Source organism: Lagenorhynchus albirostris, chromosome 11 (genome assembly GCF_949774975.1).
Source record: "Lagenorhynchus albirostris chromosome 11, mLagAlb1.1, whole genome shotgun sequence".
NCBI classification, from domain to species: domain Eukaryota; kingdom Metazoa; phylum Chordata; class Mammalia; order Artiodactyla; family Delphinidae; genus Lagenorhynchus; species Lagenorhynchus albirostris.
In genome coordinates, this window is record NC_083105.1 from 51,844,728 (window position 1) to 52,126,484 (window position 281,757).

The 281,757-nt window shown below is 42.4% G+C and overlaps 3 protein-coding genes and 1 long non-coding RNA gene across 6 annotated transcripts in view; 1 reads left to right on the plus strand and 3 right to left on the minus strand.

Annotated features, from left to right (window-relative positions):
- The window catches only part of TBC1D30 (TBC1 domain family member 30), an 86,740-nt gene extending 36,871 nt beyond the window's left edge, over positions 1–49,869 (minus strand). The window contains exons 1-6 of the mRNA XM_060165559.1: positions 49,416–49,869; positions 44,657–44,821; positions 6,635–6,696; positions 6,043–6,108; positions 3,471–3,596; positions 1,335–1,520 (exon numbers count right to left, since the gene is read on the minus strand). Of these exons, the coding sequence (XP_060021542.1) occupies positions 1,335–1,520; positions 3,471–3,596; positions 6,043–6,108; positions 6,635–6,696; positions 44,657–44,821; positions 49,416–49,869 (1,059 nt within the window). The remainder of the gene's footprint in view (positions 1–1,334; positions 1,521–3,470; positions 3,597–6,042; positions 6,109–6,634; positions 6,697–44,656; positions 44,822–49,415) is intronic.
- An 11,608-nt stretch (positions 49,870–61,477) lies between these two features.
- Positions 61,478–113,378, plus strand: GNS (glucosamine (N-acetyl)-6-sulfatase). 3 transcript variants are annotated; one of them, XR_009543400.1, is made up of 15 exons: positions 61,478–61,816; positions 72,129–72,188; positions 74,850–75,056; positions 77,171–77,236; positions 77,672–77,770; positions 79,281–79,448; positions 81,090–81,172; positions 82,983–83,101; positions 84,815–84,918; positions 92,839–92,940; positions 98,974–99,081; positions 99,903–100,013; positions 101,425–101,585; positions 110,644–110,774; positions 111,787–113,378. XR_009543400.1 is itself a non-coding variant. In XM_060165567.1 (14 exons), exons 1-14 carry the CDS (start codon positions 61,622–61,624, stop codon positions 110,717–110,719), a joined length of 1,659 nt encoding a protein of 552 aa, XP_060021550.1. In that variant the 5' UTR covers positions 61,478–61,621; the 3' UTR covers positions 110,720–113,378. The 3 variants fall into 3 exon arrangements, 2 of the variants coding, with proteins under 2 accessions (XP_060021550.1, XP_060021551.1); XM_060165567.1 differs by having other exon boundaries at positions 110,644–113,378; XM_060165568.1 differs by lacking the exon at positions 61,478–61,816 and adding an exon at positions 65,423–65,490 and having other exon boundaries at positions 110,644–113,378.
- A 15,825-nt stretch (positions 113,379–129,203) lies between these two features.
- Positions 129,204–202,624, minus strand: RASSF3 (Ras association domain family member 3). Its single transcript, XM_060165592.1, has 5 exons — positions 202,045–202,624; positions 139,621–139,728; positions 137,165–137,393; positions 134,911–135,020; positions 129,204–131,869 (listed from the first exon to the last, which is right to left on the minus strand). The coding sequence occupies exons 1-5, from the start codon at positions 202,351–202,353 to the stop codon at positions 131,720–131,722; spliced, it is 906 nt and encodes a 301-aa protein (XP_060021575.1). The 5' UTR covers positions 202,354–202,624; the 3' UTR covers positions 129,204–131,719.
- Positions 202,625–247,000: 44,376 nt separating this feature from the next.
- Positions 247,001–268,505, minus strand: LOC132528750 (uncharacterized). The gene is made up of 3 exons (XR_009543285.1): positions 267,822–268,505; positions 266,882–267,066; positions 247,001–247,344 (listed from the first exon to the last, which is right to left on the minus strand). It is a non-coding gene; the product is annotated as an uncharacterized LOC132528750 (long non-coding RNA).
- Between the last annotated feature and the right edge of the window lie 13,252 nt (positions 268,506–281,757).

Sequence of the window (281,757 nt, forward strand, 5' to 3'; positions counted from 1 at the left end):
GGGAGGGTGGGAGGGAGACGCAAGAGGGAGGAGATATGGGGATATATGTATAGCCAATTCACTTTCTTATAAAGAAGAAACTAACACACCATTGTAAAGCAATTATACTCCAATAAAGATGTTAAAAAAAAAATCGCAAAAATGATGGAATGTCGCTTCTGATATTAGGCTACAGATCTGTAATGTAATCTCTTCTGACTTGCAGTTCTCTTTTACCCTCTCGTTCATTCTGAGGGACGCCGGCCACCACGTTGTACAATGGAGAGGTCCACATAGCAAAGAACAACAGCCAGCAGAAAAACTGAGGCTCTCAGTCCAACAATCTGTGATGAATGAAATCCTACCAACAACCACATGAATGAACTTGAAAGTGTGTGCTCTCCCTACTCAATCGAGCCTTTGGATGAGACTAAAGCCCCAGCCGAGAGTCTGAATGCCACAATGATGTGACTCTGAGCCAGCTAAGCTGCACCCAGATTCCTGACTCAAAGAAACTGTGAGGTAATACACGCTGGCTGTTCGAAGCAACTAATTTGTTAGGCATCTCTGGAAAATCAATACAGTTAGTATTTAGCTTGCTTTAAATATGACGTCTCTAAAAAGAAATGAAATTGAGTTAGTTGTAGTGAGGTGGATGGACCTAGAGTCTGTCATACAGAGTGAAGTCAGTCAGAAAGAGAAAAACAAATACCGTATGCTAACACATATACATGGAATTAAAATAAAATGGTTCTGAAGAACCTAGGGGCAGGAAAGGAATAAAGACGCAGACGTAGAGAATGGACTTGAGGACACGGGGAGGGGAAAGGGTAAGCTGGGATGAAGTGCGAGAGTGGCATGGACATATATACACTACCAAGTGTAAAACAGATAGCTAGTGGGAAGCAGCCACATAGCACAGGGAGATCAGCTCGGTGCTTTGTGACAACCTAGAGGGGTGGGACCTAGGGAGGGTGGGAGGGAGACGCAAGAGGGAGGAGATATGGGGATATATGTATATGTATAGCTGATTCACTTTGTTATACAGCAGAAACTAACACACCATTGTAAAGCAATTATACTCCAATAAAGATGTTAAAAGAATAAAATTAAATTTAAAAAAATATGATGTCTCATAAGTGAGACTAAAAACATAATCATTCTCCTCATATTTGGCAGCTACATAAGTCTGTCATGTGACTAGGCTTTAACCTGGGAGAAATGGTGTCATGGATAATAAGAAAGGTGTAGTCAGTACCCTGGAAGGAGGTGGAGCACCAGGGAAGAGAAGTTATAGCTCCAGTATTTCACTCTCTGAAGAATTTTAGTTGCCTTCTTCAGAGCCTGATACTCACTTTCAGAGCATCGCCTTCGTTGCCTTCCACCACTTCCAGAATTAGTGCAGCCAGGATGTTAAAGCCTTGGCAATACCCGACATTCTTGTTCCATCGGGCGTAGGCCAGCAGAACCCGCTTCAACACAACCCTGTCCTGCTCAGCCTCCTGGCCACAGTAAGAACTGCAGCCTGTGCGGTGAAGATCCTAAAATGACAGGGAAACATTTTTTTAAATACCTCCTTAAGCTCTCTAAAAAAAAAAACTTCAGTTTTTTCTCTGCCTCAGCATTCAGTAGAGTCAGAGTATCAACATGGATTTTAGTTTTCAAAAATGTATATGCAACTTAAACACATGGACCAAAACTTTTTTTTTTTTTTTTTTTTTAGTTTTCTAATATGCTGAGGCATTTTCAAGAGGAATTTCAGTCAGGCAAACTTTCTACCAAAAGTATTTCCAGAGTTAACACAAAAAGGGACTCAGAATTAATATTGCATTATAATTCCAAATAAATTGACAGTTTATTTTAATCATACATCTCAAATAAAACAAGTCATTTTAACACACGTATGATAGATGCTAACATTATTTCTTTCTATAAAAAATGATATAATATTTAGCTATCAAAACTCCAAATAGTATTAAGGAGCCAAATGAAAAGAATAAAAAAATGTAACCGGTACTGTAAAGAGACAGAAAAACCATTCTCTCCAAGTTGTTTTATAAATTTGTATAAAAGAGGCAGAAACATTTACTGTGCTTTAATATTTAATGAGGGCAATATCTATAATTTAATTACGCAACAGAGACTATGATTTTCAGGAGCTGAAGTCATTTTACTGACATATCATTCATTTCAATGAGAAAAAAACTCTTAATAACATGATTGTTATAAAATGTGCATTGCCTTAATTCACAATTTAAATAGAAAGAAAATATTTCAAATATGGAATACTTCATCTCTGGGAAACATACACCTAAATTCCAAATAAACAGCTCAAATGTGGACCATGCAAAGGCTTTTCAAGCATACAATATAAAAGTTCCTTTTTTATATTATATGCTTGAAACAGACCAAGTTAGATGAGAAAATAAATTCCAAATTCCAAATAAACAGCTCAAATGTGGACCATGCAAAGGCTTTTCAAGCATACAATATAAAAGTTCCTTTTTTATATTATATGCTTGAAACAGACCAAGTTAGATGAGAAAATAGCTCATTTTAGTTAGGACCTCCTCCTGAAAAACATATCTTCAAATCTGCCAAAACATTAGCCAACTTCTGGTGACCGAAATTTAGATGAAACAACTTTCCTTTTAAAACCTCAGTTTAGCATCACACGTAATGTACTCATATAAAATAAAAAGCATGTGCTAGAGGCTTATGTAAGAGAAAAATAATGGGATTAAATCAAATCAGCATCCTTGGCTTTCGGTGCCAGGCTCTAATCAACTGTAATAATCCAGGTAGGTGAACCACAGCTGGCTTGAGCATTTGACCATCTGGTTTAAAGTAAACCCATCAGTCAATCTATCTTCATAAAATGACAGTTAAGAAATTATCAAAATCCTAATAAGTACCCAATTATTCTAATATGAAATAGATTTAACTTTAAATTTCTCAGTGACTTTTACATTAAAATCCAGTTAAAAGCACTGACCCATGCTAAAGAAAAAAGGAATTTCAATTTCCTATCATGTGAGCAAAATAAATAAGTTGAATACGAATGGAAACATTTTCTTCTTACTAGCAACATACAAATTTATGAGGACAAGGCATCATCAAGTTCCCCATTAAAAAGCTGTTAACTGGGCTTCCCTGGTGGCGCAGTGGCTGGGAGTCCACCTGCCGATGCAGGGAACACGGGTTCGTGCCCTGGTCCGGGAGGATCCCGCGGGCCGCGGAGCGGCTGGGCCCTCGGGCCGGGGCCGCTGGGCCTGCGGGTCCGGAGCCTGTGCTCCGTGACGGGAGGGGCCACAACAGTGACAGGCCCGCGTACCGCAAAAAAAAAAAAAAAGTCTGTTAACTAATGAAATTAGGAAGCAGGAAATACACGGACATTCAATCCATAAGGCTTGATCCTCTGTCCAGGAAACATCTGGCTCTTAGAATCTTTCTTCTAAATTAGGACAATAAGCCAAACTTAGGGGCATTACCTTGACTATCTGAATTCCCATCGAGTCATCATCAGGATTACTCCTTTCATTGAAAGTGAAGCGCATGGTTTTGTCCCAATCAATGGCTATACTGTGCAAATAATGATCTGCCAAGGTCAACCAAACCTAAAATATTAATAAAAAAGAATGCTAAAGTAAAATACATAATTTCATCTTTATCAGGAAATAATGATTGCGTCTAATAAGAAAATGAGAGCTGTTACTAGAACAGATATAGCCTACATGTAGAAATCTCTAAGAACCTCACTGAAAAGTTTGCTGTACTAAACTGTACCAATTAGGGGCTTTCGTTTATTCTTTCAATTAATATTGTTGAGTTCCTACTATGTACCAAGCCATGATCCAGCCATTAGGGATATTGTTAAGAAAACGAAAACATTTCAAATTTTATTTCGGTTCATTGGAATAGCTAAATTAGCTTATGAGCTTGTTATACCTGGCTCTGGATGGCGCTCTATGCTTGGGCAAGAGCTCCCTGGTCATCCGTGGAGTATGGGCCTGTTTTTACCATAAAGTGGCTTCTGCCTTTAAATCATCCCTCTCTCACACACACAAGAAAACTGACAGATGGGTTCCTATAATGAATAACTTTTTTAAAGGAATCACTGGATATTTTTACTCCTTTCATTACCTTATCTGGAAAAGCTGTTTCATAATGCTATTTTTAATTGCATCTTGAGGAACCAAAATGTTCAGATTCTAGGAGTATTAAGACCTGGTTTATAATACAAATGAATTTATTTACAAAACAGAAAGAGACTCACAGACTTCGAAAACAAACTTACGGTTACCAAAGGGGAAATGTGGGGTGGGGGGATAAATTAGGAGTTTGGGATTAACATATACACACTACTATATGTAAAATAGATAATCAATAAGGACCTACTGTATAGCACAAGGAACTCTACTCAATATTCTGTGGTGACCTATATGGAAAGAGAATCTGAAATGGAATAGCTATATGTATATGTATAACTGAATCACTTTGCTGTACACCTGAAGCTAACACAGCATTGTAAATTAACTATACCCCCATATATAATAAAAATTAAATTTAAAAAAAGGAATGGGAATTGTTGTTGCCAAAAAGGAAGGGGGTGGGGGAAGGATAGATTAGGAGCTTGGGATTAGTAGATGCAAGCTATTATATATAGAATGGATAAACAACAAGGTCCTACTGTATAGCACAGGGAACTATATTCAATATTCTGTGATAAAGCATAATGGAAAAGAATATAAAAAAGAATGTATATATATGTATAACTGAATCACTTTGCTGTATAGCAGTAATTAACACAACACTAAAAATCAACTATACTTCAATAAAATTTTTTAAAAAAGGAAACAAAGACTACGTTTATGAATTAATAAGATGGCAATTCAAGTTTTGGTATTTGAACATAATTTAGCAGGAATAACACTGATTAGTATCTCCAGCCATACTTCTCTCTTAAGCATCAGGATCATATGTCAAAATGCTCACTTGACATCTTCAACTTAGACATCTAATAGGCATCTCAACCTTAACATATCCAAAACCAACTGTCTAATCCACCGCCACCCCAACTATACAGACATACACACAAACACACACACCTGCTTGGGAAAACAGTAACTCTACCCTTCCAGTAGCTCAGGTCAATCTTGAAGTCATTGACATCCCTCTTACACTTTTTATTCAATCCAGTAGGAATTCAAGTCAACCCAGCCTTCAAAATATATCTAGAATCTGACCTTCTCTCCATCTACACTACCACAACCCTGATCCATCTCTTGCCTGAATTATCTCAAGTCTCCTACTGATCTCTCCGCTGCTGCCCTTGTCCTTCATATTCTCAAGTTAGTAGCCAGAGTGGTCCATTTAAAATATAAGTCATATCATGTTATTCTCCTCCTCAAAACTTCCCAATGCTTCTCATCTCACATTGGGCAGAAGTCCTACTATGACCTGTAAGGTCCTATATGAGCTGCCATTCCCTAAGGTCATCACATTACCTCTATGACCCTCCCCCCCATTGCTTTCCCTTTTATTCACTGTGCTTCAGCCACCCTGGCCTCTTGCTTTTGCTTGCATGCTCCTCAGTGATGCTCTCACCTGAGGGTGTTTCCTGTTTGGAGTACTCTCCCACCAGGTAGCTACGTGGTCAATGGCTCACCTCTTTAAGGGCCCTATTCAAATGTCACCTTGCCATTTAAAATGCTACCTCCTTACCTCCATTCCCCTCTCTCCTGATTCCTTTCTCTGCTTTATTTTTATGCATGGCACTTAGCATCATCTGACCTACTTTATATTATATGCATTGTAAACTCCATGAGGACAAAAATTTTGGTCTGCTGTTTTTTTTTTTTCTACTGCTGTATCCCCATTACCCGGCAGAACAGTACCTGGCATAGCATAGATAATCATTAAATACTTACTGAATTAATGAATAATGAAGAGAGACAGATTTCAAATGACTAAATCTACAATATCCTTTCTGACATTCCAGACACTTTCAAGAGGGACAAAGTGATGGTCCTTTTGTACTTTAGCCATACAAATCCGCCTCACCTTTCTCCTCCATTCCTTTGGTATTCCGGTCGATAGTCTGGCAACCGCTTTGAGCGCATCATACCACTAGAAACAATGAAGAAAAGCTGTCAAAGTGATCATACTGACCTGGTTAAGCACTTGTCAACTTTTCCCCATCCTGACGTTCGTAGAGCATGAGAAAATGTATACAGAACACTGGGGTAAACATTCAGAGCTTCCTTCAGCCAGACATGACTGGTCTAAGGGCTATGACTGCCCCAAGGTCCCCCACTTAGGTACCCTTAACACACCCATGATCCAACTGCAGTACACACACAAAGGCTGGGAACTCTGAAATCAAAACATGTGTTACGGATTCGGAATAACGGCATTTGGTTTTTAAATTTTTTCACACTTGAACCATTAAAAAAAAGTGCAAAAATTTTCACTGCAAGTATAAATCCAAGTCACTTATAGCTTCACAAGTTATTTTATCTATAATTTTTAAAACTGACTCATCTTCTTAGGCATATCCAAGCACATGTTAATTTTCCCACTTTGAGAATATACCTCAGTGTACCCTGTAGGTACCCCAAAATAAAGGTATTTTCAAAACCAAAAATAAAATTACCTGCTGAAAACCATTTTGACCTAAAGATGGCTCAAGAGTGAACTTCAACTTTGTGTCAACTCCTAAAAGAAAAATACATAAATAACTGTTATTTGGGGGAAAAATACGTTACATCAAAAATAAAAGTAAAAATTAACCTGATTCTACTGAGTCATCATAAAATTTTTAAAACATTTATTTTTACTAAATTGTAGTCAATTTTGTTAAAAGAAAAAGAATACTGATTATTAAGATAGAAAAATGTCCTGTGGTAATAGAATGAAGCTTATCACATAGAATGGTGGTTTCACCGCTGTCTGGAGTAGTGCAAAAACAAAAAAATAACACCACAGGCTTGGAGTCATGCACACTTTAATTCACCTTTGGTTCCTAGAGTCAAACAAATTATTTAACCTGTCTCAGTCTCAATTCTTTATCCTTAAAATGAGGATAACGTCTATCTCAGTTAGTTGTTGCAATAATTAACTGTAAATCACTTAGCACAGTATAATTAATATTTATGAAACTTAGGAAGAGAATTCTCTACTTACAGAATTTGTTTTCTAGGACACTTGCATGGACTAAGTCTATTAAGGAAACTTCAGTGAAATATCAAAAGTTATAAAAATAATGTCACTGCCTTCCCACTTGTGGAATAATCCATTTTAACAAGACTATTTAGCAATTTTCATGTATTTTTAAATTCTGTCATGATAGACTTATTCATTAAAGATAAGTTTACACATTTAATTATAGGCTCCAAGCTAAAAATATAACTGAACTCTAATTCCAAGTTATCTACAACTTTAAACTTCTTTGACTCAAATCCCAAATAGGAGAATATATAAAGATTATACGCTATATTCATATTGGGCTTTTTTATTATTGAGGTGAAATTCCATGACAATTTTTTTAACATCTTTATTGGAGTATAATTGCTTTACAATGGTGTCTTAGTTTCTGCTTTATAACAAAGTGAATCAGCTATACATATACATATATCCTCATATCTCTCCCCTCTTGTGTCTCCCTCCCCTCCCACCCTCCTTATCCCACCCCTCTAGGTGGTCACAAAGCACCGAGCTGATCTCCCTGTGCTATGCGGGTGTCTTTTAAAAAACATATATGGAGTCAAGAAGCTGAAAAGAGATGTGTCTGATTTGCCCAGGCCCGTGACAGTATGAAGATGTCCTTCTTGGAGTCCTAGAAGAATACTGTGTATACATGAGTTGGGTCCTAGATTTCTAAAGTCAAGCTGTGTGTGATAGAGAATCCCAGGCATCCAACCAATGCCCTGATCATTCTCTTCAGAGCTTCAGGGCCAAAACCATACTCTGCCTAGATAGATAAGATTTCCTTCTTCGAAGGTATATTAAGTACCCCGACGGATTCCCAATTCTCTGAGATGGTTTAAATTAAGTCCTGCCTCAGTGCAGCACAATGATACAAAGACCACAAGAGTGCCTCCAGCTGGCGCGCATGATTTAAGACACGATAAAACGGACCTCTTTGTGAGGTTGCTGTCCATACACAGGGTGCTGAATGGAGGAGCGTATAGTCATGACGTTTGCTTCATTATAACAAAGACCAGGAAATTCGGTCCCACGCTCCTATTTCAACCGACCTAAAAGCCTCGGATTCCCTGCATGTACGATCGAATATGCTCCCTTGACTTTTTTCAGAAGTACCTGCTGGGCACGATGCCGATCGCCTTGCCGAGCTGAAACCCGGCAAGGGTTAGTCAAAATCACAACTATTTTCTCACTATCAAAAATGAGTCACAGGATTTAACTGGAATTGATCATTCGCTGCCTGCAGGCAAAAGCTGAAATCAGGTCATTTCCACCTATTTTCTTCTAATTGAATAAGGGAGGGGAGAAGGTTTATGTTTCATCTGGTAATCACTGGCTGTTCCGGATTCAGAAATACAAAACACTTTTAACGTGGGAGGGAGGTTTCTTTTTTTAAGGCTAAAGGAAGACGGTGAATAACTACTACAGTCTCTGCAACTAGACACTTCCTTGGGGAGAAAAACAAAGAAACCACGAGGTTCGGAAAGGCAGCGACGTGTTCCACCCTTTGAGGCTCGGTGCCTCGACAGATTCTCCCCTGCAGCCTCAGGACAGCAGGTCCCCAAAGGCGCTGGGAGGCGGGATGGGGTGGGGTTGGGGGAGGACAAACCCACCTGGAAGCCAGCTGGTGCCACTCCAGGGACAAGTGTGCGCTACGCACGGGTACGAGTACAGCCGGCTCCCTCTGCGGCCACCCCTAGCCGGAAAGCCTTATGTCCAGGGGCCCGCGCGCCAGGGCCGGCCTCATAAAACCCTGCGGAGGGATGCCGGGTGGTGGAGCAAGCGCGGAGTTATGCAGCCTGGAGAAGCAGGGATGTGTAAACACAGGCTGACAGCAGAAAGGGCCTAGCCTAGCACAGCCAGGAGAACTCTCAGTCTTTACCTATAGAAAGAATCTCTACTTTGCAGGAGTGTTTCCTGCCCGCTCTCCACCCGGACACACAAATTAGAGGCTCCAGGTGAGACGATCCCGGCACTCACGAAGCAGGGACCCTCAAGAAAATGCACCCGATTTTTTCCTTCGCGGTCACTGCCTCCTCCTCTGACAACAAGCATCAGACCTGTGCCTTTCTCCTGCCTCACACACCTCTTTCAAGGTGTGGCTTCTTGTGGGTCCGAAACACAACTGGTTGCTCGGCCTCTGATAGCCCGGGTAGCCGCCAACACTTTCCCACCACTCGGAGAAAACCGAGCGCATCGCTCGCCAGCAGCTCCCGGCACAAGCAGGGCTGGACCGCACACAGGCGGTGGGATGGGGGCGCACGGGCAGCCGGCGGGAGCAGCCGGTCCTCCGCGCCGTGGGAGGCCGCTGCCCCCGCCCAGGCCTCGGTCCGCGCTCTTCCCTCCCAGGCCGACCCAGCCCCGCCTGTGCCCAGCCGCGGTACCCAGCACCGGGCGGCCGGCGGCTGTTCGCTGGCCTACGCGGAGTTCGGCTGAGGCAGAGGCACCAGCTCCGGGGGCGCCACGCTACTTTCCAGTGCCCCATCTGCCTCCCCGGGTCCTCACCCGGCTCCAGGGTGCAGAGCAGCCGGGGCGCGGTCCGGGAAATGCAGCTGCGTTTCTTGAGCACATTGCTCAGGATGGTGCCCACGCCGCCGCCACCGCTGCCGCCGCCGCTGCCGCCGCCGCCGCCGCCCTGCCGTTTCAGGCATCTCCCTCCGCGCCTAAGGGAGCCGGTCAGCTTGTCCTGCCGCATCCGAGAGCGCCCTGGGCTCCCGTGCGGCCGCCGTCCGCCTGGGTCCTCGCTGTCCCGCCGGCGCAGCGGCTTCGCACGCGTGGGGCTCGGCAAGACCGGTTAGTCAAGGGTCTCTCGAAAGCAGCAAAAGTGCTCGGGGGTCAAGGGACCCTGCGGAGCACCGCGAGAGCCGCCAAGCGCGGGGCGGCCGGCAGGGATCTGCAGTGCGGAGCCTGCAAGGCTGAGGCAGGAGAGGACTTGGGGCGGGGAGGAGGGCGGGAGCGAGCGAGCGAGCGAGCGCGCGGAGACGGAGGCAACGCTCCCGCCCCCAATCCCGGCATCACCGTGCGCAGGCGGGGCTGCCTTAGCTCCCGAGCGCCCCGCCAGCTCGCGGCACCTGCACTGGGCAGCCGCAGAGACCCGGAGCCCAGGAGCGGGGGGCTGAGCAACTGCGCCCGGGGACCAGAAGCAGTGACAGATTTCCGTGCCTCTCCCAAAATCTGGGAGGTGCAGGAGGGAGCACCCAAGGGAGCGAGTCTCAGGTGCAGAACGCCAGCGAGATGCAAGTGCCCACCTCATCGGAGCAGTCTTGCAAGAGTCGGTCAACAGACCGCAGGAAGAATCTAGCAGCGCGGCGGGAACGTTGGTGGAAGGTGAAGCACCAGCTTCATCCCAAATTGTGTTAAACTCTTTTTCTTGGCATCTTAGAGAGGCATAGGAAGCACGTTAAAATTATTATTATATATTACTATTAATATATACTTTGTACATTAATTAAATCTATAATATAATTATTATTATTATAATGGTTGTTTCTTTTGGAAGAGTAGACTTCAAGATAAAAGTGTTCCATTAAAAGCAGAGTTTTTTTTTTTTAAGTGCTTCCCCCGTCTCTCCAGCCAGAGACTTCAGCCGGCAGAATGGTTAGTGATAATTACTTTTTTTCTAAATCATTCTTAAACTACGACATTATGACATTCACCAGTGGATATCATAAAGATGAATAAGTCATAAGAAAGGAAAGCATATGGAGGGAAATACAAAGATATTTGTATATGCTAATATTTAGAGAAGGAACACCAGATGGATTAAAAACAACTAAAAAGTATTTATGTGGAAGGGAACAGTGTAGAAGAGAAAGGAATAGAAAACAGATTTCTCTAGATGTGCCTTATGTAGTTTTGACTCTGGAATAACATCTTATATTAATAATATTAATAAATCAAGCAAAAAGAAAACCCTAAAATTTGAAAATGAATGGAAACAAATGAACCTAACTAGAAATCCTGTTGATGGCATAAGAACACAGAAAAGATGAGTAAGTTGTTTTAGAGTGTAGTGTTATGCCTGTGTATCAATGGTGGTATAGACTCCAAGGGCAAAAAGAGCTGCAAAGAAATCTTAAATGTCATTCAGTAGCATTACTGTTATTAATAATATTGGTGTTATTTCTTAATTCTTATGTACACTATAGGATAACCTAAATAAATAATTATGTTAACATCATAATCAGTCTGCTAATTTGGGGTGATTTTAAATGTTTCACTAAGTAATGTTGTGATGGATATCTTTGTTGACTAAGCTTTACTAGATTTTTGAACACCTAAAATGAATTTCCACAGTGGGGTTATTGGATCTAAAGGCATAATCATCTATATGACATATATTGCTAAATTAAATCTTAAAGGATTATACCAGTTTAGTCTCTGATTGACACATTTTCATCCTCCATCTTCAACAGCTCTCAGTATTATCATTTAAACACTTGCTGCTTTGATAAAGAGAACTGTCATTTTTGTTGTTTTTATTGGCATTTTTTATTAGTAGTGCAGTTGAACTTTTTTTGGTATGTTAACTAAGCAGTTATATGATATTTTCTGTGAATTTCTTACTCGAATATTAAAGTCTACATGTTTTCTTAATGAAAAAATAAATAAATATGTTAAGGTCAAAAGAAACCAAGATGTTTTCAGTGTAACAGAAAATACAGGTGTGCAACCAAAGAAATTAAGTTTTTTTTAATCCTGCAATAGTATATTTTAAATGGAAATAATTGTATGAACTCATCTTTTTTTCTTTTCAAAAATACATATAAAGCTACTGAATAGGTTTAGAACTAAAGACAACCCAGCAGCAGTGAACACCCCCATCACTCAGGATGTGGTCTCTAAAAACCGTTCCGCACTAAAAGGAACCAGGGCTCCTTTGAGGTGCAACTGATTCCAGTTCTGGGCCAGAAAAAGTACAAGATGAGCCTGAAATATATTGATGAATTCAGGAAGGAAGGATGTGCTCCAAGACTAATGGGGTCATGTCAAAAAGACATGAGAGGGGCTTCCCTGGTGGCTCAGTGGTTGAGAGTCCGCCCGCCGATGCAGGGGACACGGGTTCGTGCCCCGGTCCAGGAGGATCCCACATGCCGCAGAGCGGCTGGGCCCGTGAGCCATGGCCGCTGAGCCTGCGCGTCCAGAGCCTGTGCTCCGCAACGGGAGAGGCCATAACAGTGAGAGGCCCGCGTACCAAAAAAAAGACATGAGAGCCACACAAATAGGATACTATTGGCCAAAGATGGAACACTTTGAGCATCAAAAACAATGACTGCTAATCGACAGATGAATGGATAAAGAAGATGTGACATATATACAATGGAATACTATTCATCCATAAAAAAGAATGAAATTTTTGCCATTTGCAGCAACATGGATGGACCTACAGACTATCATGCTAAGTGAAATGAGTCAGAAAGAGAAAGACAAATATCATATGATATCATTTATATGTGGAATCTAAAACATGACACAAATGAACTTATGAACTTATTTATGAAACAGACTCACAGACATAGAAAACAAACTTATGGTTACCAGAGGGAAAAGGAAGAAAACAAACTTATGGTTACCAAAGGGAAAAGGAGGTAGGGGAGGGATAAATTAGGAGTTTGGGATTAGCAGATACAAACTATTATATATAAAACAGATAAACAATAAGGTCCTACTGTATAGCACAGGGAACTATAATCAATATCCTGTAATAAACCATAATAGAAAATATGAAAAAGAATATTATATATATATATATATTTATAACTGAATTACTTTGTTGTACACCAGAAACTAATGCAACATTGTAAATCAACTATACTTACATATAAATAAATAACTTTTAAAAAAAAATGGCTGCTACTGATTGAAAGTATTAACTTTTTAAAAAATGCATTTCTTATGATATTCTGAAAGAACTAAAAAAGAAGTCCTTCACACAACGCCGGCACACTTATTTTGTAATCAGCACATTCTGGACTTTGTGAATTGCCCTCAGAATTCGAGGACAATGTCAGAAATGATATAACACTAAGCATGAAATATACATTTCACGTATAAAAATCTGTTAAAATGACATTGGTCATCTGCAAAAGTAAAGCCAGCTGATAGGGATATAGAAGCTATTCAGTTATGCCCACCTGACTGAGATAAAGATGCCTTGAAACAGGCAGTAGCCTGCCTCATCACTTTAGAAGATAAAATCATTATTGAGCCTGGTTGTGATGAACTGTTTAGCTTAGATTTCCCAACATTTCACACCAATCTCAGGTACAGAAATCTACACTTATTCAGCCCGATGCTTATAGTTTCAGTACATGTTTGTTCTCCTTCAGCTTTCTCTTAATTTTATTAAGATGTCCCTTGACTGCTCTGGCCTGAGAACGATAATTGAAAGATATCTGTTGTTTGGCTTTGGACAGTTTTTTAGAGGGCAACACAGACCCCTGGGTGAAGATGGTGATGAACACCCATAGTTAAAGGAAGAAAACTGGAAGGAGAGGGAAAATCCAGACCAAGGTGGTAAGTGCATGCACAGTATCGTCTTCCAGAGCTCTCACCTTCTCAAACTATAGAGGGTTCATGTTCTCTTTTAACAAAAAGGCTGTTCATGCTCAGTTTTAGCAGTGGGCCAGCAGGAAAGACAGCCTCGCCGGCCAAGAGGAGGAGCAATGGGCTCTGCTTTACAACACTGCCTCTGGGGTAGAAAGGAGGACGTACAGGCCTGGCTGACATCCACCACTCAGACCATCCCACACCCTTTGGCTCGGACTCCCTGCTCACCAAGCAAACTTTTGATTGTCATTTGGCTTCCCATAGAGACTTTGCCGCTGAGGAGAGGACACGCTGACCAGTTAACAGCGGTCAATATCCCTGAGTTTGCTCAACTCTCAGTGAGCTGAAGAAATCAAATTTCTGGGCCGCCAAAGCTGAAGCGTAGACCCTAGATTGCCAACCCACCCAGATGTGTCACGGCTGACAAAAAGGCCTGTCTCTGAAATTCTTCAGTTACAGCATTTTTCTTACTATTAGTGACAGGGGCTTGTTTACTTTCAAGATAAAAATTCTCTTTCACTCAGATTTATTACAAGGAAAAACTGACTTAAAAAAAAATGCTTTCTTGAAAACTTCCCATGCTAAACTACATAGAAGTTGAAACTCACACAAAAAAATTTAAGTTTCTACTATTAAAGCAATACATAATGAAGGAATTAAATAATATTATTTTGTTTACATTGGAGAGGAAAGCCAAGACTGCCAACTTTCGTAGCAAACAGATAATTAAGCACTAAAATACAATGCTCTAAAAACAGCCATGGCACAAGCCTAGCATTATATTTACTGTATGACTCATAGTTTCTTATTCGTGTCTGGAATATTGTTTTCCAAACGTAAAAGAAGTCATCTGAAGTCAACCTGCAGAGGAAACAATGCCAGCATGAGCTCTGCTTGAGGATCTCAGCTGGTGAGATTTCCAGCCAAAGCCAACTTACCATCACTCTTCACTGAGTGATTTTTACTAATCAAATAATATCAATGAATTCACATTTGGGCAAATCGTACCTTGGCATGGTCCAGAGCAGTTATGATTTAAGCTGAGTTTGGGAAAAGGAAAACTTCACATCGGATGAGAATCTGTTACTGGCTTGCTAAAGAAAATGAGTGCTTTGAGGAAATACTCTGAGTGTCTCAGAGAGTCCAATACCCATGGGACATCCCTAGAGATCTAAGCTCCCAGGCCAAAACAAGGAAGTAGGGGTCATTCAGCTACCCCTGCATCTTCAGGCTTATGTGCTGGCAGTGAGGCTTCCTTGAGAGCAAACTATTCCTTTAATGGAGAAAGGGGACAAGCCAGAAGAAAAAGCAAGTCCAGCATAAATAAAAGCTATGTCCCACGGGGCTTCCAGAAGGGAATCAGGTCTGGGATTCCTGTGGTTTCCTAATGATGTTACTTTCGTTTAACAGTAAAATCGTTGTGTTTTTTTTTTTCTCTTTTTTTTTTTGCGGTACACGGGCCTCTTACTGTTGTGGCCTCTCCCGTTGCGGAACACAGGCTCCGGACGCGCAGGCTCAACGGCCATGGCTCACGGGCCCAGCCGCTCCACGGCATGTGGGATCTTCCCGGACTGGGGCACGAACCCATGTACCCCGCACCGGCAGGCGGACTCTCAACCACTGCACCACCAGGGAAGCCCTAACAGTAAAATCTTAAAATACAAAGGGCCTATGTGTTTATCTTCAGGGACTGAACAGAGCCAATGGTGACAGTTACCGAGAGAAAAAGCTCCGGAAAAAGCTCTCTCTACAGCAAAGAGAGAGAAAACACAGGGAGCTGGTCTGCTCTGAGGAGGTGAGCCTGGAACTCATCCTCACGGCTTTCAGAGGCCCCTGGCAGCTGTTCTCCAACCCACAAGTCTCAAAGGATCAGAAGAGATTGTACCGAACATCAGGCCCAGCACTGTCTCCCATCGAGCAGGAGATGGTACGTCTTGGCACTTGTGCTAATGAAAAGGGTGGTGGTCTAGTGGCATAAAAGTCACTCTTCTCCTCTCTGCTCTCCCCACCATTTCTGAAGGTCTGTGAGCAACTCCTAAATAGGAAAAGTAATATCTCCTAAATGGATGGTAAACTGTGATCAGTGACATAAGAAGCTAACACTCTCCTCAGAACTACTTAAGAGCAGGGCCTTAATAAGCAGCTCCTTCAACTCATTATCCAGGACGGAGCCCACAAAACTACGAGCTCATGGAGACGAGCATCATAACCACTTTCCCTCATGAAAGAGACAGAAGCGGGACAGCAGGAAGAAACCAAGGGGAAAGGGAAAACCTTACAATTATCTGACACATCACATGACGTACATGGGACATTTTGTTTTCTTTTTGTATGGTTTCCCTTCTTAGTCATAAAAATCTATTTCTCTACTTAAATACAGGCATCCTTGAAGACAATCAGGTGTAGCTTTTGTATTTTGCTTATCACAGAGAAAGGATTCTGTCCAGCGTGGAACAGAGAAGCTTTGACATCCCAACACCAAATCACACTCAGCACCGTCTTCTACCTCCCAAGAGTCCCTGCTTATGATTTCTCAGGACCATTCATTTTAATCAGATATTTTCAAAACCAAAACCACTCTTAGCATTCCCCCCAAGCACACTCAAATATTTTGGACGAAGTATTTTAAGAATAACCGGTTTTATTTACAGGCCAGAAAGTTTCAAATTCAAAACTTATCTAATATAAAGATTTAATTCCTAGCTGGAGTGAAGCTAGGAATTTCACAGTGCCATAGCGGAAATATACGTAAAACCCTGCATCCAGGTCCATGTAACTTCAGAAGCATAGCTAACCCAAGATTTTCTATTTTCTAGGAAGTATTTTCTTGCTTCAGAATAACTGAAACTGATTCAGCACCACTTGAGGTAGGTTTATGTCGCCCATACAAGACATCTTCCTACTTCTTTTATTCATTCATTCATTAGTGAAATAAACATTTATTCCTCAACTGCTGTGGGAAAGGCATTGTGCTATGGCCTGTGGAGAATAAAATTATGAATTCAGTATGTTCTCTACCCTCAAGAAGCTTACAGTTTACTGAGGGACAGACAAAGTGGGTAGTGATAGGACAGTGTGAAAGGTTCATTTAAAATACTATGCAAAATCAAAACTACAATGCGACATCATCTCACACCAGTCAGAATGGCCATCAACAAAAAATGTACAAACAATAATGCTGGAGAGGGTGTGGAGAAAAGGGAACCCTCATACACTGTTGGTGGGAATGTAAATTGATACAGTCACTATGGAGAACAGTATGGAGGGTCCTTAAAAGACTAAAAATAGAACTACCATATGACACAGCAATCCCACTACCGGGCATATACCCTGAGAAAACCATAATTCAAAAAGAGTCATGGGACTTCCCTGGTGGCGCAGTGGTTGAGAGTCTGTCTGCTGATGCAGGGGACACGGGTTTGTGCCCTGGTCCAGGAGGATGCCACATGCCGTGGAGCAGCTGGGCCCATGAGCCATGGCCGCTAAGTCTGCACATCCGGAGCCTGTGCTCCTCAAGGGGAGCGAATACAACAGTGAGAGGCCCGCATACCACAAAAAAAAAAAAAAAAATAAGAGTCATGTACAACAATGTTCATTGCAGCTCTATTTACAATAGCCAGGACATGGAAGCAACCTAAGTGTCCATCAACGGTGAAAGGATAAAGAAGATGTGGCACATATATACAATGGAATATTACTCAGCCATAAAAAGAACAAAATTGAGTTATTTGTAGTGAGGTGGATAGACCTAGAGTCTGTCATACAGAGCGAAGTAAGTCAGAAAGAGAAAAACAAATACCATATGCTAACACATATATATGGAATCTAAAAAAGAAAAAAAAATGGTCATGAAGAACCTAGGGGCAAGATGGGAATAAAGACGCAGACCTACTAGAGAATGGACTTGAGGACACAGGGAGGGGGAAGGGTAAACTAGGACAAAGTGAGAGAGTGGTAGTGTATATATGGACATATATACACTACCAAATGTGAAATAGATAGCTAGTGGGAAGCAGTCGCATAGCACAGGGAGATCAGCTCGGTGCTTTGTGACCAGCTAGAAGGGTGGGATAAGGAGGGTGGGAGGGAGGGAGATGCAAGACAGAAGAGATATGGGGATATATGTATATGTATAACTGATTCACTTTGTTATAAAGCAGAAACTAACACATCATTGTAAAGCAATTATACTCCAATAAAAACGTTTAAAAAAAATAAAAATAAAATACTATGCAAAAAAATATTGCTACGATTTTTGTCAAAGAGTGTTCTACCTAAGTTTTCCCCTAGGAGATTTATGGTATCCAGTCTTACAATTAGGCTTTATTTATTTTTGTACATGATGTTAGAGAATGTTCTAATTTCATTGTTTTACATGTAGCTGTCCAGTTTTCCCAGCACCATACTGTTTGGTTTACTGTAGCTTTATAGTATAGTCCAAAGTCAGGGAGTGTGATTATAGCAAACACAATAATTATAAATGGAGTATAACCTTTAAAAATTGTGAACCACTATATTGTACATCTGTAACTTATAAACGTTGTACATCAACGATAATTCAATTAAAATTAATTAATTAAATACTATGCAAATACTTGGAGGGATACCATTATCTCTACCTCCTCCTAGGTATCATACATTCCAATGTTTTCCCAGGGCTTCATTTTATTGAACTATTAAATTTCAGCTGAAAGCAGGCCAAAGACCAAGCTCATCTGTGTTCTTCTCATAATTATGATATTCAGCCCTTTATCTGCACATCAGGAGTGGATCTCAGTCTGGAAGACTGAGACCCATCATTTTATTTTATTTTATTTTTTGTTTATTATATTTTACATCTTTATTGGAGTATAATTGCTTTACAATGGTGTGTTAGTTTCTGCTTTATAACAAAGTGAATCAGTTATACATATACATATGTTCCCATATCTCTTCCCTCTTGCGTCTCCCTCCCTCCCACCCTCCCTATCCCACCCCTCCAGGCGGTCACAAAGCATCGAGCTGATCTCCCTGTGCTATGCAGCTGCTTCCCACTAGCTATCTACCTTACGTTTGGTAGTGTATATATGTCCATGCCTCTCTCTCACTTTGTGAGACCCATCACTTTAGAAGATGAAATCATTGTTCAACCTGGTCACCAATGACTATTTAGCTAAGATTTCCCAACCTTTATATTAAGCCATTCTGAGATCCTTTTTGACCCAGGTGAGGGATATGAAAGGAGAGGTTTCTCATACCTATTGATGCAGATCAGTATGGCTTAGGAACATATATTCCTAGTGAGAAAAAAAGGTGATACCTTTGAATATAATATGCTTAACTTTGATGGTAAGACCAGAGAGGTATCAGGAAGAGGAGAGAGATTTGAATTAACATGAATGTTGGCTTGGCTGGCCTGGGAGCCTTAGATCTCCCAGATGTATTTATTCAGAAGAGAAGAGTGTAGAACATGTGAACTGATGAGGGAGCTCGTAAAAGCTGCACCTGATAAGGCCTCAGGAGGCAACGTGGTGTATCAGAAAGGGCCTGCCCACGTGGCGGGGAGACCAAGATTAGAATGCCAGCGTCCATACTTACTAGCTCTATGCCCTTGGGCAAGTTACTTAAAATTTCTGCGCTTCGGTTTCCTCATCTTGAGAATTAACAATACTTACCTGAGTACTTGTGAGAATTAGGTGGCATAATGAAAGTCAAGATTCTAACACAGTAGTGGTACAAAGCCGGCACTCAATACATGTGCACTGGGGTGTCCTCCTTAGTGCTTGTTGATAATCGTACAAGATAAAGGTTAAAATGGCCCTGCTCGCGGTCTATCCATAAGTCTGCCACCCAGCACAGGATCAGGACCTGACCCACAGGGAAAGTCTGCCTGGCCAGAACACCCAGGTCCTGGGTCCTCTGAGGTCCCAGGTCCTCACCAGATGCTCCTCTTTTGCCTTCTTACCCTGGTGCCCTCACTCAATGGGAGGAAAACTGAGGCTAGCTTCATGTTCACTCCAAAGTGCAAAACCAGAACTGCTAAATGGGGTTATAGAGAGGCAGACATCAAAATTTAAGGACACTATAACTGTGGTAAAAGGGCCTCAGGAGATCATAAATGTCCTTTCTTTGGAGTTCTCAGGCAAAGACTGCAAGCCCAGCAGTCAGGAGTGCTGTGAAAGGGCATTTAAAACGAGGTGAGGTTCAAGCATCAGTATCAGTAAAACAGCTTCCAACACTATGATTCTCCGAAAGCAACTGAACTGATATTCAGGTCTCTTACTCTGTAAGATTTCCTCAATCCAATACAAATCCTGACCAACTATAATGCTGGGAGAATACAGTTTGGATTGTTATAGTTTCAGGTAAACTGAAGTTTAAGCAGAAGAGATCCAGTTGGCTTCAATCCTTATTAAGGATATTTTTTTAAATGTACCATTATACTTTCTTTACTTAAAAAGAGAATTCTGGGGCTTCCCTGGTGGCGCAGTGGTTGAGAGTCCACCTGCCAATGCAGGGGACACGGATTCATGCCCCAGTCCGGGAAGATCCCACATGCCGCAGAGCAGCTGGGCCCGTGAGCCATGGCCGCTGAGCCTGCGCGTCCGGAGCCTGTGCTCCGCAACGGGAGAGGCCACAACAGTGATAGGCCCGCGTATCGCAAAAGAAAAAAGAATTCTGAACAAACTGAATTTTTATATATTTACTAAAAATCTTACATTATATTATTATTCTCATTGTCTGAGAGTCCAGGACACATGTTAGAAAGGAACTGCAAATCATCTTGGGAACTACATTAAAAGGAAAATGCATGTCTCCTGAATTATACGGGTGACAGATACTTGGAGGTAAGAGAAATTTTATGGTATGTCAGCCAATACAGGCCTCAGCATTTCAAAGGGTAGCATATCGGGTGACTTACATCCACTTTTACCTTTACCTCCATAGATACAGGAATTCACCAGTGTAGTCTTAAAAATGGTCATATATGTGTTCTAGTTTCTGCAAGTCAACTTAAAGTTTTGGTACTAGAGAAAAACTCCTAACAAAGCAGATGCTTTTAATAAACATACTTCCGATGTCCTCCTTCTCTTCGAGAAACAATACGAGTGTGGCCTATTATATATTCATGTACTTAAAATAGCAGCACTGGCCCCTTGAATTACCACCATCTTTAGTACCACCTTACCACAGACTGTCACTTGGCAGTATGTCACTCTGGCCTAACACCAGCATCAATCAGATACACCAGCTCCTAAGGAGGGAATAGATTATGGCTAAATAAAGTTAACCCTGGTTTCTCTAAACTTTAAACCTTCCTAATACTTGAAAACTAAGTACCACAGTGTATTTTAGGAAAATACAGAATAATTTTCTTTCACAGGGCCTGAAATACAGTAGGGACTCAGTAAAATTTTTTTTTTTTTTTTTTTTGTGGTACGCAGGCCTCTCACTGCTGTGGCCTCTCCTGTTGCGGAGTACAGGCTCCAGACGCGCAGGCCCAGCGGCCATGGCCCACGGGCCCAGCCGCTCCGCGGCACGTGGGATCTTCCCGGACCGGGGCACGAACCCATGTCCCCTGCATCAGCAGGCGGACTCTCAACCGCTGCGCCACCAGGGAAGCCCAGTAAAATTTTTTAATTGCATCTATGGCACAAAGAGTATCAGGTTGGGATCTTGCTGACTGGACATTTTTAAATGGTACCCACATTAAAACCTGTATTTCAGATGCCACACTTGTCCCACCCCCACGTCTGATTCATCCATGCCCTTAAATTGTTTATAGGCTTCTCAATAGATCATAAACTGCTTTGAGCACCAGGACTAAGACTTCTTCTTTGTTGGATCTCTCCCCTTCCCTGCCTGCAGCCAGCATGGGGTTCATACACTTTCGACACTCAGTACATGAACATGAACAATAACATCATAAACTCATCACATCAAGAAGAGAGCTAGACCTTCCCACTCATTAAAAAAGGGCTTTTTATTCAACTACAAGAGAAATAAGCAGATGTGTTTATGAAAAGATATTTTGACTGACATTTATGCAATGTACCCCCAAAAAATCCACAATCACTATTCTTAGTCTCCCTGACAAGTTTCCAAAATATAAGATGCTCAAATATCACAGTTGCTCTACTCATCGGGTGAAAGACGCTCCTGAAATTCTAGATATAATGGCAGTCAGCATAGTATAGCAGCTAAAATCAGACTCTAGAACCAGCTACCTGGATTTGAAACCTGGTTCCACCACTCAGTAACTATCTAAACTTGGGTAAGTTAATTATCTCAGTTTCCTCATCCATAAAATGGGAAAACTATCTACTTCTTAAGGGTTATTCTAAGGATCGAACGATACAGAGAAAGCACTTATGCTGTCTGTCTTACAGTAAGTTCTTATAGTAAATGACTTATTGTGCCATTAATATATAGTATTAAAGGCACTCAGAATATTTTTTTAAAGGAAAAATATTTTAAGCTTATACATCAACATTGTTGCAGATTATAAATGATGCCACCTGGTCACTCAAGCATCTTTGCACTTTAATTATGTTACCTTCCATTTGGGCAGAGATTTTAGTGCGAAACCAGTCTGGGAAGCCCATAAAAGGGAACATCCATTTAAATTGACAAACTGTTCACATTTCTCATCATCTTGATTTTTTTTCAAACATGTTACTTGGGGAGAATTCACTTCCATGCAGACAAGCTAATCCTTCCCTGCTCTTCATAAACTAATAAAGCCCCAGCATCAGTTACCCAACAGCCTCTTGCTTTGCGAGATCACTACAGGGAAGAAATCAATCTTTCACAGCAGAGTTTAAGTAAGCAATTTTCTTCTCAATCTTTCTATTCCTCCAATATTACAGCTTTTTTAAATAATGCATGCAGTTTTCTAAAATTTTGTTCAATCATTTTGTTTTAAAGGGTTTCCCAAATGTAGTCCATCATTCATCAGAAAGTTCTGGTCTTTCAATGTTTTTTTTTTTTTTTTTTTTTTTTTTTTTGCGGTACGCGGACCTCTCACTGTTGTGGCCTCTCCCGTTGCGGAGCACAGGCTCCGGACGCGCAGGCTCAGTGGCCATGGCTCACGGGCCCAGCTGCTCCGCGGCATGTGGGATCTTCCCGGACCGGGGCACGAACCCGTGTCCCCTGCATCGGCAGACAGACTCTCGACCACTGCGCCACCAGGGAAGCCCTCAATGTATTTTTATTATTTGCCATATAAATAAGTTGTATGGTGTATTCTATCCATTTCTACATGCATCAACATCAATTCCTCGAGTTGGGGTTGGGGGGGGTTACAAATACACCCTAGAAGGAGAAAGAGTTTGTCAAAAAAATAATTTTTCTAAGTTTGTCAATGTTCCAGTACTAAATTTTCTAATGGAGATGCACCAGGAGAAAAGTAAGCATGGGAGGAGAAAAATAAGTAACAACTACCTGTACCAGCTGTCTGCTGTGGATCAGGCACTGGGCTAGGTGTTTAAGTATCTTATCTCATTTTAACCCAACAAGGTAAACATTATTCCCCAAGAAATGGGGAGTAAAAGGAGAGTGTACACCTATATTATCAGGGTAATTTTTTCCTAAGCATGGGGGTGGGGGAGGGCAAGAAGATATATTCAAATATAAATAGTTAATTCTGAGTGGTGGGAGTATGGGAATTTATTGTATTTTTCCTTGTACTTTTCTGATTTTTTTTTTTATTCCTGAAGGAAGGAAGGAAAAAAAGAAGGAAAAAACAAAGAGGTTAAATAAGTTTCCCAAGGCCATATAACTAATAAGTGGTGGAGTTGGGATTTGAACCCAGGTCTATCTCACTGCAAAGCCACACCAAACCAATAAAATATAGCCAGGTATTTTTGATCTGAGCAGGATCAAAAACACTTTGGAAGTTCTGGAAGGAGACTTGTTCACAGTCTCATTGATGTTACCAAGTGAATGAAACATCCATAATTTCCTCAAACTCCCCTCTTATTATTTACCTACTAAAACAAACAAGTTACTGGTAGAGATGATAGAGAAGCAGCATCAACAGGGTCAGCCCAGCACTGCCAGGTAAACAGAAAGATTCCATGATGCCAGAGCAAATGAGTGAAGCTCTTAGGTGAGGATTACAGAAGACCAGCTGTGTCCTATAGGATACGTGGCAGGGCATGCAGGAGTTCATTAGAACCCACAGCGAGATGGGGCTTGGTGGAGACCTCATGGGGCAATTCTTTCTGCATCAACCCACCCTATAACTCATCCAGGAAAAATCTGGGCCACCTTGAAGTTCCCCCAAGAGACTGCAGATATGATTTGTCTCTGAAAATAATTTTCAGGAGACAGGAAGCTGGTTCATTATTTGAGAAAGCAACAAACCAAAGACCCTCTCCATAGAGAGAAAATGTTAAATGATGAGGACTTGGGGTATAATCAGTCTCAAATAATTTTTGTGCCATTGTTGTGTTCCCTCTTGTGCAGGGGCCAGCTGTCACAATCACTGTATCTCAGAGTTAGGATAACATTCAAGATGATTCAAACTAAGTTGCCCAGACTTTTAAAAATGTGTTTGAGGGCTTCCCTGGTGGCGCAGTGGTTGAGAGTCCGCCTGCCAATGCAAGGGACGCAGGTTCGTGCCCCGGTCCGGGAAGATCCCACATGACGCGGAGCGGCTGGGCCCGTGAACCATGGCCGCTGAGCCTGCGCGTCCGGAGCCTGTGCTCCGCAACAGGAGAGGCCACAACAGTGAGAGGCCCGCGTACTGCAAAAATAAAAAATTTTTTTTTAATTTTTTTAAAAGTGTTTGAAAACTCTTGCACAATATCACAGACAGCAGAAAATTCTCATTAACCACTCACTGATGTTAAAGATTTGATGCAGGGAGTCAATGCTTCAGATGCTTCCTTGCTGTATGTCCAACAGTTGCTTTACAAAATTTGGTGTACAACTGGTCAGAATGGCTATCATCAAAAAGAACACAAATAACAAATGTTGGCAAGGATCTGGAGAAAAGGGAACCCTCGTACACTGTTGGTGGTAATGTAAGCTGGTGCAGCCACTGTGGAGGATTCTCAAAAAACTAAAACTAGAACTACCATATGACTCAGCAATTCCACTCCTGGGTATATATCTGAATAAAACAAAAACACTAATTCGCAAAAAATACACGCACTCCAATGGAAGCAACCTAAGTGTTCAGGTTTAGAGTGAAAAGACAGTGCTTATATGTCAGTCCCAATCCCCCAATTTATCCCTCCCCCCTTATCCCCTGGTAACCATAAGTTTGTTTTTTACATCCGTGACTCTACTTCTGTTTTGTAAATAAGTTCATTTGTACCCTTTTTTAGATTCCACATATAAGTGGTATCATATGATATTTGTCTTTCTGTGTCTCACTTACTTCACTCAGTATGACAATCTCTAGGTCCATCCACATTACTATATATAAAATAGATAACTAATAAGAACCTGCTGTATAGCACAAGGAACTCTACGCAACACTGTGTAATGGCCCTTATGGGGAAATAATCTAAAAAAGAGTGGCTATATGTATAACTAATTCACTTAGCTGTACACCTGAAACTAACACAACATTGCAAATCAACTATACTCCAACAAAAATTTTTTTTAAAAAAAGACAGTGCTGCAGGGACAGACAGCACATGACAGAGGAGAAGCAGGATGGCCCCAGTCAGGACAGATGTGAAACTAGCCACTCTCCCACCCAATCTACTAACAAGGGCTGTTGGGAGTGGTGGCTATATTTTGCAATTGTCTTTAGTTCAAGAGGTCACTTTTCATTTCTCCAAGGCCTTGCAATCATGGGAAATGGGGGAAGGGGGAGCAGTAGGGGCCAAGGGTAAGGAAGGGGGGCTTCACGCCGAACAGAGCATGGGAGGGCTGCTGCCAGTGGAGCCTCCCTTCTCCAATGGGAATAGGTGGCAAAGCGGAAGAGAAAAGCCTGGTGGGGTGGAGAAAGTAGAGGGGTAGGAGGAGGGGAAGACATTCTGTCAAGAGATCCCAAACTCCACGAGGTAGAGAAGCAAGTCTTCTGACTGGACCTGTAACATGACTGATCCGAAACCACAGACAAGGGGTTGTGTATGAACCCAGACTGAAACCACAGACGCAGTTCTAAGTGAAGAAAACAAGTCACAAGGTCAACGCTGGGGAGACTGGAAGAGGACAGAAAGCAGATGGATGGAGAAAAATGGTTCAGGATGGAGGATGTAAGAATTCAGGGTGTAAAAGGTGTGTTTTTTATGTGGTGCTGTATGGACGGCACAAAGACAGACCTGTCATGCTTAAGAAGTCAGAGCTACCCCATGTTCACAGCAGCATCATTCACAATAGCCAAAGGGTGGAAGCAACCCAAGTGTCCATCAATGGATGAATGCATAAATGTGGTACATACATATGGTGGCATGTTATTCAGCCTTAAAAATGAAGGCAATTCTGACACATGCTACTACTACATAGATGAACCTTGAGGACATTATGCTGAATGAAATAAGCACGTCACAAAAGGACACATACCCAATGGTGGTTGCCAGGGACTGAGGAGAGAGAGGAATAGGGAGTCATTGTTTAAGGGGTGCAGAGTTTCCGTTTTGCAAGATGAAGACTTCTGGAGATGGATGGTGGTGACGGTTGCACAGCAATATGACTCTACTTAATACCAATGAACTAAGCTCTTAAACATGGTTAAGATGGCAAAGTTTATGTTGCATGTATTTTACCACAATGATTCAAAATGAACTTCTAAAAAAAGCCAGAGAGTTGCAGATCAGCGACTGGTGTTGGGCAGTTCTGAATATGTCTCTCTTACAGCAGTATCTTCCAAGACACAGTTCATCTTCTGGCAAAGGTTTTTGAGCCCCTACCCTGTGCAAGCGGTGTGCTAGACACTGGGAACATCGAGTAAGTAAGACACAGTCCGGCGTGAGATGCAGACCGGGAAACAGAGCAGGACAATTCCACGTGGCCAGGACAAGCCTGACCAGAGGAAGCACCAAATTCAGACTCTGGGGTCAAAAGTACTTTCCAGAAGGAATGATGCCTCAGCTGAATCCTAAAAGTAGAAGTTACCATATAGCAGAGAAAAGAGTACCAAAGCAAAGAGCATGTGGCGAGAGAGAATGCGGTGAACTTTAAGTACCACCTGTAATGCATCCTGCCTGGAGCACAGAGTGGGAAGGTGTGATCTGAAGAGAGGAGGATGGAGAGTCAAACAGCATCCACACATCAACAGTGAAAATTATTTTTCTGGGCAGTGACAAACCGGTTGGGGGAAGGATGCTTTAGCGTCCGATCCATGATTAATTTTGTGGAAAGAATATCATTAATGGCATTTTAGGACAAGCACAGAACAGTTGAGAGTAAATGAAACGCCAACTATCCATGTGGACATAAGCTCTTCTGGTGAGGGGCGGGGGGGGTGGGGGGTAAAATACACGTATCATAAAATTTACCATCTTAACCATTTTTAGTGTGTAGTCCAGTAGCGTTGAACTGTCGTGCAACCAGTCTCCAGAACCTTCATCTTCCCAAACTGAAACTCTGTCATCCATTATACAATTCCCCATCCTCCCTCCTCCAAGCCCCTGGCAACCACCATTCTACTTTCCGTCTCTATGAATTTCACGATTCTAGGTGCCTCATATAAGGGGTACCTATCTGTCTTTGTGACTGGATTATTTCACTTAGCATACTGCCCTCAAGGTTCATCCACGTTGTAGCATGTCAGAATTTCCTTCCTTTTCGAGGAGGAATAAGATTCTACCCTATGTCAAGAATATACAATGGAGAAAAGACAGTCTCTTCAATAAGTGGTGCTGGCAAAACTGGATGGTTACATGTAACAGATTGAAATTAGAATACTCCTTAACACCACACACAAAAATAAACTCAAAATGGATTAAAGACCTAAATGTAAGACCAGACACTATAAAACTCTTAGAGGAAAACATAGGCAGAACACCCTTTGACATAAATTACAGCAAGGTCTTTTTGATCCACCTCCTAGAGTAATGAAAATAAAAACAAAAATAAACACATGGGACCTAATGAAACTTAAAAGCTTTTGCACAGCAAAGGAACCCATAAACAAGACGAAAAGACAACCCTGAGAATGGGAGAAAATATTTGCAAATGAAGCAACTGACGAGGGATTAATCTCCAAAATATACAAGCAGCTCATGCAGCTCAATATCAAAAGAACAAACAACCCAATACAAAAATGGGCAAAAGACCTAAATAGACACTTCTCCAAAGAAGACATACAGATGGCCAAGAAGCACATGAAAAGCTGCTCAACATCACTAATTATTAGAGAAATGCAAATCAAAACTACAATGAGGCAACCATACTCTAAAAAAAATTAATTGAAAAAAAACAAAACACTAGTCCTAAATGTTGAGAAATGGGTGAGGCCAAATAAAATAAATGTGAACAATCAAAAAAAGAAAGCTACAGTGAGGTATCACCTCACACCACTCAGAATGGCCATCATCAAAAAATCTACAAACAATAGATGCTGGAGAGGGTGTGGAGAAATGGGAACCCTCTTACACTATTGGTGGGAATGTAAATTGATACAGCCATTATGGAGAACAAAATGGAGGTTCCTTAAAAATCTAAAACTAGAACTACCATATGACCCAGCAATCCCACTCCTGGGCATAAGGAGAATGCCTGAGAAAAGCATAATTCAAAAAGATACATGCGCACCAATGTTCACTGCAGCACTATTTTCAATAGCCAGGACATGGAAGCAACCTAAATGTCCATCAACATGGAATGGAATGGATAAAGAAGATGTGGTACATATATACAAAGGAATATTACTCAGCCATAAAAAGGAATGAAATTGTATCATCTGCAGAGACATGGATGGACCTAGAGACTGTCATACAGAGTGAAGTAAGTCAGAAAGAGAAAAAAATGTATATTAACGCATATATGTGGAATCTAGAAAAATGGTATAGATGTACTTATTTGCAAAGCAGAAATAGAGACACAGACGTAGAGAACAAATGTATGGATACCACTCTCAAACGTATGGATGAATTGGGAGATTGGGTGACATATATACACTACTATGTATAAAACAGATAACTAATGAGAACCTACCGTACAGCAGAGGGAACTCTACTCGGTGCTCTATGGTGACCTAAATGGGAAGGAAATCCAAAAAAAGAGGGGATATATGTATACGTATGGCTGATTCACTTTGCTGTACAGGAGAAACTGACACAGCAGTGTAAAGCAACTATACTCCAGCCAAAAATAAATAAAATTTTTAAAAAAGATTCCACCATATGTGTAAACCACATTTTGTTTATCCATTCATCCATCAATAGACACTTGGGGTGCTTCCACCTTTTGGCTATCGCGAATAATGTTGGTATAAACGTGGATGTACAGATACCTTTTCCAGACCCTATTTTCAATTCTTTGTGGTATACAGTTGACCCTTGAACAACATGGGTTTGAACTGTGCTGGTCCACTTATACACAGATTTTTTCAATGAATACTACAGTTCTACACGATCTGCAGTTGATTGATTCCACAGATGTGGAGCTGTAGATACAGAGAAACTTGAGCATCTGTGGATTTTGGTGTCCACAGCCGGTCCTGGAACCATATGCTGCAGACACCTAGAGACGACTGTACACCCAGAAGAACGCTGGATCTCATGGTAATTCTATTTTTAATTTGGGGGGGAACAGTCATACCATTTTCCATAGCAGCAGCACCATTTTACTTTCCCTCCAAAAGTGTACACAGGTTTCAATTTTTCACACATTCTTGCCAACACTTATTTTCTGGGTTTTTTTTTTTTAATAGCAGCCATCCTAATGGATGTGAGGTAGTTACAACCATCTTATTAGCGCTTCTGAGCCTCCAATTTCCTCATCTGTAAAAGGAGTGTGTTGGACTAGATGATCCCCAAGGAGCTCAAGTTTCATGATTCTATGAATTGAGAGGAGAATTAGGTTGATTTACTGGGAAAACTCAGGTCATTTACTCATTCTGAGGCTCACATTCCCTAACTATAGTCACAGCACTGACACCCCTCTGGATGTGGTTTCAAGTAAAACACAGACTGAAATTCAAGTGCAAAGAGCATTAACTTAATGGGAAAGTTTAAGAGAGGCTGGTCCCAGCCATCCGTGGCAAGGACACGGATACCACTGGATGCTGAAGGCGACTGGTCGACACAAGTGGAGCAAATTTCACATGCCACGGGTCTTCCCACAGGTGGGTTAATTATTAGCAACGACTGTAATGAGGACGCCTTCTACTCATTGTTCAACTTTCACTTTCACTCATATAAAGGGATGAATTGATTGCAACTAAATTTTTTTTTAATGGTCAGGCTGGGAGGGCAGAGAGAGATGGTCATTTCCCTGGGAAACTTGTCATGTTTTTCTGATGTGGGGTGAATCCTCCCCACTCTCAAATACAATGGCTAAAACTTGAAAGAGAAAATGTATTTTCTTCAATGAGACACCCTGAAGAAAAGTCACCAGTAAGTTCCCAAGAAGAATACTGTTTTTACAAACTGGTGAACAAAGGCTAGCAAGATGATTTGCAGAAAATCCAGAAACATCAAAAACAGAATCCAGGACTCTCGAACTCACAGCCCAATACTGTTTGCAAATTTAGTTCCTCCTCTAAAAAGGAGAATTATTATTATCACATCTTTCCATGAATAACAACAAAAAAATCTATTAATATGGATGTGTACAGACTTTAGCTCCATGTAAATCTGTGTCTTTTTGTAGGAACGCTGCAACATTGTGGACCTCTATGTGGGAATCAAACTTGAGAAACCTCCTTAACGACCTATTAAGAATCCTCCTCCAGGGCTTCCCTGGTGGCGCAGTGGTTGAGAGTCCGCCTGCCGATACAGGGGACACGGGTTCGTGCCCCGGTCCGAGAAGATCCCACATGCCGTGGAGCGGCTGGGCCCGTGAGCCATGACCGCTGAGCCTGCATGTCCAGAGCCTGTGCTCCGCAACGGGAGAGGCCACAACAACATGAAGACCACAACCTCCTCACATTACAAGCGTTGAGGGTTGAGTCCCTTATACCTTTCGTGCGTCATCCTGGGAGAATATGGGCAGAAAAAGCTCAGAGAGGGCCACCAACGTGGGCTAAAAGACATCTGCCCCAAAGAATCAAGATGTATGGAGAAAACAAGAATGACGTTTGTGTCCCTTTTCCACTAGTTTTTAATTATATTATAACTGATTCTAGAAACTGTGTGATCTGACAAATCAGAAAACTGCTGGATATCAGAGGCGACAGACTGGGCCGGAAGAAGGCAGTGCAGGTCCCAGATCAGGGAAAGGAGCAAGCCTGCCCTCTGCTGGCAATCCTGGGTAGTGGCAGTAAGATGTGAGGAGATGATCTCCACCTTTAGCTGGAGGAACTAGACACACAAAAACACCAAGACACCCAGCTACAGCAACTTTCATACACAGCAGAAACCTTATGGAAGACATCGCAGGCCAAAGAGCAAACTTTGATGTTGCCTTAGTAACCATGTCCTGGAACATTCCTTTTTGCAAATGGTGTTGAGAAGGCAATACTGGATGAGACCGAAAAAGAGCTCCATCTAAAAGACTAGGCATGGGCAACGATGAGCATTCATTAGAAACAATTCTCTTCCAACATAAGATATTAAAATATATTTCTATACAGAGTCCATTATAAACATCTACTTGTTCATGCCCTCCCCAGAAAAAAATATTACATTATTGTTCAATGACCTCGAAAGTAAAATCATGACAGAAATGCCAAGAAGCAGGTAGGAAAAAAAAGCTCCTGCAGTCTGGGGAGGGAGATAGGTCAGATCCATATTTAGAACTGAGCAGGTACAATTTTACAATGCCGTTAAGGACATATTCTATAAAGACAACACAGCTGAACTATCTGTCTCTGCTATTTTCCTGCTGCCTGGTATATACATTTTCAAACTTTCTTTCTAACGAGAGTGATATCATCTAATTTTCCCTACTCACTTCATCCTCACGTAGAGATAAGGTTGCACTCTCATTATCGGTTAGTCTTATGTATTAAATGTTCACGTATCAAGTAGTTATTGTCAAATAGCCATATCCTCAAACAGCTTTCAATCTAGTTGAGAAGGCAGTTCACAGACACTAGCGTTCTATGTTCAAGAGGCAGTTACACCAGATGAATTCTGAGGTTCCCTCTAGCTCTAATTTTATATCCAGAAATACTAGATTACTAAAAGTATCCTAAGTACCTGATGTCCTCGCAGCCTCTGCGCCTGCCTGGAATATTGCCCCAGCCCACCTACCCTTAGCTATGTAGCACATTCCTGTCATTCTTCTCGTTCTAGTTCCTTTTTGAAGTGCTTCAAGGAGGATTTGGGTGATTCTCACCTTGGACCCTACTGTCCTTGTACACACAGGCAGTTGCCTACTTTGAGATATAATGTGTTTACTTATCATCTTTTCAACTGAATCACATAAAAGAGGAGCAATCTCCTTGCATGTTATTGGACAAGAGTAAGCCATCCTTTCCCGAAGAGCTAAAGAAGTCTAAAATCCCTAATTATGATCATCTAATATCTCCTCCTCCAACAATCCCATCCCATCAATTTTTTTAAATGTGAGAAACCCCAACTCCAACCTTCTCAATTGCCTTCAAATGCTGGTAGTATCCAAATGCTGGTAGAAAGGGCAGCCTCTAAACCTCCCCACAGCAGAAATAATGGCAATAATAGTAAGTAATATGGCCAGACACTGTTCTATAAGCATTTTATATAATTTCACTCAGTTCTCATAACCACCCTATGAAATGGGTATTATCATCATGTCTTTTTTTTTTTTTTTTTTTTTGTGGTACGCGGGCCTCTCACCGCTGTGGCCTCTCCCGTTGCAGAGCACAGGCTCCGGACGCGCAGGCTCAGCGGTCATGGCTCACGGGCCCAGCCGCTCCGCAGCAGGTGGGATCTTCCCGGACCGGGGTACGAACCCATGTCCCCTGCATCGGCAGGTGGACTCTCAACCACTGCGCCACCAGGGAAGCCCCCATGTCCCTTTTTTAACTGATGAGAAAAATGAAGCACAGGGATGTCAAAGAACTTACATGAGACTGCACCTTGAGGAAGTGGCAGAACCAGGATTCAAGCTGTGACAATACAGAGAATGTAAATTTAACACAGTTCTTAGGAACGCTTAAAAGAGAAAGAGAACTCCCCCTGCTGGCTGTATATACAGTTTTCTTTTGTCACAACTGATAGCAAGGGCACCACCAACCAGGGGAGCCCTGACTGAGTCACCAACCAGTAGAGTGAGTTCCCGCAATGTTTTGTTTTTAACTGAAGTATAGTTGATTTACAATACGGGGTTAGATTTAGTTGTACATCACAGTGATTCAGTTTTTCGTTTTTTGTTTTGCAGATTATATTCGGCAACACTCTTAACTCTTCCACCTCACTTTGCCCAGCCCTAAGGTTGGGAGTAAACAGAAATCAGATTTAAGTTCTCTTCTAGCTCTAAATTACTATGACTTTGAGATTCAGATGTTTTTCTCTAAAAAACAGTTCTCTCTGTAATGTGCACAAGAAACAGCTGTTTTGTTGTTTTCCAAAGCCACAAGAATCTCTCAGGGGCTTCCCTGGTGGCGCAGTGGTTGAGAATCCACCTGCCAATGCAGGGGACACAGGTTCCAGCCCTGGTCCGGGAAGATCCCACACGCCGCGGAGCAACTAAGCCCCAAGGGCCACAACTACTGAGCCTGCACTCTAGAGCCCGTAAGCCACAGCTACTGAGCCCACGTGCCACAACTACTGAAGCCTGTGTACCTAGAACCCATGCTCCGCAACAAAAGAAGCCACCACAATGAGAAGCCCACGCACTGCAACAAAGAGTAGCCCCACTCGCCGCAACTAGAGAAAGCCGGCGCGCAGCAACGAAGACCCAATGCAGCCAAAAATAAATAAATAAATGTATTAAAAAAAAAAAGAATCTCTAGGAAGTTAGAGGTTCAAAAGCTATACAGTACTTTCAAATATTTCACAAATTTGCAGTGAGGATAAGAATAAGTAAATTATGACAAAATAAAAAAAGAACTCAGCGGCAAGACACTAAAAGTTTAAAGGAAATGAGAGGAAACTGTTGCTAAAATATGTTGTAAGCAATAATAATCCAATTTCTTTCACCTAGTCATAGTTTTACTTTAGGGCAGACCACGCTGCTAATTATATATCAAAACAAACCTAAATCGATTATCAATATTAACAAATTTATACCAAAAGTCACAACTCTGCAACCAAGTTCCAAAGTTAAGGCACATCCACCTTAATCTAAATGCTAACTTGTTTATATGTCAATTATATCTCAATAAAGCTGAAAAAATACTTTCCATCCAGCAAAATAAATGAGCTTATGAAAAAGGAATACATACATCTGGGTTAAGAAGGAAGATTCAAAAAAAATTCCATCGAATTTTGGTCCCCACCAAAATCACACTAAAAAATACAGTTAAGAGATTTTTGTTTATCATAACCCACAAGGACCAAGAAGTAAAAAAAAAAAAAAAGCATCAGAGACAACAGCAATAGAATTTTGAAGATGAAAAAACATATGGACAAGTAGAAATTGACTCAGCAGATCCTAGAAAGCCAAATCCCAAAATCGCACGGGAAAGTGGAAATCCAACCTCTATTACACCACATATTCCACAAAAGACTCAGAGACAGGCAGCCAGGCTTCATAAGGAGAATTGGGAGACAGCTGTTGAGAAGCAGTTGGATCCCTATATCCTCTCCCCTACTTCATGAGGCTGGACAATTACTCCTCTTCCATCCCTGCCAAAGACTGAAGGTTTCATTTCTGAAAAGGGGTAAAACAGAGAGTTGCTGGACAACCAGCTGAGGGCGGGAACCTTACCTAAAACAGAGGGAATCCAGTGACCATATGCACACTGAATACTGAATGCAGAGACCCAGCTCTTAGCTCCATAGACCTTCACCATCCGGGCAGGAAGTCAGAGGACTCTTCCCTGAGGACTCTGACCAGCTCCACAAGAAAAACCTGGAGACACTGACCTGGGGGCCCTATAAGAAAGGGCCCATCCAGACGACACTCCAGTAAAGCTCAAAGTCCACAAGCTCTACTGGGCAAGCTCAGAGTTCAACTCATTCTTTTAGATTCTCACACTTATGAGCAGACAGTCAAGGATCACCGGATATCCGGGGAAAGACCTGAATTATAACAGCATTTTGAAGGTTTCTTTCCTCCCTGGATAATCTATTTCCTCCAAATTGTTATTTTCTGTTTGTCTGTTTTAGTCTCTATCATTAATATACTTAGAGCAACAAGGAAATAGATTGCATCTATGAAATAAGAACAGAATACCATATATATGCATGAAATATTCAACTAACAACTTAAAAAAAAGGTCTCAGTAACAGGAGTGGGAAATAAAGTTGCGATAATCTCTGAGTAAGTAAAGCAAAAACAAGAAAATAAACAACAGATATAGAAAATAAGACAAGACTATTACAGAACTAGTCCAGACGTTCTGACAGCCAAACAATAGAATTCCAGAAAAAGGAAAAAGGAAAAAGGAAAAGGAGAGAGGAAAAGCATCAAGGAATTAATTCACATAAATTTTTCAGAGCTGAAAGACATAGTTGCCTGATCAAAAGACCCCGTCTAGACCCAGGCACAGTGGGTGAAAATAGACCCACACCAAGCAACATGATCATGAATTCCAGAAGACCAAGAACAAAGAAAGATCCCACAAGCTTTCAAAGAGGAAAAACAAACAGTCCAGTACAAAGGATAAGGAATAAGACTCTAGACTTCTCTAGACCAACAATGAAAGCAATAAAACAATAAAGGCAATAAAACAGGTATAGAAATGCCAATTAAAGCAAAGATATAATAAAGATATTTTCATTCCTGCACAATTTCCAAAAATTTACCTCACAGGTGCCCTTCCTCAAGGAGATATGGGCAATGATATTTTCAAAAAAAGAAAGAAAGAAAGAAAACACAGGACACAGGAAGTAACAGATCCAACACAGGAGAAAAAGAGAGCCTCCAGGCTGAGAGTGAAGAGAGATCCCAAGACCATGGGTGTGCATCAGACAGGGCACAACCGGCAACAGTTGTGTTGACTGCAGTCAACACAAGATGCTTCCTGCTAATGGACCCTCTTTCTAACTTGAAGAGAGAATGCCCAGGTGAGCTGGTCCAGATTCTCATCTGTGCTTGTTTATCTCACAGTGTGCTGATAAAGTGCCTGTTCTCCACTCCCCTCCATGCCCACAAAAGTGTTCTGCTTGGACCTACTTCTGAGAAAAAGAGCAAGGCCATGTTGGCGAGCTTCAAATCAAAAATAAGCAGCAGTCCACTCCTCCAGCTTAGCTGATCATTCATCAACTAGTCCAAAACACAGCCCTGGCAGATGCCACAGGACCTGCCCTCTGACTCCCCCAGAAGGGGCTCCTGTGAATTCTCTGAGGAACCCAACATCAGACTGTGACCCAGAAACGGTTTGGCTTACCTTTTGAGAGCTTTTCTCTAACAGAGGCAGCAACATTACCCTTTCCCTACACAACTAGGCATGGGCTTGCTACTCAGCTTTTCAAAACTATATGTTGTTTAGGGATATGTACAAGAGGCAGAAAAACTATAAAGAGAAGCGAGGGAATAATTAACACAAACGCAGGGGAGAAAGGAGATTTCAGCCAGGGAGGAACACACAAGGGCTTCTAACGTGCCAGTAATATTTATTACTCAATCTTCATAGGTAGATATCATACATAGATTTTGCTTATTTTTAATATATATACATGTATTAGAATACTCTTCTTTATGGTGATGCATTCTATAATAGATATCTTAAATAGTAAGTGAATTTCTATTTAAATCAGTGATATTGTTTTAATATTGTGGAACACTAAAGGAACCAAAAAAATATTCTTAAAATTTTTATGCCTATAAATGTGAAAGTTTACGTGAAATGGGCAAATTGTATGTAATTTACCAAAGCTGATATAAAAAGAAATAGAAAATACAAATAATCCTATAATTTTTTAAGTTGTCATAATTTAAAACCTTCCTATGAAGGAAACTTCAGGCCCAAATATTTTACCAGTAAATTCTACCAAACTTTTATGAAAGAAATAATTCCAGTCTTATACAATCTCTTCCAAAGAATGGAAAAAGAGGGTACTCTGTAACTTCTTTTATGAGACTCCCAAAACTTGACAAGAGCATTACAAGAAAGGGAAATTATAAGCTAATCTCACTCATGAACATAGCCATAAAAAATCATAAACAAAATATTAGCAAATCAAATCTAGCAATGTATATATGTATGTACATATACATATTGTGTGTGTGTATATATGTGTATATATTCGTGTGTATATTATAGGTGTGTGTGTGTATATATATATATACATATATAAATATATATAATGACCTAGGTAGGATTTTTTTCAAGAACACAAAGTTGTTTTAAAATTCAACAAAAATATAAAATTCAACATATTATCTCAATATAGCAATAAAGTATGTGATAAAATTCAGCATCTTAGCAAATTGAACAAGAGAATTTTCTTAATTTGATAAAGGATTTCTACAGAAAACTTTCAGCAAACATTGTACTTAATGGTGAAATGATAAAAAGAAAACTTTCCTTCTGAGGTTGTACACGAGACAAAAATTCTCATCTTATTTTCACTACTTCTATTCAAGATTAAACCGGAGGTCCTAGCCAGTACATAAGACGAGAAAAATAAACGAAAGGATGGTAAAGAAATCCATAAAACTGACAGTATTCACAGATGATAAAGATTATATACTTAGAAAAAACAAATGATTTTACAGATAAATTATTAGAATCAAGAAAAGGAAAAGTAAGATTACTGGATATAGTACCAATATGCAGATAACAATCATACTTCTATGTACTAGAAACAAATAGAAAATGAATTTCTTAAAAGATACCAATTTAAAATAGCATCAAGAAAACTCAATTACCTAAGAATAAATATAGTAAAAGATATGTAAGACCTCTGCATAGAAAACTGTAAAATATTATTCAAATAAATTTGAATAATAATTTTAAATACCATAGTTATGGATTGGAGGACCCAACATTGTAAAGTTGTCAATTCTCCCCTAAAAGCCAATAATAAGCAAAACAGTCCTGAAGAAGAACAAGATGTAAGAACCTACACTATCAGAGAGTAAGAGTTATTATAAAGTGCAGTAATTAGGGCTTCCCTGGTGGCGCAGTGGTTGAGAGTCCGCCTGCCGATGCAGGGGACACAGGTTCGTGCCCCGGTCCGGGAAGATCCCACATGCCGCGGAGCGGCTAGGCCCGTGAGCCACGGCCGCTGAGCCTGCGCGTCCGGGGCCTGTGCTCCGCCACGGGAGAGGCCACAACAGTGAGCGGCCCGCGTACCGCAAAAAAAAAAAAAAAAAAAAAAAAAAAACCAAAACAGTGCAGTAATTAAGACAGTGTTGCATTGGCTCAAGGATAGACAAATAAAACAATAAAATAGGATAAGAGACCCCAAATAGACCCACACACATATAGAAATTTATATAAAAATCTCACCACAGAGCAGTGGTAAAAGGATGGTCTCTGATAAACCGTGCTGAGTCAATTAGATGTCCACATGGACAAAAATGAATTTTTTTTTTCTGGACAAAAATGAAATTTGACTCCTTTCTCATTTCATGTGAACAAAATGAATCAATTTTAGGTGGCTTTTGATCTGAAAACCAAACAATAAAGCTTCCTGAAAATATAATGGGAGAACAGAAAGCACCAGCTATAAAGGCAGGACTGGTTACCTAACCTGTGGGACCCCTTGTTCAAAAATCACTAAGAAAAGCAACAGCAGAGCATTAAACCAATTGTAGGGCCCTGATGAGCATGGGCCCCAAGTGACTGCACAGATCACATGCCCGTGAAGCTGGCCCTGCAAGAAGCTAAAAGACTAGTAAATTGGACTAAATAAAAACTAAGAATTCTTGTTCATCAAATGACACTCTTTTTTTAAAAAACTGTTCCATCTCCTTTTATTACAATCCTGTCCTTGTGTTCCAGAATGAATAACTATTTAATACACACACCACTCCTAAAATTGATCTTAACAGCCCCATTTCTTTCTCAGTATATTAAATCAAAAGGAAAAAATCAAAAAAAAGAAAAATCACCTGGTTTAGTACATCCCAGGAACAGCACCTTTACTAAACAACAGGAAACGAAACATGCCAGAAGTCTGACCAAACACACAAAGCCGCAGGTGAGATGCCTGATAGGAAAGGATGACTCCCAATGGAATGTTCATAGATGCCCTCTAGATGACACTCTTAAGAGAGTGAAAATGCAAGCCAAAAAAGTGGGAGAAGGTATTTGCATCACATGTATCTGACAAAGACTCATATTCAGAATACATAAAGAATTCCTACAAATCTATAAGAAAAAGGAGACAATCCTTTTCTTAGGAGACAATTAGTCAGTAAACACATGAAGAGGTGCTGAACCACGTTAGTAATCAGCAAAATGAAAATGAAAATCACGCAGCCACTAAAACACTCACTAGAAGAGTTAAAATTTAAAGGACAACACAAACACCAATTGTTGGCCACTCCAAATCTGCCTTTTCCTGTTGGTTTTTTTTTCCCCATGGCACTTATCACCTTAACCCCTTCTTACATACATTTAAAAAAGGGTTGAGTCTTAGTAAGCACGTGACCCAACTAGGTCAAGGAAAGTAAATTATGGGACTTTCTGGAGCTACGGAAAAAGATGTTCTTTCTGGTACGCTTGCTGATTCGGAGCTGCTGTTGGCCATTTTGGTGTTGTCCAATACAGAGGAAAGCACAGCTAAGAGATGAAGTCATATTCTTAAAGATACTCTCTGAGCGCCTGTATTTACCTGATGTAGCTACACCTGAAGGCACATCCTTGGACTTTTAATTATGTAAGCCCATCAACTTCCTTTATTGCTTAAATCAGTTTGAGTTGTGTTTCTGTACTCACAACTGAAAGGAGATTCGTCACTATTACAATGTGGTGACAAAATAAAATGGTAGACTGAAAAGTAGTGCATTAATCATTCAAAATTATGTTTATGATAATTTATGCCAATGGCACCAGCTTATAATATGTTACATGAAAAAGGCAGGATACAGAAATATTATACAGTACACCGACTTTGGAAAAACTTCATATTAAAAAACCACTTGAATAAAAATTCAAAAACATTAAGAGACTGTCTTTAGAAAATGGTTTTTCCTCTTCTTTTTACACTTCTGTATTTTCCAAAGTTTCCTTACTATTATATTTTAACATTTTTTGTTGAGATATTATTCACATACCATAAAATTCACCCTTTTAAACTGTACAATTTAGTGACTTTTAGTACATTCACAGAATTGTGCACATCACCACTATCTGACAGCACAACATTTTCATCACCCCAGCAAGAAACCCATGCCATTAGCAGTCATTTCCTATTCTCCCTACCCGCAAGCCCTGGCAATGACTAATTTACTTTCTGTTTCTATGGATTTGTCTATTCTGAACATTTCAAATAGAATCATACAGTATGTGGACTTTTGTGCTTAGCATCATGTTTTCAAGGGTCATCCATGTTGTAACATGAATTAGTAACTTCATTCCTGTTTATGGCTGAATAATATTCCATCATATGGATGTATCACATTTGTTTATCCATTCATCCATTGACAGACATTCAGGTTGTTACCATTTTTTGGCTATTATAAAAAAAAAACTGCTATGAACATTCATGTACCCATTTTTGTGGGGATATACATCTCCAATTCTCTTGGGTAAATACCTAGGAGTAGATGGCTGGTTAGGTGCATTACTTTTTATAATTTTTTAAAAAACAATGAGAATTGTTTCTTAGTGGAAAATGTTGAATGCCAGTGATACCAAACTCAGCATCACACAAATTCCTTCTTCTGCCGCAGAGGACAAGGTACTACTGTAGAGAAGAGACCCATAGAAAAAGAAGAACAAAGGCCACTCACTGTTTGACAAAAGTATCAGTCTCTACCAGGCATTTATGATAGCAAGATTTAATTACATTATCAGGATGCCAGGGTGAACACATTAATAAAATGAGTCTATAAGCTGCCTAAAATTCCTGTACTTAGAGACCAGACTAAAATAAAGATAATACTTCCATTTACATTCACGTTTTTTTCATGCTTTTCTCTTTTCACAGTTTTCCAATCACCACTAGATTGGAATCATCTAGATCAATCACTTGATCTATAACACCTTTCACAAACTCAACCAGCAGAACAAACATTTAATATACCAATGCAGAAAACTGTAGAACTAGGCAACGCTGATCATTAAGATGGCCTCCCTTCTGTTTTCAGGAAAAATAGTTACACCACGGGATAAGCAAACTACTTAAAAATCTTATCATCAGAATCAAACTCCCGGCCAAATATTCACCTTATTCTTCCCATCATCTTAATGCCTTTGGGTAGATTTTCCTGCACACCACACTACATTTGTTCCATAATCCAGATGGCCAAGAAAAGATATTTACTTCACGGGCCAACTGCGCTAAAGCAGTATATTCTAATAAACCTGAAACTCTGTATTATAGCCTTCGTATGTTACAAATTTCTTATTGCTCCAACAGTAATCCAGTATTAGAGAAGTATCAATCTAATTGCTAAGAAAAAGCAGACCCCTCTTATGTTTACGGTCTAAAGAGTGAAGTTTTGAGATACCTATCTTCAAATTCCTTCTCAACCACTAGGCAAATTACCTCAACTTTCTGAATCTCCATTTCCCAATAAAATGTGCCTAAAGACAATATACTTTGGGAATTGCTATGAGAGATAAAACCAACACTTTCGCATAAAGCACACACTTAGTGAAGAGCAGCTGCTGATACTATTCTTATTATTCATTTTAAGATTAATATTGAAGTGGTTATACTATGGTTACCCTTAGATAAACGGTAAAATTTACGGGAAAAATCTGCTCTGCTATAAGGCAAATATTGATCCTGCTCTTATTCTCACCCGTTTGAAAATAAAGGGATTCTGCCGTAAGGCTTGGTGTAGAAAATCAGAAAGTCTAAGCAGTTACATCACCTGTGTTAGAAATAGAAATGATCTAGTCATTTTGGTTCACACTTTCTGAATCATCATCCACTTGTGAGTCTTATTTCAAAATTAATATATCCCCTTCGGGGTATCAACAGGAAATAATCCATTTTAATAAAAGATTAAAATTGTTTAATTCTATAATATGACCCTGTTTTTGTAAACCTAACAACAATAAAAATATTTCATGTATATGTAAGAAAAATTGTTTAATTCTACAGCGTGTTATAAAAGGGAAAAAGTCACTTATAGAAAGAATCATAAGCACTGAATCCATATGGAGGGGAAAACAGGGGTTATCTAACTTTTGCACATTAAATGCAAACAATTCAACACGTATGCTGTATTGCAATGCATCACTGACAGTCACTACTAAACTGAAAGTTCAGTGACTAATCTAATTAAACATATTTGTTCTTAGTTGACTGAGGAAAGAGGACAAATGGGTAAGTACTGGAATCAGGCATTTAGTCACTAAACATCTAACCTCTGGGGCTTCTCTGGTGGTGCAGTGGGTAAGAATCCGCCTGCCAATGCAGGGGACACGGGTTCGAGACCTGGTCCGGGAAGGTCTCACATGCCGTGGAGCAACTAAGCCCGTGCCACAACTACTGAGCCTGCGTGCTAGAGCCCGCGAGCCACAACTACTGAGCCCATGTGCCACAACTGCTGAAGCCCACGTGCCTAGAGCCCGTGCTCTGCAACAAGAGAAGCCAAGAAAATGAGAAGCCCGTGCACCGCATCGAAGAGTAGCCCCAGCTCGCCACAACTACAGAAAGCCCACGCGCAACAACGAAGACCCAATGCAGCCAAAAATTAATTAATTAATTTTTTTAAAATCTAACCTCTGGAGTTCTCAAATGGATAAATAACCATTTAGTCAAATTTCTAACAATGTCTACATCATAATACTTTATCACATGATGAGAATGATAATTCTAATACACTGTTATTTCTTAATTCAACAAAAAATTCTGTTCCATTTAATAGAGTCTTATTACCCAGGTGAAAACTGAAATCCAAGGAAAGGAGCCATTAACCCCCATATTCTCTGACATGCAAAACTCTGGACTTAAAGAGACAAAAATCTAAAATACATAGGAATGCTGCACCCACAAATCCACAAATTAAATTGGGGGCGTGTGGACACATTTTTCTAAAAAGACATAAAAGCCAGTCCTTTCATCAGTCAAGCAAAGTGAAACTCTAAACGATTATCAGTCTCTGGTACTTACCAGCCTGTGATCCTGTGCTAGCCTGACATTCCTCTCTGTCTCCTGACACTGGCTCCAACGCCCCCCCTTATACTTTCCCACACATCCAAATCCATGCATTGACCACTTGGTGCTTTTAACTTCTGGTACAAACAATAATAATGGGAAGATGAAAACACAGTTGAGAAGAGAAAAATCAAAACATTTCAAAATAAAAAGGGAAAATAATACCATTTTTACTGGACGCTAGTGAAATCAACCAGAATCCATGGAAAAATATCAAATACTTATAACACACGACAACTTTTTGTATACATACACATATATAGATATACATGTACTATATGCTATACATGTATATCTATATATGTACACGTATATCTATATATCTCTACCCTCCTTCTCTACCTATTTCAGACAAGTGTCTGGCTCTGCAGAAAACCCTATTCAAAACCAGTCTACTCAATTATATTCCTGCTTCTTGTATGGACTATTACATCATTATAACAATAAGAAGTATTCCGTTTAATACACATTAGGTTGAAACCTTCCTCAGTAAACAGCATAATAATAATTTGGGGATAACAGTGATATAATAAAAGGAGAGGAAGCAAACAGTATTTTCTTTTAATAACAAACGTAAGAATGGAATTTAAGTCATTAATTTTATTATCTGAAGCTAATCAAGCCCTAAAAATTGTTTTATGAAAACAGACACATCTTCATTTGGAATTAAAAAAAAAAAAACTCTAGTAAGTGTCACTTTACATACAAAATGTGACAGGGTAAAGGAAAAAGAAAAGGCACCTTTCACATGCACCTAAAAAGCTGCCACGGGCATTCTGTCAAAACACATTATCGTGCCTCTGTTTACCATACCTGTTCTGCCACGCTGCATGTTAATAAAAAATAAAAAACAAAAATAGGGAAACATTAGCAGAATAAAACATAAAACTCTTGCATGGAGAATTAAAAAATCAATTCACAAGCTTTTATATCCAGTATCTAACATGGATTAGTAAGTTAATATTTTGTTTTTAACTCAGTTAATAAACCATGCATCTCTTACTTATGAATGGATTACCCACGAGACAGGTTTAATTTGTTAAACTATGTTGTCCTTTTCGGATTTCAGAGCAAGTTGTAAGATCCTGTTCCAAGAGTCTCCTTCTTTTAAATCAATTGTTTAATTCACTTATTAGAGCAACACAGCATAAGAAAGTAGAGACATGCCTTTTAGGTTGTGTCTCTTTGCTGCTGTTTTAAAAGTAAAGATTTTAGTCATTATGTAGCATCAGGCAAAAATAACCATTGTCAAAGTGAAGTGCTACCTCAAATCTATAATAATAAAACTAACTACATTGTAACATCAGACATGTAATATACATTTTAACTGAAAAATACAGGAAGCTGTCTGAGTTGTTCATCGTTCTTAGTTCTGAAGGTATAGACTTCCATTTAAAACTTCTCAATACATATATTCAAAAGCATAATGACTACTGACGTGGCTTCACTAACATTCCGGTCCCACGTGGCAAAAGGGCTTACCCCAATCCAGCACTTACTTCTCTTCTGAGACACAGCCTGCAAGCACGCCGTCACAACATCGCAGTTCCTCTGTACTTTGTGCACAAGCCTATCTTTCTGCTTCAGCTGCCGAAGTAATTTCGCCGACTGAATGCCAATCCTGTACTTTAGCTCTCGAAGGATCATCTTCAGTTCATTTGTGTCTATCAGTAAAGAAAAAGGAAAATAGAACAATAAATACCCTGAGAGGAATACAAATTCCAATGTGATACCAATCATGAGAAAAATCTCTGGAACATCCATTTAAACCAAGTAATCCTGTATTCTCAGCCAGGATTACATGTAAACATTCAGCTGAAAGATTCTGATGAAATAAGTCACTCATCTGTTAATATTTCTTGCCCTGTCCATGCAAAGACTGTAAGATAATTTTATTCTTGAGGCTACTTGTAACATGTAAGCAAAGACTCTTATGATATCCAGCTCTGGTTTCAAATTTGTTTCATTGCCTTAAAATTGGCTTTTTTTTTTTTTTTTTTTTCGGTACGTGGGCCTCTCACTGTTGTGGCCTCTCCCTTCGCGGAACACAGGCTCCGGAAGCGCAGGCTCAGTGGCCATGGCTCACAGGCCCAGCCGCTCCGCGGCATGTGGGATCTTACCAGACCAGGGAACGAACCCGTGTCCCCTGCATCGGCAGGCGGACTCTCAACCACTGCGCCACCAGGGAAGCCCGGCATGTATTTTTTTCTATCATTAAAGTGCTCAGACGGTAAGCTTACAGAAAAAGAATCTTTAGTCTGTTAAATCAATGATAAATCTAACAGCTGATAACAAATGTTTTTTAAAAGCACTCACTTTTGTAAATGATCAAAGTAATATTACCACATTTTCTAATATAGATAAATGTAGTGATAATGGTTTTGTTTTAAATATACAGCCTTCCCATAGCTTGACATTGAGTACAACATTTCATTTTCAAATATGGTAGAAAATATGTCCTTCAAACAGATAAGTAAAAGACAGTTCGCATCTATAAAACTAATATTCTCAACAGCAGTTTTTCTACAAATGAAAAAAGACTTGGGAATCAGAAGTGACCACAACATCTATATGAATAATCATTACAATTGGGGAGTTTCGTTTGTCATACTGCATATTAGTATGACTAATGTCGCACTTCATTAGTCACCATACTGTGACCTGTCAGGCAGGCAAAGCCTTCCACTTGGCGTGGCACAGGCTAGGCCCTCATTAGGGGTCCTGTGTGGGGTTTGGATCTACTCATTTTGAAAGGGATTTGGAGAAACTAGAGAGGATCAGAAGAGAACAAAAGAAGTGTGCAAAAGTAAGAAAAACATTCCAGAGATCACAGGAAGTGAACTGTCGGGGTCTGTGTCAGAGAAGTGGGTGAGGGTTGCTTTAACAGCCGTCATACTGGATTGACCTCATTATGGAAAATGCATTTGACCTTGAGTTAAAAAGAATTGCCTTTGGATCAATCCACTTATCTGTGTGATCTCAGGCAAGGCAGTGCTCCAAGTCTCAAATTCTACAAGATTATTCTGAAAAACAGATGTGAATAGCCTTTATAAACATTAATATAAAGAGCACTAAAGTAAGAATAAGTAATTACTGTTAGGAAGAAAAAAACAGCCAGCTATTTCTCTCACCTTGAGTTCAAATGTGGTGAGATATAATGAGAAGTAAGAACACACTTAGGTTAATTGAAAACAGTTGGGTTCTGAGGATGATTAAACGTGGAATCGAGCAACAAGAAGACACCAGAGACCCTTCAATCCCAGATTCCTTCAAATAGAGCAAATTCGAATGTTTAAAGTTTTTCCCTCTATTAACAGAAACAAAAGGGACAGGGATATCATCATCTTATATTCAAATTACACTTTCCTTCCACAAAAGAGTCATTTTCGGTGACTCTTCAGATACCTAGAGCTCTATGATTTTCTGAATGATATGTACTGTCCAATGTAGGAAAAATCTTCAGAGTTGAACTTGAAAATGTCTTTTACAGCAACATGTGCTGGTATATAAATATCTGGAAGACAGAAATAAGGTCTGCTTTATCTTTATTATGTCCCACAGCATCAGCCATAGCTCCTAACACGTGTTCAATAAATGAGGAAAAATGAGATCATCAACTGACAAACTGAACAATTTCCTCTTTAAGGAATTCCAGTGTATATAATAAAAACAATATCTAACATTTATTGAGCACCTCACACCCATTAACTTACATAATTCTCACTACAGCCCTATGAAGTAGTAGCATTTTCTTTTACTGAAGTATAGCTGATTTACAATATTGTATTGTAATTGTAATATTGTATTGTATTGTAATACAATATTGTATTAGTTTCAGGTATACAGCAAAGTGGTTCAGTTATATATATTTTTAGATTCTTTTCCATTATAGGTTATTACAAGATACTGAATATAGTTCCCTGTGCTATAGAGTAAATCCTTGCTGTTTATCTATTTTATATATAGTAGTGCGTATCTGTTAATCCCATACTCTTAATTTATCCCTCCCTACCCCCTTTCCCCTTTGGTAACCATCAGTTTGTTTTCTGTGTGTGTCTGTTACTGTTTTGTAAATAAATTTATTTGTATTTTTTTTTAGATTCCACATATAAGTGACATAATATTTTTTTTTCTCTGCCTATGAAGTAGTAGTATTATTATCCCTATTTGTAGGTGAGGAAAATGAGACTCAGAGAGGTTAAAGAGCTTGCCCAAGGTCACACAACTAGTAAGGAACAGTGGCAGGATATTAACTCAAGCTTTCTAACTCCTAAGTTCACGCCCTTAATGACAACAGTGAAAAGAGTGCCTAGATTTCCTGAGAAACCATTTTGGTGCCTCACATAAATAAACAACCCACGCATGCTGAATATCTAAATACGTGCTACAACAAAATCCATATCAGAGGGAAGAGCAAATTAATACACAGGTTACCTACATTATAGAGTCTTAACTACATATTATGTTAGGAGGGATATTTTTTTGACCCTGAAAAAATTCAAATAACCTAATAAGCTGTAAAATTATTTAAGTAGACAGCTGTTTCCATTACCTGATTCCTTATCCTTAGTACTCTAATGATGTTTATCGATGAAGGAAAAGGGATATATGTGTGTGTTTGCGTGTGTAGGACTATCATAATATGGCATCATGCACATTCTAATAGGGTCAACCACAAGGAAAGAAGAGATTAGCAGATAGCTAACCATGCAGAAAGACTGAGACTTGGGCAAAACTGACTCTTACGGGTCTTATGAATGATTAGTAGAGTGGTCACTTATTTGAAATCTGTATTTCCAAAGCTGTACTGTGACGTCTTCCTTAAACTTTAGCTTGCCAAATTTCCTCTTCCAAAAGGAAATCACTAATCCACAAAATTCTCTCCGTAATGAAAAGTAAATAACCTTGTAAAAAACACAAAGCCAAATCATAAGTCTTCAAAATTGATTCTGAAAGAACTATTACCCTGCAGAACTCTTGGCATAAACACCCTGAGAACAGCCAAATAATTGTATAAAATTAAACAGCACAACTCCAGCTAAAGTCCCAGGCGGGGCGTGGGGGGGGGGGGTGGAAGCCATTTGTAACAATCAGCTGGGGAAAAAATCCTCACCAGGAAGCCAAAAGAGGAAGCTGAAAGCTGTTTACACAGATTTCAGAAAGCAGGGAAATTTATTCCTTTTCTAGTTAGGTTCCACCCCACCCCCACCCCACCCCATCCCGGCACCAGCTGGACTGACTTTACAAATAGGAGACAGGAGACCCATCCATAGTAGTCTTGTTCCTCCCTTTCCTGGTAATTTACCACAAGGACATTAACTCAAGAAACGTTATGGTGGCTTAGCATGTTTTTCCACACCTGACTTCATTTTGTAAATTGAGGTCTTGATATATCTATACAAAAAGACAACTGTAATAACTGTGTCAGTGCCTGAAAGGAAATCTATTATGAACAGCTGAGGAAAAAAAAAAATCTCAATTAGGACAGAGCATCAGAGTCTGATAACAAAAGAAACCAAATTAGCCTCTCCCCCCAAAGCCAAGGCCCTTTTGGGATCGACCTCTCCAACTGAAGGTACTGGTAGTTAAATGCTGTGATAATGACAACGCCCTAGGGCCCTCCACTAATCCTCCACCCAAGGGGGAAAAAAATCCACCTAGTGAGCTTCTTGAAACCAGACGTTCTGCAAAATGGATTTCACACGTTCTGCTTAGAAACTGCATTACTGAATTATTCTGCCTCACTAGTTAAACACTCTCCCAGTGGTGTGGCCAAGGAAGGTGGATGTAAAATAAAATTTTTAAAAAGTGGATTTTGTTTTTTTTTTAAACCAGCCCCAAGAGTCGCCTCTATTCTCCCAGGGCCCTCTAGATAACTTCAGATAAACAAATCGGAAACTCCAAACCTGTCTTAACAGCTGTTCTGGTGAAATTAGAACCTGGACTGCCTCTCCCCTTGGGCCTCCACAAACACAAGGAGGATGGGGGACGGGGGGAGGGGGGAGGCCCGTTGGTACCATTCCGATAACTGATGCTTCACTCGACAACTCGAGAAGGGATGGGGGTACAATAAGAACTCAGTCATGAATCCGTGACACTGTGGCCAGCCGTGCCAGGTCAAAAGAGACGTCCCAAACTTAACATCTGGGCGCACGGCCCATCAGCACAGGTGCGCGCTGGTGAGCCGGAGAGCGCGGACTGTCCCAGCGGGGGCGCGGCTCCGGGAAGCTCCCGGGAACCCCCTCCCCCGGTCCTCACCTTTCTGCCACAGGTACTGCATCTGGTGCCGCTGACTCGGCCGCTCCTGCAGCTCCTGTAGCACACGGGAGTCGCCGGCGCCGCTGCGGCCGCCCACGAACACGTCGGAGCCCGAGGCCTCCGTGGAGCTGTCGAGGCTGTCTCGGCGCCGCTGGCGGCCCCAGGGCCGGCGGCCCCAGGGCCCGCGGCCCCCGCCGGCCGCCTCCTCCTCCTCCGTGCAGCTGTACAGCTCGGTGAGCAACCCGCTCACCAGGGACGCCGTGCAGCTGCCCCGGGGCTCGCCGGACTCCGGGTCCTCCTCGCCTTCCCAGGAGTCCCGGGAGCCCCGCGCTCGCTCCGCCGGGGGCGCCCCTCGCAGGTTTACAACCAGGGGCGCTCTGGGGCCCGCGTCCTCCAGCCTCACCTCAGGCTGCGGGAGCCCCGTCCGGCCCCCGCCGGCGGGCAGGACCTCCATGGCTCCCGCCGCTCCTCCCGCCGTTCCTCCCGCGGCGCCACGCCGCGCCGGCCAGTTCCGGGAGGAGGCGCGGCCTCGGCCCCACCGGGGGTGTCCTGGGCCGGGCGCAGCGCCAGCGGCCTCCGGATACCCCAAGCGCCCGACCTCCCCCCGGGTCTGTACGCGCGGCGCCGCCCTTCGGCCCCGGGCTGGGAGGATAGGGCGGCGGCCACGCCGCTCGATAACTGGGGACACCTGCAGCAGGTGAGCCCAGCCTACGCCCGGGAGCGATCTCTGAAGAGCGTCCGGGAGCAGGATGTGGCCAGAACGAATCAGGATGAAGCTTTTAGCCCGGAGGGGGAAGGTCGCTCTGGCTGCTGCCACCTTCACGTTTATGAACGTGATTAACTCAAAAAGAGGGCAGCTGTAGCATCCTATTCAGCCACCGGCTCGAAATAGTGCCGGTTCTAAGCGCCCATCAATAGGCCGAGGCCGGGAGCTCCCTCCTTCACCTACTCCGGGCACAATGCCCAGCCCTTCTCACCTTCCCACCTGATCTGGGCGCCTTTAAAGGCTTTCTTAGTTTAGTTTCTGACAATAACTTTTCTGAAGACCTGGCATATACTTGAGATTTAATAACGCTGTGAACTTTTTTCCTTCGGTGACAGATCAAGTACTGGATTAAAATCAGCTAATGCCCTGACGCAAGACCTAACAGAGAATGAGGATTTAATACGTGTCATGAGAAGGCAAAAACTAATAAATTGATGCAGCTGATTCTATCAGTAAAATCAAAGTTTACCTGATCTCCTAAGAGATGTATCTTTACCCTGCACCTCAATGGAAGAACTGGGTGCCCCTCCACTGTAGATATTTTTGTGAATTTAGTAATAATTGTCAATGTTTTTGAGCACTTTTTGTGTGCCAGGCACTGTTCTGAGTTCTTTGCATGAATTATCTCATTTAATTCTCACTTTAACCCTATAAAGCAGTAAGCACTATTTTTTTATTGAGGCATAATTGACCTATAACATTATATTAGTCTCAGGAGTACAACATAATGATTCGATATTTGTATATGTTGCAAAATGATCACCACAATATGTCTAGCTCACATATGTCACCATATAGTTACAAAGGTAAGTACTATTTTTTCCTCACTTTTCAGATGAGGGGGCTGGAGCACAGAGAGGCTGAATAACTGCCAATTTACAAAGAATAAAGTAAACTTTCTTTAAAGCTTAAAGTGTTTGGTTTTAGTACAGATGCGTATATATTTGTCTATCTCCTAATGCTATTAAATGCTTGCCATATTTTTTAAAGGAACAGCAGAGCACCTAGTGAACAATGGTGGTACTTTTTGTTCAACACACATTTTACTTTTCAAGGCACTTTCATAATAGAGCCTGTAGAAACCTGGTGTCCCTTGGCATCACCACCAAAATACATGTAAACGTAGAGTGAGACCAATAGGACCCTTTCAGAAACTGAAGTTACTATAAGGGAAGCAGAAGTTTTATAACTTTTCCTTTATGTATCCAGAATTTAAAATTATACTAGAAATAGTATTTTATGGTTTTGTAACTGTGTTAACTACTACTGTATCCATTTAACTTTAAAATGCAGTAGAAGGAATGGAATTATTTGTTATTTTATTGTTGTTTTGTTTTTTGAGGTTTGGTTTTTTTTTTCTGTTGTCTCCAGCATTGAATACAGTCCTGAAGTCTTTCCTTCAGATGTCAAACTTTGCAACAAGCAGGACTTAAACAAAGGGAAACGCTGAAATTGGATCTCTTTTCTTAGTTGACTTCCCAGCTCTTTCTCTCTATCTCCAGTAAGAGATGTGATAACTACTAGTCTTCAGCACAATTCACATCTCGGGTATCACTATCAGGACCTATAAAGAAACTCAAAGTTAGCTGAAATGAATGGTGAAAGAGGCCAGGAAAAACAGTAGGTCATTGACAGTCAACATTTCTAAATTAATCAAACTCCAAAATCATCTCCTGTTACCCATCATTACCAAATCACCTGAGGACAGAAAATTGGCAAAATAAAAACTAACAAGGAAAGCAGATTCAAAGTCCTTTGCCCTTGTTGGAACGATCTTGGCCCAGATATCCACGTGACTCCTCTCACCAGCTGAGGTCTCTGTTTAAATGTCATCTTCAGGACTTCCCTGGTGGCGCAGTGGTTAAGAATCCGCCTCCCAATGCAGGGGACATGGGTTTGAGTCCTGGTCTGGGAAGATCCCACATGCCGCGGAGCAACTAAGCCCGTGCGCCACAACTACTGAACCCGTGCTCTACAACAAGAGAAGCCACTGCAATGAGAAGCCCACGCACCACAATGAAGAGTAGCCCCCCTTGCTGCAACTAGAGAAAGCCTGCGCGCAGCAACAAAGACCCAACTCAGCCAATAAATAAATAAATTTAAAAAAATAAAATAAAATGTCATCTTCTCAGTGGATCCTTCCTAACCGCCCTATTTAAAATTGTAGCTCCCTAACCCCCAGTATTCCCTTCTTCCCCCTCCTTGTTCTCTTTTCTTCCATAACACTCACCACCTTCCAACATATTATGCCATCTATGGACTTATTTTATTCTCTGTCTTCTTCCACTAAAATATAAACTCCTGAAGGCAGGAATTTTTGTCTCCTTTGTTCACTGATGTATGCCCACCACCTAGAACAGATGCTAGCACATTATATGTACTCAATAAATATTTGTTGAATTAATTAACTGAATGAATAATATGAAAACTAGAGAAAAGATCAACCAATTACCTACTTTCCTAAGAAAAGTGAGTTCCATTAAACAGAGTCCTAGAAGAGGTGTTGGCAAAGAGCAGCCCATTTTTGTACCCTACATTACTGCTGCCCGGTGATGGGATGGTCCCCAATGAGTTCCCTAGAGGTCTGAAGCCAACTAATTGGATATGAGAGGGAACCATTGGCCTGACAGAATATGATTTCAAACTGATCATGACTAAGTAATAGCTTAAAGTAAATTTACTATGGTTAACTATGCTACTAATAATAATCAGCATTTTAATTTGTTTGGAACTTTAGTTTTAATATTTAAATAATTATTAATTCTTTGTATCAGATATATGGTCCAATATTGCATTATATTTACAAGGAGCTAAGAAGCATCTATCTCTAAGTTGAGTACAATTTACTATAATCTGTAGAATATAATTTATATAAATCTGTGTACAAGATACAGACCATGAACATTTCAATTATTTCCAAACCTGTATCAGGGTCTTGCCAATAACCTTCTGTCACCTGTCATTTAAAACTACCTTAACCTATATAAGATGGATTTTGTATATTGTTTTCTTGCTCAACATTTTATTATGAGTATTTTCCCTACTATCCCATTTAATAAATGATATTCTATTTTAAAAAATAAAACTACCTTAAGACTCTCAACATTATTGATAATTTTTTTCAGCGTGTGCAAACACACATAAAGACGAAATTGCTATGATGAAAGTTATGACTATTCTTGGAATGGCTGATTTGTAAAATCTAGCAGTTAACCTTTTACTCTAATCTTTCAGGGATTACTCATTCTCGAGTCACAGGAGAAATGCACAAGGTCATTGCTGGGTTTCAGCTTCTCATAGAAGCCCACTCTCAAAATTAATTGCTGGTTACAATTTATTTATATCCTTGGAATGCAATACAATCTCTATTTTCAATTTAATAACTATACGTGAAGAATCATATTTTTCAATCCCAAAAGTTGGGATAAGAGGTAAAAAGGGGATTTTCATACTTTAAAAAGCCACCAAACCTTAGACCTTGGGAAATACATAGTAATCCATAGTAGACAGTCAATAAATAAGAGCTATTGGGGCTTCCCTGGTGGCGCAGTGGTTGAGAGTCCGCCTGCCGATGCAGGGGACACGGGTTCGTGCCCCGGCCCGGGAAGATCCCACATGCCTGTGCGTCCAGAGCCTGTGCTCGGCAACGGGAGAGGCCACAGCAGTGAGAGGCCTGCGTACAGCAACAAAAAAAAAAAAAAAAGAGCTATTAATGTTGAATGACATTTAAGTCACAAAATTTGAGTGCTTAGAAGAACTTTGGAGATCTCATTTGACTACTGCTTAATAATTAATTATTATACTATATTTCAAAGTGACAGATTATATAACCTTTCCTTTGCAAGAGTAGAAATAGTTGTGATTGCTCAATGCATATCAGCTGGGAACTGAACTTCTGATCTCTCACCCATATTCAAGTGATATTCTTTGAGAGTAAGTGAGGTGTCTTACGTAGCCACTGACAAGGGCGGACTAACATCGATGGCCTCAACTGCTTGGTCTAATTCATTGTTTAGTGCCTCTTCCATGTGAATGCTTTCTGGTGGACGTATACACATCATACTAAGATCTTCACACTTTGTGCCTATTCCTACATGTCTATCCCTGTGCCTCCACACCAGAACTCCCCATCTCCAATCTCCCAGTCATTTTCCTTCCAGGGTCATGACCAGCCAGCAGAGGCCATTCACCACTGCCAGTGAGTCCATATATATTCTAATCTCAGGTCACTTCTTTCTACACAAACTGGATGTTCAGGTGCATCACTCAAAGCTCTGCCCATTAAGATGGTTTTCTCTCACCACTGTCATTCAAGGCCAAGCTGAGTGAGGCTGTAATGCAACCATCAACCACTTCCACTTTGCACCCATATACCAAGCTGTTCTATCCTTAAACAAAGCTCAGACTTTCTCCTCCTCTTTCGGCTGGTCTATAGCCTCCCAGGTGTGAGCTGAGATAGGAGTAAGGGGCAACCATGATGAGTGATATGGGAGTCTGGGCTATCTCTTCATGCACTTGCTTGTGCCCTCTGGTCTTCTTCATGCTTGGTTCCAGGTGTACCGTTTCATCTTCTATAGAACTACTGCTGATCCTGACCAACTTTATGACTTGGGAATCCTAGAGGACCCAACTGGTGATGGATAATTCAGGTAGCATCATCGTTTAGTGCCTCATGGTCGAGAGTCCCATCTTTCTCAGGGCTCAGTACATTAGGAGCTGTTTGTCAAAAGATGTGTGATTCCTGCTATAGGTATCATGACCTTGCTCCAAAACCACAGGGGTCTGTGTTGTGATTTTTTCCTATTGGAGTGTGTTTGACATGGCATCTGTTCCCACCACTGACATCTGGAATGCCATAGGGTCTGCTTGCAGGTATGCCCCAAGCAGCAGGGCTACCTGCATCACAGGTTGGACCTGCCACCAGGATGGACTTCAAGATGTGACCTCTGCACTTGTACAGAGCTGCACTTTCAGAATGTCCCCACACTTGGCCTAATGCTTTGTTGTCATCATCTTAAATTATTAACAATATTTTCTTTGAACTTGTGTTTTGTAAGTGAAGTCCAGTGGGACAATGGAAGGTGTGCAGGAGCAGTAGAGATGAGCCAGGACTGGGGGGTAGAGCAGGCAGCAGCCAAGCACTGAGAAATTGTCACATGTGCGTACCTCCAGGCAGTCCAGGGAGCCTCAGGGCCCCCAGGTGGGCAGGCAGAGACCAGAACCCAGCTTGGTGGCAGCAACTGTAGAGAGAGTAGTGGAAAAGCAGCAGTGGTGGCCAACAGCAGTAAGAAAGAAAGGTTTTCTATTTAAAACTGGTGCTGGGACCTGCTGTGGGGATCCAGCTTGCCCATCTGTTTCCTGAATGCCATCTTTGTGACATTTGCACAAATCTTTGAGATCTGGGACAGGAACTGCCAGTTTTCAGGCATTATATTTTGTCAGTAAATTATTATAAAATATAAGCACACATATGGATATTGAAATAAAGCATATCAGAAAATTATTAGAATTCTTCACTGAGTTGAGTCTCTGGTTTTGAAAACTTCTGCAATGCGGCAAATCAAATTTCCACAGTCTTAGAAAGAAATTAAAGATCAATGCATTTGATGGAAAAGAACACTGTTTTTAAATGTAGCTCCAGATAAACCAATTAGTAATGATGAAAACAACTTAAAATTTTAACTTTTTCTTATAATTGAAGATGCAGTGTTAGAATGCAAAAACAGGCACTCTGAATTATATAAAAACTTGAAGCCATCTGAAGTTTCTTGTAGGCCCTTCACAAGTTACAGGAAATGTTGGAGGAAATATTACAATGTAACTATTACACCAGTTACAATTTTACAATTGCAAAATTATAATAGTTTATGATTTACATTGAAATTAAATTCATATCTAAATAAAACTGATCTGTAGAGAGATTTAAATGTTTTTAGAAAAATTGTTCCACAATCATCAGCTCTACCTGTGCTAAAATTTGTATTTTGAAATAATCTGTCAAAAGTTTATCCCACTGTTATACACCCTATAAAATACTCTTAACAGCTCCAGTAACAGTTATATCAGAAGATCCTCCTCAAAATTAAAAATTATCAAAAATTATTTGCAATCAGGCATTTGCTGAGAGTCACGAGATCACTTTTAGTTATATCAATTGAAAATGAAGTTGCTAAAAATACACATTCTGATTTTGAAATGAATTTGTAGGAAATTGTGAATTTATAGGCCTACAAAATGAATTAATAGGAAAGCAAGCCAGAAAAATCATATAATCAATCAAGATATCACATTAATAATCATTATTTATTGTATTACATAAATTATAACACCAAAAGTTTCTCTGCAGTTTGTAAGATTACAGTGTTATTCATGTATCACTATAACACCCATTGCATTTTGTAAGTAATTCAATATTTTTTAATGAAAAACTTTATATTTTACCACTTTCAGTGGCACTTTTTTCCTGCTTTTTTAACAAAGGGCCCCACATTTTTATTTCACACAGGGCCCTACAGATTATGTGACCAGGCCTGTCTGCTACAGAGTGCTTTTCTGCTCCAGGCTCCACTCAAATCTGGTATCCTTTCCTGTCACTCAGTATATGGGCTGGAGCAATACTCCTAGGTAGAATGGGTTGCTTATGAATACCGAAAGGTCTACCAAGCACTGTGCCTCCGTTTCTGCAATAAGAAATGCAAGAAGCAGCGATTTGTTTTCACTTTGGAGGCACTGTCCTGACATAACACTGGACCCCTAAGATCCTCTACTGAAGTGCCAAGTCCCTGAATTTTTATAGGGTCTCTCTCCTACCCTCTGGAGCACGTGTCATATGAAAGATTCCAGCATGTTAGATACCTCTCGTTCATCCTGCCTGATCAGCATGATGTCATCAATGTAATGGATGGATATGATGTTCTGCAGGATGTCCAGATCTGTTTAAACTCTATTACGACATATGGTTATAATAGGTGTTTTAACACACTGATCTGCTAATTCCTTCATCTCGTCATTTATTATCTGTTTTTGCTGCCTGGTTTTTCTTTTGGTTATGGGTCACATTTTCCTGTTTGGGGGCCTGTGTAGTAATTTTTTTAAAAAATAAATTTATTTATTTATTTATTTTTGGCTGCGTTGAGTCGTCGTTGCTGCACCCGGGCTTTCTCTAGTTGCAGAGAGCGGGGGCTCTTTGTTGTGGTGCACTGGCTTCTCATTGCGGTGGCTTCTCTTGTTGTAGAGCATGGGCTCTAGGCTCATGGGCTTCAGTAGTTGTGGCGCACGGGCTTAGTTGCTCCGCAGCATGTGGGATCTTCCCAGACCAGGGCTCGAACCCGTGTCCCCTGCATTGGCAGGCGGATTCTCAACCACTGTGCCACCAGGGAAGCCCAGTAATTTTTTTTTAATTGGATCCAGGCCATTGTAAATTTCATGTTGTCCAGTATCTAGATTTTGTAGTCTTCCCTTAAAGAGTATGGGGCCTTATTTTGGCAGTTAAATTTCTAGCAGATCAGCTTGACACTTTGAGACTTGTATTTAAACTTTGTCATTGTAGGCATACAGTACTTTTCACGCATGATAGTTTAGCTCTACTACAAAAGTATAACCTTTCTGGGTTCTCTACTGAATGCTCCCTGTGATCAAGAAAGACTCCCTTCTGGCTAGTTGGATCTCAAACATTTCCAGCTCCTCTGGGAATTATTATATATCCTTGGTCATTCATTGCATTATCTTATGGTGCCTTCACACTAGGCATGTGCATCTTTGTGTTCAACAATGTCTCCCAAAGATATCTACCCAGATTTATGAAGCTTTGCACCTACATAGCCTCCTCTTTGGAACATTGCCCCACAAGTTCCAGCTACTTCAGCCCCCCTTAACTGTAATCTTTCTCTCTTCAACTCAGTTTTGTTCTGCATGGGACCTTTTTTCTGGCTCCCTGGTTCAGGATGTGCCTCCAGGTAGAAAACTGGGGCAACTGTTTGTTTCCCTTCACACGTACTCTTTAAGGGCAGACTAAGAGGAAGAGACAAATTGCAAATAAAAGTAATAAATAGGCTCTTGAATCATTTGATAATTTGTAAAGAGAAGTGAATCATACAAATTCATTTAAAAATATTTAAATTTTTTTCTGATTTGACCTCAAACTGACATCAGTGAAATTCATATAAACTCATAATATGTGATTACAATGAGTGCACTGATGACTAAATTAGTGCCTTCAATTCAAGGAATATCTAAGATTAGTAACTGTGCAAGATAATTTGAAATGCCCATCTAAAAATATTTGATAGAGCTCCTGAAATTTCACACATGCACACACACACACACACAAATAATGAACTACAAGGATGAAAAAATTTTTTCTGAGCTATTAATAATAAAAAAACAAATACTGATCAACCATGCTAGAGAAAAAGTAAATTATCTTCATATTCTCTCTATAGAAAATATTACAAACCATGGTCATATGAAGAGCCGATTAAAGAGTACATAGCCATAAAATTTGGGAAAAAAGTTTGGAGAGGCATGCCTGACAGTTTATTAATAAAAATATTTTGTTATTTTTACATTTTGCATTATTTGTAATATTTCTCAACTTTTAATAGTTTATAATATTGTGATTTCTTTTCTCAGTCTAAATAAATATACACTTTTCTATCTAGTTTTGTATTTATAATTGCTATTCTTTTTCTTAAGGAGCCCCCAAAATCGTATATAAGCTTCAGGCCACACAAAATCTGGATTTGCCACTGTTATCATCTCTCCACCTAACTGATCTACCTTCATCCATTCCTGTCCTCTTCTAGTCTGTACACCGTGCCACAGCCAAAAGGATCTTATAAAAATTCATGTATGATTATATTTCTCCTCTACTCTTCCAGCGATTTCCCATTAGCCTTAGGATAAAGACCAAAATCCTTAACATAGGGTCTGGGCCCTGCCTACTTATCCCCTTCCTTCTCTCTCTCAGCTGCAATCATGGTGGCTTCTTTTAGTTATTTGAATGCACCTCCTCAGGACTTTTGCACATGCTGTACTCTGTGCCTAGGAGACATTCTACCACCCACCTATTCCATTAACAAATTATCTCCTTTAAACTTCAGACTGTCATTCAAGGTTATTTCCTCAGGGTATCTTAGACTAGATCAGCCCCCTACGCCCTTAAATGTTCATCACACTCTTTGCTTTTCCTTCATAGTATGTCTCCCTATTTGTAATTATACACTTCTGCCATTATTAGGTTGTATATTTCTCTGCCACTAGATTGCAAATTCCATGAAAGAGGGACCGTGTCTCCTCAGCCCTAGCCTAGCATCTGGAACAAAGTTGGTACCTAATTATACAATCTCTGGCCCCAAATAATTTACAATCTAGTTTTGAAACAGAAACAGTGAGAAAATTTAACAATCTGGAGCATCAGTGCAGATGGAATAGATTATTTTTGTGTGCAGAAAGTCCTACTGGAAGTCTTGAAATCTGAATACATGGGGGTTGGTTATTCCATCAGTGTGCAAAATTAGCCTAGCCTGAGGCTGTAACATAGTACACTGGCCATCTGGGAAGTGCTCTGACCAGATTCCCAGCACAATCCTTTTTTGCAGTAGAAATCTACTTCATTCTTATTTTTCACTGTGCTTTTTTTTTCTTATAATTTTTATTGGAGTATAGTTGATTTGAAGTGTTGTGTTAGTTTCTGCTGTACAGCAAAGTGAATCAGTTATACATACATTAATACATATATCCACTCTTTTTTAGATTCTTTTCCCATATAGGTCATTAAAGAGTATTGAAAAGAGTTCCCTGTGCTATACAGTAGGTCCTTACCAATTTTCTATTTTATATATTCTACTTCATTTTTTAAAATTCCCTTGTCTTCTGTAGACTTACTTTTTAAAAAGTAATAAAACTAAGGATGTTTCCTTTTGCATAAGCCTGAGAGTTGTGTGTATGACATTCCCAAGCACTTCCATAGTTATTTTTACCTTATACTACAGTGCTTTCACCGATTTGAAGACTTCCAGTTGGAGGGTTCAGCTTAGAGAAAATACACCTTATTTGTTAGGAACCAGGAGGTACAGCCTGTTGTTCTCAGTTGGGAATAAGGCTTGGTGGTTCACCTTGCCAGGGATATTTCCTTTGTTATTGTTACATTCACCAGTTTCTTTTATTTTTTAGACTCCACATATAAGTGATATCATACAGTATTTATCTTTCTCTGTCTGACTTATTTCACTAAGCATAATACCCTCCAAGGCCAGCGATACTTCTGTTTTCCTAGACTTGGGCAGAGGGGCAGGGTAGAGCTGTTCTACAGCTATCACAAAAATATTTGGAGCCCTAGTGTCATGGAATTTTTATCCCTAAACATTACTTAATAACTTGGTTGGGTGACCATGTCGCAGTGTTTTGGTTTTTGTTCAATGTGCACATCCTTCAACATCATCTAAAAGGTCTTTCAAAAAGTCACCAATTTTTAACAATCCGCCTGCCAATGCAGGGGACACAGGTTCACGCCCTGGTCCAGGAAGATCCCACATTCCGCGGAGCAACTAAGCGTGCGTGCTACAACTACTGAAGCCTGCACTCCTAGAGCCCGTGCTCCGCAACAAGAGAAGCCACCGCAATGAGAAGCCCGCGCACTGCAACGAAGAGTAGCCCCCACTCGCTGAAACTAGAGAAAGCCACTGAGCAGCAACGAAGACCCAACGCAGCCAAAAATAAATAAATAAAATTTTTTTAAAAAAAATCACCAATTTAATATTAGAGTAAATATTCCAAAATTCATCAAGGAATATTAGGCTGTCAGAATATCCCTAAATCGTTTGTTTGAAACCACGATATCAGCTGAGGAACAGCATAACCAGGCTTGGACTTAAACTGAGTTGTAGGGAAAATTAAAAGCGATTAAATATAAGGGCACTCAATAAGTGTTGTTGACTCGGGGATTAAATAGGTTACGGCCCAGACTTTGCCCACCAGCTGATCTTACTATCTCGTAGGCACATTCCTCCTTTCTCTTAACTGCTTCCTATTGGCTGATTCCCTTCCCCTCTTATCTGATCGTCCCCCCTCCCATTTTAATCCCTGAACAAAGGGGTCCTACCAAAACCCAACCCCTGCCTGAGTCGGGAGCAAGCTCGGGTGCTGCTCCCCCATGGCTTTTTCCCCCCTTTCCGCCCACTTCCGGGTTTCCCTCCCTGCTGCTGTCTCCCCTCTTCCTTTCGGTCCGGAGCCCGCCCCTCCACCCGTCACGTGACCGCACGGCGTGCTCCGCCTCCCGCCCCCGGTTCACGTGATCGCGCCCGGTAGAAAACGCCCGACCACAGACGCCGGCCTTCACAGTGCAGTCTTTTTTTTCCAGCTGCTCGTGGCTTTCTCGCTCTCTAGCCTTCTGCACGTCTTTCCCGTCCGCCCGGGGTCCCCCCCCGGAGCCCTGTCCGCCATGCGGCTCCTGCCTCTAGCCCTGGGTGTGCCCCAGCGGGGCAGCCCTCGCCACCTGCCCTACTGCAGCTCAGCGCCGCTGCTGCTGCTGCTGCTGGGAGGCTGCCTGGGGGTCTCCGGGGCGGCGGCGGGCTCTCGGAGGCCCAATGTGGTGCTGCTTCTCGCCGACGACCAGGACGAAGTGCTCGGCGGCATGGTAACTCTTCTTTCTGTTTCTGTCCCGCCCCTCCATCTCCCGGGCTGACTCCCTGATTTCTGGCCCTCGTTCCCCATTTCTAACTAGCTGCTTCGACCCTGGGTAGGTTTGCTTTTGCCGCGCCAGGCCCTTTGCGCAGGCTTATGGAGCTGCGGGACTCTATTTCCTCTTTCCTCCGAGTCTCACCTGGGTCCACACAGAGCTTCTAGTCTGGACCTTACTGCTGAGGAGTTTGCTTCATGTCTCAAGACAAACATGTGGACGCCTGTTAGGGATGGGATGAACCAATGAGGAGCAGGTGCTGGCTAAGAGCACGCCAGCCTTGATTGTTTGTCTTTCAGGTTAGAGGACAAATCCAGCCCCTCTTTGAGGAGCCTAGGCCACTTCTGCCTTTGACCCTGTGTGCAGTGTCTGTGCCTGATATTTATAAAATAAGTGCTGATACGAACTATTCTGGTAGGTAGGTTGTAGAACTCTTCAGGGTGTGCTTTGCCTCACAAGAATCAAGAAAATTCAATTAGCCTAATTGGACACCTGGCTGATGCATTAGATACTGTCAGCGTTCCGTTTTATATCAGGTGGGTGGTGGGTGGTGTTCTGAGACTTAATTCTTTCCCAGAGTGAATTTTGCTTCTGGATCTTAGAATTCTCGAATTTGTGACCTTCAAGAACGTCTACCCAACCCCCTACTCACGGAGGCCTAGAAAGTGGCTTGCCCCAGGCTCATGAGTAGTTGTGGCAGTCCAGACAAAATCCTGACTAGGGCTCTCATCCTGGGTATGGCATTACTCCTACCTTTTTAAAAACAAGTACTTTATTGCTTTCTTCCTTTCAGTTCCCTTTTTGCTTTCAGCTAAATGCTATGAAAGCACTTTTGGCACGAGGTTCCTAACTTTTACTGTGTGGGAACACCCTAGCTGAGTGTCTTTCAAACTGCTGATTTCAACCCATAAGTGAGTTGTGAAATCAGTTTAGTGAGTAGCTACCAGCATTTTTATTTCCCTGTGGAATAGAGTAGAATAGAAAATGTCTGTGTGATACATGAGGTCAAGGTAAGCGTATCCATATATAGATATGTCTTAGTTGTGCATTAAAATGTATTTCTTCTTCAGGGCTGTGTTCAATGGCGTGAGAGTCTTTTCTAAATGATGTTTAAGATGCTTGCGTTTTGACTCCCTGCTGGTTCCTGCCACGTGTACCTCATTGCCTTTTAGTTTCTACCCAGCCCCACTGACAATGAAGAGTGTTGACTTAATGGCCTTCCTGGATTTTACTTTGTTTTTTCCACCATTCCAACTGCTACACTTATCCTCCACACAAAACTCCTTTTTAAAACAGATTTTTGTGTGTGCTTTTGAAGTGTTTTGTCCAGAAAAAGCAAGCCATCTCTATCAAAACTTAATAATGATTTAGTGACTTAATTAAAAGACCCAGGGCTTCCCTGGCGGCGCAGTGGTTGGGAGTCCGCCTGCCGATGCAGGGGACTCGGGTTCGTGCCCTGGTCCGGGAAGATCCCACATGCCGCGGAGCGGCTGGGCCCGTGAGCCATGGCCACTGAGCCTGCGCGTCCGGAGCCTGTGTTCCGCAGCGGGAGAGGCCACAACAGTGAGAGGCCCGCGTACCGCAAAAAAAAAAAAAAAAAAAAAAAGAGACCCAGCTTTCACGGCTCTGTTGAAAACAAAATCCATCACTTAAATATAAGGTATTCAGAATTCAGTTTCTTCAGTTCTCGTAGACCACCAGTGTGGTCTGTGTATATTTGAGGTTTCTTCCCTTTAGCCTGTTAATCCTATGTGCTCCTTTAAACCAGTAGCAGATTCTTTTATACGGATGTTTGTGCTGGAGAGAAGAGCCAAAATTAAGTGGAGGGAAAAAGTCAAATTTAATACTCCCAGTTCTCTGGAGAATTCTGTCATCTCCTGTAACCTTTTACAGACTACTCTAAACACCATTAATTGTCAAACAGGACTTGAAGGGGAAGAACTAAGAAATAACAGCATTTGAGAACCTACTTGGAGCTAGTCAGAGTGTGAAGTGTTTTATACAGTGCTTCAGTTATCACAGGAATCCTCTGCTGTAGGTATTGTCCTTATCTTAAAAAATGAGAAACTAAAACTTAGAAGGGGTTGAGTAACTTGGCCAAGGTTCATATAGCTATAATAAGGGGCAAAGCCCGGTGTCTTATAGTGTAAGAGCCCTAAGATTATATGCTTTTTCTCCTATTCTAGAATACTATGGTAATACTGATTTACCAGATGTCATTTCACATACCCACAATCAGCATAGTCACACCATAGATCAGAGATTTCTTCAGGTGACATGGAACTCCTTAATTTTTTTTTTTTTACATCTTTATTGGAGTAAAATTGCTTTACAATGGTGTGTTAGTTTCTGCTTTATAACAAAGTGAATTAGTTATACATATACATATGTTCCCATATCTCTTCCCTCTTGTGTCTCCCTCCCTCCCACCCTCCCTATCCCACCCCTCTAGGTGGTCACAAAGCACGGAGCTGATCTCCCTGTGCCATGTGGCTGCTTCCCACTAGCTATCTATTTTACGTTTGGTAGTGTATATATGTCCATGCCACTCTCTCACTTTGTCACAGCTTACTCTTCCCCCTCCCCATATCCTAAAGTCCATTCTGTAGTAGGTCTGTGTCTTTATTCCTGTCTTACCTCTAGGTTCTTCATGACATTTTTTTTCTTAAATTCCATATATATGTGTTAGCATACAGTATTTGTCTTTCTCTTTCTGACTTACTTCACTCTGTATGACAGACTCTAGGTCCATCCACCTCATTACAAATAGCTCAGTTTCGTTTCTTTTTATGGCTGAGTAATATTCCATTGTATATATGTGCCACATCTTCTTTATCCATTCATCTGTCGATGGACACTTAGGTTGTTTCCATCTCCGGGCTATTGTAAATAGAGCTGCAATGAACATTTTGGTACATGACTCTTTTTGAATTATGGTTTTCTCAGGGTATATGCCCAGTAGTGGGATTGCTGGGTCATATGGTAGTTCTATTCGTAGTTTTCTAAGGAACCTCCATACTGTTCTCCACAGTGGCGGAACTCCTTAATTTACACATAATACTTCGTGTGTATTATTTTCATTTTTATGGAGAGAGGGAGATCTCTGACCCAAAAAAAGATCATGAATTGCTGCCATAGTTGGCAAATAAACAAGTATCAGTCCCCCAGACTAACTCAGGTCAAAGGATTATAGCACTTGTATGATTGTGGTTTGATGTGGAATCTTGCGATCATCTTTGAAGTAGTCTTTTATGTGGTAGCATCATCTTTAACAGTTCATTGTATTTGTTGTAGCTTTCATCTGTGGGACTCCATTTTTAGGTTTTTTTTTTTTTTTTTTGCGGTCCGCGGGCCTCTCACTGCTGTGGCCTCTCCCGTTGCGGAGCACAGGCTCCGGACGCGCAGGCTCAGCGGCCATGGCTCACGGGCCCAGCCGCTCCACGGCATGTGGGATCTTCCCGGACCGGGGCACAAACCCGTATTCCCTGCATCAGCAGGCGGACTCTCAACCACTGCGCCACCAGGGAAGCCTCCATTTTTAGTTTTTGCCCAGGGAACCGTTCATCCATTTCTTGATTTTACTTGAATGTTGTTATGGGGTGATGGACACACTATTCTTCACTGAAGCACAGGTTAGTATTTTTAAAATCATTCTCTAGAAAAACTGACACTTGGTCAAAACCTCAAGGAAGTGAGGGAAGGAGATGTAGGGGAAGAATGAATACATCATGTCTTTGCTTAAGGCAAAGTGATCTTTCATTGTTAAAAGTTAGCCATAGAATTATCCGAATTGTCAAAATTTTATTTCAGAGCAGCTGTATATGGGGCCCAGGAAAGCAGGTGACTCCTTAGGGGTTTTTTTTGCTTCAGATGAGTAAAGTAGCACATTAGTCATATGCAAGTGTAAGATTGTCTGTTTCTTAAGGAATGTAGTTTGGCCTTAACGTGACCAGCCACTATCTTTGCTTAGATATCAAGGATCCACTTTATCATTCAGGTTAGCATGGACGCACACACACGTTTTTTGGTACAGTGCGGTTTCCTGTTTGGGACTTGTTTGATTAAGCACAGAGTATGGTTATCACTTGTACTACCATTAGCATTTTAAAGGTTATGGTTATTAATATACATTTCTTACTTAAACTAAAATCTGAATTCCTGTGCAGCTCTGCATCATCATCTGACTCCTGCCTACCTCTGTGACCTTGTCTTATTACCCCATTCTTCCCTTTACTTACTGTGCTGCTTCTAGCTCGCTGGCCTTTGTTCTGCCCTCACATGTGTTGCTTTCCTTTTCTGGCAGCATATTACTTGTTCACTCAACCTGAAAGCATCTTCTTCTGGGGCTTTGCCTGGCTGACTCATCATGTGACTCAGTACTGAAGTTACATCCTGAAGGAGGCCTTTCCTGACCACCTCTTGAAAGTAGTTTTCCCCTTTGCTGTCATCACCTGCAAGCACATGGTCCTGGTTTATATTACTCTTCACTGCCTGAAATAATTGTTTGTTTACCTGTTGTTTGAGTACAAGGATCATGAGGGCAGGGACCTTCTATCTTTTGTCCACCATTGCCTAGATCAACGCCTGGCACACATTAAGTGTTTAGTAAATGTGTTACAATCACAAAATTTAGTCTTACTATAAATCAGATATTCTTCGGTAGCTTTGCATAAATACCAGACAATTTGACCATCGTTCCCTGTAATCAGCTCACATAGTCCTTTTACTATTTATACTTTGCATTCCTGTTTCCCCTGCCTGTGTACTCACTGTAACTCAGATTCTTCATCAAACCAATGTTTCATTCAGCCCAGTGTTTTTTACTTGAGGATAGCACCCAGTGATGTTTTGTGGGAAATCATGGCTGGTGACATTCCTTCTGAAGGTTAGCAAAGACCTTATGTGTCTCTAGCATCCCCTGGCAACCTATTGTGGATCTACTGAAAATCATCAAAGACCTTTTTTTTTCTTTAAATTTATTTCTTTTATTGAGGTGTAATTGACATAAAACATTATGTTAGTTTCAGGTGTACAACATGGTGATATTTGTATATATTGCAAAATGATCACAGCAATAAATATAGTGAACATTCATCATAATGTATAGTTACAGAATTTGTTTTCTTGTGATGAGAACTTTTAAGATCTACTCTCTTAGCCACTCTCAAACGTGCAATACAATATTATTAGCTGTAGTTGCCATGCTGTGTATGACATCCCCATGACTTCTTTATTTTATAAGTTTTTACCTTTGGACACCCTTCACCCATTTCACTGCACCCACCCTCACCCCTCACTTCCTGTCTCTGGAAACCACTAGTCCAATATCTGTATCTGAACTTGGGTTTTCTTGTTTTTTTAGATTCCACATACAAGTGAGGTTATACAGTATTTGTCTTTCTCTGACTTAATTCACTTAGCATAATGCCCTCAGAATCTACCCATGTTATCAAAATGGCAATATTTCATTCTTTTTTATGACTGAGTAATATTCCATTGTATATATATACCACATCTTCCTTTCCATTAATCCATTGATGGACATTTAGGTTGTTTCCATTGTCTTGGCTATTGTAAATAATGCTACAGTGAACATGGGGGTATATATATCGTCGAGTTACTGTTTTCATTTTCTTCAGATAAATACTCAGAAGTGGATTTGCTGGACCACATGGTAGTTCTATTGTTAAATTTTTGAGTAACCTCCACATGATTTTTCATACTGGCTGAACCAGTTTACATTCCCACCAACAATTGCACAAGGGTTCCCTATTGTCTACATCCTTACCAACACTTTTTATCTCTTGTCTTTTTGATGATAGCCTTTCTAACAGGTGTGAGGTGCTATCTCATTGTGGTTTTGATTTGCATTTCCCTAACAATTAGTGATGTTAAACATCTTTTCATTTACCTGTTGGCCATTTGTATGTCTTTTTTGGAAAAAGGTCTTTTCAGATCCTCTGTCCATTTTTGTTTTGTTTTAAGACTTACTTACTTATTTATTTATGGCTGCGTCCAGTCTTAGTTGCAGCACACGGGACCTTCATTGAGGCATGAGAGATCTTTCGTTGCAGTGCACGGGCTTCTCTAGTTGTAGTGTTTGGGTTTTCTCTTCTCTATTTGTGGTCCACAGGCTCCAGGGCGCATGGGCTTTGTAGTTGTGGTGTGTGTGTGCTCTAGAGTGCATGGGCTCTGTAGTTTGTGGCACGCAGGCTCTCTAGTTGAGGCGCATGAGCTCAGTAGTTGCGGTACTCAGGCTTAGTTGCCCCATGGCATGTGGGATCTTAGCTCCCTGACCAGGGATCAAACCTGCGTCCCCTGCATTATAAGGCAGATTCTTTACCACTGGACCACCAGGGACGTCCCCTCTCCCCATTTTTTAATTGGCTGTTTTTTTGCTATTGTATGAGTTTTTTATATATTTTGCATATTAACCCTTTATCAAATATATGACTTGCAAATATTTTCTCCCATTCAGTATAAGTTGCCTTTTCATTTTGTTAATGGTTTTCTTGGCTCTGCAGAAGCTTTTTATTTATTCTTTAATTGAGCTAGAGTTGATTTACAATGTTGAGTTTCAGGTGTACAGCAAAGTGATTTAGTCATAAATACATATATATTCTTTTTCAGATTCTTTTCCATTATAGGTTATTACAAGATAATTGAGTATAGTTCCTTGTGCTATACAGTAAATCCTTGTTTTTTAATCTGTTTTTATATATATTCCCATACTCCTAATTTATCTCTTCACACACCCCCACTTTGCTAACCATAAGTTTGTTTTCTATGTCTGAGTCTGTTTCTGTTTTGTAAATGAGTTCATTTGTATTTTTTTAGATTCCACATAAAAGTGATACCATATAATATTATATGTCTTTCTCTGTCTGACTTACTTAACTTAGTATGATAATCTTTAGGTCCATCCATGTTGCTGCAAATGGCAAAATTCCATTCTTTTTTATAGCTGAGTAATATTCCACTGTATATATATGTATACCACATCTTTTTTATCTGTTCATCTGTTGATGGACATTTAGGTTGCTTCCATGTCTTGGCTGTTGTAAATAGTGCCGCTGTGTACATTGGGGTGCATGTATCTTTCCAAATTAAGAGTTTTTGTCTTTTCCAGATACAGGCTGAGGAGTGAGATTGCTGGATCATATCATAACTATACTTATAGTTTTTTAAGGAACCTCCATACTGTTTTCTGTAGTGGCTGCACCAATTTACATTCTCATCAACAGTGTAGGAAGGTTCCCTTTTCTCCACACCCTTTCCAGCATTTATTATTTGTAGGCTTTTTGACGATGACCATTCTGACTGGTGTGAGGTAATACAGTAATACCACATTGTAGTTTCGATTTATATTTCTCTAATCATTAATGATGTTGAGCATGTTTTCATGTGCCTGCTGGCCATCTGTATGTCTTCTTTGGAAAAATGTCTAGGTAGGTCTTCTGCCCGTTTTTTGATCGGGTTCTTTGGGTTTTGTTTTGTTTTTGTTTTTTTTTTGATATTGACATACATAAGCTGTTTGTATATTTTGGAAATTAACCCCTTGTTGGTTGCAGCATTTGCAAATATTTTCTCCCAGCCTGTTGTCTTTTTGTTTTGTTTATGGTTTCCTTTGCTGTACAAAGCTTATGAGTTTGATTAGGTCCCATTTGTTTATTTTTGCTTTTATTTCTTTTGCCTTGGGAGACTGATCTAAGCAAATATTGCTACAATTTATGTCAGAGAATGTTTTGCCTGTGTTTTCTTCTAGGAGTTTTATGTTGTCATGTTTTATATTTAAGTCTTTAAGCCATTTTGAGTTTATTTTTGTATATGGTGTGAGAAAATTTTCTAATTTCATTCTTTTACATGAAGCTGTCCAGTTTTGGCAGCACCACTTAGTGAAGAGACTGTCTTTTTTCCATTGTATATTCTTGCCTCCTTTGTTGTAAATTAATTGACCATAAGTGTGTGGGTTTATTTCTGGGCTCTCTGTTCTGTTCCATTGATCTACGTGTTTGTTTTTGTGCCAGTACCATACTGCCCTTTTTTTTTTTTTTTGGCTGCATTGGGTCTTTGTTGCTGTGCACTGGCTTTCTCTAGTTGCATCTTGCAGTGGCTTCTCTTGTTGTGGAGCACAGGCTTGAGACACACAGGCTCAGTAGTTGTGGCTCTCAGGCTCTAGAGTAAAGGCTCCATAGTTGTGGCACATGGGCTTAGTTGCTCCACAGCATGTGGGATCTTCCCGGACCAGGGATTGAACCTGTGTCCCATGCATTGGCAGGCAGATTCTTAACCACTGCACCACCAGGGAAGTCCCACCATACTGCTTTGATTACTGTAGCTTTTAGTATAGTCTGGAGTCAGGGAGCATGATACCTCCAGCTTTGTTCTTCTTTCTCAAGGTTATTCTAGCTATTCAGGGTGCTTTGTGTTTCCATACAAATTTTAAAATTATTTGTTCTAGTACTGTGAAAAATGCCATTGATATTTTGATAGGGATTGCATTGAATGTGCAGATTGCCTTCAGTAGTATGGTCAGTTTAACAATATTAATTCTTCCAATCCATGAACATGGTATATCTTGCCATCTATTTGTGTAATCTCCAATTTCTTTCATCAGTCCCTTATAATTTTCTGAGTACAGGTCTTTTACTTCGTTAGGTAGGTTTATTTCTAGGTATTTTATTCTTTTTGATGTGATTGTAAATGGGATTGTTTCCTTAATTTCTCTTTCTGATAGTTCACGGTTACTGTATAGAAGTGCAACACTATATTAATTTTATTAACATTAACTGTATATCAACTTTGTATCGAGCAACCCTACCAGATTCATTGATGAGCTCTAGTTTTTTGGCGGTGTCTTTAGGATTTTCTATGTATAGTATTACATCATCTGCAGACAGTGATAGTTTTACTTCTTCCTTTGCAATTTGGATTCCTTTTCTTTTTCTTGTCTAATTGCTGTGGCTAGGACTTCCAATGCTACGTTGAATAAAAATGGCAAGAGTGGGCATCCTTGTCTTATTCCTGATTCTAGAGGAAAAACTTTCATTTTTTCACTGTTGAGTAGGATATTAGCTGTGGACTTGTTATATATGGCCTTTATTATGTTGAGGCACATTCCCTCTATATCCACTTTGAGAGTTTTTATCATAAATGGATGTTGAATTTTGTCACATGAGTTTTCAAAATTCCTGAATAAGTTAGAATTCTCTAGCTAATGGATTACTTAGGTTTTCTATCATCTGTATAAAACAGTGGGGATAACTTTTTAACAGTATTGAAAATGACCTTCTTATTAACATGGTTATGTATTTGGGTTATTAGTCTTTAAGAAGTTATTACACAACAAAATACACTTAAAACTGTGTTCAGTATGTTAAAACTGTGTTCAGGAACTTCAGAATCGTTATGAACTGACTCAATACAACTGAAATAAGTTTCTTCACATCATCCTTTCTTGCTGTCTGGAATCTCGATAAAGATCGTTAGTATTTTTTATTGTTATTATTTATATCTAAGTGACCATCTTCATACTTTTTATCCTTGCTGTAGGATTTGAAACTAGTTGTTCTCTCTACTTGTCAGGATGTTAAGTTTTGAGCAAAAGATGAAAAGCAAGAATATAAACGAAATAATTTTCTGACTAGTCTTTTGCTTGACAAGGTTTTCTGTATATGTGTTTGCCGCTTAGTTCAAGTCTTTGCCTGAGGTGGTGGTTGGTCTAGTGCAGAGGCCCATGAGCTTATAGTCAAAAAGTGTGCATCTGGGCTTCACCACCGAGCACCTGATATTTGAGTTAGTGTCGGGGCCTTGTCTGGCTTTCAGAACCTAAGTGTTGTTTTATTTCTGTTTTAAAGGATGGAAGACTCCTTTCATATCATTTTTCATATCCTGCTTCTAAAGATGAATTAATAGAGGTAGATCTGCCCTACCTGTTTGTAAGGCAGCTGGTGACAAATAAGAGAAAGGCACCAAAATTTCATTACATTGAAATCAGCATTGCTAGAATAGTGCCATCAGCTGTGAACTTTCCCTTCCTGCAAGCATTACAACTCCCTGAACTTTTGCACAGGACATAACTGACTGTAACCAAACTTGTTTGGTTCATCTCCAGAAACACATGGGACACTTGGCTGTTCCTTAGTGTCAGATAGAGCTGATCATTGGGGAATAAAAGGTTGAGAGTAAGATACAAAAAAACATGAATTTTGTTCTGTGTGTTTTAGTTTATTGGAAGAAATTGTTCAACAGATAACTGTTTACTTTACAGACACCACTAAAGAAAACCAAGGCTCTCATTGGAGGGATGGGGATGACTTTCTCCAGTGCTGTAAGTTTTGAAGCTGATTTAATTTTGTTACACTTTGTGTTTATGTTCTAAGAAGAAACACTTTCTTTTGGGTCGTCTACTGTAATTTCTGTGGTTTTTTTCTAATTAAATGCCTGATCTGAGGGAAGGAGTCTATTTAATGTAATATAGATTTGTTTAGTTGAAATATCACTTCTTAACAATTGAAGATTAATTACAGGTATTTTGTAAGCCATTCTCATCTACAACTCAGAACTAGAGAAGTTTATTTAAAACTTCACTGTTTGAGGTTTGAAAATGGATTGTAAGAAACGGTTAACATTTGTACTGTGTAAATATAATTCCATGGTAAAAGCTTGCAGGCTACTCTGCAAAACCCAGTTAACCCTGATAGCCAAACCTAACGAAGATAATAGCAGCAAAATGAAAGAAACCCAACAACAACTGTGTGTACATGTGTGTGGACATATATGTAAATACAAATATATGTGTATATGTACACATGTAAACATAAATACAAAGATCCAAAGTAAAATACTGACAAATCAAATTCAGGAACCATGCTCATAACCGAGTCAGTGGTAGCCCAGCTTAATATCAGGAAATCCACTGAACAGCAGCTAGTGTTGGTTAAGAGCAGACTCTGGAACCAGATCACCCTGTTTTGAATGTTGTCTCTGCCTCTCTCCTAGCTGTGTGACCTTGGGCAGCTTATTAACCTTTTTGGCCTTTGGTTTCCCCATTTGTAAATAGGGATACTAAAACCTGTCTCGGAGGTTAAATGGATTGTTACATGTAAAGCAAGCATTTATATCAGTGCCTAACTTAGAGTAAGTACCACTACATAATGGTGGTTATTATATTGTTTACCAGCATATCAGTGGTTAAAAGGAGGAAAATTAGATACTCATCTCAATGGATGCTTGAAAGTCCTCTGAAATGTTGGCATCCTTTCTTGTAACTTATTAAACTGTTACGTCCGTACTATGACGAATATTTCAAACAAATAGCACAACTTACGGTTAAGGTTAAAGTCTCAGAGCACTGCTGTTAGGGAAGAGACAAGGGCCCAATATCTCTCACTTAATGTTCTTCTGAACTGTCTAGTCATTGGCATAAGTCTTGTGGAATTCAGAGTACTTGTGGAATTCAGTACTTGTGGAATAAAAGTACTGGAAAAAGACAAAAATTGTTATTTCCACTTGTCTGGATTTTCTGCCTAGAAAACATAGAGTTGTTGGAAAACTTTTTAAACTAATAGAATTTAGTAAGGTAGAAATGAAAAAATAGAAGTAACTTTCTTCCATATAACTAGTTAGAAAAACATGGGGAAGAGAAGATCCCACTTATACAGCAGGAAAATATAGACTCTAGGAATAGCTGGTGGTGGCCAGTAATGGTTAAGACCTATAAATGTAGTTACAAAATTTTGTGAGTGATAAAGTATTGGGTTGGCCAAAAAGTTCATTACAGATGATGTTACGGAAAAACCCGAACCAACTTTTTGGCCAACCCAATACTTCATACATAGATATGCACATCATTTTGTGTGGAAAGACGCAAGATTATAAAATGCTTATTCTAATCAGAGTCCCAGCAAGATTTTTTTTAGGCTGAATTAAGTGATTCAGAAGTTATCTGGAATAATAAATAGGTTAGAATAATCAAGGTAAAATGTTTAAAGGAAGAGATTTCCCTGCTGGACACTAAATGTAAGATCCAGTGAGCAGTGTGGCATTGGCCAAAAAATAGGTCAGGAAATATAAAAGGGAGAGAATTACAAGAGTTGCCAATGTGAAAATTATAAAAGTCAAACATGTAACAAACTCAAAAAGCAAAAGTAAAAAATGGGAAGTATTTGTAACATGATTGAATCCTTCCTTAACTCAAATTTTATGTCACAAGAGGGGAAAATGTGCAAAGCACATGAACAAACCATTCACATGAACACAGTTGGTCAGTATGCATGAGGAGAATGTTCATCCTCACCGGTATTTAAAAATGCCAAATCCAGTTTGAAAGGCCGAAGAGATGCTAAGTATTTCAAAGGGATAATATGTAATTCTGGCAAGGGCGTGCTCAAATGAGCATTCCCTCCCCGCTGGTGCGAGTATAAGCTACTATTACCCTTCTGTAAAGTGGAGTGGATCCGTGATGAGTATTAAGACCTAGACAAACATTGGGTTGAATAGGATAATTCCGTTGATCACAGGAGCTAATAGGAGCATAATTAGAGTAGGAAAAAAATTTGTGTCCAGTGTATAAAGTGATGCAAGAAATGTATAAAGCCACAGATCAGCCTGAAAATGAACCTCTACTTCTCTGCCACATTAGATTCAAGTAGTATTCTTTATCTTTGTTCAAGACCTAGCTCCCACCATGCTGTATTCCTTGCATGTAAATATTTCTTTGGCAGATGAAATTAGAACAACTTTAGGTTATTCTGTAGAAAGAAACCAGCTGAAAAAGAAATCTGTTTTCTGGGTTCTATCTGCTTTACTGTCTCCACTAGGGGACTTAAAGCAGCTCTGAAATGTGTCATGTATAAAGAAAACCTCTATTCCATGGGAAATTAGAAATTTGACTTTGGGACATTGAGCAGCTTGCTTTCTGTTTAGAAATGATGAGAAATCTGTCTGTCTTGTGTAACTTTGCTTTTTTTTGCTTCTCTTCCGTTTGTAGTATGTGCCAAGTGCTCTTTGCTGTCCGAGCCGAGCCAGTATCCTGACAGGGAAGTACCCACATAACCATCACGTCGTTAACAACACTTTGGAGGGAAACTGCAGTAGTAAGTCTTGGCAGAAGATCCAAGAACCAGATACTTTCCCAGCAATTCTCAGATCAATGTGTGGTTATCAAACGTTTTTTGCAGGGAAATACTTAAATGAGGTATGTTGAATGATCTAATTATTCCCGTTCTTTCTTTTTAAAAAACAGCTTCTTGAATGTGAATTAGTATGATTCATGTTAATTGTTTTTTAATTAGCATCCGTTCAAGTCATGTTAAACGGTTTTCGGTGTATGTTGTTTTCTCTTAATCTGCCTGTTAAACCAGAACTTACATGAACGTATTTACATGATTTGGGCACTGTGGTTATTCTTTCTTTAAATAGTCTCTGGAGCATTTGTTTAAAAATTGTCTTAGGACTGCTGTGGTCTGAGGCATATTCCCCCTTTTCCTCAAGAATTCTGCTTGTCCTTTGGCTGTCGTGGTATCTTTGTTTCCATTTCCCCCTTTATCAGGAGTGGAGTGAAGAATTTTTTCCTCTGGGCAGCTTTTCCTGAATTATAGCAGCTTAATGGTTAACCCACTTTCTGAAAACTGGGAGCAGATTGTGGAGAGATCAGTGATGAAGGAAAAGCACGCAGAGCCTGAGACATTCAGACCATTGAAGCATGTGGCTGAGTGGTTAGTGTGCTGGCCTTGAGGGCCTGGATGGAGGGAGGCCTCACTGTGACCTGCCGAGGCCAGATTTCAGGGCCTCGAGTCCACCACATTGGCCTTAGCATTTAGTCGAAGTTCAGGCTTAAACGAAATAATGTGTTTGAGAGTGTTTAGGGTTATCTCTTAAAATAAAACTGGGGATTCAGGACAAAGAGAAGATGCACGTTTTCTTATGTACTTCATCTGTGGTTGCTAGAGATCTTAATATCTGATGTGAATTTTGTTAATTCTCCCCCTCCCCGCAACAGTTGGGGGATTTGCAGCCTTGTGGATTTGATGAAAAATGAGTCGGTTTGAAAAGAATCATGAGCACTGTGATGGGTTAAAGCTATAGGTCATAAAGAGACCTTACACTACTTTGCATGTTGAAGATCATCTAACGTATACAAAATTAGAAATTCTTCAAAATACAAAGACTTAGGGGACTTCCCTGGTGGTCCAGTGGTTAAAATTCTGTGCTTCCAATGCAGGGGGCACGGGTTCGATCCCTGGTTGGGGAACTAAGATCCCACGTGTCGTAGACACAGCCAAAAAAAAAAAATAATAATAAAGATTTAGTTCTTAGAGGCACTGCCTTAAATGGGCAGTATTAAGCCTTGTCGAGATAAAATGGGATGATTCTGTGGTCTCTTCACTTAATTCATCTCATTAGATAAATTGAGTCCAAAAATAGACTTCACCAGCAGGACAGCTGAAGTGATAGGCTGGTGGCTTGTAGTCTGATGATTTGGGCTGTTAGCCACAAGGTTGGCTGGACCATTCAGTCTAGGCCATCAGTAGCTCAGCAAATGAGCCATGTGGCCTAAGCTATGTGGCCTTTCCCTGTAAAGGGCCAGAAGTAAATATTTCAGGCTTTGCAGGCCATATGTCTCTATAGTGACTCTACAGTTCTGCTGTTGTAGCAGGAAAGCAGCCACAGACTTACATAAACCAATGAGTGTGCCTGTGTTCCAGTAAAACTTCACCGCAACTGAAATTTCAATCTTATGCAACTTGTCACAAAAATATTCCTCTTTTGATTTTTTTTTTTTTTTTTTTTTTTGTGGTACGTGGACCTCTCACTGCCGTGGCCTCTCCTGCCGCAGAGCACAGGCTCCAGACGCGCAGGCTCAGCGGCCATGGCTCACGGGCCCAGCCGCTCCGCGGCATGTGGGATCCTCCCGGACCGGGGCACGAACCCGTGTCCCCTGCATCGGCAGGCGGACTCTCAACCACTGTGCCACCAGGGAAGCCCTGATTGTTTTTTTTTTTATTCAAGTATAGTTGATTTTGATTGGTGTTTATATTTTTTAATGTTTGGAAGAAAATTCTTAGCTTGCTGGCCCCACAGAACAGTAGGCAGGCTAGATTTGGCCCACCAGCCATAGTTTGCCAACTCCTGCTTCAGAAGTTCCTAGGACGATAGTATTCTTTACTTTTTGACTGTTATGTGTTTGAGGAAATTGAGCACCTACCATGTTTCAGGCACTGATCTAAAAAGATTCTGAAAGTTTCCTGTTTCCTCCTGGTCTGGTCACGTCCTAAGGACTTCTAATGCGCTGCTTGTTTTGCTTTGCAGTATGGAGCCCCAGATGCAGGTGGACTAGCACACGTTCCTCTGGGCTGGAGTTACTGGTATGCCTTGGTGAGTGATTAATGAAGTCAGTGGCAATTCCGCACAACCCTGCAGATGCTGTTTACTTTCTGCTGTAGCTCTGATGTTGACATTATTTGGTTTGCTTTTATGATTGACCATTTTGTCTCCTTAAAAGAAAGTCTGTTGAGTTGTGAGTCACTCTGTTTGTGGGATACTTTTCTTGCATTCCACAAGGTTTAGCAACATGTTTTGCTGTTCTACCGGATCCATTTCTGGCTTTTTAAACTAGGACATATTATTGAAACTGTGCTAGCAGTTAATAAAACCCTAGTCATAAAGTCCAATTCAGTATTGACTTGAGCAATTACCTTTTTTTTTTGTCTTATCACTATTTAAACAGAGTATAGTTTAGCCCAGCATGGTTTCCAACTTTCATTTTGTGTGCTGACCTCATAAAAAATCTTACTTTCCTCTCTTTAATAGGAAAAGAATTCTAAATACTATAATTATACCCTCTCTATCAATGGGAAGGCACGGAAGCATGGTGAGAACTACAGTGTGGACTACCTGACAGATGTTTTGGTGAGTTACTGAAGCTCTGTGCTTGCACTTTAGCTCATGTTTAATTAAACTCTCTGCCTAGAAAATCTTTACTTGTATTTGTTAATGTTGGGTAACATGAATAACAACTTGGTCTAAATGCCAAATAATATTTCCAACTGATTAAAAACTCCTGAGGGTGTTTTTCTTTGTAATTAAGCCAGGCTCAGATCTAATGTTCTTGAAATTCCAGCAGAAAATCCCTTTTCCAAAGGCTAATCTCTAAGACTATAGAGATTACTTCGAAGAGGTTTTACTTTGTAGGGGTTCCTACTCTTGATCCCAGTTTTACTCACAAGCTACAAGATGGCATCTTCATCATGAGGGTGGCGGGATAGGGATAGGGAAGTTCTTCAGGCATTGTATATTATATATAAAAAATACTGAAATTGGGACGGGAATTTGGGACTGTCCTTTCCTGTCTAAGATGTATCTAATGACAGCCCCTCCATAGGGCATTCATTCACCAAGTACTTCAGCACCCATTATAGCAGGTGTTCAGCAGTAAATGAAACAGAGTCTTTGATCCTGTGGACGGTAACCTTGTAGTGGAGGATTTTATTTACCCGTATGTGTGTTGTCTTGTTAGATGGCGATTAGTTAGAGAAATAAGGCAGGGGATGGGAGTTACATAGATAACATTTAGGCAGAATCCTAAAGGAGATGAGAGTGAGCTATACAGGTCAGGGGAAAGAGTGCCACAGGCAAAGGGAACAGAAAGGGAGTGTGCGTGGCAGGTTGGAGAAACCACAGGGTTTCTTGACAGGGCTGGAGTAAAGTAGGGGGATGGGATGGTGATAAGAAATTGATAGTATCTTTTGAGTTTAGTGTTGGGAATAAATGAAGATGTAAATCAACTAGGAAATTAAAAACACAGCATGTGTGTGGGAAGCTTTCATTTTCATAAAGTATCTCCAGAGAAGCAAATGAAAAATTTAAGTCCATATAAACTAAAACCCTGGTGTGGTGTATTTAGACTTAATACTGTTCACTTAGTTTAGCTACTTCAGCTGGCACAGCTTAGGCGATCTACTCTCTACATATTTTTGTAAAATTACAGTAACTTAATTCACTTTTCCCGCTGTTGTGAATTAGGTTGGCTCTCTTTCTATGTTCTTTAAAGCATCAAATGTGTATACTCTAAGCTGCATAAATGTATATACTCTAAGCTACATTAATATGTTAATACTAAAATGGCCAAATTACTATTTTTTTTCCTTATGGGAGGCATAACAATTTTAAGGTCATGTAAAATCATCAAAACCCTAATTGCTTTCTTCGATGGTGTGCTTTTCAATTTTTTATTGTGTTTGCCTGAAAGCCAAACGGTCTGTTCCAGCAACACGCTTGCAAGTGACTGTGACATAGACTGTATGCTAAGATTGGTGGAAAGCTAATAGGGCCCTGTACCCCTGTTCACCAGAGAACAGGTATCTGTCAGGTCCTCAACTGTGAAGTAGGGTAAGCAATGACAAATCTTTGTATATGTCAGGCCAATGTCTCCTTGGACTTCCTGGACTACAAGTCCAACTCTGAGCCATTCTTCATGATGATCTCCACTCCGGCACCTCATTCGCCTTGGACGGCTGCACCTCAGTACCAGAACACCTTCCAGAACGTCTTTGCACCAAGAAACAAGAACTTCAACATCCATGGAACGGTAGCTTCCCCTAACCCTTGCATTAAGCCATGCTCGATGTGATTAATTGTGTAATATACTTGTCAGGGAGTCTTTGAATCATATAGTTGGTCTTCCTTCTAAATCTTTTAAAGGTAGTTGCACCTGTCGCTAACATACTAGGTAGTATACACTTGCTTCAGAAGTCAGATAAGGTTCGTGCCACACGCCCAGTGGGCAGCTGGAGAGTCGGTGGACAACGGTAAACGAACGCCATCTTTCCTGACCACAGGCTCTTGGTAACCTCTGTGCTGGCGCTCCTCCTGCCCGGCAGTGGCTGAGACATGTCCCTTGGGACTGAGCTGGGCCTGCAGCAGTCTCCTTTGGGTGGCCCTCACCAGGCCCGAGGCGTAGGAAGAAGAGGGGTGACACAGTGCAACGTGATTGGGAAGGGAAGTTGAATGGAGAAATGAGCCAGAGCAGGCCGTGACCTAAATACTGTTCACTTCATATACCACTTACCCTTCCTATGGCACAGGAGATGGGCAGTTTGCTAGTTCAAAGGCAGAAAGCTTCTACTGCCTCATGCCTGTTACCCAGAAATCTTAGTTGCTTGCGAGGTGGTAGAAAGAATGAGTCTTGGAGTTAGAGTCCGTATTACCACTTTCTAGCTCAGTGACCTGACCATGAGCAAGATGCTTAACTTGCATTTTTCTCTCTAAAGTCGGGGATCCTGACCTCTCCTGCAACTCTTGTACGGATTAAAATACACAGAAGCGTCTAGCATGTTGCCTGGCACATTGTAGGCATATGCTTGCCATGGATGACATTAAAGATGAGTGAACCGAGTTTGAAACCTGGGTGCCATTCTCTCTGTGTTCCAAAGGAAGTTCATAGAAGTTCCCATGACTAAGTAAGGTTAGGAACTTCAGGTTAAGTAAGTCACTCTGCTACAGGATTTCTCAGAGTTATCTGTGTTCTGACATGAATTTGCAGCAGGAAGAGATGCTCTGTGGCATTTGTCAAGCATGCTAACTAAAGAAGGCTTTGAGGATCACAGTTTGCAAGATGGCAGCTTAGGGTTTTATGAATGGGGAGGAGAGAATAAATGGTATTTGGCAATGTTTTGTGTTTTTTTTTTTTTAACTGTGACTCTTTTATTTATATGAGAAGAATCCTCTAGATTTGGACTTGAAGTTTTAGGAAATTGCTATGATGAAATTTTTCCCAAGGTCCAAGGATGATCGCTATCTTAGGTAGGAAAGATAGAGGGCCATGGAATGCTGACTTATTAGGCAAAACTTAGAGGAAGGTAAAGTGGATCTTTATCCTTTTATAGTTTGGGTGGTAGACCCAAGTTATAAATTTAATCTTCTGGTTAGTAGTTTCCAGTATCTTTCACGAAATCTCTTATTAAAGCTGCTAACAAAGGAGCCCAGGCCTTCTGCCATTAAGGAGGTGATGAGAAGAAGCTAAAGAATGAGTGATAATTTGCAGAAAGTTTTTTTTAACCAACACAGGGGAGGGAAGTAGGGGTGGGTGGTGGAGGGAAAATCTGAAGTTGCTTAAACAGGCTCCAGTTAGTTCCTTTTTTGCTCGAGTAAATGACCTTTTTCATTATCTATTCTACTAGTTTGACTGTGGTGACTTGGTGTTAACTTCTGTTTTTCTTTTAAATTTTAGAACAAGCACTGGTTAATTAGGCAAGCCAAGACCCCAATGACTAATTCTTCAATACAGTTTTTAGATAATGCATTTAGGAAAAGGTAAGAGCTGCTCCTTTCCAGTCTAGGTGGTCTTTGAGGACCCTCAGAAGCAGCCCATGAACAGGGAACTGCACCACATGGTTATTTCTGAGAAAAAATCAGAGGGTAGCAAGATGTTGGGAGAGACTCTGATGGGAGGTCTTTACATTTAGCTACAAGGTGGTCTTTGGACCTCAGGTCTAATTAAACAGTCCGTTTTTATGACTTGTTAAAACATTGCAAATTGGAGCCATTTGGTTTTTTTTAACAATTTTCTATATCTAAAGAAAAGGTTGGAAACAACCTAAGTGTCCACCATCGGATGAATGGATAAAGAAGATGTGGCACATATATACAATGGAATATTACTCTGCCATAAAAAGAAACGAAATTGAGCTATTTGTAATGAGGTGAATGGACCTAGAGTCTGTTATACAGAGTGAAGTAAGTCAGAAAGAGAAAGACAAATACCGTATGCTAACACATATATATGGAATTTAAGAGAAAAAAAAATGTCATGAAGAACCTAGGGGTAAGACAGGAATAAAGACACAGACCTACTAGAGCATGGACTTGAGGATATGGAGAGGGGGAAGGATGAGCTGTGACAAAGCGAGAGAGTGGCATGGACATATATACACTACCAAACGTAAAATAGATAGCTGGGGGAAGCAGCCGCATAGCACAGGGAGATCAGCTCGGTGCTTTGTGACCACCTAGAGGGGTGGGATAGGGAGGGTGGGAGGGAGGGAGACGCAAGAGGGAGGAGATATGGAGACATATGTATATGTATAGCTGATTCACTGTTATAAAGCAGAAACTAACACACCATTGTAAAGCAATTATACTCCAATAAAGATGTAAAAAATAATAATAATAAAAGGTCGCTTTGTGAGAGATTAGCCCCAATATTTGCCTGAGACCCAAAGGCTTAGGCTAGAGCAGAATATTTGCCTTTGCAATTTTTAGTTTCCAGGAAATTCTTACTTTCTCTTAAGGTGCATTTAGTTTTAGACCAGGGGTTGGCAAACTTTCTGTGAAGGGCCAGATAGTAAATATTACAGGCTTGTCGGCCGTATAGTCTGTGTCACTGTTGCTCAGCTCTGCTGTTGGAGCGCAAAGCAGTCCTGGACAAGACAAGAATGAATGAGCATTGGCTGTGCTACAGTAAAACTTTATACATAAAGCAAACAGCGAGTTGTTGTTTCATGGGCGTAGAGTTTCAGATTTGCAAGGTGAAAAGGTTCTGGAGATCCGTTCCACTATGTGAATATACTTAACGCTACTGACCTGTACCCTTAAAAATTGTTAAAACAGTAAATTTTATGTTATGTGTTTTGTACCGCAGTTAAAAACAAAAACACAGACAGTGGTCAAGCTTTGGCCCATGGCTATCGTTTGCTGACCCCTAGTTTGACCATTAAACATTGTTGTAGCCAGGTCTATCTGAATTCATCTCTATCAGTCAGTGCTGAGTTGACAGCTTTCCCTTCCAGTAGTCTTTTATTCTCATCACCAGCCACGATAAATAATAAAGCTAAATGGTTATAAAAAGCCTCATTTATTTCTGTAGAATCGGTTAAATTTGGAATCAACTAATTGTGTTCTGGAGTTTTCTAATCTGTGCTTTGCAATGAATGGAAGGAAAGGAAATAGGGGATTTGAGCTTTTTGGGAGAGTGACTCTGAGGGGTTTTTTTTGGGAAGGAGGTTGGGAGTTTTTTTGTTTCGATTTGGTTTTGGGGTGCTTTTTGGACTTCGCTTTTTCGGCAAGATGGCAGTACCTCAGCATTGTCTCTGAAGTCCCATTGCTGCCCTTTGTTCACATCCAGGTGGCAGACTCTGCTGTCAGTCGATGACCTGGTGGAGAAGCTGGTCAAGCGATTGGAGTTCAGCAGGGAGCTCAATGACACCTACATCTTTTACACCTCAGACAATGGCTATCACACAGGTAAGGGGCACCATGACCTTGGCGAGGTGCCTTTCCTTTCTCGCTCAATCCGTAGCACTGGCAGGGAGCTCCTGTCCTTTTGCGGCAGTGGACAGGCCAGAGGGAGGGTCTTGCCCTCAGGGCCCCTCTGGTTAGAGGGCCAACTCATTTCCCCTGGTGAGAGACCAGGTTTCATTATTTGCTATTTCACAGGCTGAATTACATGGTGTTCTAGGAGTCTGAGCAGAGAGTGAGCTTGATGGGTTAGAGGCAGCCTTTATGAAGTAGGTGAGAAATTGAGCTAGATTTTAAGGACAGTGGATCTCAGGGAATAGGGGTATGACATTTGACACAGGAAGACCACGAGAGGGTTGTCCTGGGGAAAAACTTTCCTGTGAAATGAGGTGTTTTGGTGTGTGTGAGTTTTGCTTTGTGTTTCTTTGCACAACTGCAGTATGAGTCACCCCCGTGTCCTTGACTTTCATCCTTTCTTCTTGGACCTTCTCTAGTTAAAAATCAGTATTTGTTTCTCTCTCCTCTCTTTTAAATTTCCTAAACTGGAAGGGAATTAACCTGAGGTTTGTTTGCACAGGAGCAGATAGATGAGGCGTTCCTGCGGTGTTACGAATATTTCTAAGCACGCACGGTAGAGACTAGTAAAATAACTCCCATTGCCCAGCTTTGGTTTCCAGCGGCACGAGACCAGTCTTTTGAATTCCTCATACCTTCTTCATGTCTCTGTTTTAGCTAGAAGTTTTTGAAGAAACTCCAGATGTTGTGATTCCATACGTCAACACTCGATTGTGCACCTGACTAGTTGATTAGCTATCAGAACCTACACGAAGTCCACACGCTCCCTTTAGTTTTTATGTGTCTTAAGGCTGTCCTTTGCCACCGATTTACTGGGAAAACTCGTCTTCTGTCCTTTAGAATATCTCACATTCCAGATGTAGCTAATTGCTCATATAATGCCTTAACTCATTTATCTATACTCAACATTTTCTATAGATTGGTAGTTAGATCTAGAGTCTTAATAGAAGTTCATGTTTTCAACAAGAATGCTTTCTAGTTGATGCTGTCAGGTACTTCTTATTGCTTCATTCACATCATGCCGCTGGGGTGTCTGGTTGCCTCACTTTAGGGATGCTGTTGCTGTTTGATGGCTCATGTGGTATCAACCTGAGCCCATCCTATGAACCTTTTGTGGCTAAAACGTCCATTGATGATTGTTGCTTAAATCTGTTCCCTCAGAAATTGCGAAGCTTGGCTTCATAACTCTGTCCTTCCTTCTGAATTTACTGGCTGGAATTCCTCAGGAAATTCCCCTCACCAGCTGTTTGGTTATCTTGAAATAGAGTTTATTCAGGAAAGGCTGGATAAATGGTTTTCTCCCTTTATTTAGCAGCTTTTAGAGTAACTTCATTCCATTGTGATCAGGTCGAGTATCATACATAAATAACGTATCTTTGCTTCAACACTTTCTAGTCATTCTTTTTGCTGAATTTGCCTATTTGAGACCAGGGTGTCCCTCTAGGCATTTTTTTTTTTTAAAGATGAGCTCATTGTTTCCTGCCTTGTAGTAAGAGACCCAGGCAAATTTAAGCTTTCCATTAAAACCCCATAATTAGTAGAACAAGGCTGTTTTTGATTTTTACTGTTTATTGAATGAATGCATGCATGAGTGACATTTCTATCTCGGCTCCATCTTTACCCTATGCATTTTTTTTTTTCCAGGACAGTTTTCTTTGCCAATAGACAAAAGACAGCTGTATGAGTTTGATATCAAAGTTCCACTGTTGGTTCGAGGGCCTGGGATCAAACCAAATCAGACAAGCAAGGTAGGTTGCCGACAAGGTGATGTAGCATTTGCCTGAGGAAAGAAAGCTTTTCCTCCTAAGAGGAGGCTGATTCAATTTCTCCTCCTTTGAGGATGAAGGCTGATTGGCTTAAGATTTTTTGCAAGTGTATTTGTAAGCCTTGCGAGCAGTGATTCTTTTTTCTTTCTTTTTTTTTAATTGAAGTATAGTTGATGTACAATATTCTATAAGCTACAGGGGTACAATATAGTGATTCACAGTTTTTAAAGGTCATACTCCATTTAGTTATTTTAAAATATTGGCTGTATTTCCGGTGTTGTACAACATAACCTTGTAGCTTATTTTATACCTAATGCTCTTAATCCCCTACTCCTGTATTGTTCCTCTCCCATCCCATCTCCCCACTGGTAACCACTAGTTCTCTGTATCTGTTCTCTATATTTTGTTATATTCAGTAGTTTGTTGTGTTTGTTAGATTCCACATATAAGTGATATCATACAGTATTTGTCCTTCTCTGTCTGACATGTCTCACTTAGCATCATACCAGTAGACTGCTGGCCACCCACTGCTAGATGTATATGTATCGTATTAGCACGAAGAGCTTTTGCTTGTGTTTTGAGACTAGATTTTTACTTGGTTCTCGAGCCGTGACTCTCCACCAGGGTGCTCATCAAAACTACCTTCTGAAACTGAAAGGCTCAACATCTAGAAAGGTTGAGATTGACTCACTTGAACTGGAATAGAATCCCTGCCTCTGCTTTTTTTCTTAAGTTCACAATGATTCTGAGAGGCAGCCCAGTTTGGGGCCCATAGCCCGGGAGAGCAAAGCTCTTCAGGCTTTGTTGTGTGTGCACATCCCCTGGGGGCCTTGTTGAAATGCAGATTCTGAGTCTGCATTCCAGCCTGCTCCCAGGTGTTCCCAGGTGATGTCTGCTGCTGGTCTGACCTCCCTCTGAGTATAAGGCTACAGAAAGGGTGTTGTCTGAGAATTTAGTCCCCCTCCCTGTGGGACTCTTCCTCACTAATGCCTTTCTACTTTACTGATTCTGTCTCCTAGTACTGTCATAAAGTACCACGTTCTTTTGTTACCATTTCCATTTGGTTTCAAACTGAGTTCCTAATACTGAGGTACTTTGTTCCTAGAGTTCATGGGCACCTTGTTCCAGAACACTGGTCCAATGTTGGGAGATAAGAATTGATAGGCTCTACCAGTTGTTTTCTCTTCCCTAATACCACAATTTCAGTCCCAGCTCTGTGAGACAAAAGAAAATGAGCAAATGGATTCTTTTTTTGTGTGTGTGGTATGCGGGTTTCTCACTGTTGTGGCCTCTCCCGTTGCGGAGCACAGGCTCCAGACGCGCAGGCTCAGCGGCCATGGCTCACGGGCCTAGCCGCTCCGCGGCATGTGGGATCCTCCCCGACCGGAGCACGAACCCATGTCCCCTGCATTGGCAGGCGGACTCTCAACCACTGTGCCACCTGGGAAGCCCAGCAAATGGATTCTTTAAGCTAAAATTGGAAAAATAGGTCAGAATTTCTGGGTATACTGGTGCTTGAGTTTAACTTGGGGGTGTAATGTTTACTCTGTTTAAATGTCTGTCATTCACTTATTTCCTTTCACAATGCTCTTGATGGAATTCTGTTAAAATTCTCTCGGAAACTTAAAAGGGCCTTCATAAGTGCCTTTTGAATTTTCTTTTTCTTTTAAGACCCACATTCCTAAAGGCAGTCACCTTCCACTACAAATTCATTACCCTCTAAACAGGCCTCTTCTGTCAACGGAGGTAGGCAAGTTTGGAAGACCATTCAGTCTTAAAAGTGTTTTCTTGATCTTGGTGTTGGGAGCTGGTTGAGGAGAGCACGTCTGCACCTGTGTGCATTTCTGAGGAGCAGGGCCACGTCTAACCGGTGTGGGGAAGGCGGCTGATGAGAACAGAATGACGTGTCAGCCAGCTGCCCATGGAACAGACTGTTCCTTTTTCCTTCAAGTTAACAGTGGCACTAAATGTTACAATCAGAAACTTCACTTTCTCTAAGCCCTCTAAGTGAAACCAGGTCCTAGCAAGCCATTTCAACAATAGTAACCGTTATTGAAGGCTTAGGATGTGACAGGTGCTGTTCCAAGTGTATTACCTGTATCAACTCAGGTAACCTTCACAGCCTTATGAGATATGAATACTGTTATCCCCATTTTACAGATGAGGAAACTGAGGTATACAAGTTCAGCGATTTACCCAAGATGATGTAGCCAAAGAATATCAGAGCCCTGCACCTGAACTCGGGCAGTCTGGCTGCTATACACTTAGCCAGAGTCCGCACACTCAACCGTTACACTACAGCTCAGACAACAGTATTTAAGTATCTTCCTGTGCCAGCGCAGTATACCAGGAGCCTTGGAGCCACGGCAAGAGCAGTTAGAGGAGATCAGTTCTTAACTCCCTGTGTCGGGGAGCCAGATACCCGAGCTTCCGTTCGCAGTGAGAGTCTCTGAGGCATTTGGGCAGAGACCCGGGTGTCAAGAAGGATTGAGTCGTGCAAAGATCTGTGGGAGGGTATCCTGAGCAGCAGAACAGTGCATGTGAAGGGCACAGATAGGAGAATGAGCTTGGCCTGTTCAAGGGACAGAAGGTGGCAGTTGTCCTGAACTACTTCTCCTTCCTACTTGGATCATCTCTCTCACCTCCTTGCCTTTGTACAGCTGGCTGCGCCTTCTGTGTGAATGCCCACCTCATGCCCCTCTCCCCTGGCTAAGTTCATTGTCCTTCGGGGCTTCGGGTTAGGGCTCCCCTAAATGAACGTCACTGTAGACCCCTGCCCCACATGGAGTGGGTGCCTTTCCCAGCTTCCCAGCTGGCCTCACACTTACCACACCCGACTGAGTTTGTCTTTTTAACTCTAGGAGTCCCTAGTTGAGAGGTATTACCTGAACTTAGAATACCCAGCTTTTAGTGGGAGTTTGGAGTTAGCACATGTAAGCTATTATATATACAATGGATAAACAACAAGTTCCTTTTACTATATAGCACAGGGAACTCTGCTCAGTATTCTGTAATAACCTAAATGGGAAAAGAATTTGAAAAAGAATAGATACACATATAACGGAATCACTTTGCTGTACACCTGAAACTAACACAACATTGTTAATCAACTATGCTCCAATATAAAAGAAAAATTTTTTTAAAGGTCCTATTATATAGCCTAGGGAACTATACTCAATATCCTATGATAAACCATAATGGAAAAGCATATTTAAAAAAAGGAATGTATCTGTATATGTGTATAACTGAATCACTTTGCTCTACAGCAGAAATTAACACATTGTAAATCAACTGTAAATTAAAAAAAAAAAGAATACCCAGCCCTTAACATACAATGGCAAAACCAGGTCTGAAAATTAACCGTCTATTCTCAAAATCCATGTTTTTTTGGGAATTCCCTGGTGGTCCAGTGGTTAGGACTCTACACTCTCACTGCTGAGGGCCTGGGTTCAATCCCAAGTTGGGGAACTAAGATCCCACAGCGGCGTGGCCAAAAAAAAACAACAACAAACAACCATGGTGTTTGACACTCTGTGCTGACATATGTGGTTTGAGAAGTATGAAGTGCCCTGCTTCCATCTAACACAGTGTGTCAGAGATGGTGGGTGATTCATCGTGTGCTGGCAGCAGACTTTTCTTGGTGCAGGTTCTGTGTGAGGGCCACAGGGTGGTGAGTTGAGCATAATGAGCTGTGCTGGCAACAGCCTAGTAGCCAAAATAGGACATGTTTGACCAGTGGATCTGGCTTTGTGTTGGCTATTGGGGTGAGCCAGGGGCAGGTGGTATGGGTGGATGCCAAACATTGGCTGCTGAGGTCTTCTCCTCTGGCTATAAATTAATCTAGCTTTAGATTTGGTGGTAGAATTTCTTCAAACGGGCTTTAAGGAAGGAAAAGGTTAGTACGAAAATGGAAATGACATAGCATGATCCAGGGGAAATAAAACCGAACTGGGAGTCAGGAAGACCACCTATTGGCTTTAAGACTTTGGACGGACTAAGCCTTGGTTTCCCCATGTGAAACTGGGAGGATGCCAAGGGCAAATTCTCAAGTGTAACTAAGTGACGCCCTGGCTTACTCCTTGTTAGGGAAGTGGGGCATGAGGGGCAAATCCAGATGAAGCAGCCCAAGACGTGTAGAGTTCTCTGCTTTCAGTGCTTTTCTTTTCTTTTTTTTTTTTTTAACATCTTTATTGGAGTATAATTGCTTTACAGTGGTGTGTTTCTGCTTTATAACAAAGTGAATCAGTTATACATATACACTTATCTCCATATCTCTTCAATAGATGGATTTGGGGTGCTCTCTGGTGTGCTTTGAGTCTTTTTTTTGAAAGCCTTACGTGAATTCTTTAACATCAGGGCTTAAAAGTCTGTTTGAAAACCTGATATACCCTCCTGGGAGCCCTTATTCTTTTGGGTAATTCTGCAGTACTGTCCTTCTTCCAGAGCTAAAAAAATAAGCAGGTTCAAGGCATGATACCCCTCGATCTCATGCCCCACAGAGTTTTTTAGGGCCTTATATTTGATCAAAATGTATATATACTTTAATCCTAAGAACATTCCCAAACAAACTGTGAGGCTGTGATTCATGAAATAATTTACTTGGTCTTGTCAGAGCGTTTTCTGTTCCAGTCCTTAAATGCATCTTTATAGTCAGTGATAAAAGCAATAATACCATTTTAGGAACTTGAAATGCTAATGTTTCTAGATGTCATAGGGCGATGGGCTCATAGTATCCATTCTAATCCTTGGCTGTGTAAAAACCAGAGAGAGGTATAATTCTCTCTTGAATTCTTCACTCATACTTGGTATCTACTGGAAGTCTCCCATCTCCTGACATTGTATGCTAATTTTGAGACTCTACGTCTTAGTCAAACAAAACCCAGTAGGGAGAGAATTTGTCCATCATTTTTAGGGAGGATGTGATCATTGTAGATACCTGGGAAGAAAGAGTCCTGGTGGTGGCGTTTATGGTACTTGTGCCGAAGTAGCGACTTGACTTGTCCTGAATCTTGCAGACCTTTCTCCTCCCCTCCCCCCACAGAGCAAACTGCCACCAGAGGGTGCTCCCACCCATTGCTGATGGCTCGAGGCAATTCCTGCTGAGACTGGCAGTCACTGTTTTATCTCTGTGGGTTTTATTATTTTGGTGCCTTGGACATGTTAATAATACCTGTGGGACTGACTTGACTTCATTCATGTTCTGGACATCACTGGAGATCTGTCAGTCACATTTTGGAGTCTTGTTGCCTTTATCTGATTCTGGAGGTGGTGTCTCTGCTTGTCTCTCCTTTCCTGCTATGGTCTCTTCCATATTCATACTCACTCTTGTTTGCTGTATTCTAAGCCGCTGGAGAGTCTGCCTGGGGTACTTGGAACGGGGAAAGGTATCTCTAACACTGGGTCTTGTGTAATCCCTAGAGACATAGTTTTTGTGTTTTTTTATCCTCAGCAACATATGGATTGCTTTTCCCGTGAGTTGCCTGCCACTGAAGGGTAATTTCCAACAGCTGCAGAGTTACACTGATTGGTTCAGAGCCAGGATATGTGTATCACTCTGCCCTCCAGGAGCCGTCCAGGAAACCTGGCTGCTACTGAACAGTGCTCTGAACAGTGCTTCTTGCCTTTCATGTCTGTACTTTGGTTTTGTTTTTAAATTAAAAGTAATAGGATTAGATTTTTTTTCTAATCCCCATTTGGCTTCTCCTGAGATGATCTGAGTTTTCTCAACAGTTTTTGTTTGTTTTTTTTTTTTTTGGTTGCATTGGGTCTTCGTTGTGGTGTGCATGCTTCTCATTGTGGTGGCTTCTCTTTGTTGCGGAGCATGGGTTCTAGGCAAGCAGGCTTCAGTAGTTGTGGCACGTGGGCTCTCAGTAGTTGTGGCCCACGGGCTTAGTTGCTCCATCGCATGTGGGATCTTCCCGGACTGGGGCTTGAACCTGTGTCCTCTACATTGTGTAGAGGCAGGTGGATTCTTAACCGCTGCACCACCAGCGGAGTCCCTCTCAACAGTTTTGAAGACTGTTATTTATTTCCAGTAAACAACAGCTTTTCCAGTTACAGCCTGCTGACTTTGTGTCAGTTACTTCTCTTTCATTTCCTCATCTGTAAAATGGGGGAAATACTGCTTTCTAGGACTGTGGGGAGGATTAAATGAGGATAAGCATTAAGCACTGGCCCAGAGTAGGTGCTCAGTGAACACTAGTTCCCTTCGTTTCCCTGGTGGATTGTCTCCATCACTCCAAGGCTTTTTCTAGCCTGTGACCACGTGACTTCTAGACTCTCTGCTACAAAAGTTCATGTGGTTCTTGAGCCAGAACATATATGGGATAGTCCAGATTGAGATGTTATAATTGTAAAATACCAGATTTCAAACACTTGGTTCAAAAATTTTTTTAAAGTAAAATCTCATCACTTTTGTATTGCTTACATGTTGAAATAGTAATATTTAAATATTTACAGTGAATTTCACCTCTTTTTTTTTTTTTTAACTTTAATGTGGTCACTAGACAATTTTAAATTACACGTATGACTCCTGTTCTATCCCTATTGGACTTTGGAGTATGCTGGTTTAGGCCTGGTAGCGGTATTGTATACAGAAGAAAAATAGTCCAATAAATCAAGGAGATATGGCAAGGTATAAATGCTGGACAGTGTCTTTAATTTCTAGAACCTTTGTTTAAAAACATCCAAGTTTTGGGACTTCCCTGGTGGTGCAGTAGTTAAGAATCCGCCTGCCAATGCAGGGGACACAGGTTCAAGCCCTGGTCCAGGAAGATCCCACATGCCGTGGAGCAACTAAGCCCATGTGCAACAACTATTGAGCCTGTGCTCTAGAGCCCGTGAGCCACAACTACTGAAGCCCGTGTGCCACAATTACTGAAGCCCGTGCGCCTAGAGCCCATGCTCTGCAACAAGAGAAGCCACCACAATGAGAAGCCTGTGCATTGCAACAAAGAGTAGCCCCCTCCGCAACTAGAGAAAAGCCCATGTGTAGCAACGAAGATCCAACGCAGCCAAAAATAAATAAATAAAATAAATTTATTTTAAAAAAAGGAAAATAATGGCTTCCCTGGTGGCGCTGTGGTTGAGAGTCCGCCTGCCGATGCAGGGAACACGGGTTCGTGCCCCGGTCCGGGAAGATCCCACATGCCGCGGAGCGGCTGGGACCGTGAGCCATGGCCGCTGAGCCTGCGTGTCCGGAGCCTGTGCTCCGCAACGGGAGAGGCCACAACAGTGAGAGGCCTGCGTACTGCAAAAAAAAAAAGAAAGAAAAAGAAAGAAAGAAAAAAGGAAAATAAATTTAAAAAATAAAAACATCCAAGTTTTGTGCTCTTTAAGGAAACTTACTGATGCATTGTTGGGATGAGTTTCCTGCAGTCTTCAAAAACTACTGCAAACATTCCTTACCAGTGTTGTCACTTCAAAAAACTATTAAAAAGGCTAACATCCTCATTGGTGACAAGCATTCAACCTTTGAGCCTTTAAAAAACGTCAGGAGTCAATTTGAAGTCAAGTTTAGTGAACTAATAAGAATAATCAAGTTGGAAAACACTTTGTATAAAATAGCCCGACATTTTTCTCAGCGTTCATAACAGACTCAAGGCAATCCTAAAGGAATCTTGAAAAATGTTTTTATCGATGGTAACAGTATGGGTAGAATAAACATTAACTTCCCAGGAGCATGTATTATAAACTTTATAAGGCTTTATGTTTTGTATTTTAAATTATTATAGTTATATTTGAATATATGCAATAGGAAGTATGGGTTGTACAAAAGATAATAGTAAGTGCTGTTTGTGTCACAGGTGGGTTGCGGGGAAGAGAACTCTATTATAGATAGAAAAGGAAAATGGGACAAACTGTGTTCTAGATCAATTGACTGTTTCTTCCTTTTTCTCATAGCTGCTCGTTGCCAACATTGACTTGGGTCCTACTATTTTGGACATCGCTGGCTACAATCTGAATAAGACACAGATGGATGGGATGTCTTTCTTGCCCATTTTGGTGAGTATAAAGCCCTAAATCAGGCCTGAGCCAAGATTCTGAAATAAATTCCAGGTTATATAAGTAGACTTAAAATTTAAATCTTAAAGCTGTTAAATTAGGGGAGCAGAGGATAGACTTTTTCTCTTAATCTGTAGTGGGAAGGAGTTTTCTTAAAAAAAGACGGGACACACATGAACAGAGTTCTATATCCTCCCTTTTTCCCTTCTCCCCCAAAAGCCCCATCATAAAATTAAAACAGGTGACAAATTGGGAAAATATTTGCAACATATGTGAAAAAGGGTAATTAGTTTTAATAGATGAGTTCTTAAAAGCAAAGATTAATATCCCAGTATAAAAATGGGCAAAAGAAGTGAATAGTCAACTCCCAGAGGAATTAAAAATGGCCAAAGTCAGTGCCAAAAAATTGCTTCAGTGCTGATCAAAGAAATGCTTAACTAAAGGAGGCCTCTATCGCCTGTAGAACTGGCAAAGATTAAAAAGATTAATACCCTGTATTTACAGAAGTTTGAGAAAATGAAAGCTACTCAGACTCTGTTCATTGAAGTGTAATCAGTATAAGCTATCGGTAGGCTAATTTAACAAGACCCATCACTGCAAAATACACGTCAAGCAGTCCCATCTGAGAATTTATTTTAAGAAAACAAAATTCATTCAAGAAATATTTGAGGGGGCTTCCCTGGTGGCTTAGTGGTTAAGAATCCGCCTGCCAGTGCAGGGGACACGGGTTCAAGCCCTAGTCCAGGAAGATCCCACATGCCACGGAGCAACTAAGCCCATGCGCCACAGCTACTGAGCCTGCACTGTAGAGCCCGTGAGCCACAACTACTGAGCGCATGTGCCTAGAGCCCATGCTCTGCAGCAAGAGAAGCCAATGCAATGAGAAACCCGTGCACCACAACGAAGAGTAGCCCTTGCTTGCTGCAATTAGAGAAAGCCTGTGCGCAGCAACGAAGACCCAATGCAGCCAAAAATAAAAAGAGATTTTAAAAAAGGAAATATTTGAGTACCTAGTGCCTAGCACTGCCCAGAGCTAAGTATAAAAATTACATGTATTGGGGCTTCCCTGGTGGCGCAGTGTTTGAGAGTCCACCTGCCGATGCAGGGGACACGGGTTCGTGCCCCAGTCCGGGAGGATCCCACATGCCGCAGAGCGGCTGGGCCCGTGAGCCATGGCCGCTGAGCCTGTGCATCCGGAGCCTGTGCTCCGCAACGGGAGAGGCCACAACAGTGAGAGGCCCGTGTACCGCAAAAAAAAAAAAATTACATGTATTAATAGAAGAATATTGAAAACCTAAATATACAGTAGGGAATTGGTCAAATTGTGGCACAGTTAAACAATAGACTATTAAACCAACACTAAATGATGTAGGTATGTATACATTGACTTGGAAAGATGCCCACCACATTCTATAGGGAGAAAAAGTTTCAAAACAGCATCTTTCTCATTAAATATGTAGGTAAATATGTTTAAGCATAGAGAAGTTTGAAGGATCAATACTCATTATAGATGACTCTTCCTCATTGATTTGTCTGCGTCTATCACAATTTATTATTAGGTAATATATGATTCATACAAGAGAATACCCATAACTCACATAAGTTATGAAACACAAGAAATACCCATGAACCCATCACCCCATTTAAGAACTGAAATATTCCCCATACTGATGCATCTTCCTATGGGCTCCTCCCCATTCCACCCCTTACCTGCCCATACAAATGAGCGCTTTTCTGAATTTTATGGTTGTTAATCTCTGGCTTTTATTTTTTAGTAATTATCGTGGATGTGTCCCTAAACAACATACCTGTCTTGGGGGGAAAAATACCTGTCTTGTTTTGCACTGTAAAAGTGATACTCCACCAGTTGTAATCAGGACTTTTTTCAATTCATCATTGTTTGCAAATTGATCCATATTGTTCACAGATGCCTAATATTCCATTATAAGAAGGAATGCATCACTACTTAATCATGTTTTTTTGTCAGTGTACATTTGTGATGTTCCCAGTTTTGTTCTAGGAACATTGCTTCTATAGCATTCTCATACATGTTTCCCAGTGAGCATGTGTATATGCACCAAGGTTACAGGAACCTACATGTTCATTCCTACAAATATTACCAAGTTATTGTACAAAATCGTCATCAGTTTACATTCCAACCAGTAACTTATGAGAATTCCCTTTGCTCTATATGAAACTGTCCAACTACTTAATTTTTGCCAATCTAGGGGGTGAAAAAGATCAAAATTATATTTGGTTCTACTGTGCATTTCTTTATTAATGAGGTGAATCATTTTTTTAACAGCTTAATTCACTTACTATACAATTCAGAAGTTGAAAATTTACAGTTATTCAGAGTTGTACAGCCACACCATAATCTTAATTTTAGAACATTTTCATCACCCCAAAAAGAAACCCCCAAATACATTAGCAGTCACTCCCCCATTGCTCCCTCCCCCAGCACCGGGCAGGCACTAATCTACTTTCTGTCTCTATAGATTTGTCTACTGTGGACATTTTCTAGAAATAGAATCATACAGTATGTGGTCTCTTGTGATTGGCTGAAAAGGGTCATCCCCATTGTAACATGTATCAGTACTTTTCTTTTTATTACTGAATAATATTCCATTGTGTGGATGTGTCACATTTATTTATCCACCCATCAGTTGACAGACATTTGGGTTGTTTCCAGTTTTTGACTATAATGAATAATACCGCTGTGAACATTTGTGTATAAATTTGGGGGCAAACGAATGTTTTCCATTCTCCTGAGTGTATCCCTAAGAGTAGGATTGCTAGGTCACGTGGTGATTTTATGTTTAACCTTTGGAGGAACTGCCAGGCTTGTTTCTAAAGTGATTGCACCGTTTTATATATTCCCACCAGCAGTGTAAAAGGGTTCCAGTTTCTCCACGTCCTTGCCAGCACTTGCTGTTCCAGTCTTTCTATTATGTCTTAGTGGGTGTGAGTGGTACTCACTGTGGTTCTGATTTACATTTCCCTAATGACTAATCATGTGGAATATCTTGTCATATGTTTATTGGACATTTGTATGTCTTCTTTGGAGACAGGTCTATTCACATCCTTTACCCATTTTTTGAAATTGGGTTTTTGATCAGTGAATCATCTTTCATTATGCCTTTTGTGTTTCTTCCCTTGTGAAATGCCTCTTTTTGCCCATTATATTCTTGCTGTTTGTTGTCTTTTCCCTACATTAAGGTATGAGAACACAGGAGTTGAATGTGTAAATCATCTCAGTTTATGGTTAGTGTTCTTCGTGTCTTGTTTATAAAAATGCTTCTGAACCTTGAGGTCAGAAAACAATGCTCCCAAATTCTCTTCTGAAAGGTTTGTAGTTCTGCCTCTACATTCAAGTCCTTGATGTATCTAGAATTGGTTTTCTTCCGTGGTAGGAGTCAGGGATCCAGTTTCATTTTTTTCTCTGTAAATACTCAGCTGTCTTTTCTATTCCACAGATCCGTCTCTCCCTGAACCAGTATCTTTTTATCTTGTTATAAAGCTGTATAATTAAATCTTTGCGTGGGCACACCTGTCTCATTGTTCTCAGGGGTATCCTAAGAGGCGGTTACCTCTCTTCCCTATAAACTTTAAAAACAGCTTTTCAGATGGCCTAGAAAATCATTTTGGGCTTCGGCTGGAATTACAATGAATCTATAGATCAGATAGAGGGAAATTTACATTTCTTAACTCTTCCCATACAAATCTTAACCTGTATACCTTATTTATTTCTAATTAGGAAAAAAAGCCTTCACTACAGGGCTAAAATCATTATGTTATTTCATAGTCAATTTCTCTGCAAAGTTTTGGAAATGGCTCTTTGCCTTGTTTTGTTTTGGACGTTGGTCCAGTGAAACCTCTGATGTATTAGGGCTGCAGAGCAGTTTGTGGCTGTTACACCTCTAGCTCTGCCCTAATACGGCAGCTACTAGCCACGTGAGACTATTTAAATTAACTAGAATAAAATGAAAACTTCAGTTGCTCAGTGGCACTAGCCACGTATCAGTTGCTCAGAAGCCATTGTATTGGGCGACAGTTATAGAACATTTCAGTCAGAAAGTTCTGCTGGATAGGGCTGCTATAGACCAGGGGATTGGCAAACCCCTGTGGGCCAAGTCGAGCCCACCGCCAGTTTTTGTAGATGAAGGTGTATCAGAACACAGCCATGCTCCTCCATGTATGTATTGATTGGCCTACTTTCCTGCTACAACAGCGGAATTGAATAGTTGCAACAGAGACTATAAAGCCGCAGACCATGACCCCTCCTGACCATCAGTCTTAAACTTGGTGGCACGTTAGTGTCACCTGGGAAACTAAAATACTAACACCTGGGTCCCAGCCCCGGTGAGCTTGATTAATTGGCCCAAGATGTGACCTGGCCCTTGGGATTTTCACGTCTCCCCCAGTGGTTTTAATTTGCAGCCCAGTTAGAGGCCTCTGCTCTAGACCTCCCAGGCACTCTTTTTACCCCTACATACTTTGACATTTAAGTGTGGGGTTTTGAGGTCCACTCAGATCTGACAGATAAGCTTTTCCCTCGACTCCCAGCTTCTGTGGCTCGGGGTTGGCAGAATGGTTCCTTACAGGGGAGTGGCAGCCTCTGAAGTCTCCTGTGACTTACGGTTTCTGAGACCTTCATCGGCACAGGATTATTCGGGTTTCATCGTAGAATAGTGATTAGGAAATACGTTCTTCTGCGGCCTTGTGCAGGCCATCACCCGTTCCCCACTGTGGTCATCAGGCTAAATAGGTCCACTGGGGTCCTTCGAACAGTGGTGCTCAAACTAGCATTCATCAGCAGCACCTGTGGGGCTGGTTCAAACGCAGATTACTCCCCACCCCCAGGGGCAATTAAGAATTTGTGTTTGTAACACATTCCCAGCAGACGCTGATCCTGCTGGGGGCACATTTTGAGCACCGTTGTTTTGGAGCAGTGCTTCTCGAACTTCACAGTGCATGTGAGTCACCAGAGGATTTTATTAAAATGCAGACTGGCTCCTTAAGGCTAAAGTAGGGCCTAAGATGGTGCATTTCTAACAAGCCCCCAGGTGTTGCTGATACACCACAAACCAGACTTTGACTACTAAGGCTGTAGACCATTTTAAGAGCCCCTTCTAACCTGGCCTCCCCATGCCCGTCTTCCCTCCATCTCCAGATTCTGCGGCTGCTGGGCTGACTTTTCTAAAGCACAGCCTTAACTGTGTTACTTCCCTGCTCAAACCCCCTTCCCCACCCCTCCTTCCCGTAGCTTCCCATCACCTGCTGTTCTTTGTAGAACAAGTGGGCAGCCTGCTATCAGGACCTTTTTCTGTTTGGTACCAGCCTGCCTCTCCACCTGCTTCCTTGTCTGAAAGCTGGATATCAGGAACCCGTACCACCAGGTGTTCTGCTTCCATCCTGTGCTCAGGTTGTGCTTTTGATCCCAAACTCCCTCTTACTCCTAGATCCTTCCTCCTTTCACCATCTGTGTACCTGTCTTAAACCTTCCCATTGCAAATGCTGCTGCTTCTTTCCTTCTGCTCCACTGATGTGCAACAAAAAGTAGAGTTTATACATGTATGGTGTCTTCATTCTGACCATCAAGAAGTACTTCAACCCTAATACAGTCCTTAGCACACCAGCCCTGTTGAATTTCTCAGTATGAGCTTAGAAGAGCTCTTACAGGGTTTGTAGACAGTATTGTTTATTCTGATCTGAACCTTCAGTACCTTGCTCTGTGACTTTGATTCTTGTTTAGCTCCTGACCTGCTTCACAGAAGTAAGTCTTGGGAGATAACTATTAAATGCTCAAAGCAATTCACATCACTTGTGAGGACTCTATAAATACCAAACATGATATTCGGTAGCCTTCAAATGTCTCTGTTTTAGTCATTCCCTTCAGTTACTGAACGAACAGTCCAATCTGTTTTGACTCCCAAGTCCCCTGTAGCAGTAGAATGAATAACATTATTAATGAATGACATCTTTATCACAGTCTACATGCCTCACAGAAACCACTTTTGCTCTTCCTTCTAGAAAGGAGCTAGTAATCTGACTTGGCGATCGGATATCCTGGTGGAATATCAAGGAGAAGGCCGTAACGTCACTGACCCAACGTGTCCTTCCCTGAGTCCTGGAGTGTCCGTGAGTGTAGCCCGGGTTGGCTTAGTAGCTTTCTCACTGACGGCACAGTATGGCATTGGTTTAGATGTGCCAAGTGCTGAAACTCTTCATCTGAGTCCTCCTCCTGTCACTTGACTCTGGGAGATCAGGAGATAGAGGTAAAAATAATCCTGAAAGGGCTTCCCTGGTGGCGCAGTGGTTGAGGGTCCGCCTGCAGATGCAGGGGACGCGGGTTCGTGCCCCGGTCTGGGAAGATCCCACGTGCCGCGGAGCGGCTGGGCCCGTGAGCCATGGCCGCTGAGCCTGCGCGTCCGGAGCCTGTGCTCCGCAACGGGAGAGGCCACAACAGTGAGAGGCCCGAGTGCTGGAAAAAAAAAAAAAAAAAAAAAAAAGCTAAGTCCTATTTGGTGATAAGAGCACTCATAAACAACTTACTTACAGATCTTTCCACAAAGCTCATTTTAGCCTTTTTCTCCCGCCCTTTAGGATGAAAGATCCTAATGTACCTTCGTACTGACTCATCCGTGTATTGATTTCTTCTCCTGACCAACCCATAAGTTTTACAGGTGTTCATTACAGCTAATTCTTGTCAGGAGAATAGCAGGCAGGGATGGCAACAGTCTACAAACAAAACAGCCACACCCCATGTTCCTTAATCCAGTCAGCCCTCAGTAAGGAACAAAGCCTCATATCTACTTTTGATTTACTTCTCTGTGAAAGGTTTCCTCACTTCTGTCCAGTTGTATGTGTGGCTTGAGCCAACCGGGCCCCCGTGGTAAAGCAAGTCGCATTCATTACTACAGAAGAATGCTCTTCAGTTAACTTTTAAAATATCCCTGCAGCAATGTTTCCCAGACTGTGTATGTGAAGATGCATATAACAACACGTATGCCTGTGTGAGGACCATGTCAGAAATGTGGAATTTACAGTATTGCGAGTTTGATGACCAGGAGGTAAGAGGGCCTGCTGCCTCCCCCACCCCTTGTGTCTACTGTCAGGGCTTTGTTGGCTGAACTTCGTGGCAGAAGAACAATTCCAAGGATGCTTCCTGGGGAGGATGGGTTTCTTATCTGTACTTGACCTTGGGTTCCCATCAGTTAAGGTAATAGGATTGCACAAGGCCATACTTGACTTCTCTAACTCACCTTGCTGGGTGGGGTTTTCTCCACTCCCACCGTCACCCACAGGTACACTTTAAATGCACGCAGTTCACTTTTTTAGGATGCTACGTGCCTGGTCTGTTTGCTTCCCTGATAGTTTGGGGTGAAGGTAAGATGCCTCAACTTCTATGGAGATGAAAGGAGTTGGGGCCTCTCTTAGAAAGTTTCTTGGCAACCAGCTTGGTTCAGACCCTTCTGTCACCACCACAGTGTAGTCCAGTGCTGATCAAATAGATTAGCAGGTTAAAGGCAGCATCCTTGGAGGAAGGTGGCTTTTAGCCAGCCGGGATCAGCCTGGATTATCTGAAGGATCACACTGACTGCCGTCCCGTGTGGTTTCTTACTGTTTATCAGCGAGTGTGCACCTACCCCATCTGGCAGCCCACATCTTGCCATATGGAGCCGGTGCTCATCGTGTTTCTCAGAAATTGACTTGCTCACTATTTATTTGTAGCTTCTGAGCACTTCGGACAACAAGCAAGAGAGCTTCCCTCAAACTCGGTTCCTTCTGCTTTAAAAGTGATAGTCCGAGGGCAGCTACTTGAAGCCTTTATAGGCAAAATTTATCTACAGTACATCTTCTTAGCCTATCACTAACTCCAGTTTGGAGAACAAAGTACAGATTAGGGGGAAATAGTGATATTAGACGTGTCTAATTTTAGAAATAATATTGTATCTTTCCTCAATTGGTGTTATTTATCCAAAACTGCTTTTTAAAATAGGAAAACTTAACATTTTTATAACACAGGTTAGAGGACTTTTGTATCTGTTCTCATTTGAATCTTCACAATTGTAAGGCAAAGATAAACTTAAAATGTCAGCTCTCACTCATTAACCTCATTACTAAGTATAGTTTCTGAGCCCTTGCCATTTGAGGGTCCTGCCTTCGGTTCTCTCCTTTAATTACAGAAGGTAATAAGCTTCTTCCTCTTTCCCCTCCTGACTGCCTGAAGGCACAGGGATCCTGGAGGCCCCTTTCCAGCATGTGAGCCACAGACCCAAAGCAGTTCAACCCCCAGAACAGATGCTCCATTGTCTCCTCTATACCCTTGGGCTTTTTGAGAACCTTGAGACCCGATGATATTCTCCTGGGCCTTGGTCTTTAATCTGCCTCCTTCATTCCCATTTAGAAGTAACTCACATGAGTATTTCTTCAAATGTAACCCTTGCTTTTTTCTTGCCTCCATCTTTTCATTTCCTGTAGGTGTTTGTAGAAGTCTATAACCTGACTGCAGACCCACACCAAATCAATAACATTGCTAAAAGTATAGACCCAGAGCTTTTAGGAAAGATGAACTATCGGCTAATGATGCTACAGTCCTGTTCTGGACCAACCTGCCGCACGCCAGGGATCTTTGACCCCGGGTAAGTTTGCATCGTCCTCGGAAACTTTGTTCCGTGGTCTCCAGCAGTCCTGCCGTTCTTAAAGGCACAGGGAGCCTGATGGGTCCTCCTTGCTCTGAGCTGAGCTGTTTCTCTCTGTTCTGCATTACAAGGGGAATACTGCGTCCCAGCGCAGCAGCCAGTTGTGCTGGGGAAACGAGCTGCTCTCCACAGCCAGTTGGTGCTATAGCTGGAGGCGCAGCCCTGCCCATACCACGCGGGGCTCTTCTTCCTCCCTGCGATTCTTGTCATGGTACCACTTGATTGCACTGGTGACAGGTGGGGTTGCTTTAGTGTAAGCTGACCCAGGGCTACCCTGTTCCCTAGTGCTTCTGAGAGCATATGCTTTCATTTCCTTTCTCAGAAGCCCCAATTACAGAAACTTGAGTACTTGCCAGTAAATTTAATATATTAAATACACACAATGAAACAAAGTATGAACTCTCAAGTGTCGAAATAAATAAGCCCGCTGTAACATATGAGGGTTGGAAAGATATTTAACGCTCACCTACTAAGTCAGCTCTGTTCCTCCTACTCTCATTCCTCTTAAACAGTAACTTTTCATCAGTAATGTGGCTGTCAGCACACCATGCATTTGAGCTGTGTGTGGCAAGAAGCCTGTCATTTTTTGCTTGAAGATTATAAAATTCAAAATCAGACTTTCATTGGGAAAGGATTATTTCAGTTCTTATACTCTGATTGTAGGAGAGAGGGAAGAATGATGTCCTAAGCTGATGGAAACTAGTAAATTATTTAGCTACCTTCACGTGAAGTGGTATCTTCAGTCCCAATCAGTGAGGAATGTATGTGAATGCGTAGAGAAAGGGGATTGCAGACTATTAACTAAAGAAATGTAGTACTTATCATAATTTTATATCATTTAAGCTAATTAACTTTTATATGGATACTCTTGTTAATGTTTAATTAGTAACTGATCAAGCATTCTGACCACCCAGCTTTAATCTTTCCTCCAAGTTAGTGAAATGGATCCTCATTTGGTGACAGTTCCTTGAAACAGGAAGTTCATTCTCTAAGATAGAAGCACTAGACTTCTAACTGACACATGCTGATTTTGCAGTTTCTAATAGCTACTTTGCTCAGAATGTTTTACCAAACTAAATAAAGTTAGATGTCTATAGCAGTCGCTGACTGACTCTAGGAATTTAAAGCCAGCGTCTAACTAAATCTTGCATAGAGGGTCATGAGACTTGGACATCTTGGACTGTAATGTTGGGCCACAGAAGGTCAGATGCAGCAGCCCCGTTAAGTGTTAGAAGGACTCAACCATAGAATTCCCCTGTAGCCCTTAGAGCCCAAACAGGTAAATTTCACATGAGGAAATAGTGCTTGGACTTGTGATTTGCCCAAAGGTCAACCGTTAGGAACTGATTTAGCAAGATCTCTTGACTTCCAGGCAAGGTTTGGTTTTTTTGTTTTTTGTTTTTAATTTTTATTTTATATTGGAGTATAGTTGACTTACAGTGTTTTGTTAGTTTCAGGTGTACAGCAAAGTGACTCAGCTATATATACATATCTGTCTTTTTCGAATTCTTTTCCCATTTAGGTTAGTACAGAATATTCAGTAGAGTTCCCTGTGTAAGTAGGTCCTTGTTAGTTATGTATTTTAAATATAGTAGTGTATGTCAATCCCAAACTCCCAGTTTATCCCTCACCCCACCCCACCCCTTTCCCTTTGATAACCATAAGTTTGTTTTCTAAGTCTGTGAGTCTTTCTGTTTTGTAAATAAGTTCATTTGTACCTTTTTTTTTTAGATTCCACATATAAGCGATATCATATGATATTTGTCTTTCTCTGACTTACTTCACTTAGTATGATAATCTCCAGGTCCATCCATGTTGCTACAGATGGTATTATTTCATTCTTTTTCATGGTTGAGTAATATTCCATTGTATACACACACACACACACACACACACACATACCACATCTTTATCCATTCATCTGTTGATGCACACTTAGGTTGCTTCCATGTCTTGGCTATTGTAAGTAGTGCTGCAGTGAACATTGGGGTGCATGTATCTTTTCAAATTATGGTTTTCTCAGATATATGCCAGGAGTGGGATTGCAGGAGCATATGGTACCTCTATTTTTAGTGTTTTAAGGAACTTCCATACTGTTCCCCATAGTGGTTGTACCAATTTACATTCGCACCAACAGTTTAGGAGGGTTCCCTTTTCTCCACAGGCTCTCCAAGCATTTATTGTTTGTAGACTTTTTGATAACGGCCATTCTGACTGGTGTGAGGTTGATACCTCATTGTAGTTTTGATTTGCATTTCTCTGATAATTAGTGATGTTGAGCATGTTTTGATGTGCTTTTGGGCCATCTTTATGTCTTCTTTGGAGAAATGTCTATTTAGATTTGCCCATTTTGGGATTGGGTTGTTTTTTTAATATTGAGCCGCTTAAGCTGTTTGTAAATTTTGGAGATTAATCCCTTGTCAGTCACATTGTTTTTCAAATATTTTCTCTCATTCTGTGAGTTATCTTTTCATTTTGTTTATGGTTTCCTTGGTTCACATTTGTTTTTATTTCCATGACTCTAGGAGATGGATCAAAAAAGATGTTGCTGTGATTTATGTCAAAGAGTGTTCTGCCTATGTTTTCCTCTAAGAGTTTGATAGTGTCTGGCCTTACATTTAGGTCTCTAATCCATTTTGAGTTTATTTTTGTGTATGGTGTTAGGGAGTGTTCTAATTTCATTCTTTTATATGTAGCTGTCCAGTTTTCTCAGCACTACTTATTGAAGAGACTGTCTTTTCTCCATTGTATATTTTTGCCTCCTTTATCAAAGATAAGGTGACCATATGTGCGTGGGTTTATCTCTGGGTTTTCTATCCTGTTCCATTGGTCTATATTTCTGTTTCTTGCCAGTACCATATTGTTTTGATGACAGCTTTGTAGTATAGTCTGAAGTCAGGGAGCCTGATTCCTCCAGCTCTGTTTTTCTTTCTCAGGATGGCTTTGGCTATTCAGGGTCTTTTGTGTCTCCATACAAATTTAAATTTTTTTTGTTCTGGTTCTGTGAAAAATGCCATTGGTAATTTGATAGGGATTGCATTGAATCTGTACATCGCTTTGGGTAGTATAGTCATTTGACAGTATGGATTCTTCCAATCCAAGAACATGGTATATCTTTCCATCTGTTTATGTCATCTTTGATTTCTTTCATCAGCATCTTATAGTTTTTAGAGTACAGGTCTTTTGACTCTTTAGGTAGGTTTATTCCTTTTGATGTGATGGTAAATGGGATTGTTTCTTTAATTTCTCTTTGTGACCTTTCATTGTTAGTGTATAGAAATGCAACAGATTTCTGCGTATTAATTTTGTATCTTGCAACTTTACCAAATTCATTGATGAGCTCTAGTCATTTACTGGTAGCATCTCTAGGATTTTCTATGTATAGTGTCATGTCATCTGCAAACAGTGACATATTTCTTCTTTTCCCATTTGGATTCCTTTTGTTTTTCTTCTCTGATTACTGTGGCTAGGACTTCCAAAACTATGTTGAATAAAAATTGAGAAAGTGGACATCCTTGTCTTGTTCCTGATCTTAGAGGAAATGCTTTCAGCTTTTCACCATTGAGTATGATGTTAGGTGTAGGCCTAACAATGTAGGCATTGGCCTTTATTATGTTGAGGTAGGTTCCCTCTAGGCCCACTTTCTGGAGAGTTTTTATTATAAATGGGTATTGAATTTTGTCAAAAGCTTTTCTGTATCTATTGAGATGAAAATATGACTTTTATTCTTCAATTTGTTAATGTGGTGTATCATCACACTGATTGATTTGCAGATACTGAAAAATCCTTGCATCCCTGAGATAAATCCTACTTGATCATGGTGTATGATCCTTTTAATGTATTTTTGGGTTCGGTTTGCTAGTATTTTGTTGAGGATTTTGCATCTATGTTCATCAGTGACATTGGCCTGTAATTTTCATTTTTTGTGGTATCTTTGTCTGATTTTTGTATGAAGGTAATGGTGGCCTCATAGATTAAGTTTGGGAGTGTTCCTTCCTCTGCAGTTTTGGAGAATAGTTTCAATGGAATAGTTTCAGAAGGATAGCTGTTAACTCTTCTCTAAATATTTGATAGAATTTGCCTGTGAAGTCATCTAGTCCTGGACTTTTTTGTTCATTGGGAATTTTTTAATTTCAATTTCAGTACTTGTGATTGGTCTGTTCATATTTTCTGTTTCTTCCTGGTTCAGTCTTGGGAGATTGTACCTTTCTAAGAACTTGTCCATTTCTTGCAGGTTGTTCATTTTATTGGCATATAGTTGCTTGTAGTAGTCTCCTATCATCCTTTGTATTTCTGTGGTGTCAGTTGCAACTTCTCCTTTTTCATTTCTAATTTTATTGATTGGAGCCCTCTCCCTTTTTTTCTTGATGAGTCTGGCTATAGGCTTAGCAGTTTTGTTTATCATTTCAAAGAACCAGATTTTAGTTTCATTGATCTTTTCTATTGTTTTCTTCATCTCTGTTTCATTTATTTCTGCTCTGATCTTTGTGATTTCTTTCTACTAACTTTGGGTTTTGTTTTTCTTTCTCTAGTTGCTTTAGGTGTAAGGTTAGGATGTTTGAGATTTTTCTTGTTTCCTTAGGTAAGCTTGTATTGCTATGAACTCCCTCTTAGAACTGCTTCTGCTGCATGCCATAGGTTTTGGATCGTTGTGTTTTCGTTTTCATTTGTCTCTAGGTATTTTTTGATTTCCTCTTTGATTTCTTCACTGATCCATTAGATGTTTAGTAGCATTTTGTTTAACCTCCACGTGTTTGTGCTTTTTACAGTTTTTTTTTCTCGTAGTTGATTTCCAGTCTCATAGTGTTGTGGATGGAAAAGATGCTTGATATGATTTCAATTTTCTTAAATTTATTGAAGCTCTCTTTGTGGCCCAGCATGTGATAGGTGCTGGAGAATGTTCCATGTGCACTTGAAAAGAGTGTATATTATGCTGCTTTTGGATGGAATGCTCCATAAATATCAATTAAGTGCATCTGGTCTAATGTGTCATTTAAGGCCTGTGTTTCCTTATTGATTTTCTGTCTGGATGATCTGTCCATTGATGAAAGTGGGGTGTTATTTTAAAGTCTGTTTTGTCTGATATGAGTATTGCCACTCCAGCTTTCTTCTGATTCCCATTTGTAATGGAATACCTTTTCCCATCCCCTTACTTTCAGTCTGTATGTGTCTCTAGGTCTGAAGTGGGTCTTTTGTAGACAGCATATAATATGGGTCTTGTTTTCGTAGCCATTCAGCCAGTCTGTCTTTTGGTTGGAGCGTTTAATTCGTTTTCATTTCAGGTAATAATCAATATGTATGTTCTTATTGCCATTTTCCTAATTGTTTTGGATTTGCTTTTGTAGGTCTTTTTTCTCCCCTTCCTCTTTTGTTCTCTTCTGATTTGATGCCCAACTTTCTATTGTTGTGTTTGGATTCCTTTTTCTTTTTTGTGTGTGTGTATCTGCTGTAGATTTTCAGTTTGTATTTACCATGAGGTTTTGATATAGCAGTCTGTATATATATATACAAGATTATTTTAATTTGCTGGTCCTTTAATTTCAAATGCATTTCTAATATCCTGGATTTGTACTCTTTTCTTCTCACAGTTGCTGGTTTTGATATCATATTTGTGTGTGGATGATTTCCTACCTTTACTGTATGTTTGCCTTTACCAGTGAGCTTTCTCATTCTTAATTTTCTAGTTGTGGCCTTTTTTTTTTTCCCTGCTTAGAGAAGTTCCTTTCACATTGGTTGCAAAGCCGGTGTGGTGATGGTGAATTCTCTTAGCTTTTGCTTGTCTATAAAGCTTTTGATTTCTCCGTCAACTCTGAATGAGAGCCTTGGTGGATAGAGTAATCTTGGTCGTAGGTTCTTCCCTTTCATCACTTTAATATATTGTGCCACTCCCTTCTGGCCTGCAGCGTTTCTGCTGAGAAATCAGCTGATGACCTTATGGGGATTCCGTTGCATGTTCTGTGTTGCTTTTCTCTTGCTGCTTTTAGTATCTTTTCATTGTCTTTAATTTTTGTCAATTTGACTAATATGTGTCTCGGTGTGTTCCTCCTTGGGTTTATCCTGCCTGGGACTCTCTGCACTCCCTGGACTTGGGTGATTGTTTCCTTTCCCATTTTAGGGAAGTTTTCAGCTAGTATCTCTTCAGATATTTTATCAGGCCCTTTCCCTCTTCTCCTTCTGGGACCCCTATAAATGCAGTGCATTTAATGTTGTCCCAGAGGTCTCTTAGACTGTCCTCATTTCTTTCCATTCTTTTTTCTGTTCTGTGGCAGTGATTTACACCATTTTGTCTTCCAGCTCACTTATCTGTTGTTCCGCCTCATTTACTGTTACTGATTCTTTCTAGTGTATTATTCATTTCAGTTTTTGTATTCTTCATCTGTTTGTTCTTTAGATCTTCTAGCTCTTTATTAAACATTTCTTCTATCTTCTCCATCTGTGCCTCCATTCTTTTTCCAAGATCTTGGGTCATCTTTACTATCATTACTCTGAATTGTTTTTTCGGTAGATCACCTATCTCCATTTCACTTAGTTCTTCTGGGGTTTTATCTTGTTCCCTCATATAGGACATATTCCCTCTGCTGTCTCATTTTGTCTAACTTTTTGTGGTTGTGGTTTCCATTCTGTAGGCTGCAGGGTTGTAGTCTGTCTTGCTTCTGCTGCTGCCCCCTGGTGGATGAGGCCAGTCTAAGAGGCGTGTGCAGGCTTCCTGTTTGGGGGGGGTGGGGGGTGGGGACTGGTGCCTGCCCAGTGGGTGGAGCTCGGTCTTGTCCCTCTGGTGGGCAGGGCCATGTCAAGGGGTGTGTTTAGCCAGCAGCTGTGGGCTCAGGAAGACTTTAGGCAGCCTGTCTGCTGATGGGGAGGAGTTGTATTCCCACTTAGTTGGTTGGCTGGCCTGAGGCATCCCAGCACTGGAGCCTAGGCTGTTGGGTGAGGCCAGGTCTTGGTGAGAAAACGGTGGCCTCCTGAAGGGCTCACACCAATGAGTGTGAGCTACCCAGAACTACTGCCACCAGTGGCTTTGTCCCTGTAGTGAGCCACAGCCACCCCTTTCCCCCCGCCTCCAGAGGAGACCCTCCAATACCAGCAGGTGGGTTAAGCCCAGACGCTTGTGAGGTCACTGCTTTTTCTCCTGGGTCCTGGTGTGCACAAGACCTTGTGTGCACCCTCCAAGAGTGGAGTTTCTCTTTGCCCCCAGTCTAACCCCGCTGGCCTTCAAAGCCAAATGCCCTGGGGGCTCCTCCTCCCAATGCCATATCCCCAGGCTGGGGAGCCTGATGGAAGGCTCATAACTTTCACTCCTGTGGGAGAACCTCTGAGATATAATTATTTTCCAGTTTGTGGGTCACCCACCCAGCAGGTATGGGGTTTCATTTTATCGCGATTGCACCCCTCCTGTTGTCTCATTGTGGCTTCTTTGTCTTTGGATGTAGGATATCTTTTTGGTAAGTTCCAGGGTTTTTTTGTCGATGGTTGTTCAGCAGTTGGTTGTGAATTTGGTGTTTTCATGAGGAGAGGTGAGCTCACATCCCTCTTCTCCACCACCTTAGCTCCATCCTCAAAACAGCTATTGATCTTTGGTGCATTACCTTAATTGAACAAGCCTTAGTTTCCTTGTATGAGAGGCTTGTCTTGGGCAGCTGAAAGATGAGTAGAGCTCCGCACCCACCTGGCAGAATCTTGAGGTTTATATAGAGGCTTTAATGGAGCTAAGTCACATACCCAGTCCAAATGGTCTCAACACCACCTTACTCTCTCAAGACTTCTTCCATGAAATTCCTTTGTTTTTTTAACCATAACTAACTGTCTTGCACACATTCTGGAGGCTTATCACTAAGATTCTAGATGCTGGCCTTGCTGTTAGCCTGAGCTATTTAAACTCCACCTGGTTTTCTTTCCTACCAAATGGTTAGGCTGATAGAATCTTCTAGAGTGGGTGCCAGCAGACTAGATACACAGGCCCACTCCAGACGCCACCAGGGGGAATACAGTGCACACAGATACTTATGCATTGCCTGGGGCTGCTTTTGCACTTCGGCAACGAAGTTGAGTAGTTGGGACAGAGACTGTGTGGCCCACAAGCTCTAAAATATTTATTATCTGGCCCTTTACAGAGAAACTTGGCCAACCCCTGCTATAAAATAATACTAAGAGTGAGTATCTGTTACCAAAGGTAGCAGATCAAAGTAAAATACAGTGTTATTTCCAGATCACACAAAGTCCAGCCAGCCTGTGGGGTTTTTTTTTTTGGCCACGCCCTGAGGCATGCGGGATCCTTGTTCCTCAACCAGGGATGGAACCCGTGTCCCCTGCAGTGGAAGCTCGGCGTCTTAACCACTGGACCACCAGAGAAATCCCCAGTCTGTGTGCTTCATGTGTCTGCCAGGTCTCAACTGAAGTTACCATGGGCATCATTCTTACTTCCCACGGGTGGGAAACAAGTGATTTTATGTGCCACATATTTTACATGAGTTGCCTTCCTGTTTTGTTGGTGGCCAGAGGCGTCGATGACTTACCTAAGTTCATAATGAGCCAGATTCAAGCTCCCGTCAGGTGCAGACCTGCGTTCTTACCCACCACAGTCTGTGTATCTAAACTGAGAAAGAAGACAGGGCTTTGAAAATGTTGGAAGGGCTTTCAGGAAGGACTAGACTCTTCCCCAGGCTGCTTTATAGTTGAGGGATCGCCCCCGCCCCCCCCCCAAAAAGTAAGCTCAAACCTTTCCTCCTAACCCCTTTCAGGATTAGCCTTACTTCTGTTTCTCCTCTCCTCTCCACTTCCACTATATTATTTTGTGCTTGCTGACTTACGATGGAAATGCTCTTAATTACTAAGTACTCTTGCTTTGTACTACAGACTTTCCCACTAGATCCCCTTCTGGTGACTTAATTTTTCCTTTTGTATCCCTTCCTGCCATTCTTTCCAGTTAATATTCTGAATGAAGTACTCAATGGCTAATTGTAGTTAATGTGACATTGTTTTTTTCTTTTTCTCTGCCCAGATATAGGTTTGACCCTCGTCTCATGTTCAACAATCATGGCAGTGTCAGGACTCGAAGGTTTTCAAAACATCTGTAGCACCTCTGCGGTTGGATCCCTTGCACGCCTCTTTCTGATGAAGTGATTGTAGTAGGTGTGTCTGTAGCTAGTCTTCAAGACCATGACTGGAAGGGTTTCTGGACTGGCTTTAAGTCCTGTTTGAAAAAGCAACCCAATCAGCTGACTTCCTTGTGCAGTGTGTTAAACTGTGAACTCTGCCTGTGTCAGGAGTGGCTGTCCCTGGTCCCTTTATTCAACTGATGACAATACTCCTGAGGTCTTTGTTCTCACCAAACCCTTTCTGTCCTGGGGCCACAGTTCTTGATTATTCCCCATGTGGTCAAAGTCTAGATTTGTAAATCCATTCAGATAAATGGCAATGCTTTAGGGGGGCGAGGTTTTTGGTATACAGCTTGACCTAAAATCAGAGGACCTGCATAGCGTTCGAGATTGAACACGTCACTATCAAAAATACTAACATCACATGGCTTGAAGCATAACCATCAGAGCTGAACCCTCTGATTAAGAACCAATACCATTGTTTTTAGATCAGTAGAAATACACTGTTTATAATATCCATCACAACGGATCACAAATTCAAAACGCATCAGTGAAGCTCTGTTCATTTTTTGGCAGTTCTGGGCTGGTGCTACATTGAAATAGAACAGCAGCAAGCTTTTGGTAAAGGCTAATTCCAGGTAGTTACCGAAGGTGATGGGCATCCACTTTCCAGTGGCTGCTAACCACGTGGCATGCCAGTGAACACCAGGGGTGTCTGGGGAATGTCTCTTCTCTTGGTACTCCCTTTCTCCGATCTGAAATATAAAGTGGGTTAAGTATTTCAGCAGAGAAGAACTTCCAAGGGTTGGTGAAGGTTGTGTTTTCTGAGGGCCTTCTGTAGGTAGGGCTCTCTGGTTAACAGGTTGAAGGGCTATAAATCAGGGTGTAGTAAGTGCCTGTCCAGCAGGGAGCCTGGGTTCTAGTCCCATGTGTGAAGTTGTGAGACTCCCTCTGCATATTGCTGACATTCTGTTCATTTGTTATAAGATGTAAGAATTCCTTAGAGTTGATGCAGAGTACCAACTACTTACCTTCTTCCCTTTCAGCAAAACAACTTCTTGAGTTTTTGGAGTCTTGTGTAACTTGGGCCTAATTCACTATTCCTCTGTCGAAACCCGATCTTCTTGAGATTTCCTCACTGTTTAGAACACCTGCATTTCTGTCTCTTGGCTCGAAGACCAATCCCATTTCTTGTGTTTTCTTCACAAGAAGGTTAATTGGTGATGTGGCAGCAGGGGAGGAGGAGGAACCGTGGTTTATACCCTGTTCAACTCAGGCAGTAGTGGTTTTAGCTTTATGTAAGGTCCTAGGTTGAGCTTTAAGCACTTTGTAAGACGTGGCCATACGTAACTTCTCTATCACAATTCCAGAGAGCCATGTTGGGTTAACAGCCATGGGGTTTATTCCTTTACCTCATACAATCCCAGTAACTGTGGTGGTATTTAGAGGTGAAATGGGCAAGTGAAACGAATACCTCTGCTGTGACCATTTTAGGAAAAGCAATTCTAACAATTTTGTAACTAAAAGCAAACTACAATGTTGAGTATGGGTATTGGCTTTATGCTACACTTTTGAGTCCTCACATTCATCAGTCAGTCAGCTTCCACATTAATGGAAGCTGACCATGGTTATTCCTGAATAAAGAGAAAACAACTCTTACCAGGTCTTCTACTGTGATGTCATATTATTCAGTTTTATGATGCTCGTTCCTGAAAGCAGATGACGTAGTAAGAGTGACACAAATCAGCCGCTGATAGTATTCCTGTCCCACTGCTTACATTCATCAGACTTTTGTCTGGGGGGCAGGCAGGGCCAGTGCAGCCCTTTTATTTTTGTACCCCTGGTTTTTGAATGGCCTCTAATTTGACTTTTTCTCGTGGACTGGTTGCATTCTGGATCTACACTAAAATCATCTTTCATAAAGAGACCTCAGTTTCTAGACTAGCAGACCACAAAGTGCACTGGAATTTTCAGAATGATATGTACAAGGGCCCCACTGCAAGAGGCTTGCCTTGTTTCTCTCTTAATTGTACTGATTTGAATTTTGATTATTTTCCCTTTTAAGAAGACCAGGTCCGTATGTATTGGTAATAGAAAACTGTAACCATTAGGAACGAACAGAGGTCTTGGGGAAGAATAGAGATTTTTGCCTTATAAGATTTCCTATTACAAAGCTCTCCCGCAAGTAAAATTACATTCCCTACAACTACAAAGTAGGGAATGCCTTTTCAGTATCTTTGAATTTGACCAATGGTGCTGTTGCAAAATACATTTTAATTGACAACAGTAGGGTTTTTGTACAACATAGTAACGATAGCCATGCAAGGTTATATTTTTGTGTCTAAGGACGAGCGTTTTAATGAAAGAAGATAAAATTGTCCCAGGATCCTTATTAAGAGAAAGCAAAGGGTATTTGAACTGATCCACCAGTGGAACTAGGTGGGAACATTTGGGTCTTTTGTTTCACCACCGCTTAGGTCCAAGTGAATTTGTGAATTTATGTGTTTGCGTCATCTGTTCTTAGAAGTTATTCTGCCCTGGCTCTGTGTCATCTCAGTCATTTGACTAAGGAAGTGCCCTTTGAAGGACCCTGTTCACTGCTGCACTTTTCAATGAATTAAAATTTATTTCTGTTCTAGTGGGAATGTGTCCTTTGTTTTAGTCCACAAGTAGTAATTTTGACAAAATCTTCTTTGCTGTATACTGTTTAATGTTTTAATCACTCACCTAGTACTGGAGATGGACTGTTCTGCATTGGGTACCATAGTCCCTACCTGGAAACCTCGTTCGTGTATATGTGTGGTCCCTGCTGCCCAGTATCCCTGAATGAGCACCATGTAGAAAATCCTTACTGATAAATCTTCATGCATTTACAGTTCGGAGAGAAAAAAAAAACTTACCTTGACCAGCTTTAAATTAGATAAACGAAGCTCACCGTCAGAGGTGCCTTGCCTTGATGTTCAGTCATGTGATCCACTGCCCTAAATGAGAAGTAAGTCCTACTGGAGTTGACAAACTTTTTCTTAAAGGGATAGTTAATATTTTAGGTTTGCAGGCTATGTCTCTATCACAGCTACTCAATTCTGCTTCAGTACAAAAGTAGCCATAGACAACACAAATGAATATGCATGGCTATGTTCCAACAAAACTTTACCAAACAAAACAAAACAAAAAAGCATAATTTGCCAACCCCAGACCTAGTAGGTTGCCTCTTATAAGTTCTGAAGACCAAGCAGAAAAACAAGATGTTAGAAGATACCCATACCATAAAGTTTCCAGACTACTATACTATCAGAAAAACAAGTAATTGAGTGTATCACAGTATCAAGCCACCAAGGAAGAGAACATTTATTTACTTAGACTCAAAGTGAGGGTAAGTACAGACTCTACTAAATCCATTTTTCTAATATGTAGCCCCCCCCACCATCTCCACTGAGACTGTACCCTGCCCTGCAGAACCAAACACTACAGATTTAGTATTAGTTTCACCTTCTTTCTCTGCCTGCCGTGGGTTTAAAGGGCTAGTCATGTGTGTACCTTGAAGTCTGTAGTGGCAAGAGCAGAGAACCTAGGGGCCCCAAGCTGAACGCACTGTGCAGACACCTTTACTGATGGCCTAGGAATTACTATATAAGATTTGCATGTGGGACATGGGAGCCGGCTTCAAGAGTACCACAGAGTAGATGCTTCTAAATCTTAGTCTTTGAGAGGAAGCTTTCATTACCACCTTCTGCTGGTGACACCTGAGATCTTATGTATCTTCACCACCTGCCCCTCAGACTGATGCTGATGGGTCCTCAAAGGGCGGAGAAATACACAGAATGGTTGTAATTAGTATTTATTGTGATAAAAATGGCTCTGCCAACAAGCTGCTTTCCTCAGCTTAGTTTATCCAAGCTCACAAAGCTCATTAGTCAGAGTCAAGGTTTCAAAGATGTGGCTTTGAAGACATCTATTAAACTCTGCGCTCTCTCTGATCTAAGAAGGATTTTACCCTCCCTCATATGTCTGAGTGACTGCCTACTCTGCCTGGACGTGGGCTGGGTTATGAAAGGAAATTACTCTCTTCCTGACCCCCAGGACATTATTGTGTAGATTGAAAACTCATCCCTGATATCTGTAGTTACAGGGAAAACACAGTTTCAGACTAAGAAGGGGAGTTGACACTACCATTCAAGTGGCTTCTCAAAGTGAAAACAGCTCCTCTGACAAACCCTTAACTAGACTCACCAAGAATAAAAGGGGCTCAATTAAGTAAAATCAGAAGTGAAAGGGGAGACATTACAACTGTGCCACACATATACAAAGGATCATAAGAGTACTATGAACAACTAATTATATGCCAACAAATTGGATAACCCAGAAGAAATGGATAAATTCCTAGAAACACTGCCTTCTAGGATTGAATCATGAAGAAATAGAAAATGTGAATAGTCTGATCACTAGTAAGGAGATTGTAATCAACAAGCCTCCCAGGGCTTCCCTGGTGGCACAGTGGTTGAGAATCTGCCTGCCAATGCAGGGGACACGGGTTTGAGCCCTGGTCCGGGAAGGTCCCACATACCGCAGAGCAACTAGGCCCGTGTGCCACAACTACCGAGCCTGTGCGTCTGGAGCCTGTGCTCCGCAACCAGAGAGGCCGCGATAGTGAGAGGCCCGCACACCGCGATGAAGAGTGGCCCCCACTTGCCGCAACTAGAGAAAGCCCTCACACAGAAAGACCCAACACAGCCATAAATAAATAAATAAATAAAACTTAAAGGAAAAAAAAAGTCTCCCAATAAACGAAAGTCCAGGACCAGGTAGCTTCACTGGTGAATTCTACCAAGCATTCAAAGTGGAACTAATACCAATCCTTCTCAAACTCTTCCAAAAACAGGAGAGGAAGGAACACTTCCAAAACCATTTTATGAGGCCAGCATTACTCTCATACCAAAACCAGACAAGGACACCATAAGAAAAGAAAATTACAGGTCAATATCGCCAATAAACATAGAGGCAAAAATCCTCTAACAAGATACTAGCAAACTGAATTCAACAATACATTAAAAGGCTCATACACCATGATAAGTGGAATTAGTACAAGGATGCAAGAGTGGTTCAACATCCACAAATCAATGTGCTATATACCACATTAACAAAATGAAGGATAAAACACATGATCATCTCAATAGATGCAGAAAAAGCATCTGACAAAACTCAACGTTCATGATAAAAACTCATACAGAGTAAACATACCTCAACATAAAAGTCATAGATGACAAGTCCACAGCCAACAATGAAAAGCTGAAAGCCTTTCCTCTAAGATGAGGAAAAAGACAAAGATGCCCACTGTCACTTTTATTCAACATAGTATGCGATAGCTGATTCACTTTGTTATAAAGCAGAAACTAACACACCATTGTAAAGCAATTATACTCCAATAAAGATGTTAAAGAAGAAAACTAAAATTATATGTAAAATATTTTTTTCTAATAAAAAGTCAAGAAAGAAAGGAAAAAACCCATAGTATTGGAAATCCTAGCCAGAGCAATTAGGCAAGTAAAATAAAAAGAATCCAAATCAGAAAGGAAGAAGTAGAACTGTAACTATTTGCAGATGACATATATAGAAAACCCTAAAGATTCCACACAAGAAAACTGCTAGAACTAATAAATGAATTCGGTATAGCTGCAAGATACAACATCAGTATACAAAAATCTTGTATGTCTATATATTAATAAACTATCAGAAAAAGAAATTAAGAAATTAATTCCATTTATAACTGCATCAGAAAGAATAAAACAGTGCAGCATTGGTGATTTAGTGGTGAGCATAGCTGCCTTCCAAAAAAGAATAAAATACCTAGGAATAAGTTTAACCAAGGTCAGAAACCTACACACTGAAAACTAAAAGACACCGATGAAAGAAATTGAAGAAGACACAAATACATGGAAAGATATTCTGTGCTCATGGATTGGAAGATTAATGTTAAAATGTCCATACTACCCAAAGCAGTCTACAGATTCAATGCAATCCCTATCAAAATTCCAAAGACATTTTTCACAGAAACAAACAATCCTCAAATTTGGATGGAACCACCACAAGAGACCCCAAATAGCCAAAACAATCTTAAGAAAGACCAACAAAGCTGGAGGCATCATGCTCCCTGATTTCAAACTATATTACAAAGCTACAGTGATCAAAAGTGTATGGTATAGGCATAAAAACAGACACGTGGATCAATGGAACAGACTAGAGAGCCCAGAAATAAACTCATGCATTTATGGTTAATTTATGACAAAGCCAAGAATATACAATAGGGAAAGGACAGTATCTTCAATAAATGGTTCTGGGAAAACTGGCAGCCACATGCAAAAGAGTTTAACTAGACTACTATTTTACACCATACACAAAAGTTAACTCAAAATGGATTAATGTAAAACCTGAAACCATAAAAATCCTAGAAGAGGGCTTCCCTGGTGGCGCAGTGGTTGAGAGTCCGCCTGCCAATGCAGGGGACACGGGTTCGTGCCCCGGTCCGGGAAGATCCCACATGCCGCGGAGCGGCTGGGCCCGTTAGCCATGGCTGCTGAGCCTGCGCGTCTGGAGCCTGTGCTCCGCAACGGGAGAGACCACAACAGTGAGAGGCCCACGTACCGCATGAAAAAAAAAATCCTAGAAGAAAATAGGCAGTATGTTGCTTGACATCAGTATTGGTGATTTTTTGGATCTGACTCCAAAAGCAAAGGCAACAAAAACAAACAAGTGGGACTATATCAAACTAAAATGCTTCTGCATAGAAAAGGAAAACAATGACAAAATAAAAGGGCAGCCTACTGAATAGAAGAAACTATTTAGAAATCATGTATGATAAGGGGTTAATATCCCAAACATGTAAAGAACACGTACAACTTAATAGCAAAGAACAAAAACTAGGCAGGGGCTTCCCTGGTGGCACAGTGGTTGGGAGTCCGCCTGCCGATGCAGGGGACATGGGTTCGTGCCCTGGTCCGGGAGGATCCCACATGCCTTGGAGCAGCTAAGCCCGTGCGCCACAACTACTGAAGCTCACACACCTAGAGCCTGTGCTCTGCAGTAAGAGAAGCCACCGCAATGAGAAGCCTGCGCACCACAAGGAAGAGTAGCCCCTGCTCACCGCAACTAGAGAAAGCCCGTGCGCAGCAACGAAAACACAATGCAGCCAAAAATAAATAAATTTTATTTAAAAAACAAAAAGACAAGGGGGGGTGGGGAGAGGGAAGGGTGAGCTGTGACAAAGTGAGAGAGTGTCATGGACATATATACACTACCAAACGTAAAATAGCTAGTGGGAAGCAGCTGCATAGCACAGGGAGATCAGCTCGGTGCTTTGTGACCGCCTGGAGGGGTGGGATAGGGAGGGTGGGAGGGAGGAAGACACAAGAGGGAAGACATATGGGAACATATGTATATGTATAACTGATTCACTTTGTTATAAAGCAGAAACTAACACACCATTGTAAAGCAATTATACCCCAATAAAGATGTTAAAAAAAAAAAAAAAAGACAAGGGGGAGTTCACTGGAGATCCAGTGGTTAGGACTCGGCACTTTCACCGGCCATTGCCCGGGTTCAGTTCCTGGTTGGGGAACTAAGATATTACAAACTGTGCAGCATGGCCAAATAAAAGAAAAATTTTTTAATTAAAAAAAATTTTTTTAATTTTTAAATTAAAAACTTTTTAATTTTAAATTTTTTTAATTTAAAAAAATTTAATTTTTAATAAAATAATAAAAGACAAGGATGTGAAGAAAAGGGAACCCTTGTGCACTGTTGGTGGGAATGTATATTGATATAGGCACTATGGAAAACAGTATGGAGGTTCCTCAAAAAATTAAAAATAGAACTACCATATGATCCAGTAATCCCACTTCTGGGTATTTATCTGAAAAAAAAAAAACAAAACACTGATTTGAAATCCCACATTCATTGCAGCATTATTTATAATAGCCAAGATATGGAAACAACCTAAGTATCCTATCCATCAAAGGATGCATGGATAAAGAAGATGTATATATATACACATACAATAGAATACTATTCTGCCATTAAAAAAGAATGGAAAAAAAAAAAGAATGAAATCTTGCCATTTGTGACAATATGGATAGACCTTGAGGGCACTATGTTAAGTGAAATAAGTCAGAGAAAGAAACATACTTTATTATCTCATTTTTTAAAACATTTTTATTGGAGTATAATTGCTTTTCAATGGTGTATTAGTTTCTGCTGTAAAACAAAGTGAATCAGCTATATGTAGACATATATCCCTATATCCCCTCCCTCTTGCGTCTCCCTCCCATCCTCCCTATCCCACCCCTCTAGATGGTCACAAAGCACCGAGCTGATCTCCCTTATTATCTCACTTATATGTGGAATTAAAAAAAAACAACTACAACAACAGGACAAAAACAAAGCTCATAGATATGGAGAACAGATAGATGGTTGCCAGAGGTGGGGGTGTGGAGTGGGAGAAATAGGTGAAGGGGGTCCAAAGGCACGGAGTTCCAGTTACAAAACAAGCCATGGGGATGTCATGTACACCGTAGTGACTATAGTTAACAATACTGAATTGCATATTTGGAATTTGCTAAGAGTACATGTTAAACATCCTCATCACAAGAAAAAAAAATTTGTAACTATGTATGGCAATGTATGACTTATATAATGACCAAACCTGGTTTACCAAGAGAAACTGGGGCCAACCTTTTGCCAAAACCTATCCAATTGTAGGTACCTGGGACAGGGCAAAGCTGTCCAATGGTAGAGGCTCGACTTGTCTCCAAAGGGGGAATAAAAAAGTCTTACATACATTAACTACTTGAAGAGTATAAGCAAACGCTAGTTTGCAGCTATTATTACTAAAAACAAGTAGAAGCTGCTTTGCTGGAATGGTTGCTAAACTGTTGGTCTCAGCACATGCTGGAAAATATTTTAATGGACTCTCTCGGCTGGCAGACCCCAGACACAAATCCAAGTCTTCCCTCCAGGGGTTCTCCATAACCCACAAAGGCTGGTGCAGGGGAGAACACAGCACAGGGGTGGAGCTGCTCTTTTAGCAGTTGCTACAGGCCAAGATGCTGGCCTGCTTTCTTTTTTTTTTTTTTTTTTTTTCCAGTACACGGGCCTCTCACTGCTGTGGCCTCTCCCGTTGTGGAACACAGGCTCCGGACGTGCAGGCTCAGCGGCCATGGCTCACGGGCCCAGCCCGCGGCATGTGGGATCTTCCCGGACCGGGGCACGAACCCGTGTCCCCTGCATCGGCAGGCGGACCCCCAACCACTGTGCCACCAGGGAAGCCCCTGGCCTGCTTTCTGAGGCACCTGTTGTCCAAGATCATCAGACGCTACTCCCTTGCCTCATCCTAATGCTAGGAAAGTAGCTCAGAAATGCGAATGATTCTGTTCTTGCTTAAGTCCCTAAGAAAGTGGCTGCCCTGGGTCCTTTTCTTCCCCAATCCTCCCGGCTTTTCCCAGCTCCTCCCAGATCAGGTGAGGAGCACCTTTATTAGGCCTGACATCAACGTGACATCGTGGATTCTTTCAGCAGTCTGCAATGAGTGACTGCTAACTGAATCATCTATCAGGCAGCCTCCAGCCTGTGACTGCACTTTTATGGATACTCCCATAAAAAATGAAGCCCAGGGTGCCGAGTCTAGTCCTCTGTACAGCAGAAGAAAACAAAAACTGGGGACCTCGGTCATCCTGCCCCCTTCCTCTTCCTGTAATGCCACTTAAGGCCCTAGTTAAGGGTTCAGCCAGGGGTGAACACTGACTTCACGAGGAGAGGCAGGAAGCTGTAGCTCAGGGTCTGCCTGTAGAGCAGCCCCATCCCTTCTCAAAGCTGCCCAAGTAGCTGTTTCCAGACACTGTGAAATAGTGTGTTTAGTCCCACAGACGTGATGCCCTGCAGCTCAGAGAGATACAGAAAGAGCTGAAGCTATGCTCCAGTCCCCACAGAGATTCCTGTCTGGGGTGAGAATTCACATGCATGAGAACACTGAGCAGAAACAAAGGCCAAAGGCCCCCAGACATCACCTACGTGTGACCCTCCGGTCCGAATCGCTCAGCACCTCACAGTAACATGACAGCACGGGCAGCCCTAGTCCCAGCTGCTCTGAGCATTTTGGGTCTAACTTGTAAGAGAAGACAGACAACACTCTGCCACTGTATTTATGGGGAGCACAGGAAAGACACTGAATGAAGATTTCTTGGTCTACGAATTGCCCTAGAATCTTTTGTTTTGCCGTCCCTGAACACGAGTCTAAAAAACAAAAACCAAGAAAATATTTGTTTGAAAAAATGTCCCTCCTGGAAATTACATCCTTAGGTGTTGCTTCTTAGATGAATTTTAGTGTCAACATGATATGTAAACATCTTGGCCCAGTAGTAAAGCAGCCATACCACTACAGGAAGAACAACTTGGAGAATAATACCACCTTACACTACGTCAGGCTTTGCGGTGTACAGAGTACGTTGACCTTCATTATCTTATTCAGTCCTCACATGAGGACTGCAAACACACTCCCACTTTACACACACACACTTTCCTGTGAGGAAAGCAAACACACTCCCACTTTACAGGGGAAAAAAAGTTGAGCTTGATCCAGAGCAATTGCCATTGTAAATTTTAACTTGCCCTTGCCAAAGATGAACTCTTAACCTGTGGAGAATTATTTAGACCTATATAAGTTCCTTTCTCGTAACAGGCAAAACAGCTAGAGTGACGCCCATGTAACAGGCTGCCTGAGAAACCAGTGGCCATTGTGTCGAAAAGTTTCATGTAAATCATGAATTCTGCCAGGTAACTCCTGCTCATCCTTAAAATCTTAGCTGTAAGTCACTCCCTCAAGGAAGCCTTCTCTAACTGCTTAAGTAGTAGACTCTCATAGCACTCTGTACTTTACCTTTGTGACACTTACCGGTTTGCATTACTCATAGTCTGGTTTCCGTGAAGACAGGACCGTGATGTTCCTGCTCAGCATAATCTACCCAGTACCTGACATCCTTGGGTAATTTACACATACGAATTAAAGAAGTTAAAACACTTGGTGTTCTACTCAAGTTTCTTTTTATGCAAAGAACAGAACAAACTAATATAAGTGACAGGGAAAAAAAAAGAAAAAGAAAGGAAAAGGATAGTTGTAAGAATACAGCTATCACAGAACCCAACAGTAAACAGATACACTCATTCCTCAAATATGATTACAATTTGTTCTAAGCTGTTGGGGGGGGGGAGGGGAATAGGAAGGGGTGGAAGGAAGGGAGGGAGGACGAAAGGAAGGAAACAATCATAATTCACATTTTAATAAGCATAAACCCTACTGTATTTCCAATAATATGAAAGTAGGCTTAAATATTTAGTTAGAATATTATTGATCATATGCATTAAAGTTACATACTGTAAGTAACTAAATTTCTGAGGGAACCAAGAAGTTGATAGCACCAAGCGACATCAGCACTTGTCATTTAGCAAACTTTTCAAAACGAGGCCAGATTAGGAATGTGTAGAACTCACCTTTTTTTTTTTTTTTGCACAAATAACACTAATTTTTAAGGAAACTTACTTCAATGCAAGGACCTTAAATACAAACATACCAAGTGTATCTGTAGAATCTGTAGTGATGTCAACTGTCCTGTTCCTGAGGTGGTAATTTGCATCTTCTCTTTCTTGGCTAGTCTTTATGGTTAGAGGATTAGCAACTCTGTTGATCTCTTAAGAATCCACTTTTGGTTTCATTGATTTTGTTTCTGTGTTCTATTTCATTTATTCCCACTCTTTATTACTGCCTTTCTTCTGCTTACTTTGGGTTTGCTTTTCTTTTTCTTGTATCTTTAAGTGGAGGCTGAGGTCATCCATTTGAGCCTTTTCATCTTTCCTAATAGGCATTTAGTACTGGGTTGGCCAAAAAGTGCCTCTGGTTTTTAAGTAAAAATAAAAGACGCATTTTTCATTCTCACCAATAACTTTTTTGGACAACGTATTCACCATTTTGTTCCACTACCTTCTGCCATTTTTCAGGCAACTTCATGATTCTATCTTCCCCAAATTTTTTATCTTTTTGAGCAAAGAACTGTTCCAGGTGCCTTTTACAATCTTGCAGGGAATTGAAATTTTTTCCATCAAGAGAATTTTGTAAAGACCAAAATAAATGGAAATCCAAAGGTGCAATGTCTGGTGAATACGGTGGATGAATCAGAACTTCCCAGCCAAACTGTAACAGTTTTTGCCTGGTCATCAAAGAAACATGCAGCTTTGTGTTATCCTGATGGAAGATTTTGTGTTTTCTATCGACTAATTCTGGACGCTTTTTGTCAAGTGCTGCTTTCAGTTGGTCTGATTGGGAGCAGCACTTGTTGGAATTAATCGATTGGTTTTCTGGAAGGAGCTCATAATAGAGGACTCCCTTCCAATCCCACCATATACACAACATCACCTTCCTTGGATGAAGACTGGCCTTTGGTGTGGTTAGTGGTGGTTCATTTCACTTACCCCATGATCTCTTCCATTACACATTATTGTACAGTATCCACTTTTCATCACCGGGACCTCCCTGGTTGTGCAGTGGTTAAGAATCTGCCTGCCAATGCAGGGGACACGGGTTCAAGCCCTGGTCCGGGAAGATCCCACATGCCTTGGAGCAATTGAGCCCTTGCACCACAGCTACTGAGCCCGTGCACCACAGCTACTGAGCCTGTGCTCTAGAGCCCGCGAGCCACAACTACTGAAGCCTGCGCGCCTGGAGCCCGTGCTCCAGAACAAGATAAGCCACCATGGTGAGAGGCCCACGCACTGCAACGATGAGTAGCCCCTGCTTGCCTCAACTTAGAGAAAGCCTACATGCAGCAACGAGCAAAAATAAATAATAAATAAATGTTTTAAAAAACGGAACATTTTCATTACGTTTCAGTAGAGAATCGCATGCGAAAATACGGTCAAGAAGGTTTTCTTCACTTATGTGGAACCCACACATCAAAGTGATTAACATAACCAAGCTGGTGCAAATGATTTTCGACTCTTGATTTGGATATTTTTTGAGTATGTCGGCTATCTCCCGCATAGTATAACGTTGACTGTTCTCAATTAATGTCTCGATTTGACTGCTAACAACTGGTCTACCCGACTGTGGAGCATCGTCCAGTGAGACATCTCCAGCATGAAACTTCAGAAACCACTTTTGACAGGTTCGAGCACTCTCAGCACCTTCTCCATACACTGCACAAATCTTTTTTTGCACTTCGGTTACGTTTTTAACTTTCTTGAAATAATAAAGCATAATATGCCGAAAATGTTGTTTTTTTATTTCCACCTTCAATATTAACACATTTTTGACCGGAGACGTATTACAGCCACAGGCGTTAGTTTCTGCAAAAATCCCCCAGTCAATAATGTGTGAAAATGGCTACACAAAAACTCACCAATTTTGATGTCTTTTTTTAAATGCACGCTGATATGACAGCTGTCACATACAATCTAACAAAATTGTTTTGAATGAAGTTAAAGACAACTAAGTGCTACTAGAGCCATCTTACGGAAAAAAACGAACGAAACTTTTGGCCAACCCGATACTATAAATTTCCCTCTATTTCTACGCTGGATCCCATCGTAGAAATGGGCACACGAGTACAGAGCTCACGTAAACAAAGATAATTCCTTCCTGAGGGAAGAGGGTATGATTAGGCATCCAACAGCTAACAAATACCAAGTAGGTTCCGAATTTACTCTTTCCATCTCCCAGAGGCCACATGCCTTCTCCTCTCTGCTTCTCCTGCTTTCTCTGCAGTCTTTCTCTGCCCCTGAAACAAGGCCCAATGGTGGGTTCAGTTCCCTGGTTTATAAGTACCCATCACAGACTAACTGCAATTCCTTTGTTTCTTTATTTAAAATTTTAAGAAAGTTTAACTGATCAACAGCCTTGTATGCGAGGTCTAACTAAGATCCAATTAGCCATGGTCAGGGCACAGGGTCAAGCTCTGTATAGAATTATCCTTTCCAGTGCTCCATGAGGCAGGTCAGGGAGCCTCTCTGCGGGCTAGCCATCACTCTCAGTATGGAAGTAATTTGTTTAAAAAGAGAGAGGTACAACTGTGCACATGGATATATCCTTTCCGTCTCTGAAATACTCTGGAGAGCTCTAAGATTTACAGTTAGTATTTGAAAAAACATGGGGTGCTTATTAGAGTAGCAGATTCTCAGGGCCTGCTATTAGCTTTGGCGTGGGGGAAGATTTTTAAATCCTCCTTTTAAAACTCAGCACCTCCAGCAGTTCTGGAGGTGGTCCATAAAGAGACAGAGTAATAACTTCAATTTTGTCTTGAAATCTCTTCCAACAGATCTTAAAACACTGCCCTTTCCCAACTATTAGCTTCATAACAACTTTTCCCCCAAGACCTACTGCGCCTCTGCTTGGATCGCCTTACTTGCAAAAAACAAAAATTTAAAAATCAAGCTGGGGGTGGAAGGTGACACAGGGACAGGAACGTTGGTGCAGCCTCACCCACACCCTACACACTAGCTTGTTGCCTTCCTTGAAGCACACGCCCTTCCCCAGCACACACAACTCCTGCGGCAAGTTTATCTGGAAGAAAGGCAATGAGGCTTGGGCTCTTCTGAAGGCTGATAGCCAGGTTCCTCGATTTCTAAGGCTGCGGTATAGTCTCAGATAAGGCATTCGGTGACATGCTTGATGTTACCTAAGTCATTGACTTGGAACATCTTCCTTGAGAGATCACACATGCAAGAAAAAACATTTGAAATGTTTGCCATTCTAAAAAGAATCTGAAGACACCATTTGTAGTTTTGAATAAAAGATTTGAATTTAAGCTATCGCCTCCCGCCCACAGAGTAATAATTCAAGGATTCTAACTTTTGGCAAGACACCTCAGTGTGCTGCTCCAGAATTACTAGAGCTTTAGCAAATTTTATCACACTTGAAAATCAGAAAGCCCTCTCGAGCAGAGCCCCCTAGAATCCCACTTCAGAGAAAAGGAACTGCACAGGGTTTAATTAATCTCCTGTGTCCACACAGGGTGGCTAATTTGAGGGGAGGGTGCACACACCAGGCAAACAACCAGATCTGTGCCGCTAAAGACAGAGGCGCGTTCAAGGTAAGCCTCTTTGTTTAGAAAAATCAATACCGACTCTCCTGGTTAAAGGAACTCCCTCCCTGGGAATTCCCTGGTGGTCCAGTGGTTAGGACTCTGCACTTTCACCACTGAGGACAAGCCAGGCGGCACAGCCAAAAAAAAAGGAACTCTCTCCCAGACACAAAGCCAAAACCCAACTTCTCTTGAAACTTACAAAGAGTCCTGATGTTTTGTTTGTGTGCAAACATTTTCAAGTGCCAATACTCACCTTTCTCAGAAAGGAGAAAAGACGAGCTTTTGGAGTTCAGCTGCCACCAGGTGAGTCACAAGTGACTTTGGAAACTAAGATGAAAAGGTCTGTCCTCTACCTGGTCATTCTCACCTTACAGAATTAAAGGGAAAGATCTGTCAAAAAACCAAAATGAAACCAAAATCACCAACCCCCCAAAAACAAAAACCAACAAAACTTAAAAAACCCAGGGGTGGGATGGACTGGGAGATTGAGATTGACATATATACACTACTGTGTATAAAACAGATTAACTAATGAGAACAGACTGTTAGCACGGGGAACTCTCCTCAATACTCTGTTGTGACCTAAATGGGAAGGACATCCAAGGAAGAGGTGATCTATGTATACATGTGGCTGATTCACTTTGCTGTACAGCAGAAACTAACACAACATTGTAAAGCAACTGTACTCCAATTAAAAAACAAACTAACCCTGCAGATGGAGTTGATACATCTTACCTCACAGTTATTGAACCTGCCCACTCCTTTCCACCACCAACCCCCCCCCGCCCCACTTCTCCCCCCATCCTTATACAAAGCTGCTTACTTAATTTAGCACTTAATTAAGCAAGTAGTGATTCACACCAGACAGGTGTGTACTTTCAAGGCTTTGAATAGTTTCCCATGTTTCTTTGGAGAGAACCATCCTTGATGAGGGAATAAAACTCCAGCGTTTGTAAGTATCTGGTGGCTCCTGGGAACTGTGACTTCTCCCTGAAGCTATTATTCTGGTGGTTCCAGGGAATTATTTTACTAATTACAGTGAGAACACGGGGTTTGGTTACCTGCTCTCTGTCGGTTTCTTGCACGCAACAGACCTGTAAACAAAAACACAGGTAGGCGTCTCCTTCTACCTAACTTAGTATAATCACTTAAATGGAATCCTAAATGAACAGCAACAACAAAAGGATAGAGCACTCTGACATCAAGCCACAAACCCCAACGGTGCCTAAAGAGGCCTGCTTTCAGATGAACTGCCCATTCGAGGCATCCTAATGGGCCCTTCACAGGTAGTTTTACTGAAAAACTCGGTAGAGCTTATAGGAAAAGCCGGTGGACAGGCAGGGCAGCTCTGCCACTCACTCCCAGAGGGGCCGCGGGCAAGTTGCTGGACCTCAATGCGTTTGTTTCCTCATCTGTAAAATGGGGATGTTGACAATACCTATCTCATGGGAGAGAAAATGAGTTAATACATATTAAAGCTTTTCAGAATAATGCCTGGCACATGGCAAACACTGTGTTTGAACTTGCCATTATAGTACAGAAGGTCCCAACTTAATGATGGTTTGACTTACAGTTTTTCGACTTTACGATGATGTGAAAGTGATACGCATTCAATAGAAAATGTACTTGGATCTTTTTTTTAAATTTATTTATTTTTACTTTTGGCTGCGTTAGGTATTTGTTGCTGCGCGCAGGCTTTTCTCTAGTTGCGGCGAGCGGGGGCTACTCTTCATTACAGTGCGTGGGATTCTCATTGGGTGGCTTCTCTTGTTGTAGAGCACGGGCTCTAGGCGCGCAGGCTTCAGTAGTTGTGGCACTCGGGCTCAGCAGTTGTGGCTCACGGGCTCTAGAGCGCAGGCTCAGTAGTTGTGGTGCACAGGCTTAGTTGCTCCGTGGCATGTGGGATCTTCCCAGACCAGGGCTTGAACCTGTGTCCCCTACATTGGCAGGCGGATTCTTAACCACTGCGCCACCAGAGAAGCACCTGTACTTGGATTCTGAATTGTGATCTTTTCCCGGGCTAGTGACATTTTTTGTTTACGAGGGTAAACAACCAGTATACTTAGAACCATTCTGTACCCAGACAACCGTCCTGTTTTTCACTTTCAGGACAGTATTCAGCACATTACATGAGATATTCAACACTTTATTCTAATAAAATAGGCTTTGTGTCAGATGATTTTGCCCGACTGTAGGCTAATGTATGTGTTCTGGGCAGGTTTAAGGTAAGCTAGGCAGAACGATGACGTTCGGTAGGTCAGGTGGATGGAATGCACTTTTGACTTACGATATTTCCAACTTACAATGGGTTTATTAGAACATAACCCCACTGTAGATTAATGAAGATCTGTATAGAGACTCTCCCCCTTCTTTCAAAAACACAAAACTCGTGATCAGGATCACCTGACAGAGTCCCAAAACAGTGTACAACTCTTGAGAACTAATTTTGCAACGTAAGAATATTCATTTAAACTATTATCAACAGGTAACAAGTTCCTAGGGCAGGAAGCTAACTCCCTTTAAGGGATAAAAATTCCAAGACACTCCCACTGCACCTTGGGTAGTAACCCAGGCCAAACTTCCAAACTAGATTCTTCTGGCTATTTTGGTGAAAAAGATCTATACTGAGCCATCATTTCTATCATAATATTTTCACTTACCAAGCAGCTATGGTACTTGAAATGTTTTCCTCCTTACTGATTCACCAGTGCCTCTAGGGGGCAGTGCAGTAATAAGAACACTTGCACCTTCTGGGCGCAGTGCAGTAGTAAAAACAAACACTTGCACCTGCTTCGCCAGTGCCTCTAGAGAGCAGTGCAGTAGTAAGAACACTTGCCTCCAGCAGGCTTGGAAGCCTAAGAGGAGAAGCAGCTGTGCACCCATCCCATGTGAGACAGTCACACTGACCCCAAAAAAGATACTTTAATGTTGAAAGTGGTCTATTTTAAGGGTAGGAGGCCTCTGGGCAGGAATGGGTGGTGAAGGAAGAGGCTAAGAAAGAGACAATGTTCTATTTTGGTAGTGGTCACAGGGCAGCCACTTTATAACAATTTCTAACCTATTCACATGCTTTATAAACTTGTAAATATATGTATATTTCACAAAACAATTGTTTTAGGAATGTGTTGTATGGGCAGACACTCACCTCTGGTTATTCTCCCCAGAGGATAAAGGCAAAGGAAAAAATGACATTTGGGAGAACAAATGTGCCCCATTCAAACCTAGTGAAAGTTGGCATATTCCAGCCCGTGTCCCCAAGTATCTACAAAAGCAGCTCTTCCCCACTCCTGTGAGCTTCCTTTTACCTGGCGTATAACCATAAATAAAAACACACGAACATCAACTAACAACTTCAACTTTTAATAATGGAAACGATTTGCCATACCAGAAACAATTTTAGGGAAGAAAACTCTTCCCCATAAAAATAAGCTCATCAAAATTATAAATATTATAATTTTTTTACTTCTGCGATTTAAAATGCTCCCCTGCAACACTACCGCTTCATTTAACCTCGTTCCTGTACCATCACATATTGAAGAGAAAACAGTATTACAGCAAAGCTTAGATAGTTTAATTTAACATAAGAGTTTGTACAATGATTTTTAAAAATCTTTGGCCTCAGTGGCCTCTTACACATTAAAAATGCTGCCGCAGTCACCAGTGTTTGGGAGAGACCGTCGGTCTTCAAGAACCATGAACCGACAGAATTTCAACAGTCTAAGTTTTCCAAATTGCAACTTGTAGTGCACATGACAGTGAGCAAGGTCCTGGATAATACAGACGAGGATGCCTAATTTAGACAATCTACTTCAAGTAAAAAAAAAAAAAATTTCACAGATACCCATCAGCTACTACTTTAAGGTTCTAACAGTGTCTTCATCTGAGAAACAAAGGCTTCACAAAATATGAACTTACTGGGATGGGTAATTAAAAGACCAGGTGGTCGATAACAGTATACTCACACCCAAGCCATCATCTGAATAGTAAAACCAGTATGAAAATCATGAAGGCGTTCCCTGAACAATGAAGGTAGAAGCGTTGGATGACAATGTCACTAAAACCTCACTGATGCGCTGAAAAGAACTTACATGCAAAATTAAACAAGATGTGCTATACATATTTTACAGCTATTTCTACTTTTTTTTGCTTTCCAACTTTCCTTAAAAAGCTTAGGAAGACATGATTGTCTCAGTACGTGTGTGGCACAGCAGAAGCGACACTTAGATCTGCCTCCAGCAAGACGGGTGTTCTCTGCAGAGTCAGAAGAGCCACCAGGAAGAGAACAGAAGTGCAATAAAAAAGGCACAGTTCACTTAAGAGGCAAAGAACTGAAGCACCTTGGAATTTCAAAAAGAATCCATTAGGTGTCACCGAAGTGTCAACAATTCCTTGGGAATTTATAAACAAACAATATCTAGACTAAAAATAGAATGGCACAGTACACCTTTCCTGTTGTTTTCAGATTAACTGCTGCGTGAAATGAGGTTATTAACCTGCTTTAAGGAAGGCTCTTATTGCACATGCATTTCTTTGGTTTGCAGGAACATGCACTTCTGTTAAAATGTTTCCATAAAGAACCCCCCCTCCTGTGTGGTCCGCCGCCTTACAGCCAGGTCACCCTTTGGAGCTGAGGGTCTGACTGTCCTGGGTCTTTAATCCATACCCCTGTTCTACATTATGTAAGATCGCACTTCTATTGATAGGACAAAGGGAGAAGGGAAGGCAGGGAGGAGAGGGTAGGAGGAAGAAGGGAGGGAAAGACAAAAGGGAAACCGAGGGAGCGGAGGGAGTGACGACTGTCACAAGTATACTGGGAGCGCCTCACCTGACAAATGCCCCGCATGCTAACAATCTGGGCGAGTGCCTCCTCCCCAAACTCCTTTTCCACTTTGAAAAGGACCTCGGGGGGAAAACTGTCACTTCACAGGAGTCATAGCAGATGCTCACTGCCCCATCGGCCCAGAGAAGCTGCACCAGTCAGACCTTCCACTCCAGGAAGGAAGGCAGAATGGGCGCTGGTCCACCGAGAGGGCGGCTCTGTCCCTGTTTGAAAGGTTCACCTGCCTTCTCGGTCAGCTGCACTTAGTCCCTCCTTCTGGTCCAGCTCCTACTTTCTTTGGTTCTGCTCCCACGTTTACCCACTCATACTGTCAAGCAACATGACAAGGGATTTCACGTCTCTAAACTGAAAGCTTTTAACTCGTCTACAAGCAAATTCACCTTCTCCTCTACCATCCACTTGCCCCAAACACCTCCCATCAGGGCTCCCCACTTCCACCCCACCTTCTTCCAAACTTGCTCTTTACTTTCTTTGTCAGACTCCTCCAAAATCCTTCACCAATTCCTCAGAGTTCCTAGCTTCCTGTGCCCTTCAATTCATGTGGACCGTTGCCTGTGACATTTGAAAGAAAAAACAAACCGTAACAGGTAGTTTCAACATGACCAGTATTCAGATAGATTCCTCGTTAAGCTTTTAAAAAATCATTTGCACAACCTTAAGCTTAACATCATCATCACATAATTAAAATAACTAAAACAAAATAAGAGAAAAGGGGAAAAAAACCCCAGAGTCCATGCTTCAAAACACTCTAGAATGCTCCAGATGAGACTACAGGTTCACAGCTTGCCAAGAGGTAACACCGCAGTGCCTTAACAGAACAAGCTTGCAGAATCCCTTACAGAGGATGCCCAAGGTGCAGGATGCTGCGTGACCGGTTTGGGGAACTAGATCTAGAGATTTTTAAAGGGGAGAGGCCCTAGCATCATGGGGCAAGAAAACCGCCCTCCGACAAGAGACACACTGGCTGCTGGTTTGCACGCAGGTCCCGCACTGTCCCCAAGGGGCAGGGAGCCCCACGCTTTACCCGGGTTTCCAGGCCTCGCTGAGGGCTTCTTCCAGCTTGTGTCTGTAGGCCGCGTAGCGCTCCTTCAGGTTCTGTAGCTGCTCATCTTCTTCCTTATCCAAGATCCGCAAGAAATTCTGTAGCTCTGGCAGGCTGAAGGCTTCCCACTGTGAGAGAACACAAATATGAAAAAATGCCAGGTGTTTAATTCAGCATCAAGACTTAGGAATGCGGACGCCAGCGCAGGGAGGCGTGGCTGCCCTCCCCTCCCAACGCACACTGCCCAGCACTGCCCGGCCCTCTCGGGAGTCCTGGTGGACAAGAGCTGAGCCTCCCGACCAGATCTCCACGCCGTCCACTCCCTGCTTGGTTCACTCCCATCGCCCTCTGCTCCCCTCCTTCCAGCCTCCTCCAAAAGGGCTCTAAGACCAAAGTCCTCCTTTAGACACTCTGACACCCAGAGGCATGAGAGATAACTCCACACTCCCTCTACCTTCCCTCTACGGGGAGCCCTCATTGTCACTGCCTTCCTTCCCAGCTCCCACGATCAATCTCACCACCTCCTAGGCAGCTCTCCCTAGTGCTGTCCACCGCCATCTTCTCCTCCATCCCTGGGACAGCCTCCCAGCTCCACCAAACAGCCAGCCTGAATATGAATACTCTCTGTAAAATGCCAATCTAAGCATCACCCTCCCCTGCTTGGAATCATTCAATGGCTTCCCTTGGTTGTTTCTGCTGAGTCTGAAAGACCCTCCCCTCTCCAGCCACATCTCTCTCACTGTGCCCCTCACTCATTACCTGACATGGCTTTGCACATGCTCTCCCTTCCTCCACTTCGCCTGGCGAACTCCTTCTCAACCTTCAAGTCCCAGCTTAAATGCCACTTTCTCTAGGAAGCCTGCCATGATTTCCTCCCCTTCCCTCCCAGCCAGGATTAAGTCTATTAGAGGCTCTCGCTGATTTCTGGTAGCCTTGAACACAACCTGATCACAAAAGATCTAAAAATTATTATAATTATTTGCTTAGTATCTCTCTCGCCTACACTGCAGCTATTGTACTTCTCACTATTTGGGCTTTGTCTTTGGCCCTTGAGTTTCTGAGTTCTCTTTCTCTACTAGCAGCTGGTACTTAGCAGGCACAAAATAAATGTTTGTCGGGTTTTTCTTTAAAATTTTTTTAAATTTAAGCAGTGAGTATCAAGAAGGGTATATGGCTTCACCTGGGAGGGTTTTTTTTATTTTTCAACCTACACGTCCTCCCCACCCAAAAGGAGGCCCTGGGTCCTGGGCTGAGAATCACTGTCTGGGCCAGGAGCAATTTCTGATGGGGGATTCCCAGGGTTATGGGGTAGGGAAAAGACGAGATAACCAAATACAGGTGCAGAGAGAGGAGACAGAATAAAACCACCAAGTGGGCCAATGACAGAAGGCTCTCAGAGACTGCGTGTGAGCTAGTTATTAAAGAAAATGAGAAGTGAAGCAGGAGAGCAAAACTTTCTACATTAGAATATTCTGTTAATTTAAAAATTAACATCTTACTTTTCACATAAATTCTTCAAAGTAAAGACATTATAAAATATCATCTCCCTCCCACTCCCTGACAGCTATGGGAAGTTTCTTCCCTCAAGTCAGTTAACCTTGAAAACCTGAGAATCAGAACACAATACAGAAGTCAGAACAGCAGTCCGGAGCATTAGAACACAATGTAAAGTGAATTTCAAAACTAAGCCAAGCGCCTCCCTGGTGGCGCAGTGGTTGAGAGTCCGCCTGCCGAATCAGGGGACGCGGGTTCGTGCCCCGGTCCGGGAGGATCCCACATGCCGCGGATCGGCTGGGCCCGTGAGCCATGGCCGCTGAGCCTGCACGTCCGGAGCCTGTGCTCCGCAATGGGACAGGCCACAACAGTGAGAGGCCCACGTACCGCAAAAAAAAAATAAAAAAACTAAGCCAACATAATTCCCTCCCAGACAATGTAGCTCCAACTGCACTAAACTATGTGCAACACTTAGAAACCAGCACCAAGAAAGATAAGACGCTGACAAGACTATGCTGATGCATCTGGCTTGGGCTTGCAGAGCGAAGGCTGCTATGTGCCAAACTCAGAAGCCAAATTTTAGACTTCTGCACCCAGCTCTCTCCCCAAAATGAGAGTGGATTTTTAAAATTTCAAAACATGAGAATCGAAAGAAGCTTCCAAAATGTCCAAAATCATTGTCTTCCTAAAACTTCCTAGTTAAGTTCCAATTTACACTGACATATAAACATACTCTTTACTAACCGTGTTTACATACATTCCTAATTTGCGACTCAAAACCAACTTTTCAAGTCTTTAGTCCCACTTTACAGATTTTAAAACTGAGGACTGAAAAGATTAGAACATTTACCCAAGGTCGTGCTCCTAATCTAACAAGAGGAACGGTAGGAAGCAGAGTCTTGGTTTCCTAACTTTTAACCTAGAAACTCTATTCTCGCTGCATTACAAAATGTTCTACACGGACAATTCATGCCATTCAATTCATGCCATTTCCGAGTCCAGACAAAAGGCTGAGACCCAGAGCTTGAGAGATCTCAAGTGACACCTGATCTAGAAGGACAGTCTGAAGTGCTCTTTCCTTCAACTGAGTTGACCTAAATACAATCCTCCCTGAAGAGAAAATGGCAAATGATGCATGTAGAAACATAATTTCTTAATCATCTGGGCAAAGAGGAAAGAAAGATTCTAGAAAGTTAAATGTCTTTTGTAGTAAAGAGATGGCGGTTCCTTTTACTTCCCTTTAGAGCGAAGGAGCCTGGGGGCTTTGGTTAGCAGCAAACATATGGAGAGTGTCGACTTTCAAAGCTCAGCTGGATTAGAGTAATTTGGAGGTAGAGGGGTGAAAATGACTCTCTGGGTGGAGATCAAGTTAAATTTATTTCCTCCCACCTCTGAAAATCACAGACCAACATAATGAGTGTTATAAAAGAATTATCTTGTAGGCTAACTTTGGGTTCATTTCTGACAACTCAAAAACACACAGGAAGGCACCCTCCCTCCACAGGACAACCTCTCCTCCCGTGACAGGCAGACAGACACACAGGCACACATGTTCCCTCTCCCCTCCGCCACCCCCATCCCGTCCTCCTCTGCAATGGCAAAGTCACTAGAGCTGAGCAATAAGACAGGGCCAGTTGGTCTGCAGAGTCCAAAGCAAGAAGGAACAATCACTTACCTCTCCAAATTCATGTTCACGGAGAACAAAACTGAGTGTGTCTGTCCTGGGCCCTGCTACCAAACGCAGAAAGAGTGGATGTTCCCGGTCTGAGAGCTTGCAGGCGTAGACTGGTGAGGAACAAGCGCCATGTCACAGACAGAGCACAACATCATTCCCCAGACCAGCACCCCTCACCACCCTGTGCCCAGACCAAGGCAACAGTGTTATTACCCTGGCTACCGAGGCACCATCCTCCTCATCTTGTTACCAATAAATAGCCCACAGTGGAATGAATTCTATACTATTTCCATTCTATCTGCATAATAGAAACTGTGCCTTGATTAAAAAGGAAACCATTCTCAAGAATGAATTTAAATGAGTATCGCTCCTCAAATGGGCTTATGATTAATTCTGCTCCTCCTTTTAGAAAGCAAAATAGGGCTTCCCTGGTGGCGCAGTGGTTGGGGGTCTGCCTGCCGATGCAGGGGACACGGGTTCGTGCCCCGGTCCGGGAAGATCCCACATGCCGCGGAGCGGCTGGGCCCGTGAGCCATGGCCGCTGAGCCTGCGCTCCGCAACGGGAGAGGCCACAACAGTGAGAGGCCCGCGTACCACAAAAAAAAAAGCAAAATAAACTTAAAAAAAGGATCTGCACACCCCTTTAAAAACAATAAAAAAAAAATACCATCCCAAGAACATGAAATCAGAACTCTAGAAGCAAATCTCTCTACAGATTAATTTAGAATTAGCAGCCGCAAACAAACGAAGCAGTCCATCCAAACACAAGCTCTGGTGGCTTTAAGCCCAGCTACATGTATCTTGTGCTACACACACACACACACACAGTACTGGCATTGCCTTGTAGGGTTGAAAGATTTGCCATGTGGGTAATATATCAGCAAGATGTTATCACTGTCAGATTATGCAGCTAAAGTCCAGGTGGGCAGGCAAAGAAGCTGGCAGGACAAAATACCATCAATTGACCTGTATTATTTCAGTACTTCCGGATACAACTGCATTGTAGGTGCTGATTTCCCTGTAGATGTAAACTTCCCCCCACTGCTGAGCCTGTGTCCTCTGGAGGACAGGAACCTTACCCTGTTCATCTCTGTATTCTGCAGGCCCAGCCCATAATACGGTTTGAAGAAACATGAGCATACTCAGCATCTAGCTGGGTTTCATCCCCAGGCAACCAAAGGATTTTCCCATCATGCCAAGGTGAGTTTATTTTCTGCTCCAGCTGCTATAGGCTCAACCCAGAAAAATTAGGGAAAGCTTAAATGTTCACATATACACACCATTTTCAAATTAGCACTTAGTGACTCACTGAATCACTTGTTGTCCACCATTGGTATCAATTTCTGTTCAATGATGACCTGACCTGGAATATCTTATTCAGTTTCATGCAGTAATTTAAGATTCTCTTTTTGGCGGCTTCCCTGGTGGCGCGGTGGTTGAGAGTACGCCTGCCGATGCAGGGGACGCGGGTTCATGCCCCGGTCCGGGAGGATCCCACGTGCCGCAGAGCGGCTGGGCCCGTGAGCCATGGCCGCTGAGCCTGCGCGTCCAGAGCCTGTGCTCCGCAGCGGGAGAGGCCCGCGTACCGCAAAAAAAAAAAAAAAAAAAAAAAAAAAGATTCTCTTTTTAATCCACTGATTGTGGGTATTAAGTTCAGACAGGCGGACCTCAGATCAAAATGTTATTTGCGCATTGCATGAGCCCCTGGGGGGCCAGGGGGCCAACATGCCCCCGGGTAACACCTAGTGCAAGGCAGGCTAAGGGAAAAGGAGAGCCCAAGGCTGTGCCATTTACATAAGTCTGCAACGTGCACTAATACACATGTGCCTCCGATCCTCGGGTCTCGGGAATGCAAGGCCACCAATGACTCCATGTTCGGATGCACATCCGATGTCGCTGTGCTACTGAAAACTTCAAGCTCAGATGCATTCTTTTCTGTCCGAAAGAGAATTAAAATCAAAGTGATGGAAAAAAGAAAAGAAAAAAGGCTATCCTCCTGTGCACATCACAAATCCTCCATAAATACCCATCACATATGGGTATCTGGTATCTGGGCTCCTAAGACCCACAACTGTCCAACTGAAAGACACAGACAGCCAAGAAGCATTAAGCACACACCGTGATCACCATTTATTCCAGAATCTGGCCCTGGGCCCTGACATAACTGACACACCTATCACTTCCCTTCCACTAACGAGGCCAAAAGACAGAAACAAAAGCGGGGACCGTTTTCATTTTAAGTGTGGCAGGGTACCTTGATCTTCCCTGTGACAACGCTTATAAAGTGCAAACTTGGTAGGGCTCTCGGTCACAAGAAACTTCTTGAGCAGGGCCTCGATCACTTCCCCGACAGTGTTTGTGCTGCTGATGTGGAGTGTATTCATACAGCCATTGCTACTGGGAGCAAGTTTTCCAGAAGTCTGTGAAGGTTTGCAGAGTTCCATCTGTACTTTAATGAAGCCAGTGTAAATCCCATTTGAATTCTGAAGCAGGAATAAAAACACACACATTAGCTGGGCATTTTAGGGAAGGAGCATATCAAAACAACAACAAAAAAGGAAGGTGAAACACTCCTTCTCTTGTTCTTTTCTTTTTCAGCTCCGTGACAGAACCTCACTCAAGACTGCCCCTCAGGGAATGACCTCGGGGGAGGTTAACACACTCCAGGAAAGTGCTTCCAGAGGCGAGGTCTGCAGGGCAGATGTGGGGACCAAAGTCCAGGACTCATGGCACTGAAGCTACATGTGAAAGGTCAGGGTCCACGGGTGAGGTTACAATCCCCTGGCCCAGATGCTGGCCAAACCACAGGGCTTATTAAAGCTTGGGGATATGTCCAGGCTAACTGCACAAAGGAAACAACATCAACTGATGACCAGCTATTACACAGAAAAGGAAAGTCACAATTAGGACTTTGAAATACTCAAGTAACAAGGAGCAGACGGGAAGAAAACAAGCTATTTTCATTCCTAGTGGTACCAGAGATTACCAATTTTGCTTAACCTATTTTATATAGCATGGGATCTGCCACAGCATGGGATACAGGACGAGGCATTTCAGACACCTCAAGCAGCAACATTTTTAAAACAAATTCAAGCTATGATGTGAACCATAGACATTATAATACAAGCACTTGTCCCTTTTTTTTTTTTTTTTGCCGGGGGGGAGGCCAGGCCACACAGCATGCAGAATCCTAGTTCCCCAACCAGGGATAGAACCCGTGCCCCCTGCAGTGGAAGCATGGAGTCCTAACCACTGGACGGGCAGGGAATTCCCAAGCACTTGTCTTTTTTGATTTAACATGGTATTGATGTCTCCTTCTATATATAAGTATGTTTTGAACAGCTTTATTGAGGTACAATTTTTCCATACAAAAAGCTGCACATATTTAATATACAATTTGATGAGTTTAGCACTTATCTTAACTGATGTAGAATTATTATTTCTTAGTTGCTAAAAATAGTTATAATAGTCTGGTCTTCACTTTCAACTTTTAGTATGTTTAGGTAAAAAACACTGTAATGTTTTATTTAAACAAATCTTCAGGTGTTATAAATAAATGACACAGTTAACACAGAACATGAAAAATCTCCTGTATAGGCCATTATTCTTCTTCCTTTCCACAAGGTCAATTTATAATACTAATTCACTCATTCATTCTTGTGGAAAGTATTATACAACACTTCACATTTTTTTTTATCTTTGAAACGACATGGAAACTTGCATCTGTTTTCATCTCCAAGGGGAAGAGGAGGGATGTGGAATTTTTCTGCTTTGATAAAAACCGTGTTTGAAGAAGGAGAAGTACGACTGCTGGAATAATGAGGAATAATCTTGAGATCATCCACTGTCTCCCCTTTTTGGTGGAGTCCCCCTAGGGAGGGATCCTGTATCACAAGGGTTTATATTTAAAAGCTCCTCCCCAAGGGTCACAGAATTCAGTAGGGCCTGTTCTAACCGGTCGCCCTGTCCTTTGCTGAACTCTGTCAGGTCACAGTCAATAGAGTGCCAGGCAGGGGTCCAAGGGCCCTGGACACTGACACCGAGGGATGGCAGGTGCCTCGAGGAAAGTCATCAAGTGGATGGGCGAGGCCAGACCAGTTAGAGGAACGTACATCTGGCTCTGCCTTGGGTCCCCCCTTTCTTTGTCACTAAGCCTGTGCTTCTCCCTCCTACCCCCTTGCTCCCCACCGAGCTTCTAACAGCATCGGCACGCAGCTGCAGGAGCCTGAAACAACAATGTAGAAAGCCGAGCATTACATACTCCATAATACACATTTTTCTCCAGCTGAGAAAAATCCGAGCTCAATTAGATCCCAATCCAGGGGCACAAGATCCTTTTCCTGACACTTCCAAATTTATTTACACAAGATAAAACTTATCTAAGGCCTTATTAGAATCTGAGTTACTGCCCATGTGTTAAAAACAGGCAAGGGATCACACTCAGTGTTAAAAATCCTTTGGGGATCATAACATGTTTTAATATAAAATTTTAGGAAGTGCTGATTGATTTTGAGATAAAGCTACTTCAAAATACAGCTTTCATTTGAAAGATGCAGAAATATCCCATTCTCCGGTCCTGTATACCTTGACCATTAAGGTTCTGCAAGTATGATTCAGAGATTTTAAAACATACAGACTGTAGTACCAACAACTTATAGTTGTCTTTCAACACGTGTCAACCTAAACAGTATTATTAGTATGGGTACTCACCAAGGTCATCTTCAACTTGTCTGTGACTGCTAAGTTGTATTTATGAACTTTCTCTTTGATTTCCTCTTTGCTGAGGTAATTATGGGTTTCCTTATCTTTCTCCACATCCTAGAAGAAAAATAAGCCAAGTCACACATGAGCAATCACAGAAAAAAATGCAGATAAGCCAGGATTCTTTTCACATTCCATATAACAACAACTATGGAGCACTTTACCTTGACACACACACACACACACACACACACAAATCCTAGGAACTTTATGATCTTTATAGCTTTACAATCTTTACCAGCAAAAAGTATGGTAGTTAATAAGTGTTAAACTGGCACTAATCACTGACCTGTCAAATTCTATACAACTACCAAGAAGGTCATTTAATCTTCCAAACAAATCCTCATGCCAAGATAGAAGTAACCAGACTTCCTGGACCCACCCACTCTCAACCCCTGCCCCTCCCAGTCTCACCCCACCCTTGCCTCCCCCCACACTCTGGAGGGGAAGATTTTAGTTAAATCCTTTCATCACTGTGAAACATTCACTAACTGTTTTTGTCTAAAGAGCTCAAACAACGCATGACCTCATGCGATGGCTAATATGCAATCACTGATGGCCACACTCCAGAATCTGTTGGCCCCATGAAGCCCAGTATACCAGGCACCTGACTTATATTGCATTTATTTCTCCCAACAACTTAACCAAGTCGGCATTTTTACTAGATGAGATCAAGTTCTAAGAAGTAAATCAACCTACTAACAAAAACTTAACTGCTCTGCAGAAGGGCTGGAGCTTACCTGAAAAACCTGATTCCAAAGCCCACCAACCCTCAGTAACTCCAAGTACTTCCATATGGGATCCCCATTTAATCCTCACTAATTAGCATCTCCTTGTTACAGACAGGGACACTGAGACTCACAGAGGTCAAGTGGCTTGCCGGGGACAACCCAACTGGTTAAGAGACCAAGCTCAATTTTAATCTAGGTCCTCTATGTTATTTCCACTAAATCGAACAGATCCCCACCATTCCCGTGTGGGTGTTTGAAAACGTCAACGAAAGCCTGCATAATCAGATTCAAACCTGGAAGCAACTCAAAAAAGATGAAGGGTCCTAACCATCTTCAGGACAGAGAGGAAGAACAATAAGATCGGATGATTTCTCCCCCAAAATAAAACCTTTAAAAAGGTACCTCTCTTCCAGCCAGATAATCACCCCAACCTCACAGCTGGAGGTTATCCAAGCAGGTGTTTGCTCCCACCTACGCCCTGTGAGCTACCGTGATAGATACACAGGGAACGGCCACGACAGAAACTGCAGGAGAGCTTTAAAGGGTATAAAATCCATTCAGGTCTCAAGTTCCTGGATTGGAGACCCCGAGAAGGGTGTGCTGACTACAAGTCATCTCAGTAACTTCGATTCCAGACCTGTCCTAGTGTGGACCGAGGGGTCAGTGTTTGGGGGACGGCATGGTCACGGCCCAGCTTCAGGAGCAAGCCTCGAAGTCCCTTGGGAGCACCCTATCTACCAATGTAAAACCCCAATGCAGTCTTATTTTTGGTGTCAGTGGTTAGGGGGAGAAAAAGCCGTAGATTAAAATAACTTTTCAGAAGCTTCAATGACTATCTCCAACGTGTCTCTCACATTTCTCTGCTGGCCCTGCCCCTTCCAATCCACAATTAGGCAGCTACAGGCCATAGCTAAAGTAGAAAACGAGACAGTCTCTGTTTCAACATTCATTTTTCACTATGAACTGTCCAAAGACTCTTCAAAGCATATCCTAAAAAGTATACTGTAACGGGGGGAGGGATATTAGGAATTTGGGATTAAGAGATACACACTACTATATATAAAATAGATAAACAACAAGGACCTACTGTATAGCACAGGGAACTATATTCAATATCTTCTAACAATTTATAATGGAAAAGAACCTGAAAAAGAATATATGTATCTGGGGACTTCCCTGGTGGTCCAGTGGTAAAGAATCCGCCTTCCAAAGCAGGGGACGCGGGTTCGATCCCGGGTCGCGGAACTAAGATCCCACATGCCGTGGGGTAACTAAACCCACGCGCCTCAATGAGAGAGCCCGCGTGCTGCAACCCACAGAGCCCACGCATGCTGGAGCCTGTGCACCACAACCAGAGAAAACCCGCACACCACAACTAGAGAGAAGCCCACCCGCATGCCACAACTAGAGAGAAGCCCAAGCAGATCGCGCGCCGTAACGAAAAGATCCCACAAGCCTCAACAAAGATCCCGTGTCCCGCAACTAAGACCCGATGCAGCCAAAAAAAAAAAAGGAAAATAAATTAAAATATATAGATAGATAGATGTATCTATAGATATATAAAACTGAATCACTTTGCTGTACACCTGAAACACAGTAAGTCAACTACATTTCAATAAAAAAAGAAAAGAATTATAAAACAAAAAACTTTTTAAAGACCAAAAAAAAGTATACAGTAAGAGATTTTCCATTTCATGGGGGTGGGATGTGATGATGGCAGGGCAAAGGGTGCTGGGAAAGTGCTGCATTCCAGCCAGACCTGGGCCTAGTCCAGGTCTGTCACTGACTAATCCTGTGCCCTGGGCTACTAACCTGTCTGCATCTGCTTCCTTGTTTCCTATCAAATAAAGGGACTGGAGTAGACACCTCCAAGGTGCTTCCTACTTGCAGAGATCTGCTTCCCCAGTGTGACCAATGGGACAAGATGGTTCCACTCAAGGAATTGAGGAAACCAAAGGCTCACCATTAAAAATATATAAAACAGCAAATTACATGAATATTATAGCACAGATACCCTAGGGGCTTACTACTTAAAGAAGAAGGAAGAAGTCTAAGAATGAAGAGATGGAGAAGGGGTGATGGGAGTGATTAAGAGCAAAGGGCAGGGTGGTCAAGTTATCTTGGTCAGTTTTTTGTTTTTAAATGTCTGTTCAATTTACTTGCCTCTTTTTTTTTTCTTTTGGCCATGCCACGAGGCTTTCAGGATCTCAGTTCCCCAACCAGGGACTGAACCCAGGCCACAGCGGTGAAAGCGCCAAATCCTAAGCATGAGACCACCAGGGAACTGCCCCATTTTGGTGAGTTCTTCTTCTTCTTTTTTTTTTTTTTTTTTTGTGGTACGCAGGCCTCTCACTGCTGTGGCCTCTCCCGTTGCGGAGCACAGGCTCCGGACGCGCAGGCTCAGCGGCCATGGCTCACGGGCCCAGCCGCTCCGCGGCATGTGGGATCTTCCCGGACCGGGACACGAACCCGCGTCCCCTAGCATCGGCAGGCGGACTCTCAACCACTGCGCCACCAGGGAAGCCCTGGTGAGTTCTTAATCACAGGTTTTGCTGATGCTACTGGACTTAGCATCCACCCTGAGGCCTCCTCAAGTCAGCCTTCCCAGAAGCTTGAGCAAAGTCAAAGGAGCAAGCCAGTCTGGGAAGAGAAACTTGCTCTGGGTCATCCAAGTACAGATAACTGAGACATGCTTGTATAACCACTCTGCTACCTTCATCAGAGATTAAAAACCCAGGAAACTGTAGGAAGCAATGACAGAAAACCGGTGGACCCAAAGGTCCCTTCCAAAGCTAAAATCTCACTATTAAAAGTGAGATCAACTGGAAAGCAAATCCCAGAGAAGCAGCTAAAACCTAAAAGGCTATGATCCTGTATTTTTTTCATCGAAGTATAATTGACTTACAATATTATATTAGTTTCAGGTATACAACATAATGATTCAATATTCTTACGCATTAGAAAACAATCACCACTGTATTTTTTTGGCCTTGAGTCATAACAGGAAAAGAGTTGCTTGCATTATTTCTGATGAGAGATTAGTTGTCTTCTTTTTTCAGTTGAGATATAATTGACATATAACATTGTATTTGTTTCAGGTGTACAGTGTAATTTTATACGTATATAAAAACGATCACCACAGTAAGTTAACACTCATCGCCATATGTAATTTTTTTTTTCTTGTGATGAGAACTTCTAAGATCTACACTCTCTTCTGTGATCTTGTTTGTTTTTACCACACCCCGCAACTTGTGGGATTTTAGTTCCCCGACCAGGGATCGAACCCGTGTCCCCTACAGTGGGAGGGCAGACTCCTAACCACTGGACCGCCAAGGAAGTCACTGTGATCTTGTATATTTAAGTCAACTGAGGGAGCAACTGTACACCAAGGCCACAGATCAAGGCCTATTCATTCAGCAAATATTTGCTGAGCAGAAGCTGTGTGCCAGGCCTTGCTCTGCGTGGGGATGTCAGACACCACCTCTGCCCTCATGGCACTTCCGGTCCAGCACAGGTGGAGTATGAGTGAGGAATGTCAAAGGAAAAAGGTTTCCAAGATAACTGAGTGAAGGAGTCTGGCAGCAGAGGGAAAGGCACAGGAGTCGCAAGCTCAGGCCCTGGAGCGGAGGACACTGGTTTCTTTTAGTGTCAGAACTGGAGAAAGTCTCCTGATCTGGAAAACGTCCGGATAGTTTGCCCCTTTAAAAGAGACCCGCCACCTCTTCCTCTCACACAGGGAAGAATCCTGCCTGTCCTCCAAACACAGTGCCTTTGGGAATACGGCTATCTTCGCAGGGCAGGACGGAACCCAGAAGGGAGGAAGTAGGTACAATGCGTACAGAAGTGAAATCAAGAAGCAGAGGGTTAAAAAAAAAACCCGTGTGGTGGGCATGGAACAGAGATGGCGGAACACAGACGTTCATCTTTAATTGTATGGCGAGGAGAGGAAATGGCATGGGCGCATGCGTCTGTGAATGCATCCATTATTGTTCTTGGCAGCCGAGGAGGGTATGATGCCACGCCTGAGAGTGTTTGGGAAGTTACAAGTCATCTTTTTCATAAGCCACTTTTCTTTTACATTCCCCAAACCCTCCGGTTTCTCAGAGGGAGAGTTCTTCCATGCAAAATTATAAACCCTAGACTCTTCTCTCATGTTTACATCTAGCAAGCAAGCCCTGTATGGCTGCTCTAGGGTTTGCCTCAGTTCCTGGGTGGGGTCACATCACTGTTTTTACACCGGTGACCTTTCATAAAGGACACGCCCTACCTCGCAGACACACAGGAATCCCAGGCAGTGTGGCCCCGCCCTAGGCTACAGCAGATCGTGAATCAAGATTGTCCAAGAATATACAGACCCCTACAAACTTGGACAAAGGGTCTGGACACTGTGTATACCCTTCTTGCTAACTTTTCTGTAATTCTGAAATAAGATCAAAATTAAAGCTTTTTCCTTCCAGTTTTACTGAGATATAATTGACAGACAGGACTATATAAAATGCAGCATAAAATAATTTAAGTTAAAAATGCAACAATAAAAATAAACCTAACAAATATAAAGCATCTGAGAGTAACTGTGCGAGAGAAAGAGGGAGAGCGAGAAGGTGAATATGGCCCTACCTCTCCCTCTGTTCGAGCCTGGTGAAGGTATGTGGTCTACGGCTTAGGCATACTTAGGTCTGAATCACAGCTCTGCCACGTTCTGGCTGTGTGACCATAGGCAAGTTATTTAACCTCTCTGAGTCTCAGTTTTCTTATCTCTTTAGAATGTGAAAAGCAATATGGACTTTATAGAACTGTTATGAAAATAGAACTCATTTATTATCAACAACTATTTATTGCCTGCCTACTGGTGCCCATCTCTGTACCAAGCACATAAAGCCAGGAGAGACCACTGTGGTCCCTGCCTTTCTGCCTTTTCTTGGTTCACAGTCTAGTCAAGTTTGTCTTACTCTCTGCCCCCCGCCCCGGCATGTGTGGGGTTGTTTTGTTTGCATCATAGACCTCTTTAAAAAATAAAACTACTGACCCTTTTTTAAAAATGCAAATAGCACAGATTCCCTGACTGAGTGGAGGACAATATATGCACTGTGCCCGTGACAGGAGCATGACAGACAATACGAGTGTCATCACCTCCCCACTGGTGGGTCCTGCCGCTCTCATGGGGAGCAGTTCTGACTCCTGGCCAGGTTTGGGGTCCAGCCTGTGTCAGTGGAGAAGGGTAAACTTACCAAGTCAACAGGTGCCTTCTCTAAGTGAGGCTCCATTCCAAACTCATGAATTCCTACTTTTCATCTTCTCTCCAGTTGTAGAAACAGGCAGTCACCTACTAATGTCCCAAACAGACTGGGGTACCCGGTGCAATTACAGATAGAACAAATGCCAGCCTTTTATTGTGTACGGAATAAAACACCAAGCACCTTTCATCCTTAAGACCACACTTCCCTGGACCAGTCAGCCCTGCTGCAAATGGAATTCAGGGATAGCTCAAATGGAATGGAGTCTAGGTAATGACTCCTTCACATGTCTTTCTTCCAGGCTCTGTTCCAACAAAGACATCAAACCAAGTATCATGTACCTGAACAAAACAGAAAAATCTCCTCTGGGAGAGATCCTTCTACTGCAATCAGGGAGGGACCTACAAGCAAATCAAAGCAGGTTTGCACATAAGCACAGTATGCAGCAGTGATTTTCAGGAACTAGTGAGCAAGCCGTTTGGGGGGCTCAAAAGAAAATTTCAACAAGTCAGGTTAGATGCTCCTGAACTAGATTTTAAAGTGTGATTAGCAGGAAAACACTGTCCTGAGATGTCCTTTAGGTGAGCAAAGTGGAAAAACCCTGTGATGAATACAGGAAGGGCTGTCACACAGAGCTAAGCTTGCAAAGCCCCAAGAGGGTTTTTTAAGCTGGGAGCATGTCTTGCTCAACCCTGATGAATATGCCAAGAAAGGCCACGGGGGACAGCTTCGCATTTACAGTTGATGTCTGTCAGACACTCCTCACTTGTGGTACCACAAGCTCTAAGATGTTAAAGTAGGCAGAGGTGGACTTCCTTGGTGGTCCAGTGGTTAAGACTCCATGCTTCCGCTACAGGGGGCGTAGGGTCGATCCCTGGTCCAGGAAGTTCCACATGCCACAAGATGCAGCCAAAATAAAAATCAGAAGCACATTAAAATGCGAAAACAGAACAAAACAACCAAAAACAACTTTAAAAAAAGTAGCCAGAGGTGATGAGGGGACGCAGAAAAGTTTTCCCACACGAGGGTCAGTATGGCTGATACACATCAGTGCCATCCACCAGCATTATCTGCTATGATGGAAACATTCTATATCTACCTTGTCCAAAAAGGAACAGTTACCAGCCACACATGGTATCTGAACATTTGAGATGAGGAACTGAGTTTTAAATTTTATTTCATTTTAAATAATTGAAGTGTACATAGCCCCACGCAGCTTGTGGGACTCCAGTGGACAGTGTGAAGCTGTACTGTAAGGTGCACAGGTGTAAATGAACGACTAGGGAGGAAAAGCCATAAGAAAGCAAAGTAAAAATAACATGTTACAGGAAAAAGACAACTGTTCTAAGAGCAAGGAAGAGTCTATTCCTGAAGGAAGGAACCAGAACACTTGTTGCTGTTCTTGACCTTAAAAGAACAGCTTGCTGCTGCGTTCTCACCACACCAGGGTTGATCGCAGGACGAGTGCCACGTCTAGAGTCACGCTTATCTTGGTGTCTGGCCACGGCATGCTGATTCATCCTGGCCACTCTCAGGTTGTTCCCCCTGCCACACGGGAAGATTTTTTCTTTCTTTCTTTCTTTTTTTTTTTTAATGGCAGGATATAGAGCTAGGACTCTATTTCCATTTATATGAGGATTCGGGGACTCATCTTGCCCAAATTTAGCTTGTAGGCAACTCTTCTATGCAGCCATCTAAGATGTTCGCTGCTCCAATAGCAAAGAAAAAGGAAGGGAGGGACGATGTAACAGCCCCCTCACCCTCCCTGGCTCAAGATATGCATCACTGTTACCTTGGGGTAGGAAAAGTAAACGGACAAATGGAGGGCAGCTAAAAGGGCAAGGGCAACGCACACAGCACTGTCAAACAGCAGGGTGCCCCATGGACCGCTAATCCTCCAAGATGTCCTGTGGACAGAAAGGGCTGCCCCCCTTCTCCTCCACTACCTCCCACTGCACTGATTCCCAATGCACTTTAGAATGCTAAAGGCTCTGAGAAGTCCTGCAGGTGAGAAACCCGCATAGGGTGCACACAGCAAGGAAACCTGAAGAGAACAGACCTTTAATAATGTTTTAAGTGTGACATGAATTAATTATGAGCAAACGGGTACATTATACAGGTACAGATATTTCTTTTCTCATCAATTATTCACTTAGTGAGTAGATTCTGTATTCATTAGAATATATTAGCATACCCAAACCACATCTGTTGAACCCAACAATTTTAAACAACCTCTTTGTCCGCAAGGCTACTTGTTAAACAATAACAAAGAAAATGTCAGAAGGGAGTCTAGATGGGTATTTTAGAGGACTTCTAAAAAAAAAAAAATGGGCCGCAAAAACAACTGGGCAGCAGCCTTATAAGGACGCAATACTGTACTAGCCTTCTCTTACATGCACTTGTGAAAGAGAGAGATGGAAAGATCAAGGTCTGCCATCTTTGCCTTTAAATCCTCCCAGCCTTAGCCCTACCACTGCACTGCCCTACCACTCAGCCCACTTATCTCTCCTCCAAGAGTACCATGTGCTGCCCCCCCACTGGCCCCCCTCACCTTGTGACCCTCCCAAGGGTCACAAGGCCACCCCACCCAGGAAGCCATCCTAACCACAGCAGCCTCAGGAACCCCTGCGCTACCCCATCAATTCAGACTTAGCATCACAGCACCTTTTACGGTTTGCTGTTTCCTGTGTTTACTCTTGCCTCCCAACAAGTCATGTTTTTAAACCTTTCACTCCCAGAACTGGAACGAGCTGGATGCTGGGAACCTAAGAGGGAGCTCTATCCCTTTTCACCTGATTCTGTCTGGTCCCAGAGCCCACAGCTACAAGACTGCATTTAAAACCCGTCCTCTTTTGTATATCTTATCGATCTGCATCGTTTTGTTTGCTTCTCAAAACTGAATGCGTCTGCACGGGCACACAAAAGGCCTTTATGGTACCAGATACAAAGTCTGATACGCTTCTGCTATCCATCTGCACCATCAAAGAAGAGAGTCCTTCAAAGCATGCCCCTCGAATACCCCTGCACACCCAGGGCAGGAGAGCAGGCCGAGGCCCAGCATGTTAATAAGATTAATTGCAGTTGTGATACACATTAAAAGCGTTTCATCTGGGCCTTCCATGACCTCACTTTCTAAACCCCCCAGTTACCAAGTCTGCCATACCCTATATGGTTGTACTTTTAAAACCGGGTCGCGTGCCAATCGTCAAACAGCCACTCATTTGTTTGGAGCCAGAAAACAAACTTGGAGGTGGACCAGTCTCCCCAGCGTGCCCCAGCTGGAGGTCCCAACCCCAAGGCATACCAGATTACACTCAGACTTAAAAATCCCAGTTTGACATGTTTTCAAAGGGAGTCAATTAAGATGCTATTCATTTCTGAAAGGTGATACATTTCACAACTGGCTTAAGTTTCTTTAAATTCTAGGCAACAAAGAAAGGAAAGATTATGAAAGGCCTCAGAGCCAAGCACATCCAAATCCTGCTCGATAATTAGAAAAAGAATGTGGCCTGAGGTGAGCCAGCACTCCTGCCCCTGCCCCCACCCCCTCTGGCCCCCCTCTCTGAGATCTCGGTAAGAAGAGACTCAGGTTTCCAAAGGAAGGCATGGCCTCAAAAACTCAGTTTCCTTGATTAAGAGAGCATTGGATTATGGTCCCTTTCAGCAGTAAGTTTTCTAAGATTCTGTACCATCTACACCACCACCCTAATCAAGTACTTACGAAGTCCACTGGGCAGTAGGAAGATTAGTGGGAAAAATACATATAAGAGATGGCTGAGAACCCAGGAAGGAAGGGAGACTGGCATACAATGTCGAGCAGTGACATAACGCCCGCCCTAAATTTGAGATTAAGACCCGTGTTACTGCTCAAGGCTCTGCGGGTCACCCAGCAGCCGTCCATTTCCTTTGGCAGCAATTAGGAGCCACAGCTCCCTAATTCAGGTTACCCCAGGGACAAGAGGGGCTCTTTCAAAGGTCAGGGTGTGGAGGTCAGGTCTGGTGACCACCACATCCCTGGTGAAACCTTGGAACCTTGGCAATAAGGGGAGGTTCCAGAGAAAGGAAGTGAGCAGGCTCGTCTGGAAGGAAGCCAGACAGGAAGTATGAAGGAACACTGCAGCAGCCAGGGAGGAGGCGGGTGGAGCCCATCTGGGGGACGCAGCAGGCTCCAGCTCCACGACAGCAGGGATCCGAGACTGAAGCGCAGAGGCTTGCAGACCAACGGAGTCATCCCCCTGCCAGCTGCAACCGAATCTGAACAGAGGACGGAGAGCCTCAAGCAAGTAAGAAATGTCTGCAGACCAGCACTCCAAGAAAAACTATCAGGAGCAAGCTTGGTGTCTTCTTCCTTGCCAATTATAATACGGAGTCTAAGTTGCCACCACAGGACCTCCCTGGTGGTGCAGTGGTTAAGCATCCGCCTGCCAATGCAGAGGGCACGGGTTCAAGCCCTGGTCCGGGAAGATCCCACATGCCGTGGAGCAACTGAGCCCTTGAGTCACAACTACTGAGCCTGCGCTCTAGAGCCCACGAGGCACAACTCCTGGGCCCACGTGCCACAACTACCGAAGCCCACGTGTCTAGAGCCTGTGCTCCGCAACGAGAAGCCCCAGCAATGAGAAGCCCGTGCACCGAACGAAGAGTAGCCCCCGCTCACCCCCCGCGCAGCGACAAAGACCCAACGCAGCCAAAAATAAATAATTTTTTTTAAAGTTGCCACCACAGAATAAAAGGAGACTTAAAAGCAACTTAGATTCTCCATTTTCAGGTGACACAGAGTTTAAAAACGTAGATGACAACAACTTGTTCAGGTTGACAACGTCCAGGGAGACAATCACATCCAGCTCCTCTAAGGCCTGGATCTGTAAATCTTCAATTCTTACTCAGTGCAGCCCTACTAATGCACTAGTCCAAACACACCTGTACAGCTCGCTCTCATACCAACTGAGGTGCCGAGATAGCACCACAGGAGTAGGGAGAGAATCGGCAGTCCTTCCAAGCCACGTGTCCAGACCACGAACATTTTATTTTAATAGGCAACGGTGAAAGTCTGAAGGGGCCCATGAGGAGTTAAGCTGTTTTATATCACTCTTGCTCCCATTAATTCAATCCACAGCCTCGTCCTGAATTCTCCTCCCCACCGCGCTCCACACTGCACTCCAGATGGCTCTTCTGATTAAGTCTGTTCATAGCCCTTAAAAGGCATGGCTGAAGTACCAAGTGTACGAGGACTCATTCTTCGGTACCCATGTATTCTTCATAGGCAATACATGATGCGCTCCACTCTCAGAAGGACCGTGATCTGTGCAGAAAATGGGCACACGGAGAACATTTACAGATTCAGCTCTACCTCAGCTGTCCCGGGTGTGGGTTTTATCTGAGGAATCACCTTCCTCCTTCCTACCAAGGAGGTGACAGGACTCTGGAGTAATTAAAAGATAAGTCAGAGCAATTCACACAGAAATCAGGGGGATCAGTGCCCTGGAGAGCCTCACACAAGTAACTACTAAAGATACTCTTTTCTACAGAAATCCCTTCTTGCCCTCCTGCTTCGCTGTAGATGGGGTGAGAAACACGGAAGACTTCAGGAGAAGACTTTCGGCGGAGTCTTCCGTCAGAGTCAGAGTCTTGGGGTGAGTCAGGTGACACCCACAGACAGGCCAGAAGAGAGACTAGGGAGGCAGACCCCCGCCCCCCACCAGGTGACCACCCAAGGGGCCTGGCGCCCCTGGGCCACGCCTCCCACCTCACTGACCCCAGCCGGGGGGCTCAATCCCGGCCCAGACGGTGCTGAAACAAACACTCTGAGAACGTCACACTCTTCTCCATACACCTCCCCCATTCTGCTTCCCTTTCCTTTCTGCTCTTCTTCCAAAACTGGACGGGCAGAATTAGCCAAGCCAAATCCCTGGAAGGGGCTGAGCAGCAGGGGATGGAAGCAGCTGCATCCCGCAGGCCCAGATACCGCGCCACACCCTTCACACCTGACTCACAATTCTTAAAATAACTAGTGATGGGGAATCACTCGTCCCTAGTCTGCAAAAAGGAAAATGGAGGTTTAGAAGAGTTCATGGGCCCACGAACACGCAGTTAGTGCAGGGGCTGAGGTTCACAGCAGGTCTGTCTGATGCAAAGCCAACTCAGCAAAGAAAGGAGAAAGAGGAGAGAAGGACCCGTGGACAAAGGGACAAAGACCCTCAGTTTTGGGCATCACTGGCTTCCGGAGGCTCAGGCGTTTGATACACAGTATTCATCCTGAGTTTCGGAGGCTGAGGTACTAACACAACCAGCGATTTACTAGGGAATTGGTAAACTGGCCAGGTCCACAGAGAATCAGTTTAAAAATCACAAACTATATGCCCAACGTTAAGGAAATGGTTAAATACTTTCATACACCTTAAGAGGGACCATACAGGAGCTGTTAACATGAAGCCTACAGAGAGATTTTAACGGGGGGAAAAAAAAAACCAGAGGAGAAACTGCACATCCAGTATTACAAACTGTGCCTCAAGACTAGAAGGAAAGATTCCAAAATGTTAAGAGGGTTTATGCCTGATTGGTAAGATTTGAGGCTTTTGTTTTTTCTTTCTGTAAAAACTTTTACAAAATTTTCAAAAACTTCTCTGGTCTGTATGACTGTTAACTGGGGAGGGAGTGGGGAGTAAAATCTAGTGGGGTGGGAGAAAAAGACTTTCATGTATTAAAAAAAAATTAAATTAAAAAACAGCCTTGGAAACAAAAGTAAACAAAAGCAGTGCAAACACTCTGCCAGAGTGACTGAACACACTTTGATGTGCCGACTGCCCCTGACGGTACAGCCACCCTCGGGGAAACAACTCTGACATTGAGAACAGAGGCACCGAAGTGACAAAGCTAACATGGGCAGCCAAACGCACTTACAGAGGTCAACATATGGAAGTTGCTGGAGAGAGCAAACTGGAGATCTCCCAGGTGACAGTAAGCGACTGCGGTCTGGAAAATAAAGGTTTCCCTAGCTATTTAAAAAAAAAAAAAAAAAAAAGACTGCTATTGCCAAGGACTGGCAAAAGGAAAAGTAGCTTTTTAAACATTACCCTATTAATGGACTAATTTATAAATAAAAGCTGTATTCTAGTTACCCTGGAAATTGAATTGTCATTAATTGGCAGTGGGGGGGGAGGGGTGATTTACAAGCAATTTAGATTTTCTTTGTTGTGCAGGAATGTTTCTGTCACTTGCACAAGGGGAGGGCTCACACACCCTCCAGCTCCGTTTTCCTCCAGGCGTGCACAGGAAGCCCAAGGCCTGGAGGAAGCGCCCTCCCACCCCGCCTTTCCTCAGTACTAGGCGTCCTCGGCAGCCCGGCTGCCCTGCCCCCCCCTCCCCCTGGCACCTGAAGCCGGTTTTGGGGTGCTGCTCAGCTGAGAGGTGTGGGCTATAAAGTGAAAGGCAGACCTGAACTGGAAGAAAGAAGAGAAACTGAAGTTACCTTAATGAATATACTGGCATTAGGGGTCTGAAACAAACATGTGGATCAAAGTTGTGCGTACTTCACTCAACTGAATATCTGGACAGGAAGCAAACAGCAGACACTGCAAGTGGAGGGTCAATGCACAGGATTCAACACAGGATATGCGCCCGCTTGGAGCTGCATCCTTATCCCCAGGTGGGGCATCGCCTGAAACAACAGTGTCCCGGAGGGCATGGGTAATTGGTTCATCCAGTACATCTAAGGAAACTCAAAGACAGGGACGACATCCCATCACAGCGTACAAATTCTGGGCCGGATCCCTTGCACAAAGGCTGTTTCACCTTTCCACCCCTTCACTTAGGCCACTAATGTGCACACACCACCCCTCCACCCCACACTTTTTCATAGACTCCTCTAACACATGACAAAACAAGGCTTCTCAAACAGCTACTTAAAGAATGTCCTAGAAATGAGAATATTTAGATTTGAAAGGCATTAGCTCCCCAACGTTAAACAGGCCGCTTTCAACTCCTGACTATAAAATCAATTCTGATGTGATGCAAGTTTTTCGAGGGTGCGTGTGACATGTGAATTTCTTTCAATTTAGGACTTTTCTTCCTTAGAAGCATTTTTTTTCCTTCCAAAACATGAAAATTAAAAGTCAACTTCCAAGTCCCACTCTGCTGAGAACCATTCCCCAATCACCAAGTTATCTGAGGCTCCGAGCCAGATTTTTTTAAAAAAGAACTGGTGGGTTGGTAACTGCCCCAGGCTGGCAGGGTGACATGTGCGATGCTTATTTAAGGAAATGGGAGCATTGGCCCAGGTTTTTATATAAGTTTACTTATTTACTTATTTTTAATTTATTGGCGGCCTTGGGTCTTCGTTGCTGCACGCCGGCTGTCTCTAGTTGCGGCGAGCAGGGGCTACTCTTCATTGTAGTGCACAGGCTTCTCATTGCGGTGGCTTCTCTCGTTGCGGAGCACAGGCTCTAGAGCGCAGGCTCAGTAGTTGTGGTGCATGGGTTTAGTTGCTCCGTGGCATGTGGGATCTTCCCAGACCAGGGCTCGAACCCGTGTCCCCTGCATTGGCAGGCGGATTCTTAACCACTGCACCACCAGGGAAGTCCCTGGTCCAGGTTATTAAACACAGGTTAGAGCTAATGTAACCCTCAAGAACCCTTGAGGTAGAAAGTTAACCCCACTGTATGGATGCATAACCCCAGGCAAAGGTCACAGAGGTAGCACGTGAACATGAGGCCTAGACAACTCCAAAACCATGTCCTTTTTACGCATACCAGATGGCCTGGAGAGGCCAGGAGAAAAATCTGTTGCCAACTAGCCGGGTGACCTTAGGAAAGTACATAACCTCTCCAGGTGTCATTTTCTTACCTCTTAAAAGGAAAAGAAGGCTTCCTCTCTCCACCCCGTCAGTCTCCGTGCCCACAAGGAAAGAGAATGGGAGCAGTGACTCTGGAAGGAGAGAAAGTGGGCATGCATGCATAGCTGGCCCTGCCCTCTGTCCTCAGTGGGGGCCAGCATCCTGCTCTGACCCTGTAGGGGGGCCATCCCCAGCACAGCACAGGAGGTCAGCCTCGGGATGGCCCCTTGCCAACAGGGATAAGCTGCGTTCTCCACATCGGCTTTATCTGTTACCAGCAGTACAGGTAAATTTTTTGGTCTCTATCCTTATTCCAGTCTTCTCAACTGATTCAGAACTCAGGCAGGGAAATGGGATGTAGTCTGGTCCTGTAAAATGGGAACATGTCTAAGACAGAAATTCTATTGGTCTAGAGTAGAAGCTACAGCCCCCTTCTCTCAAGGAACTACTGATCGAAAGAACACACACGCACACGCACACACGCACACCCCCCAACTGAAAAGCATTTCCCGACACTAACAAATGGAATCTGTTTACTAGGTACACATAATTTCACAAAAATAAATGTCATTTCCCAATCAAAGCAGGTAAACCATATTTTTGAAAGCACAGACATTGTTTTAAAAAGCAAAACACAGGACTTCCCTGGTGGTCTAGTAGTTAAGACTCCGCGCTCCCAATGCAGGGGGGGGGCCAGAGTTCGAGCCCTGGTCAGGGAACTAGATCCCACGTGCTGCAACTACGAGCCCGCATGCCGCAACTAAAAGAGCCCTCATTGTTGCAACAAAGATCCCAGGTGCCGCAAGTAAGACCCCGCACAGCCAAATAAATAAATAAATAAAAACATTGGAAAGCAAAACACAACTTAGAAATGCACAAAGCCATCTAGGGCTCAGGCAGAGGAGGATGGGCCCTAGAGCTGGAGGAGGGTGGGTGTGAGACCCCGACTTCCACCCTCCTCCAGCTCTCCTCCAGGCAAGGGGCTTCTCCCACCACATTCTGACCTTGTCAACACTTCTGAGCCGCTCCCATTTCAACTAGTTGCTCTCCCACTTTCTTTTCTATCCCTACTTCCTTCTTAATTTTCATGTGAAAAGATAAGTCTCTTGCTCAACCTCACCACCAAGTAGCATTTTCCTTTCTATCTGCTGAGTCAACGGACCAATTTTAGCATTCAACAAATATCTGTTAAGCACATAAATATTTAGCCAACAGCTGTGTGAGGCACGGAGACAGGACAGTAAGCAGAGCACAGCATCTGCCCTTCAGGGCAGGGTGGGACATGAAACGTGGTTCTAGTGGAGGATAAAGTGACAGACGGTCCAGAAGAGAGTGCAGGAGAGAAAAATCTGGGGAAGGCTCCCTGGAGGAGGTGAGATCTAAGCTGGAACCTGCCTCAGATACTTGCAAATTCTTCTGCAAAAGATAAAGTCATTCCCAGTTTGCTTCCCCATCAAACATGCTATCCAGAGCTCTAAAACCAGAGGGGAGGGGCTGCAGGCTCCTGATGGAAGGCTTCTGAACACCAGAGCGCCTAGCTCGAATCAGCTAATTTTAGACAAAGAGAAAATACTTCAGCACGCTGCTAAAGGGTACGTTTAGAGCTTGCTTCAGTTAACCACTCTGACTTACCGGTAGTTAGGAAGAAAAAGAGAAAGAAAGACAAGGGGAAGGGAGGGAGGGAGGAAGATTTCCAATTTGTAACAAATAAAAAATGGTTTTCCCTCTTTGTGTCCCATTTCTTTCATCCTAAAACAGAAAATAAACAATCGGCAGTAGGCAATCTGTAACTAATTCCATTCTATACCTAAATACCACAAGTATTTACGTAGTACTTGGGGAAGAAAGTTGACTACAGCCTGAACTTCTCACTGCATGTCTTGAGAAAACACTGAACAATGTAAAACACACATGAGCAACAGGCAATAAATGTGGACAAAATGCTGTTTTCCTTCCCTTCCCAATACCACCCAAGGAGGGGCTTAATCACGTTTCATAACCTGAGAGCAACTGCAGGTCTACCCTATGCTCTTAAAACCTAAAAACTAGCCCAGCCTAAGACCAAACCAAATTCCAAAGTTAACGATGGGAAGTTCCAGAAAGCTCAGCTTTCACGATGCACAATGGCACCTGCGTATTTTCTGCAAAAATACATCAGTCTCGGGGATTTCGGCTGCATCACCCAGTACCTTGCGGCTCCTTCTTCAGATCTGTTACTAACTCAGCCTCATTTCCCTAAAAACGCCCCCTAGAACTAGACAGATTCCCCTTCATCCTTGGATTCCTGTGAGTCTGCAAGGAAGAAGCAACCCACTTTTAGATGGTCACTGCTATTATGTCAATACTAGTTGAGCATTTTCCCCATTCCTTTAACAGAGATTAATGAGTGCCCGACACTGTGCAAGGTGCTTGGGGAAGACTCAAAGACCGGACCCTGGAGGAGCTCAGTGTAGGGGAAGAGGTGGCAGTGCTGGCCAGTTTCTCTGTAATGAACTCCCAACTCAGCAACAGTTACTGTGCATGTCACCATGTGTCAGGCGCTCGGGCCCGTGCAGTGACTGCCCTCAGTGGGTTTAATGCCACCGCTGTGTAGGGGGTGAGCTTTATTTATGTTTTGCAGAATCATTTCTAAATTGCAGACATGATGACGTTCTACCCCTTCATACTTAAGCATGAATATCTTAAGAATAAGGTCATTCTCCTGCATAATCAAAACACCCTTATTATCATACCTAAGAAAATCAATAATTTCGTTTCATCATCCAATATCAATTCCATATTCAGAGTTCCCTATTTGTCCCACAAATATCTTTTATAGCTGTTTTTGATCCAGTCAAGGTTCTTACCTTGGTTTGTTATGTCCCTTTGGACTTATTTTCATAATGCTGTTGCGGTGAGGTTCCTCCCCCACCCCCTCGCCGCAACTAGAGAAAGCCCGCGTGCAGCAACGAAGACCCAACACAGCCAAAAATAATTTCTCTGCGTATTCACTAAAATGTTGGCATTCAAAGAGAGAAATGAGCACAAGTATAAGTGTGGGGAGCAATGCCACATTCTAGAACTTTAAAGTTTTCGTTTGCAGGTAACTGGAGCATTGGGTATATCAAAAGTTCTAAATTGCTAAGTTTAAGGACAGGCAACCGCTGATTCACCACAAATTCCCAACGGCCTGGAGAGCCTCAGCAATCCTGGAGGAAGAGAGCAAGTGAGAGAAATCATGCACGTCTCAGCTTGGTCACCAGACACCCTGGGCAGGCCTATCTGTTGTTTTCCAACCGATTTCCTTTCCTGCAAAACAGAGATTATAGGCTGGACTCTCATTCCAGTGAGAACTGACAGTAATCAGCAGTAATCCAGTTATTTCTCAGGGGAACAGATCCATGTAGGAGAAAGCAAAGCTAGAAACTTCCTGGGAATTTTCAGGAAGACTATGCAAATATACCAGACCTTTAGGATTCCATTCAATCAGCATTCAAAGGGCCCAGTACTGTATGCATGAAACAAACAGTGGCCCCACGTTGTAGCCACAGGAGGACTGGGCTTCTGCCCTGCAAAAGGCTGACTGCTTCAAAATGCTATCTTGTATAAGCAACCTCCAACGACTTTTCTGCTCAGATGTTATCTTGATCAATAAAGATCGATCTTTTAACATAATATTTTTCCTTCCTTACTTTCTAAATCTCTTAATCTCACGAAGCAGCCTCAGTTTCTTGTCCTCAGTTTCTTGTCTGCAAAATGAACATGATATAAATATCTGCCCTCGGGTGGTCTTTGTTCAGAGTAACCAAGATAACACACACAAAGCACCTTATAATGATGGCTGGCTACCATCATTACTATTACTATTATTATTAAAGTTGGTGTTTAATAGTAACATTAAGTGAAAAGCTAACATTAAAAATTAACGTCTGTCAATTGGGCAGTCTGACTGAGGGCTCTCAAAATCAATATTAAGAATGAACAAACTAGTTCTGACAGAAGTCAGATAAATCAGGTTAAATTTTAGCATCTACCTTGTGCCAAACATTCACACATATATGAATCCCTTTAATAATCACAACAACCCTGTAAGATAATAATAATCATTACACCCGTGAGGGACTTCCCTGGTGGCGCAGTGGTTAAGAATCCATCTGCCAATGCAGGCGACATGGGTTCAAGCCCTAGTCCGGGAAGATCCCACATGCCACGGAGCAACTAAGCCCATGCGCCACAACTACTGAGCCTGCGCTCTAGAGCCCGCAAGCCGCAACTACAGAGCCAGTGTGCCACAACTACCGAAGCCCGCGTGCCTAGAGCTTGTGCTCCGCAACAAGAGAAGCCACCACAATGAGAAGCCCGTGCACCGCAACGAAGAGTAGCCCCACTCGCCACAAGTAGAGAAAGCCCACACGCAGCAAAGAAGACCCAACTCAGCCAAAAATTAATTAATTTATTTTTTAAAAAAAGATCGAGAAATCATTACTCATGCGAGAAAACTGAGATAGAGATTAATCTGCCCAGATTTTATACAACTGGCTGAGACGGGAGCTGACATTCTAACCCAGATCCATGCAAATTCTGAAACTTTCCACAATACTTCACTGCTTTTCTGATTTTAGAAGATGATTTAGCAGTAGCCTTCAATAAAGTTTCCAGTATAACTTTTAAAACCAGAAATCCATATTCCTTAAACTAAAAAACAACATTGAGAAGTAATGAGAAATTGCAGGTATAAACCACACAGAATAAGCTTGCACTCCTGAATGGAATTCTGTATTTTCTAAAACCCACATTTAGCCACTAGACAAGAGATGGCCAAAGTTTAAGAAAGCACTGTATCTTTTTTTTTCACCAGTCAGCACACACCACATCTTTACTAGATTGTTATCCTCTTCTCTTTATCCATGTACATATTTAGAAAACTGATTGTTCTTTGAAAAGTTTCTTCCTTCTACCTATTGATTCAGTAGATAATCACACAAGGCGGCCTTTGTCGCAAATATTAACTGTGGTTCCTGCTTTAAAAACCTATTTCTCCAAAATGGCCCCAGGGGATGAAAGGGGGAAGGAGGAGAGAAGACGGGGGTGTTTGAAAAGAGAAGTACCAGTGTGGGAAAGATGGAGGGGGGGCGGTCAACATTACATCTCTGCTCCAAATTTGGTACTTACGTAATTTCTTCTTCTAGCACTGGGCACTTTTTTCCCAAGAAAGTGGCCCCTCTGGTTTCTATTTAAAGCTTTCAGTTTTATAACAGAAGACACAACACACTGTTAACATATAACAGCTAAAATTTATTGAACACTTGACACTATTCTAAGCACTCTCCATGGATATCCAAAGACCACACACACACACACACACATACACGCACGCACGCACGCACCTCTCAAACCTTAAACCTTGCTGTGGAGCCCTCATTCCCAGCCAAGCAAGATCCAGAACCCACCTTCTCCCAGAAACACCACGCCAGGGACAGCAAGGAATTTCTACTTCTACAGAGGGGTGAGTGCTGGCCTCCAGGTAGAGCCTAAAGACCCCATCACACACGGAGACAGCACGCAGCTACATTACAGCTTAAATAATTCAGTGCGCCTTCTCCCCCCGCCACCCCACCCCCACACACACCCCGTATCTCACCTTCCATGCTTCACTCGGTTCTCTTCAGCACTTACCACTACTTAAAATATCATATATTTAGTCATCTTATTTATTACTGCCTCACCCACAAGAATCTGCACTCCCTGAAGACAGAGATTTTTCTGTTTTGGGATCCAGTCCCGGGGGAAATCCTGGTACACAGGTGGTGCTCAGTAAACATTTCTGAACAAAAGAAACAAGGTTTTGGTGGGCATAACATCCATAGAAAGGATTCTTTCTGAGAACCTGCTACCTAGCAGATAAGTCAGATAATTTTACCTAAAAAAATGTTATCACCACCGTGGACAAAGAATGTGGCCAGCAAGCCCTCAGCCACTGCGGCACCCCCAGTGGTGCACCCTGAGGGGACTCAGGATGGGAAAGCACAGGATACAGGCTCTGGATAGCTGAGGTGCACATCAACGGAATTATGTCAGTGAGCCAGACTCTTGCATCTTCCCATATATAGAAAAGCACTAAATGCATTAACTTGAGAGGTCTGGTTTTCTTTAATTAACAGTAATCTTTTGGGGACTTCCCTGGTGGCACAGTGGTTAAGAATCTACCTGCCAATGCAGGGGACATGTGTTCGAGCCCTGGTCCGGAAAGATCCCACGGAGCCAGAGCCACAGGGCAACTAAGCCCGTGCGTCACAACTACTGAGCCTGTGCTCTAGAACCCATGTGCCACAACTACTGAGCCCGTGTGCCACAACTACTGAGCCCATGTGCCACAACTACTGAGGCCCGCACACCTAGAGCCCGTGCTCCACAACAAGAAAAGCTACTGCAATGAGAAGCCCGCGCATGCGAGGAAAAGTAGCCCCTGCTTGCCTCAACTAGAGAAAGCCCTCGCAGACAAAAATAAATAAATTTATTTAAAAAAAAAAAACACAGTAATCTTTTGATGTTCCAACTACCTGGGGCTTTTTGTTTCTTTTGCAAATATCCTGGCTCCTCCCTTAGCTCTTCATACCTATCTAAGAGGCTGCCTCCCAGGCTTAAGTCCTCAGTAGGTCCACCAAACAAAACATAATTCTCAGCTTTTTTTTTTAAATTTTTTTTTAATTCTCAGCTTTTAGGGTGTGCATTAGTTTCAGTCGACACCACTTACACATGAGCATTCTGAGTTGAACTTGTCGCTGCTACAATTCAACTGAGTCGTGGGGCCAGAATCCGGACCCAGGGCCTCCTGCACAAGGGCTCTTTCCCTTTGCAAGATGCATTCTTGACTGTCAAGCCTCAAACTCAGACACAAGCCCTCGTGACACATGTTCGCAAGTGAGGAACCGCCAAGGGACGTTCCACTAACCAGACTACAGATTTCAGCGTTTAACAAACTGCAAGACAGGACGCTGATGGGGCGAGAAAGCCAGGTGACTGCCTTCCAAGTCCTCCAAACTCAAGAGACCGGAGAGCCATGTCCTTGACAAGCCCCTCCACAAAGGAGATTTCCAAACCAGAAAGAACTGCTGGGATGAGAGAGAGGCAAGTCAGCAGAAACAAAGTTTGCTCAAAACAAAACCAACAGCTTCCCTGAAAGGAAGAGATTTCCAAAAACGTATCCATTTTGTCTAATTTCCAAGTTTTCTGAGTTGGGTATATATTATTTTAGTCATTGGGGAAAGTCTATTTTAAAAAGAAACTCTCTTTTTTTTGTTGTTGTTGTTGTTTGTTTGTTGCAGTACGCGGCATCTCACTGTTGTGGCCTCTCCCGTTGCGGAGCACAGGCTCCGGACGCGCAGGCTCAGCGGCCATGGATCACGGGCCCAGCTGTTCCGCAGCACGTGGGATCTTCCCAGACCGGGGCACAAACCTATGTCCCCTGCATTGGCAGGTGGACTCTCAACCACTGTGCCACCAGGGAAGCCCTCCCTTGCTTTTATGAGGAAAAACAAATGATAGTGTCACCCCCTATTTTTTAAATATATATATTTGTGACCTACTCCTTAAAGGTCAAGAAATTTGAGTATAATGACAAAGTAGTAGCCTTCGTCCCTCATAGCTAACAGCACCAAGCCAGGTTCAGGCAGTTTTCTCAAGACACGGGCCAAAGCCAAGTCCTCAGTATTCACAGCTTTAAACACAATGAGATAGCTCGTTACTCGCTTCCTTTAAAATGCCTGTTACAATGACTTCTAAATGTAACTGGTTAAGGAAAAGGGAATTGTGAGCAAGTGGAAAGAAAGAAGTATCACTAGTGCGGTTATTTTCTAGTTTTCCTTTTCTGGAAAAAAACAGAGGACTTGTTTCCAGCAACATTAGAATAATAATTCTTACCGTTTGATTTTTCTAAACATCCTTTCAAATTTTACTATATTCTGAATTGCTGCAAACCACCACACACACAGAGTAGAAAGGTGACAGGAAAATAAACTGTTATTTACTTGTATTGTGAAATTCATAAACAAATCTCAAATCAGAATAAAGTACTCCACAAAAACAGGTCCCTCCCTTGGGACTTCCCAGGTGGTGCAGTGGTTAAGAATCCGCCTGCCAACGCAGGGGACATGGGTTCGAGCCCTGGTCTGGGAAGATCCCACATGCCGCAGAGCAACTAGGCCCGTGCGCCACAACTACTGAGCCCCCGCGCCTAGAGCCTGTGCTCTGCAAGAAGAGAAGCCACCGCAATGAGAAGCCCGCGCACCGCAACGAAGAGTAGTCCGCGCTCGCCACAACTAGAGAAAGCTGTCGTGCAGCAACGAAGGCCCAACGCAGCCAAAAATAAATAAATAAATTTATTTAAGAAAAAAATTTAACTGTGTCTTTCTTCTGTTACCTCAGGAAAGAGTAGCCATCAGATGGATTACCTCACCATCATCCTGGTGGTTGCTCCAGCACCATGAGGAATTCTTTCTTCCATGAAGAATTTTTAAGCTAGCAACAAGTCTTACTCTTCTAGAGACACTGTGTCTTTTCAAAGAGTACCTCTGCAACTATCAAATTTCAACCACAAGCTGATTTTACCACTTTAAACTAGGCTTCCAGCCATCTTACAGTCAGCCCCACCCCACCCCCATCCCGTACTACCTAAATAGTGCCACCCACACTTCCTACCACAGATGAGCACAAGGCAATGCCACATTTAAAAAAAAACAAAGCAAATGCACCTCTCCCAACCTCCTTCTGCATTATAAATGCCTTGTGGGCACACTTTTGTCCTTCTCCAGTGCCCAGCCCAGCTTCTGGAACACAGGGGATGCTGCATGAGGGGCTGGTGGAAGGATCAGAAAGAAAGTGGACCTTGGTTCGTTCTCTCTCTCTCTCTCTCTCTCTCTCTCTCTCTCTCTCTCTCTCTCTCTCTCTCTCACACACACACACACACACACACACACACACACACACACACACACGACAGCAGCAGAGGCAAGGCCACCAAAAAAGGTGTCCAGTCTAGTAGAGAATCCAAATACCCTGTCTCTTCCTTTTTCCCTCTCACTTTATTATTTTTTATTGTGGTTAAATAAACCTAACACTGAACTTATAACATTCCAACCTTTTTTTTTGGCTGTGCGGCACGTGGGATCTTAGCTCCCCACGTCCCCTGCATTGGAAGTGCAGAGTCTTAACCACTGGACCACCAGGGAAGTCCCCATTCTAACCACTGTAAGTGGTCAGTGGCATTAAGCACATTCACACCGTTGGGTAACCATCACCACCATCCATCTCCAGAACTTCTTCATCTTCCCAAACTGAAACTCTACCCATTAAACACTAACTCACCATGCGCCCCTTGCCCCAGGCCCTGGCAACCACTGTTCCACATTCTGTCTCTATGAATCCGACGACTCTAAGGTGCCTCACCGAGGTGGAAACACACTTATGGGACCGGCATATTTCACTTAGCATCACGTCTTAAGGGTCCTCCATGTTGTTGCACGTGCCACAATTTTACTCTTACCTTGCACTACTACTTTGTTGACGGCCTAGCACTGTCCATAAATTAAGGGACCAGTTTCAGGAAACCCCAGATCTCCCAGCAGGCAGCCAGGCCTATTTCTCTGGTCAGTCTTTGCCCGAGTGGGCCTTCAGCCTGATTTTTCTTATCTCTTGGGCTTACAGCCTCAAGGCTTGTGTAAACAACTTTCACTGCACAGATCTGGGGCCACTCGCTCGGCATTTCCCCACCACCAGAAGAGAAGAGTGTTTGGTCTTTTTTATCTTTCGTCTCAACTACTTTGGGAGACCTGGAGAATAGAAAAAGGAAAGCAGGAAGTCACAGGCAATACTGGAATCTTCTCTGCACTGTGAACTCATTAATAGGATCTTTTCTTAAGCACCCTTATTGAGATATAACTCACATACCATAAAATCCACCCATCTGAAGCGTACACGTCCATGGTGTTAGTATATTCACAAGGCTGTACAATCATCACCACAATCCAAGTTTACAGTTCTACCAACCCGAAAAGAAACCCTATACCCCTTAGTAGTTGGCACCTCCCTCCTTCCCATTAATATGATCTTAAACTTTGTCTCTAGCTGATAGTCTTATATTCCTTCCACATCTCCCAAAGTCCTTAGCAGGCACTTGAAAGTCCCATAAATACTTGTCTACTACCGTCAAATGCATATATACATATACCACAAATAACCTCAAAAATAATTCCTTCCAGTAAACATTGTGTTCAGAAATTTTGTTGCTAGGCATATCCCAAGATCTCTTCCTCCCCCAATAACTTGGATTCTAGTTAAGAATAAAAGCATTTATGATTTTTAAAAAAGTATGTTCCTAAAAAAGTAACTTGTTTTTGTTGCGTTTTTTACAATTAAATAATTTTAAAGCAGTTAACAGTGGCTAAGATAAGCATTTCAGGAGACGCCTCCTCTGCAGCACGTCCAGTGTTCTTTTCTCTGGGCCTTGCCTCACCGACACCATGGGAGACTAGATCTGCCCACCTGTTCTATGGAGATTCCAGCCTCTCTCCCAACAGTAATGACAGTACAGGCTATGAAATGACACATCAATTGGTAATGTGTGCTTTAAAGTTCTGATGCTGTGTCCTCTTAAATAAAGCAATATCAAAGAAATGGGACATCACAGCTTTTAAAAAAACAAAAAAAGGCTAATTATTTACTCATAATCACAGAGAGCTAAATACTAGATAAAAAAATTGTGAGCATTCTGTCGATTTCAATACCTCTGTGGATCTATACCAGTGTTGCTTAGAGGACATCACGGGCCCCGTCCATGAACCAGTTTTGAATTTAAAATCTCCCCTTACCCTCATTTCTCGTGGGAGCTGATTCCTCCTGGGACAGGTACTGGTCTCATTTGTTCTTGACAGTCAATTAATCTTAGCAAATAAGTAATTTTTTTTCAATAGCATTCACAGAAGTTAACACTGCAAGAAAGGAGGCCGGGACGCTTACTGAAATCGTATACTTGGAAATGAGAGAAGGCAATCTCAGTGAATTCGTTCCAGGTGGAATATAGAGTGTTAATTAAAAATTAGCCACACCATTGGCAAGATCACTATGCCCAGGTAGAAATGACTCCTTCCGGTGCTACTAATTGACAGAGGAAAAACTACCATCTGGCACCGGAGCAGGCAGAGGTTTTTCCAAAATGGACTTGCACATGATCCAGAAAAGGAGCTCCACTAAAAACTGCCCTCCGCCAACCTGGTGATGCTTCAGAGTCAACCTGAGCTGGGTCATCATCCTCAGACATCACTCCATAGGCATGCTGGTGGTGGCTGAAGATGCCAGGACTTCAAAGATAAGAGAATTACATACTGAAACAAAGATCTCCAAGCACCGCACAATTAGGTAATGTAAGTATGGGATTACTGCGATAACCTTGACATAATTCCATCATATATTCAAGGACCTCTCCTGGAGGTAAGAGGCAGCAAAACACTAAGTGAAAAGTGCAAAGGCCTCATTCATCTCAGTACTGGACGGTCTCCGAGTCTGAGTGCCGCTCAAGCACTGGCCAGGCAAATAAATTAATCTGTCTCCTCTACAAAATGGACATAATGCCTGTAAACCATGGTCCAGGGATGTGTGTTTTAAAAAGTCTGAGCACCTGCCATGAAGAAAAACACTGTGCTATATATATAGCACACACTGAAAGATATAGAAGGTTTAAAAATGGAAGTGTCTTTAAACAAGTCACAGATGGGTTTCTATAAAGCAAAATAAAAATACACTATCTATTCAGAAAATTACATTATTCAAGAAACCGTAGGATTACAATGTTTATTCTGACATTAGAAGCCCTGTCCTCTAGTTTTTAGCTAAGATACCACCCTTCCTCATCTCTATTCAATAAGTGAAGAAAAGGAAACTGCTGTTATACTGAAAAGCATAGTAATCTATATCGAACCACCGACTAGCTCGTAGCAAACTTCAAAACTGTCTTCGCACTTCCAATAATTCAAAGCAAGAATGTTTAATAATTCACCCATAACAATCACCAAGTCTACAATTAAACATTAAATGGTACCTTAAAAGTAACTCTCAATATATGCCTCTAAAGGCACCATGGTCGTTATCATTTTTATTGCCTCTCCAAATATCCTGGGCCTTAAACTAGGTAAGCTGCCAGAGTTCCTGACATTTAGTCCGCACTTTAAAAACATAAAAATGAAGGGGCATCAGAGAGAGGCACAGCCTGTTAAGAGACTGCTTTTGCTATTATTAGATCTAAGTGTCTGAAATGCAATAGCATATCCTTAATAAGTTAGCTCTGTATATGGTTATAGGGCACTTTCCAACACCGACCTGAAATCTATTTATATCAAATGCAGCCAAGCACATATAGCAAATACCTCTTGGACACTAATCTAAAAGCATGTAAGAAATCAGTGTCAACAGCAGTAGAAGCAGAACTAGCCACACAAACAATCTGACATGCCCGAGTCATATAAAGTTTGCAGAACAGTGTGACTAAAAGTAAACATCCAGTGCAGGGACATTCCAATGCACGTAATATATTTGAAGCAGCACTGTGTAAGAATCTATATGAAACCTACAACAGTAAATCTCTCTAGTGCAATTGGTTCTTTAAGGTGCAGGAAAAGGCAAGACCCCTAAAACTCCTTTCCTAGTAAACATCTCCTAGGGTGCAAAAGCAATTTTTTTATGTTGCCATCCGGAGCTCAACTCAGTATTTTTTTTTTATGAGGATAATTTTTTTGTTAACACCTTTATTGGAGTATAATTGCTTTACAATGTTGCGTTACTTTCTGCTGTATAACAAAGTGAATCAGCTATACATATACATATATCCCCTTATCTCCTCCCTCTTGCGTCTCCCTCCCACCCTCCCTATCCCACCCCTCTAGGTGGTCACAAAGCACCGAGCTGATCTCCCTGTGCTATGCGGCTGCTTCCCACTAGTTATCTATTTTACATTTGGTAGTGTATATATGTCCATGCCACTCTCTCACTTTGTCACAGCTTACACTTCCCCATACCCCTGTCCTCCAGTCCGTTCTCTACATCTGTGTCTTTATTCCTGTCCTGCCCCTAGGTTCTTCAGAACTTTTTTTTTTTTAGATTCCATATACATGTGTTAGCATACGGTATTTTTTTTTCTCTTTCTGACTTACTTCACTCTGTATGACAGACTCTAGGTCTATCCACCTCACTACAAATAACTCAATTTCATTTCTTTTTATGGCTGAGTAATATTCCATTGTATATATGTGCCATATCTTCTTTATCCATTCATCTGTCAATGGACAATTAGGTTGCATCCATGTCCTGGCTACTGTAAACAGGGCTGCACTGACCATTGTGGTACACGTCTCTTTTTGAATTATGGTTTTCTCAGGGTATATGCCCAGTAGTGGGATTGCTGGATCGTATGGTAGTTCTATTTTTAGTTTTTCAAGGAACCTCCATACTGTTCTCCATAGTGGTTGTATCAATTTACATTCCCACCAACAGTGCAAGAGGGTTCCCTTTTCTCCACACCCTCTCCAGCATTTATTGTTTGTAGATTTTTTGATGATGGCCATTCTGGTGTGAGGTGATATATTAGTCAGCATTGATTAGATATTAGCATTTGGTCTATCAGCTCCTAACTGAACTCACAGGTCATGTGATAAAGATATCCAGGTGTGGCTACCTCAGCCTGACTTTGAGGCCTGCTTCCTCTTCTGCTGGGAGAGGATCAAATTTGCTTATCAAATTGGCAAAATGACATCTGGGAAGGTGGGCCAGCTAACACAGTTGAGATCCACAGGCTCAAAGAACAGGATGAATCCAAGATGAAATTAAATGTACATTTAAGGTCTGTACTTGGGATCCCTCCACTCCCTCAGGGGGAAAAAAAAAATTGCAGAAGTGTATTACCTATATAACGAGAGGAATAAACGGCCCCCTCTATTTTGTGCAGGTCAAAATGCCTAAATGCGGGGAGGCCTTTTTTGAAGAACAATAGTGACAAAGAGGAACAGTCTCAAAGGGGTAATAATAGTGAAGACTCTGAAAACACCATGAGAGTACACTGGTGGTGTTTAGGGTAGGAAAAAGGGAAACTGGGGAGACGTGAAAACTGTCTTTATAACCATAAAGAGAATCACTTGTAGGCAGGACCAGCCTTGTGCTCCCTGCAGGGAAGGCCCACCCTGTGAAAGCTATACAAGGAGATACTTTGGCTTATTTCACCAAAAAGCTTTTCTGATCCTCAAAATTGTCCAAAAATGGCTGCCTGGGAAGTTGGCAAGCTCTGGAAGTGTTTGAACAGCAACAGCGTGACCACTTTGGAAACAAGGCCTTTTTGGAGATATTTAACGCTGCTCCCTTGCCTCTCAAGACAGAAGAATTTCTGTCTTCTGACTCTCCTGCCCCTGAGATGTGAGTGGGTCCTAAAGGGGTCTCCCAGACCCTTTTCCTCAGATTCTAACCTGCAGGGTGGGGAAGGAAAGTGCATTAGAATAAGCAGAGGCTCCTATTAAAATCCATCCCAGGGCTTCCCTGGTGGCACAGCGGTTGAGAGTCTGCCTGCCGATGCAGGGGACACGGGTTCGTGCCCCGGGAGGATCCCACATGCCGCGGAGCGGCTGGGCCCGTAAGCCACGGCCGCTGAGCCTGCGTGTCCGGAGCCTGTGCTCCGCAACGGGAGAGGCCACAACAGTGAGAGGCCCGCGTACGGCAAAAAAAAAAAAAAAAAAAAAAAAAATCCATCCCAGAACCACCAATCAGAAGCTCCGAGGTCGGCCCAGGCCTGTGTATCTTCAAGAGTCTTATGAACAATTCTGACACCCACCCTTGGTTAACGCCCCTCCTCTAGAGAGCTAGCCAGGTGACTCCATCCGCTCCCACAGCTCCTACAACCAGTTCTGTGTCTGTTTCCTCCAGCACAGGTCTCCCTCCTGACCTTCCATCCCACAAGGCTGACATCCTATTGCAAACCTTCCAGAGGCTTCTCCACCTCCACATGCTGCCATACCGCTGCCCACACTCATCTTCCCAAAGCAGGGAATACCTCAAGAGGCTGGTCGGCCAGACATTCAAGAGCCTCCTTGACCCGATCAGGATCTGGGAGGCCTCTACTCGCCAAGTTTGTGCCTGACACACACCTCATGCCCCATCAAACACGAGTATCTGCAACTTGGGGCACAGATTCCACCCCCCCATCCCCCCTGGCCCAGCCTGTAGTGCCTACATGTCCAAGGTCCAGCGAGTTTTCAAAGCGCAGGCCAGACATCTCCTACACAAAGCCTGGTACCTCGAGGGTCACAGCTCTTCATCCATGTCACGCACTTTCTAGGGCACGGTCAGCCATATGCATCTCTCATCTTGGGGACTACATATAGCACTGCTGAAGACTGGACCTATTTCCTGCTCATTCTGTTTCATATATTCCTTGGAGGGCCTAAAAACAATTAATCTTGGGAATAAAAAAATATGGGCTTCATTTATCTTTTGCCAAGATGGGGATAAGAAGGGGGATGTTCGGTTAAAAACAAACTGAGTTAGTAAATCGTAACTATGTAGAGATCTGTCATTTAGTTATGATTGACAAACTAGTAATAATAAGGAGGGAAGCTAATTTTGCTCATTGTAAGCTAGATAGACTTAGATTAAAATTCCAGCTTCTGCACTTACTACTGGATAAACCTGGGCGAATTACTTAACCTCCCAGGGCTTTAGTTTCCTCATCTCTAAAATGGGAATGAGAATAGTAAGTATACCTCACTGGGTTGTGATGGAAAATAAAGGAGCTAAGGAATACAAATCACTTAGAACACAGCCTGGCCCAGAGGAGGCCCTCAACAAAAGCTGCAACAACTATTATTAGATTGTCAAAATGTACACATTTTTTCCTGGGTCTTTCACTCCATATCAATAGAAGAAATATGTGTTGAAAGGAGATAAATCAAACACTGATTCCTTCTGAAGTACAAGGTTTCCTACAAGAATTTTAAGTAATTTTTTTTTAATAGTTCAGCATGAAAATGAGGGGGGAAATGATGAGTCTCTTATCCTGGAAAAACATAAGCATAATTGGGCTAGAATTTTGACAAAGTTGATTTAAAGAAAAAGTGAAAAAAAAAAAAAGAAAAAGTGGATGGATGGGGTGCAACCAACCTTTTTTCAACTGTCATTTAAACAACGACTACATCTGAATAAGTTGCTGAGCAAAATCTTATGGCTGATTGTATATTGTTAACTTATCTTTATCTTATCCAAGTTGCAGCAATCAGCAAACTTCTCTCAAGCTCTGTACTTGAAGATGCAGCAAAAATTCAAACATCTAAAAAAAAACTGTGGGCAAGGATGTGCAGCAAAGGAACTCTCATACATTGCTGGTGAGCATTTACATTGGTCTAACCATGTCAGAATACATATCTACTAAAGCCAAACACTCACCCCATGACACAGCAATTCCACTCCTCGTTATATACCCAAGAGAAATGAGGGCATATGTCCATCAAAAGACATGTACTACAATAATGTTCAAAGCAGCTGAAAATAATCCAAATGTTCATGAAGAAAACGGATACATTATGACACATTCATACAATGGAATACCACAGAGCAATAAAGAATTACTGACACATGCAAACAACATGGATAAATCACATGATATTGCACTGGCCAAAAGACAGCATAGTGAGTGCGCGGTTTCATTTATATGAAGCTCAAGATGAAGCAGAGTTAATTTACAGGGACAGACGTCAGAATAGTGGTTTTAGCCAAGGAACGAGGAGATTACTGACTGGGAATGGACACAAAGGAACTTTCTGGGGTGGCAGAATGTACTGTATTTTGATCTGGGTGATGGTGGTGGAGACAGGAAGGGGCAGGGAGAGACACACATTAAGCGGTACCATTAAGATTTGTATATTTTACTTTATATTAGTTATATCTCAATTTTTAACATTCAAATATCTACACAAATAAAGATGAAGCGTCTGTGTCTGAAGACATAACATACTCCATTCTTAACCTCAGGAATAAAATCTTGATCCTTTTTTCTTCTTTTGATAAGAGATGGCAAGACAGAGGGCTAGTAATAAAAAGTTTTACTTTATAAAACAGAATATAGGGTTTCCCTGGTGGCACAGGTTAAGAATCCACTTGCCAATGCAGGGGACACGGGTTCAAGCCCTGGTCCATCCAGGAAGATCCCACATGCCGTGGAGCAACTAAGCCCGTGCGCCACAACTACTGAACCTGTGCTCTAGAGCCCACGAGCCACAACTACTGAAGCCCGCGCCTAGAGCCCGTGCTCCGCCACAGAAGAAGCCACCATGATGAGAAGCCTGCTCACCGCAACAAAGAGTAGCGCCGGCTCGCCGCAACTAGAGAAAGCCCACGGGCAGCAACAAAGTCCCAACACAGCCAAAAATAAATAAATTTATTTAAAAAAAAAGAAAGAAACAGAATATACGGAATTCCCTGGCAGTCCAGTGGTTAAGACTCCACACTTCCACTGCAGGGGCGAGGCTTCCATCCCTGGTCGGGGAACTAAGATCCCACATGCTATGCTGTGCGGCCAAAAAACCCCAAAAAAACAGAATATATACCAAAAGTACATAAAAACTTTCAAGATGAAAATATTTTTTAAGAAAGGATAACTTCTTCCCTAATGTACTCTCTCTTATAAGTGAAGATGATAATAGTACCTGTCTCACAGGGTTGCTGTGATGATGATGAACTGATAGTACAATTAAGCACTTAATACAGTGCCTATTCATCACTTAATAATTCACTCATTCAGTACACATTCATTAATACTGTACACGATATTCATCACTTAATAACTGTTTGTGTTAATTATTTGTCCATTTCCTTCACTCCCTTTTGGCCCAACCCACAAAAATTCTCAACCCAATGAGTGTTCGATATTTGTTGAATAAACTCAGAGAAGCTCTCTCAAAGCATGCAAACCATCAACAATTCCACCTGAATCCATAAGAAAATACCCAAGCTGTCTGGGCCTTGCTTCTCATACCAGCACCTACACAAGCCTCTGGGCATTCCAAGGTATGCTAGAAGTCAGGACAAATATGGCACATATGCCTAAGGCAATCTGACTAAAAACTGAGAAGAAAACTTACTGATGTTTAAACAGGTATTAAGGGAATTCCCTGGTGGTCCAGTGGTTAAGACTCCATGATTTCACTGCCGAGGCCTGGGTTCGATCCCTAGTCAGAGAACTAGGATCCCGTAAGCTGCCGGCGTGGCCAAATTAATAAACAAATAAATACGTGTTTTAAAAAATAAATACAATAAAATAAACAGGTATTAAGAAGACTACAACATTTGCTAAGCTAACACATGGCCCTGCTGAGAAATGTTTCGGTCTTTGGTTCCCCACCCCTTCCTATATTCTCTCCACCTTTCCTTCGGGAACAGTTTTAACAGCATGGGCACAGGGAATCTAGACTCTTCCTGGCTCTCTACCTTACTCTAATCAAAGTACACCTGGCTTTTTATGCCATTTTAACTGATGACGGTTTAGGCTATTTCCTTGAATTAGAAACACCACTCCATCTGGCTTACTAACCCTGCAGAGCAAAATATTTATTTTCAGCAATGTTGACATGCAAAATCGGAAGAACAGGAAACTATAGTTAAGAAAAACAAAATACCACAGTAAGATTAACAAACGATATACAATTTTAAGGGTACCCTTAAGGAAGTGGCCTTTGTATGAAAGCATATTTTCGACACAACTGTATGCAAGCCACAATAAACCTTAACTTTATTTACATAATTAGTCAACAACAAATGAAACTCTGAGATAAAGTGGAAAATCAAATTGTCCTTTTTAGGATTAACCTGCCAGTAACCTCTGGGTGTTTTTACCCAAAGACTCCAGAAAAAAATTTGTATGCAAAATTTTTTTTTCTATATATTACAAAAGAAAAACAGGACAATTATAGGAGGAAAAATAGCACAGAAGCAAAAGGAGATTAACCTATTACACCCAGAGAGATCCTGCCATCTTCGTTGCTGCATGTGGGCTTTCTCAGGTTGCGACAGCAGGGGCTACTCTTCGTTGCAGTGCGCGGGCTTCGCACAGCAGTGGCTTCTCTTGTTGTGGAACATGGGCTCTAGGTGCGTGGGCTTCAGTAGTTGTGGCACGTGGGCTCAGCAGTTGTGGCGCATGGGCTTAGTTGCTCCGTGGCATGTGGGATCTTCCCCGACCAGGGGTCAAACCCATGTCCCCTGCATCGGCAGGCGGATTCTTAACCACTGCACCACCAGGGAAGTCCTACACATGTTGTTTTAAAAATCTTTTCCAGGGCTTCCCTGGTGGCGCAGTGGTTGAGAGTCCGCCTGCCGATGCCAGGGACACAGGTTCCTGCCCTGGTCCAGGAAGATCCCACATGCCGCGGAGCGGCTGGGCCCGTGAGCCATGGCCGCTGAGCCTGCGCTTCTGGAGCCTGTGCTCTGCAACGGGAGAGGCCACAGCAGTGAGAGGCCCGCGTACCGCAAAGAAAAAAAAAAAAATCTTTTCCATTTAAAAAAATTCCGTGAATATCTGCATATTGAATACTTTAACAACAGCTAATGTTTGTTGGTCAAAGGATACAATGTTGCAGTTATACAGGATAAGTCTAGAGAGCTAATGTACAGGATGATGGCTACAGTTAAGAATACTGTACTGAATACAGGAGATGTGCTGAGAGTAGATTTCAGGTGTTCTCATTACACATCAAAAAACTGGTACCTATGTGAGGAAATCACATGTTAATTAGCTTGACTGTAGTGATCATTTCACTATGTATATCAAATCATCATGTTGTATACCTTATATACAATGTTATGTTAAAATAAAGAATGAATATGTATGCACACATTTTATTTTTATATAAAAATAAAATAGCTAGTATTTATTGAATATTTACAATGGACCAGGCACAGTCTAAGCTTTTCACATGTATTAACTTCTTTGATATCCAAAATAACCCAAAGTTACAATTATCAACTCCATTAAGAAACTTGCCCACACGGCAGTGTGAAAGCACTTAATACCATTTAATTATACACTTAAAGAGGATTAAAATGGTAAATTTTGTTATACACACACACACACACACACACACACACACACACACACTTTTAACCACTGTGATCTGCAAGTAATTTAAAACAGGAGAACCTCTATATACCTGACAAATGTGATGCTGGGCCTTTAAACTGTTTCCAAATTTTCCACTATTAAAAACAAGACTTTGATGAGGCTTCTTGTAAGAGATCTTTACATAGCTGGGTTTTTGGGGGTTTTTTGGCAGCACCGCAAGGCATGTGGGATACTAGTTCCCCAACCGGGGATGGAACCTGCGCCCCCTGCAGTGGAAGCGCAGAGCCCTAACCACTGGACGGCCAGGGAAGTCCCTACATAGTTTTGTTTTTTTAAGGATAAATTTTTAGAATAAGTGCTAGGTCAGAGGATAAAGCAAACAATTTAACCAGGTGAGATGTCAACCAGAGCTCATTCTCATCAGCTTACAGGGAAGCCTAATGCAGAAAAGATAATTTGCAACAAATAATTGTAATTAGATGGCTCCAGGTATAGGAATAAGAATCACTATGTACTTTTACGTGACCAAAGAAATTCGGGTATTCAAGAACAGATTACTTGCTTAAATATTCCTTGGAGTCAGTTACTTCTCAAACCCAGTGTCAACAACGGTACAGACTCATAGGATACCACATCCACAGGATTTCCCACTTGTGTCCGTTTTGACCATCACCTACTTTAAAGTTCCAAGTCCAAACCAGCGGGACAGTGGAGAAGAATATAAAAGGCCCTCAGAAGCCTCCGATGAACTAGTGGTCTACATTAAATCCATAAAGGCAAAGTTTATTCCTCATTTCTTCATCATAGAAATAACAGGAGATTGTCTATGCTGCTCAGAAAGTCTCTGTCAGAAGGGAACCCTCCTACACTGTTGGTGGGAATGTAAATTGGTACAGCCACTATGGAGAACAGTTTGGAGGTTCCTTAAAAAACTAAAAATAGAGCTACCATATGATCCTACAATCCCACTCCTGGGCATGTACCTGGAGAAAAACATGGTCTGAAAGGATACATGCACCACAATGTTCACTGCGGCGCTGTTTACAATAGCCAAGACATGGAAGCAACCTAAATGTCTATCGACAGAGGAGTGAATAAAGAAGATGTGGTAGATATATACAATGGAATACTACTCAGCCATTAAAGAGAATGAAATAACGCCATTTGCAGCAACATGGATGGACCTAGAGATTGTCACACTGAGTGATGTAAGCTAGACAGAGAAAGAGAAACATTGTATGATATTACTTACATGCAGAATCTAAAAAAAAAAATGGTACAAATGAACTTATTTACAAAACAGAAACAGACTCACAGACTCAGAGAACAAACTTATGGTTAGCAGGGGGAACGGGTGGGGGTGGGGGAGGGATAGTTAGGGAGTTTGGGACTGACAAAAAAAATGTTTATCACTATATTGTACACCTGTAACACAATATTGTACATCAACCAATCAATCAATAAAAATAAAGTTAGAAAAAAAAGGTCTCTGTCAATAATGACATATCACAGAACTTGTGGCCAACAGCCATGAGAAGTAGCTTTCTTATTGATTCCTGTCAGAAGGAAATAAATGTTTGGAGAAACAACTAAACCATAATGGCAAATGGTTTTAAGATCTTATTAAAAAGAGAGTTACAAAAAAGTTCTAAAAAATAAGTTGCGGAAGAAACATGAAGGAACTGATATTATCAGCCTAAACCCAGTCCAATGGGTATCTTGGAAGCCACAAATTACACACAGGCAGCTTGATCAGGAAGGCTATGATAAGAAAACAGAACACTCTTTCACCCAAAGAGAGCACACCAGGTTATTTCAATAAGATCCTACCGTGATTTACACCATGCTTAATAATTCAGGCACCTGTTCCCTACCACTTGGATCACCCTGAGACATAATGAGGATTTAAAAAGAGATATTCAGGACAGCATGGTGACTGTAGTGAATACTGTAGTGCATATCTGCTAACAGAGTAGATCTTAAGTTCTCATCACAAGGGAAAAAAAAATTACGTAACTACGTACGGTGATGAATGTTAACTAGACAATGTGGTGGTCATTTTGCAATATATACAAATATTGAATCACTATGTTTGCACACCTGAAACTAATATAATGTTTGTACGGTAATTATACCTCAACAGAATGTTTTTAATTTAAAGAGATTTTCAAGTAAACTGTATAAAACTTAAACACCACCAAAAAATGTTATAATCTATTCAATAGTCTCCCCCGGGGGAATGGTGGGGGGGAGGGATAGATTGGGAGTTTGGGTTTGGCATGTACACACTGTTATATTTAAAATAGACAACCAACAACGACCTACTGTATAGCACAGGGAACTCAGCTCAATATTCTGTAATAACCTAAATGGGAAAAGAATTTGAAAAAGAATAGACACATGTTATGTATAACTGAATCACTTTGCTGTACACCTGAAACTAACACAACATTGTTAATCGACTATACCCCAATACAAAATAAAAAATTTTTTTAAAAGTCTCCCCTGCCCCACCAAGCCACACTCACTGTAACTTCAAGTGGGTACTGGTAATCAAACAAACAGAGCCGAGGAATTTCTTTTTTATAGTTCCTAGGTGAAGATATGCAACCATACATTATTCAGTTAAATGGAACTTTACATGAATCACCAAAAGTTACAAACCACTAACACAAGAAAATCAGTATACAAGTTAAAAAGAAATAATGTCCTAATCCTCAAGCTTCCATTTCAAAGATAGGACTGAGGAACGTACCCAAAGAACATGAAGATGCATTCCCTTCCCTATGACTAAGTAGGTCCGCTCCTGGGATTATAACCTACAGAAAGTCACACACACGTAAAAATGTGTACTGCAATATCATTTGTATTAGAGAAAAATGGGAGGAAATCATAATTAAATGTCCATGAACAGGAAAATGGATACCCTATAGTGTGTTGAGCAGTTAAAAAGAATGAACTGGAGCAGCAAAAACCTCAAAAACAAGGTTGAACAATAGTAGTGAGTGACAGATGAAAACATGCACTATGACACCACAGCTACAAGTTTTAAAAACATGTAAAATTAACACTAACTATTGATGATGAATATTTACATAGACACCCGTAGTAAAAACTATAAAATACATGGGTGGCAGTGGTAAAAAAAAGAAATGGAGAGAAAGAGAGGGAGAGAGAAAATGGGGCCAGAAGTGAAACCCAGAGTTCAACTCTTATCTGCAGTGTCTTATCTTTTAAGTTGGATGGCAGCTACAAAGGTATTCATACTCCTTTTATATAATTACTGTATTCAGAATTACTTTACAATAGTAAAAAGAAAAACATTCTTTCCTAGCATTTTGACCTGCTTCAAGAAATTACTATTTACTTCGACAATATAACAGTTAAAAAATACTTTTCGGGGCTTCCCTGGTGGCGCAGTGGTTGAGAGTCCGCCTGCCGATGCAGGGGACACGGGTTCGTGCCCCGGTCCGGGAAGATCCCACATGCCGCGGAGCGGCTGGGCCCGTGAGCCATGGCCGCTGAGCCTGCGCGTCCGGAGCCTGTGCTCCGCAACGGAAGAGGCCACAACAGTGAAAGGCCCGCGTACCTCAAATAATAATAATAATAATAATTTCCTTTTCTATTACAACCTTGGATTCCCTAACAGAAATATCTGATTTGATAACTATGGAGAAAGAGTGGGAAGGAACATTCTAATTTAAGATCAATCCCAATCTCATGGATAACACTCTGTAATGATTCTAGAAAGTACTCACTAACCACCTACCCCTGGAGATAACCTCAATTAGAGACACACATGGCATTTCTGAAAATAAGTCTATAAAACTTATTATATGTTTTGGAAGCAATCTAAACCTTTTAAAAACACACACCAAAAAAAAAAAAAAGACACCAGTGCTTTTTCTACAGAAAAATAAGACACGCCCACTCCAACATTTTTTGAGCTTTTATCCTTCCAACACCCAAATCCAAACAAGTTTCTACAACCTTCAGGAGGTATTCCTAATTAGGTCTGCCCTTTTCTATCCTGCTTCCTGGCGCCCCCATGCTTAACAAGAGTTGCAGATGAATAGATCAGGGGTAATATTACAACGTGTTTACTTTAAATGTCTCCTAAATGTATTTATTTTAATCTCTTCTATGCTCATTTATACAGCTATTTGTTACTATTCACAAATTGCATCCTATTATGTAGGTCTCCCCATATAATCCCAGAGTTCATTATAGGGAGGGAGCAGGACGCTTTCATAATAACTCAGTTACATGTAGTACTAAACTCTGCACATGATCTGTGCTCAATAATCCTTGCTGCAAACATCTGAGCCATCTCAGTGTGCCAATAAGGGTGAGTGTCTAACTTTAATTCTTTTTTTTTTTTTTCCGGTACGCGGGCCTCTCACTGTTGTGGCCCCTCCCGTTGCGGAGCTCCGGATGCACAGGCTCAGCGGCCATGGCTCACGGGCCCAGCCGCTCCGCGGCATGTGGCATCTTCCCGGACCGGGGCACGAACCCATGTCCCCTGCATCAGCAGGCGGACTCTCAACCACCGCGCCACCAAGGAAGCCCTGACTTTAATTCTTGAAACTCATCCATATCCTTTAAATTTTCTTTCTCATCTGCGAGGAAAACACTCAGTGATGTACAATGTACAACCAGCCTCTAGAGCTCCTTCATCTACCACTTCTTGAAACAAATTTCCAAAGCCTGCTAATTACAGACTGCTCTTTAAATTACAATAAACCACACGGAAACCCCCAACTTCTTTGGAGTTGTGAGCGACAATCAAGATCATTATAATTTCCACCCACATGGTACACTCATATTTTTTAGATGACAGTGAGTACAACTGGGATGAAAATAAGAATGCTATAAATTCAAAAGGCTTCTTCTGAATGTCCACAGTAAATGTGCGATAGACACAAAACTGTAAGGATACTTTTAGGAATTTCATGATAGACCTTGTTATAAAAGGAGACACTGCCTTTTTTTTTTTTTTTTTTTGCGGTACGAGGGCCTGTCACTGTTGTGGCCTCTCCCGTTGCGGAGCACAGGCTCCGGACGCGCAGGCTCAGCGGCCATGGCTCACGGGCCCAGCCGCTCCGCGGCACGTGGGATCTTCCCGGACCGGGGCACGAACCCGTGTCCCCTGCATCGGCAGGCGGACTCTCAACCACTGCGCCACCAGGGAAGCCCTGCCTTTCTTTTTCTTTTCTTGCCATACCGCGTGGCGTGTGGGATCTTAGAGTTCCCCAACCAGGCATGGAACCCGGGCCCCCTGCAGTGCAAGCACGGAGTCTTAACCATTGGACCGCCAGGGAAGTCCCAAGACACAGCCTATTTTCACAATCTGGTCTCCATCCCCCTCTCTAACATCACCTGCCACTACCTGACTTCAGACTAGCTCATCAGGCTTAATTTAACCTTAACCTTATGATTTCTCCTCCCACCATCCCCTACCCCTAGCCCAAGCTCCACACACTCCTCCCCTGATTTTGCACACATGGCAGAGGTACCCTAACTAGACTGCCGCTTCCCCTACTCTCTTCCTCACTTTTTTAAAGTGTGGGTTCTCACACCAGACTGCCCAGTTTCTATTCCTGGTTCCTCTATTTACCATCTACTATTGAGCCTCTCTGTGCCTCTTCTGTGCAAAGAAAACAGCCATGCCTACTTCACTGGGTCCGTGTGAGGATGAAATGAAGCAATCAAGGTAAAATGCACTGTAATCAGGCCATAAACATGAGCCACTGTTGTTATCAACCATCAGGACACCCCTTCCCTGTGCATCCACAATGGTCTCTGAAAGGAAAACTCTTTCTGTACTTTCTGCGCCACTTCTTACAACACTGCACTTCTGACACCAGCTCTGTGGGAGTTCCCCACTGCACCAAGCAATTCTCTGCAGACGCCACCTGGGTGTCCTACAATTTAATTCAATTCTGACACTATCTACCTTGGGGTTAGCAGACCCCACAGGCTAAGTGCTCAGGCCCACACGGCTTCCTTCCCACTCTGGATGCCAATGGCAAGTCCAAGTTGTCACCTGTGCTTCTGACCGACTGGCTGTACATCAGGTTGTTCCCATAACCACCCAATTGGGGTTTGATCATTTGCAAGAGTGGCTCACACAACTCAGGAAAGCACTTTACTTACTATTCCGTTTATTACAAAGGATACAATTCAGGAACAGCCAGATGGAAGAGAGCACAGGATAGGGTGTGTGGGAAGGGCTAAGAGCAGCTATGCGCATCACCCCCCCAGCACCTGTCCTTGTTTACCAACCAGGAGGCTCTCCAAACACTTTCAGTTAAGATTTTTATGGAGGCTTTAATTACGTAAGCATGACTGATTAACTCATTGGCCACTGGTGATTGAACCCAATCTCTAGCCCCTCGAATCAGGTGCTTGGTTCCCCTGGAAACCAGCCCCTCAAACCTTAGGGGCTTCTCAGAAGTCACCTCGTTAACATAAACTCAGGGTGGTTGAAAGGAACTTATTATGAATAATAAAACACACTCCTGGGCTTCCCTGGTGGCGCAGTGGTTGAGAGTCTGCCTGCCAATGCAGGAGACACGGGTTCGTGCCCCGGTCCGGGAAGATCCCACATGCCGCAGAACGGCTAGGCCCACGAGCCATGGCCGCTGAGCCTGCGCCTCCGGGAGAGGCCCCAACAGTGAGAGGCCCACGTAACGCAAAAAAAAAAAAAAAAGACACTCCTTTCACTTTTCTCACTCTTAACAGTTAGGAAATCCCAAGAGTTTTTAGAAGTCTTGTACCAGGCACAAATACATACTTCTTTTTATGTCACAAAATCACAACAGCTCTTTATGACTTTCCACTGCACAGTGTCCTCTGGAGGGAAGGGACACTGGCTTATTCCTTTCTGAACCCCCATAGCCAAGCACAGCAACTGGTGTATAAAGCAAGCACTCAATAAATGTTTACTGATACCAGAAAAGCAGGCACAGTCATCTCTCTTAGGCATTAAATCAAAATGGAAGTAGTAGAGATAGTTCGACAGAGAGTAGCTGGCGGTAGGGGAGGATAATCACTCACATCTCTCCACAAATTCTAGAATGCCCATCACACTGCTGGACATTCCAGAGATTTAAAGAATTTACTTCTGTGTAATTAACATTTCCACCGAACAGCAATATTACCTGCTTATACATTTTAGGAAAGAAAGCAGGAAAATGTAGATTTTATGGGAGATCCCAAGGCAAGGCTCATTTAGTATTTCGCTAAATACAAACTGTCATCAGCCTACTTCCTGAAAAGAAATATAAACAGGGCTTCCCTGGTGGTGCAGTGGTTGAGAATCCGCCTGCCAAGGCAGGGGACACGGGTTCGAGCCCTGGTCGGGGACGATCCCACATGCCACGGAGCAACTAAGCCCGTGCGCCACAACTATTGAGCCTGCGTGCCACAACTACTGAAGCCCATGCGCCTAGAGCCCCTGCTCTGCAACAAGAGAAGCCACCGCAATGAGAAGCCTGTGCACCGCAATGAGGAGTAGCCCCCGCTCGCTGCAATTAGAGAAAGCCCGCGTGCAGCAACGGAGAGCCAACAGTCAAAAATAAATAAATAAAATAAATTTTAAAAAATATCTATAAACCACTTCAGTTGTTTTCTTTTTAAATCCATCCCTGGACACTGCATTAGACTACCTAATTATTAAGTATCCACCGTTGCCAAACCCAGGAAACAAAATGCAATGATACCACACTAAGGACAGTATATTTCACCTTCAAAGGCTTTTCAAAAATACAACCAAGTAGTCCCCATCAGTCGTCTGACGTCTCATCAAAAAGAATAAAAGGATTAAAGAAACAGATTTTAATGGGAGAAGAAAAAACTATCAAGATACCAGCATTTCTACCGAAACTTCTTAAATATATTTCCTAACATCTTCTTGTCGTGTTAATTTTGAGCTATTTGGGGGCATGTCCACAGTCTAGTCATCAAAGGCTTTATTCTAAGAAAGTTAAAAATATACTGCAATGGTCTGAGAAGTTTACGTTTACAGTCCACATCAAGATTTATTTTTCTCTTGTTCCTTGAAATAAATCTTAACCACTTCTAATTCAATGATGATGATCTCATGCTTCCAAATCTTTGCCTCTTGCCTTGACCTCTCGCCTGAGCTCCAGACCCCTGGTCCTGGTTGTCAGCTGGATACTACATAAATGTTCTGTAAATGTGCCTGAAACTGAACTGTCCCACATCTCCTCACTAGACCCGCTTCTCTTCCGCCTGTGCTATTTCCACAACGGTGCTGCCATCCTCCCAGCCGCTTTCCACACCTCCTTCTCCTTTTTCCTCCTCTCCCTCCCTCACCTAGTCAAGCAGGTGCCAATCTGCCCACTCAACTTCTGGAATCCTCATCTCTCCCAAGGCAACTGCCCTATTTCTAGCCCTAATGACCTTCACACAGGTTACTGCAATAGCCTCCCAGACAACAGCCCTGTCTCTCTCTCAACTCTGCCATAAACTGCTACTGGTTTCAAAACCACAGACTACATTATTCCTCCCTAAATTGCAATTCCTTACCCAGAAAACAAAATCCACAGTCGTCAGGCTGGCAAGTAAGGCCCTTTAGAGCCAGCCAAACTTCCTTCTCCAGCCGCGGCTCTCACCACGCCCACAGGGTGACACCAGCTGCCCCATCTACAACACCAGCTGGCTGTCCAGGCACACCAGCATTCCCTCTTCTGCCTCTGCGGGTTTCTGCCCACACCCCACTCCACCTCCATGCAAACACCCTCCTCCATCCAAGTCCACCTGCCACCGACTCAAACTCCCAGTCACCTCCTGTTGTACCATGTACATGCTTCCAGATTTCACTCCCCATCTGTTCTCCAAGAAGCCATCTTTCTAAGCAGGGCTCTTCTACTTACGGTCCAAATACCATCCCTTCCACTGGGGAAGGCAGCTTATCCCCTTCAACAATCCCCTTCCCCTCACCTGCATGCTCACTGCCCATACTCTTTCTTTCTACTCAAGCCTCTCAACTAAAAATGACAACACCCCAACTAGCTTCCTCGACCTATGGCCTCCTCATTTTCTTACACTGTCCTCTCCTTCCCAGCCAAGCTTCCTGGGGGTACAGCCTACACCCACTTTCCCCAGTCCGTCCACAGGTACTCACTCCTCCTCCCACTGCGGTCTGACTGCCCCTCCAGTTCACTGAAGAGCCTCTCCTCCTGGTCTCCAGAGACCTCCTACTGGCTCCACTTCAGTCCTTCTTGGCTTTTCTGCAGCACTTGTCCTACTGACCAAGCTCTTGTGCTTTTTTTTTTTTTTCTCGGTACACGGGCCTCTCACTGTTGTGGCCCCTCCCGTTGCGGAGCACAGGCTCTGGACGCGCAGGCTCAGCGGCCATGGCTCACAGGCCCAGCCGCTCCGCGGCATGTGGGATCTTCCCAGACCAGGGCACGAACCCACGTCCCCTGCATCGGCAGGCCGACTCTCAACCACTGCGCCACCAGGGAAGCCCCAGCCACTCCTTCTTGACTCATCTCCGTGAGCACACTCTGCTTTGCCTACCCCTTAAACGCTGGTATTCTCCATGCTTCTGGTTGAAGACCTCATGGCTTCACCAAATCCCAAAGCTCTGTCTCCAGAGCATGTCTACCTTCTCTATCTCCAGGATGACAAACCCAGTAAACGTTGATACCCCACAGACATCTCAAAATACACATTCCCAGATCATTCATCCCACATTTATCGACTGCATAGAGTCAATACATTATCTGAACTTACCCTCCCTCCCAAATCTGGTCTTTCTTCTATATTCCCTTTCTTGGTGAGTGACAGCATCATCTTCCCAGTCACCCAAGCCAGAAACCCACAATTCATCCCTGACGTCCCATCGCTGCCCCGACATAGTCAATGCTACCAAATCCTCCCAAGTCAGCAGTATCTCCAACCTGGCCCCGCCTCCACTCTATCCCCACTCTCACTGTCCTTATTCCTCCTCAATCACTAAACAACCACTGGGGACTGGCTAGAACTGACTCCTGAGGTAGACATGACTGGACATAACGTGTTTTGATAGCCACAAAGAACTTTTAGTGTTTCCAAGCAGCTTTTTTTTTTTAATTTATTTATTTTATCTTATTTCTTTGGCCGTGCCATGCGGCATGTAGGATCTTAGCTCCCCGACCAGGGACTGAACCTGTGCCCCTTGCATTGGAAGCACAGCATCTTAACTTGGACTGCCAGGGAAGCCCTCCAAGCAGCTTTTTAACTTTATATTTCTATCCTTTTCGGAGACATAAATTATACTTCTGGGAGAAATCTATTACTTTATAGTTCAGCCCATATTTTCCCTTTTGATCACTAAAATTGTTAAAATCAGTAAGTGTCTAAATGAATGGAATGCCATTGTGTAAATTCAGAGATCCTGCAAATAATGTTTAATGACTGAACATTTAGGATCCGGAGAATCAGTGCTTTACTGCCACAAAATGCTAACATTTTAGTTCACATAAACCATTCTGACATGATACTGACTTTTATAAGGCCAACGTTTCAAATTAAAACAAACACAACATGTGAGCAGTTAACTAAATCAACCGTCTCTTCTGTATTATCACATCACACGTTTTCCAAACCGAAAATGCACCACAGGACTTCAGGAATACTAGGATACGTTTAATGAAAAAAACAGTTGTTGCTAGAAAAATAATTTTTTTATGATTTCCATGGCTGAAAGCAACACTTGATGTAATTATACATTTAAGCATATTCCTTCTAGCTAAAAGAACAGCTGAAAACCTCAGACTCCTCAGGTGAAAAGGAACCACTCCACCTAGATTTATATCATTCTAAATTATCAATAATCCCTCAAATGTTTAAAAGTCCAATTTTAAGGAAAAAGCTTCCCCCATAGCTTCTTGCTGAAATATCCCCTGAAGTACATATGAAATTAGAAACATATGAGAGGGGGCCTCCCTGTGGCGCAGTGGGTCCGGGAAGATCCCACGTGCCACGGAGCAACTAAGCCCGTGTGCCACAAATACTGAGCCCGTGTGCCACAGCTGCTAAAACCCACGCGCCTAGAGCCCGGGCTCCACGAGGGAGGCCACCGCAATGAGAAGCCCTTGCACCGCAACGGAGAGTGGACCCTGCTCGCTGCACCTAGAGAAAGCCCGCGTGCAGCAACGAAGACCCAACACAGCCAAAAATAAATAAATAATAAATAAATAAATCTTTTTTAAAAAAGAATCATATGAGAGGCAAGTTCTAAATAAACTGCCCAGATTAAAAATAATCCTTCTCAGGAATTCCCTGGTTGTCCAGTGGTTAGGACTCGGTGATTTCACTGCTGAGGGCCCGAGTTCAACCCCTGGTTGGGGAACTAAGATCCCACAAGACCCCTGGTACAACCAAAACAAACAAACAAACAAAAATAACCCACTTCTCTGGAAAGACAATGCCTCAGTAAGGAACCAAGTTAATCATCACATTCATGAATCATTCGACACGGCCTCTATGAAGCAAAAGTCCCTAGCCCTCAAGAATTTTCACCGGCACGACAGCAATACTTAAATACATGTGTAGCAATCAGAGGACAAGAGATTGTAAGAAATGAGTCTTCAACTGGGTATTTTCAGATCAGTGAATGGAGAGACTGCTTAAGGCACTCAACACAGAGTGTGGGCAAGAGAAGCCTCCAGAAGTCTGGCATTTGGCTATGTTGTGTTAGACAATAGACTCTGACGTTTCGTAATAGGATTTAACTTGCTAAAAGAAGTTTTGTTTTTTTTATATAAATTTATTTTATTTTATTGATTTATTTTTGGCCGCATTGGGTCTTCATTGCTGCGCGCAGGCTTTCTCTAGTTGTGGCGAGCGGGGGCTACTCTTCGTTGAGATGCACGGGCTTCTCATCGCGGTGTCTTCTCTTGTGGCGGAGCACGGGTTCTAGGCACACGGGCTTCAGTAGTTGTGGCACGTGGGCTCAATAGTTGTGGCTCGTGGGCTCCGGAGCACAGGCTCAGTAGTTGTGGCGCACGGGCTTAGTTGCTCTGTGGCATGTGGGATCTTCCCCGCCCAGGGCTCGAAGCCGTGTCCCCTGCATCAGCAGGTGGATCCTTAACCACTGCACCACCAGGGAAGTCCCGCTAAAAGAAGTTTTCAAGGAACATTTACCCAGCAACGGTATGTGCAGTTGGAATAAAGGAGACACCAGAAACAAAAGAAAAAATTAGATTTTCCAGAGGAAATGAATACAGCTCCTCACTCCCAAATGTTGCACCAGCCCACAAGCACACATGCTTAATGAGCACAGTGGCTCCTGTCCCAGCATTCTCAGCAAGCAGATGACTCTCATACACTCATCCTGCCCTGTCTTTGAGGAATGTGGCACTCCTGGTGGGCTCTTTCCTAAATAGTTCTTGACACTAATCCTGCAATATAGAAGTTCAGAACAATTAACAGTTCCCTTCAACTTGCATGAAACCCATTCTTGTTGGCACTATACATGGATGAATTAAATACACCACACAAGAGCCCCTTTGATTTTTTTTGGGGGGTGGGCTGCGTTGGGCCTTTGTTGCTGTGCGCGGGCTTTCTCTAGTTGCCTCGAGCGGGGGCTACTCTGGGCTACTCTTCGTTGTGGTGCAATGCAGTGCGCAGGCTTCTCATCGCGGTGGCTTCTCTTGTTGCGGAGCACGGGCTCTAGGCGGGCGGGCTTCAGTAGTTATGGCACACGGGCTCAGTAGTTGTGGAGCACGGGCTTAGTTGCTCCGTGGCATGTGGGATCTTCCTGGACCAGGGCTCAAATCCATTTCCCCTGCATTGGCAGGCGGATTCTTAACCACTGCACCACCTGGTAAGTCCCAGCCCCTTTGATTTCTTTCCCAAGATGTTCCCTCTTCAGGAAAAGAAATAATTCTACATATTCTACATTTCTCAAACGATGACTAATCAATTCACTTAAATTCAACCCTACCCAACCAGATACGACTTAAGATAGCTGTTTCCAAACTAATTCATCTGGCATCTCAATACATTTCATGGAATCCCTTTCAAGCCTTATCTGTTACTTTCCCTCCAATAAGGAATGCAGCTCTAGAATAAATTAACTATTTGTCACAGAACTGGACAGGTCCTTTGAGGAAGAAACTAAAGCCCAAAGCAGCTAGGTAACTCCCATAGTTACCTCCACTATTTAACAAAGAGCAGGCCTAGGAGGTTCCACATCCCCAGCCCAGCATACTTTCCATTTCACCTAAATGTCTCACTTTCACATGATAGAGAATCTATTACCATTGTTTATCATTACTACTCTTGAAACCAAAAGACATCTGTTTCACTATGTCACCCAACTTCTTTTTCTTGATTATAATTCTGATGCAAGTCTGATCAAGTCTGATCAGTTGGTCAATCAACAAATATCAATGGCCCCTCTCCGTGCCCTGTGCAAGGCACCACACTAACAGTGAAGATACAGTGGTGATCAGGACAGACGTGGTCTGCCCTCATGAAGCTTACAGACAGGATAATCTGGAAGGCTTAAAACTAATGAAATGTACTCGGGTTCCCTGATGCAGCCAACAATGAACTAGAATGCCGTCTTTTTCCAAAGCATCCGAGTGCTTCATAAACAGCACAGTCCATTCATAAAGTAATTCAAACTTGCGTCGATGTAACTGTTCAGGTCCCCAAACACAAATCACCACTTTGCAGATACAAACAGACACACCTGAATGAGATGGGGGAATAAATTCATTTTTCAACACTATTTGTCAAGTGTCACCTCCACTGCTATGACAGGCTGAGAATTTATAGTCAATTTATAAAAGACAAGATATACATTAAAAATAGGAGAAAAATTTACAGTAGTCTCTAAACACACCTGTGATGCTGTCATACTTACAATTATGAAACAATTTATAGTCTAGCAATACCTTCCATACACATTTTCTCATTTAATCCCTCTATGATAGTTTCTTTTAAAGATTACCAAACTGATACTCAAGGAAGTTAAGGGACCTGCTGCAGCTCTCAGAACTGATAAATGACAGATCCAAACGCAAGAGTCTCCCAATTCTAGATCCCTAGACTTTTCTACTGAACCTCACTGTCTCAGTATAAGCTCCTACCAAATTGTTTTAAACTGATAATGCCAATACCGGTAGAAATAATACTAGTTAACATTAGTTTATTAAACATGTACTCACATGCCAGATACTGTTCCAAGTCTTTCATACGAATTGATGATATTATTTATAAGAGTACATCAGTAATACTACAGCTCAGTCAAATCAGAGGTTTTTAAAGTGATTAAAATTCTTCACAACGAGAATTAATCTAAAGCCAGTTTCAGACAACCAATTCATTGTAAGAAACACACCACCAAAGGGAGGGGAGGCTGGGGGCAGAAAGGGAATAGCAAACCCCAGGACGCTGACATGGCCCAAAGGAAGAGGTTTCCCACCAGATTCCAACACTCAGACCACTTTCACAGAGCATAAGTGACCTCTGAAGAGTTAGCCAAACAGATCACATGACTCACTGAGCTTCTTTCATGCCTGCATTCAAATTTTGCATAAGCGAGCTTGTTTCCAAACTGCGGATGCGTCCAGCAACATTGAAACGCCTAAGAGAGGACACAGACACTCTGTGGGTGGGAAGCCAGCCACGCGTGTGGAACGGGCCTCCACAGCAGCCGCAGCATCTCCCCTGCAGCACGTTACAAAGCTCACATCAATTACCTCATTTCATTCCACCCTATGAAAACCAGAAACAAGACAGTGACTAAGTCCCTAAACAATGAGCACAAGGCGATTTAGACCTTTGGAAGGAAAAAGGAAAGCCCCCAGGAAGAAGCGTAATTTGTCACCCGGTCAAGCCAGCAGCCTCGAGCAAAACTGCAACTAAAATCCTGCACTCAGAGGCAGATCAGACAGGGAGAACAGAGGAAGTTGAAAAGAAAAAAGCTTTCGTACAATGTGTTAACTTTTTCATAAAGGCTTGGGCAAAAGAACCCCACTTCCATATTTCTGCTCATTCTCTTTCCACTGGGGTGGCTTGCTTTAAAGGAGAAAAGAAGAGGGTGAAGACTTGGATAGGTGGCCTCACGCTTGGTCAGGAGGAATCAGCCCTTTACCAGAAAACAAAGGCACCACACTGATACAGAAAGGGGGAAAAAAAGAAAAGAAAAAGAAAATTAAGCCTCCAGGAATGACGCCTTCCTGATCAATTACACTGAGATTCCCAATTCATTTTGGTCCATAAAGTCAGAGACACAACCTAATTTCCTGCTGTCTTGCATTCTTTGGTTAGGTTATTAGGTTCACTTCAAATCTCTCAACCACTGTCAGTTCTCCATTCAACCTAATACACTCAAAGTACATGATTATATATAGTAGAACCTTTTACAAATAATAATGGCCAATATTAATTACTGCTTATTATGTGCCAGGCATGCTACTACTTCACAGATGAAGAAACTGAGGCTTAAAGAGGTGTAATGACTTGCCCAAGACAACACAGCTAGCAATGATTTAACTCAGGCTGCCTCACACGACTGCTTGCAATCAGTCAATCAAGAACACACCACCCAGGACCTTCCTGGTTGCACAGTGGTTAAGAATCCGCCTGCCAATGCAGGGGACACGGGTTCAAGCCCTGGTCCCGGAAGATCCCACATGCCGCGGAGCAACTAAGCCCATGCGCCACAACTACTGAGCCTGTGTTCTAGACCCTGCGAGCCACAACTACTGAAGCCTGCGCGCTCTAGGGCCTGTGCTCTGCTACAAGAGAAGCCACCACAGTGAGAAGCCCGCGCACTGCAATGATGAGTAGCCCCTGCTCGCCGCAACCAAAGAAAGCCCGCGTGCAGCAACGAAGACCCAATGCAGCCAAAAATAAGTTTTTTTAATAAAAGAACACACTGCCCTTTTAGCCTGTAACAAAATCCAGTTCCCCCCTTTTTTTATAGTAATAGCCTCACCTAAAAAGAACAAAATCCATTTTATTTTTTCTTCTTATAAAGATATTTTTAAATTGAAGTACAGTTGATGTACAATATATGTTACAGGTGTACAATATATGTTATAGGTGTACAATACAGTGATTCACAATTTTTAAAGGTTATAGTCCATTTATAGTTATTATAAAACAGTAGCTATATTCCCTATTTTGTACAATATACCCTGGTAGCTTATTTTATTCATAACAGTTGGTACCTCTTTACTCCGTACCCCTATTTTGCCCCTCCCCGCTAAGATCCATTTTAATGAAAACTGCACAGGAACTAGTGCAGTGAGAATGGATCTCAAGTTGATTTGTTGATATTGGTGCTAGGTTTGCCTTTTTGAAAGGTACTCCTTCTTCTACAGGGCCTACCTCCAAATCCTCTCCACTGAATGGCAGGAATAATTAAGCTTTGGGTACAGTTCACAGGACAAATTTCCTCTAGACGAGACCCACGGTACAGCCGAGGATCCAACCCCACACCTCAGTACAGCAGAACGACCACACTCATGCCAGCCAACTGCACTACGTGCCCACCCCAGACCATTAGGAAAAGAAAGGAATTCCCAAACCTCAGACAGATCTGAAACGGCAGTACTTCCCCCCAAAGGAAAACAGGCAAGAAAAAGCAATCCACAAGCGTGTTTAAACAAACAGAAACAGGCCTTAAACATACAAAAGTAATACTGTTTCTTTAAGCCACCTACATAATATTTATATTTTCCCATAGCTGGGAAATCACTGACTACAGTCAAGCAACCCCTGAATTCACCTTTGCCATTAAACCTGGATCTGCTTAAACCAATATAACTTCTGTTTTGTTCCTCATCTCAAAGCTCCACTGAAATTAGAGTCCAAATATACCAACTGAACCTTAATTCCCCTGGAAAGCTCCTTTAACTGTAAAACATCATGGAATGTTAAACTTCATTTTAGTATTGGTATTTTTTTTCTCCTATGTAATGCACCTAGCTATGTTTTCTATTTTCATAAAAATTTTTTGGTTTTTGTTTTGCTCTTTAAGAACTGTATCAGACACATAAATTTCTATGACCTAAATGGCAAACTACCAAAAAAGATATTCCTCAAAACAAGCAACTGTAGGAAATTTTCAGAGTAAATTTGAGTTGTCTAAGAATATAAGGATTAAGGAGAGTTCATAATCTATCTAAAGTCAGAAATAACTCTTCACATCCTTTTGAAAGATTCACTTAATTAAAATACTCTGAAAGAAGAAAAAAATTAAATGAGATCAAATTAGCGGTTAATCAGATTATAACACATTAAGCAACAATTTTGGACACAGGTGAGCCTTAAAGCAGACTGTAGGGACAGATTCCATCTAATTGCAATTTTTCAACCACAAACAATAAGCTCACAGGTAAACAGTATAAAAATCCTCTTTTGTAGGTGGGATTTTTACTAGTTTGTCCTAAACTTTTTTTCAGTTTCCAGTTTGTTTATAAGAGAGCTTAGAATCCTCAAAATTCTACCATAGTAGCTGGAAAACTGATGCTAAATGTATTGAAATTCAAAGATAAGCAGGCACCCCCAGTCACCCTTTTTCACATGGTTACCAAAGACACATCATCCAGCTCCCCACCCTCAATATTCCACAGTGTATTCACAGGATGCTGCTGCTGTCTTAGCAATGCCCTTCCTGTGCTGTAATTATAGGAGTTAAAAAAGGATTTTGCTCTGAGTTTCAGTGATGTCAGCCTGAAACACATTCTAAAGTATTTCCAAAGGCCAGAACATGCAACCACCCTTTGGTACAAACAAAGTCAAAAATAACCTGAAGTTCAGCTGACCACAAAAAAGGGGAAGCATCTACCCAGCTAAATAGGCATGAGACGCAAAGAGCAGTGTTCTCAAGATTTCCACCGACCTAACACATGGTCAAAAGCCAAGAACAGGGACTTCCCTGGTGGAGCAGTGGTTAAGAATCTGCCTGCCAATGCAGGAGACACGGGTTCGAGCCCTGGTCCGGGAAGATCCCACATGCCGCAGAGCAACTAAGCCAGTGCGCCACAACTACTGAGCTTATGCTCTAGAGCCCGCATGCCACAACTACTGAAGCCTGTGCTCCACAACAAGAGAAGCCACCGCAATGAGAAGACAGCGCAGTGCAACGAAGAGTAGCCCCTGCTCACATAGAGAAAGCCCGCGCGCAGCAACGAGGACCCAACACAGCCAAAAATAAATAAATAGAACAAATTAAAAAAAAAATAGCCATGAACATTGCTCACACCAAGAGGAAGACCCACTCATTAGTACAAAAAATTAAATTCACCATTGTTTTTTGTTTTGGGGGGTTTTTTCGCCGCACTGCGCAGCATGTGGGATCTTTAGTTCCCCAACCAGTGACTGAACACCCTGCAGTGCTGCAGTGGAAGCATGGAATCTTAACCACTGGGCTGTCAAGGAAGTCCCTAAATTCACTGTTAATTAAAGGAATGCAATAACAATGAGATGTCTTTACGAAGTTTTTCCTCTATCTTAATGACTATACCCAGTGGAGCTGAGGGTGCAGTGAAACCAGAGAAAAATATAGTCTTAAATTGACAATAAATAACTAGAGCCATAAAATGGTTACACCCTCATGCTCAGTAAATTCTATTTTGTACATCTATCCTAAAAGAAAACAATCCAGGACTTCCCTGGTGGCGCAGTGGTTAAGAATCCGCCTGCCAATGCAGGGGACACGGGTTTAAGCCCTGGTCCGGGAAGATATCACATGCTGCGGGGCAACTAAGCCCGTGCGCCACAACTACTGAGCCTGCACTCTGGAACCCTCGAGCCACAACTACTAAAGCCCGCGCCTAGAGCCCGTGCTCCGCAACAAGAGAAGCCGCCACAATGAGAAGCTCGCCCACCACAACAAAGAGTAGCCCCTGCTCGCTGCAACTAAAGAAAGTCGCGCACAGCAAGGAAGAACCAAAGCAGCCAAAAATTAATTAATTAATAAAAAAATAAAATGAAATTTAAGGGGCTTCCCTGGTGGCGCAGTGGTTGAGAGTCCGCCTGCCAATGCAGGGGACACGGGTTCGTGCCCCCGTCTGGGAAGATCCCACATGTCGCGGAGAGGCTGGGCCCGTGAGCCATGGCTGCTGAGCCTGTGCGTCCGGAGCCTGTGCTCCACAACGGGAGAGGCCACAACAGTGAGAGGCCCGCATACCGCAAAAAAAAAAAAAAAATTTAAGAACATATTGCTCTATTTATAAAATCTTAAAACCTTTCCAGTACAAATGACATGCATATGAGAAACTACTCATTTTTTCAGCATATACAAAACAAACATGGAGCCAAATTTTGGACTCAGATCTTGCTCTTTACCATGGATAAGAGTTGATCTAACTAAACGGCATGAGAGCAGGTTTCAATCTGGTTTGTTCATTGAATCCCTAGCACAGCCTAGGCCATTGTGAATATTCAATAAACACTTGGGAAATGAATTTAGGAAACTCCTTTCACAATCCACACACACACACACACACACACACACACACACACACACACACACACACACTCTCTCTGCCCAACCTGCATTAATTTCATGAAAACACTTTGCTGCTTACATTCGAAATCTTTTAAATCCAAGATCTTCTAAATCTATTCTTCTGGTCTCCAATTGCCCAACTCATCCTTTTTCCTTCTCTTATTATCTCACTTTGTTTAGTATCTGGCAAAAGAACTGAGTGTTGCAATATATAATTGGTAAATTATCTTAGCTGATGGAATCATGTAGCAGCAGTGAGCAACTACAGCCTATAAAATGCAGATTACTCTGTTAATACTCTATGAAAGAATGAGCCCTCTCCTCTGTACACTGAAGGCACAGTTGCGGCTAGAATGCCATAAGGATGGTTTTATCCTATCAGCTCACGAGTGAAAAAAAGGGAAGTCCCCACACACAAAAGTTTCACAATCTCAAAATGCTTGTATGTGTGACCTAAGCTAGGCTGAAAAGAAACTATACCAAACAGCAAACGGCAAGTTCCTCTTCACAAAGAAAAATCTTCCCAGTGGGTCTGGCTGGTACCACATCCATTCACCTGCAGCCATCTCAAGGATGGAGATTCACACCCCTGGCAAGAGTTAGCGCAAACAGCACTGTCCAACAGTGATAGAACGCAAGCCACTAACTTAAAATTTTCCAAGAGCCATGTTAAAAAATAAACAGGTAAAAATTAATTTTATTTGACTCAATATATCCTAAGTATTATTTCAACACGTAATCAATATTAAAAAATTATTGTGGTATATTTTATATCCTTTCCTTTGTCTTGGAAATCCATTATGTATTTCAGACTCACAGCCTCTCTCAAATCAGGTGAGCCACATTTCCAGTGCTGACAGCCATATGTGGCGAATAACTACCTTATGCGGCAGCACAGTTTTAGAATGATGGCCACTTCTAGTTTGTGACATTTTTACATTTATTTCACATTTTAATCTTTTTTATGGACTCTGACATCTCTTTCCTAGTGTGTATCTGGGCCCTCTCCATGAAAAATATGTATATAGCAAGTAAACAAAAACCATTTCGCCTAGCCACTGAGAGGCAAACCAGAACTAACTATAGGATGATTATGTTTCTGCTGGAACACAATGATCTACAAGTTGACGACAGATGTCAACAGAGAGATGTGGCTTGTTTCTCAGCCAACGTCTCCATCTAAATAGATGTAATAGCTTTACCAGACTTTGCACAATAGGGGTGATTCCTGAAAAACTGTAAACAGTTAAAAGGCCCCTTTTACTAAAGGAGCTAGCTCTTTAAAGAAAAATGAGAGATGCTTTAATTTGTGTATTTGATAAGCTTTTTAAAATTTACTAAATGAGGCTAGGGACATTATTTTTTCACTGCTCTGTCCCCAGAGCCAGATTTGGGCGGGGTGGGGGGGTGGGGGGGTGGGGGGGGAGATACAGATCCTCTTTACCTGTCACCTTCTCAGAGAAGTCTTCCTGAATCACCAATCCGAAGTACACACCCCTCCCCTCAGCCTTCTACTCTTTCTATTCACAGCAAAAATAAACTGTTTGCAAAAATAAACTCATCTGTTGCATGAATGAATGAGTGGCTTTCTTAAAATAAGGGAAAAAATCGTTATATCTAAACTAGAAGTAACAGATATCAATCTGTTGATATCAGATCAACAGATACCTGATACCTGTTGATAACAATATCATCCTTTTTTAAATGGCTAAGATACTGTGGAGGCTTATGTCTAGTTGGGAGAGGGGGGAAACTGTGTACATTTGTGTGTAAAGGAAAACTCACAGTACCAAGTACTGGGACTTCCATCCAGAATGATGAGTAGGCTTCCATTCATTCCATCTCCTACTAACTGCCAGGTATTTATTTTAGACCCTGGGTAAACGCGTTAGTCTCTGTCCTAAACAAAATATAATAACAAATTATAATTTTTGCTATGAAGGGAAAGAGCAGAGGACTTTAAGAGGGAAGGGTGCCTACTTCGGATTGGTGGTTCAGGAAGACTTCTCTGGGAAGGTGACACGGAAGCTGACAAGGGAAGAGGAACTAAGGGAAGCAATTCCAGGCCCAGGTTCTGTGATGGGGAATAACTTGGATACTGAAGGCAACTGAAGAAGGCTTAATAAGACTAGGGTCCTAGTTACAGACTGTTATTTAAAAGTTGCTGCATCAGAGAGCGAACAATAAGCTGAGCCTTGTTATATAACATATGATATAGGCAATACTTGCTGAGCCAGAATAAAACCTCCCACAAGGCAACATATATATCAGCTCTTCAATGAGACAAGGACGCAAACGAGCCAAGTTAGCCAAGACGTACCTTTGCAAGCATATATCTTATAACATCCAATGTTGTCTTTCACCATGCCTTCCAAAGAGGGGTCTGGCTAGCTAATGACCCTGGGACAAATCAGAAGTGAAACACAAGCCTCGAACTGGGGCCTTTATCAAAAGGCAGATATTTATGTGGGAAGCTGGCAGTAAGCAAGAACTGTCGCTCTGGGCTAGAAGCTGGTGATCAGGCCACACTAGAAAGCATTCGGTCAGCCTAATATTTTTGTCCCAGAAAAATGAATGTTTACAGTATGATGTGCACTGACTGCCAAAGGAAGTCTAAAAAGAATAACCACATTATTGGATATTTTTAGCTTTTCTTTTCGTAAATGTTTTGTGTCACTGCTTTCCAAATAATTCCAAATCTTGCAAATTAGCCAGAAGAAGAAATGAGGTAGAAAGTGTATTGCTCATGTATGCAGGTATATAAGATTGGTGACTAATTTCCTTTTGAAATTCAGTTAGAGGAATGTGTCTCTTTGAGTCCTGCTCACACAAACACAAAATTCCAATGGATTAATACTGTGCAAGGACAGAATATATTGGACACGGCAACAAAATGTGCACATGACTGTGCACCCGGCAAAACTGACTGCTGGGAATGTTTATATTCAGTAATATAGGGATTCAATGTTAGTATAAAAGTTTAACCGAAATACCTTTAATGTTATAAACCATTGTTCTTTGCATCCCTACCCCCCGCAGTCTATCACCAAAACTTCTAATGAATGGAAACACTGAATAAAACAGTGCAACTCATTACTGTTGATTCTAGCAATAAGACACAGAACCAGAGAACCACAGAAATATTTAAATTATGATAAGGAAAGAACCCAGGGGCAAACTTGAGGCCTGTTATGCGGAGTCTCACAGGCTTGCCTTATTAAACCATTCTTCAGTTTAACTTTTTTAAAAGCGTGGATGGTTCAGAAGACAATTTCAAGTTCTTCAAGACTTCCTGACTATTCTAATTCTAAAGCGATCACAGTGTCATGTCTTATTCCTATTATCTACACAAGGCTCAAGCCTTAGCTTACAAAAAAAGCAGAATAAGACATGCTGACAGATTATATTAATAATTTTAGTCCATTTTTTATTTATTTATTTTATTTATTTATGGCTGTGTTGGGTCTTTGCTGCTGTGGGCGGACTTTCTCTAGTTGCAGTGAACGGGGGCTACTCTCTCATTGCTGTGCGCGGGCTTCTCATTGCTGTGCACAGGCGTCTCATTGCGGTGGCTTCTTTAGCTGCAGAGCACGGGCTCTAGGCGCGCGGGCTTCAGTAGTTGTGGCACGCAGGCTCAGTAGTTGTGGTTCGCAGGCCCTAGAGCGCAGGCTCAGTAGTTGTGGCGCGCGGGCTTAGCTGCTCCACGGCACGTGGGATCTTCCCAGACCAGGGCTCGAACCTATGTCCCCTGCACTGGCAGGCAGATTCTTAACCACTGTGCCACCAGGGAAGTCCAACAATTTTAGTCCATTTCTACTCCTGGAAGCCTGAATGTGTAGAAAAGGAAAATTATGGTAACAGACTGTTGACATTCTTGGTTCTGCATGAAACAAAATGGTGAATTCAAAAGTATGAATTATGAACACTGTAATGAAGATATATGAATGACACCTACCGGGTGTCAAAGTTTTAAGAAACTCCTAAATTATAGATGTCCATTTTGCAAAAGGAAAATGGAATATTAAAATTATTTTGGGGGGACTTCACTGGTGGTGCAGTAGTTGAGAGTCCACCTGCCGATGCAGGGGACACAGGTTCTTGCCCCAGTCTGGGAAGATCCCACATGCCGCGGAGAGGCTGGGCCCGTGAGCCATGGCTGCTGAGCCTGCGCGTCCGGAGCCTGTGCTCCGCAACGGGAGAGGCCACGACAGTGAGAGGCCTGTGTATCGCAAAAAAATATATATACATTTTTGGGGGACTTCCCTGGCGGTCCAGTGGTTAAGACTCAGCACTTCCACTTCATGGGGTGCAGGTTCGATCACTGGTCAGGGAACCAAGATCTCGCATGCCGCATGGTTCGGCCAAAAATTAAAAAAAAAAAAAATTATTTTTATAGCCCAGAAGCAGCAAAAAGGAGACCGGAATTTGAGTCAGGAAAACGAGTTCTGCCTTTCCCCCACCTAAATGGAGGTCTTTGGTGAACCACTTAACAAGGCCTAACCTTTCATTAGGTTAATGTTCAGAGGATTCTTGGAAGAATCATGAGACAGGGTACATTGAAAACCCATAAAGAGCCAACAATTATCAAACCAGGAAAGAATTCATTCATTTCAACTAATATTTACTGATGGAGGCCCTGGGGATACAGCAGTAAGCATGACATTCAAACTACCACCAAAAAGCCACACATGTTCATTCCCTCTGTATCTTTCAGACAGGTTTTTAAGCCTTTTCCTTTTTTTTTTCCTTTCTTAAAGAGGGCACCAATATAAAATAAGAAAGAAAATAACATTTTTGTTATTCTTGGAGAAAGAAAGAAGTTGGGCTATGTTCCTTTGCCTGGCAAGAGAAGAAAGAAATTTCTCAACCCCCTTTCTCCCCATCCTGCTTTTACCACAAACATCTTGCTTTCCCTGGATATTTTCAAGAGTTCTAGAAACCACATTTTCCTGGCTTTTCCACCAGGTGGTATAGCACCAAAAAAACTCACTATTATCAATAATAGATCCTTCTGACAACACTTCTCTTTCCAACTCTCTGAAGAAACGATAAATTTCACTTCTACACCATATGGCAGGAGTACCCACCTAATTCTTACAATCACCAGCGTAAAAAATGAAAAAAGGCTTATCTAACCTCAGGTAAAAGAAATGTTCTGTATTAAGAGCGCCTTGCTTTAAATTTAACTCACAAATCTTATCAGGAATTTAACAGACTCACTCTAAATAAACCCAAATGCCCACAAAAATTCAATTAGAACACCTTCTCCAACTGGCAAATAAGTCCTCTAACTCAGCACCCTGTATGTGTTATGTTAGAAGGGGAAATACACAGGCAATAAAGTTTCAGAATATACTGTGAAGCTCTTTAAGCAAAGGTCTAGGTCTTACTGTCCTGATTTTCAGCACAATCTTCAAAATACATATTGATGTCAAACCAATTCTAAATACTAAATAAGTAACATTAAATGAGTATAATATATATATACTAGATGAATATTACATAAGTTAATGAGTGTAACATAGAAACACCGTGTATAAACCCAGAAAAAAATATTTTTACTTTTTTTTTAAATAAATTTTTTTATTTATTTTATTTATTTTTGGCTGTGTTGGTTCTTCGTTGCTGCACACGGGCTTTCTCTGGTTGTGGCGAGCGGGGGCTACTCTTCGTTGTGGTGTGTGGGTTTCTTGTTGCGGAGCACAGGCTCTAGGCGTGCGGGCTTCAGTAGTTGTGGCACGTGGGCTCAGTAGTTGTGGCTCACGGGCTCTAGAGCACAGGCTCAGTAGTTGTGGCGCACGGGCTTAGTTGCTCCGCGGCACGTGGGATCTTCCCGGACCAGGGCTCGAACCCATGTCCCCCCTGCATTGGCAGGTGGATTCTTAACCACTGCGCCACCAGAGAAGTCCTATTTTTACCTTTAAAGCGTTTTCATACAAGTTCAACCTGGATACTTCGGCCCTTATCAAGGAGCATCTCACACCTGGAGAATTCAAGACCAGCTAGTGTTTTGGAGATACTAGTCACCTCCGGAATAGACTTCAAACTACCACAACCATCTCTGACAATCTCTATTCCAAGTGTCAAATGATGACAGCAAGAAAGCAGAGAAAGGAAAGAAAGGGGAGGTCAAGAAAGAAAGAGAAAAGCAAAGTGAAAAAAGCACAAGGAAATGCAATCCTTCTACGAGTGATTGGAGGGTGGTTATTTCTGACTTCGAAACCTCACAGCAAACTCCTGTCCTTAAAATACACTCCACTAAAAATAAGATTTCACTTGCTATGGACCGAATGTTTCTGCCCCACCCCTGCCCAGTTCACATGATGAAGCCCTAATGTGACAGGATTTGGGATGCGGGGCCTTTGAGAGGTAACCAAGTCTTGAGGGTGCCCCCCACACAATGGGATGAGTGTCCTCTTAAGCGGGAAAGAGGCAGCCCTTTCTCCGGGTGAGGACACTGCCAGAAGTCGGCTGTCTGCAAGCCAGGAAAGGGCCCTCATCAGAACCCGACATGCTGGCACCCAGATCTCAGACTTGTAGCCTCTAGAACTGTCAGAAACACATACTTGTTGAAGTCACCTAGCTCGCGGCACTCGTTACAGCAGCCTCAGGTTAAAGTGACTAGTAAATAGTATGGCTTTAAGCCTTATAAACAATAAAGAACAGAGACCTACTGAACCAGAACTTCACTTGGGGTTAACTGCTACTGAATAAGGGTACCCGACTTCACTCTTGCCCTTCCCTCTCCCCTCTCCCCCCTTCTTCTGGTTTGGAAGTTAAGAGGTTCAAAAAACTTCCGAATCGTAACAAGAAATTTGACCTCATAAAGTGGTTAAATAAACTTTAAAAGTCTGGCAAGGAAACCCTGACACATTACTCCGTCCTCACCCCTCCCAGAAGGCATCACCCGGCCCTGAACGATTTTCCTTGCTTCTAGTCTCTAGAAGTAAGTCTGATGGCGATGTCTGGAGCGCGCCTACTGTTTTTTAAGAGCAACCAATTTGTTCCGGTCCAGCCTTCTCTCATCTGATACGAGCACGTCAGGGTTGGCAGGGCTTCCTTGGTGTGGCTCCCAGGGCCAGGAGGCCGCGGGGTTCAAGCGCCCGACTTCGAAGTCTGCCCAAGTGTCCCGTTTCGGGGTAACCTCCCTGACACTGTCACGGTCGGCGAAACCGGCCCAAGTCTTCCCATCTTCTCCCAAGTCATGCTTCCCACACTGCACGCTTCCTCCAAAAAAGGAAGAAACCAGCCGAAGGCTCAGCTCTCGCCGGCCGATCCTACCTAGCACCGGAACTTGTTTGCAAAACATTCGAGGCACCTATACAATTGACTTTACTGGAACCGCACAACCTTGACTCCCGCTACCAAGATTTAATGAACGCCTGCTCTGGTCTGGCCAGGCGTTCCTCTCAGCGCTCCCCCACCGATACCGCCACGAGAGGCGCCTGGACCGGGAAGGTAGGGGAGGCCAGGTCCCCACGTCCTCTCCCGGGTGTTACACGGCCCCCAGGCCACTCCAGGGGCCACAGGCCAGGGAACGGACTAATAGTGGGGGCCGGCGTGAGGCCCGCGAGGGGGCGAAGGGCGTCCCCAGGCGCAGGGGAAAAGCGGGGAGTGGCCGGCGGACGCCTCCTGGCTCTCAGAACTGCCCCCCTAGCCGCCGACCGCCGGAGGCAGAGCAACAGAGGCCATCTGCCGCAGCAGGCGGGAGCGGACCCTCCGCCTCCCCGCCCTCCCTCCGGCTTCCCTCCCCAGGGAGCCCCGCGCACGCCCGCACGCGCAAGCTCAAGGCACTACCCCGGCATCCGGAAAGACAGAAATCCCTTCTCGGAGGTCTCCTCCTCCTCCTCCTCCCTCGCGAGCATCCCCCCACGCGCCCCGCGGAGACCCGTGGACTTGGGGGTCCCGCCGCGCCGGGACTCCCCGGGAGCGACCGAGCGCCGGCTACTGCGCCTACCGGGCACGCCACTCACTTGCTGGCCGGCGCGGGGCTTGCCCTGGGGCGCTCTCCTGAAGAAGGAGGTCCTGGCGGTGAAGAAGAAGTCCTCGGCGTCCTCCTCCAGGCTGCTGTAGCCGCTGCTCATGCTGCTGGTCCCGTCGCGCGCGGGCCGCCTCCCCTGGGAGCTGGCGGCCAGGCAGGGGGTGTCGCGCCCGCCCGCCCCGCGAGGTTCCCGGCGCGCGGCCCCGAGCCGCCGGCGGGCCGTCCTGCTGCAGCTGCGGCCGCCGCTCAATTCGGCCGTCCGCGCCCCTCCTGCCGCCTCCCGGCTTCCCGGCCCGATCATGGGCGCGGCTGGGGCCCTGAAGCTCCCTGCGACCCCGCCCCTGGGGCCCCGCCCCGAAAGGCCCGGGACGCTCCGCACGCTGCTTGGGCACTCCCAGCGCGGCCGCAGGTGGGGGCGGTGCAGCCGGCTTGTTCCAGGCGTGCTGCTCTTCCCTAGCTGTATTTGGAGAACCCCGGAAGCCCCGCCACGATGGCTGCGTCTGTGCTCCCGGTCGCTTCCCCAGCCTCCCGGATCCTGCCAATTCCTCTGAGATCAGTCCACCCGCCCCACGCCCGGCTAACTCGGGTTTGGGGGAGGGCCCAAGCAGAGCAGGGAAATTTCTCCGCTGTCCCCGCACTGCTCGCCCCTTTTCGGGGTCCAGCTGGTGGCAGTGGAGATTGCCCGGCCGAGAGACCCCCCCCACAAGACCCTCAGGCGTCCCGCAGCCGTTTCGCCCCGTCCTGAATTCCGGCAACTCGGCCCTCCAGGAGGGTTAAAAGTTAGCTGAGATGAATGGGGAGGTAACGACTGGCTTGAGTTTATTCAAATGAAAACATCCTTTCCGGAAATTCAGTTGAGCTTCGGTCTTTCCCTCTCGCCCGTCTTTCTAGTGAGGGTTCATTCCCAGATAAGGACCGCCAAGGTCATTATGATCTTTGAGGCCACGTGGTGCGAAGGGGGGTGAACTAGTTCTGCAGTTCGAGTACGTATTAATTAAACGTGCTTTTTAAATGTCCCCTTCCACAATCCTCTTTAAACTTACAAGGCATGATTTCAGCGTTAGGGTGAAGGGTTCAGGGAACTCTATTCACCCTCCTCAAAAAAAAAAAAAAAGCCCTATTTTCTGAATCCTTTCTGTCAGCTAATCCTCTTTTAAAATGCAAATTTTTCCTCCAAGCCACCTGTGGATGTTAGCCATTTACACCTTGGTGTTATTGAATTGATTTAAATCACACTAATTTCCTTGCAGAGATCCTGACCGAAAGGTTGTTTTGAAGTTTCAGCCCTGCCGGTTTCAGTAAGCCGACTTTAGGAGAGGTTTCTTAGGAGGGGAAGAGACGGGTTAGGAAACAAATTTTTCAGCCATTATAGCTAAACTTTCTTGCATTATCTCCTTTAGTCCTCAAAACAACTCTATAAGGTAGTTAGGACTATTTTATGCTCATTTTACACCTAGAGCAGCTGAGGCTTAAAGAAAGGAAGAGAGCTGTAAGGTGGCAGGGCTGGGATCATTATGATCTAAAGATCTTCAGATACACTTCTAGGTCCTCTGCTTGGTCCTTGTCAGCCATGGTCGCTTGTGGACTAGCTGGGAGGGACAGCTGGCCCAGAGATGAGAAGAAGGAGAGAATTGGCTCTTGAGTCATCCTATTTCAGGCAGAAAGAAGGCTTGCATACCTGTTCTAACTTCCTTCTGGCTTACATCCAGTTTGCAAAGTTGTCTATTAACCCAAGGGATTCACAGCAACCCCAGGAGGCAGGCCTTGGAGTTACAGCCCATTTTAAAGATGCTGCAACATTAAAGCCTTCCCAGCCACACAGCTACTGAATAATTAGAAACCAGGAATTCTAATTCTATACTGTTTCACCCAGTCTAAGCTGATCCCTATGTATGCCATGTACATAACCTAATGTAAGGGAATGAGATGATATACTTACTTTATGATAGATTTTTGTCATTTGGTTTCCATTATTTCATTAACATAATCCTCATTAAATACTCCAATTTAAGAGTCATGTGTATGTTAAAGAATTTAAACAACATGTTTTACTGTGAATGGAAAGAAGGAAATAACCCCACACAGAACAAATTATTTTACGCAGTTTCTGAATATTTTGAAGAAACATATTAAAAGAAAAAATACATTAAAGTGCTTTGTGATCCACCATACCATAAATAGGATTTTTTCCTGGTATTGTTTTTAAGTTCCAAAGGACAGAATTTTTATACCTGTCAGCACACCATTAGAATCAGGTGTAACAAAAAGGCATAATTGAATAATGAAGTAGAAGCACTGCTTTTAAACAACAAAAAGCAATAAATAATAAAGGAAAGAAGAATTGGCATTCTGTTTCCTAAATCAGCATAGTAATCATATATTTTTCTGATAGTATTTTTTTTTTAAACACTTGGGCAAACTTTAGTACCTTTTTTTTTTTTTTGGCCACACCACGTGTCTTGTGGGGTCTTAGTTCCCTGACCAGGTATTGAATCTTGTCCCTAGTCAGTGAGAGCGTGGAGTCCTAACCACTGGACAGCCAGGCAGTTCCCCTGGTAGTATTCTTGATAAAAAAATATTATGAATTTAAAATTTGGTTCATAAAATTAGTATTTGGGGCTTCCCTGGTGGCACAGTGGTTGAGAGTCCGCCTGCCGATGCAGGGCACACAGGTTCGTGCCCGGGTCTGGGAAGATCCCACGTGCCGTGGAACAACTAGGCCGGTGAGCCATGGCCGCTAGGCCTGCGCGTCCGGAGCCTGTGCTCCGCAACGGGAGAGGCCACAACAGTGAGAGACCCATGTAGCACAAAAAAAAAAAAAAAAAAAAAAATTAATAATTTTCTGTAAAAATTCAAAATGTCGGATTAAGCATTTTTAACATTTAAAATTCAGGGAAGGGGATGGAATAACTAAAATGTGTGCAACCAAATTCAGCTGAATGGACTTACTGTCAAATACACAGGAGAATTTGTAAGAATTTGTAAGAAGAGGCTTTAGTAACAGTTATAACCCTTTTTGCTCACCAAATAAACCACCCAGGAGAAAAATAATCCTATAAATGTGATTATAAATCACGAAGTTTAAATCAGATTCTTTAAGTACTATATATCCACAAATAGTAGAAACTCAAATATCAATATAATAAATGTAGAAAAAAATTTAGACACAGCTCACCCTTTGACTAAATATATTTAGAGGTAAAATTTTTCTTTTGTCAACTTGTCCTAATAAAACACAAGATCACAGAGGAAAAGACTTCTAGGTTTGACTATGTAAAATTTTTAATATTTTAACACACATAATGGCAAAAGACCGGGAAAAACTGGGGGAAATATTTTGTGCATAACTGTATCCTTAAAATACAAAGAGCTCGTATGAATCAATTAGAATTTCAACACCTAATGAAAAAATAAGCAAGGGACATGACAATCAGTTTATAAAAGGAGAAATAGGGACTTCCCTGATGGTGCAGAGGTTGAGATTGTGCTCCCAATACAGGGGGACCAGCTTTGATCCCTGGTCAGGGAACTAGATCCTACATGCATGCCTCAACTAAGAGTTTGCATTGCCACAACTAAGGAGGCTGCCTGCTACAACTAAGACCCAGTGCAACCAAATAAATAAATATTTTTTAAAGTATATAAAAACTATTAAAAAAAGGAGAAATAGAAATACCTTATCAGTCACTTATAAATTAAAACATTCATTCAGTCAACAAATATTTATTGAGCACATGCTATCTGCCAAACACTAATTTCAGCACAGGATATATCACTGGACAAAAGAGACAAAAATCTTTGTTTTAGGAGAGCATGTATTTTAGTGAAGGTTAGAGGGAGATAGGCAAAATGAATAAGGAAATTATATAATATGTCAGAAGGTAATAAGTACTCTCACATAAAAATTATGGAAGAAGAAAAAAAATTATGGAAGAAAGATGAAGAATGTTTTAAATAGACTGGTTGTTGACACTCTCACCAAAAAGGTCACTTTTCAGCAAAGATGTAGGAGGTAAGGAGCTAGCCATGCAGATATCCTTGGGGAAAATATTTCAGGCAGAGAACAGCAAGTGCAAAGGCCCTGAGGCAGGAGTGCATTGGCATGTTTGAATAAGAGCAGAGAAGTCAGTGTGTCTGACATGGGTGAGTGGAAGAGTTATAAGAATTGCGATACAAAAGGTTACAGGGACAGAAAGGTTACTGTTCCTATAGTACCTTGAAACAATTACAGGGACTTTGATTTTGCTTTTTACTCTGAGATGAGAAACCACTGGAGGTTTTGAGCAGAGGAATGACATGATTTGACTTACCTTTTTAAAGGAATCCTTTGGTTGCTGGGCAGAAAATAAACTGTTAAGGCTTATGAAAACTCAAGCAAATGAAAACAACAAGGTACATTTTTCATTCATGAGATTAGCAAGTATTTTTTAAAACAGGTCATGAAACAGCATGTATGCTATGACTACATTTGTGTAACCATAATTGTAGGTAATATTCTTAAGTTATACTAAAAAGTGAGGTAATTTATCTGGGAGATTTATAGTAAAGGTCACATTGACAGACAACTGTTGCTTTGATACCTTTGTCCTGTGGAAGAAGCGTGGCCTCAGAGGTTAGGCAGGCCTGAATTTGAATAACACTGTCACTCACTCTTGTGTGATCTTTAATAATTTAATTAGCTTCTCTGCCTCAGGTTCATCATGAGTAAAATGGAAATAACAATGTCCCTGTTTTAGCTCCTTTAGTTTACTTTAAGGATTAAACAAGAGAACCCATGTAAAGCCCTAAGCATAAAATAAGGCCAAGCAAATATTAGTCTTTCTTGACCTAAATATTAGACCCTGTTACATACTCAATATCCACTACTCACTTCCTTGTTAACCAAACAAGGGCTTTAGTTCAGGAATCCTCCCCTCCCAGGGAAGGTGATCCAATCCCAGCTTGGGAGAAAAGCCTGATTTTTCAGTCAGTTGTGGTGTCCCATGGCCCTTGCCAGGGATCCCTTTAAGGTGTGAGCAGGTCTCCTACAGACCTGGCCGTTGAGACTTTGAGACCTGAGGGAACGTCAGCTGGGTGGCCTTTGGGAAATTTTTCCTCACCTTGAAAAGAGACTCAGCAAATAAGGCTCTCTTCCACTGGATCTTGTCATGCCTAAGTGTGGTTCCCGGGAATTCTGTAGCCATTTTGTAGACAAAACGGAGAGGCTAAAGATGGCAAAGCAGAATGATGCAAACAACTGGCACGGGTCCTTGAATTAACCAACTTTGAAGATGCCCTAATTAGGACTCCTTGTTATGTGAGATAATATATTTTTTTAAACTGTTTAAGCCAGTTGAGTCAGCCCATATTATCTTGAGATAGTCCTATCATATCATTTTTTTTTTTTTCCTGCTGGAAAGTCCCTCTCATCATGTTCCTGCCAAGTTCTATTCTCCTTGACATTGGAGAGAATCAATAGAGACACAGAGAGAATCAGAAGTAAGATTTTCAAAATGATACACTGTTCCCCTGAAAATAATTTAGAAAGGCCATTCTCTCACATTGAAACAAACAGACCCCATCCAAAGGGATTGGTCTTTAAAATGGCTTTATGGACTTCCCTGGTGGTCCAGTGGTTAAGACTCTGTGCTCCCAGTGCAGGGACACGGTTTCAATCCCTGGTTGGGGAACTAAGATCCTGCATGCTGCATGGTGTGGCCTAAAATAATAATAATAATAAATTTTTAAAAAATAAAATGGCTTAAAAAAACAAAACAGAACAAAAATAAAAACAAACAAAAAAATAAAATGGCTTAAAAATAAATAAATAAAATAAAATAAAATGGCTTTAAAAAAGGAAACGAGACATGCTAAAATTTCTCTCAAAAATTCCATGATGCTCAAACTTAAAGATGAGGCAGTTCATCGCTTCAGGGCTGATACTTAGAGGATATGCACCAGGGTAGCTATACCAGTACAATCAGTAACTCTTCTGTCTCAACACAAACAGGGACTGTGGCATCAACTATCACTCTTGTTACATCCATTTTGTTCATGACAACAGAAATAAACAATATAATATCTGGAAGGCTGTGTGTTTGGTGGTTAACTATATGGGCTTGGAAATCAGACTGCCTATGTTGAAATGCAGGCCAAGATGGTGTAACCAACAGCATATTGTCTAACTTGGTTAACCTTCCATTCCATATCTGGAAAATGGGGGATAACAGTACTTATCTTGAAGAGTTCTTACAGGGAATAAATAAAATGAGGCTCATAATACACTGTGCCTGGCACATAAAAACAACTCAATTAACGTTAGCTAATATGATTACAGGTAAGGCTAATATTTCCATGTTTGGACACATCCCCAGTACACAAGAAAATGACACACTACCTATGAACCTGGAGGTTACCCAGGTGTATAGGACAAGATGAAAGAAAAAACAAATGGTCTTTCCCATCGCTAGATTTGCTAATCCAACCTAACTAGGACCTACTAGAATGAGCCAAAATATTTTACACAAAGGATACTACCTGGCATGATTATTCCCAAATTAACCCCATAGTTTGGTGTCTGTGTCCAAGTAGATTTCATCTTGGGCTTCTGCATTTCCTCATTACTCTGATAAGAACTGGCCAAGGGAAAGCACATAGCTGATGAAAACGTCCTTTATCATTATGATACTTTATCATGTTACCTTCTTTCTGGGACCCTCAAAGCCCTTGAGTTAACACAACTCTCAAGTGATAATTACTTGTCTCCATTAAAAGATAAACAAAAGACAGATGAGAAGGCTTCCCTTCAGAAGAAGAATGGGGAGCAATCTCTAACTGTAGCTGTGGCATTTTATTTCTTTAAAAAGGAAAAGAGCAAAGCAAATATGTTAAAATGTTAATAAATATTTTATATAGGTATTGAAAAGAGATTTTTTATGGTATTTTCTGTATTTTTTGTATGCCTGCAATATTTCTTAATTTTAAAATCAAAAGGAAACTAAAAGATAATAACTGCAACTTTTTAAACAATTACATTTTAACACTACAAGGAACTTCATCCATGGATTATAGAATAAGAGGAGGGGGCCTCAGCCCTAAAACACCTGAAGACTCACTATTTTGTGAAAAATATTTTATTTTAAAAAGGCAATAAATACTAGAATAGTTTCAATAAGGCCCAGATGGATAAAAATCTAATATGATCTTGGTTTAGGCACTCTGGGTGTTTGCGATGGTGTAAGAGAAAATTATGAAGACAGGAGAAAAAACATTTAGCACTTCAATGCCTACACATTTCTTTTCTCATGCAAATCTCAAAAGAAAACAAGCAAAAATACCGCAGAGTAAAAATTAGTTTAAGACTGAAAAACCAAATATAGCAAAAATAAAATTTTGTTTGCTATAGCTTCATAAATTGTAAAAACCCAACACCACACAAAACCACCACTGGGGTCTAAGACATTCATTGGTATTTCCCACTTACCATTAACTACATATGGGTCAGTTGAGAATTTTTATAAGCCAAGCTAAAAAGATGGACCTATACATGGTGAATGAAAATTCTAGAATGAAAACTCTAGTTGCCCTCAAATGAGCAAAAAAAACCCAAAACCCCAAACGAAACATTAAAAACATCATTTTGAATCATTTTGGGAAAGATACTTCCAGAGGGCATTTGAAACTAAAACTTAATTAGGTGAGTTGTTCCTCAAATAGTTGGGAATTTTACTGAGTAAACATACTTTGTTTGCCTTCATTAAAGTACTAGTTTAGTCACGTTCAGTGAAAGAAATCCTATAGGAAAAAACCTGAAGCAATTGGTATCTTGTTTTTTAATTCCTAAGATATTATTACCATAGAGGATCACTCAGACAAGGCAAAAATAAATACAGATAAACATCAAGGACCTACTGTATAGCACAGGAAACTATATGTAATATCTTATAATAATCTATAATGGAAAAGAATCTGAAAAATTATATATGTATACGCACCACTTTTCTGTACACCGGAAACTAACACAACATTGTAAATCAACTGTACTTCATTAAAAATAAATAAATAAAACTCACTGAACATTTATTTAGCTTTTACTATGTGCCAGGCACTATTCTGAGTGCTTGGTCTGTATTAACTCATTTAATCCCCCAAAGCCCCATCGTTATCCCCTGATGAAAAAGAAGCATGTAGTAACTGTAACAGCTACCCTGGATGAAACAGTCTCAGCTCCTATGTTTGCCCTCCTTACCACTGTACTATATTGCCTTTGGGACTTAACCAACCTAGTCAGACTGCCTCAGAGAAAAACCAGGTTTCTGCCAGCCAGAATGATTTGCAGTTAATTGATTTGAAATGTGTTATAATAGAGTGTATTTGTGTGAAAAATATTTGCTATCTGAAGTTTTTAAATGAGAGAAATGATTATTCTTATTCAATTGGCTGGGACTTCGAAGTTTCCAATATTTATTTTGACCAGTCCTTCCAACTAATTTAAGTCCCCACCCTACCCTGATACTTCTGCCAAGGGCTTTTAGCTCCAGATCTTTTATTTTGAATACAGGTAGGGAGAACCTGCACTCATTCGGCCATGGAATAGTCACCATTATTATGGCCCATTCACACGGGCATCATCTCTTGCAGGGGCCTCTAAAAGCAGAGCTGTGACTGGGAGATTTTAAAAAAGGAGTCACAGGGCTTCCCTGGTGGCGCAGTGGTTGAGAGTACGCCTGCCGATGCAGGGGTCACGGGTTCGTGTCCTGGTCCGGGAAGATCCCACATGCCGCGGAGCGGCTGGGCCTGTGAGCCATGGCCGCTAAACCTGCGCGTCCGGAGCCTGTGCTCTGCAATGGGAGAGGCCACAACGGTGAGAGGCCCGCGTACCGGAAAAAAAAAAAAAAAAAGTCACTATCCATTGTTGAGCCTACTTGTCAAGCAATGTTCTGTCCACAGACATGTTCATTTTATAACCTGTGAAGAATAAAAGGACATTTTCTGCAATTTTTGCTAAAATGTAACTAATCTCAAGGGGCTGGGAGGTGGAGGGAAGAATGGAGAATTGGGAGAGTTCTGTGGTGAAGGGGTTCGGAACGAGCTTCCCCAAAATGTGCCACTTTGGCATGTGGATTATTTTGAGCTAAAGGCAGTCAAAACCCTGCGGGCTCAAGAGAAACGTGTGCCTCTGCCTTAACTAGCTAGAAGAATTTAAACTGGGGGTCTTTCCCAGAATGATAATTATTACCAGAGATAAATTTATCTGCGTGACCTATCAGCATGGCAGGGCAAACATCTGATTACCAAACATCTTCACTTCCTCTTTTTTTTTATTTTAATTTTTTTAATTTTTAATTTTTTGCTCTTCTACTTGTCCTGTGAATTGCCCTCCTCCCCGGTGAAGACCCAGGCCCCTTTCCCATTCCTTAGCTCAGGATGGCATCTATACCTCATTTTAGCCTTCTGTCTTCGAACTTCCCACACATATGAAATTAAATTTGCTTTTCTCCTGTTAATCTGTCTGATGTCAATTTGATGATTAGACCAGCCAAAAGAACCTTTGAAGGGTAGAGGAAAATTCTCCTCAACACTGGTTGACTGTGGAACATTTATCACAAACACAAGGCAGAGATCTGAGGACTGTTTTTCAGTAAATAGTACCTATACCCAGAGCCCAAAATGTCTGACTTTGAAATCTGTGTCTTAAGGCAACTGCTTTAGCTAAATATTAATGCTTTTTTTTTTTGTCCAGGAAACGTAATGGTCAGAATTTCTATGGAGGAGGCCTGAGGGGCAGCATAAACTGGGCTACATAAATTGTCCACATAAAAGAAGAGAAGAGGGCTTCCCTGGTGGCACAGTGGTTAAGAATCCACCTGCCAATGCAGGGGTCACGGGTTCAAGCCCCGGTCTAGGAGGACCCCACATGGCACGGAGCAACTAAGCCTGCGAGCCAAAACTACTGAAGCCCGTACGCCTAGAGCCCGTGCTCTGCAACAAGAGAAGCCACTGCAATGAGAAGCCTGCGCACCGCAACGAAGAGTAGTCCCCGCTCCCCGGAACTAGAGAAAGCCCGTGCAGGAACAAAGACCCAACACAGCCAAAAAAATAAAATAAATTAAATAAATTTTTTTTAAAAGTTACATAAAAAAAAAAGAAGAGGCGAATTGCTGATGGGGCTAGATTTCTGGAGGAGGATTAAAGCTCTCCCCTGCTCTCCTCTGGTGCTCTGCAACCTCCATTCTTTTGTTACATTAAGTACCATTTCAGACCTCACTATGTGCACAGCACCAGAGAAACCATGTAAAGTATAAAAGAAGTGTAAGGTAGGTTCCCTGCTCTCCAAAAGCTCATACTTCAGTTGGTGAGAAAAACATACCCAAGGGAACCATTACATAATAGTGACAGACAGACTGTGCCAAGGCCATCTAGGAAGAATGTATCAAAATATAAACCAATGATCAAAAAATGTGAAGAGATTTGATGAGACATAAAGCAGAGAGACAGGCAGAGAAGAGAGTAGGAAGTTCGGGGACGAGAGGAAAGGTCACCAGCAGAAACTTAAGCACAGCCTATTAAATGGCTGATTCAAACACTTGAAGATGAGAAGAAAAGTTGACAAGAGAGGTGAGGGGCCACGGTGTAGAAATATAAGCCAAGCAGTTAAGACTTTATCTTCCAGGCATTTGGGAACTACCAGCCCGGGTTTGACATGAAGGAGAGTGTTGGGAGGCAGGGTCGGGGGCTTGTGTTGTAACACCAACCAGAGAAGAACAAACAAGCTTGACCATCTCTTGTGAAACTTCCTGTGGTTTTGTGAGGGACTCTCACAGTGCAGAGAGGATGAGTGCTGGTTTTGCATTGTGAGACATGACTCCAAATCCTTGAACTTTGTATCACTGACTGCTGCTGTCAAAAACAACCTAGCAAAATTCAATCTCCTGCTAAACTCAAAAAATGCAAGTAATAAAGACAGTTCAATGAGTTTTGACAATTGTATACAACTGTGTAACCCACCATGACCACAATCAAGATTTAGGACACTTCTCATCACGTACCTTTGACTCTGCCTATTGTATTCTATTTTACCATGATTTTGCCCTTTTTTAAAAAAAAAAACCTACTACAACCATGACTTATGTCAACGGTTTCTTTCAACAAATATGTTTCTCTTCTGGATTTTAAATGATCATTATACAGCCTGAATGTACATTTTACCTGGGGAAGTCACAGGGGGAGGAAGAAACTTTTTCCTTTATCCTCTTAGGTCCAGGTTCTAGGGCCCTACAAATTAAACTGACAAAAGACACATTTAGAGAAAAGGATTTGTTACATAGGCAGGAGGGAGCTTCCCAGAAAATGATGGAAAGCCCAAAGCGGCAGATAGACCCAGGGTTTAAATATCTTTCTATCAGTGTGAAAGGGGTCTAGGACTATGGCAAAGGAGGAGGGGCGGTTGTAGGAAGGGCACCAGGTAAATAAGGTTTGTTTAAGTAGGATTAGTTTAGCAGACTTAAGTCCTCTCACATGATAAGAGTCTCTGGCCATTCTCTGCCTACAGGAGAGGAAGACACCTTTACAAATGGAAATCTCCTTTATAAAAATGGAAATTTCCTTTACAAAAGGGAAATTTATACTCTGGTTTTGGAGCTTTTCTGGAGTTGGCTGTTTCTCAGTTGCTTTCCACTCAAAAGGATCTTTAGTATTTTGGGGTGTTGTGTCCTGATCCCCCTCAGTAGCACATTGGAAATAGCAAAACTACCAAAAGTCCTTTAAAGGCTGCCATATTCCTTTTTGCACCTTCAACCTACTATTGGGGGAACCACCAGGCCCGATGAGTTATCTTAAACCGGAGGTCCTGGTAAGGAATGCAGAACTAACAAGCTACCACCAACGGGAAGAATTCGGGAAAGGTCAAAAGGAGAGAGGAGACTCCAGTCCATATGTCCTACCAACCTCCCAGAATCCTTCTTGCTGAAATCCATCTTGGCTGAGCAATGCGTGCGCCACCAGGAAGGACCCTGAGTTAGAGTCACTGGCCAGAGACAGCCCAGAAACTAACCCCATCACCATAAAGCCGGAGACTGGGAGCCACGTGGCAGAGCAGTCCTCCTGGGTTCCCTTACCCTGGTGCTCTCCACCCGGGCGCCCCTTCCCAATAAAGTCTCTTGCTTTGTCAGCATGTGTGTCTCCTCGAACAATTCATTTCCCACTTTCGGGCCCTGGAAGGGGTCCCCCTTTCCTGCTACTGCTTGTCCCACAACCCCTCAAATAAAAAAGAGTAACCCTATTCAGCTTTGCTTTAACAGCTTTAAGAGAAAAAAAATGCACTTTATTAGTTATATGTGTCCTTACCAGGTAGAATGTACACTCAGGCTATGTAATGTTTGTTTAAAACCCAGAAGAGAGGGGCTTCCCTGGTGGTGCAGTGGTTGAGAATCTGCCTGCTAATGCAGGGGACATGGGTTCATGCCCCGGTCTGGGAAGATCCCACATGCCGCGGAGCAGCTGGGCCCCTGAGCCACAACTACTGAGCCTGCACGTCTGGAGCCTGTGCTCCGCAGCAACAGAGGCCGCGATAGTGAGAGGCCTGCGCACCGCAATGAAGAGTGGCCCCCGCTCACCACAACTAGAGAAAGCCCTCGCACAGAAACGAAGACCCAACACAGCAAAAATAAATTAATTAATTAATAAACTCCTACCCCCAACATCTTCTTTAAAAAAGAAAAAAAAAAAACCCATAAAAGAATTATGAGATATTTGTTGAAAGAGACTGTTTACATTAAGTTATGGTTGTAGCAGATAAAAAAAAAAGTACAAAATCATGGCAAAATAGAATACAATGGGTAGAGTCAAAGATAAATGACAGGAACTATTCTAAATCTTGATTGTGGTCATGGTGGGTTACACAATTGCATACATTTGTCAAAACTCATTGAACGGTGCTCTAAAAAGGGTGAGTTGGGCTGTATATAAATTATGCCCTAATTTTTTAAATAAGGGGAAAAAATAATGCAAATTTTGTAACAAACAGCAAATATCCATAATCCAAAAAATGTTCCTAAACATCAAGAAGAGCAGTAACCCAGTAGAAAAATAGGCAAAAGATAAGTTCAGATAGTTCACAGAAAAACAAAGGAAAATAGCCCTTACACCTACAAAACAAATGTGCAACCTCACAATAAAAATGCAAAATGGGGGTGGGGGAGGGAGAATTGGCCGAAGGCAATCAAAAGGTACAAATTTCCAGTTATAAGTACTAGGGATATAAATGTAGACGATAAATAAAATTAACACTGCTGTATGTTATATGTGAAAGTTAAGAGCATAAATCCTAAGAGTTCTCATCACAAGGAAAAACATTTTTTTCTATTTCTTTAATTTTGTATCTATATGAGATGATGGATGTTCACTAAACTTATTGTGGTAATAATTTCATGATACGTGTAAGTCAAATCATTATGCTGTAGACCTTAAACATATACAATGCTGTGTGTCAATTATATCTCAATAAAATTGGAAAGGGAAAAAAAGCAAACTAAAACTACTGCAAGATACAACATCTTTTCTATCAAATTGACAAAAATCCAAAAAAGTTAGACAACTTTGTTATTGAGGTTGCAGGGAAACAGGTGTTCTCACATGATTGTTTTCTTGTTTTGGTTTGGTTTTTTGTTTTTTTAGGTATATAAAAAGAGATTTATTATGAAGAATTGGTTCACAAGGTTACGGAGGTTGAGAAGTCCTATGATCTGGTCTGCCAGCCAGGGGCTTAGGAAAGCCAGTGGTATAGTCCCAGTCCAAGCTTGATGGTCTCAGAACCAGGATAGCCAATGATGTATGTAAGTCCCAGTCTGAGTCTGATGGCTCAAGAACCAGGAGTGCCGATGTTTGAAGGCCAGAGAAGATAAACATCGCCACTCAAGCCGAGAGAGCTAATTGACCCTTCTGTCCTATTTGTGTCCTATTTGTTACCCACACTGGTGAGGGGGTCTTCTTTACTCAGTGTACTAACTCAAATACTAATCTGCTCCAGAAACCCTCACAGACACATTCAGAAATAATGTTCTACCAACTACCTGGGCATCCCTCAGACCAGTCAAGTTGACGCATAAAATTAACCATCACGGGCTTCCCTGGTGGCGCAGTGGTTGAGAGTTCGCCTCTCGATGCAGGGGACAAGGGTTGGTGCCCCAGTCCGGGAAGATCCTACATGCCGCGGAGCGGCTGGGTCCGTAAGCCATGGCCGCTGAGTCTGAGCGTCCGGAGCCTGTGCTCCGCAACGGGAGAGGCCACAACAGTAAGAGACCCGCGTACCGCAAACAAACAAACAAAAAATTAACCATCACAGTGACTATTTTTTCTTTTTTATCATGAGCGTATTTTGTCTTTTACTCTATTAATTCTTGTCATTATACTACATCTTCAATTATACACTCCTCTTTGTTTCTTTTTCTAAATTGCAGTATAGTTGATTTACAATGTTATATTAGTTTCAGGTGTGCAGCATAGGGTTTCAATACTTTTATAAATTATACTCCATTTAAAGTTATTACAGGGAATTCCCTGGCGGTCCAGTGGTTAGAACTTGCTGCTATCACTGCCAGGGCCTGGGTTCGATCCCTGGTCGGGGAACTAAGATCCCACAAGCTGCGTGGTGTGGCCACAAAAAAAAAGTTATTACAAAATAACGGCTATATTTCCCTGTGCTGTACATCACATATGGTTGTTTGAATGCAAAATGGGTACAACTCTAGGGGAGGATAATCTAGCAGTATCTAGCAAAATTACATATACATTTCCTCTTGCGGGAAACAATTTCAAAGACACACTGATGAAAATATAAAATGTCTCATGGTCAAGGTTATGACTGTACCATTATTTATAACAACAATTTAAAAAATGGAAAAACCCAAGTATCCATCAATTGGGCAATGGGCTAAATAATACTATGTAGCCATAAAAAGAAATGAGAACAATCTCAACCTATTGCTATGGAATGATCTCCAGCATTAATCATTCCAATAGAATAGTGCAGAACAGTTTGTCACATGCTATCTATTTGGAGAATATTTTTTAAAAGAAGCAACAGAAGGATAAACCAAAATAAATAATAAAAATTAGTTACTTCTAGAGGGATGGAGGGAACCAGTGGAGGCACAGGAGATAGAATCACAACTATGTGAACATATCTTGGTATATAGTTTGGATTTTGGAACTGTGTGAAGGTTTACATAATTAAAATCAAAGTTTTATCAAAAGGGGGAAGAAACAACCCCCCTACAAATTGAAAACACATTAAGGTAAATGAAACTAATGATATTTAGTATTGCAGACACACAAAGAAAATAATTGTTCTGAATGTCTTTAAAATAGTATTTTGAGGGCTTCCCTGGTGGCGCAGTGGTTGAGGGTCCGTCTGCCAATGCAGGGGACGTGGGTTCGTGCCCCGGTCCGGGAAGATCCCACACACCGCGGAGCGGCTAGGCCCGTGAGCCATGGCCAATGAGCCTGCGCGTCCGGAGCCTGTGCTCCGCAACGGGAGAGGCCGCAGCAGTGAGAGGCCCGCGTACCGCAAAAAAAAAAAAAAAAAAAAATAGTATTTTGACTGTATGTCCCTTAGTGAGATGTTCTAAGTATAAAACATTTACCAAGGGCTCTTAAGCTACAAAAGTGTTATAATGGTATTATTATTTTTAAATGATTATAGGAATATTTGTAGGATAAAGTTATTAAGTGACAATGAAGGCATTGTTTTTATGTGCATAGTTTTTAGAAATATATTTTGAAGTATGTATGGATGATATGATGTCTGGGTATTGCTTGAGCAAAAGAAAGGAAAAGGGAATGGATAAAACAAGGGTGGCAAAATATTGACAACTGTTAAATGTTCCTGATGGGTACATGGGAATTCATTATACAATTCGTTCTCATGTGAAGTTTTATAATAACAATTTTTAAAAGATGCTATTTTTAGTACCTCCACTTGAATACAATCACTGACTCTCTTACATTATTTAAAAATAAATTCAGCTGCGACCCGATCTCCTATGAAGAAACCTCTTAGCGTCCTTTCATCTTCAAAGCTCTTTAAAAACCTCAAAGAGAGTTTTATTGTGTCATTGGGTGGTATTTCAGTTAATTGCTGCATTTCTACATGCAGCAATTAAATTAAACAATAGGAGCATAATAATAATTATACTCCTAAATTAAACAGTAGGAGTATAATAATAAGAGCTTGATGTATCTTGGGCCATGGTTTTTAAAATGCTCATGGTACTTTCTCACGTAGTTATCTCAGCTTCACCTAAAGGCTCTGTAATTACTGCCACTTCACAGGTGGGAAACTGAGTCTTGGAGAATTTCAGTGATGGGCCCATGATCACAGCTGAACTGACCCTGGGAGTCAGGTTTCCTACCAGCCCATTCAACTATTTTATACTGACTACAGAGGAAATTAACAAGAGATGAGATTAAAATTCACAATATTTTAGCTTTTACTTGAGCACTCTGATTAAATAGTATACACATTAGAAAGATCACCTTAAAACCCTAAATTTCATATGTAATGAATAGTCTAGAACTAGTTAAAAACCTTGCTATGCATTTGGGCTTTCCCTTCGCGTGCACGTGTGCGCGCGCGCGCGCGTGTGTGTGTGTGTGTGTGTGTGTGTGTGTTTGTCCACATGTCTTCCTTTTCAACACTACTAGGAAATCAAGGGTGTCCCTTCCCATTAATTTGAAAGTCAGGTTCATGGGCATATGTCTACAAAATAATTGTGGTAGAACACAGTGGTTATTTAATGTGTTTGTGCTATCTTGACACAAGATAGCACAAACTATCCTTTCCTTTATATAGGGAAGAATTGAGCTAGGAGGTTAATGTTCATCAAACATTTCACAGAATGCATTGTTACAGGGCAAGCCGAAGTCTTGAACACCTCCTCTTCTTCTTTTTTGTTTTTTCTTCTTCTTTTTTATGATAAATTTATTTATTTATTTTTGGCTGAATTGGGTCTTCGTTGCTGTGCACAGGCTTTCTCTAGTTGCGGCGAGCGGGGCCTACTCTTCATTGCGGTGCGCAGGCTTCTCATTGCAGTGGTTTCTCTTGTTGTGGAGCACAGGATATAAGCGCATGGGCTTCAGTAGCTGTGGCTCAAAGGCTCTAGAGCACAGGCTCAGTAGTTGTGGCACACGGGCTTAGTTGCTCTGCGGCATGTAGGATCTTCCCGGACCAGGGCTCGAACCTGTGTCCCCTGCATTGGCAGGTGGATTCTTAACCACTGTGCCGCCAGGGAAGCCCAACACATTTGGTATTATTTGAATACTTTGTTTTACTATTTTTCAAAAGACAGTATAATTATTTCTAATTTTTCCTTAAGTTTTTTTACTTTTTATTATTTTTATTTTAAAAATTTCTTATTGAGGTATAGTTGGTGTACAATATTATATGTTTCAGGTGTACAACATAGTGATTCACAATTTTTAAAGGTTATATTCCATTTACAGTTATTATAAAATATCAGCTATATTCCCTTCAGTGTTTTTTGTTTTGTTTTGTTTTGTTTTCCCTTCAGTGTTTTTTAAAATTTTGGTCACAGAAACTTTTTACAAATTAAAAGCTAAAAAGAAGTCATGGAAAAAATTATAGAAATTAAAAGGTAAATATTTTTACCCCATTAAAAATATTCAGCCACATTAGAAGTTACATAAAAACAGGTTTTTACATGTGTATATTATATAGACATTAAAATCATCTTATTTAGTATCATGGAGAAATAGTCATGATTTCATATCAAGTAAAAAACGTAGGATACAAAACTAAATACATGGCACAACCCCAATTTTGTCTAAAAATAATTTATGCACAGAAAAATGATTAAAAGCCTAGAATGTTTATATATATCATCTTAGCCTGGAGGAATTATGGGTCATTTTTCTTTTCTTTTTTTATGTTTTTTTACATTCAATGGATTTTCTATAATAGATATATATTGCTTTTACCATAAGAAAAATATATTTAAAAATCTTCTGTGCCAGATGTTAATCTACATGAATGAATATTTTAAATAGTGATTATACAGAGCCCTCAACAACTCTGTGGCATGTAGAAATGCACTACAAAATGTACAACTGACTGGACAGTTCACAATTCACTTTTCCAGTTTTCTATCCATCACAGCAGCAAAAGCCCAAATGTAAAGAAATATTCCCCTGTGACATCTTCCTCTATTCCCTTTCTTTATTCTCAGTAACCATGTGAGTAAAACTTGGAATAATTTGCTCTTCCCTGATGTACTAATTTATCAAATGGATTTTGATAAATATAGAAAGCTAAAGATGCAGCCATGTTTATTTAAAGAAATAAATAAGGTCAGCCATGAAAGAACTGAATACTATGATCTTGAAAAAATACTGGGTTGAGATGCCATTGTCTGTGTTGAGGTATTTTTAACTAGAGCAAAAATAGAACGGTTACAGTTTCCATTTTCTTCACACAGTTACATGCTGTAAGTGGCTGGAATGATAAAAACCAACCAAGACCTTGCCTCTTAGTATAGAAGCCACAACTGTGCAAGCTCAAGGGCCTGGCAAATACCAACAGAATACCACGCTCTGCACTAGAAGAATCTGTCCCTTATCCCACACGTGAAATGGGGGTGGAGGTCGGGTGACACCACCAAGCTCCAGGCACATTAGTCCTCTGGATGGTGACCCACCACTCTCAAAACCCAGGACTTTAAAATTAAATTATAAGCACAACATTGTAAATCAACTATACGTCAATAAAATAAATTTTTTAAAAAAGAAATAATATTAAAAAAATACAACACTGTAAATTAACTATACTTCAATAAAATACATTTTTTTAAATAAAATAAAAACTAAATTAAATTACATATTTTACATTCCACTTAACAATACCCTGGCCAGGCAACATAGCAGTCTTATAGATAAAACAGCTTGCTCCTACAGAATAATAGTGCAATGGACACAGTGTAAGTTGCTACACTCCAGCCAACCAAATCTTTTCTCCTCCCCAGGGATTTGCTAAAGATTTGATGCTTTCCATCAGAAAGCAATTCTCTGTAAGGACATTTCTTTTTTTCTTTTTTAAAAAATTTTTATTTTATATTGGACTGTAGTTGATTTATAATGTGTTAGTTCCAGGTGTACAGCAAAGTGATTCAGTTATACATATACATATAACTATTCTTTTTCAAATTATTTTCCCTGTAAGGACTTTTCCTTATAACTCCTCACCTCCATCTCCCAAGGGTGACAGACTTTCTTGGACACTTCGATTGAATGTATTTATTATACGCATTTCCCCTGGAATTCATAGGAAAGGTCACAAGCATAAAGATTCAAGAATTTTGAAGGGAAAGAAAGGAGGTAAGGAGATAAGGAGTGGAACAATAACTTTCTTTTTTTTTTGGATCTCATTAGTAGAAGGCAGAGACCTCTGAGGGTATGGAAAGCTGGCAGGAGAGGCCAAAAAAAGAAATTTGGACAACAGGGGAGAAATGAGCTCTTCACGACAAACTTTACCTCATAATTTTGTCTGACCCTGGCTTCATAAACAAAAGGTACCTCTGCCCCTCTGGGCAAAAGAGGCAATCAGAATAATTAAATGTTCAGGGTTTGTTAGACCTTAAGTACCTGCAATTCAGCTGAGAAAAGAACTGTTACATCAAGTGGGGATTTCTCTCTTTAGAACTGCCCTGCAGAAATCAAGCTGGCACCAAACACTGCTCTGTTTCCCTCCGAGTTTTGCTGCAACCCATAAGTTATCATCAAAGGAAGGAAACGCCTGAGAGATCTGAAGGTTTTAATTATTGCTGCGTACAGATGGCTTGGATTACTGCACAGCAACGCAGCTCAAGGTCAGGGTCTCTGGCTGTAATCAGCTGCCTGAATACATGCTTTTAGTTGGCCGACAGCATTTCTGGGCAAGAGCTGTGCAGCTACACTGAAGCAAGGTTAGAGCCTGGAACATTGGCTGACGAAGATTAAAACGTACGTTTATCAGAAATTGATAGCACAGATAAACCCACCATGTTTTTCATGCAAAATAAGACCTTGTCAGTGAGGTTCAAAAGAAAAGAGGACTGGGGGGGGGGAATAGGACAGGACTGGGGGACAAGTCAAGCAAACTCCACGAAGGAGCCTTGGTCTCTTCTAGTCTAGTACAGTGAGGGCTGCCAGGATGGAAGACCTGAGGGACAGTGGGGTGGAGAAGCGTGCCTGGTACCAGCAAATATCGTGTGGATGACTAAAACACAAGCCTGATTTCCCCTACCTGACATGGAACACTTGAGCTCTTTACCCCATGAACAGCGAGTAAAAAAAAGGGCTTCTTTTTCATTTCAGAAGGAGCCCCAACAAAGGAGCTGCATTAACTATGCCAGAGGGTGGAGACCATTTTGTTCCCACTTTGGGACAGACTAAATCCTCTGTGCGTTGTGTATGTTCCTGAGTCCCTCTCATTACCTTGTGTAGGGAGTGGCGTGCAGGTGTGGTAAAGGAGATCTCTGGAGGGTTGACAACTGCTCGTGTTGAAAGCAACAAGAAAGTAGAGGGTTCTCTCTGAAATGTGTACTTAGGGTTTACACCACTGTGTACTAGTGGATCAACCCTTCAAAACGAGCGGTGGCTCCAAGCTCCTTCTGCGCTTTCAGCCTTCCCAGGGAGAGGTGAGAAAATACTTGGTCATACAAACTGGTCAAAATGGTAGGAAAATCGCTGGCAGCGCCAAATCAAAACTCTGGCTCAACCTTCAGCATCCTTCCTGCCCTGCGATGCCCAAGGCACAACCAGGAGCCACCAAAGACCCCAGGTGCAATTCTGCAGCAGGTGTGAAGGTGGGTGTTGGGAGGGAGGTTGTTTCCGAATGAGATCTTTTCAAACTCCATACCTTCTTTTCTCTCATCCTAAGATGTACCCCTGCCACTTCCCCCTAAGTCCCACCCCTCCAAGAATCTCTGTTGGGTGATGAGTTGTCACTAGGACTGTTTGTAGCCTGAATGTCTTAGAGACAAAAAAATATTGTTACCTAGAGTGTTCTTCAAACCCTAAAAATGATCTCCTATGAATCAAATGGTAAAGCTTTTAATGTAAAAATAGACATAATGATTTATTTAGAAATTACCTAAGGAAAGGTCAGTCTAGGTAACCTTTTCCAGACGTAGTCTTTTCTCTAGCGTGAGCAGGCCGGTGCTGGTGGCCAGGTGTCTAAGCAGAGGAGGAAGATGTGGTGAATTTCAAAGAGCTGGGCAGACTGGTGGCGACACACTGGGAGATCTGTAAAGGGAAGGCTTCACGATTTTACAGCTGACCTGGATCCACTGCTTGGGGAGCCTTTGACCTCGTTTATTTTTTCTGTCTTCTACAATAAAAAGTATCTTGATCTCTGAATAATGCTTTCAGATTTGAAAAGATGATGCATCCTTCTTCAGGCCTTGGCAATGATATCCTCCTTATATGGAACATTTAAAACCTGCCTCTAAGGCTTCCCTGGTGGAGCAGTGGTTGAGAGTCTGCCTGCGGATGCAGGGGACATGGGTTCGTGCCCCGGTCCGGGAAGATCCCACGTGCCGCGGAGCGGCTGGGCCTGTGAGCCATGGCAGCTGAGCCTGCGCGTCCGGAGCCTGTGCTCCGCAACGGGAGAGGCCACAACAGTGAGAGGCCCATGTACCACAAAAAAAAACCAAAAAAACAAAACTTGCCTCTAAAACTGATTTTTTTTTTTTGGCCGTACCACATGGCTTGTGGGATCTTAGTTCCCTGACCAGGGATTGAACCCAGGCCCACAGCAGTGAAAGCGATGAGTCCTAACCACTGGACCACAGGGGTATTCCCAAAACGGATTTTTTTTAATCTTTATTTTTTCCATTACTAGATGTGACTACTTTCTGGTATTATAATTCCATATAATAGTAATTATTATTATCATTAAATTATTAAATTTTATTATTATTTCCATATTTTACTTTGTTCTGAAAGAGCACTTTATCTGTAACCACTGCTACAAAAAAAAAAAACAAAACAATCTGATGGTTTACGGTGCTCTGTTAGATCTCTTACGAGCTGTATATACAGTCCTAATAAATTCTTCCCTGGTAAAAGTCCTGCCAACAATCAGAATTGTCCACAGACCCACAGGGTATCTACTGAGATGCTCAGCCACTTTTGATGTGCTCCATGTGGCCCCAACTACCATTGTAAACTTATTACAGAAAAGTCAAGAACTGGATGACTGGTTAGATTAAACAGTGTTTAATCTAAGCCTCTTCTTTTTAAATCACAGCTAATATTAAGCACACTTTACATTGTGACTCAATACATAGGTTTTACATATAGATAACTGTTATAGGTTGAATTGTGTCCACCCCCCCTCCGAAGGTATATTGAAGTTGGAATCCCCGGTACCTGTAAATGTGACTTTATTTGGAAATAGGGTCTTTGCAGATGTAATCAAGTTAAGATGAAATCATTAGGGTGGGCCCTAATCCAGTATGACTGGTGTCCTTATGAGAAGAGGGAAATTTGGATACAGACACACACACAGAGAACACCATGTGACAACAGAGGCAGAGATGAGTGATGTAGCCATAAGCCAAGGAATGCCAAGGATTTCTAGCCATCATGGGGAACTAGGAGAGGAAAGGAAGAATTCCACCCAGAGTTTCAGAGGGAACATGGTCTTACTGACATCTTGATTTTGGACTTCTAGTTTCCAAAACTGTGAAAGAATAAATTTTTATTGCTTTAAGCCACCCAGTTTGTAGTACTTTGTTATGGCAGCCCTATGCAACTAATACAATAATTAAAACAGGGTTTTTGCTAAGTGATACTTATCTTTACCATGTGCTATTTTATTATATTCTGTTGTATTTGGTGAAAATGCTGTCATAACCCAGTCCACTGATTTCACAACCCACAGTATGAAAATACTGGACTAGAAGCCCTCTTTACGCTCTTTCAAAACTTCAGTCTGTAACTCTATGAGACACAAATGGGACGTAGATCAGAAGAAGCAGAATGCAAAAAAAGACCTAGCTTTGTACCTATTCTCAGTATAACCAAACTTCACCTTATAATTCCTTATAAATTCTGGAAAAAATATTTTTATCTTAGAAAACACAAAGTTATAACATGAAGAAGAGATTTTTTTTAATAACATTTGGCTATTCCTCTTAGCTCCTTCAAATAACAGCTATTAAAACACCTAATTATGGGACTTCCTTGGTGACGCAGTGGTTAGGAATCCGCCTGCCAATGCAGGGGACACGGGTTCGAGCCGTGGTCCGGGAAGATCCCACATGCCATGGAGCCACAACTACTGAGCCCGTGTGCCACAACTGCTGAAGCCCGGGTGCCTAGAGCCCCTGCTCTGCAACAGAAGCCACCGCAATGAGAAGCCTGGCCACCGCATTGAAGAGTAGCCCTCAGCTTGCCGCAATTAGACAAAGGGCATCAACTTTTCTGTCAGGTTGCTCATCAGTGTTAGGTTGATTTAAGGTCACAACATTCGGTCCTTATTTAGCCTCTCTCAGCTTCAATTTACTTGTCTCTTACCATGATGATAATAACCCCCACCTCCCTGGGATCAAATAAATTCATTATCTATTAATTAATATATAATACTAATGGTAACTATTACACAATTAATTAGTACAGAATTTATGTGCATAAAACATAGTGCGTGTCACATTGTAAACCCTCAGTAAATACTAGATGTTTTTATCATTATAAGGCTGTAAGCTTGGGGACTTCCCTGGTGGAGCAGTGGTTAAGAATCCACCTGCTGATGCAGGGGACACGGGTTTGATCCCTGGTCTGGGAAGATCCCACATGCGGCGGAGCAACTAAGACCGTGCGCCACAACTACTGAGCCTGCACTCTACAGCCCGCGAGCCACAACTACTGAGCCCGTGTGCCACAACTACTTAAGCCCACGCTCCTAGAGCCTGTGTTCCACAACAAGAGAAGCCACCACAATGAGAAGCCCACGCACCGCAACAAGAGTGGCCCCCACTCACCTCAACCAGAGGAAGCCTCCGCACAGTAACAAAGACCCAGTGCAGCCAAAAAAAAAAAAAGACTGTGAGCTCCCTGAAGGCAGAAACCATGATTTAGACATCTTTGCATCCACTGCATAACTCCGACACCGTGCCTTGCACAGGGCAGTTGTGCAATAATATTGGTTGAAGGAATTCACTTCTGAGAACACATCACCACTCCTACTGCTTCTTTCTCCTGCATAAACATCGCCAATTTCTCAAAGGAAGACTAATCTGAAATGCCACAATGAACTTCATGGGCATTAACTGTACCTCATTAATCTAAATGGCAGCAGCAAGTGGAACTGTTCTCAACTTCAAAGATGGGAAAAGCTTAAAGGACCCACGTGAGGTCCATCATCTGTCTGTCAGTAGGGCTGGAAACAGAAGGTAGAATTCCTGACAGCACGACCCCTATGGGGTGGGCTAGTCCTTTTTAAAGAACCTCATCAGAGTAGAGTTTAATAAACTACAGCACATTTCTGGGGGAAATGGGATCTCTGAAAGGGAGGAAAGGCTTTCCCTTGTTTTAATTTGTCAGTCATGGGAAGACCACACAACGAATTTAGGAATCATTTGCAGAAAAGAAAAAAATTATCCTACCAACTATTTTTGCTTTTGCAAAATACCTTTCAGTCCTTGGTCAGAGGCATGCACACTTTATCTGCCATCATAGCGTGTGTACCTCTGTGCCTCCTGCATCCTTTACTTTGCAAAATACAGATCGTTTTCCAGGGTCCTACACTTCATCAGAAGAATTGTTTTTTTCTTTGGCTGTGCCCTGCAGCTCGCGGGATCTTAGTGCCCCGACCAGGGATTGAACCTTGGCCCTTGGCAGTGAAACACAGAGTCCTAACTGCCAGACCACCAGGGAATTCCTAGAAAAATTATTTTTAATGGCTGCATCTTAGGCCACTGTGTGAGTATGCTATCATTTACTAAGCCATTCCCCCATTTTTTGTCACGTAAACTAGTTTTCAGGAGTTAAGTATATATTCACAAAAGCATTTGTGTCAAATTAACTCCCTTCCTCCTGTGTGCAGAAGCACATTTATGGACATTTGAGATATTAGACTAACTTGCAAATAAGACTTACCAGCCCATCAGTTATTTTTCATTGACCTACTTCTCACAATCAAAGCAATTAAATCAGTATTTTCACTAACATAACACACCATCTCCCTTGGAAGATGGAATTTCCCTCTCATTGTAATGAAAGACAGTAGAGCAGGCAGAAAGGGGTGAAGGGTATTTTTTCGGTCCCAGTTTTTCATCAGTGTGTTGTGGCCTTTGTGGTTTTCTCCCCAAAGCCATCCGTCATTTTTTATTATGTATCAGCCTTGTGGCTTTGATAAGATTTACTCCAGCTCCAAAAGTTGGTCCTGATTAGTCTAAAGGGGTTGCCTGGGCTTCCCTGGTGGCATAATGGTTAAGAATCCACCTGCCAATGCAGGGGACATGGGTTCGAGCCCTGGTCCGGGAAGATCCCACATGCTGCAGAGCAACCAAGCCCATGTGCCACAACTACTGAGCCTGTGCTCTAGAGACCACGAGCCACAACTACTGAGTCCTGTGTGCCACAACTACTGAAGCCCGCACGCCTAGAGCCCGTGCTCTGCAACAAGAGAAGCCACCGCAATGAGAAGCCTGCGCACCGTAATGAAGAGTAGCCCCCGCTCGCCGCAACTACAGAAAGCCCGCGCACAGCAACGAAGACCCAATACAGCCAAAAATAAATAATAAATAAATAAATACCTAAATTCTTTAAAATCAATCAGTCAATAAATAAAGGGGTTGCCTTCAAACAAAGCAGGATGTGCCCTCCCCCACCCCCTACACACCAAATTGAGAAATGGGGGGGATGGTGGGGCATCTACTGGCATTTACTGTTTGGGGGGCCAGGGATGCTGTGGGACAGTCTTGCACCTTGAAGACCTAACTTCTCAAAATGCCAATAGCACCCCTGTTGAAAAATACTTGTCAACAATCAGTCTAGATAGACTCATTGCCCTTGCCACAGTGATTGGTTGAGGTGTCCAGTCTTCAGCTAATCAGACCTTGCCATTCCCCTACTCAGTCCCAGAAACTCAAAACTGAAGTCTTTTAATTAAGACTGAATTAAGTAAAATTTACATACATAAAATGTGTAACACTTAGGAGTACAGCTCAGTGAATCATCACAAAGTAAATATACCCATGTAACTACCTAGATCAAAATGTAGAACAGAAGGGCTTCCCTGGTGGCGCAGTGGTTGAGAGTCCGCCTGCTGATGCAGGGGACACAGGTTCGTGCCCCGAGCCGGGAAGATCCCACATGCCGTGGAGCGGCTGGGCCCATGAGCCATGGCTGCTGAACCTGCGCGTCCGGAGCCTGTGCTCCACAATGGGAGAGACCACAACAGTGAGAGGCCCGCGTACCGCAAAAAAAAAAAAAAAAAAAAGTAGAACATTGGCAGCATCAAGCCCCTCAGGACCCCTCCAGTTATGATCCCTTCCATCGTTCCCAAAGGAAATTACTTTCTAGACTTCTGACATCACAGATTCGTTTTGCCTGATATTCAACTAATTTTTTTTATTTAGTCTATTTATTTTGGCTGCATCTTTAGTAGATACTGCCAAATAGTTTTTCAAAGTACTTGTGCTAATTTACACTCCCACCAGCAGCATATGGGAGTTCAAGTTGCTCCATATTCTTGTCATCACTTAATATTTTCAGTCTTTTAATTTTAGTCATACTGCGGTATAGTGCTATCTCTTTACGGTTTTGATTAACAATTTCTTTTTTTTCTTTTCTTTTTTGTGGTCATACTGCATGGCTTGCAGTTCCCCAACCAAGGATTGAACCTGGGCCAAGGCAGTGAAAGCACAGAATCCTAACCACTAGACCACCAGGGAACTCCCTTGATTAGCAATTTCTCAATCTGCATTTCCTGACTAATGCTGTTGAGCACGTTTTAATATATGTGTTGGCCAGGGCATTGCCTGGAGGTCCAGTGGTTCAGACCCTGTGTTTCCACTGCAGGGTGCCTGGGTTCAATCCCTGGTTGGTACACTAAGATCCCATAAGACACGCAGTGTGGCCAAAAAAAAAAATGTGTTGGCCATTCTTCTATTGTGAGATGAGTACCTATTCATCTCTTTCCCCCATTTTTCTTTGCTTGTTTTTTAAAAAATATTTATTTATTTGTTTATTTTGGCTGTGCCGGGTCTTAGTTGCGACATGTGAACTCTTAGTTGTGGCATGCGTGCGGGATCTAGTTCCCCGACCAGGGACTGAACATGGACCCTCTGCATTGGGAGCACAGTGTCACACCCACTGAACCACCAGGGAAGTATCTCCCCCATTTTTCTATTGAGCTTATTTTCTTATTAATTTATAGGGGTTCATTATATATTTTGGACAGGAAACCTTTGTCAGATATATGTTTTTCCCACTCTGAGACTTGCCTTTTCACCTTCTTAATGATGCTCTTCGATGACCTGAAATTCCTAATTTTAATTTAGTCTAATTCAGTGGTTGGCAAACTTTTTCTGAAAAGCGCCAGATAGTAAATATTTTAGGCTTTGTGGGCCATTAAATTTCTGACACAACTACTCAACTCTGCCCCTGCAGCATGAAAGCAGCCATAGTTAATATGTAAATGAATGGGCATGGCTGCTTTCCAATAAAACTTTATTTACAAAAACAAGTGGCCAGGGCTTCCCTGGTGGCGCAGTGGTTGAGAGTCCGCCTGCCGATACAGGGCACACGGGTTCGTGCCCCGGTCCGGGAGGGTCCCACATGCCGCGGAGCGGCTGGGCCCGTGAGCCATGGCTGCTGAGCCTGCGCGTCCGGAGCCTGTGCTCCGCAATGGGAGAGGCCACAACAGTGAGAGGCCCGCGTACCGCAAAAAAAAAAAAAACAAGTGGCCAGATTTGGCCTGTGGGCTGTAGTTTACCAGTCCTTCAACTATTTATCAATATTAATCATTTCCTTTATGGTTAGTGTTTTTTTGCCTCTTAATTTATAAATCTTTGCCTACCCCAAGCTCATGGGGATATCTTATGATATCTTCTAGAAACATTATTGTTTTATTTTTCACTTTTAGATCTACAATCTAACTGGAATTTATTTTTTGTGTATACAGTCAGATAGGAGTCAAGTTTCTTTTTCTTTTTTCATATAGATATCCAATTGATCCAGAAGCATTTATTTAAAAGACTGTTCAGAGCATCTCATTTGTCCTAAATTGAATATCCATAAATGTGTGAGTCTGTTTCTGGGCTCTCAATTCTGTTCCGTTGGTTTATTTGCTTATTCTTGAGCCAAAAAGTCACACAGCCTTAATTATATTGATTTAATTTTTCTGAGGAAAAAAACATTTCCATATTGTTTTCTTCAAGATGGCCTTAGCTATTCTTGGCCCTTTGTTTTTCCAAATATATTTTCGAATCGATATGTAAATTTTCACAAAAGACCTGTTGAGAATTCTATTGGGATTGCACTGGGGAGATCAATTTGGGGATAACTGACGTATTTACAATGTTGAGTCTTCCAATCCATGAACACAACATAGCCCTCCTTTCTTCTTTCACTGTAGCTTCTTTAGTTTCTCTTAATAGTCTTCTGTACAGACATGCTGAAAATCTTTGTTTTATTCCTAGGTATTTGATTCTTGTTCATGCCAGTATAAATGTATTTTTAAATTTTTATTTTACAATTTTTTTTATTGCTGGCATATAGAAATACAATTGGTTTTGTATATTGACTTTGAATCCAGTGACCTAAATAAGTTCACTTATTAATTCTGATAATTGATCTGAAGATTCTTTAGGGTTGTTCGTGTACATAGTCATGTCATCTGCAAATTAGGACAACTTTCTTTTTTTCTTTCTATCCTTCTATCGTTTTTCTCTACTTCTTGCCTTATTACACTGGCGGAAGTGTCCAGAACCAAGTTAAAAAGAAGTATCAATGGCAGTCAAATTTAACAAGTTTCCAGTCTCAGAGGAAAACTTTCAACATACCACTATTAAGTTGATATTAGTTGACAGTACTTTTGCAGATAACCTGCATAAGTTAGCTTTTGTTGCATAACGAAAGAACCACAAAAACCCAGGGGCATATAACGATAGATATTTCTTACACACTTGTGGCAACCAGCTGATCTGGGCTGGGCCTCATTGGGTTGTTCTGCTGGCCTTGGCTGGGCTCACACATGCATCTACAGGTCGCTAGGGGCTATGTTCTCACCCGGGCTTGACTGAGTACTGCAGCTGGGCCAGCTGTGTTCCACCTGTTTCTAATCCCCTTCCTGGGGCCAGTGGGCTAGCTTGAGTAGGTCCTTCTCATAGTAAATGGTAGAAGAACAAAAGAGCAAGCCCCAATAGGCAGTCTCATTTCAGAACTCTGCTGGTATCACATCTGTAAATATCCTAAATATTATGGCCAAACATGGCCAAAATGAGTCATGTGGCTGAGTCCAGAGTCCAGAGTCATCTTGCCCACGGTGGAAGGGCACCGTAAAGTTACATGGCAAAGGGTGTGATACAGGAGGGGTGAGGAAGCCAGGCCACTCATGCAGTCGATCACACCTTTATCAGAATAAGACCAAGCCCTTCCATTTCTAGTTTGTTGAGGGTTTTTGTCATCAGTGGTGTCACATTTTATCAAATACTTTCTTTTTTTGCATATATTGAGGTGTTCATACTTTTCTTAACAAGGTGAATTACAATGATTTTGGATTATTAAACCAACCTTATTGTGGTTGGCAGTCTCTAGGATGACCTGTGATCCCTGCCTCCTGGTATACACACCCTTGTGTAATAATCTCCCGCTGAGTGTGGGCTGGACCTAGTGACTCACTACTAATGAATAGGAAATGATAGTAATGATGGGATAGGAAGTCACTTCTGAGATTACATTACAAAGACTTTAACTTCAGTCTCTCTCTGGATCTCTGTCTCTCTCGGGAAGGGCAAGGTGCCATGTTGTGAGTCTGCTATGGAGAGGTCCATCGGGCAAGGAGCAGCCTCTGGCCAACGGTGAGTAAAGATGTGGGTTAACAGTCACATGACCAAGTTTGGAGGTGGATCCTCCCCTAGTCAAGCCTTGAGGATTAAATAAATTTATGAATGGAGGTAAAACATGTAGAAATACTTTGGCACCTAGTAAAAGCTCAAACGATTGAGCAATATTACCTCTGGGCTTGCCTTCTGTATCTATTAAATGAGAACGTTAAAACCTATTTCATAAATGAAATAATGTAGTAGTAAGCACTTAATGAAGAGTCACTATTGTTCTCTTAACAGATTAACTGCTGTTTCTTAAAAGTAGGAATTGAATTTTAGTCATCCTTGAGTTCCCTAACCCTCACAACAGAATACATGTTCAATCAATACTTTGGAATTAATTGACAAATTCAATCTGTCTTCATATATGTAAAATTAAAAAAAACAAGCTTCATAGACTTGAATAATTTAAGTTCTGTATTTTCATCTATTGAACCACAGCACTAGACTTACTCTCTATGGTTTCTTCAAGCTCCATTCATTCATTCATTCATTCATTCACTTGTTCATTAGTTTAATAAATATTTATTGGACCCCAACCATATGCCAGTCTCTGTGCTTAGTGCTGGGATTCAATCACGTGGAGAACAGATGTGACTCATGCTCTCATAAAGTTTACAGTCTAATGGGAGGAAGACATAAAATAAATAATCACATACATACACACAAATCTACAATCACGAACTGTGACGTAGGAGCCGTGAAAGAAAGGTTCAGGGAGCCATGGGAGAAATCAAAGGGGAAACTGGGCCTAATTCAGGGTAAGAGGAAGCTTATAAACGTCATAAACTATGAAGTCTGAGCTCGGTATAAGGACGTTTGCCCTTTACCTATCACAAAAAATAGATTAAAGTGATTAATTCTAAGGCTTCCCTGGTGGCACAGCGATTAAGAATCCGCCTGCCAATGCAGAGAACACAGGTTTGAGCCCTGGTCCGGGAAGATTCCATATGCCACAGAACAACTAAGCCCGTGCACCACAACTACTGAGCCTGCGCTCTAGAGCCCGTGAGCCTCAACTACTGAGCCTGTGAGCCACAACTACTGAGGCCCGCGCACCTAGAGCCCGTGCTCTGCAACAAGAGAAGCCATAGCAATGAGAAGCCCGCACACCTCAACGAAGAGGAGCCCCCACCCGCCACAACTAGAGAAAGCCCCCACCCGCCACAACTAGAGAAACACGCACAACTGCGTGTGCTGCGCCACACGCAGCAAAGAAGACCCAACACAGCCAAAAATAAATAAAAAAATAAAATAAAAGAACCAATACAAAAAAATGTTAAAAAAAAACCAAACGAATAAAGCGAGTGATTCTAGCAGCAACAGAAGCTCAAAACTTGCTCTATTTGTCCCCACCGTCCTCCAGCACGCCTCGGTCTGTGTATGTAGCCACTTACGGCCAGGCATGGCCAGCATCTGGGAACCTGACAAGAAGAGAGGAGAGACCATTTGAACAGAATTCATCTCCCAGTTTTAATGAATGCGTTGGAACTGTAGAAAGAAAATGTCACAAATCTCTCCACAGAACACCTGTGGTAGGAAGATAACTGCTGGAAATGACCAGTGTGATGCTGTGAACACCAGATCGGAGGAGGCTGCCTGCCAAGAGCCTGGCTTTCTCCCCCGTCATGGTAGCCAAAAAACACAGGTGTCTTAAAGACAAGAAAGTGCAGAGGAAAGTGCTGAATGATCAGGAAACTCTCGAATGCTGAAGCCTCAGCCCATCTCCAGACAGAACTCATTGCAGGGGATTTCTCTTCTTCCTCCGGTGCCAGGGAATAGTGAGGCTTCACAGCTGCCTTCACGTCGGAGGTGGGTGTTCTCATTTCCTGTTGCCCGGTGGCTTCCCAGAACTCTGGAGCCCTTGTCTTGAAAACCTGACGTCCTTTCTACTCTACGCAGGATGTCGGGGCCCAGCGTCTGCGGCGTGTCATTATAAAGGACAGGGCAGGGCTTCCCTGGTGGCACAGTGGTTGAGAGTCCGCCTGCCGATGCAGGGGACACAGGCTCGTGCCCGGTCCGGGAAGATCCCACATGCCGCGGAGCGGCTGGGCCCGTGAGCCATGGCCACTGAGCCTGCGCATCCGGAGCCTGTGCTCCGCAACGGGAGAGGCCACAACAGTGAGAGGCCCGCGTACCGCAAAAAAAAAAAAAAAAAAAAAAGGACAAGGCAGGACACACTGCGATGACATTCCCCAGGCGCCTCTGCCACAGGCCAGTTAACATCTGGAAGCTTGACTTTCAGGTACTGCCAGTTTCATACCCACCCTGCCTCTCTGTTTCTGTAGACCTTTCCTGTTATGGGTTATTCCTGTGGCTGGAATTCAAAATTCTCTTATTGCTTAGGTAAAACTCGGTCCATCCTCAGGCTGTCCCATGAGTCAGGCTTCACCTCCACAGCATGTACACTGGTGTAAGCTTTTCTGGAGTCGGAGAGTCCCCTGAGGTACAAATATTTACGTGTTTCGGGAAAATGGTTGCAGATGAAATCACTGTCAGCTCCTTGAAGCTGTCCTGAGTGGTGTCTAAGGAGCGGAGAAGCAGGCAGAGGTAAAGGGACACAACCTGGAGTGAGGTTTCTAGATGCATCTTAACCTAGGATCTGTCTTGGCAGGTGACTTGAGACCCCCTCAAGACCCTCCGCTGCGGCAGGCTTCACCGGGCTGCGATGAACCACGCTGAAATAACAGAACCTGACTCACTTTTTCAACGCTCAACAGATCCCTGTGGGCAATGCCATGACTGACGTTAATACAAAAGCAGTTAGATTCCAGTGGGGTTGCTCATATAGGCGAGAGTGTGAGGGGAGGGGGAAGGCAGGCAGCTCAATGGCTCTTTAGACAATTTTTCCCTTTGTTTCTGGCTACCGGCTAGAAGTATGTTTCAATTTTCTCGTCAGCAAGTTAAGCCAGATGCGTACATGGTGCCTTGACAAAGAAAGAGGCCAGTATGAAAAGATATTAAAATTCAAAACACACTTCGGAGATGGCCTCCTCCTCAAATTGCACAGTCGTGGGGAGAATTCCTAAATCAGAAAAGAGGTCAAGTGATGGTGTTGAGTTCAGCTTTGTCTGTCCCTTGATATCAATATGATGCCCAGATGAGAACTACCCAGGAGAAAAGGCTCAGCTCAAACATCTGCTCTCCTAACCCATCAGCCACTAAACATCAGCTTTAGGATGGCACCCAAATAAGCGTTCTGAGAGGAGCCATGCATATCAACAGCGTCTGCCCACTTTTTTAATTAAATCAGTCATTGACAGGGGACGCCCCTGGTGGTCCAGTGGTTAAGAATCCGTCTTGCAATGCAGGGAATGCCGGTTTGATCCCTGATCGGGGAACTAAGATCCCACACGCCGCGGGGCAACTAAGCCCGCGCGCCACAACTAGAGAGCCTGCGTGCTGCAACTAATGAGTCTGCGCACTCTGCGCACAAGTAAAGAGAAGCCCACGCAGGGGTGGGATAGGGAGGGTGGGAGGGAGGGAGACGCAAGAGGGAAGAGATATGGGAACATATGTATATATATAACCGATTCATTTTGTTGTCAAGCAGAAACTAACACACCATTGTAAAGCAATTATACTCCAATAAAGATGTTAAAAAAAAAAAAGAAGCCCGCGTGCCACAAGGAAAGATCCCGCGTGCCGCAACTAAGACCTGACACAGCCAATAAATAAATATAAATAAAATCATTTACAAAGATACATCCCGTGCTTGGGGTTCAAGTTGCAAAGAAAATCCTACATGCAGAAGTCTATTCTCCAAGGCTTGTACAACTTGTAGGGCAGCATCTGTGAGAGCCAAGATCAAATCTGAGCCAACTAAGGCCAAAGTCAGGGTAAGCCATAGACATTCACAAGCTTGAGGATGAGGAAAGAAAGTCGCATACACTATAGGTCCTGTGTTTTGTTCCGGTTTGGGCCGTGCCGCACAGCTCGTTGGATTTTAGTTCTCAGACCAGGGACTGAACCCAGGCCCTCAGCAGTGAAGAGTGTGGAATCCTAACCCCTGGACCGCCAGGGAATTCCCAGGCCCTGTGTGTTTCATGGGTGGACTGTCCCCTAGAGATTTTTTTTTTTTTAAGAAGATGTTGGGGGTAGGAGTTTAGTAATTAATTAATTTTTGCCGTGTTGGGTCTTCGTTTCTGTGCGAGGGCTTTCTGTAGTTGTGGCAAGCGGGGGCCACTCTTCATCGCGGTGCGCGGGCCTCTCACTATTGTGGCCTCTCTTGTTGCGGAGCACAGGCTCCAGACGCGCAGGCTCAATAGTTGTGGCTCACGGGCCCGGTTGCTCCGCGGCATGTGGGATCCTCCCAGACCAGGGCTCGAACCCGTGTCCCCTACATTAGCAGGCAGATTCTCAACCATTGCACCACCAGGGAAGCCCCTAGAGACTTATTTTTCAGCTGATCGTTTGAAAAGACCTAGGAATACATTTCCCCACAGGAGCAACAGTGTTACGGTAGCTGTGTTCTCTGAGCAGTCCACAGAATTCTGTTTGCCGCAGTGTAATCGAAAGCACCTCTGGTCACCGTAAAGCCCCCAAGCCTGTGCCTTTGAGGCCCTGCGGGACGATGATGAGCTGGAGGAGGGGCACTGCTGCCCAGAAGACTCCGCAGCCACATGGAAGGGGCTGGCGGCGCACTGCACAAAGCGCCGGCTGAAGGCCAGGTCGGGGCTGGGATCCAGTCCGTCGGGCACCTGCGGCTGCCAGAGGAGGAGCCTTCTTCTAATTTGTGCTCAAAAGCTATGCTCGAAAGGAACTCTGGAGGCTTCAGCTGCAATAGCGAAAGACAGCTCTTCTAGAAGAGGGTATCAAGAGCAGAAGGAAATTTGGGCACAAGAGGACATCAGTGGTGGGGAAGAGATGAAAGCCACCACCCACATACACATTTCTGTGTCTGGGTCACTGAATGCTGGAGGGGGCACAAACACGTTCTGACCAGAACCTCTCCTGGGGGCAACACTGAGTCCCCGTCAACTGTTCTCACATGAGACTTCCTCTGCGACCTGGCTACTTCAGTGAGGACATGGCAGCTACCTCGGCAAAGGCTCTTTACACCTTAGGGCTGGTGCCAGGGGGTGAATGAAAATGGGACACCTTTTGGAATTGCCATAGAACGTGACCCCCAAAGAGATGAGGAAACTTATGGCTGTGGCTCCTACTCAGGTGGAGTCCAGAGGATGTTCTGGAAACAGGGAAGGGGGGAGGAGGAATGGCCAGTATGTGCTATGCTGGGGGCTATGAGGAAAAGTACCTGGGAAAAATGACCCTATCTCAACTCCAACGGGGATAAGTGATCCTTACAAAGGCCTAGGGCCCTCTGTTGTAATAGCAAGAAGAAAAACAAGCAAGTGGTTAAAACAGCAAATTTTATATCTTGTTTCATGTTCTTTCATGAAGTGTTTAGTGACCTTATGTTATCTTAATCTAGTTAATAACCAGAGTTTCATTGTTTCATATTAGATAAAAACTAGATATTTCTGGGGAAAAAATAGCAAGATTTTATGCTACACACAGACGCACACAATTAAAAACAAAAAAAACAGGCAAACACACACACACAGACATACGCACATGGACACAGCCCAGGGTATGCAGGGAAAGACAGGAGAGCCTGCCCAAAGACTCTTCCAGCATCGACTCGAGTTAGAGAAACAGCAGCACTTGAGCCGGCCTGCGGCAGGAAGCTGCTTCTCACCCGCAGCGTGCCCAGGAAGCAGGCTCGGAGGCGGGGGCCGGGAAGCCCCTCAGTCCTAGCACCCCGAGAGGCAGCTCAGGCGTGTGGAGCCCCATCTCCCAGACGCGCAGTTCCCTCAATGGGACTTTGTGTGAAGCTCGTTCAGGGAATGGGGTTTCCAGCAGTTGCAGCTCTAGAAGGGTGCTTGCTGTTCGGAGTATGTTAGCTGTCGTAGGGAACCCCCCAGGCCGTAGTCCTTGTGGGTGGGCTGTCACTGGGGCCCCGGGCTCCCGCCACCCCTCAGCTTCCCGAAGTCGTCTCCAGTCAGCTGGTGGATGAGGAGACAGGACTGGTTGCACCTGGGGGCCGGGCCTGAGTGTGGCTGGCAGTGCTTCCACCACATTTCCTGGGCAGGAACAGCAAGCGCATGGCCATCAACGCCAGGGCGCCTGGGTAACGTAAGGCAGCTACGTGCCGGGGAAGAAGACCAGGACGTGGACACGTGAGTGCGGCCAGTCACTGCCTCTCTGCACAGAGGACGTTCTAGTTTGTGTCCCACGGTGGGGGGAGAGGTCCTTCCATTTCTTTGTACTTGCACCTGCTCAAGCAAGAGAGTTGCTGCTGTCGCTGTGACTGATAAAGGCAGGACCAAGAGCCAGGGTGTGACTCTCACCCTCTCAGCTTCAGGTGAAATGTCACCCAGGTTCCTCCCATGGGGATCGCTGTGCTCACCCAGCCTTTATCTCCAGCCCGGCTCCTGCCACAAGCTTCTGCTCCCCAGGCCTTGTTTGAAATCGATCTGCCGCAACAGTTGCAAACCCCAGCTGTTCTTTTATTCCTTGGCGAGTAGCTAGAGAATCAATTATCCCTGCCCTCAGTGAACTGCAGCGTCTGCTGATCTGCCCAAGGATAGGATTCAAGGTCTCAGCCCCCCGCCCATAAAGCTGGACTTAATCTGGACCTAATCACTTGAACAACTGCTTTTTACCCGTGATCCCCACCTGGCAACACCAAAACACCACCTCAGACTTTCAAGAGTCTAGGATCCCTAGCCCTCAAGGGGGATACTAATCTCCATTTTACACATGCAGCAGGTACAGAAGGGTCAGAAAAGCAAAGTCTTGTTTATCTGCAGCAAACCTGCCGCCATCTTTATGTCTAAGTCTCACTATGGGCTTCTGACAGTAATAGTCTGTGGTCTATTGGTCTCTGCCTGGGAAAATTCTTGGAGTGTCTGCATACGGAACCCTCAATTCATATTTGATTAGCGTTCTCAGCATTGCCATCTTAGGATTTATTTACTACCACCTCAGCCTCCACATTTCCACCTACTCCCTTGGTAATTGTGGCAATGAACTCATCACTGAGCCATTGGGAATTGGGGCTCCGTCTCCTTTCAGGACCCCCTCCAACTTCTGGGTTTGGTTAATATACTTACTGAGTGTCCATTAGGTGCCAGGCACTGCTGAACGCTGAATTTTGAGGCCAGTGGCCTTACTTCCAATGAGTTCTGCTTTGGAATGTGTTTTTCAGTTGCTTTGCAACAGTGCCATGCAAATGGATTAAATGATAAAATAAAAAAATGTAACAAGATAGTTCACATTCCTTGGGGGGGAAAAAACCCAGAAATGTCTAGGATGGCGAGCATTCTTAGAAAAGTTTCTCTCCTCTCTTATTCTGGGTAGAGTTCCATCAACAGGACTTCAGTCCTTCAGGGATCGGCGACTGGTGCAAAAAGAGGTCCCCCCAGTGCTCTCCTAGCACACACACCACAACTGAGGCAAGAAAATCTTCTCTGCTCATGAACGAGCCTTTTGTTTCTTGCTTGCAGGATAGTTGTAGTTTACCTTCTTTTACGTATGCAGAGTTTAGTTTTGAGGTTGTTAAAAATGTATGCGAGGGAATTCCCTGGCACTCCAGTGGTTAGGACTCTGGGCTTTCACTGCCGAGGGTCTGGGTTCAATCCCTGGTCAGGGAACTAAGATCCCACAAGCCACGCAGCGCAGCCAAACAAAAGAAAAAAAAAAGTATGGAAATATACGGAGAGAGAGCCAATTGTTTTCTCAAAGAACATGATTGTTTCTCTGTTAGCGACGGCAGCTTGTAGAAATGTGATGGGGGAGAGGAGGCATTTACTGAATTTAGGGGCTAACCAGGAAGAATTAGCCCCCAACCTAATAAAGGTACGATAGCAGTTATCAGAGAGCAAGGGTCCCTCACTTGTTTATAAAAAAATTCTTTTGAAATTACAGGCTCCACAGTCAAATAGCAAATATTGTCTACCAGTTGTGAGTTGAAGTCCATGTTGACAATCGGCAGTGTTTAAGACAACAACCCCAGCACTTTGGAGGCTGTATATTGAAAGCCAAAAAAAAGATCTAGTCAATTGATTGGAATCGGTGACTGTGTACATCAAAAGTATTATTCATATTTTTGAGAACCCAATCTGTGCAGGCTGGGATAGGCACTAGGGATGCAGCCTTGAACAGAACAGACAGAGCCTCTCCTCTCCTGAAACTTACGTTCTACAAGGGGGAGACAAGAAATAAACAAAATAAAGTCAGATGGTGGTAAATGACATGAAGAAGGTAAGACAGGGATATTAGAGGATAACGATGGGCGGGAGGGGTGCGTTAGTTTGAGTGGTCAAGGAAGACTTCATTGAGAAAGTGATTTTTTTGTTTGTTTGTTTGTTTGTTTTTGCGGTACGCGGGCCTCTCACTGCTGTGGCCTCTCCCGTTGCAGAGCACAGGCTCCGGACGCGCAGGCTCAGCGGCCATGGCTCACGGGCCCAGCCGCTCCGCGGCACGTGGGATCTTCCCGGACCGGGGCACGAGCCCGTGTTCCCTGCATCGGCAGGCGGACTCTCAACCACTGCACCACCAGGGAAGCCCTCTGGTCACGTTTTAAGGGAAACAATGACCCAGAAAATAAGGAGATGGTCAGAAGTCTGAAAAGAGATGAGGAATATGTTCTGTATTGTTCCTCGGATCAGAGACTGGGCCAGTGTGCGAAAACCTCAGGGAGACATATCGTATTCAGTATCAGGAAGTCTGCAGCCCTGACCATGTAGAAGATGACTTCTTAAATTAATAAGCTCCTCTTCAGGGGAGTTGTTTAAGCAGAGACTGGATGGTCAGCTGTCTCAGGCTGTAAGCCCGATTGGGAAGGCTGTTAGGTGGACTGACACCCAAGGTCTCGTCTCCCCCTGAGATGTGGTGGTTCTGTGGCCTTGACAGAGCACCAAATGTTTGTGACCCCAAATGGCATATTTCTCTATTTTACTATAATTCTTGATAAAAATTCCAAATTTCCTAGCAGTAATTTACCAGCACCACAATGATCCCAAAACACTGCCCTTTTGGGTATTTGACACCCTGGTCCAGCCTCGCTGCCCAGTAGTTCCATACCCCAGAATCATTACACATACAGCTGTTTACTTCCTATTTATTGCTCAACCATTTGTAATCTACAAAAGGTCTTTACCTCTTCACTTTAGTTAATGACTGAACCTGGTGCATTATTGAGTAGCCTTGTAAGAGTACAATAATAAAGTTACTGGGGGAAAATGTGAATCACTTTCAGACCTTTAACATTGATACTGAGAATATAAAGCACTGTGTGATATCTAAAAGAGAAGGTGGAAAGATCTACAAGATAAGGGTAGAAAGAAAATATTCAAATCACAGGACTTTAGAAGTAGAATCCAAGTTGCTCACTTTGGAAAAAAAAAGGACAATGAAGCCAGGGTTCAAAGTTCCTGCTCAGGGTCTTCTGAGCCTCAGTTCTTGGTGTTCCCACCACATTTTATTTCTCTTTCTCCCTCCCCGCCTTCTACCTAGTCCCCCAGCCTCCGAAATTATATTCCCTCACATCCTTTTTCTTTTTTTTGGCCGCACTGCATGGAATGTGGGATCTTAGTTCCCCGATCAGGGATCGAACCCATGCCCCCTGCAGTGGTATCGCGGAGTCCTAACCACTGGACAGCCAGGGAAGTCCCCTCCCACATCCTTTTAAACACAACCAAACCATAAAGAAAATGTTAATTGTTCTGAGAGTCACATTACAATATTTAAATTAGATCAGTTTCAAGGCTCCCCTAAATTTGGGGTGTTGCTTCCCTACTGACGAACACCAGGGGTTTTCCTATAGCTGTTGGAAGACCTCTTGCACTTGCGTAAGGCACACATCTCGTGATTTATTTGAAAATGGTATCTCTCAGTCTCTCCTACTGAGAAACTGAAAACAATTTTGGAAATACCTGTAGTTGTAACACTAGCTGTGGACCTTTGGCTAGTCACTTAGCCCCTCGGAACTCAGACTTCCTCTTCTGTTAAGCACTTGCGCTCAATGAATCATGGTCTAAGCCAGGTTCTCTGCGAAATGCCTACCTTATAGGGTTGTTGGGAGAATTAAAGAAAATAATAATATTAGGCAACATTAGGTGAATCAGTTCCTGCCAAGTACTAGGCTAAGTACTTTTCGATACATTGTCTACATCTCCACAACGATCCTAAATGAGATATTACTACACTGGTTACATACCATTTATAGATGAGGTTAAATGACTTGGTAACGGAGGCCACCCGGCTAGCAGGGGGCTGCATGCCTTTATCTCCTTGCCCTTGGTCACTGTGGGTAGTGGATATAATGTAAAGTGCAATAGAAGGAGAGCTGCCATCTTTGAGGGTACGGAGGTCCCTAGCACTCTCCTTTCATCGGCCCCCACACCTCTGAATTTAAATAAGGGTGAAACCCGCATCAAATAGTCTTCTAGGGCAAGCTCGAGGTGGGGGGAAGGAGGGGAGGGGGAGGGGAGGGGGAGGGGAGGGGGAGGAGAGGGGGAGGGGGAGGGGAGGGGGGAGGGGAGGGGGAGGGGAGGGGGGAGGGGAGGGGAGGGGAGGGGAGGGGGGAGGGGAGGGGAGGGGAGGGGAGGGGGGAGGGGAGGGGAGGGGAGGGGAGGGGAGGGGAGGGGAGGGGGAGGGGAGGGGAGGGGAGGGGGAGGGGAGGGGAGGGGAGGGGAGGGGGAGGGGAGGGGAGGGGGAGGGGAGGGGGAGGGGGGGGAGGGGAGGGAGGGGGAGGGGAGGGGGAGGGGAGGGGAGGGGAGGGGAGGGGGAGGGGAGGGGAGGGGGAGGGGAGGGGGAGGGGAGGGAGGGGGAGGGGAGGGGGAGGGGAGGGGAGGGGAGGGGGAGGGGAGGGGAGGGGGAGGGGAGGGGAGGGGAGGGGGGAAGGGGAAGGAGTCATAGAAACAGTAGCCTAAGCAATGTGTGGGAGCAGGGCCGTCCGGAGCAGGACATGGTATCCTGAAGCGGGCAGACAGGCCTGCAAAGTTTACTGACCTCTTGGACACGAGCTTCCACTCTTCTTTTTCTTTGAAAGCAAGGATTTTTAAAACAAAGGGGTGGGGGAAGGGAAGGCAAGGGAGCTTTAGTGGAGGGCTGAGCCTCTGGATAAAGTCACTGTTTTAGTTTTCTCATTTGTAAGATCACTTATCCTCTGTAAACCTTGATCTCCTCATCTGTAAAAATGAAAATATCTTGCTGATGGAATCGTGGTAAGCATAAAATGAAATCATATGTGACAAGCACACAGAAGCTTAATTAATATTAGCAATAAACGTAATAAAGATATGTCTAAACCTTAGTTCTGTCCATACATGCTCTATAAAAACTAGCATTCTTCGTATGTCTACTGTTTTTTCCATTGGAATCCGTGGCAAACGCTCAAACATATGGTAGCTAGTGCTAGAGCGCCCTCTGGTGGCTCTGCTGTCACAAACGAAACCTACTATCCGGACCTCGGCCTGCGTGGACCCTAACATGAAGGCTCTGCCCTGCTGCTGACCCCAGTCTGCAGGCACCCAAAGGAGAGAAGCGCAGCGGAGGCCACGCTGCAGGTGCTCTCATCAGAAAATGTTACCAATAATCTGAAAAACTACTGAATCAGTCTGCTGTACACCTGAAACTGACACAATATTGTAAGTCAACTATACTTAAGTTAAAAAAAAGAAAATGTTACCATTGACTCACAATGATTAAGAATAATTCCCTTAGTCTGAGTTTGAGCCTTACGAAATTAGCTGCTGTTCAGCCATTTTTAACCTACGAAAATGGCAGTTTTGTATGGTTGCCCCTAATCATTGCTGCTAGATGGGAGTAATTCAAAATCGGAGTGTGTCATTTAAAATGCCCAAAACAACGGAAAGAAAACACAATGACTGAAAGAATGACTTTGTGGCCCGTGGGATCTAGAGCTGAAAGAGGAAGACAACCTCTTCTCAGGGATTTTAGTAATGGGCTGTTTCCCTAATCCCCTGTAACTTTTCTAGCATCCTTCATCCTTAAAGCCCGTCCTTAACTCAGTCAGAAGCACAGGTGGTGGGGCTTCTGTACCCCCTTTTCTGCTAGTTCACTTAGCCCTTCCATTTCTTTCCCCTACTTTGAGAAAAGATCCACTCTCAGAGTCTCAATAGGATAAATGATTGGGAAGCCCACGCCGTCTGTGTAGCCCTTCTGAGAAAGACCAGATTTCGGGGGTGGGACGTCACAAAATCAACAACTTCTCTGAGTCCTGACTTTACTATTACAATTTTGGAAAATCGGAATAGACCCAACCATTCAATCATTTCCCAACGTCACTCACCAGATATTAAACTTTTATGTAGTCTCCCGCATAGTGGATTGCATTCAAAATTTGTTGTTGTTTTTAAAGGCATAGTCCCTCTGCGTGGTTGGTTCTATTCCATCACCCATCTTTCAAAGTCCTCACCATATCAAAAAGCAGTCGCAAAATAAGAGAGAATAATTTTCTTGGTTCTTGGCCAAATTCTAGGTGATTCTGCTTGAAATAATCTTCTTGAGAGTCTCCACAGAATTGAAACCATTCTGAAGTATATCCTTCTAGCAGTGGCCAAAGCTAATAGCACTGGGATTATAATTAGTCTGAGAGATCTTATAACACAATCAGCTGAGACACACACTTCCAAAAAGTTAATATCCTGAGTCTTGAGATATCACCAGGACTCAGAATCCTGTAAATGACTTTGGAACCACTGCATTGATCATTTTGCATCTTTAAAGCCCATGAGGAAAGATAAGTACAGTATCAAATCCCAACTCAACTCACAAGAGCAGATTGATTAGGTAGAATATTAAAACAATGTGTTATATTGGGTATGCGTTATGAAAATAAAAAATACTCCAAATTGAATTTAATTCTCATCACCCCCTCTGAGGTACATATCATTATCCCCTAGATGTACTTGCAGGAAATTATATGCTAGAGTGGCATTCTCAGTTGGGGGCATTCTTACCTTAAAACAGAGAAATTTTATACTCAGCCTGTTGGGAAGCCATTTATCACATGTTCTGCTTTAGCCCCACCTAGCAAACTGAATCTGCAGCTACCCAGAACATCAACTTGTAAATCTTAAATTCTACAACTTAAAAATAATTGAACTAAAATCAATTATATATCAAATTACTTTATAATTTTCTAAAACTTTTAGAGCCACATAGGAGAGCTCAGTGTTACTTTTTTAAAAATCTGTATAAGAAAATAATATGAATTAGTCAAGCACTGGGAGTTCAGGTGCCTTTTAAGAAAATTTCTAAAGAATTTGTTTAAACCTTACACTTGAACTCTACATTTTTTTTTTCAAGCCGAACAAGCATATATTTGTTCTCCCTAGAGCTTCGCACAATACCTCTATTATTCTCTCTGCTCTCTCCAAAGTCATCCTATTAAATTACAAACTGCATCCCTAATCCAAGCTTTTCTTTCGGAGATGAAGGTATTTTCTGAAGTTAGTTTTAAAGCTGGTACAACTTTGCAGGAATTCCAATCTACTCCAGGTGTAAAATTCACATCAGTCACTAGTTAAAATGAAGCCATCAATTTGCCAGAAAAGCTATTATTCATGCCCTTTACAGATTCCCCATTCGTTCCCTATGCCCCTGCCAAGCATAATTAGGTTAAATGGGAATTTAGCAGATGTGAGAGCCACACACGCTGAACAAACTCATCACAACAGCTATTACTGCTCTGATCAAAAGTTAACTTTGGGGACTTCCCTGGTGGTCCAGTGGTTAAGACTCCTCACTCCCAATGTAGGGGGCCCAGGTTCTATCCCCTAGATCGAACTAGAACTAGATCCCACATGCATGTCGCAACTAAGAGTTTGCATATTGCAACTAAGACCTGGCACAGCCTAAATAAATAAATAAACAAACAAACAAATATATATATATATATATATTTTTTTTTTTTTGCGGTGCGCGGGCCTCTCACTGTTGCGGCCTCTCCCGTTGCGGAGCACAGGCTCTGGACGTGCAGGCTCAGTGGCCATGGCTCACGGGCCCAGCCGCTCCGCAGCATGTGGGATCTTCCCGGACCGGGGCACGAACCCGTGTCCCCTGCATCGGCAGGTGGACTCTCAACCACTGCGCCACCAGGGAAGCCCATAAATATATTTTTTTAAAAGTTAACTTTGTTAGGGGAAAAACAAGTGGCAAAATCATGGATCTGGTCTTTTGTGCTCAGCATTGGTCAGGGGGCTGTAGAGAATCTGCCTCTTGGTCTCAGACTGAATAATAACCTCATACACATGTGAAGGAAAGGTGACTATTGCTGCCTGATTTCGGTAATCCAACTCAGACACGAAAATAAGCTCCCAGAAATTGACAAGACACTCAAGGATCATTTAATGCCACTGACCCCAACCACCTGGGGGGAAAAAAAGCTGACTTTTAAAGAAAAATCTTGACAGGTCAGGAGAGAAGATGCTAGAAATAGTCAAGTTTGCAGAGGAGTGGGTTTCACTGCCAGTGGTATCGCCTTCCTTCTGGGAATCTCAGCAAACCAGGGAGGAGAGTGAGGAGGGAGGTCTGGCAGAAACCAGGCTAAAGATCGATCAGAAGTAGATCACGACCAACTAGCTGGAGATCCTTTTGCCTTAGTAGAACCAGTAAAAAAAAAAAAAAGATGGATTCCTGAACAGAGTGTTTGCACTGAGGTTCTTTATCAGATGAAGAAACAACCAACGTACTCATTCAAAGTTCAAGTCCTATTTTCAGCTGCAGTGAGCACACCTGTCAACCAGAACTCATCCTGAACATGGATCAATAATTGTACAGATCGACGCCTTGTATCTTATCCAAAATCTGTTGGATAAACTATCGACACATTCTATCCTGTTATTTCTAGAATCACGACCCATGGTTAAGCTTCTGACGCAACAGGCCCTGAGGAAAGGAGTCATGGCAAAGAATGAACATGAGCTAGAACTTGTGAAGAAATACAGGTAAGCCATGGGCATAAGGAGCCCACTCTCCATTCTGCTGGCATTCAAGTGATGGCACTGCCCCCAACCCAGAACACTGCAAGCACCACGTAGCACCTACCTGAGGGTTCCTTTGGCTTGAGTGTCTTACTTCACAAGTGGGCATACGGCTTTGAAATTTGCCATTTTGTGGATAATCCAGATGTACCAGGTCTCGGCAGTAAGAATGACATATGTATTTCCCCTCTGAAAGAGTAAGTGCAAAATTTCCTGGTTAGATGTATATGGGTCTCCGTCCATCTGACAGGCAGAGGGAAATTTAAGCCTCCAAACCAAAACCCAGCATCTGACCCAGAGTAGTGGAGATGTGTCTGTGTAGGGCCCATTCTTTCATAGCAGTGTGATGGGCCATTTATTTAAAGCTGGCCTTCTCCGAAATCCAAACATAATACCAGTGAATACATTTCAGAAAGACAGATTAGATTACTATAAATATCTTTTTTGCAATTTAAAAATTGAGATAAAATTTATATAATATAAAATTCACCATTTTAGGGCTTAAAGACTTAAATGTAAGATATGACAACATAAAACTCCTAGAAGAGAACGTAAGCAAAACATTCTCTGAACACAGGCAAAACATAAATCGTAGCAATGTTTTCTTAGGTCAGTCTCCCAAGGCAATAGAAATAAAAGCAAAAATAAACAAATGGGACCTAATTAAACTTATAAGCTTTTGCACAGCAAAGGAAACCGTAAACAAAATGAAAAGACAACCTACTGAATGGGAGAAAATATTTGCAAATGATGCAATCAACAAGGGCTTAAGTTCCAAAATATACAAACAGCTCATATAATCCAACAACAAAAAACCAAACAACCGAGTTGAAAAATGGGCAGAAGATCTAAAGAGACGTTTCTCCAAAGAAGACATACAGATGGCCAACAGGCACATGAAAAGATGCTCATCATCGCTAATTACTAGAGAAATGCAAATCAGAACTACAACACAATAAGGTATCACCTCATACGGATTAGAAGTCTACAAATAATAAATGCTAGAGAGGGTGTGGAGAAAAGGGAACTCTCTTACACTGTTGGTGGGAAGGTAAATTGGTGCAGCCACTATGGAAAACAGTATGGAGTTTCCTCGAAAAAATAAATTTGCCATATGATGCAGCAATCCCACTCCTGGGCATATGCCCAGACAAAACTCGAATTTGAAAAGATACATGCACCTCTATGTTCATAGCAGCACTATTCACAATAGCCAAGACATGGAAGCAATCTGAATGTCCATCAACAGATGAATGGATAAAGAAGATGTGGTATATATATACAGTGGAATATTATTCAGACATAAAAAAGAATGAAATAATGTCATTTGCAGGAACATGGATGGACCTAGAGATTATCATACTAAGCAAAGTAAGTCAGAAAGAGAAAGACAAATACCATATGATATCACTTATATGTGGAATCTGAAATACGATACAAATGAACATATCTATAAAACAGAAACAGACTTACATACATAGAGAACAGAACTGTGGTTGCCAAGGTGGATGGGGGGTAACGGAGGGAAGGATTGGGAGTTTGGGATTAGTAGATGCAAACTATTTTATATAGGATGGATAAACAACAAGGTCCTACTGTATAGCACAGGGAACTATATTCAAAACCCTGTGATAAACTATAATGGAAAAGAATATATATATATATATATATATATATAAATAAAACTGAGTCACTTTGCTGTGTGGCAGAAATTAACACAACATTGTAAATCAACTATAATTCAATAAATATTTTTTAAAATTCACCATTTTAAAGAGTAAAATTCAGGGAGTTCCCTGGTGGTCCAGTGGTTAAGACTCGGCGCTTTAACTGCTGAGGCCTGGGTTTGGTCGGGAAACTAAGATTCTGCAAACAACGCAGCCGAAAAAAAAAAAAAAAAAAGAAAATCCAACGATTTTTAGTATAATCATAATGTTGTCCAACCATCACTATTATCTAATTCCAGAACATTTCCATCACCCCAAGAACAAGCCCTCTACCTGTTAGGAGCCACTCCCCATTTCCTTCTTCCTCTATCCCCTGGAAACCACTAATGTACTTTCTGTTCCTATGGAGTTGCCTATTTTGGACATATTGTGTCAATGGAATCATACAATATGTGGCCTTTTGTGTCTGGCTCCTTTCACTTAGCATAATGTTTTTAAGGTCCATCCATGTTGTAGCGTGTATCAGAATTTCATTCCTCCTTATTGTTGAATAATCTTTCATTGCCTGGAGGTGCCACATTTTGTTTATCTGCCCATCACTTGATGGACATTGGGTTGTTTTCATTCCTAGGAGTGGAACTGTTGGGGCATATGGTAGCTGTGTTTAATTTTTTGATGAACTGCCAAACTGTTTTCCAATGTAAATCTCTCGAAAACAGCTCTTAAAGCCACATCACAGTGCATAGATAAGAACTTCTACAACTCTATTCACCAGCTAATAGAATTCTCTAAACAGTAGTCTAGTAATGGAACCCATTCAAGTATATATAGCTTACATTATGATATACTTAAAGGGGCTTATTATGAAATAACTTTCCGTATGAAAGTGGTGTCCCGGCAAGAAGAACCCTGAAGGAAAATTTGGAGTGGGGCTCTGCATGTAGTTCTTCTAGTCAAGGGTAAAGCAACCTACATCGTCATTATTATAAAAATGTTTTGTGGGCTTCCCTGGTGGCGCAGTGGTTGAGAGTCTGCCTGCCGATGCAGGGGACACGGGTTCGTGCCCCAATCCGGGAAGATCCCACATACTGCGGAGCAGCTGGGCCCGTGAGCCATGGCCGCTGAGCCTGCGCGTCCGGAGCCTGTGCTCCACAACGGGAGAGGCCACAACAGTGATAGGCCCGCGTATCGAAAAAAAAAAAAAAAAGTTTTGCGTGCTGATGCCAGGATTAAACCTATTGGAGGTTAACAGGGACCTGACTTTCAAAATGGCATCCAGAGGTGACCTAGAAGCCACAGTCTATAGCGTCACAGCCAACTAACTTGCAGGACTAACTCTGCATGCATGCCTACATTCTTTTTTTTTTTTAAATAGATTTTTTTGTTTGTTTGTTTTTGTTTTTTTTTTTTTTTTTTGCGGTACGCGGGCCTCTCACTGTTGTGGCCTCTCCCGTTGCGGAGCACAGGCTCCGGACGCGCAGGCTCAGCGGCCATGGCTCACGGGCCCAGCCGCTCCGGGGCATGTGGGACCTTCCCGGACCAGGGCACGAACCCGCGTCCCCTGCATCGGCAGGCGGACTCTCAACCACTGCGCCACCAGGGAAGCCCTTTAAATAGATTTATTTATTTATTGTTGGCTGCGTTGGCTCTTCGTTGCTGTGCGCGTGCCTTCTCTAGTTGCGGTGGGCGGGAGCTACTCTTTGTTGCACTGCGCAGGCTTCTCATTGTGGTGGCTTCTCTTTGTTGCTGAGCACAGGGTCTACGTGCGTGGGCTTCAGTTCACGGGCTCTAGAGGGCAGGCTCAGTAGTTGTGGCGCACGGTCTTAGTTGCCCCATGGCATGTGGGATCTTCGCGGACCAGGGCTCAAACCCGTGTCCCCTGCACTGGCAGGCGGATTCTTAACCGCTGCGCCGCCAGGGAAGCCCCATGCCTACATTCTTATATCCATGCAACAAATGTTCGTGCCTACTTCATCCCCAGGAGCATTAGGCAGTTAAGTACACAGTCAGAGAGGACCCTATTCTCAGTGGGAGAAACAGATAAGAGATGCATTGCACTCACAATATAGCGTGGCAAATGCTATAACAGTACGGAGGGGGGCACAGCACAGATGCCTAAGTCAGTCTGGGAAGGCCGAGGAAGGCTCCTAGAGGAGATGACACTTAAGGTGAAGTGGTCTAGGAATTAGCTGATTGTCATCGGACGAAGTGAGGAAGGACAACTCAAGCAGAGCAGCATCACATGTATGCGAGTGATGGAGGCTGGACAGAGAAAGCGCTGTTGACTCAGCAACTGACCTCAGCGGGGCTGGAGGCAGGATGGATTCAGGGGCAGGAGACCCTGAAAAGCCAAACCAGAGGACAATGGAAAACAATGGAAATATTTTAAGCAGAAGTGTGATAAAATCAGCTCTATATTGTTAAAAAAAAAAAAAAAAGTCATTCTGGTAGCAGTATGGCGAGTGGATGGGGAATCAGAAAGATTCAAGGAAGGAGACAAATTAAAAAGTCATTTCAGGGGCTTCCCTGGTGGCGCAGTGGTTGGGAGTCCGCCTGCTGATGCAGGGGACACGGGTTCGTGCCCCGGTCCGGGAAGATCCCACGTGCCGCGGAGCGGCTGGGCCCGTGAGCCATGGCCGCTGAGCCTGCGCGTCCGGAGCCTGTGCTCCACAACGGGAGAGGCCACAGCGGTGAGAGGCCCACGTACCGCAAAAAAAAAAAAAAAAAAAAAAGTCATTTCATCAGCTTATATAATCTCTACAGTGAAGTCTCTAAACTGTTTTGAACCCACACCGCTGTCAGTAAAAAAAAAAAGAGAGAAAATTGAACGTATATCTCTAATGTATGTAGAGTAAGCAATATATTTATTATTTTAAAGCTTTTATTTATTTATTATTATTTATTTATTTATTTTTGGCTGCATTGGGTCTTCGTTGCTGCACGTGGGCTTTCTCTAGTTGTGGCAAGTGGGGGCTACTCTTCATTGTGGTGTACAGGCTTCTCATTCTGGTGGCTTCTCTTGTAAGCAATATATTTATAATTGTATACATGTATTACTGCATTAATACATTGCATATATAAGATATATAAATATAGTAAATTTTAAGGATGATACTGATAGAATGTCTAATACCTCCTCAGTCCCTAGTGGATTATCTTGCACACCTGCAGGTACACACATAGTATTGCCTAGACTCCTGTCTTGGCCTCCCTGTGGACCACACCCTCTCCACGGAGCTCCCGGGACATGCCCACCTGGAGCCAACATGGCTGCCTTCTGGGTATCACCCTCTGGGTACCCAGGACTCAGAATTTCTCTTTCTAAATGGTCTCCAGCCTGCTCCCAGGGACCATGCAGGCCTATTGCCTGGGTCCTCCTTCAACAGGAGATGCCAGTGTGATCACCCTGAGGCCCAAGGGTTGGTCAAGAGTAATGGTGTTGGTTGGGGTAGTGGTGTTGGTTGCAGCTAAACACATTGGCTGAGGTGTCACAGGACAAGGGGCACTTGTGCAAGGCTTTTTGGGCTACAGGACGGAGCTGCGGGCTGAAGAGAAGGACTGGTGGGCTACAGACCTGAGGTCTCCAGTTTTAGGAGCTTGAGAGTTGGCCTTGAGCACACTAGTTTGGAGACTGCTGTGCTTTAGAATGAACTCACTGTAAGGCAGCTGGTACTGTCATCACCCAGTGAGAACTAGAGAACATATTTCACCTAGAAAGTTAGCAAATACACAGTGCTGGTGAGAATGCTGAGAATTTGATACTTTCCAAGAATGCTGGCACAGATTGGTTCAAGATGGTGGAGTGAAGGACGTGTTCTCACTCCCTCTTGTGAGAGCACCGAATCACAACTAACTGCTGAACAAACACTGACAAGAAGACACTGGAACTCAGCAGAAAAGATACCCCACATCCAGAGACAAAGGAGAAGCCACAATGAGATGGTAGGAGGGTTGCGATCACAATAAAATCAAATCCCGTAACCACTGGGTAGGTGACTCACAAACTGGAGCACACTTATACCACAGAAGTCCACCAACTGGAGTGAAGGTTCTGAGCCCCACATCAGGCTTCCCAACCAGGGTGTCTGGCAATGGGAGGAGGAATTACTAGAGAAACAGACTTTGAAGGCTAGCGGGATTTTATTGCAGGACTTCGAAAGGACTCGGGGAAACAGAGACTCCACTCTTGGAGGGCACACACAAAGTAGTGTGTGCATCGGGACCCAGGGGAAGGAGCAGTGACCCCATAGGAGACTGAATCAGACCTACCTGCTAGTGTTGGAGGGTCCCCTGCAGAGGTGGGGGGTGGCTGTGTCTCACCGTGAGGACAAGGACACTGGCAGCAGAAGTTCTGGGAAGTACTCCTTAGCGTGAGTACTCCCAGAGTCCACCGTTAGCCCCACCAAAGAGCCCGGGTAGACTCCAGTGCTGGGTCGCCTCGGGCCAAACAACCAACAGGGAGGGAACCCAGCCCTACCCATCAGCAGACAAGCGGATTAAAGTTTTACTGAGCTCTGCTCACCAGAGCAACAGCCAGCTCTACCCACCACCAGTCCCCTCCATCAGGAAATTTGCACAAGCCTCTCAGATAGCCTCAACCACCAGAGGGCAGACAGCAGAAGCAAGAACTACAATCCTGCAGCCTGTGGAACAAAAACCACATTCACAGATAGACAAGATGAAAAGCCAGAGGGCTATGTACCAGATGAAGGAACAAGACAAAACCCCAGAAAACAACTAAATGAAGTGGAGATAGGCAACTTTCCAGAAAAAGAATTCAGAATAATGATAGGGAAGATGATCCAGGACCTCGGAAAAAGAGTGAGGCAAAGACTGAGAAGACACAAGAAATGTTTAACAAAGACGTAGAAGAATTAAAGAACAAACAAACACATAAACAATACAATAACTGAAATGAAAAATACACTAGAAGGAGTCAATAGCAGAATAACTGAAGCAGAAGAACAGATAAGTGACCTGGAAGACAGAAAGGTGGAATTTACTGCTGCGGAACAGAATAAAGAAAAAAGAATGAAAAGAAATGAAGACAGCCTAAGAGACCTCTGGGACAACATTAAATACAAGAACATTCACAGTACAGGGATCCCAGAAGGAGAAGAGAGAGAGAAAGGACCTGAGAAAATATTTGAACAGATTATAGTCGAAAATTTCCCTAACATGGGAAAGGAAATAGCCATGCAAGTCCAAGAAGCACAGAGAGTCCCATACAAGATAAACACAAGGAGAAACATGCTGAGACACACAGTAATCAAACTGGCAAAAATTGGGGCTTCCCTGGTGGCGCAGTGGTTGAGAGTCCGCCTGCCGAAGCAGGGGACGCAGGTTCGTGCCCTGGACCGGGAGGATCCCACATGGGGTGGAGCGGCTGGGCCCGTGGGCCATGGCCGCTGGGCCTGCGCATTTGGAGCCTGTGCTCCGCAGCGGTAGAGGCTGCAATGGTGAGAGGGCTGTGTACTGTAAAAAAAAAAAAAAAAAAAACCTGGCAAAAATTAAAGACAAGCAGCTGAAAGCAGCAAGGGAAAAATGATAAATAACATACAAGGGAACTCCCATAAGGTAAACAGCTGATTTCTCAGCAGAAACTCTATGAGCCAGAAGGGAGTGGCACAATATATTTAAAGTGATGAAAGGGAAGAAGCTACAACCAAGATTACTCTACCCAGCAAGGATCTCATTCAGATTCAATGGAGAAATCAAAAGCTTTACAGACAAGCAAAAGCTAAGAGAATCAGCACCACCAAACCAGCTCTACAACAAATGCTAAACGAACTTCCCTAAGTGGGAAACACAAGAGAAGAAAAGGACCTACAAAAACAAACCCAAAACAATTAAGAAAATGGTAATAGGAACATACATATCAATAATTACCTTAAATGTGAATGGATTAAATGCTCCAACCAAAAGACACAGGCTCGCTGAATGGATACAAAAACAAGACCTATATATATGCTGTCTACAAGAGACCCACTTCAGACCTAGGGACACATACAGACTGAAAGTGAGGGGATGGAAAAAAGATATTCCATGCAAGTGGAAATCAAAAGAAAGCTGGAGTAGCAATACTCATATCAGATAAAATAGACTTTAAAATAAAGAATGTTACAAGAGACAAGGAAGGACACTACATAATGATCAAGGGATCAGTCCATGAAGAAGATATAACAATTATAAATATATATGCACGCAACATAGGAGTACCTCAATACATAAGGCAACTGCTAACAGCTATAAAAGAGGAAATCAACAGTAACACAATAATAGTGGGGGACTTTAACACCTCACTTACACCAATGGACAGATCATCCAGACAAAAAATTAATAAGGAAACACAAGCTTTAAATGACACAATGGACCAGATAGATTTAATTGATATTTATAGGACATTCCATCCAAAAACAGAAGATTACATTTTCTTCTCAAGTGCACATGGAACATTCTCCAGGATATATCACATCTTGGGTCACAAATCAAGCCTCAGTATATTTAAGAAAATTGAAATCATACCAAGCATCTTTTCTGACCACAATGTTATGGGAGTAGAAATCAATTACAGGGAAAAAAACATAAAAAACACAAACACATGGAGGCTAAACAATACATTACTAAATAACCAAGAGATCACTGAAGAAATCAAAGAGGAAATCAAAAAATACCTAGAGACAAATGACAATGAAAACACGACAATCCAAAACCTATGGGACGCAGCAAAAGCAGTCTAAGAGGGAAGTTTATAGCAATATAAGCCTACCTCAAGAAACAAGAAAAATCTCAAATGAACAATCTAACCTTACACCTAAAGGAACTAGAGAAAGAAGAATAAACAAAACTCAAAGTTAGTAGAAGGAAAGAAATCATAAAGATCAGAGCAGAAATAAACGAAATAGAAACAAAGAAAACAATAGCAAAGATCAATAAAACTAAAAGCTGGTTCTTTGAGAAGATAAGCAAAATTGATAAACCACTGGCCAGACTCATCAAGAAAAGGAGGGAGAGGACTCAAATCAATAAAATTAGAAATGAAGGGCTTCCCTGGTGGGGCAGTGGTTGAGAGTCCGCCTGCTGATGCAGGGGACACGGGTTTGTGCCCTGGTCCGGGAAGATCCCACATGCCATGAAGCGGCTAGACCTGTGAGTCACGGTCGCTGAGCCTGTGCGTCCAGAGCCTGTGCTCTGCAATGGGAGAGGCCACAACAGTGAGAGACCCACGTGCCGCAAAAAAAAAAAAAAAAAAATTAGAAATGAAAAAAGAGAAGTTAAAATGGACACTGCAGAAATACAAAGCATCCTAAGAGACTACCAAAAGCAAATTTATGCCAATAAAATGGACAACCTGGAAGAAATGGACAAATTCTTAGAAAGGTATAACTTTCCAAGACTGAACCAGGAAGAAATAGAAAATATGAACAGACCAATCACAAGTAATGAAATTGAAACTGTGATTAAAAATCTTCCAACAAACAAAAGTCCAGGACCAGATGGCTTCACAGGTGAATTCTATCAAACATTTAGAGAAGATCTAACACCAATCCTTCTCAAACTCTTCCAAAATATTGCAGAGGAAGGAACACTCCCAAACTCACTCTATGAGGCCACCATCACCCTGATACCAAAACCAGACAAAGATACTACAAAAAAAGAAAATTACAGACCAATATCACTGATAAATATAGATGCAAAAATCCTCAAGAAAATACTACAAACAGAATCCAACAACACATTAAAAGGATCATACACCATGATCAAGTGGGATTTACCCCAGGGACAAGGATTCTTCAATATAGGCAAATCAATCAATGTGATACACCATATTAACAAAGTGAAGAATAAAAACCATATGATCATCTCAATAGATGCAGAGAAAGCTTTTGACAAAATTCAACACCAATTTATGATAAAAACTCTCCAGAAAGTGGGCATAGGGGGAACCTACCTCATCATAATAAAGGCCATATATGACAAACCCACAGCGAACATCATTCTCAATAGTGAAAAACTGAAAGCATTTCCTCTAAGATCAGGAATAAGGCAAGGATGTCCACTCTTGCCACTATTATTCAACATGGTTTTGGAAGTCCTGGCCATGGCAATCAGAGAAGAAAAAGAAATAAAAGGAATACAAATTGGAAAAGAAGAAGTAAAACTGTCACTGTTTGCAGATGACATGATACTATACATAGAGAATCCTAAAGATGCCACCAGGAAACTACTCAAGCTAATCAACGAATTTGGTAAAGTTGCAGTATACAAAATTAATGCACAGAAATCTCTTGCGTTCCTATACACTAACAACAAAAGATCAGAAAGGGAAATTAAGGAAACAATCCCATTCACCAGTGCAACAAAAAGAATAAAATACCTAGGAATAAACCTACCTAAGGAGGTAAAAGACCTGTACTCAGAAAACTATAAGACACTGATGAAGGAAATCAAAGATGACACAAACAGATGGAGAGATATACCATGTTCTTGGATTGGAAGAATCAATATTGTGAAAATGACTATACTACCCAAAGCAATCTACAGATTCAGTGCAATCCCTATCAAATTACCAATGGCATTTTTTACAAAACTAGAAAAAAATATTAAAATTTGTATAGAGGCACAAAAGACCCCGAATATCCAAAGCAGTCTTGAGGGAAAAAAATGGAAGTGGAGGAATCAGACTCCCTGACTTCAGACTATACTACAAAGCTACAGTCATCAAGACAATATGGTACTAGCACAAAAACAGAAATATAGATCAATGGAACAGGATAGAAAGCCCAGAGATAAACCCACGCACCTATGGTCAGCTAATCTATGACAAAGGAGGCAAGGATATACAGTGGAGAAAAGACAGTCTCTTCAATAAGTGGTGCTGGGAAAACTGGACAGCTACATGTAAAAGAATGAAATTAGAACACTCCCTAACACCATACACAAAAATAAACTCAAAATGGATTAGAGATCTAAATGTAAGACTGGACACTATAAAACTTTTAGAGGAAACCATAGGAAGAACACTCTTTGACATAAATCACAGCAAGATCTTTTTTGATCCACCTCCTAGAGTAATGGAAATAAAAACAAAAATAAACAAATGGGACCTAATGAAACTTCAAAGCTTTTGCAAAGCAAAGGAAATCATAAACAAGATGAAAAGACAACCCTCAGAATGGGAGAAAATATTTGCAAACAAATCAATGGACAAAGGGTTAATCTCCAAAATATATAAACAGCTCATGCAGCTCAATACTAAAAAAACAAACAACCCAATCCAAAAATGGGCAGAAGACCTAAATAGACATTTCTCAAAGAAGACATACAGATGGGCAAGAAGCACATGAAAAGCTGCTCAACATCACTAATTATTAGAGAAACGCAAATCAAAACTACAATGAGGTATCACCTCACACCAGTTAGAATGGGAATCAACAGAAAATCTACAAACAACAAATGCTGGAGAGGGTGTGGAGAAAAGGGAACCCTCTTGCACTGTTGGTAGGAATGTAAATTGATACAGCCACTATGGAGAACAGTATGGAGGTTCCTTAAAAAATTGAAAATAGAATTACCATATGACCCAGCAATCCCACTACTGGGCATATACCCAGAGAAAACCATAATTCAAAAAGACACATGTACGCCAATGTTCATTGCTGCACTATTTACAACAGCCAGGTCATGGAAGCAACCTAAATGCCCATCGACAGACGAATGGATAAAGAGGATGTGGTACATATATACAATGGAATATTACTCAGTCATAAAAGGGAACAAAATTGGGTAATTTGTAGAGACATGGATGGATCTAGAGACAGTCATACAGAGTGAAGTAAGTCAGAAAGAGAAAAAGAAATATCGTATATTAACACATATATGTGGAACCCAGAAAAATGGTACAGATGAACCGGTTTGCAGGGCAGAAATAGAGACACAGATGTAGAGAACAAACGTATGGACACCACGTGGGGAAAGCAGCGGGGGGGGGGAGGATGAATTGGGCTATTGGGATTGACATGTATACACTGATGTGTATGAAATTGATGACTAGTAAGAATCTGCTGTATTAAAAAATAAATAAAATAAAATTCAAAAAAAAGAAGTGCTGGCAGGGTACAAATTCAAACAGGCTCTTTTGGAAGGCAATTTGTGAACGTGAACATATATCAAAAATGTTCAGACCGTACTAACACTTTGACCCAATAACACTGCTCCTAAGAACTTATCCTAAGGAAATAATCATGATGTGAGGAAAGACTTATGAACAGGGGTCTTCACTGTAATGGTGAAAACTCGGAAGCAAATCAAATGTACAACAGTAGGAAGGCAGTTAATATGGTGCATGCATGTGATGCAATAACTGTGACATGATCAGTAAATGATTTTGCAGAATCATATTCAACGGCATGAGAAACTGTTAAAGGAGACATTCAAATTATAAAGGAGAATATATGATATGATTCGGTGTTTAAAAATATATACATAGAAAAAGTAAGGATATATGTCAGTTATCGATTTTAGGGATTTTATTTTTTTATTTGTGCTTTTCTGTGTTTTATACAGAGCTCATACAATTCTGTTGTAAGCGGAAATAAATTACTTATAATATTCATAATGGTGAGAGTAACTTAATGGTGAGAAGTGGCATAGTCCTCAACTAAAAGGCTGGTATGAATGATGGAAAGTCAAATTTGAGAGATGCCTAAAAGCTAGTCATGGGGTAAATTGTGTCCTCCCCAAATTCATTTATTGAAGACTTAACCCCCAGTAGTTCAGAATATGATCGTATTTGGAGATAGTGCCTTTAAAGAAGTAATTAAGATAAAATGAGGTCATATGGGTGGACTCTAATGCAGTATGACTGGTGTTCTTATAAGAAGAGGATATTAGGACACAGACTAAGGGGCAACCACGTGAGGACACAGTGAGCAGGCAGCCACCTACAAGTCAAGAAGAGACGCCTCAAAAGAAACTAAACCTGCCAACACCTTGAACTTGGCCTTTTAGCCTCCAGAACTGGGAGACACTAAAGTTCTGCTGTTTAAGCCACCCAATCTGTGCTGTTTTGTTACGGCAGCCCTAGCAAACTAGGCTTGTCAGGATTTTGATACGGGGAGAGAGGACCCTAAGATGACTCCCAGGGGATGCCTTTCGGATGGTAAGGACACCAGTAGAAAAGATGAATGGGTGTGCTCTGGGCAGTCTGAGGTTCCGGTGCCAGTGGAATATGAGGGAAGATGTCCAGTAAGTAGCTGGGTATGTGAGTCTGCAGTTCAGGAAGGAGAGCTGAGATGGGGTTGGAGATGGGGAGTCATTTAGCTTATCAAGTTGTATGGGAAGATCTGGGTGTGACTGAGAGCTGCCTCAGAAGGAGAGTGGCCTACTGGAAAGAGTGCGGTTTGTTGGTCAGACCGTTTGGATTTGAACTCTGCCCCCACCTCTTACTAGCTGTGAGGCTTTGCACGAGTTACTAGGCCACTCTGAAGCTCAAGTTACCCTCTGTGAGCAGAGGGCATAATGGAGTCTCACCATGCTCCTGCCAGCCTTAAAATGATGTAACGTGTTAAGTCCTAGAATGTTCTAGAATAGGAGCTCACACAAAGTGGCAGCTATTCCTACTATAGTGAGAACTAGGATAAGGAAAGGTCACTGATATTGAAGGGATGCTTTGAAGAAGACTGAGAAGTAAAATATAGAGACGCAAGAGGAGAAAGGAGCAAGAGCAGGGGGAAGGAGGTCGAGATAGGAGAAAGTTTCAAGAAAACAACTGCGTCAGCCCTGGCACAGGGTATAGAAAAGCCAAGTAAGACAAGCGTGGAGCAAAGTGCAGGGATGCATCCCAATCCCTTATTCCATTGTTTTCCCTTCAAGGTTGTGCACCATCCTTTTTTTTTGAAAGCTCCACAGCTCTCCCTTATCTGAGAACTAGATTGACATAAATAATAACAATTATTTACATGTGTCTATGTGGTAATAAACCCAACACAGGCAAATCAAATTAGAGAGCCGTGTGCTAGTCAGCTATTCTATGAGCCATTCTAGGAGAAAATTCACTAATGACATTAGGAAACATTTTCCCTTTTGACGTAGTTTTGTTTCTCATTCATAATTAATTTTATTCTCTATCACTATAATGTCAGGCCTACTGCAGGCCCACTGTTTCCTTTTATGAAAAGCATACTTGAAAAAAGGGAAAGCAAAACCCAAGCATCAGGAAAGCTTTATCCACTTCTTGTAAATGGAGTTTTAATGGGATGGAAATACTCTTATGAGGAAGCACTGATTGACAAGCCTAGAAGGAACTTTGGTAGGCTATCTACCAAATTTCATCTATACTGAAAGACACTTTGTTTTAACATGTAAACATCTCTGAAATGAGCATCTGTCTTACAATGAAAGGCATATCATAAAATTGACAGCATTCTCCTTTCTTAGTGGTTCATAAAACATCACGATTGATGGTGTCTTAGATATGATCAAACATGGCAAGACTTTGCCTGAGGACCAGGCAAGCTATTCTAGAAATACAACCGCTTATTGGTTTTGTAAGAACCTCTAGACAATAGTAATCAAACGGTCACGTGGCAGACACACAACCCCGGCAGTGTTTTCCATAGCTTAGCATAAAGACTGGCATCTTGCTGCTCACGGCAAGAAACAGGACAGCTCATGGCTTAAACCTGCTCTCCCTTAACCTTGCAGAGGCCTTTACTAGAACACACACACACACACACACACACACACACACACACACACACACACACACACACACACACACACACACACACACACACACACACACACACACACACACACACACACACACACACACTGTGAGCCACCTCCTGCTCTCCCTTAACCTTGCAGAGGCCTTTACTAGCCTCAGGATGGGTAATCTCTCAGTCACTGGCAAGAGAAAAGTGGGAGATACCCCTGTTTTACTTATTATTTAATTTCTGTTGAACCCTCATTTAGATTTTGTTGCTAATAAAGATCTACCAACTTTTGAAGCTATTGGAAACTCCTCTGATTATACAGGTGCCCCCCATCACCAGACATTTCCCACCATTCCCCATCTACACTGCAAGCCGGAATGCAATTTCTTTCGCTTCTCAAGAAAGACTTAGGACCTGAGGACTAATGCCTGGAGGTCCTTGAATCCTTTTAGGAAGAATCTGGCCGGCAAGACACATGTCTTTGATATTTATAACTGGTCAAAATAATGCTGGAGTTACTGTTCCATCTGGTATGGAAAATTAAACCTCCTGAACTGTCCTGTAACAGAAAGAAGCTGCAGGGGTTCGCTGTCACCACTCTTTGTTTAACTCATGCAACATTAAAGCACATTGGCCTACAAGAAATAAAGCTGGCTTATAAATGAACTCAGATGACAAGAACCCCACACAACAGGCCCCGCTGAAGCTATTATCCTCAGCCCTAAAGGCCAGCTGGGTCCTCCTGTAACATCAAAGGCACAAACAACTGAACCAACGTGGAGACAATCCTCCTGGCAGCCTGCGTGCTGTCAGACTGTCAGAAGCAAGAGGAACCTACCGGGTATGTGGGTTTTCTTCACCTGAAAGTTGACTTTGCCCCAGAGCTTATAAATCGCAGTTCCCATCTCTGAGCCCCGGCTCCGTGTGCAGCACAGAGAGACAGCTGAGGGTGACAGGCTGAGCGGGCCAGCCCTCCCTGACCTGTGTGACTCAGAGCCCACCAGGAGGCCAAGCCTCCCTCCACGCCCTTTTTCAACCGGCCACCAGCGTGCTCAGCGGCTCTGCTCATCAGGGCTGTCAAACTTTCACAACCAGGTCCATAAATCAGGTTAGAAGAGGTCAAGGGAGCATCTCTCAGACGACAGTCTTGATCAGAGATGACTGTATTGCAGTTGTGAAGGCCTCCGGACACAGACGGTCTAGGCGAGCTGTGTGGCCTCTGGCCACTTATTTAACCTCTCTGTGCCTCCAGTTCTTCTTCTGTAAGATAGTCCCCATTGCACTGACTTGGTAAGTATGAAAAGTGCTTGGAATGATGCCCAGCATCACAGTAGGTCTCTGCAGAGAGTTAGCCATTGCTATTATAATTGTTGATGAAGAAAGCCCTGTGCTTTTCCCGTTAAGAAAATTTGCATTTATGAGCAGGGCTGGTGATTGATTGGGTAATGGTTTCTAACTACTTCCAAGAATACTAGGAAACCCCACTTCATACAATAAATCCCAGTGTTTGGGGGATTCCCAGTGTTTGGGGGAAAGGAACCCCCTACAACAATAGTCAAGAATTAGGAGAAGTGAGGCTGCCTTCGTCAACCAGGTCCGTTAGTGGGACAGTTTTCTATTTGCACTGAAAATCCACGGTTCCTGAGAGCACGAATTGCTTCAGGGTCGTCCTTGCCACCCATGAGAAATCTTTCTAAGCATTCTCTTCCCAGTGGCCGCCTTTCTTGGGGTTAAAAACCCCGAGTAGTGCTTTTCTGTCCCTGGTCGCCCCCTGTTGTCGACTTTGAAGTATTTTTATCCCTTGGTTAAACTCTCAGGTCAGATCTCTGAGGAAGGTGGCCTTGCTTCAGTTTTCTGCCCCGAGGCAGAGAGGAGAGTTCATTTCACCAAAGCCAGATCGCATAGAGGGAGGTGGTCAGGATTTGGTACAAAACCCTCAGCAGCACAAAAATAGCCTTTCTTATTTCTCAGCTGGCTCTGTCATTTACCAGCGTGTGATCTGGGTTCTCAGTTTTCGCATCTGTAAAACGAAGGGGCGCTTCTAGGTGACCTCGGAGGTCTCTGTAAATTCTGATTTCCTCTGAGATTCTCAAATTGGAGTTTGCACAACCTAGGGAGGGAGGGATGCCGTGAAATTCACACAAAGCTACAGGCTAAATATGGTTTATTTTTCTGAAGCATCAACATTATATTAAAACAAATCTGGGAGTGTGATGAAGTGCAATTCAAAATTTCCAAGTTTTTTTCCAAGAAGAAAGTGAGATTTTTTAAATGTTCATCTTGGAAAAAATAGTGATGATGGTTGAACATTGTGAATGTAATGCCACTTAACTGTATATGTAAAAATGGTTAAAAGAGCAACTTTTCTGTTTTATACATTTTACCACAATACAAAAATTTAAAAAGAGTATTTCTGCATCCAGAAACAAACCCACATATACTTGGTCAACTGATTTGCGACAAAGGTACAAAATTCAGTGGAGAAAGGATAATCTTTTTTTTTTTTTTTTTTTTTTTTTTTTTGCGGTACGTGGGCCTCTCACTGTTGTGGCCTCTCCCGTTGTGGAGCACAGGCTCCGGACGCACAGGCTCAGCGGCCATGGCTCACGGGCCCAGCCGCTCTGTGGCACGTGGGATCTTCCCGGACCGGGGCATGAACCCGTGTCCCGTGCATCGGCAGGCGGACTCTCAACCACTGCGCCACCAGGGAAGCCCAGGATAATCTTTTTAATAAATGGTGCTGGGACAATTGGACATTCATATGCTTTTTGCATATTTTAAAATAAACCTCAATTCATACCTCTCACCATATACAAGAGTTAATTCCAAATGGATCATAGATCTAAAACTGTGAAACCTAAAGCCACAAAATTTCTAGAAGAAAACATAGGAGGAAATCTTTATGACATCGGGTTAGCAACGATTTCCTAGATAAGACACCAAAAGCGTAATTAATAAAAGAAAAAATTGTAAGTAAGATTTCATCAGAATTAAGAGCCTCTTCTCTTCAAAAGACGCTGTCAAGAGAATGAAAAGACACACCTCAGACTGAGAGTAAATATTTGCAAATCACATATCTGACAACAGGAAAATATAAAAAAATCTCAAAGCTTAATAACTAGAAAGTAAAAAGTCAATTTAAAAAATGGGCCGGGATTCCCTGGTGGCGCAGTGGTTGAGAGTCCGCCTGCCGATGCAGGGGACACGGGTTCGTGCCCTGGTCCGGGAAGATCCCACATGCCGCGGAGCGGCTGGGCCCGTGAGCCATGGCCGCTGAGCCTGCGCGTCCGGAGCCTGTGATCCGCAACGGGAGAGGCCACAACAGTGAGAGGCCCGCGTACCGCAAAAAAAAAAAAAAAAAAAAAAAAGGGCCAAAGATTTGAACAGACTTCACCAAAAAAAGATATACAGATGGCAAATAAGTACATCAAAAGATGCTTGACATTATTAGTCCTTAGAGAAATGCGAGTGAAATACAACCACAGTGCAATACTGCTGCACACCTTTTAGAACGGCTAAAATGAAAGAGTGACCATAGCACGTGCTGGGGAGGAGGAGTTACTGGAACGCTTTCTCACTCCCTACTGATCGGATGTAAAGTGGTAGGACTATTTGGGAAGAATAGTTGGACAGTGTCTTAAAAAATTAACTATACAGCTACCATATGACCCAGCCATTCCATTCCTAAGTCTGCACCCAAGAGAAAGGGAAGACTTTGTCCATACACAGACTTGTCCACAAATATTCACAGCAGCTTTACTTTTTAGTAGCCCCGAACCAGAAACAACTCAAATGTCCATCAGCAGATGAATGATAAACAAATGATGGTACAATGAAATACCATTCAGCAGATTTAAAAAAAGGAACTATATTGATACACACAATACAGATGAATTTCAAAATAATTATACTGAAAGAAGCCAGACAAAAAGAGTACATGTTTGTAAGATTCCATTTACATAACTTTCCAGAAAATGCAAACTAATCTACAGCCACAGAAAGCAGACTAGGGGTTACATGGTGGAGGCAAGAGGGGTTAAAGGAAGGATTATAAAGGGGCACGGGGAAGTTTTGGGGAGTGATGGATGTGTTCATTATCTTGACTGTGGTGGCTCCCAAGGTTATGGGGTTAAGCTCTTCTTAGATGGGAGTAGCTTGGTAGAAGAGGGTACAGTATAGAGTCTCAGGTAGCAGGGCATATGCATAGTACTTGAGAGGAAACCTCTCACTAAGCTGGATTGCCGTAAGATATGAAGATCGAGTCCCTTGAGATTTATCTCTTCTCTTTGCTTGTCATAGCAATAATTTGGGAGAACAATCTGTTGGTTAGGCTTCCCTGTATTTTTGCAAACCAGTGATATTGCCTGTAAGTGCAAGCATATATTACATTCAGGTATGGCTGGATCTAGGAGCTCAAACCAGCTCATTGGCTCTTGATCTATCTCCATCTCTCTGCTCTCCTTCCCTCTGGGATGGCTTCATCTTCAGGAAGTTCTTCTCTCAGGGTGGTAAGATGACTGTCAGCAACTCCTGGCCTACATCTAGCAGAAAGAGTGATTCTTGATTTCTTAAGTTCTGTCAAAAGATCCAGGACTGACTCTGGCTGGATGGACTTACATGTCTATGTCTAGATGTTAGAAATTGCTGACTGGCCAGGCTTGAGTCATGTATCCACCCATGGATCAACTGCAAGTAGGGAATGAATGGTTTCTCAAAGAAAATCAGAGACCTACTGTACCTTCAACATGAACCCCTGCAAAGAACTACCAATTAGCCTAACATGGTGCTTAATTGTACTTCCTGAACACCTGACTTTGGGGAAGTAATTGCATTTTGTATTAAAGATACATAGAATTATGAACTCACTTGATTAGGAAGGACATTAAAGTTCTAATCCCTCAGTGTGGCAGGTTTTCTATGCCTTATTCCTTTTTTTTTTTTTTTTGCGGTACGCGGGCCTCTCACTGTTGTGGCCTCTCCCATTGCGGAACACAGGCTCCGGATGCGCAGGCTCAGCGGCCATGGCTCACGGGCCCAGCCGCTCCGCAGCACACGGGATCTTCCTGGACCGGGGCATGAACCCATGTCCCCTGCATCGGCAGGTGGACTCTCAACCACTGCGCCACCAGGGAAGCCCCTGCCTTATTCCTTTTAAGCTCTGGCTTCAAAGCTAATTGTATTTCCTTGCATATGATCATTCAATCTCTAAAAACACACAGCTAAGTAAAAGAAAACCACCCCACTCCTGCTGTACTAAGCATTTTCTCTAGATGGTACTTAACTTTTCCAACAACCCTTACAGACAAGGAGGCTGATGTTCAGAAAGGTTAAGTAACTTACCTGAAGTCGAGCTTGTGAGGGGGGTTAGAACCTGCCCTCAGCTGTCCCTACACAGGTAGAGGCCTGTCTGCAGCATTACCAGGAGTCCCAGCTGAACAGAATCAGTCCCGCAGCTTAGCTTCTCAGGGGGCTCAGTTCTCAGCCTCACCTGTCCTGTGTGCTGTTATCCAGCGCCCGCTTAGGGCCTGTTAGGGATGAAATGTCTTTCAATGTCTTCTTCTGCTTAAGGCTAAAGTGAGCGTTCCTTTGTAGTCAATTTAATGTATAAGGGTTCTTTCTGTGTACTAACATCAGAGGCACGAAGGAATGTTCTCTTTTCAATACATTTTAATGTGTCTTTTAAGAACACTCTAGAACCAGCAGATTGATGTGGAGGAAGGAGCACTGACCTAGTTAGAAGGAGACCTGAATTCCTCTAGTTCTGGCTTTGCCCACAGCTCACTGTATGACCTTGGAAAATCCACTTAACCTGAGTCTCAGTTTCCTGAACTGAAGTTGAATTCAATCAGTGCTTCCTGCTGGCAGTAGACTTACCATGGTGGTAACTAAAATCAATGCTTTAAATTTTCCATGATTATGTACTAATTTTAATGTGTAAAAAAATATAATAGTACATCAAGTCAATTATTTTCCAGGTATTATTTCTTAGGATGACGCTAAGTAAAACAGGCGTGTTATTTAGTAGAAAATATTAAGTGAATTCTAGTAGAGGCCTATGCAAGTATGGCAAAAATTGCAACGATGGCCTGTGAATGACTGATGTTTGGAAAACCCTGGACTGGGAAATGAGAGCTACCATTTACTGAGCCAGGAACCTGGCACTTTATAAGCATTCGCTTATATAATTCTTAAAACAATCCTAAGCAATAAGTACAGTCATTATCACTCTATTTTATCAAAGAAGATGCTGGGGCAGAGAGAGGTGAAGTTTCTTTCTTACCAATATGTGGCCAAGCCAGGGTCTGACCTCAAGCCATGTTCTTGGTCCTTGTGCTCTGCTGGGGGTGGAGTGTGGAAGACGTACCGAGACACCCCGAGGGCAGGGGTGTGTAATTCAGCGGGTCTCGGACCAGGACAGCATGAGCATCACCTGGGGAGCTTGTTAAAGCTGCAGATTCATAGCTCCTCCTCCAGAAATCCTGGTCCTTAGGCTGGAGGGGTTCAGGAGGCAAAGTCTGAACAATCACCCCAGGAAGTTCTGAAGCAGGAGGACCTGTGCTCTCACGTTGAGAAGTGGCTGCAGTCCTCGGAATAATTAGAATAATGAGTAGCTGCTGGGAGATGAGCTCACTACAGACTTTTCTCCCTTGTTCACCTGGCTTGTTACTCACGCTTGCGGCTGTTTGCATCCTATGGGGCAGAAGTAATGAGCTGAGTTCATGTCTCTTTCAACTGTTCCTTTTACACACATCACAGTGGCAGTGAGGAATTGATTGATCTTTATTTTCAAGTTGGTTCTGACAGCAGATCTCTATGTTCCTGATCACCCTACCAGGAAGGGAAGAAACTCCAGAGCAGAGAACAGTAGAAAAGTAGACTTTGAAAAAATTCAGTGCAGAGCGAAATCAATTCTGGGTCTGCAGAATCTCGCCCACACTCACCACTGCCACCTGCCAGCCCGTTTCCCCTTTCCACAGCTGAGGCTCATTATGATCACAAGTAGGCTGAGTTTTGGGGACTTAAAAAGGCTGAAAAAGAAGTGGAAGGATGTGTATGTCTCTTCCAAAAAGGGCAATGAGGACAAGAGACGTCCGTGCCCCAGGAATGGCTTCGCTAGTCAGGCCTGCCAAAAAGTGAAAGAGAAAAAGGAGGAAAAAGAAGAGGGGATGCTTTCAGAGCTTCTGAAAAGAAGGAAGTGACCTTCTGGTCATAGTCCCTTTCAGATGCACAATCGAGAAAATAGGTAAGAAATGTACACAAATAACTGCAATTCAAAGTACGAGATGGGAACAAGTGCCATGAGAGAAGTGCAAATATTTTGAAACAGGTGTGGAGCAAGTTTGATGAGCAGATGAATGAAAAGATTTTCAAAACTCTAAGACCTATACAAATGTCAAATCACTATGTTGTGCACCTGAAACTAATATAATGTTAGTGTCAATTATACCGTAGTAAAAAAAAAAAGAATTGTACTGAAAAAAAAAAAACTTCTAAGACCTGATGCCCAGCAATTGGACGAAGAGGATGAAGGTGGAACATGAGCTCTTCAGGTTGCCAGAGTTCCCCCATTTCCCATTTTTCTTACACTTGACCCCTTTCCTTTTTAAGTCACGCCTGGGTTCCTACAGGCATATGAGTTTGCATATCAGCACGATATGGATGCTGATGTAGTTACTGCAGAGGATGCGATGCAGGAAGTGTGTGGAGATGGGACTGGCCATGTGGGCTGGATTGACGTGGGCCTTGAATGCCATACAAAGGAGTCGGCACCATAAAAATGCAGTGGTTCTCAAATAAAGCGTTGGCGCCCTCTTTAGACCCTGAACCTTAACATCATGGAGCATCATGTCAGGTGTTCTGGGGGTGAGTGGTGCAGGAGGAGGCGAGAAGCAGAACATCATCTCCAAAACAAAGCTATAAGCAACAGGGAGCCACAGAACAGTGTGTGACTCGGGAGGGATGGGAGCACACTTGTGCTTTAGAAACATCACTCTGGGGGAAGCTGGGAACATGAAGGAAGGTAGAATGACTGAAGCCAGAACAGCTAGCAAGTGACAACAGTAATCTGGTGGCACTTGGGACCTCCCTTCCACCACCAGCTTTCCAGTTCCTCCCTGAACTGGTCACCCGACCAGCTCAGGAACGGGGTTGTGGGCATATCAGCCTGAGGTGAAGGTCACTTTGTTAAAAACATCTGTGCTTCTTGGAGTTTGTTTCTTCCATCCCCGAATTCAGGGTCTTTGGTCTTGGTCTATAAGCGACTCTGGATCATATGCAAATTTGGGAACTCCTGCTGAAGGCTGGCAAACTTGTGGAGCAAGGAGGGAGTTTTTTGGAACCAGAGGGTACATCTTTATCCACATGGCAGTGCCTGAACAAGGAAGCCCATTCTTTCAAGCAACTGAACAGAGAAGGAACTTCAGAGGAAAAACGGGGCAACGGTTTAAAAAATGCAGGCATCTTCCTTTCCTTTGGAATGAATCATCACTCCACCCCACATCCCCGTGCCTGACACCCTGGGTTTGGAGGATGTAGCTGGTCTAGAAGCAACACTATTCTGGATTCCCAGAGAGGCTCAGCAGCCCAAAGCCGTGGGAGGGGAATGGAAGTGAGGATATCCTTTCTCTCCTTTCTTCCCCAGGGAACCAGATTATCAGGATTAGTTCTATAAATGTTTTGTTGCATCTTAACTCCTACTGGGACAGAGAAATTGCTATATCCCCAATGTCTTTAGCTGAAACCAAGTAGGTGGATGGCTGTGGAAATCACAGCCCAAGAGGATAGTTTTGGGGGTGAGAGTGTGGGAGACTTCCAGTCTCTTAATTTCTTGGGTTGGCACTCCTGGGACACAACTTTCACAGTCATTATCACGAATGAGTTGTCAATTCTCTTGGCGAATCATCCTAACCATGTGATGGTGTCCAATCCTACAAATGGTCTTAACAAAAGACTTGATTAGATGCTGTGTGTATACAAGTTTACATTCTTTTGTGTGCCTGCTGGGCCAGGTGAGAGGGTGGGATGAGGGGTTAAAACATTTTAACCACATATTTCATCAAAAGCACTAAGCATGGGACTTCCCTGGTGGTGCAGTGGTTAAGAATCCACCTGCCAACACAGGGGACACGGGTTCGATCCCTGGTCTGGGAAGATCCCACATGCCACGGAGCAACTAAGCCCGTGCGCCACAACTACTGAGCCTGTGCTCTAGAGCCCTCAAGCCACAACTACTGAGCCCGTGTGCCACAACTACTGAAGCCCGTGTGCCTAGAGCCCGTGCTCTGCAACAAGAGAAGCCACAGCAGTGAGAAGTCCATGCACCGCAACGAAGAGTGGCCCCCTACTTGCCGCAACTAGAGAAAGCCCGCACACAGCAATGAAGACCCAACGCAGCCAAAAAATTAAATAAAATTAAAAATAAAATAAAATAAAATGTCATCAGCATGAAAAAAAAAAAAAAAAGCACTGAGCACATCCTACCATGGGTCTATCACTGTGCTGGGGCCTTGGTGACTAAAAGAGGCTGAAGGCGGGTCCCTGCCAATTTCTCCCTATGTCCCCCAGCAGGAGCTGGGATGAAAATAATAGATTTGACATCTGGAGAACAGAAGCTGTGTTGCAATTTCTGTTTTTATTTTATATGCTCTCAAAAAAAGAGAAAGAAAGAAAGAATAGTTTTGAGCCTGGAGAAGATTCATCTTGTAACATAGGATTTTTGGTATTTTCAAAGGTGCTCTACTTTGACTGAACTTTCCAGATCTGTCTAGAAAACCATGTCACAGGAAACACAGTGCATTTCCAAAGGCATTTGTTTTCATGCCTCCTGGTGTTCCAAAAAAAGTTTGCTGTTTCTAAAGAACTTATAAGTATGAAATTAAAATTTTGAAGCTTCGGAAGTTGAGCTTTTCATAATTTCACAGACCTCTCCTCTCTTCTGGAGATGAATCAACCCAGCAAATAGAAAGGGCTGTGTTCCCACTATTTGGGGGAAGAGACCCAGGAGGGCACACTCAGGCATAGATGAAACCAAAATGCATTCCCCCTGGGCTTCCCTGGTGGCGCAGTGGTTGAGAGTCCGCCTGCCGATGCAGGGGACACGGGTTCATGCCCCGGTCTGGGAAGATTCCACATGTCGCAGAGCGGCTGGGCTCGTGAGCCATGGCCGCTGAGCCTGCGGGTGCAGAGCCTGTGCTCCGCAACGGGAGAGGCCACAACACTGAGAGGCCCGCGTACCGAAAAAAAAAAAGCAATATATCAAAATGCACTTCCCCTGACTACGTCACTTTTCAGCTGTGTGATCTGGGCAAGTTATTAAGCCTCTTTGAAAATTCCCACTTGTTTAATTTTGCATTTGTTCCTGGGCTCATAGACATTTAAGGTCCATCTATTCCAAGACTTTAATGTAGACTCTCCAGAGACTACACCAACACCCCCAATTTCAATCAGTCCTTTTGGTTTCTCTTTTCTTTCCGTGTCCTCTTTTCAGTAATGGCCTCAATACTTTTTAGCTAGCAGGAATAGTAACAGCAATCCAGAGGCGTGAAACACTACATTCATATTTAACACATATATCTAGGCTCCCAGCTGGAGAACATACAACATTTTTTTTTTTCCTTTAAAGGATCAAAAATTAGCAGCTTTCTTGAACGCACCATTATGACTAGAAATAGAAGCTAACATCTAGTCAGTACTAGTGTGCCAGGTTTTGATCTAAATGTGTTATTCCTATCAACACACTTAATCCTCATCAATAATGCTGCAAAGGAGGTCCTGTTATTATCCTCATTTCACAAAGGGAATGAGGAACTTGACGGGGGTCACACACAGAAGGTGGTGGGGCTGGGATTATGAACCTAGGCAGTTTGGTTCCAACACTAGTGCTTTTTACCACAGTGCTGCTCTGATCTTAAACCTCTTCAGTTAACATATATGTAAACAAATTTCCTTGCAGGATAGAATATGTAGAATAAAACGCACAGATTTTCAACTGGATGAGTTTTGACACACACCCCCAGGTAGCCGCCGCCCCAATGAAAATATAACACATTTCCATCAACTCTCATGGCCCTTTGCAATCAGTCTCCCTGACCTCTTGTTGAGTAAACACTCATCTGATTCTTTTGCCCTAATAGCTAATATATTTTTGAAAATAATATGAGGGAGGTGGAAGAAAGGGCTTCAAATCATATACGCATGTACAGTCAATCTTGTGACTTCTTGGGGTTTCAAGCTTCTAGCTATAGAATAAAAGTAATGAGTTGGCAAGCACTTCCCAAATTATGTTCCCTCTAGATGGTATGTTTGGTGATAAAAGTATCTCCATCATACTATGGCGTTTCTGTTATCTTTCATCATCCTCCCCTCTGGACCACATCTCCTCTTGAATATGTCCTTGGTGTCTAGCAGGTACTAATGAGACAAAGGCAATAAAAGTAAAGACGCTGAGGCCAAAATTAAATTCAAATACGTTTGGAAACAATGGTTCAATAAAGTTAACCAGTTTTCTTTGCTGTAGGAATTTAAAGTGTTAATTTATGTTGGGTGTCCCAGAGAAGGAGATAAGCTATCGAACTCAGAATCTTTTATGATGTATACACCAAAGACCAGTGAATGTTCTGCCAACCATAGAATGTGCTGAACTGAAATCGATCCTGTGAAGATTTTGACTTACTAGTTTTTTTTTTCGGTTCTCATTAGCTATGGCTAATTAATCTTTTAAATAAAACCATAAAAACAGTAGAGAGTAAAAGGAAAAGTTCTCCATTTTTCCCTGTCCAAACTTCCAATCTCACATTCCAGAGTAACCAATATTTAGAAGTCTGATATAAACTTTATAGCTATGTTATATATGTGTGTGATATGTCTGAATGTACATCTACACACTTTTTTTGTGTGCACAAATGGCATTATACCTGCATTTTGCCCTGCAACCTGGTTCCCTCTTATCTTTCCGTGTCAATACAACAATACCTCCAGATCCATTTTCACTGTACCAGCTTTCTAGTATCTTTTAATATCTGGTAGGGTATTTTCTTTTTCATATCTTCTTGGATATTTGTCCATGTTCAATCTTCCAGATAAGATTCAGAATCATTTTATTTTACTCCTCCCCCATTTTTTTTAAAAAACTTTGTCATCACAATAAGATTATAACTTAGTTCAGGGGAAATGTCTATAAATATTGAATCCTTTCATTGAGAGCAAGGGATACTTTTCCATTTACTCAAGTCATCTTTTATGTGTCTAAGTAAAACGTGTAAGTTTTCTTCTTGTAGGTTTTACATGTCTTGTTAGGTTTAGTTTTTAGATATTTTGTCCCTTTATTGCCAATAGAAAATTTTTTCTTATTTTTCTCGGTTATTATTTTTATAAAGCAAAATTTGATTTTGGAATTATAGATTTGCAAATAGATTAAGATAAGATCACTTACTGTTTCTAAAATTATTTTCAATTAATTAACTCTCTTGAGTTTTCCTGATATACATAAGCACATGGGGAGCAAATAATGACAATGGTGCTTTTTCCTTTCCAAAAATATTAGGTCACATTATGTTCTCTTGTTTTTTTTATGTTTTTTGCATTTTATGGTACATTTAAAACAATACTATTATAATAGGATAGTGAAATCCTTGTCTTATTTCTGACTTTAATGGGAATATATCGTCATTGACGTTGAGAATTCGTTTGAGGGATGACCATGTCAAGGAAATGTATTTCCACCTGTTTTTATTTTATTAAGATTAAAAAAATCAGGAATAGATGTGAATTTTATTATATGGCTTTGCAGCATATACGGAAAAGATAACAGGCTTTTTCCATTTTTTTAACCTACTGATATGGTGAATTACATCAATAGTTTAATACTGAACCACATTTGCATTCTGGAATTAACACTGAAGATAATTTAGCTAACCTAAGTTATTACCAATGCATTTAGGTAGATTAGAAAAACATCGGTCTGAATACATTTTAAAAATCCGAATTATTTCAATTTAATAAATTTCATTTCTTACTTTTATACACATTTACATACAAAATTAGAACCAATTTTCTGATGGCCAGCTTTATGTAATAGGTAAGATTTCAGTCCCCTTTAATGAAATTGACAAGCATCATTTTTATAATATTTTTAATCCTAGTTAAAAATAATGTAAAAATAATATAATGAAGTAATACTTAGAAGAAGTTTGTTCTCTTAACCAGCTTAATATCCTTCCTTCCTACATTCTTCTCAAGTAATTTGTCTAGAAAACTCTTTCTTCACAGAACGTACCAAAGCAAATAACAGCCCAGCTCAGATACTATGAGTCAGAAGAGTTTACAATGAATTGTGTTTTAATGTTTATACTTTTCAGTCCTTTTATTTCCTGATATTTCTGTTTTTCTAAACTAATTATACAATTAAGAGTTTTGCAAAACAGAAAAGAAAGAATTCTGGTCTCCCTGGAGTTTCTTAGTTAGGTTCATAGATAACTGCCCAGGACTTGTTTGGTCCTGGGAAGAGGCCAGATATCCCTAAAGAGAACAGAAGAATCAGAAGAGGGTAGGGAATTATCAGAGGAATAATGCAAGGAAATTTCCCAGAACTGAGAGACATTCATTTCCAGTTTGAAAGGGCCCAGTGGGTGCCTAGTTAAATAAAGAATTTTTTAAAGGCCTTCTCTAAAGCATTTCATTAGGGATTTTCTGAATACAAAATCTGAACTGCCTTTCACGAAGCCTTTTTACAGAAAGCTACTAGATGTTCTCCACTAAAGTGAGGGAGTAAACAAAGAGTGAAGAAGAAATAGGATATGAGAAGTGGGTGATCCAACTCAAGAAGGAGGTAAAGGGAATTCCCAGGATAAAGGCTCAGCCGGGTCTTGAATAAACAACCTGCCCACACTGGCACAAGAGTGCTCTGGGGTAGGGGGTGCTTTGGGGATGTGGAGGTGACAGGCTGTCTAAACTGCCTCATTATACGTAAAATTGTGTTGAAGGGCTGTTGAAAAACATGGGAAGAATTAGAGATAGGTACCAACAAAAAACAGAAAGCAAAAACCCAACCCAAGTAAATTAAAAAACCAAACCAAACCAAACAGCAATTACTAATGAGATAGTGCAAATTAGCTAGGACTGAGGAAGTTAAACTCTCTCCCTATTATTCATCAGTCTGGGAAGATAAACAGATGTTAATGTTTCTCCCATCCTGCAGCTGTAACAGGTCATAAAGACCCCCAAGAAATCCCCCAAGCCATGCCTATGAGAAGCTTTGCTGATTGAAATATCAGGAAGAATGAAACATCACACTCTTGCTTAGAGAATCTAAGTCACTTTGACCCAGAAAGGCAGCTTTGGTTTCTCATCTAGGTGCACAACTTCAGAGAAGGCTTTTCTGAACATGACATTCCACATTCACCTTAATTTTGTGGTTTCCCAGGAAACAGGAGCCTAGGTCCTCTCTGCAGTCCGGACCTGATGCTGATCGCTTTATACACAGTCTTGCTCTGCACTTACCAAAACACTGCTTGGTTCACATTTGTCCTGAAATCCACCCTTCCCTCCAGTTCTATACCACCTCTATCATTTCTTTGGTGAGACACTCATGATTGCTCTGGTGTGAGGTCTCCCTTGGTGCGGGATTTACAGGTTTGTCTCCAGGAGGCTAAGGCTGATCAATCTAGAACAACCTGGAGGTTTTTGAGATTTGCTGAGACCATTGCTGCTTCGACTGAGAATAACACGCACCCCTGAGACCCTGGCAGGCTTGTCTGCTGAAGGTCTCTCTTTCTCTGATGCATTGGTTTTTCACTGAATCTGCACTCTGATCTGTGTTAGGTTTGTCATTTGTCTCCCGAGATTTGAGGGTTCTAACCAGACCTTGTTATCTTCTGGTGAAACCTGGCTATTAATACCCTCTTGTCTTCTGTCTGCTTGTCCAACATCTTAAACATTGTGTGTCTCTGAGAATGTTCCTTAGCCTCATCTGTGTCTGAGAAATTTGCTTTGGGAGAGAGCTTCTCTTTACGCAGTCCACCTGCCAGGAGGCTACTGATTCTTGGGTCAGCAGTTGGGGCAGCTTCTTAAGGCTGAGGGCTGAGCCACTCAGAAGCAGTATCTTTACCTTTGACCAACAATCAGCCAGTTTCTCATGGGCTCATCTTTCAATAATGTAACACAACCTCCTGATATAACTCCACTGAGGACAATTTGGAATTATGGGCCACTTTGAGGAAACTGGACATGAATCATTGTTCATTTGAGAGACTTTTTCTGTTAAATGAATTTATCTATCTATTTATGGCTGTGTTGGATTTTCGTTGCTGTGTGCGGGCTTTTCTCTGGTTGTGGTGAGCGGGGGCTACTCTTCGTTGTGGTGTACAGGCCTCTCATTGCGGTGGCCGCTCGTTGCAGAACACGGGCTCTAGGCGCGTGGGCTCAGTAGTTGTGGCTCGCGGGCTCTAGAGCACAGGCTCAGTAGTTGTGGCACACAGGCTTAGTTGCTCCGCGGCATGTTGGATCTTCCCGGGCCAGGGCTTGAACCCGTGTCCCCTGCATTGGCAGGCAGATTCTTAACAACTGTGCCACCACGGAAGTCACGAGAGACGCTTTAGAACACAAGGGGGAGAGTGTTTCATCCGTCTAAAGGAGAGAGAACTTCACTGAATGTGGGAGAGTCCCATTCTTTGTTTCCATTTCTCAGAGATGAACAAGTATTGACTTCTCTTTATTAGCGTGGCTTGATAATATTGTTAAGGGCCTGAGTTACTATTTAAACCATCTGTAAAAACTCTTCTGTGTGTGTGCAAATATATTTTGTTCTGCATCTAAACTTTCTCCTCTCTCCTGGCAGAGGGAAGATAAGCAGCTTAATATTTGTGTCAAGCTTCTCCCTCTCGCATATAGTCAGAGAAGAGTTCGCTGTTAGAGTCCACCAAGCACAGACAGGCCTTAGCGATTCTGTGAAGTTGTCTAGTCCATTAGCCTGCCTGTTGCCCTATTGATAGAGAATACATTCTACTAGAAGGTTATACCCTACCCTCTATTCTCCCACCTCCAAGGGGGATCGTCCTTATCAGGGCTCCTCCTCTAATGAGCTATCCTTGAAAGAGCCCTGCAATATTGGGAACAAATGGGATGCTGTCTGGTGAGCAGCTGCCCCTTTTGTCTTCTTCTCCATGGGAGGGAGGTGGTTTTATGTGTATCCCAGTTGTGCTCACATCTGCCTTCTTATATGAAGCAATAGACTTTCACTGGGTCATCAAGTCTCATTGAGCTAACTGCTAAAATCTGGGGTAAAAAGGGGGCAAGAGGGAGAGCCCACCTTCAGTGTAAAAAAGTCCCCCCTGGTATTTCCTCTCCCCCAGAGACCCACCTAAAAATAGTTAGGTCTTCTAGATCTGATTTTCTGACCATCCTGAGGGAGAGTTTGGTTGTCTCATGAGACATGATGAAAAGGAATTAAAGAGAAAAAAAAAATTTTTTTTTCAGCCACGCTGTGCAGCTTGTGGGATCTTAGTTCCCTGACCAGGGATTGAACCCACGCCCTTGTCAGCGAAAGCATGGAGTCCTAACCACTGGACCACCAGGGAATTCCCAAGAGGAAATATTAAAAAAAATTAATTAATAGAACAGGCTTTTGTCTCCAAAGAGGTGTCCGGGAAGCAATGTTTAATTGGAGATTTGTAATGATTTGGAAAATGGAATGAAGAGCTGGGCTGTGAAAGCGATTGCTTTGCCATCAAAATTAAATGACCAGGTTTCCTAATGGGAACACCAAAGTGCCCTGGAGAAAGTTACACATAAAACAAGGTCAATTTCGATGTGTAGGAGCCTAAAATTTAAGGCTCATCCCTACATATGGAGAGTCTAGATATTTAGTTTTAAAAAGAGCATGCATACATTTGGTATGTAAGTTCCTTAAACAGGATTTAACACAAGGTCCCAGATATAATGAAAATTAACAATGCCAGTCCCGTTCCTGCAGATGAATAACACGGTGACCTGCTATTCAACTCCAAGAAAACTCCCACCTCTCTGCTCTTGTCAGCAACCATGTAGCTGATTTTGTCTATATCGCTCCATCTTAGGTTCATGATATTCATGGAACTGGAAGGAAACTTTAAGATCAAGTCTAATCCATACAGTTTACAGATGAGAAAGCTCAAGTCAGGGAGATTTAAGTTACTTGCTTAGAGTCACGCAGCTCTTGGTAGCAAAAGCAAGGCCTGACGCCAAAGGCCTGTGCTCTTGCCACTGGACTACCATACACTAGAGCTCTGGATTTTTTCATACACAGCTGCGGTTCTTCAATTCAATTAGAAATTGTTCCAGACCACCGAATGTGGATTTTCTCATACACCTCTCCCCATTTTTTTCCTTCAAGACCACAGATTAGTGACATGCTTAAAATATGTATTGAATTCAGATTTGTTGACTTTCTATATTTCTTCCTAATTCATGCCTTGGTGTAACTTACTGCTTTCTAAGGTGGAGATGGGGAGGTAAGAGAAGAAATGAAGGAGAGTGAGCTAAGCTGTGTTAAATTACATGGTGATAAAGCTATTTGGGAGCCTTCACTTCATTAGTGGTATTAAAGTATCAACCACTGGTCTTGTCTTGAGACCATTTAAGTTTTCAAGTGGGATTCATTGGGATAGAGGTACTTAGGGAACCCTTGGCACATTTCTGTGGTGGGAAGTTCTGTGGGAACTTTAGATAACTGTAGGATACTGATGAATGACAGAAAGTTTAATTCCGAAGAGGTGACCAGATGTTGAGCTATCTTTTGTAGGTGGCCGCAATCCATCAATCTACACAGAAGGTTGGAGCAAGGGTCTCCAGGGATTAGCAGATTTCTAAAAGTAAATTCATTCTTTTAGCTCATTCAACTCAAATCCAATACGGCTGTCCTCATAAATCAATTCAGTAAGACAAATAGTTACTAACTGCCCACTATACACAACACTGTATTAAATACTGGAGAAAGAATGAAAGATAGTTCTTGCTCTTGAGGAGCTATAATTCTGTAAGTCATGTATTTTAATAATCTCATTAGAATTGGGTATTCTAATTCTCATTAGAATATCTCAACAAAAGACTTTACTTCATCAGACGGTAAGTAAAAAGATTGTAGGAAACAGGCTCCAAACTAGTAAGAATACCAGCAAGCATTGCTCTGGAAAAATAAATGACCAGACTTTCTAGGTACAGATTATCCACCAATGAAGGCTATCTGTAAAATACAGTAGACCCCCTTGTCAGGGAGCAGAGGGGAGATATGTTCCAAGAGCCCCAATGGATGCCTGAAACCACAGATAGCATGGAACGCTATGTTTTTTCCTATATGTACACACATATGATAAAGTTTAATTTATAAATTAGACATAGTAAGAGGTTAACAATAACTAATAAAAAAATAGAACAATTATACTGTAATCAAAATTATGTGAATGGGGTCTCTCTCAAAATATCTTACTGTACCAATTCTTTTTTTTTTTTTTTTTTTGCGATACACGGTCCTCTCACTGTTGTGGCCTCTCCCGTTGCAGAGTACAGGCTCCGGACGCGCAGGCTCAGCGGCCATGGCTCACGGGCCCAGCCGCTCCGCGGCATGCGGGATCTTCCCGGACCAGGGCACGAACCCGTGTCCCCTGCATCGGCAGGTGGACTCCCAACCACTGTGCCACCAGGGAAGCCCCAGTGGCTTATCTTGTTGCAGAGCACAGGCTCTAGGCGCGTGGGCTTTGCAGCACGCGGGCTTAGTTGCTCCGCGGCATGTGGGATCTTCCTGGACCAGGGATCGAACCTGTCTCCCCTGCATTGGCAGGCGGATTCTTAACCACTGCACCACCAGGGAAGCCCCTTACTGTACAAATTTAATACCTTTTTTATCTTAACTAAGCACTTATACACTGTGGCTGTAACTTTCGCAGTTTGAGGTGTGACAGCAAAACTAACAAATTTCTTTTTCCTTCTTCACAATTTCAGGGATAGATTTGTTCTTACTGTAGATCTTAACAACCTCAGCATATATTTTTTCTTATTGAGAACTTTCACTTTTCACTTAAAGGAAGCACTTTACAGCTTCTCTTTGGCATATTCGAATTGTTATCATCACTATTCTTGCACTTTGGGGCTGTTATTAAGTAAAATAAGAGTGACTTGAACACAAACACAGTGATACTGTGATAGTTGATCTGATAACGCAGATGGCTACTGAGTGACTAACAGGTGGGATACACCTGACAAAGGAACGATTCACATCCCAGGTGGAAGGAGCGGGACACTGCAAGATTTCATCATGCTACTCAGAATGGCGCTCAATTTAAAACTTATGGATTGTTGGTTTCTGGAATGTTCCATTTAATATTTTTTGACTGAGGTTGACTGCGGGTAACTGAAACCAGAGAAAGCGAAACTGAGGATATGGTGGTGGTGGAGGGGAAACTACTGAGTTCAGAGAGGGTTTATATATTCACATCCTCTGATGTTTACAAACCGTAGCACTGTGGAGTGGTAAAAATAGCACTGGACAACTAATCAGATGATTCAGGATAAAGTTCTACTTCCCATGTAATAGTGTTGGAAGTTAAGATATTTAACCTTTTGGGGGCAGTTTCTCATCTTTAAAATGAAAGGATCAGAGAAGATGATTTTTCTAAGTTCCCTTGAAGCTCTAACATCCCAAATTATGCTATTCCATATATGAGGGATCACACACACACACACACACACACAACCCCAGAGGGAGTTTTAATCTATTAAGTTAGATAATACATATTTTGATAGTCAAAAAGAAATGAAAGAAAATATCAGTTTAAGGAAAAAGAGATGATTGAAATGTACTAGGCCCTACATTTTGTAGTTTTTAATCAGACACCTTCCTTGGTGAACACAGATCACAGTCATTTCTGTGTTAATTAAAGGAGGCTCTGGTGCTGAGTCATCTATCAAATCATCAGATTATGTTTGATTATCTATCAGACAAGGGATAAATGTTAAGCACTTACATAAGATGCAGAGCTACATGGGTATCAAAAAGCCATAACTATAATTTTAAGTCAGTTGCAAGATGAAACTTGTGAGGGAAGAGAAGGTGCTTACCTTGGTCCAAGGTGGCGTGTCCAGCCCTCCTCCCACGTGCAAAGTAGGAAGGTGAGAGCTGGGCTCTGCAGAAGGTGCATCAGGTACCTTCTTCCCTCAACCCCCTCTCCCCTGACCCTCTCACATTCCAG

Excerpts from the sequence above, each read along its gene's own strand:
- RASSF3 (XM_060165592.1), bottom strand. The coding sequence starts at position 202,353 with ATGATCGGGCCGGGAAGCCGGGAGGCGGCAGGAGGGGCGCGGACGGCC. Across the intron at positions 139,729-202,044 it reads AGCCCCGCGCCGGCCAGCAA|GATGTGGAGAAAGATAAGGA; the intron begins GTGAGTGGCGTG and ends TTTTTCTTCTAG. Across the intron at positions 131,870-134,910 it reads GTGAACATGAATTTGGAGAG|TGGGAAGCCTTCAGCCTGCC; the intron begins GTAAGTGATTGT and ends GTTCTCTCACAG.
- GNS (XM_060165567.1), top strand. The coding sequence starts at position 61,622 with ATGCGGCTCCTGCCTCTAGCCCTGGGTGTGCCCCAGCGGGGCAGCCCT. Across the intron at positions 83,102-84,814 it reads AGACAATGGCTATCACACAG|GACAGTTTTCTTTGCCAATA; the intron begins GTAAGGGGCACC and ends TTTTTTTTCCAG. Across the intron at positions 84,919-92,838 it reads AACCAAATCAGACAAGCAAG|CTGCTCGTTGCCAACATTGA; the intron begins GTAGGTTGCCGA and ends TTTTTCTCATAG.